The 288,358-nt window shown below is 40.9% G+C and overlaps 3 protein-coding genes across 5 annotated transcripts; 1 reads left to right on the top strand and 2 right to left on the bottom strand.

The window, feature by feature from the left end:
- Positions 1-14,679: 14,679 nt before the first annotated feature.
- On the top strand, positions 14,680-55,532 carry TARBP1 (TAR (HIV-1) RNA binding protein 1). 2 transcript variants are annotated; one of them, XM_054062423.1, is made up of 30 exons: positions 14,680-15,516; positions 15,615-15,712; positions 17,608-17,677; positions 18,518-18,666; positions 19,578-19,630; positions 21,161-21,258; positions 22,400-22,535; positions 23,560-23,656; positions 25,722-25,811; positions 27,517-27,655; positions 29,344-29,440; positions 29,712-29,887; positions 32,762-32,859; positions 33,682-33,843; positions 35,454-35,647; positions 36,317-36,572; positions 36,658-36,846; positions 40,067-40,266; positions 40,407-40,478; positions 41,614-41,734; positions 43,097-43,207; positions 43,749-43,898; positions 45,764-45,850; positions 46,731-46,927; positions 47,740-47,821; positions 49,165-49,336; positions 49,585-49,776; positions 50,854-50,978; positions 53,632-53,768; positions 55,174-55,532. In XM_054062423.1, the coding sequence occupies exons 1-30, from the start codon at positions 14,694-14,696 to the stop codon at positions 55,337-55,339; spliced, it is 4,737 nt and encodes a 1,578-aa protein (XP_053918398.1). In that variant the 5' UTR covers positions 14,680-14,693; the 3' UTR covers positions 55,340-55,532. The 2 variants fall into 2 exon arrangements, 1 of the variants encoding a protein (XP_053918398.1); XR_008449108.1 differs by lacking the exon at positions 50,854-50,978 and having other exon boundaries at positions 55,174-55,312.
- A 373-nt stretch (positions 55,533-55,905) lies between these two features.
- Positions 55,906-58,767, bottom strand: LOC104060342 (cytochrome c oxidase assembly factor 6 homolog). Its single transcript, XM_009562126.2, has 3 exons — positions 58,650-58,767; positions 57,898-58,054; positions 55,906-56,303 (listed from the first exon to the last, which is right to left on the bottom strand). Exons 2-3 carry the CDS (start codon positions 58,039-58,041, stop codon positions 56,208-56,210), a joined length of 240 nt encoding a protein of 79 aa, XP_009560421.2. The 5' UTR covers positions 58,042-58,054; positions 58,650-58,767; the 3' UTR covers positions 55,906-56,207.
- An 11,864-nt stretch (positions 58,768-70,631) lies between these two features.
- Positions 70,632-248,762, bottom strand: SLC35F3 (solute carrier family 35 member F3). 2 transcript variants are annotated; one of them, XM_054062669.1, is made up of 8 exons: positions 248,531-248,762; positions 248,088-248,317; positions 118,146-118,470; positions 84,050-84,269; positions 77,744-77,869; positions 75,012-75,204; positions 73,464-73,553; positions 70,632-72,302 (listed from the first exon to the last, which is right to left on the bottom strand). In XM_054062669.1, exons 1-8 carry the CDS (start codon positions 248,581-248,583, stop codon positions 72,058-72,060), a joined length of 1,482 nt encoding a protein of 493 aa, XP_053918644.1. In that variant the 5' UTR covers positions 248,584-248,762; the 3' UTR covers positions 70,632-72,057. The 2 variants fall into 2 exon arrangements, with proteins under 2 accessions (XP_053918644.1, XP_053918645.1); XM_054062670.1 differs by lacking the exons at positions 248,088-248,317; positions 248,531-248,762 and adding an exon at positions 132,786-133,013 and having other exon boundaries at positions 70,635-72,302.
- Between the last annotated feature and the right edge of the window lie 39,596 nt (positions 248,763-288,358).

The following is a 288,358-nucleotide window of genomic DNA, read 5'->3' as shown; positions in this document are numbered from 1 at the left end:
CCACCGAAATAGCAGTAATACTTAATACTGATATTGTTTTCTATATAATAGTTGGTCCTTTACAGAGAAAAATCAGGGTGCTTTTGATCTGGATCATACCTCAGGTGTTTAATGTCTATCTCAATATGGCATAAGCCAGACATAGAAGTTAGAGAGAGAGAATAGGTAAAGAATGAACCAGATAAAATAAGATGTCAGCCTCCAATTGTACATTTCTTAGGACTGCAGCAGACATCTTGCTGGATTCCAGGTCTTTGCTGGTACTCATGACAGGAAGCTGCTGCAGACAGGAAACTCTGCAGGGTCTCGTCACTCAGAGAGCAAATATTGTCTGAGAAGTATGATGTCTTTTTCTTCATGTTACACCTTTGCGTAATGCAGATACGATCTTCAGCTACCAGCTGAACAATAAATCAAGATGCTTGCAAAACAAAACCACTTCACCCTAACAAAAAAGAAAGACAAATAAAATACATGCCCTCCCCAGCAACAACTAGACACAAAATAAAAGCAGCCACCAGCATTTTTATTGGGTAAGTAATAATTTACTGTTATTGATGTCAATTGACTTTAAAACAATGCCTCAGCTCCACAATTAACAGGAATACATTTGTCACACTAGTCAAAATCTGTCCTACAAGGTCTCACTTAAATTTTTGGAGACAAAGTGCATAGTTAAAACAATTCTGGTCCTTTTGTTTAAAAAAAAACCCCACTTACAGTGCTTTACTAATAATAAGACAGTTGCTTCCTGTAAGGGCTAATGTTCATAGCTGGAACAAAATGACAAGAGCACTCCTTTAGCACTGTGGTCTCTTTCCACCATCTGCTGGGTTTCCTTTGTTATTGCAGGATTTATTAGTATAAAGTTCATTTTTAAGAACATAATTATTTATTTTAGTCTTTCCTTCATCTCTCAGGTACATTTTGTCACTTCTGAAGTCTTGAATGAAAAATTATTGCTAATCCTTACTGAAATGTCATATCTTAACAAATTTATTGTCAAGTATGAGTATATTTCTCAACAGAAAGGAAAGGTTTAATTTGTTTTTGAGAGTAGAAAAAATTGCATCTTTGGTTATTTTTTTGTAAAGTAAAAAAAAAAAAAAACATTTTACTGACAAAAGCATGTTGTTTCCTGTCTCTTAACTGACTCTTTCTTAACTACATATTACTCCAAACTGGCATGAACAGGATTCCAGCTTAGACTTCATATCATAAGCCGTGACTAACCAAGTATCTCTTGCAACATTTTATTAACAGCGATCCACAAATTAGAAGCTATATAAATAGTTCTTTCTTAAGAGTCCATAAGAAATTGTGTCTCAATGCTGTTTAGGTGGGGAAAATATTTATATAATATAAATTAAGTATATTTACATAGAATTACCAAGAGACAAGAAATGCTGAATTCCCCTTCCACACATAAAGTCATACATGCGCACACCTCAATGCTATTTTTAGGCTTGTTTTTCTTAGTAGCAGCACATTTTATGTGCCTTACAGTCCAGAATATGTAACTAGTTAGCATTTATGCATTCAGCATCAAATCCAATGTATCAACATGGACATTTAGGATCTTTTGGTATGTGAGAGGTGCTTACCAGAAAAGGAAAGAAGGAAAATAAATTTTGGCCTGCTAATTTTGCTAACTCCATAACAGACTCTTATGATAGTTTGCCTGAGAATTACCTTGCAAAGCTAACCAAAAGTTGAGAGTTTTCTCTCTGACTTTTGTTTTCCATATGTTATCATGAGGAAAAGTCTGCAACATGATCTGTAAACACCATCTTTTTAAAGCACAGATGGTCAGAGATCTCCAGAGTGGGCTTAAAAATGTAACTCTCACATAAGCATCTATCATAAAACTGGTTTCCCATGAAAAAAGATGGCAAAATTTCCAAAGAAACAAGCTTTGCTTAGCATTCAAATGTACAGTAATTTCAATGTAAACCAGAAGGAGTCTAGGCTAAGGTCAAACGCTTCTGGAAAAATGTACTTTCTTTTTTTTGAAGAAAGCAAGTTTTTTTACAATATCGTGCCACGCCTCTACAGTGGGAAGTTTCAAGAATTATGTGACACTGAATAAAAAAAGAGAACTAATTAGATGCAGTGATAGGAGGAGGGGGCTGGAGAAAACATCTTAAAGTCAAGATTCTCAAAGATGTATAGTTATTTTAGATATTTCCATTTTTGGGCAGCTACTAGAAGAGAGCTTTACTTTCAGAAAATGATTCAGCTTCTGAATGCTAGGTCCCAATAAAGTGTTTTGATTGCCCAAAATCTGATGACTAGTTATTTTGGTCTTCAAGTTGTGTGAACACAATTGTGGTATATTTTCTCAGTGTAAAAATGTGGTAACAAATACCTCAGCAGTGCGCTTTAAGGCTTCATACATTATTGCCTATTAAATGCTTTGAATGAACTTTAATGGAAGGACACATAAACGTGTAAAAGACTACTATTATAATTTTTTATGAGACTGAGATGCAAGGGGTGAAGCAAAAAAATTACATTGTAACTATAGGACTAATACTGGTTTTAGTATTCCTGTATGGACAGCAGGAACAGAACCTGGGGCAGATATGCAAGATCAAGGTAGATTAAAATAAAATAAAATAATAAAAAATATAACACCACTCTCTTCATAATGAAATTGTAGAAGTGAGATATTTCTAAAAATCAGCTGATCTGAATTTTTTTCCTTTGATCCCACTACCTTTAAAGTACACTACAAGACCTGAAGAGATTGTAACTGCTTGGAAAACCTTTTACAGCATCAAACAAAAACCCTTCTCTGACTTTGAAGATATCCTGCAATCAATTAAGAAAGCCCTACATGAAGTCAGAATGAGTCAGGAGTTTTGCAGTAGAATTGGCAAGCCTCCACTTAGAGAGAATCACTGGGAATATGAGAAAAGAGGGAAGATTAGCCATCCCCATTAAAAACAACAGCATTAGGAGCTGTTTTCAAAACACTAGAGCTTCTTCTTGCCCAATGCTTTCAAAACTGCTGTTCTCAGCTAAACTGATGAGTTGTTCTGTGTCTTTATTTTGAGTATGGGAAATTCAAAATAAACTTGGAAGATGTTCCTTGAAGTCAAATACACAAGTCAAAATGTGAAAATTATATCTTGACACAACTGAATACTGCTTCTTAATTTTGAGGCTAGTTAGACCAGCATAACCTAAAGCACTATGGAATATGAAGCCTGATTTCCCTTGGTTCACATTGATGTAAAAGATTGTGAGGGATGGAAGGCAGCAGTGGTCAGGGCCTTTCACATCCAGACTTCCCACTGAGAAAATAACCTTGTTCTCAACCAGTGCCTGACCAATTCCTTCACTGATCTGAAAACCAAAGACAACTCTTCTGTAACTAGTAGGCTAATTCCATGCTCCCAGAAGGGAAAACAAATTAACTTTAGCTCATCACTTAAAAGCTACTCTCTTATGCTATTTTTTTCTAAAGCTGAGGAGCTACAGATTCACCCATACCCTGCATTCTAAAAAAGAAATCAAGTTGCAAACCTTCTCATTTGAAAAGAAAATACTTAGAAGTTGGAAGTAAAGTGAAAACTTCTCTCCCTTGAGCCCTCTCTTCTTTCCTCTTTCTTCTCTTTCCAAAATAAACAGGCATTTTGCTCTGTAAGTAAGTGAGAACTGGATTGATCCTTGTTGTTTAGTTTCATTATACTTGCGATTTTTTTTTTCTTCTGCCGTCCTGTAGTAATTATTACTCCCAGTAATATCACCAAGGTTTTAATTAGACTAAAGGCTCACAGGGTTGCCACTGCCAAATTTTCATGCAGAAGCGACAGAGTATTTTCCCCACTACAGCAGATCCTCTTATCTGGTTCATTATCAGTAGAATCCCCTGTACACTAAAATCCAGAGGCAGCAAAATACTTGGGCATGTGCTTAGAGAGAAGCTTGTGTTTATATGATTTGCTAGATGAAGACCTATAGACAAAGGCTGTTAAAAAGAAAATTTGATACCATATGGACATTCTCTCAGTTGTCACATTTTTTCCAGATCTATATATGCTATTTGGGCTGAAAGCTGGAGAAGCATGGATTATGTACATTTAAATAGACATTTTGGCTCTTTGTAGATCCAGTGGTAAAATCTTTTTAAGACTTGGCTCTAAGTACTAGCAAAGGAGAGAGGTCAAAAATGAATGGTGCAGCCTGTGGCTGAATGGAAAGTCCTAGATCTCTTTTAAAAACAAAACAAATGGGGTCAACAAATGGGAAAGCTGACTGTTACTGAGAAGCATTTTAATACCAATCTGTACAGCAAATTCTCTTCAGCTGCATGAAGCAGATAAAAAAATGACTGCAGATTTCAGTAGTGTCCTGTCAAGTAGGTTAGCAAAATAAAGACAGATGGCAAAGGATTATATCTAATTCTTTTTCCTAATTCATCTTTTCCTGACCATTCTCCTGCACTCAGTCTAACTAGAGATTTATCAGCTTACCTCCCCCTTTATAGCTTGCAGTGACAAACCACACAGTATAGATCTGCAGCTTCCCATCACTAGGATTGTTTAATTGGACACAACTGCTTTTCATCAGCTGCCTTTAAATGCTGCTTCTGAATGAAGGACGCTTACAGTGTTACAACACAGTAGAACTCTGGCTTAGTTTTTAAAGCAAACATCCTGAAAAGCCCAGGAATATCAGAATGATGCTGCTGAACTTAGCAGTCCTCCTCCAAGAAGAATTTCAAGCTGGAATCTCTTACTTAGATGTGGGTGATCTCACAGCACAACGCTAACAGTACTGTCCTAAAGATACTTTACTGTTTCTTTTCTGTGCTGATAAAGAAGCCTTGTAACACAGCCCAGATAATGCCAAAAGCATGCAGTCCATGATTCAGTACTATAGGTCTGTAGTCACAGCTTCTCATCACCTGAGTGATTACCTTCTGTTCTTCTTCCTTCCTCACTCAAGTATTTAAAGCTATTTTTTTTTTTTTTTTTAAATCCTCACTGGTTTTTGATGCCTCTGCTTTCAAATGCCTGGCTTGAGACACATTAGATCTGACCTTCCCAGGTTTTGACGATCAATAATCACTCCTTATGGAGTCAATAGGGAGCTGACAGTATTTAGCGCCTTCCTGAGCCTAGGTCAGAGTAACTTGAAGGAAATGTGGAAGAGTGCATTCAGCATATGGTGTGTGCTGCCTCTCTGCTTCTCCTAATTACTTCTATACCTCTCTCTACTTACATTTCTTGAAAACTCCAGGTCTGTGCTCTCTTTTAGATAGTCTTTTAAGTTTTCTGTGGATTTATCATACTTCCACCTGAGTTTCTTAATTTCTCCAGTAAAAACTCTGGGAAATGGCACTTGCTTCTGTTCCCATACTTTTCCATTTACTTTCCTCCCTTTTCTTTTTTCTCCACTATCGCTTTCTTTCCACCAGAAAAAAATAAATAAAAAAAAAATGGAAGGCACATGTCAGTGACAACAGCACCATCTTCTGTTCTACAGCGATTACGAAGCCTCGAGTTTGAATGTCTCGACAGGTCTATATGTATGTGGGGAAGTGCCGGGGTATGAAAGGCTGCAAAAACTTCAGCTCTTATGCCACTTATCTGTGAGCCACCTTTACATTTGCCTTTTATTATTCTCCTCATAAAAGTTCAGTTGCAAAACTTACGCTACTTTTTCTTTCCCACCCTGTGGCTTGACACCTTTCCAGTTATTCTCTCAGTACTGCACTGATTGTCACTGGGGGAAATATGCAGCCCAAATAGATGACAAGATACACACAGACAGGGGAACCTGCTTAACAGTCCACATAGAGCACAGAAAGTCACAGACCATGTGCTGCGTAAAATTTGTGTCAGTGTCACAACAAGGGGAAGTTTGGGGTATAAAAGAGGAAAATGAAGTGGATGTTAGTAGGAGAAAAAGCATGAGGGTACTTAAAGTCTAATATATGGACAATTAAGACTGGCATCATGGGTAGAACAAGTGTGCAAGTCAGTGTCTTGATCTTAGATAAGAGGATGGGGAAGGACAGATTAACAGATCTGGAAAGGGAAAAGAAGCAGCATGTGTTTGAAGCAGCACAGAAGAGGAAGTCAGCCGAAGGATGTAAAGGGAGAGGTAGTATGGTCAAAACAGCAGTCTATGAAACAGATCTTCACAACAGAAAGGTCTAATTATGCAAAGATTGCTTTTGTTAAGCCAAAGTCGGGGATATGGATGTGGTACAATGTCAGCCCAGACAATAATTTTAAGCATGTGGGCAGATAAGAATGAGTGTCTCTCAGGCAAATTCTGTAGCTAGAATTTGCAAGATACCGGATTTGTTCCTACTTCACAATGGAGTTTGGAAATACAAACATGGAGCTAGCTCCTCAACAAGAAGCTTGCGGTCAGCGGTAGTTGACACACTATAATAACAGCAGACATACGTTCAGATGGGGATGTAAGAATCAGACTGGGATGCAAGCGTCGAAATTAACACTGAAAGGGAATTGGAGAGGACAAACTCCAGGCTCACTATAAGTGGGTAGCAAGTTCAGAAATGAAAGGGAGGAGGAAGAGAGGCAATAGCTGGAGGGAGAAGTTGAATTTCATTTTAAAATGGTTATGATTAAGACATGCTTGCATTGTGACATGAAAGAGCCAGAAGAAAGGTTTAGAAGCTATGTTGGGGACACAAATGAGAAAAAGCATGAGAGGATCAGGAGATCACAGCACAGCCAACTTGTAGAAGTGTTGTCTTTCTTCTTTCCCTTTCTCACCTCTTGTAACTCAGTAACTGTCCCTTTCTAGTCCTTCCACTTCCACCCATCTTGTCCAGTTCCATCTGAACCTAGGAGATCCATATATGTCTGTACTTGGGTATGAACCTTTACCATATTATCCAGTCCTCTTTTCCAATCTAAGCTTCTCACTGCAAGTGCTGTCTTGAAGTAAGACTTGTGTACAAGCGACGTACACTGCTGTTTCTTTGCACAACAGCAGTGAGTGAATCTAGAAGAGGATGTGAATATACCTAACTGTTTGATAAAGTTTATTGTATGGAGAACATCTGTGCTTTTCATTTCGTTCTGCCTTTTTATTGTGGTATAGACATGTGGTGGAAAACTTTCTGCATGACTCTGTTTCAGAAATCTCCTATCTACTTCTCATGCACACAGTGGGAGAGGAAAGAAAAGGCTATATTAGGTACCCATTCCCCCTAGAGATCTTACACTATGCAGACATGCTCCAGCAAGGAAAGAAAACCACACTGCAGGTTCAGCTAAGCCCTCCTCTTTATGAACGGTGCAGAATTACCTGTAGATGTGCAGGTGGTATTATGGGATTATAAAAGTTTTTGTGAGAAGAAAGGTATTTTGTGTGATCCAAACCAACCATCGACATGAAACTTAAAGACATATACTTGGCCTGGGCTCTAATAATTTAATGTGGTGCCTCAGTTCAGCAATGGCTTTACAGCAATGGCATCACACATGCCTCTAAAAATGTAAGTGGGGATTTCCAAGACTTATAAGTAATTGTCTGTAGTTTATACTGTACTTTTGTCCATTATCTTTTTCCAGTAAAACCATCACTGGATTGATTGGTCATCCATGGATTGTTTCTAGTACAGAATTGCCTTATTCTGTGATTAGAGAGAAGAACATTTGCATCAGAACAAGTACACATTTGTCTAAAAGAGTATGTGGTTCAATAACGCATTAATTTTTTAACCAGGGGTGTAAGAAAGGAATCTCAGTCCTCTTGTATTGCTAATCTGGTGTAGCATTATGGGCCCTGATGAAAACCAATGAACTACTATTGTTACATATCTGAGTTGGAAAAATCGGCCCGAACTTGGTCAGCTAGTTATCATGTGCTGGCCAAATTATCAGAAAAGGTGCTGTTATAAATTTGAGATAAGAATTGACAATAATATGCATTTCTCATTTGTGTCCTGTCTCTCATAGGCTCAGCAATATTATCAAATGTCACAGAGAGACTCTAGTTAAGGGAGAGGAGTGTATAGTAAGCCCTACATCTGCTACAGGGAGTTGAGAAGTACTTTGTGGTCTGTAAATAGTAGTGGCCTGTGAAGAGGACATATTCAGACTGCCCACCTATTTCAGGGCTGTTTGCTATTGTGGTGGACTGTTTTTAATGTTTCAGGTAGTTCCTCCTAGTCTTAGGTTTCTAAAACAGATAAATCTGATTGAGGGACATTATCTCATATGACAGAAACAAAGAAAGCAGCTGCAGGCTGTCCTGTCTAAAAAACTCCAAGCTATTTCTAATCTAGTCCATATGCTGAGGATGGAGAGGACCTGGATAGGTAAGGGAATACGTAATATCTTCTAAATAGCCATACAGAGTATATGAGAGATCTGCAGGTGTGGAATGTTCTGATTGCTGAGGCTGGTGCAGTAAACCAATGCTTACTGCTTTGGCTTACTGCTTCTAGGCTTTGGGATCCTAGAGATGGCTGCAAGCTGGTAGGCTGGGGGCCTATGTGCAGGGCTGGCCTGGGAAGAAGGCAAAAAAGGGTTGGGATAAGCTTGCAAAGTGGAAAAAAATTAATGCAATATGGTCTTTGTTGAGGTAGAGTTATGTGTTGAGCTGGAAAGCACAAATTTAGGGTCCCAGAATAAGGATGCTTAATGACTATGGCACAAAGGTGTGAATGCTTTAACACTTGCCATTTAAAATTTACAAAATGCTTCTTCTTGCTCCTTTTCTCTGTCCACCTCTCCATATCCACCTTTCTGGTGGTGGTGTTGTTGTCAGTGTTGTTGTTTTCCTTTCCACATCACATTCCACTCAGAAGCTCCTCTGCCTGATCTCTCACAGTCTTAATTTCTCACCTACTTCTTTTTGTCTGGTAAGACTATCTGCAATGAAACAGTTCAAATTTAAAGGCTGCTGTTTAACTTAGATTTGACACCCTGCTGTGATAAAAATAAAGGCAAGACTGAATTCAGACAGTAATGGAGAAATAGCACAGCAGCTTGTATTTTAGTCCATTTTGATTACTACTTGTCGTGCAGACCTTTAACGCTTCATTTAGTTAAGTCTTACAGGTCCCTAGAAGGGAACAGTAAGATTGTAATAAAGAAAGGATACTCTGCTTGGCACTTTTTCAAACCTGATAAAAGAAACACCCACAATTCATTGGACTGCATGCTGTAACTGAGAAACAAAAGAATTACTGCAGACATCAGAGCAAATGAAAAAGCAAACAAAATGCATTATGGCATGAAAGAGATTTCAACTGTAAGCATTCTATTTACTAACGTACATTATGCTCATGCCTCCCTTGAAAACTTTTTGCTTGTGTGTGAAACAAAGTACTAGGTTTTACTTTACACGTAAGTAAATGTATCAGTTCGAACTGTTTTCTTGAGCTTTTGCTCTACGCTGTATTTTATGTCCAACTGAACACATGCAGAGTGGTAAGGCTTACAGAAACCGTGCTAGCTAGTGGGTTTAAAATAATTCCTTTCCACCTCCTTTTTCTAGATTACATCACGTGTACAGTCATACTGTAGGTCCACTTCTAACAAGAAGCTTCAGCCATTTTGCCATCAGTATACTCTCGAGGATAACAAATTCCTAAAAAAGTTTGGTGAAAATGGATGGTTAGGAAAGGAAGAGACTGTACTCATGTGATTTGGAGAGACTGATCAAGTGGGAACTCGCACTGGAAAATTCCAATACATCTTTCTTCTTCAACAGATGCCTAAGGAATTACAGCTTAGCCACTGTAACTCCTATACTCATTGGAAACCATGTTGTATCCATGATGCTGCACAAGGAACATGCTGTCCATTGCTTTCATAGGAACAGAAGGTTTCAGGTTTGCATTTTCCTATGACCACGTCTTCTAGGAGGGTAGTTTGCCACCATTTTTTATGTGCCAATTGTAGAGCCCGACTTTGCTTCTTTCATTGCCTTAAACATTTTGTCTAAAGGCTGGCCATTTGTGTCTTTGTTTTGTGGCACCAGCAACGAATAGTAGAGGTAGTGCAGTAGCAGACCTCCCCAAGGACCAAGAACGGACCTTGGGATATCGCCTGAGGACCTTGTCTGTGACACCCAGTACTGCTCTCCCTCACCTGGCTGAGCTCAAGGTCAGGAGCTGGCTGCTACAGGGGGAGCTGATGCAGAGGCGGGCGCTGCCTCCCCTCACCTTCCTCCACCTGCCAGACTGCCCAGGCTGGACCCTCTCAAAAGACATGTGGCAAGACCATCCCAATACGTGCTGGTGGGGGTCAGACGGGCCTTATACAAGAACTCACAAGGGGAGGAGATTAATGACATGGACTCTGATATCTTGGATCGAAGACCTTTATTGCTCTTAGCGAGCTCCTTATATACACAATGTTATGTTGCATCTAAAACTTGGCATCATTTGTTCAGTTACAATCATTTGTTTAGTTACAAACAACTGTTCACGCGTTTATACTACTATGGGTTAGTTGCTACTGTCCACAGGCCTAGATCAAATGCTTACTTGGTTAATTAGCTTTGCATATTTTACATGCTTTTCCCCTAAGTTTTCATGATTTCTACTTTTCTAGCTCTACCTCCCTCTCAGCTTCTGGGCATACAGCCATAGCTTACTGTTGCTATCTGTTGTTTCCTCTTACTACACCGTTCATGGTCCTTCAAGGGCATTGTGGCCTTTGTTAATATAAAATGTTTCTACAGCAAGGAACCATGGGGGGTCTTTTTTTCCCTCTCTCTCTTGCATGGCTGGCTCTCACTCCCACTCCCACGCTCACTTTCTCTCTCTTGGAACCATCACTTCAATCGGACCAGTCTGGACCACATGGCCTGGAAGAAGCTGCTGCTGTGACTACATGTTCCTGAGGAACCACTGTTGCCCATTGATGTGGTGATTTCTTTCCGTTTCCCTTCTCTTTCTTTCTCTCCATCTCTCTCCCATTACCCTACGGTGTGTGTGTCGGATCAGACCCGAGAGACCTTGGTTGCGTTTAGGGATCGGATTGTGATCTGAACAGGTTGGGATTTGTTCCTGTAACTTTGGGAAGTTGCACCCCCACCTCCCGGCTGTGCACTTGTGTATTTTGGTATGTTAGTGTTTGCTGGAGCCAGGATAAATGTTGCTTTTGATTTTCACCCTGACAATGACCTTGTTGGCCTCTGTATTGCCGCACACATAAAAGAACCATACCCCTTCAGTGAGGCTTGGACGCGAGTGTGTGGCTCGTGGGTCCCGGGTGTGACACTGATCTGTAAATTTTTGTAACGGGAATTGTAATCTTGTATAGTGAATTTACACTTACTGGAAATCAGCTTGCTCTTCTTAGTTATGCTTTGGGTACACTAGTACAATAAACTGCTTGGGAGGCATCCTCTGACGCCAGTGCCCGTGGCCTGGACCCTCATAAGAAGCTAACAGTACAGAACCAGTGCCCAGGGAATGCCTCCCACCTTTCTCTGAGGCAGATGCAGGGCATTTGGGTCAGCTTCTGGGAGGCTGGGATGACAATGTAGACTGGTTTCAACAAATTACCTTGGTATAAATGTTAACAAGAAGCATGACAGACAGGAAAACTCTGCATTTTGTGTATTAATACTGCCTGAACTTGTGTTACAATGTGCATGAAGCATAAAGACAGTTTCTATGGCACACGGTGAAGGAACTCTACCCTGCAAACACCGTTCTGACACCTGAGTTGTCACAGAAAAGAGGACAGACGTTCCTCTGGCATTTATGCACTACTCAGCCCAAGGAAAGGTGGAGGACAGATGTTCCTCTGGCATTTATGCACTACTCAGCCCAAGGAAAGGTGGAAACTCCTCGGAGAACACTGCCTTGAGGCATGGTGGAAGGATGCTGACAGCACCGACTCACATCACCCCAGGGCATCGCTCCTGGACACGGTGCTTACCCCAGACCACTAGCACAGGGACACAGTCATCCCACCTCGCCACCACTTCAAATGCTTCAAATGCTGTGCCTCCCTTACTTACCACTGAGGTAATTTGTTTGCTGCTTTTTTTTTTTTTTTAAATAAAAACATCCAGTCTGTCTTGCTTTCCTCCAGGGATGAGCGAGTTGAAGCTCTCCATGTCTCTTACCTCCCCAGCTCCTTTCCAACCTGCAGTATAGGACTTTCCCTTCATGGCCACAATGCAAACCAGCATACCACCAACCCCCTGAAAAACCTTCGCTCAGACCACCTCCATACCTCCCCCACTCCAAGTTAGACCCCCCTCCAACTTTCATTTTGACATCTAACATAAAACCAGTCATAATTATAATGAACTAGTTTTATTAGACTACAGATTCCAGCCACATTTCTGTGATTTTTACTGCAACCATGGCATCTGAAAGCTGCTGCTAAATGAAAGCAAAAATTCCTGTGTGATCACACGATGCCAGTAGCACTAAGAAAAATATCAACTCTGATGAGACTCACAAGACCTGCAGTAAAAACAGGAAGAGTGGCAGCACTGTGCAGATCTGCTGCCAGCCGCATCCTCCACACCTTTGGCAACTGATTCCTGCTCTCCAGGCTTGTATCAAAAGGGGTCACAGCACCATGAGGGAGTTCCAGCCAAGCACTGATCTCAGCTTTAATAGCACCATTGCCAAATCAGCCCTCAGTTCCTCACTGGAACAGGCTCCCCAGGGAAGTAGGCATGGCACCAAGCCTAACAATATTCAAGAAGCATTTGGACAATGCACTCAGACACATGATGTAAATTTTGGGGTTGTCCTATGCAGAGATAGGAGTTGGACTCGATGATCCCTGTGGGTCCCTTCCAACTCGGGTCATTCTGTGACTCTGATTCTCAGAGCATGCAAACTCCAAAGACACAGTCATAAAGGCAACTTGTGCAAATTTGCAACACAATGGGTCCAGACGAAAGTCTGTCAGAAAGGGAAAACCAGAAGCAGAGACAAGCCAGGACCTCAAGGTCTGGGCTGCAAGAGGGAAGCTAATAAAAAGGCACCATCCCTTTGCAGGCAGTGAATTGTTGCTTAAACCCAAGGGCCACAGGCAGCCTTGTCATCTTAAAGGGGGCAGTTAAGTCAAGAGATTTCCTAGGTATGAAGTTGATCCATAAAGTGCCCGCAATAAAGTAGGGTAAGTGGAATTTATCATGGCACCATATAGACTGTAGGGTATTTCTTAGGCCTTCCTGTGCTTGGCCCGTGAAAACACACAAGAGGTCAGGCCTTTGGTCACAGACTACAGGTTACAGGCTTGTGGAAGAATGGCTGGAAAGCTGCCCGGAGCAAAAGGACCTGGGGGTGTTAGTTGACAGCTGGCTGAATATGAGTCAGCAGCATGCCCATGTGGCCAAGAAGGCCAACAGCATCTTGGCTTGTACCAAAAATGATGTGGCCAGCAGGACCAGTGAAGTGATTGTGCCCTTGCACTCAGCATTGGTGAAGTTGCACCTCAAATACTCTGTTCAGTTTTGCTCCTCTTGCGACAAGAAAGACATTTTGCTGCTGGAGTGTGTCCAGAGGAGGGCAACAAAGCTGGTGAAGGGGCTGGAGCACAAGCCCAATGAGGAGCAGCTGAGGGAACTGGGGTTGTTTAGCCTGGAGAAGAGGAGGCTGAGGGGAGACCTTATCACTATCTACAACTGCCTGAAAGGAGGTCGTGGAGAGGTGGGTGCTGGTCTCTTCTCCCAAATAACAAGTGATAGGACAAGATGGAATGGCCTCAAGTTGTGCCAGGGGAAGTTTAGCCTGGATATTAGGAAAAATTTAATCACCAGAGGGTTGTTGTCAAGCGTTGGCACAGGTTGCTCTGGGAAGTGGTGGAGTCGCCTTCCCTGGAGGTGTTCAAAAAACGTGTAGATGTGCCACTTTGAGATTTAGTTTAGTAGACACAGTGGTGTTGGGCTGACTGGATGATCCCAGAGGTCTTTTGCAACCTTAATGATTCTATGATTCTACAATTCTACGATTCAAGGCGGCTGGGTGTGGCGATGAAGGAGACGCAGACCTCTCCATTTTCTCTAACTATATTCTTTTAATCAGCACGACATACAGAAATCAAATTAAGAAAGTACTACCACTGCTTCTTCTACTACTGGCTTCTCTCATTCAGGCAGATCTTTACACAGTTCTCGGTTTTCCAAACTTCAGACAAACAGGATGTTTTTGGCTTTGTCTATTCCACACTCTTGTGACTGTTTTCAGTCATATCTCCAATTCAGTTATTCTCAGGCATTTTTTTCCAGCCTGGCCTTCTCACACACTCAAGATATGCCATCCTGTGTGTCTAGCTCAGAATGCCTGGTCTTTTTAAGAATGTTTATTCTAATATGCTTGATACTAGTTTCATGCTTTATTAGTCCCAATTAATCCTCACAAGCTTCTAGTGCCTGAAAGGGGCTACAAGAAAGCTGGAGAGGGACCGTTCACAAAGGCTTGTAACGATAGGATGAAGGGTAACAGGTATAAATTGGAGAGGGGCAGATTTAGACTAGGCATAAGGAAGAATTTCTTCACCATGAGGATTGTGAGGAACTGGCAGAGGTTGCCCAGGGAAGCTGTGGATGCCCCATCCCTGGTGGTGTTCAAGGCCAGGTGGGATGGGGCCTTGGGCAACCTGGTGGGAAGTGGGAAGTGCATCCAACATGACTCCGCCTGCCCCCCACCCCCAAGCCAGGCGGGTGCCGCCCCCTCCCCGCGCATGCGCAGCGCTGCCCGCGGCGGCGGGATGGAGGGTGTGCTGGCCGATGCGCTACTGGCCGGCTGCGGGGACCCCTGCGCGCTGCTGCGGGCCGTCTGCGCGCCGCTCTCCGCCGAGCGCGTGGAGGCGCTGCGCCTCCTCCTGCAGCGCCTGGCGTCGGGCGGGCTGAGGCCGCCGGGCGAGCCCGAGGCGCTGCGGAGGGCGGCGTGGGAGCTGGCGCTGGAGCGGTGCCGGCCGCTGCTCTGCGGGGGGGAGGCGGAGGGGAGCGCGGAGCGGCTGCGGGTGTCGCGGGCGGCGCGGGGCGCGCTGCGGCACTGCGTGCAGCTGTGCGGGGCGCCGCTGGCCGCGCGGCTGGCGCGCGACGCCCTGGCGGAGCTGGCGGTGGGCGGCGGGGCGGGCGCGGAGGCGGCGGTGGAGGCGCTGGCGGCGGCGGCGCCGCTGCTGGAGGAGCCGGAGCTGGCGGAGCGCTGCGCGGCGGCGGCGCTGGCGCTGGTGCGCGAGGAAGGCGAAGGCGAAGCGGCGGCGGCGCTGGCGGCCGGGCGGCTGCTGCCGGCGCTGGGGGGCAACGCAGAGGCGCTGCGGCGTGTGTGGGAGGGTCTGCTGGGCGCGGGGGGGGCGGCGCCGCGGGCGCTGCTGGCGCTGAGCGCGCTGTCAGACGCGGTGCTGCCGCGGGGCCCCGGCGCGGCCGGGCTGGACGCCAGGCTGAGCCCGCGGTTCTGGCGGGCGGTGCAGGGCGGGCTGACCGAGCGGGACGCGCTGTGCCGCAAGCGGGCGCGGTTCCTGCTGCAGAGAGCGCTGGATGCCAGCGGGCACGGAGCGCGGCTGCGCTGCCCCACGGATGGCGGAGACGGTACGGGCGGGGCGGCTCCCTCCGGTTGCGTGAATGAATGAGTGAATGAATGAATGAGTGAATGAATGACGGGGGTAACCTGTTCTTGCTCTTGCCAGACCCCAGTCTCTTCTGGTGGTGCGTGGAGAAGAATGAGAAGCTCGTGCAGTTTTGGGAAACTTACATTTTGATCATGGAAACTTTGGAAGGAAACCAGGTAGGAGCGCCGTGAGGGATGTGCTCGTCCTAAGTTGTGCATTTCCAGAAATTGTGCTTTCCCAGAAGCCAACCGCATCCTGGGCTGCATCAAAAGCCGTGTGGCCAGCAGATTGAGGGAGGGGATTCTGCCCCTCTGTTCCTCTCTTGTCAGACCTCATCTGGAATATTGTGTCCAGTGCTGGAATCCTCAACATAAGGATATGGAGCTGTTGGAGCAGGTCCAGAGGAGGGCTGCAAGGATGATCAGAGGAATGGAGCACCTCCCATATGAGGACAGGCTGAGAGTCCAACTCTGGTTTTGCAAAGGACAACCCCAAAACTCACACCATGTTTCTGAGTGCATTGTCCCAATCCCTATTGAACACTCATAACTCGGTCATAGAATCACAGAATGGTTTGGGTCGGAAGAGACCTTAAAGATCATCTGGTTCCAACCCCCCTGACATGGGCAGGGACACCTCTCACCAGACCAGGTTGCTCAAAGCCTCATCCAACCTGACCTTGAACATCTCCAGGGATGGGGCAGCCACAGCTTCCCTGGGCAACCTGTGCCAGTGCTGCACCACCCTCATTGTGAAGGATTTCTTCCTAAAGCCTAATCTGAATCTTCCCCTCCCCAATTTATAGCCATTCCTCCTTATCCTATTGCTACATGCCCTTGTAAAAAGTCCCTCCCCAGATTTATTGTAGGCCCCTTCAGGTACTGGAGGTTTGCTAATATTGTCAGGCTTGGCGTCATGACTGCTTCGTTGGGGAGCCTGTTCCAGTGCTCCACCACCCTCTGAATGAAGAACCTTTTCATGATATCCAACCTAAACCTCCCCTGGCCCATCTTCCTGCCATTCTCTGGTCCAGTGGTTTTGTTAGGCAAGACTTTTCCAGTTTTGGAGATGGAGAGTATCCAAGTAAGCATTAATAGGAATACTTTTATTTCAGATTTTAAATACATAAAAACCAGCGTGTATAATTCATTTCGAATACATTCTGAACTCTTTTCTGTCTTTGGAACAATTCTGGTTAAAGCAGTTGGTTGAACTAAGGAGGAAAACCCTGGAGTGCAGCTTAGTGCAAGACCACAGGTAACCAGTTTTTTAGTTAAAACCGAGCTATTGCAACTTTTCTTCTCCCGGGTAACAAGGGACAGGACAAGAGGAAACAGCCTCAAGTTGCACCAAGGGAGGTTTAGCCTGGACATTAGGAAATACTTCTTTACTGAAAGAGTGATGAAATATTTGGACAGGCTGCCCAAGGAAGTGATGGATTCACCTACCCTGGAGGTGTTCAAAAAGTGTGTAGACATGGCACTCTGGGGGCTGGTTTAATAGGCATGATGGTGGTGTACTGACAGTTGGACTTTATGATCTTGGAGGTCTTTTCCAACCTTAATGGTTCTATGATTCTTCTTGCTGGAGTAGAATGTGTCTGTATGGTAAAGCACTTGTGGCCCTGGATGAATACCGAGTTTTACTCAGCATGCAGTGTACTTGGCAGAAAGATTCTTGTTGGCTTAAGGCTTTCCTCATTGCATGGTGGTTGCGTGACTCCCTCTTTGTCCTGTAACTGAGAGAAATAGTATTTACCAAAATGCTTAAGTTCAGAGATTTGTGCTGTTTTATTATACTTCTGGTGAATAGAATGGTTGATTATTAGGAAGTATTGTTCTTCTGACATGGCAACATGTAAGTATCAGTTTTTCTTCAGTGCCAATCTGCAGCTGGGTGTTGTATACAAAGCGCTGGGGTCAGTTGCACAGGCGTTGCAAGTTTATTTAATTGCAGTTGTATTGCCAATTACTTTATTAATGCTGTTGAGAGTAAATTCTTGATGATGACTAAGTGCCCATTCTTAGGTTTGAGATACAAATTAACTACACACATCTGATTTGCATTTCAGATCCATGTCATAAAGCCAGTATTGCCAAAACTAAACAGTTTGTATGAGCTTGCGATATCGGAGGAAAAAGGTAAGGCTTAACTTTTCTGAAACATCATCTAAATATTAGGCAGTTAAGTCCCACATTTTTCTGTACTGTTTTAGCAGCAGCTTTTTGTTAAGGTTTGTTTCTCGGATGAGGTGTTTTATGGATGTCTATTGCAGATTTTGTAGGTCTGCTGTGTGCATAGGTTGTTTGGCAAACGTGCAGAGGAACTGCTGCTCTGGTTCAAGATGCAACAAGAAAACCTATTGTACGCGTATTGCTTTCTATGTTATTAAGAAATAAAATATTTTTTCCGTCAGCAAACCTAACTAAATGGTCCTTTTTCACTGTTTTCCTTTACTTAAGCAAATGTGAAAATAAAACAAAGTCAGATATTCTTGGGGTGCGTTTTATGAGCCAAGCACAACTGCTTCATTGGAAGTAGGGAAAGAAGAAATAAAATGAGTGCTGAGACAGCATGGTGAAATGGAGCACATCTGGTTAGGTAGTGCAAGATGTTAAAAGTTAAAGTACAGAGATTTGAAAAGGGGAAAGACTGCTAAGGTGGAAGTGTTGCAGGTGAATACAGTTTTGAGGAGAGTTGCAGGAAGAAAGGATGTGGGTTTTGCATTTGTTAGTCCTTTTAATTTGTAACTACTAAAATGTGGAGGGTAAGTTTTGAAAACCACGTTAATAAATATTTTTTTGTATTGGAGATTTAGCAGGGTACTCTTATAAATAAATCTAGTAGCTCTAATCCTCTTTTTGAAATGTTCTCTGAACGTGGCTGTGATGCTGTCCGGAAAGTCACTATGTTGTGTGTTAGTATCTTAATGTGTCACTGTAATTTCTGTGTCAGTTTAGAAGAATTTGCATTTGTAACAGGTTGTTGGTTGTTTCACCCATCATGGCACATGTGCATTTATAAACGGATGTTTGAGAGTGAGAATAAAACATTGACAAAGGAAGGCATTCTTCATTTTCTGGAGCTTTATGAAAAAAAGCATCTTCCAAATCCGCTTGGTTTTTCAGAGGTAAGGATATTACTGTTACTTGCCAGAACAAACAGAGGTTTTAATTTATAATATATCTTAACGCTAATTGCCTCAGTAGTGTTGCAATGAGACATGTTCTTTAAAAATGCCATCTTATTTAGCTGTGCAAGTGATAGCAATATTTGTGAATGGGGTCAAATATATAATTACTTGAAAAATGATCTGGCTGGGGGGAATGTGGTTTTGAGTGCAGTCATTCGTTCCTGCATTTCAAATTAATAAGCACTAATTAAAGTTGGCTCCCAATTTATTGACATTTGTTAGCAGAAGTGAAATTCTCAGATGGGTAATTGGTGCTTCAGGTTTTCAGAGCCCCTGAGCCTTTCCAAAATCATTAATTAATAGTAATTGATTGGACAGTGTCTTGGATAAGCCTTATCGACAGATTTTGACTCTGTGCATAGTGTTTCCTGCTCAAGAATGGATTTTGAAGATCCATTGCTAGGTAACCCTTTGAGGACGTGCATGTCTTTGCAGTATAATCGTGTATTACTGTATCCCATTAAAACCCATAGTTTAAAATATTCCATATGTGGGAAGAAAAATTGTAAATCTAAAGTTCCTAATTTTTTTTATTAGTATTGTTTGTAGATTGACTCCCCAACCAGCCTACACCTTAGTAAGAAATGATTTATATTACGCTGTTGTTATTATTACTTGCCTGCACCTTTCTTTTAAATGTATCTGGTGAAAAAATTGCTTTGCTTGCTTATTCTCCCGTTCCCCTTCTTATTAATTCTCTCCTTTTTTTTGTTCATGCTACTAGCAAGAATGTGCTCCAATTTCAGACTCTGTCCTTTTAAAATCTGGTGAAATAAGTCTAGTTAGCTTCTGTATAACAGTGCATTGCAAGTGTACATTTAGCCATTGTCCTTGTTTCCTTTAATCAGTTTATTATTGGACCATTAATGGATGCCCTCTCAGAAAGTTCCCTCTATGGCAGGTAAGCAACTGTTGTTTTCTTTAATAAATATATTAATTACTGGAAATGTATTCTAATAATACCATTTTGAGTGTGTGGGTAAGGAGTTGGATAAAGGAAAACACATTAATAAACAAGTGGTGTTGCCGAACTCCCTGACTTGTAAAGAGTTTTTCAGGAAAGGGGGGTGACTTTGGGTAAGATGAAATAGGTTCAATATCATCCTGGTAGTAGCAACGTAGGGGTGCCTCAAGGTCCTGGTTTACACCTGATATGTCTGATTATTGTTTTGGAAATTAATCATTTTTCACTGGAGACTGTTTGAGGTTGGCAGATGGCAGTGGCTTTCCTTGGTGTAAATACATGAAGAACAGGTAAAAGTCTGAGGCGTTACAATTTGCTACGCCTTCAGTGTACTGATTCAGTTTTTGTGCTTGTTGCACGGAGAGTACTGAGAACTGGGAATCAAGTGTTGAATGCACTTCATGCACTCAGCATTATACCAGATGCCATGGCGTGGGTGATTCGGCTAACAAACCAATACTTGGTTCGGAACGATGTTGGTGGAGCCTTGACTGGATGACCTTGATAGGCAGCTAGAAAAGTTGACATTATCTGTTTATGCACCTTTTTTTGGGAGATGGGAAAAGTGACTGTCGCTTAAACTGGTGATGAGTTTGGATTGGGTGAGTCTGGATAAAGGGGAGTCAAAATAGTTTGTTTAATCTAAACATGACAGGACAAGCATGATGCCTTTGGGCTCTCACAGCGGATGTGTTTCTCTTCTCGGTTCGCTGGCTGCAGCATGCTTTCCATGGGCATACTGGGGGAAAGCAAGTGCTATGCTAGGGCTGTGTTGGATCAGTGCTTTATAATCTCTCTTAGCTTCTCTGTTTCTGGTGAAGGCGTTGGGATATGTGAAAGAGGGTGCATGTTTGAGTATAGCAAGAATATATGGACTTCTTGTCATTGATATCAGGCTGTATGAGAGAAAACTGTAAAATCTTGTGACTGATGCTGATCCTTGATAGCTAGGATCCTCAGATTTCTAACAGAACACAGAGTGTCTCTGTTGGTCTCATGGAGTGTTTCTTGCATCTTTGCTTAAAACTTTCTGTGCTAGTGGGTAGTTCTCCAGATTGGACTGGTCATGTCCCTGCTGCCTGCCATCGATCTCGTTGCGTGAAGGCCCACGTTGTTCTGTGGGTGCAGCAGGGGGTTGAACTGACAGTGACATCTCTTACTGAGGGCTCAATGTAAGATGTTTTCAGACTTGAGTAACTTGACTTGAGGCTGCACTTGAATGCCAGTGTGTCACCACCAGGTCCTTGTGAGGGTCATGCTGCTGTGACTGTCCCTGTCTGCTGGGTGTCTACTGGGTGCTGCTGGAATACTGGGATAAGTGGAGGATGCAACCTGATGGACTCCATCTCTTGTGGCCTGTTGCAGCAGTCTCTGCAGTGAATTAGCCACTAAACTGCACATTGTTTTTGTTTAGGGGCAGTCCTACTGTTATCAAATAAATAACTGGCTTGTTTTAAAACCCAACAGGACACCAGGTCAGCTAGTAGGAGCCTGTCCTCCTTTGGGAATGAGGCTACAGAAGTTTTTGGCTACTTATCTCATGCTTCTTCCAGAGGAAGAAAAAGGTATGTTTCAATTTCACCTTTATCTTTTTTTTAAATAAAAACTATGGGCCCATTTTCTGTGTCTCATGTAAACGTTTACCACTGTTTCTCCACATTACTTGAGAGAAAAAAGTAGTAGTTCTTCTTGTGGCAATGGAGTTTACAGAGAAGAGAGAGGTCTTCAGAGACTTTGAGGGATGCTGCAGTATTAAGACACAAAATTGGTTTAGGTGCAAACTGAAGCAGACTTTTACTTTTTTTCTTGAAAAAAATGAAGTCTTAAGTTCTGAAGGTGAGCAGCATTTGCAGATTCTTTGTTTGTCAGCATAGACAATACTGTCCTGAGCAAAGTCTTTAGTCCTGTTCTTTTTTTGTTTGTTTGTTTGTGGGTTCTTGCTGTGGGTTTTCTTAATTTGGGTTGGGTTTTTGTGTTTGTTTTTTTTTTAACTTTTTGGCCGGACTTTTTTAGTTATAACCTGTGTAGTCTGGCATTCAAAAGAGCCAGTCCAAATCAGAAGTTGAATAAGAATTCTTTTATTGTGAGGTTGTATAGAGGAAGATTTCTGAGATTGTTCCAGGTTTTGGTGTTAGTGTAGGCTGGAAAGGAGCAACCTTTGACAGACCATAATTTCATGTGGTATAATTGTATTAAATAAGGGTAGAACCAGCTCTGTTCAGGATCCTGTATCTACAGGTACGCATTGTGGTAAGAAACACCTTTAATGTTTGTAATGCCACAGAGGCCTTATTCCCCTGCCCTGTCCCTATGCAAATATTTTTATTGCAGAACAGAGGGTCTGTGATTAGCAACCCTAGGACTGGGTGACCTGCCATCACATGAACTGAGTAGCAGTTTAAAACCGGGATTGTTTAGTGTTCAAAACAATCAGAGTTAAAATTTCATTACTGAATATGGTGATTAGTGCAGATCACCAAAGAAAAAACATGGTTTATTCCTGGTTATCTCCTTATCATATTACCTTTCATATTACCCTTTCAAAGGTACTTTCTTCATTGAAATAATTAGGAAATTATTCTGTTGTATTTCACTTAATTTTCAGTACTGATGGTAACACTGTCCTGCTGCAGTCATTGTCATTTAAATGCATTGAAAAACATGAAATCATTCTAGATTGCTTGTTTTGTTTGCTTTCGTTTTAAGGTAGTTTCCTGTTAAAATTTATTCAGAAGATGACAAGTAGGCATTGGTGTGCTGTTCCCATTTTGTTTCTTTCTATGGCTCTGGCATATATCCCTGCCTGTAAAATACTGGGCACTGAAGGACTTCATGCTTTAAGGTAAAATGTGCACTGCCTTGTGTTCTTACAGACTTCTTGTAAACAAATGTGCTGCGTGTCTGGAGAGACAGGATATAATTCATGTTTGTTACTTCAGGGAGGATATGATGGCTGTGCACAGGAATGGAAGGTTCTGTGTCCTTTATGTCTAATTCACAGAGGAAAGCAATTAATGATCCAATGTATTTATCTCTCTGTGCAATTTAAACAATGTGTATGTTGAATTTCATTCCTTTGTCATTGCTTCTCTTTTGGCATAATTTTTTTCTGATCTTCCATCCTTTTTAACTGATACATATAAAGCTTCTTCCTTTACTGTAAAACCTTGCTCAGTGGCAGTTGAGGCTGTATGGAAACAACCCACAAAACTGAAAGACTTGTAAATAAAAGGCTAGGTGAAAGTTCTTGGCATGCATATTGAATACTCACACTTATGTTTCTTAAGTGTCTGCTTTCACTTTCTACAACCACTAAAAATCAGTAATTATTCCAGTTTAATAAAAATGCGAGCTTTCAAATAAAATATTACTGATGGTTGAAGGGATATTAGATAAAAGTAATTTACCAAAAAAAGGCAAAAAAAGTCAGACATCTCTGCTGATAAAAGGTCATTGAAGATTTCTCTTCAGTTTTGTGTGAGAGTGAGAATTTTATGGCAAATGTGTTCTATTTCTGTATTTGTTAGGAATAGAAATGCAAATATTTAATTATAATTTTGAACTGATGTGTTTGTAGGGATTGTTCCTTTAGGCTTGGTTTTGTTTTGCTGCCCTGCCCTTGTGCTTCTTATCTTATTAGGTATATGCTTATCCAAGTTTTAATATCAGTTTTTGAAAGCATATACAGCAGTAGTCTTGGTTCCAGATTGTGTGCTGTCTGATCAGGTGATGATTGTGTTATACTTAGAATTGGTTTGTTAAATACAATCTAATATATTGGAAATGGTTAATAATTAGCAAATACATGAAAATGTTTAAGTTTCCTAGGTGTGTGTTTTCTGCAGTGCTATTTTTCCTCTTTCCAGAGATGTCCTTCAGTGTACTATGATTACACATCAGATTTTGTTACGTGGAGCTGCTCAGTGCTATCTTCTTCAAACAGCTATGCATTTGACAGTTGTGGTGAGTTAATTTTTTTTTTCTTCCTGGTGTAATAGAAATACACTAAGGCTTTTACAGGGTAAACACAAATAAAAAAAAAAAGCTGCTAAATACAGTAGGAGACAACTGATTTGCTGCATTTGTGGTTTTTTTTTTTTAATTGACTATTAAATTGTTCTGTGTAGGTGTGGATATGCCCCTGTTTACTTTGGCTTTCAGAAGATGTATTTTTCATTTACCTTTTATTCGTTGATGTTTTGTTGGGGTTTCATGCAGTAGTTATGGAATAGTATCCTCTTATAATATCCACTGTAAAAACTCAGCTTTTAGCAGATGGAAACTAAATGGATGTTTCTTAAATACCTAAGAGAATAAAAGTATTCAGAATATCAGAATGCTAACTACTGCTAATGTTGAAATAGCAAGACCTTAATTATTCAGTAGTCAAAGTATTCATGTTTTGGTTTCTTAGAACATGCTTACTTTCTAGATGAGTTGACTGTATTCTGTGTTGTGTGTTATGGCTATAAACTTGTCTGAGTGGAATTTCCTTTTGGAAATACAGAAATAATAGATATCGAAGGTTCACTCTTTTATGTACATTTGTTTAAAAGATATCTTGAGTGACTAGAATTATTATTCTAGTAATTCATTAAGTTTCAGATAGATTTTATTACTTGTGAAAACGAAATTGTGTTTCTTGGTAGACATAAGTTGGTCCAAAAGTCACGGAGAGGAGAAAGTCAATTTTTTTCTGAAACTTTTGCCAGATGACAGCAAACTTCTTGAGTCATTACACAGATGTTATCTGTTGTATATTATATTGGCAATGATTGTATCTTGATTAGTTTGCCAAACTAACCTGATCACCTTCTATGACAAAATCACTCAACTACTGGATGGGGGAAAGGCTGTGGATGTAGTCTTCTTGGGCTTCAGTAAAGCCTTTGACACAGTTTCTCACAGCATTCTGCTTCAGAAACTGTCAGCCTCTGGCCTGGACAGGCGCACACTCTCCTGGGTTGAAAACTGGTTGGATGGCCGGGCCCAGAGAGTGGTGGTCAATGGAGTTAACTCCAGCTGGAGGCCAGTCACAAGTGGAGTTCCTCAGGGCTCAGTACTGGGTCCAGCTCTGTTCAATGTCTTTATCAATGACCTGGATGAAGGCATTGAGTGCACCCTCAGCAAGTTTGCAGATGACACTAAGCTGGGAGGAAGTGTCGACCTGCTGGAGGGTAGGGAGGCTCTGCAAAGGGATCTGAACAGGCTGGACTGCTGGGCCGAGACCAATGGGATGAGGTTTAATAAGACCAAATGCCGGGTCCTGCACTTGGGGCACAACAACCCTATGCAGCGCTACAGACTGGGGGAAGAATGGCTGGAGGGCTGCACAGAAGAGAAGGACCTGGGGGTGCTGGTTGACAGCCGACTGAACATGAGCCAGTAGTGTGCCCAGGTGGCCAAGAAGGCCAATGGCATCTTGGCTTGTATCAGAAATGGGGTCACCAGCAGGTCCAGGGAGGTTATTCTCCCTCTGTACTCGGCACTGGTGAGACCGCACCTCGAATACTGTGTTCAGTTCTGGGCCCCTCACCACAAGAAGGATGTTGAGGCTCTGGAGCGTGTCCAGAGAAGAGCAACAAAGCTGGTGAGGGGGCTGGAGAACAAGTCTTATGAGGAGCGGCTGAGAGAGCTGGGGTTGTTTAGCCTTGAGAAGAGGAGGCTGAGGGGAGACCTTATTACTCTCTACAACTACCTGAAAGGAGGTTGTGGAGGGGAGGGAGCTGGCCTCTTCTCCCAAGTGACAGGGGACAGGACTAGAGGGAATGGCCTGAAGCTCCGTCAGGGGAGGTTCAGGTTGGATATCAGAAAAAAATTCTTCACAGTAAGAGTCATTGGGTACTGGAACAGGCTGCCCAGGGAGGTGGTCGAGTCGCCTTCCCTGGAGGTGTTTAAGGAACGGGTGGATGAAGTACTTAGGGACATGGTTTAGGGAGTGTTAGGAACGGTTGGACTCGATGATCCAATGGGTCCTTTCCAACCTTGTGATTCTGTGATTCTGTGATTCTGTGATTATTTTCTTCAGGAGAAAGTGTCTCTCTCAGAAATGTCAAGCTTTCTTCTGTCCCTTAGACCAGAGGAGTCTTTACGGAGAGATACTATGTTATGGATGGAGGTGAGAAGTGAAGCTCGTTTTACGTTCATTAGACATTTTTAATACCTCTACAAATGCATGATTTATTATTGCTAATCTAATATTTAAAAAGTTAGCTACTTTTGCATTGGTACTTTCTGGTGTTTCTGGATGTGGAATCCTGACGAATTCATATTTCACTTGATGACTGTGTTGTGTTTTGTTTTGGTTTTTTAATTCTATGGCAGGATTAATGCTAATCCTAAATAAATTTTTTAGCAGATTCAAAGCAGAAGAATTCTAAGTGATTGACAGTAAGGTAAGGTGAGCAGGGAGAGAAATAGGAGTTCTTTCTTCCTGCAGAAATTCTCAATCCTTCAGATGAAAGCTCTTTTTTGAGGCAGAGTTTTTTACGATCTCCTTCAGGGCTTGTGTGCTCCAGTTCACTGTTCCGTAGAGTTTGTGTAGGTATTGCAGCTGTTGTGTGTAACCATATTGAAATGCAAATCAGAATCAGGTTTTACTCAGAATTTTTGGTCCTTGAATACTGGTCCTTAAAGAGACTTTGTATGTTCCTCACAGTTTTTTGCATCGTTTAGTATTTAGGATCATTTGCCAATATTATAAGAACTAAAGTCACTGTTGGTTATCCCGTACTAGTATGTGTAATCTCATCCATCGGGGATCCATGTTCATTCCTCTAGACTGGTTGGTAACTTCATAGAGAGTGCAAAGCAGGGAACCTTATGGAATCCACAGAGCCATAAGCTGGGCTTCTCTGTCTACCTCTTAAGGATACCAGGTGGATGTAACATGCTCAGCTGAAGCTGCTGTTTCTCATTGGATTCTGTATGCAGCTATTTCTGTACATTATATGTATTCTTTGTTGCTACTTTCTTCTTATTTCCCCTCAGCTATCTGTTGTAAAATTTCATTTAATGGGAAAGAACACTTTTGTAAGTTTGCTGTCTCTTTAGAGGGCTAGTCTGTTAGTAGGAAGCATGTTTCCCCTTCTTTTACTTCTGAAATTACCGTCCAAGATAATGTGAATCCTGATCTCTGAATGGGACAGTATTTGGGCCAAAAGAATCGTATAAGAGCTGCATCTGATTTGCATGTTGTTTGAATGAACCCAGCACTGGCAGGAGTAACAGGGTAATATCAAAGAGAAAAGTGTGCCTATCATGTAAAGCGAGACTGTATATTTTAAATTTCCAGATAATGTTTTGTATCTTTTCAAGATGCAAAATGCTATGAAAAAGCCTCAAAGAAGAAGTAATTTGATATAGAGGATACACTGGAGCCAACTGAATGCATAGCCATAAGTTTGATTAGTTGTACAGCAATATAACAATAAATGATTTTTTGCGGTGTCCTCTTGTTATGTGTGCTGCACTTTCCCTCTTGTTTGTTGAGCTCTCACTAGAAAGTGCTTGGCTGTGAGAAGCCCTTCTAAGAAGAGAATTTTTAATGGTCGTGCTTAATTTTAAGAGCCTTTTTTTTTTTTCTTCTTATATGGTACTAATAATTTTCGGGGTGTTATCCATTACTCTCTGGAAGAACCTTTTATGATGTTAATTAGGGGGGAATAGTCAACTAAGTAGGCAGATAAAGTTACTACACTTCATGGTGTGGATTTGTTCATGTCACTTGTATTTAACAGTGCTTTTGTTGTACTGTTAGGCTGGTAATGTCTGCACAGAGGTGGCAGGTATGATTCAATAGTAACACACTGGTTTTAATTTAGCTTTGCAGGTGGTTCCAAGTGAATGATGGATGCTTCAGAAAGTCTGTAACCTCTGAGTTTGAACATCAAGAGCCAACAACACTGTGTCAGTATGTCCGCAGTCTTGTGGGGGAATACCTTAAGACGCCAGCATCTGAAAGTAAGTTAACTGTTTATAAATATAAAAAGACTTTGAAGATAATTTAAACAAAAATATTACTAAAATCCTTTGGACTTTAAAAAAGCTGTTTACTTACATTATGACTATTTGAATTTTACCTGATCTGTGGTAGTCATGATTCTTAAGTTTGAACTTTATTTTCTAAATCCAGTTTTCCTTCGTGAAATACAGGCCTGCAGTATTAATTGGAAGTTAAGCCTTAATAGTCAATTTTAATGCTATGCTGTTGAATTACATACATCAGATTTCTTCTGTTACTTTTTTGGTCGTGTGTGAAAATGCAGGCATGCGGGGCAGAGGAAAGCAAGAGGGAATGTGAATAGCTACAGATTCTGTAGCCTTTCTCTGCAGAGCTTTGCAAAATGACCAAGTATGTTTATGGAGAGATGCCGAGTAGTTACGCAGCTTTGTAGCTCATTACACGCCTTCCTGCGTAGTGGTGTTCTTATGATCTTGCACTGCTTGCTGCAGACGACCTGTCACATGTTATAACCAAGGAAAGTTCTTTGTATTCTGAATAAATATGCATATAAATTCTGAACAGACTTCTTTCTTCACTGCCTCGTTTTAAATTATTATAACCCTAGTTTAGAATTTTCTTTCAGATACCTTGAAGAGAATGACAAATTGACTTTTTGAGTACTTTAACTTTTCTACTTAAGTACTTCAGTTGTATAAAATTTTCTATAGTTTTATAATGTGAAAAGTCGAACACTTTTTTTAATTTTACAGGTCTAAGAGATATAAAAGCCAGAGCAGAATTTGCTAATGAGAAATAGGCTCAGAAGTGTCCTGCAGCCTAGGAAATTTCATTTGATACGTTTTGATATAGTTAGAAAAGTTGCAAGCAATTTTTTCTATTAATATTCTAAAGTAAATTGCTAAAAATTTTGGCAGATCTTCTCTCCTTCCTGAAATATTTGTTTAGTCCTTGAGCTATACAGTCTGTAATTTCATGGCAAACGTTTGTGTTCATCTCTAAAAAGTGATGTTTGTAATACTCTGGTTCGATACAAATCTTAGCTTATAAGCAGGTCTGTGGAGAAAAAATTCAGCTGTGTCCAGCTGATTGAATTTGACCTCCAAAGTGTGTTTAGCTTTCTAAATTCCCAAAGCCAAAAACATAGCAATCAAAAGAAGTGTAAAACCAGCTTATGTACTACTATTTAAGAAACAATTTTACAAGTGTGATGATGTAGTCCTTTCATAAAAGATTTAAAAGCAAAACTTTAGAGTTTATGTCCTTCTGACAGAATAGTTTTATTTATTCATATAGCTTTTTAATTCGTCAAAATAACAGCTGATGTTTCTGACGAAACATAGTGGAATTATGTTCTTGGTTAATTTCATTTGAATATGCTAATGTATTTTTTAAAGCAATAGAAAAGTCTGTTGAGAGCTAATAACATAATATAGGCTATTATATTGCCTAAAAGTTATTAAGCATGGGGGCCAACGAGGTTAGCCTCTTTGAGGCATAAAGGAAAAGCAGTTGTTGTTTATATCTAGATAAAATAATGCAAAAAAAAAAAGCAGTAATATTCTTGTTAGCATTAATTGTTGATATATACAAATTTATTTTACTAAGTTATAAACCCAAAAGTTTTTAAAATTAATATGAAGGTATTTTTTAAATACTGTGGAAACCTTAAAATATCTTTAATCAGGAGAAAATTGCTTTATGCCTGACTGGTTTGAAGCTAAGCTTGTCGCTACAATGATTCTGTTGGCCGCAGATGTGGAGCAGATGAGGAATGAATGCAGGTAAGTATGAAACATCTTATTTTATGTTTCTCTCTTTTTTTCAACCCCCTCATTTGTGAAGGATCCGGAAGAAACCTGTTCAACTCAGGAAGTTGTCCATTTTTCTCTATACACTTTCAGTCAGCCTGATCATTTCCAAGCATACTGGGTAACATTTCTAAAGATAGTTAACTAACTTGGAAACGTGTCCTATTTATTTCCGTAAGTGACTTCAGCACTTAAGGCAGTTACTGAGAAGAAGACTTTCTTTTTAATTTTTGTTTTTGTGTAGTGGAAAAAGCAACATAGAATGGATTGAACTAGAGGCTTTCTTGAACCCTCTTCTGGATGTCTTGATGAAACTTGGCAGTAATGCTTACATACCAACACTGAAAACAGATAAAAGCCTACAGCTTCTCTTGAAGTTATTGCAGACTCGTTCATTAAAATGTTCCAATACACAAGATGGTTAGTGATATCTTCAGTATACTGTGTCTTCTATTAATTACAGTCTAACTAAAACTAAGATACTTAACTGTTTTATGGCTATATTGTCGATTAATACTAGCCTAGAAGTGGTAAATGTAAAACTTGATGGTCTGAGATATATGTAATGAAACTGAGCTGTGGGTCCATTCCTACAGGAACTTTTCTGAAGGTGTCTCAAGGACTGGAAATTGGGAATGGGGAAGGCTTCTGAGAAAAAAAGTGTTATCCATTAGGATTAGATCAACAGTTAGTTAAAATTTGGAGATGGTGACCGAGTTACAAATATTCATAGGTGTGTTCTTTGCCATGGTATGGATTCCATAAATCATTTAGACGCTTTAGAAAGAAGTTTGCACAGAAACTCAGACTTGCCTGCTTAGTTGCCACAGGAGCAGGCAGAGCCTTCCCTGAGTGCATAAAGTGATTCTGCCAGACATACTGTTTACTGAGCTGACTGGTAGATATTTTGTCTCAACTAACACTTTTTAGACTGCAAAAGATGCTATTTCACAGTATTAGGCATGATTTCAGTAGGCATGCTTAGCTGACTTGCTTTAGTTTGACGTTGCTTAGAAGCAAGAAAGGGTACCGCTTATGGGTCTGCTGATCTGACTGTAAGTTTTAGCCCTAACAGATGGAGTGCTTTTAACTTGTAGGTCTTTCAGGAGAGTCTGAACAAAAGGTATGGAGTCCTTACTACTCCTTGTGTTAGAACTTGGTCCTTTTGTAACCAGAATAGACCTATTTATTTTTTCCTGAGAGCAAATGAAAAATTGCAATAATATTTTGATGAATTAGGATGCTGAACTGGAACCAGAGGAATCTTAGCATTTGTTTTCTGTGTCCCCAGATTATTTGGGGAATTTTTCAGTATTTTTATAATAAGAATTTAACACTGAAAATTGTGTGCCTTATTTCCTTATGTGCTTGCTATGTAGATGTAATTGATTGCTTCTGCTTTGAGAATTTTGATGCCTGCCTTAGCATGTTGAGTTCTGCTAAAAGAGTTCTTGAAGTATGGCAAGGCTGTGCATCACAGTGTCTCCATCCTTTTGAACACCCCCGTAGGTATTCTGGTATAGCTGATTGTCAGTATCTTGCAAGAGGCTTTCAGAGTTGAACTTGTAATATTATGTCTTTTGGTGTTAAGTTAAACAAGGATTGCTTTTCTTTTCATATAGTAATTCCTACAATGTTTTTATGCTTCTTTGTTTTGCACAGGAGAGCCAAGTAATAAATCTTGTTTCTGCATCTGTGAATTGACTGCATTGAGGGGTGGGAAGAGTAATACAGTAAAATATGGAAGTTTTGCTTCTGTATTGATTAAACAGCAGGTGAAAACTCCTGTCTGAGAAGAAGAAAGGAATTTAAGCCTGTAAAACAAAAATTGGGAAGTGTTTCATTTAAGGGTACTTTAATGGGAACACTTAAGAATACTTCAATGGACATGTCTAAAACGGATGCTGAAATCAGCAGCATTTTTCTGTAGGTCCTGCCATCTGTAGTGTTGTTAGACTTCACTGTGTTAAACAGGTTTTGCTATTTATTTTTTGATAGTATTACAGAGCCACTGGTAGTGAATTGGATTTTGTCCAACACAGAATAATAGAGTGGTTTGAGTTGAAAGGGCCCTTAAGATCATCTAATTCCAACACCCCTGCCATGGGCAGGGACACCTCCCACTAAATCAGGCCACTCAAGGCCCCGTCCAACCTGGCCCTGAACACCTCTAGGGATGTTTATCTGAAGGATTCCTGTATTTTAATTGCAGAAGAGGCTTTAGTGATTTGAGACTTGTGTTCAAATATGATGTCAGTCTGAAATAATTAAACTGTTCTAACCAAATTAAGCATTAAAAGTGCCATTTTAATGAGCCATTTTAATAGAGAACATTGAGAGCAAGTACAGTATAGACTTGGAACTTCTATAAAACAAACTTCCCTTTGTATTTTTACCTTTTAAAGGTCTTCTATTTCATAATATTTTCACTACATGAATTGGAACTCAGGGCAAACTCCAGAAAAAACAGCAGATATATCATCTGAGTAACTCTTCTAAATACTGAAAATAATGACTGATATTTTTGGAACCAGATGGTCATGCAGAGTATTTTAACTCTGTTTTCATATTGGTATGTTACTGCTTTGGCTTTCAGCTTGGCCCTCAGCCTTGAAGCACAGATAGAAATGAATTTGTAGTTAAGTACCAGAGTGACCTACCTCACTGCTGTAATAAACTTGTGTTTTTTCATTTGTGAAAAGCTATGCACATGGGGTATACTTTGTAGCCTTACTTTTTCTTAGTGAAAGGATTGCGTTTCATGTTATAACCTTGCATTTTTGTTTACACTGTTAAGCCTGGAAGCTACTTGACTGAAATCTTGTGAGATTATATCTAAAGCTGAATTCTTTCTAAACATCAGAAAAAAACCACAAAAAAACAACCAAAAACTAGTTTGCATTTCTATAGATAGTGGAAACGGATGCATATGGAAACTTTTGTTCTTTATTAAAAGGTTCATTAATAAGCTGTTTGCACTGAGGGATGCAAATAGGACAAAAGTGTGCGGTGTAAGTTGGAAAATTATGCTTTAGTCTTGTGGCTTTCTGTGGTTTTTGGTTCACTAACTCATGATAAGTCTCAGTGAAGAATATTATCTGATTTGATTCTTTCAGCCCTATGGCTTCCACTGCTAAAGGATCCTGGGCTGGTTTAAGGTATTCTTAGGTATTTGAATAGTTACTGCTGTACAACCTTGAGTCTGCAACTTACTTAAATCTGCGTGATATGATAAATTTCTTATAGAAATTGTATTTCTGCATGTTAATACTTTTTTTTTTTCTGCTCACACAGATGAGGTGTTGTTTTTTATCTGGAAATCTCTAATGACAGCTGTGGAGAGTGTTCTTGAATTTATTCTCCGACGGCTTACTACAGATGAATTAAGCACTGTAAGTAATGATTGAGACATACTTTGTTGTGGTTTTGCTTATTTATTTGATTGAAGGGAGAGGACCAGAAAGATTGGAAGGGAAGAGGCAACTGTACTGAGGAAATGGACAAAATGCAAAGTGGCATTTTGAGAACTATTTAGTGAAGAGTGAGTTTAGAAAAGAACACCAGTTGAGGCTTCACAGAGAAAGTTATGTGGTCAAGTGTGAAGAAATTATAATGAACAGAGGTAAAATTTACTCCTTGGGAAAGTGAAAAAAGCCTCTAAGTTGGAGGGAAAAAGAAGGCATGTCTTTCTGCAAGAGTGGAAGCTTGGAGAGAAGCATGTGGCGCTGGGGTGCTTTATCAGAAACTATGGAAAGTACAAATTGAAGGGGAAATATAAAGGAAGAAAACGCATCCAATAGTGGACAGCCTTCAAAACGTGAGCATGATGGAAGATTGATATGTAAAATGGTTCTGTGTCCAAGCAGAAGTTAAAGAATCAGGAGAGCAGCTTCTGAAACTAAGTGAAAGTAAGTAAATTCAAAGGTAGATTTTGTTTCAGAACTAAAGAAAGAAAGGTTCTTTCTTCATGTGATTTCTGTGGTGCTTGGCTTTATACAAGGTGTTTTTTATGATATGTGGAGAAAGGTTGCAAATACAAGAAGAGAAGAAAAAGTCATAAAACATAATATTACATACATAATTAAATAGAAGGTTGTTCAACTCCAATGACTGCTGTTGGTTTCCTTCTGCTATCAGTTTTTACCGTTAGTTTTCTTTCTTTTCAAGTTTCCTCCTCTTAGTGCTGCAGTTTACCTTTGTTTCCTCATTTTTAGGTTGGTGATCTGGATCGTTGTGATCTATACTTAGCCTTAATTCCAGAAATAGTGAATTTATGCTTGCAAGTCAACTGGAAGAAAATGCCATCTATCAAGAATTTCATTGTGTCCCTGACAAATGCATCTATTCGTAATCTTAAGGAGAGAAATTGTGAAGAGGTAATTTAACATTATCTACAACAGTAAATCTAAATACAAAATAAGATTGTAAATATTAGATAAATGTTCTATTTGCAATGCCTATATAATATTTATATTACATATAAATAATTATATAAAAGCCATATTATATTACACAAAAGCTAATGTGCAAATATCTTTTACTCTGTTTTAATATAAATATACTATATTATAAAACAATTCAAAGTTTTTATGTAAATATGTATCTGTGTATGTATTCCTGTACGTATACGTGCCTTTAGTTGGCAGTGTAATGTTAATGTAAAATACTTAGAGCTAAGGTTTTTAGTACTTTTGTTTCCTTTTATTAAATTTTTTGTAAGTCTAACTGACTGAAGTAAAACTTCAGTTGTAATGGTAGACTGTGTGTACTAAAAAGCTCTTTTCTCAAATATGAACCAGTCTTACTGAGGCAGTTACCGTTAAATGAAAATACCATTTGTATTAATGATATATTGAATTTCCAAGCTGGAACATAAAGAGAAAAAGAAGTTCCAGAACTCAGCACTGCTTTTTGCCTTTTTCATAGTTATGTTCCTTGTCCCATAGTTGTATGTATTAGGTTAGTATACCTGTAGTAGTTACATTTTCAAAAGATAATGAAAAAATAATATCTTCTATAAAAGGAGGACATTTAAATTAACATTGGTTGGGCATTATAATATTTGGTATTTTCTAGGTTGAATTATTGATGAGGAACACATTAAAATAACACGTTTAAAAGATTGTATGTATTTGATTTGATAGGTTTACTTTTCTAAAGAAACAAAGAGCAAGATCTAATTTTTTTCCCTTTGGCTCTGTGTATTATATACTTATTCCACTAATTTCAAAGTGAACATTTTATGTTTCAAGCTGAGTGTTCACTGGAGACCTGTATCACCTTCTTTTGAATTCAATGGGATTGTCATGATGCATCTTCAGATGCATGTACAGTACTTCTTCAGTTTAAGAAGGAAAATAATGCTCTAATTACAGATGGGAATAATCTTTTCTGTGCTCTAGAGAGCTGAAAGTAACTTGAAGAATTTTAAATAACGTTGAGCTTTTAAATGCTGTTAATTATATGCTTATTGACTCTTTTTGTTGACACTTTTTTCATGCCTCTTATATATATGTTTATCGTACAAAATAATCATAGTAGATATTGTGACGTGTTAGCCTCTTGGAGTTATTAGCACGTGGTATTTGGAATTTCAGCTGTCTGGCTGAATTGGGTTTCTGACTACCTAGACTCGCGTTTTTTTCCTAACTGCAATCTAGCAATAAATATAAGCTGCTACCTGACAAGATAGAAGGGTTCCATCATAGTCAGGCTAGGTACCTGCACTTAATGAATAAGTGACTGTAATTTCCAGGCTTTGAAAAGAGTATAAATCCTGCAACTTGTGATTGATGGCACTGATCCAGCCAAGCAACCTGTATTATGCCCAGGGCAAGAAAAGAAGGCAGTAGAATGATGCAGAGTTGGTACCTTCATGTTTGAGGTGATACAAATAGGAGTATTATTAAATGCGTCAGTAGGTTTTTTGTATAATATATGAACAAATTGGTGCATGTTTCTTCATGTATGATTTGTTTTTACTTAGGAGCCGAAGCTTAAAGAACAGATTAAAAAAGTAGCTAGCATGGCTTCACTTGGAGCAGTTTGTGAGATAATGGATCGGAAACCTGAAGTGCACCTTGAATCTCTGCCTTCTGTGGATGCTCTGAAGAGATTTATTTCCTTTTCTCAATTCAATGAAGTATTAAAGAAGCCATCTTACTTTGAAGAAAAAAGTAGGTACGTCTGTGCTAAGTAATTGTCCAGAATAAACTTGATTGGCAATGATTCAGATGCCGGCTTTTCCTTTTCTTTTCTTTGATAACTTTTTGCCTAGATGAAAGTGACACAAATTATTCATTCTGTTGCTCTTTCGTCTTAACATTCATGTTTTGAAACATTAAAGCAGCCATAATTGATTAACCAAAGGTTTTTTTGCTCCATCCTCCAGTCTTGTGAAGCCAGTGTTAGCTTTGAATATTGCTTATGCTTATGCCAGTTTAGATACATATACAGTGCACAAAGCCATTGTATGTGTGCAAGACAGTTTAAATGCAAATGATTTACTGCTGGAGGACGGAAGCCCAGAGCAAGCCTGGGGGCCAAAACTGAAATATTTGGTTAACAAAAAGAAGACGACCAGCACATAGTGATGTTTCCATTAAATGCACTCCTGGGTGTTTGACTAATGAGACTGCCTGAGCCCAGAATTGATTTTTCTGTGCTGAAAAAAATCTTTATTTGTAGATTTCTCTTCCATGAGCTTGTCCAGTCATTCTTTGAGCCTGTGTAAATTTTAGCATCTTAAGTAGTGTAGTGAGTGTCTACAGTTAAGCTGTTCCTAGTGGAGTATGAATGTGCAGGATAAATTAATACCATATGTTATTAAGAATAATATTCTTCTTACAGCTTATGCGAAGAAACAACATCTCAGGGATGGGGGAAAATTGTTGCGTGCTATGTTCGTGACCAGTGGATTTGCCTTCATTTCGTTTTAAATTCATTTCCAACACTGGCTCAAGAGTATGAAGAAACTTCAGAGAGGTCATTATCTCCAGTTGAAAGGGCAAGAAAAATTCTGGAGTCTGCATTAGAAGCCTTAACTATTCTGCCTTCCGACCAAGTTTTACCTGTGTTCAACTGCATGAAAGTCCTTGTTCCCAAGGTAAAAGATACAGCTGCTCAATATTAATAGTTAAAGGGGTAGTTTTTGTCAAATGTAATACTTTTTTTCTTCCCTTGTTTTTTAGCTTCTAGACTCAGCGGAGTCTCTCTGCATAGAAGCATTTGATTTGGCGTGGAAAATTATATCATCTTTGAGCAACACACAGCTAATATTTTGGTCCAATCTAAAAGCTTTTGTTCAGTTTGTCTTTGATACTGAGGTTCTAGCTGTTGCTGCGAGTGCAAAGGGTCAAGCGTATGCCAAAATAAAAGAGGTCAGTTTAAGAATTCTTTTGGGGCAAGTGAGCATAACCTTTATCTGCATGTAAAAATGTATTTTACTTTTCATTTTTCCTATTGCTATTGTCGTGATTTTTTTTTTTTTATTTCCAAAAATATATTAGTTTGAGAGTCTGAATACAAAAGATCTGAGAATTAATTGAGGATAAACAAATTCATTGTTTGTTCTTGTAACACAGAAAATGAAAAATATCAGTTCTTTTGATTTTCAGAGTGTTCAGTGTCTTCTGCATTCAGGAAAATGGGTTTTTTTGGTCTTTACTTTTACGTCATGCACTTACTCTTGAATATTTTGTTTGTGACTTGCCACATGAACTGTCAGAAACTATTAATATTCTGGGAAAATCATGCTTGTTTTCTAATAGTTTAGTCTTTATGAAAATACTTTGTTAAATGAAAAGTGAGAACTATAAAAACTTTGATAAATGCTATTGAGTAAGCCAACTTTAACTGCTTTTTTTAAAGCTTTGGTTTTTTTCTTTGAGGGTCCAGGTGTAGAAAAAGTAAAAATCGTAGTCACCTTAGAGTTCAATTTCACACTGCATGGTAGAGTTGGCACCATATTTAGTACTGGAGTGTTGGTTTATCTTGGCTTTATGCACCTAGAAGGTGCATGTTTTTTTTACTATTTCTTTTCTAAATAAACTTTCTTGGTTTTTTTGCCTTTTTCCCTTATAATCATCAATTAAATGTTTGTGCAGAACAGTCCATGATGACTGCCAGACTTTTACCAGAGCAGTAGTACGTTGTATTTTAGTTACCAGTATATGTGTATGCTTAGACTTAGTCTCATGTGCTGCTTTGCGCTTAGCACAGAAATCATGGTAGGAGGAGGGATTGCGGTTTTGCTTTGAAGTTACCATAAGTAGCTCTATCCTGGTGTCACACTTGTAACTGTAAATAATGGTAAACGTCTCAGCCTTATTTTCAGCCCAGACCCTCCAAAATGATCTTTCAGAAAATATGGAAAAATGAACACTTCCTAGCTATTTAAAATTGCTCTGATATCTCCATATTAGCCTTAAGTATCTTAAAATATGGTCGAACTTATTTTCTTTTTGTTTTTCTTGAAAACTTGCTTCAAATAAATGTTACCGTCATCTATTTTAAACAGTAATGCTTCACATTTGTAGTCTTTCTGTGGACCCAAGCCAAAATAAGATAGGTATGCAAAGATGTTAAAATCTCTTCAGTTCTAGGAATCTATTAGCTTTTTCCTTTAATGACTATCTATAATGGATAAGTGCATGCTCAGTGTTGTAACTACTGATGGGCTGTAGTTAGTTGTTAATTTTACTTTGATCTTAAAATTTGTTGAAATTCTTAGAATTGCTGTCTTAACTTTGGCGTTATTTCAAGTGTTATATAAGGTGCATTTTTGCCAATGTTGAGAGTCTTGAGTCTGTGTGACAGTTATCCCATTGTCTGCAGTGGGACATACCATGACAGCAGGCATCAAGGGAGCTAATGAAGGTCTCCTATACTGAACAAAGGGCATCTGTTTGAACCACCTTCTGCCCCTTCATAAGAAAATGAAGATAAAGTTCCCAAGCAAGTGCAAACTTATGTATTTTTCTTATCCCAATCCTTGGCAGTCCCTTCTGCAATGACTGTATAGTTTTAGCTAAAAAGAAAGAAAAGGTGGAACTACCTGATAGTAATTTGTCACAGAAGCAATAATTTTAATATTGTCTGCCACTGTGCGCTGTCTTTTTAATAGAAGAGGTGGAACAAAGAGGTATTTTTGATCCAAAAAAGGGAATATTGCTATGGTAAAATCCAGAAGGGCTTTTGCAGTGTTGCCCAGAGCACTGTGTTCTTAGACTTTATTTCTTCTGCTGCACTTTTTTTCTTTGTGAGTGTACATATGTTAATTGTGTTAGAACGTAATTTTCTCAGAGTTCTCTTGTTTGTGTTGAATTTTCATTATGTTAATGAAAGAATTAAAAAACAATTCAGGATTGAGAAATGTATAGTAAACCTCATATTGCTTCCCTGCAGATGAAACACTGTAGTCTTGAATTATTAGGAAAGTTACCAGGCCTGTCTTTGCACTAAAATAAAAGTTTGAATTATTTGTAAAAAGACCAGATGTTTCTAGGGCGGGGTGTTGGTTTGTTGGTTTTTTTTTTCCAGAAAGCATTCCTTCAAAGTGCATTAATGATCTTCTTTGTGCTTCAATCCTTAGCAGTTCAGAACAAATTTCTCTATAAAAACAAAGTTACTATCAAAGAATTGTCACATCAACAAAAGTATGGTTTCAGAGCTGGGAAGAGAAGAAACTTTTTTTTGTCAAAAGCTGGCACGCCCTCTGGAAAGCCATTCTCATGGGCAGCTCTAACTGATGTTGTCTAAAAGGGAGTTTATAAAAATCCCACCTTTTCCTTCTGAAGCTCCCTTTCCTCTCTCAAATGCTTGCAATTTCAAGGAAAAACTTACATTGTAATGGAAATTTACTCTTGCACTTACCCTAACGAAGAGATGAGGAAACAAAAATTTTGAGGCTGTTTTCCTTGTTCTGTTTTATTTTCCCCCTTTTTGGAGAAGTTCTAGATAGTTATTTCATGTAACATAAATATAGTATAGAATCATGAGGTTGGAAAAGGCGCTAGCAATCATCAATTCCAACCATACCTGTCTACTGCTAAATCATGTCTCTAACTACTAAATCATGTCCCCAAATATGTATATTTATGTGTGTGTGTATATATATATATATATATATATATATAAAAAATATACATAAATATGAACTTTAATTTCAACGTGAATGTAATCCCCAGCAAAGAGAATTAGTGCTATGGATACTAATGGGAAGAAATTTTGTTTGATATCTAATTTTTTTTCTAAATTGGTAAGGATTGTTTAAAACCACCAGGCTTGTACTCGTGAAGAAAGCTGAACAGCGCTTGTTCCAGTTGTGAGCAGATTTCTGTAAAGCATCTGGTATGACATTGAGCAAGGACCAGTTTTATCTTTTGTTAACACAACTGTGTACTGGGCCAGTTGTTGCCCATTTACCTGCTTCATAAGTAGGGAATTATAAATAGATTGAAGAAAGCATTAATCTGGGCAGAGTTAGGATGCAAAAGAAGATCAGGCCTGCTAAAATAGATATCACTGCAATATTATTCTAATAATTCTAGCACTTCTGAAAACCAGATTTGGAATCTTTTCTTTCTTCTTTTTTTTCAGATAATTTTCAAGCTCATAGATATGTCCACTACAAAGACTGGAGTTTTCAATGTAGTCCTTAGTCATTGTTGTAAATCTTGGATATTTACTACTGTTGAGGAGGGAAGTGCCTTGACAAATGCTTTCCTAAATGCTGGAAGTTATTGTGAACTTATCACTGAGGCTTGTGTCTTTGGAACTGTGTTTAGGAGAGATCAAAGGTATAAAAAAACCTCCTGTGGTTATGTTTGTTACAATTTTGTGCACTTTGTTTTCTTCTAAACTTTGCAATAGCTATTGAGATCAGTTTCTGTATGCTATTTTGCTAATTTTGTTGCTTTGTTTTCTTTCATCTGTGAAGACTTATCCAGGATGTTCATGCCTTCGTAGAAAATCTTGGAGAAAAATGTGCAGCGAATATTGTTACAGAAAGGTAATGATTTTGAGGATATGTCTTAGAAATTTGATGTGAATTGGTTCTTCATTACAATTGATGCAGTAATAGGAAAGATGCTGGTTTTGAAGTCAGCTTTTAGTTATAGAATATGTCAGGTTGAAAGGGAACTACAAGGAGTATATTCGTAACCTTTCAAAATATTGGTAAAAGGGATATACCTCACATTGTGTTCATAATTCAGATACAAAATGTAGAAACATGCTAACTATTTTCCAGAAAAATGTATCCCATTTGTTAACCTGAATGGGGCTGTAATAATTTCCTTGTTTCACCTTGCAAAACTAATACTCTTTAGGATGCAAAGGTTATATGTACCTTTACGACTGTAGGCAAGACAGTTAAGAAACTCAGACTTTAATGCAGCCAGATTTGGAGCTTGGCTTTTCAACGTTGTTTGCAGGCCTTTTTAGCTTGCGTACTGACAACAGGCTCTGCCCCCAGTTATTGAAACAGGCACATTGGCTGCTGGATTATTGAGCTCTTTTTAAGTTTCATTCCAATCCTTACTCACTAGAAGAAAGTCAGAGAAATAATTCTAACGTAGTGTTTTGAGAAGTAGTTGCTAAAACCTGAGCTTTTAAAAAATCTGCTGCCAAAGTTCACTACTCCTCTGTTTTTTCCCCCGAGAGTTTGGTTTCCAAATGTTTGTTTGTGACAGTCTGCACCTGTGTGATGCTTTGTTACATGTAATGCCATTAATTCTGCTCTTGGCATTAATTATTCCAGTTGTCCCTGAGTAATAGGAATCAAGTGTTGTTTTGGACTAGAATATTTGACCAAAACTGTAAGCATAAATTAGTTGTTTTAAGATGACGGTTTACAGTCACACAACTTAAAATTATTTATAATACAGCTATTTCTGTAGAAAATTATTTTAAACACTTAGATGCTATTAGGGACATGTAGATAGAAGCAGAGGCAGGTTATCTGGAACTCACTGTTTTCTTTATCAGCACTGATGAACAGATTAAAATTCTAGTTCTGGATGTTTGTATATTGTCTCACTAGAGACGTGACGGCTGTTTGATGTTTCGTGATTGTGTATAATTGAAGAATAATCTTTATGTGACAGCAAGCAGAGTTTGATTTTTATTTTTTTAATATTTTACAGTACCAATAGAGATGATCACTACATTCGAGTCTGTGCTATTAAATTTCTGTGCTTGTTGGATGGATCAAATATCTTACATAAGACGTTTATGGAAGACATTTTCATCAAACTACTTGATAAAGTAAACTTCATTTCTCTTGGTAGATAAATGTAATGTTAGTACAATTATTAAAATATTAAAAAGTATTTATAGTTAACAGGATGTGTTTACAGTTGTTCATATAGCCTGTCTAGATTTGCCAAGTAATGTATTTTTCTTGTGAGACAGAAGCTAATTCAGCCAACCAAAACAGTAAAAATTGTCTTTGGAGTTTCTGGACTTTCTGACGTCACAGAATGTTATCCAAATCGTAAGCATTGTTGCATTAAGAATCTTCCTTTAGGCTGCCTTTTGAGAAACCGCATTTCACTTTAACAATTGCAGACTACCTTTTGAATTGAGAGAGTTATCATCTCCTTAGAAGACTTTTGTAAACAGAATTAACGGGGAAGGTTGGGATCTGATTGTCCTTTATATCCTAGCTACTTAGGCATTGGCAATAGTGTGAGGTCAGTGGTAAATCATTACAGCTTCTGTTAGAACATCACCCATGCATTCGGGTACTATAATTCTGCTTATATCTGAGAAAGAAGAAATAAGTGGTCCTTCATTCCTATCAATTAACTACTGGAGGAAAAGTAGATAATACTCATGCTGTATGATTGAGCAAATGAGTGTGAAAAGTGAGTTTTCAAGGTGATTTCCTTACTTATGTATGAAGTCTAAACATGTGAAAATAAAGTATATTTGCATTTTAATGTTAGTATGGGACTTGGATGACCAAATAATTTTAGTTTTAAAATGTTAAGTTGGATATAATGTGTTTTTTGGGACAAAAGCGAATATGTAGGGAAAGAACCTAAGCTACATGAGAACATGAATTTCAAATCTTTTTAAAGCTTCATTTATCTCATCTGTTCTTTCACATAAAAAAACCTTGTTGCAGAATGGCAATTTCTGTCTTGAAACTAGAAGTGTAGTTACAAGCTGATATAATTGATAGCATGACTAAACCCATTTTTTTTAAATGTAGACACTAAAGTAGAAATATTTTCATATACTCGCCTCTTCACTTCGGATCTTTAGTTCTTTTGTAACTAAATGAAAGCTTGAGTCTTCATGCCTGCTTTTATATAGTACTATTCTAATAGTTCATATACAGTAGGTATGAATGTGAATGCTTGGATGTAAATGCTGAACAGTCTTAATACCTAAATTCTTTGTGCTCACAAATAAAAATACTAAGTGGAGTTGTATATTTTTTCAACCTTCCAAACTTCAAAATTTAATTCTAAATAAATGAAAGTAACAGATTTTTCTCAGCTTTAAATTCAATGTGGATACTATCTGTGAAGTAGATGTTCTCTTTGTACAGTAAAGAGTATTTCCGTGTGTTCAATTTTAAAGGAATAATATGTAGTAAACCTTTTGATTTGCTTTTAGGATGAACTGGTATCCAGATCTAGAACTCGCTATTATGCAAACTCTTTACAGCATAGAATTAAAAATCGGGTATGGCAGACACTATTAGTTCTTCTTCCAAAGCTTGACCAGGTATTGCTTTTCACTATGAATTTTAAATAAATAAATACTTTCAAGAATAATTTGGTGTAATGCAAACTGTATGTGTTAAATTACAGCAGAGTATAAAAGGCATGTAATCTCTGTGGTGGATGTAGAAGTTTTGTGTAGTTTTGTACTTGCGGTCTGAAGTCATGGATTTATGATTCATTTCTAGAAATCACTGAAAGCTGGTGATATGTGCATTATAGGAGACTAGATTGTTCCTGTTAAAGCTAGGTAAAACACTGTACTATCTAATTTAAAGCTTTTCATTAATTAAAAAAAAGTTTTTCATTAGTTTCAGTAAAAATATTGCTACTTTATAAACATGCAGAAAAGAAATTTTAGTTTCATCTTCATAATAAAATATTCGACAAGTATTAAGAAATTAGATGGTTCTAAAATGTTTTTATTTGAGTATTAAAAATATTTATGATATGATAAAACTGAGAATGTTCTTTTCCATGAAGAAAAAATTCTGACTTAATAACTGACAATATACTAAATGATTATCTGATTTTTGTTTTCTCAGAATTTTTTGTGTGGAACCCTTGACAAAGTTTTTCAGGCTGGATTTGCTAACAATCAAGCATCTGTGAAATATATCATAGAATGGATTATTATCTTGAGTCTACATAAATACCCCCAATTCATTAATAAATTCTGGGACTGCTTTTGTTATGTAAGTAAGAACTTTGGCATTCACTGAAGAGTAATTTCAGTGAAGAGGATATAGTTTGTCTTCCCATACTTTATTTTCTCTGTATTCCAATTTTCCTTCAGAAGCAGTGGGTTGTTGGGCAGATCAAATTAACTTGGAAGAGAGTCTCAACTATACTCTGAGACATTTAGAAATTTGTGATCTAAAAGTAGCTGAAGACAAGTGAATTCTTCCAATTCAGAGATTTCCTTTTATAATGTACTGCTCTGGGCAGAGTTGAACTGGCACAGGGAGTCAGAGTACTTTTTGAAGTTGCCACTATAAGAGCCATCAGAAAGACATAAATGTCCTGGTTTCCGAGTTTGGGAAAATACTGCAAAGTTATTTGTGGTATCCACACCCAGCTTTTGTCTTCTGCATCTTGTTTGTCAGTGGAGCATAACCATATTCAGTTTGCAGCTTTTAATACGGACTTCTCTCACAGCGGACTTTTGTAATATTGTTCCAAAACTGGAGGCACTGTTTGAATTATGGTACCCGAAAGTCACGAAAGAGTTGAGTGGGGAGAACTGAATTATTAGCATTTCATTTTTGTCTTGGATTCTTGTTTAAGGAATTACCTATAAGGATTGACCTGTAGACATAATAATTGTCTGTATTCATATCCTTGAATTTGTTAGCACTGTACATTTGTGCTGAGTAGAAAATGTATGTACTTGCATCTCCTCCAGTGTATAGGAAAACATGAGATGCAGTGGTGCCTCTGCTGAAGCTCACCAGTCATAGTAGTTCAATGTAGATATTTTCTTGCTTATCAGATAGCCTTGTTGGTCCTGCTTTTTTTTTAAAGCCAAACAGCAGGACAAGAATTAAAAAAAAATAAATCAGAAAACTGTATATAAGTTTTTTGCCCTAAAGCAGGCAGATGTTTAATACCGTGCTGAGACAACTGTGCTTGCTAGTGATGTGTGCTGTGGTCTTTTGAGGCTTTGTTGTTTGGTTGGGTTTTTTCTGTGCAAGGGGTGAGGGAAATCTTTCAGTTTACAACTTAATACTTTCTTTTAAATGCATAAAGATGGCTTCTCATGCCTATCTGAACTAATGGGAAGTGCTGTAAGAGGTGTAACCTTTTCATATTTCAGAGTTCCTTCCAAGAGCTCAGGTTGTTGGAATTGCTGTCATCTTAGTAGATGATAACCTATTGGATCAAAGTGATCTCATGCTTACAACAAATGTACTGAAACACAGTAGGCCCATTCAAACAAACAGAGCAAGCAGAAAGCATGTAGATTTATGAAAAAAGGAATACAGATTGTATTATCCGAGGCTATCCTGGAAAGCAGTCACTGAAAAGGATTTTCAGGATTGCATTGAAAAATAAGCTATACTTTAGCATGCAGTGCAATGCTGTGGCAAAATGGAAGAATAAGAACTGTAGCTGTGAGCAGAATTGGTGAACAGAAGTGTGGAAACTCATTTTTTCCAGTAAAGAACATAGGTGAGGCTGAGGCAAGGCTATTCTTTCCGCATCCAATACCCACGTTCATGGTGACATGGAAAAGAGTGAGCACTGAAAAAGTCCCTGAGGTTTCTCTTGGGTGTAGGGTTTGGCAGGCTGGAGGGGGCAGGCAATACCATGAATTTGGGTTGCGTTTTAGCTCATTCACATTGCTGTATACTTTGTTCTGATGGATGTGTTAGTAAAAAGCAAATAATGTGTTAGGGAAAATTGGATCTTAATGATACTAACTTTGCATATTAGTAAATTTTGCTGTGGAAACACTTTTTTTAATAGTGTTGATATTGCATCTGCTGAACATGCTGTGAAAACTTAGAGGTATAAAACTGTTTTATAAGATATTTCTTGTTACATTCTCTTGCTTTAGGGTGAAGAAAAGCTTAAAACAAGCATCTGCACGTTTTTGTCAGTGTTATTACACTTTGACATTGTTCTTCAAAATACCTCAGAAAAGGTCAGTTTGACTACAAGTGTTCATTTCTGTTCAGTTGCACTGTATATGGTTTTCTGAAATAATAAACATTTTAGCAGTCTATTTTCAAAACTTTTTTAATATCTACTTCTTACTAAGGTATCCATTGATATGGAGGACACTAACTCTTCCTATCACCTCTGTAACATACTGAACTTAGGAAAATTAACTAAATGGCAGATGTTCTGGATACATAGGGCCTGGTTGCTTGTGATTTTTTTTTTTCTGGAATAGCTACTCTGGTTTTAACTAAACATGCAAGTGAACTCAGGTTTGTAATTCTTGCTGCTCTTGTTTAATCTTCATGAAATTGGCCAGCGATAACCTGAAAGGTGATCTTTTTATAAAATAACCACACTCAAATATGGACTTCTTTGGTAATAGCTAGTCCATATTACATTTAGAATGCCTTATTTGGGTTTCGCTATTTTTTTTATTGAACTGTAAAATAGACTACGGTAAGGTGTTACATTAGATCAACTACTTCGCATCTGTAGCAATCCAAGCTTTGCTGTTATATTTTAGTGTTTGTATATATTTGCAGCATCAGCTTTCTTGGGGCTAGAAGATCAGAAGTAAAACATATGCAGAATAATAATTTTTAAAGCAAACGGATATATTTTCAAAATGCAGGTGAGGCTGTAAGTGGGTGGTTGTAAGTTTGTGCCCTAGTGAGAAGGAAGGAATAAAGGAAATCAGGACTATGTTCTGAAGCCTGTATTTGCACATATATATACTGTTAAAGCTTTGGACTTTCTGAAAGGCTGTTTTTTGAAGAAGCCAATTACTTCTTGACTTGTGAACAGTGTGTTAAGACTTAATGTAAATGAAAGAAGCGTCTTTATCTTTGTTTTTTCTATAGAAGCCAGCTTTGAAGAAAGCCCTCACAGTTGTTCTACAGTGGTGTTTCAACCATAATTTTAGTGTTCGACTTTATGCGTTAGTTGCCCTTAAAAAAATCTGGGGTATGTGCAGAATGTTGCAAGTGGAAGAATTTGAAGCTCTGACATCAGTTATTGAATCTAGCCTTCAACAAGTGGAAAACATGCATGGCACGGGGTAAGTAACATTCTTCTGACTTAACAGCTTGACGTTGTTCTTGTGAGCCATTTGCAGAGTTTAATTTTCTAAAATTACCACTCACTTGATAATTTCTCTGGGGCTTCATGGATTTTTAACTCTGCTTAAAAAGAAACCAAAACTTGGAAATAGAAATGAAAGAAAATGAAGTGAGAATTCAGTGTAGCATTGCAGTCTTAAAGCACAGGAGGAAAGACTCGCGGCATGTTTGAACAGTGCTCATATTTTAGAGGTAGTGTAAAAAAATAAACCGTCAGGTGTGCTTAATTCTCTTACCTGGTGGGTTTTGAAGCAATAAAATTAATTCTTCCAAACTTCCTGACACCAGTAAATTCTCAGATATAAAAATAGAAAATGTTTTTGGTGTTAATATTGGAAAAAACTTCTGTGGGAGAAAAAATGATAGGGAAATTAATTTTAGGTGATGATTAAATAAGCTTTATAGACATGCTTTTCTGCTTACTGATTTGGAAATATAACAATTCAGTTAAATTTTGTGCTAAGGTTCAGTATCCTTTAGAGGCCTAGATGGGATACCCTTTCTTGCCAAACCTGCTTCTTTTGATATTTGATAATAGACTTTGGAGACATGTTATGGGCCTTTCTTGAAGCATAAATAAAACTTATTTCCTGAATGCTGTGGTTTGGTTTTGGATTTTTTTTTTTTATGGGTCCTCACTCCTATACAGTATTTAGTGAATAGAGTGAGATTGCTGTATTATAATTTGACAATTTAAAAAAATAGTATGTTGCCTTTTTTGTGCGACTTGCGTTCATTTCTGCAATTGCAGGAATGCTGGAAGGAACTGGCAGCGAATTCAAGATCATTTCTTCTTTGCAACGTTTCATCCAATTGAGGATTACAGTCTAGAGGCATGTCTGAAACTACTGCTAATCATTGTATTTGTGTAATTTTACAACTTTATTTTTGTCTTGCTTTGTATGTTTTAATGTAGGATGAATAATGAACACATATTATTCATTTAAAACTCTGAAAAATTCACCTAAATCGTGATGGATATAAGACTAAGACTGCAGCTTAATTGTGTAATTAATTGTTTAAAAACGTAGCTCCACTGAGAAGAATTGTGTGATGAATGGTGTGCCCATCTGTGTGTGGGTGGCTGGAAAAGTTACTTCTAGTCTACTTTATTGCATATAGTTTGTTAGGATTTTCGAGATGTCTGTTCTTAAAAGTAACTTGAGGTTGCTTAGCTAAATTGTAGTTTGAAATACAGATATGTAACTTCTAGAACATATTTTTCAGCTATCCGTTTTGACATAGCTTAAATAACTGACAGCTGAATAAACTCTGAGGGAAGCCAGGCAAAAAATAATGGTGAGGATAAAAATAGGAGAAGAACTAGGCTGAAGATAAGGAGAAGAACTAGAACACAAGATAAACATAAATGTGAAAAAGGGTACATAGGTTCTGCACAAACAGTGCCATCTTTCAGAGAAGGATTTGTTAGTTTTTTTTTAACTGATGTTCTCTGAAATATTTTTTGAAAACTTATATACGCTAGATATGACAATGAAATTCAGAAGTGAAAATCTTGAACAAGAAAAACAGAACAACCCAACAACAAGAAAACCAAATCGGGCTAATGCTTTAAGTATTTAAATGTATTCATGATACATCTTAACCTTTACCTCGGTGGTGCAATTGGGAAAAACAAAATATCTGGGTTTTAAACTGTCTTATTCAGCCTTTCCCTTTGGGTGTGTTTGTTCCTCCTTGATAAATTATGCTTAGATGTATTGGTAGTGACGTATTGGATTTTACCACTAGATTTTAGTGCTTTTGACTGTATTCCTTTTGACATTAAATGAATCTGCATTCTTTAATAGAAGTTTGTAAGGGTATCCAAAAACTTTTCAGTGTTGTGTAAAATATTTTCACAAGATCTGTATGCTGAGAAGCACAGCATCGATTCTTTGGTATTCTATAATTTAAAAACGGTCATCAGTGCGGATCCTTAGAAAAGGTCTAATCAGAGAGAGAAAGAGACTGGATTTATGGAAGTTTGAGAGAGGGCTATATGTAAAGTCGTGAATATTGAGAGATATATTAGTAAGTCATAAGTACCAAACAAGTATTAAAATCATAGAATGCTAGATATATGGTGCATGCAATAACATTACCAGAGATTAATTTATTTTCTGTTCTGCTTGCTTGAGAGGTTCTCTGCTAATAACACTGTGCTACATTGCAGACAATATTTTACACTCTTCCTCGCCTTTCGGAGCTTGCTGAAGATGAGTGGATTTCACTCTCTAAGTTTGACAGATTCACTGACATTCCTTTGCCACTGGCGTTTCAGTGGTATCGTTCTCGAACGGAACTTCGTGATCTGAAACCAAGCGACTGGTCTCAGCAAGACATAGGTAAAATACAGCTAACCTAAATTAAATATAATTATTTTTATGTAGTAGCTGTATACATCTTTATTTGATCTGATATCTATGTTTATCAGCTGAAATAGACTTCTGTCTACGTGAGCAGAGTATATGCCATACAGTAATAGCAGATGACTAATGGTGTCTATAGTATTACCATTTAGATAATAGTCTTTACTGAAGCAGCAGTTTCATTACCACTTGCATATCCATATGACTGCAACTTGTTTTTATAGGTTCAAATTCAGCTGAAACAGATGGCCAGACAGAATGGACTGATGTTCAGAAGAAGATTATACCTTGGAAAAACAGTACTCCTAGTTTAGACCTGGAAATGGTATTTCAGGATCGTGCTGCTAAACTGGGTAAATCGAACAGCAGACTGATTGTGGTGGCTTCACTGATCGATAAACCTACCAATTTAGGAGGTAAGGTTGATTGCACATTTTAAAATTTTTATTTTAGACCTTAGAGCCCAGTTGTATAATAGGAATGAATTCCATCTTATTTGATAATTAGAAAATTATGGAAGTGCTGCTAAGAGAAATAGATCATTACCCTGGGAAAAAAACGGTGACTAGAAGAAATGCTATATGCTTTAATAGCTACATTTTAATTAAAAAAAAATTGTACTTACACAAAGCATTCATTAATTAAATAGAACTTTGTTGTAAATCGTGTTCAGTTTCTTCCTGTTTTTATATTCTTTTTTACAGTTGAGTTTTACAACTGTCTGTGCAGTTAAAAGAAATAATTTGCTTTTAGATTTTTTTCCTTAACGAGTAAACCAAATCTCATAGACCTGTGAGTTTCTTACGACTGTGGGACAGGAAAATGCCTATTCCTGATTAAGTACTCCTTCACAATGTTGTGCAAGCTGTGATATAATAAATCCTGTGCATACTTTGTGTTGTGCTTGCTCTTCTCAGAAGTTTAAATCACTGCAGTGAGACTGTTAATGAAAAATGAACCCTCAGGCTGGTACTGGCTGCACTGTAAGGCTGTAATGTGTCATTCTCTCAAGCCTTTCATTGAACAGTTGCTGGATTTAGAGCTTCAATGTGTGTGTGTCCATTCATCCCTGCTGAGGCTTTGTATACTTTATTTTGTGTAATTAATATTGTAGAAGCACGATGTCAGACATAAAATCACAGAATAGTTTGGGCTGAAAGGGACCTTAAACATCGTCCAGTTCCAACGCCCCTGCCATGGGCAGGGACACCTCCCACTAGATTAGGCTGCTGTTAGCACATAGTGCTTTTCTAATTTTTATCCTTCTGCTAAGTTACCTACCTTGGTGGGGTTTTTTTTTTTTCCCCCTGGTAAATCATGTGGAACAAGGTGTGGCTTGGAAAAGATGTAGGAAGCACCTGAAACTGATGAAAAATGAGAGGGCTAAAGAAAACAAAAGAGATATGGTTACTTTATCCTTTTTCATTTGCTAAAATATTCTGGCTTGGTGTTTATTTTCTACACAAAAATCACTTTAATTCTTCTGTTTGTAGGTTTATGTCGTACAAGCGAAATATTTGGGGTGTCTGCACTAGTTGTTGGCAGTCTTCATTATATACAGGACAAGCAGTTTCAGCATCTTAGTGTTTCTGCAGAGCAGTGGCTCCCCCTTGTTGAGGTGAATGGAAACATTTTAATAGCTAAAATGTGTGCTATGAATTTTCATTTTCTCCGCTGCATAGTTCAGTCTCTTGGTTCTTTTATCTTGCAAAAATGAACTTTTTATTTAACAGGAGCTCCAACTGTTATCTCTGAGATCTATTCTTGAGTGTTTTGGTATGAACTTTGGGTCAACCTCATAAAAAAGAATTTAAATACTTTTAATTTCTTATTGCTGTGATAAACTGATTATTTGAGATGTCATTGTTACTCTGTGTTTTATAGTGGTGCATTGGAATTGGATGTTTACTTATAAAAGTTGAACAAAACTTCATTTATCCTGTTTGGTCCATTGATTTAGGTAATTTCATGGGGATAATATTTAAGTTTGCCTGAAGCTAACTTGTGCCAAACTTTTAGAACCTATTATCTGGCTTATAAAAATGAGGGTTTCAACCTTTATGTTCAGTATTTGGTAGGAAATATGTTTGTGATAATTTTTAATAATCTGGTTCTCAAGTATTTTCAAGTTTCAGATGGAAGTAATTTAAAAAATTAAGTGCAATTTTTTCATTTTTTCCCCCACGTTGTTTATTTTCAGCCTGTTTAAGATTTTATTCTAAACGAGATAGCTGTAGTGTGGTTTGCATAAAACAAAGCTGATGGACTCGTCTTGCTTAATCTCTGTACAGAAATTTACTGATAGATCTTCTGTTGTGTGAAGACATTGGCATTTAATACAAATAAGCAGTTTAAAGAGTAGGATGGAGACAACTCAGAAATTCTTCACTGAAAGCTATCACAAATTGTTATGCAGGCATGTATGGGAGCTCAGCTTCATTTCTGGCTGGTTTTATTATTTTGTGAAGGAGTTCCAGGTTAAATAACTATGCACGTTGTCGTTATGCAAGAGTGATTCTTTTACATTCAGATCTAAGGATTGCAACTGTTAGAAGCATTAGAAATCTTTTGTTTGTTGTATTAGTGGAGTAGGTTTGTAGAACCGTAGAATGGTTTGGGTTAAGAGGGACCTTAAAGATGATCTAATTCCAACCTCTCTCCGATGGGCAGGGACACCTCCCACCAGATTAGGCTGCCCAAGGCCCCATTCAGCCTGATCTTGAACACCTCCAGGAATGGGGCATCCATAACTTCCCTGGCAACCTATTCCAGTGTCTTGTCACTGTCATCGTGTAGAAATTCTTCCTTATGTCTAGTCTAAATCTGCCCCTCTCCAATTTATACCCATTGCCCCTAGTCCTATCACTACAAGCCTTTGTAAAATGTCCCTCCCCAGCTTTCTTATCGGCCCCCTTCAGGTACTGGAAGGTGGCTATAAGGTCTCCTCAGAGCCTTCTCTTCTCCAGGCTGAACAACCCCAACTTTCTCAGCCTGTCCTTGTATGGAACATGCTCCATCACTCTGATCATCTTTGTAGCCCTCCTCTGGACCTGTTCCAACACCTCCATATCCTTCTTATGTTGAGGATTCCAGACCTGGACACAGTACTCCAGATGAGGTCTCACAAGAGAGGAACAGAGGGGCAGAATCACCTCCCTACCCAGGATACTGTTGGCCTTCTGTGAGTGCACATTGCTGACTCATGTTGAGCTTCTCATCAATCAGCACCCGCAAGTCCTCCGCAGGGCTGTTCTCGATCACATCATCCCCCATCCTGTACTGAAATTGGGGATTGCCCTGACCCAGGTGTAGGACGTTGCACTTGACCTTGTTGAACCTCATGAGTTTCTCTCCAGCCTGTCCAGGTCCCTCTGGATGACATCCTGTCCTTCCGGTGTAGCAGCTGCTCCACTCAGCTTGGTGTGATTTGCAGACCTGCTGAGGGTGTCCTCAATCTCACTGTCTGTATCATTGATGAAGATATTAAACAGCACTGGTCCCAGTATGGACCCCTGAGGGACACCAGTTGTCACGGATCTCCATCTGGACTCCAAGCTGTTGACAACTACTCCAAATACAACCAACCAATTTCTTATCCACCCAACAGTCCATCCATTAAATCCATATCTCTCCAGTTTAGAGAGAAGGATGTTGTGGGGGACTGTGTCAAAAGCTTTAAGAAGTCCAGACAGACCACATCCATTGGTTTTCCTGCATCCACTGCTGTGGTTACCCTATCAGGTCCAGTATTGCATCTCCTCGGGTAGGGGTCTCTGTTAGCTGGATTAAGAAATTATCTTCAGTGCACTCCAGGAGTCTCCTGGATTGCCTACAGCTTGCTGGGCTACTTTTCCAGTATATTCAGGGTCGTTGAAAGCGTCCCAGTAGGATGACAGCTTGTGAGCATGAAGCCTCCTGTAACTGTAGGAAGAGGGCTTCTTTGGTTGGCTCTCCTTGATCAGTGGCCTGTGTTATACACCAACTACAAGGTTCCTGTTGGTTCCTCAGTCTTTTTTTCTGACCTGCAGCACGTTTTCAACCTCTTCATGGCTACAGGCTTTCAACCTGTTTTCTGGCATTACTGAACCTTCTGTGCTATTACTAAAGAGCTTTTAAAATGTTAAGCTACGTATATGCACAGAGGCTTTAGGGATAAAAATAATTCATCTTAAAAACTGTCCAAGTAAACTGATTTTTTTAGAGTAACTTCAGAAGTTTACAAATGGTGGTATTTAAATATTTGTATATTTCTCTCTACTTTTGATGGACAGGTGAAACCATCTCAGCTTGTTGATTATTTACAGCAGAAAAAAACAGAAGGCTACACTATTATTGGTGTGGAGCAGACAGCTAAAAGTTTTGATCTTACAGAATACTGCTTTCCAGAGAAGTCACTGTTGTTGCTGGGGTAAGACCACACACTTATTTTCTAAGTCTACCTCTGGCAGTCTGTCCCTTGTACTAGTCGGAGTGTGGTGATATGAAAACCAAGTGACAATGGTAAAAGGATATTTAGAATGGAAAGATTATGGAAACAGCAGAGACTGGCTTTGCGTCCTGAGGAGTAGGATATATTGATAACTACTCCTTAACAGTCCTCCCCGAATGGAAAGATTATGGAAACAGCAGAGACTGGCTTTGCGTCCTGAGGAGTAAGATATATTGATAACTACTCCTTAACAGTCCTCCCCATACTTAACCTATCCATACCATATCCATATAACCCCCTTTTTTATGAGTGGAGTTAGCAATAGCATTGATTATATTTTTCAAGGTGTGATAGGATATCATCTCTTGACTTTAGTAACATGGGACCCTATGTTTGTAGGCTGTGGTGAGCTCAGCAAGGAGGGGAAGGCTTTTGTTTGCTCGGCTTAACTTGGTGAGGACTGGAGTGAAGTGCGAGTGTGCATAGCTGGGAGATGCTTTAAAAATTAACAGTGAGGCACAGGACAAGGTAGCAAGTTTTAGCAGTGCAAGCATAGGCTGAGAGTACTTCAGAGTAAAGCAATAAGCAGTTCCTATAAGCAGGCAAGCCTTAGATGTGACAAAGAGAAGTCTACGTCAAGAAACCTAGAGGAAAGTGCCTACAAGTCAGAAAGCTACTGGGATTGCAGTGCCACTGAAACCAGGAGGAATGGCCTCCCTATCCTTTTATGACAAAGTGGGCAGAAATACCTGTTTTTCAAACCTTTTTATATGTAGCTTGTCTTCAGAATGTATTTCTTACAATAATTTTCTTCTCTTCTAGTTAAAGTTCTTAGTTACTGATAACCTTAAGTATCTTCTGGTATGTTCATTCCAAAGAGGAGAAACATTTCAAGTTCAAGGCTGAAAGTTCTGATCTTACAGAATAGTGCTTCTCAGAGAAGTCACTGTTGTTCAGTCTTGACACTTCATTAAAGCAAGACCTCATTGAATGCAAAGTGGGCAGATGTGCTTCCTTACTGTTCCAGCAGCTTCATGCCCTGGTTGTATCCTCTGTAGCTTTTTATTTCGCTCTATATGGATAGTTTCACAATAAAGGCATAGAGGGAGTCCTTAGTTTGTGTGTTCACCTATTGCTGGACCAGTGAATTAAAGATGAAGTGCTCTACCAGTTTTTCCTACATCAGAGTTTAGTCAGGTATCCCATGTTTTCTTTGTATCTGTAACATATTACTGTTTTGTAAAAAACAGTAATTTCTTGTCCTAATCCATCATACATTGAAGGCAGATGCACCATTTGTCATTGTGTTTTGATTGGTTTTGCATCTTCTGCTTTCTAGTACATCTGTATTTCCCCAGATATGTTACTGTTTCTTCTTTACTAGAAATGAACATGAAGGAATCCCAGCAAACCTGATTCACCACCTGGATGTCTGTGTGGAAATTCCTCAGCAGGGTATTATTCGATCACTCAATGTTCATGTAAGTGGCGCTCTGCTGATTTGGGAATACACAAGGCAGCAAGTGATCAAGCAGAAACAACAAAAATAACTGCCAAGAGTTTCATGCCTTATAGTACAGCTGGGTGACTTCTTACGGTGCTACAACATGAAATTCTGAATAGATGAGATACAAACTCAGGGTGAATGAGAATTCTTAAGTTTTGCATGTTTTGCTCTCATAGTTCAGACTGATTTTTAAATGCCTTATTAATACTTTACCTCCTTAAATAAAACTGTTGTATTGGAAATAAATACTACTTATATTGCATGTGGTGTGTGTGACTTTTCTGCTATTAGAATATCAGCGCGGTACCACTTACAAGCCTAACCTCAAAACATGATTTTTTTTATTGCAGTAATTTCGATTATGGTGACCATGCTTGAAATGGAAGCGAAGCCTTCCTCCAGCCACACTCAAAACTTACAGTAGCTGCTAGTTTATAGTAGTTTATGATTTGATTTAAACTGCATTTTAAAATATTTGAAATACTTTGTAAATGACAAATACAAATTAATCTAAACCACCTGCTTTTGACAAAGAGATGGAGGTGGAATGGATTATTTCTTTTAACAAAAAGCTTGTTCACTTCGTGAAAAATATTTTTTTTTTAGAATATGCACATTACACTATTAAATAATTGTTTATTCCTGTGAAAAAATTTGACTAATTATACATTGCAAACCTTAAATTTGTGGACAGTCCGGCACCATATTTCTTTGACTTATAGTCACGAGAAAGCTGTCCGTGATCATCTCTTCTCAACAGACGCATGAAACCATGCAACAGCAACAGCAGCCTGCAGTTCAGGGAAGGCAGTAAGGTTACCAGTTCTTGAGCTCAAGTAGCTTCTGTTGCTTTCCCATGCTTCCTCCTTCCATAGTTACTTCTCACTAGATTTAATTTGAAAGCAGAGTACTTAAGACTTTCCAGCAGCTTCTGGAGGATGATACCCTTCTGTTTCAAGCTTTTTTTTATATTTTAAAAAGTCTCTTCTTCTGTCAAAATACTTTACCTGTTAAAGAGAAGGTGTTCATTAGAAAAAAAACTAGCAGAGGAAAGGGCTTTGTGCATTGCAAGACAACTAAGGAATAAACAATCTTTGATCACTGAACTTAAGGATTTTAACTTAATAGACTAGTTAGGAGTTTCTTTCTCTGTTGAAACAGAGTGGGTTTGGGTTTTGTAGGTATTTTACCATTCTGAAAGTGAACTTCCAGTTTCCTGTCATAAACGCAGCATTACTTCCATGGACAGAAGTAATGTCTAAGGTAGTCTATTGCTTTGCTGTTTTCACTGCTATGAACAAAGATTATTTGTAATACAAAGGTAAGTCCAGCAGCTTTTCTATGGTATTACAGACTCTGTGACCTCTGAATTCATCACCTAGAGCCACTGATGCATATGGTGCAAAGCACTGGCAGATGAAATCACCACTCCTGATGACATAGGACAGAACTGCAGTGTTCAAGGTGTAAGTCAGTACAGCAACTGTGAATTTACCCATATTTTAAACTGACTTCAGTCTACTAGCTCCAACAGGAACTGTTGGGCCTCTCGGACAATGCCATTCCTAAAAGGCAATGCCTATTAAAACAGTTAAGAATTGTAGTTTGATCTTAGGAAACTAAGGAATGCATATGAGTGAGCTGATGTAAGCTGATGGTTTACTGCAAGCACAAGAATGCACCATATGCCAGTCAAGACACCATGCAACTAGAAGTCCTGCATGTCACCTCCCTTCCATATTAGCCTTTCACTGACAGTAATTTCTGTGTGCTTCAAGATCTTGGGTACCTTTCGGAATGTTTTTTTTAATTATCTTAAAGAAAAAGCCTGTATATTTGTGTAATTATCTGAAAGTCTGAGAAGGTATTTTTTTTTCCCTATATACTTTATGCTGCTGTCCATAGTTCCTGGGCCAGTCAGTGGTCTGCTCAAGAGTTTTAATTTCCCAGCAAGACTGAAAGTGTGCAAACCAAGTTAAGTTTGACAAGAGCATAGGGTTATCTGTAAGAAAGTCTTAAGATTGCATGTGTTCTGCAATCCAAGAAGCAAGAGTCACAGAATCACAGAACATTTTGGGTTGGGAGGGGTCTTAAAGATCACCCAGTTTCAAGCCCCCTCCCATGGGCAGAGACACCTCCCACTGGATCAGGCTGCCCAAGGGCCCATCTAACCTGGCCTTGAACACCTCCAGGGAAGGAGCATCCACAGCTTCCCTGGGTAACCTGTGCCAGTGCCTCACCACCCTCAGAGAAAAAAATTTCTTCCTAATATCTAATCTAAATCTCCCCTCCATCAAAACTATTACACCTCATCTTATCCCTGCACTCCATGGTACAGAGCCCCTCCCCAGCTTTCCTGTAGCCCCTTTAGGCATTGGACAATCGCTATAAGGTCTCCCCAGAGCCTTCTCTTCTCTAGGCTGAACAAACCCAACTCTTTCAGCCTGTCCTTGCAGGAGAGGTGCTCCAGCCCTCGGATTGTTTACAGAGTGGCTACTATTAATCAGGTAAATGCAATCCCTCCTCACTGCTGTGGCCAGTGCGCATGGAAAGGCTCTGTTCACTCCGTACAAGCCACGGAGCGGGAGGATGGCTGCTCACCCACTGCTGCGGGCACCGCGCCTCGAAGGCCAGCCGCAGCTCCTTGCACTTGGCATCATCCTCTGTGTGCCTGTCCAAGCACTGCCACAGCTCGTCCCGTGCTCCCCAGCACGCCTTCCGCTCCTCCATCGTTGGTGCTGACATCTTCGCTGCTGTCCTGGACACAAACCGCAACTGTGGTTATCCAAAAGCCCATCAACTCCAGACTGGCTTGGGAGCCTCCACCGCCACCCCGACTGCAGTTCCAAGGCTCTGCACAGCACTCGCCACACCACAACGCACTGCACCGCACTTGCTGCCCCGCACTCACAACTCCGTGCTCGCCACCTTGCACTGCACTCACCGCTCCAAAGTGTCCTGCCCCCTCCCCGCACTGCTCCGCCCTCACCACCCCGCACCTGCCTGCCCTGCCCCGCACTCTCTGCACTCACACCTCTGCACGCACCGCTCTGCATTGCACTCCCAGCTCCCCCACACTCACCACCCTGCACCGCACTCACACCTCCACACGCACAGCTCTGCCCCGCACTCCCAGCTCCGCACTCGCTGCCCCGCACGCACTGCATCGCACTCCCAGCTCCGCACTCCCCGCTCTGCACCGCGTCGCACTCACCACACTGCACTCACACCCCCGCACGCCCCGCACCGCCTCGCCCTCACAGCTCCGCCCCGCTCTCACTCCTCCACTCTCACCACCCTGCATCGCACTCCCAGCCCTCCCTCCCCGCTCCGCACGCCCCGCTCTCACTCACCGTGCCGCACTCCCTCACGGCTCTGCCCCGCTCCAGCCGCCCCCGCTCTCCCGGAAGGTCAGGCTCCCGGAAGCGGCACGGCTGTTCCCAGTGCGCAGCCGCGCGCCGGCGGCTCGGGATGACGCGAGCGGGGTGACGTGTGTCCCGCCCCTGCCGCCTCGGACCCGCCCCGCGGGAGCTGCTGGAGAGGAGCGGTACCGGGAGGGGGTTTGAAACTGCAGAGCTGGTTGGGTTCAGGGCTTCTGCCTTGTAAAAACCACTCTGGAGACATTTCTCGTGACAGGCTCCGGCTCATTGTGTGCCAGGGGAGGTTTAGATTGGATATTAGGAAAAATTACTTTACTGAAAGAATGGTGAAGCGTTGGCACAGGCTGCCCAGGGAAGTAGTGGAGTCACCATCCCTGGAGGTGTTCCAAAAGCAGGTAGACATGGCCCTTTTGGACTTGGTATAGTAGGCATGGTGGTGGTGGGCTGACGTTCTGACTGGATGGTTTTGGAGGTCTTTTCCAACCTGAACAATTCTATAAAAGCAAGGAATCATAGAATCATGGAATAGTTTGGGTTGGAAGGGACCTTAAAGATCACCTAATTCCAACCTCCCTGCGATGGGCAGGGACACCTCCCATCAGACCAGGCTCCCAAGGCCCCATCCAACCTGGCCTTGAACACCTCCAGGGATGGGGCGGCCACAGCTTCCCTGGGCAACCTGTGCCAGTGCCTCAGCACTCTCATCGTGAGGAGATTCTTCCTCATGTCTAGTCTAAATCTGCCCCTCTCCAATTTATACCCATTCCCCTTAGTCCTGTCACTACATGCCTTTGTAAAATGTCCCTCCCTGGCTTTCTTATATGGCTTCCTTCAGCTATTGGAAGGTCGCTATGAGTTCTTCTCGGAGCCTTCTCTTCTCCAGGCTGAACAACCCCAACTCTCTCAGCCTGTCCTCGTATGGAACATGCTCCAGCACTCTATCATCTTTGTAGCCCTCCTCTGTTCCAACAGCTGCATATCCTTATGTTGAGGATTCCAGAACTGGATGCAGTACTCCAGGTGGAGTCTCACAAGAGTGGAATAGAGGGGCAGCATCACCTTCCTTGCCCTGCTGGCTGCGCTTCTGTTGATGCAGCCCAGGATATGGTTGGCCTTCAGAGCTGCGATAGCCAAGGAATTGATAGTCTTCCACACTGGCTGCCAGGGAACACAGACTGGGTTTGCAGTTTTGAAAGCTGTGGCCCATAGTAACATGCTGCAGTTTTGGGAAGGATGAAGTTTTGGAAGCTGGGGAGGTGCTTTTAATAGGGACCTAACGCTGTGAGGTGCTGAGCCCCTGGCAGCTCCCAGACCAGTGGCTTCACTAGGAGCTTGTGAATAGCCGGTTCTCCTGGTGCATGAGGCCGCTCAACAGCTGGATCAGGGAGAGGGTGTCACTGGCCACCTCCCTGGTCCAAGTTGGTTTTCTTCCTCAGCACACAATAGTAATTCTGACTGGTGGTGGTGGGCATGCTTTCCTGGTTCTCCTTGCAGGTGGCTCACTTGTCTCAATACAAGGAAAGGATTTTTTTTTTGTTTTAGAGAATACCAAGGATTTGCACTTCTTCAACAGAGCCCTCTGTAAGCCAGACAGATTTGGAGGGGATTTTTTTTTTCTTGAAATACATGAGCAACACCTTGGAAGGGATAACTTTTTAGAGCAAAGAGGATGTGAGTGCTGCTGTGTGCTGTGCGACTCATAACACAATCTGTGTTCTGGTCACTGCCTACTTGCTTAACCACCTTCTTTTTGCTAGACTATGATAGGTAAGAGACAGAAATGCAGTAATTTAATTTCTCATAGAACAGGGGTTTTAAGGTGAGTGGAAGTCTCTACAAAATTAGAATTTCAATTATGTTTTTCTGTTGAAAAGAAATAAAATAGATTTATATTACAGCTTACTTATGACCCTTTTGTTCTCAGCTTTTGCGAAGAAAGCTTTTACAAACATGAATATTCAGAAGAAAATGAATGTTAAGTCTAAAACCTGAAATGCAATAATAGGAAATGTCAGTTGTGGTTTAGATTTCAAAATTTATGGTGCATGTAATGTTGTTCAGTTATTGCATTAATTAAATAGAAGGGATAATGGGATTATATATAGTAAATCACAAAGCCCAAATAGTACATCTGGAGTATTTGTGATAAATACTTTATTCTTTAATGACCTGCAGCCCAAGAAATACTCACTGGAGACAGCTGTAAATAACTTTGTGTAATGGATATTATGGAAGTTTAATGATCTGGTTTTAGAAAGTGCATAAAGCGGGGGGGGGGGGGAAGACATATTTAATGCCATTTGATTAAACTGCTGTCACAAGGAGGTGGATTTTTTTGTTGTTAGTTTGCCAATTCTAAGTATATAGCTCTGGTCTTTTACTTTTGAGAAATGTGCCCAGTAAATAATAAACAAGATATTTGTAATAGGCAGGCAGAAACAAATGTTCTAGAAAGATGAGAGGGTGAAACGATTTCAGATTTGTTAGGTGCCACATTTGAAGCGGCTGAAATATATTTTCGTTTACTGATTAGTGACGTAGATGTTAAAGAAATAGATGCCCATGTCTGTCATGGTTTAGCCCCACCCGACAACAAAGAACGATGTGGTTGCTTACTCACTCTTCACCCTCCTGCTCCACAGTGGGATGGAGAAGACAATCAGAAATGAAGAAGGTAAAACTTGTGAGTTGGAATAAAAACAGTTTAACAGAACAGCAAAGGAGGAGAAAAAAATAATAACTACCATAACAAAAGGATATTTAAAACAAATGATACACAGCACAAACCACTTACCACCCGGAAAACTGATGCCTCGTGTGCTCCTGATGTGAAATCTGGGAACCACACCACCAGCTGCATTTTTGACATGTTTTCAAATTTTTTGGACAGTCTTTCTGCGGCTGAAATGTAGGCCCGTAGAGAGAAAGAGAAACTTCCTTTATATTGTTGGAGCTGGCCACCCACTTCATGCACTGTTTGTGCCTTGCCTTCTTTCCGAACATTACTGCCATTGAGTTGGAATTTGGTGATGGTTCGCTCTGTAGAAACTTCCACTACATGCGTTATGTGCATTTGACTTCGTCTGGATCTCTGGGTAACTGCTTGTTATTTGGATCATTATGAATCACCTCTGGCTCAGCTAATTCCAGAGGTACTGGGTACCTCTCTCTGTGGTGGTCCAGTTGCCTGGATGGCATGGAGCATCCTCCTTGAAGGGGTACCTTTCCCTCACACCTGACAGAAGTCTCCTGCAGAGGCTGAGGACTTGGCTCTTTCTTCCAATCACCTTGTCAATGCCCCCTTCTCTAGACAGTGATCCCGGCTACTTGGCTTCCCTACCCTTGAATAACAAGCTACTGGCCCTGTTATCCGTTGAAACAAACAGGTAACAATGTGCTTGCTTGGATGGTGGCTGAAATCTTTTCACGTATCTCACAACTCACTCAGGAAGAGGGTGTGGGGTGATTATCTGTGGTTCTGCCTCTTCCTCCTGTACTTCTTCTGTATAGGAGTGGTTTATATGGCAAGGGTTAGTTCTCTGGTTCAGTTCTAGTGCCTGTAGCCAGGGCTGGAGTAGCCATAGTGCCAGTAGCTGGGGTTGGAGTAGCCACAGTGCCTGTCATAAGGGTTGGAGTCGCCTCAATACCTGCGGTTTTTTCCCTCTCTTTCCCCTGAAAGTACTGCATAATATCGAGCAGTGTTTGATTGATACTGTCTAGGGCCCAGCACAATATAGTAAGTTGTGCCTCTTTTGGAATAGCCACAGCCATTTTCCTTTCAAACATACTATCACTCCATCAGGGCCCTGTAGTTGTTTGGGAATGAGGTTCCAAACCACTGGGGAGTGAGAAGTTCTCTAGATAAGCACCCATATTCTCCCACATGCCCTATCATCTACGCCTGTCCAGCCTTGGGGCAGATCTCTGGGTGATAGTCTTAAAATTATTCATAACCCTACATATAAGGGTTATATATAAAAAGTAAGACCAGAGGCATGTTCAGGAGACATAGCAATAAGAGCATACTGGCTTTTCAAAATTCTCCAAAGTTGTTGTAACTAGCCTGAGGAATAAAGGGCAGATGGAAGAGCAGGGGAAAGTACCCCCTTTTCTCCTATCTTCCTTACAGACTGGGTGCAACTATTAACAAATTCCAAGAGGTGGCACCCGAGGTACAGACATGACAGCAGCACTGCACACACATGCCAGCCAACCTCATGGTCTCAGTTATGTTATCATATGTTATAAGTCGATATTATGCAAGACAGGATCATGATCATCTTTTTCCATTTCTTAGAGGTGATAAAGAGCATCACAAGGGATATATACTGCATATAAGGATTTACATAACAACTATGCTGACAAACAAAGCCACATTGTGACCAGTGACTAATATAATAAACGCATGTAACTAATTTATTTTAACACATTCTGGTCAGATCTGTTATTATCCCAACCCTTTGGGCCCCACATTGGGTGCCAAAAAGTTCTGTCGTGGTTTAGCCCCAGCCGGCCACAAAGAACCATGAGGCCACTTGCTCATTTCCTCCCCACCCCTGGTGGAATGGGGAGGAGGATTGGAAACAAAGAATGTAAAACTTGTGGGTTGGGATAAAAAACAGTTTAAGAGGACAGCAAAGGAAGAGAAAAAAACAGAACTACAATAACAGTAAAAGAATATATAAAGCAAATGATGTGCAGAGCAAACCACTCGCTGTTGATGCCCCACATGTTCCTGATCTGGAATCTGTGAACAGTGCTGCCAACCACGTTGCCAACCATACCATCAACTGCACCACCAATTGCATCGCCAACCCCATGGCCAACTATCCCTCTTTCATACTGAGCCTGACATCATGGTATTGCGTATCCCTTTGGTCAGTTTGGGTCAGCTGCCTGTACTGTGCCCCTTCTCAGCCTCTTAGGAAAATTAACACTATCCCAGCCTAATCCAGAAATCTTCCACTGCAACTCTTGCCAGTAACGCATTAAAGTGAATCACGTGGAGTTTATACTGTGGTTCAGCTCTCGGACTCTTTTGTGCCTGTTATTGTTAATTGGGATGCAGCGTTGTGTGTGCTTTGTCTTCTGGTTAACATCTAACAGGTGTCCCCTCACCTACAGCCTTATTTACCCCATATTTAACTGACATTTGCCCATCAGGTTCTGGATTGGGAACCATAATGACTTCTCTTTTCACTTCGGAAGCAGTTAGCATGTTATAGATGTCCCAAGGACTAATAATGCAAGCAATCCTTTATATATTATAGCTGTTTTCAGCTTTGTGCTTATACCAGGAGCTCGATTAATTTGGTTTTCTTTCAGTGAAAGATTCTGATACATGATCCTTATCCATAATAGATTTTCAGGGAACTGAATTTAAAAAATGAGTCCTTTAAGCAATTTAGCCCTGTGTCCAACTATTTATTTTGATAGAAATAGTAACAAAATCTTACCTGAGGTAGCCTGGAACACTCTCTTCTGTTGCTGACTACCAAGCAGTTTTTTAATAAAAACTAAGAAAAATGTAGTGAGAGAGAACAATATACTAAGATTTTCTCTTTCTTGCTTGTCAGATGTCCATTAAGTATGAAACTCTGACTCCTTTGGTCTTAGAGTATTCCTTGCTATGTCTGGTGAAAAAAACAATTAAACAGGAAGAACAAAACAATCACAATTGTGCTGGGTTTTATTATTAAAAAAAGGATTTGACTAGAAGGGACTAAGCTGTTTGTGCAGGCTGATGTGGAGACATAAGGAGAAAGAACAGACAGAACAATGATTTTCACTTCTCCAGACTCCTACTGAGCTATCTGAAGTCTGCTCAAAAAGGCTTGCTTGTCTTCATAACTTCTCATGGACATCATGGAGTACACCGTGGAATGCAGTTTGAAAATCACTAAGCTGTCTAGAGGAGTGGTGATTATGATTAATTAAAAACCCAGCTACTGGAGGTTTAGGGTTCTTTTAAGGTGATGAAGTAATTAATTATAGACACTTATTTTTAAATGCCAATATTTCATTTTTGTTCAGTTGTTAGGAAGGAAGAAAACAGAAAAAGGCATATTTTAGGAAGAGCAGACTATGGTAAAGTGGGCAAACTGACTAATTCTTGCTCTTCTGTTGGGTCCTGATTAGCAGTTCTCCAAGCCCACCAAGGATGAGACAAGCTTGCTTTGCAGCAATGTTGACGCTCAGCTTGTTCTGCAAGCAGACACCAGTTTTCAAAGCTATGTAAATGGAAGAAGAAAACTTGTCTTTTGAGTTTCACTTAAATGCCTTCAAATTTCTGTGGCACTTTACATATCAAAAGCAATAAGTGATTCCTAGTTCTCTTTGAGACTGAAACACATTCTAAAATTCTTTATAAAAAGTCCAGATGCATTTTATTGAACAATCCATCAGCTGCACTGATTACCTTATGTTCACAATAAATATTGTTTGTGAAGCATAGGTGTACTGTACCAGATGGGATTGCTTACACATGCACAAAGGCAACATCATTCTCAAACATGGCAGGTATTTGTTCCCAAGATTAGTATCAATTTTCTTAGCAGTCAAGCTAGCAAGTGACATGCCTTTATCAAATTCAAAATCACGCAGTGAGAGAGAGGTGCTTATTGTTTTGTTTACAGGTCAGGAAAGCATTTAAAATGTATAGTTGACCAAAAATTGCAAGGGGAGTATTGCACAACTTACTCTATTTACTTACTAGGCTGCACTCATTAAAGACTTGGTATCTTCAGAAGCCAGAGGGATAGTGAGACCTATCTCTGGGAGACAGCACAGTTATGTTCACTGGTCCATACTGTATTCTAGTGGGCAGCAGTGCAGGAAACCCAATCTGAAGTTCATGTTTTATAAGTCCTTACAAATTCTGTTGCTTGGACCTCACTGGAATCCTCCTTTTAGGATTCTTTTACGAATCTTGTAAGAATCTTTTAAGCATCTTTTAAGCATCTGAGTCAGTAACGTGTGTGTGCAGAAGCTACAATTTGGTGTAAATAATACGAAAAAGTTAGCCAAGGCAACCCTCCCCTACAGAAAAGCAAAGCAGAAGTCTCAGTCTCTCAGTAGTCTTATACTTTCACGTTAAAAGGAGTCTGGAAGATGGATGACTTCCCACACATTCATCTTGACCCTTTACTTGAGAGAGTAGGAAGCATTTCACTTAGATTTCAGAAAAGTTCCTAATGACGCTTCTTACCAAAGAAATGAAGCTACTGCTGTAGTTCAAAAGAGAAGGTTTTCTTGTGGCTAATAACTGGTTAGTGAGGCAGGAAGCCAAGAACATAAATAAATTACTGCTGTTACCAAAGGAGCTGTGTTGAGGCCAGTCTTCTTGTAGGTACACATAAATGATTGATCCAAAAAAAAAAAAAAAAAAATCATTTACTGATCCTGCTTTTTTACTGATTCTGGAGTGTAAAGACTAAAAATGAGAGAGGATCTCTAACTGTCATGTGGCCAGGCAGCAAAATACCTGGTGGGATTTGACAAGGTAATGGACATGGTGAGAAAGTCTAAAATACATGATGGCTGGCTTTAAATTAATTGTTGTCACTCATCAGAAAGATTCTCAGTTTATGTCGGATAACTCTGTCAAAGCACATCTACTTTAGTTCTTTTCATTTGAGTGAAAGATACCCTGAAGGTTGATTGCTGTTGTTCAAAATCAATGCACTGATGACTGTCCTGAGATGCTAGGTGGGCTGAATGTTAGGTGAACTGGAGGGAAACTTGGGGATGAAGGGCTGGAAAACTCTTTAGTTCCCTGCTGAAGACATCATCTAGTTCTGCAGCAGGATGAAAGAAAAGTTTCTAGGTAACTGCAGAGGAATTATATATAGCAGGTTCTTAAATACGAAACTAACCTGAGCTTCACAACCTCCCTTGTTTAAGCCTTTTCCAGAATTGTAACTCTCCTTTCACTTTTCATTACAGAGAAATAAGTTGGCTGCATCCTGTGTGAGCCGAACATAGGCAGGATTCAGGAACAACCACAAAACCATGGATAAAATGCAAAGAGTAAATTTATTTCCTTTACTTCACGAACCGGGGGAACTTTGAAACAGCATGCGGGAATGCAGGCACTGTGGAGCTTAGTCATTGATAGAGAGTGAGAATCCCAAGCCTCCTGCTTTGCTCATTTTTTATCAGGGAAAGGGAGAGTAGTTTTCCACTGTGTTTTGATCTTTCTCACAGCAGGGTGGAAATCTCAAGCGTGTTTTCAAAGATGGCCCTGAGTTTATCACAGGCCTATGTTACCTAAATACAGAAGTTTTACTTGTCAGGCACACAAGGCTAGACAATGATTAGCATGATTTATGTGTTTTTCTGCATTGGAGCTGCAAGGTCACTTGAGCATGTTTTACAATTCCCCCTTGCCAATCTTCCATGATATTCCCACACATCCTAGTGTATCTGTGATGTGCATGGAGAAATACTGAACATCACCTTCTTTAGAATCATCTTGTGCATTTATAAAGATCCCTCTAACATACTTTCAGGTAGAATAGAGAATTACGAGGCTCGTTATTTTCCGAAACATTAGTTTGAGCTGCTAGTCCTGTCCATAGGAATGTGATATCCTCTTAAAAGAAGATTTTTAGGCTGCAGGTGGGAATCTGTTCATTTGACTTCCTCTTTCACAAGATCTTTCAGCTCGTTTTTTTATTTTTCTGCTTATTTCCCTTCTTAATGTTCAGGACTTTCAGATAAGGTGCAGGTTATTACGGAAATGTCCTAGCACATGTCAGCTAAAAAAGAAAATCTAATTGCTTCTCTTTTAATAACGATGAGCCATCAAAATCCATTACTGCTGGCAGTTTCTGCAAAGACAGCTTGCATGAGAAGACTGTGAAAGAAGCTTCTCAGACTTGGCTTTGCCAAGGAGTAGCTCAGATCTAGAGGCCTTAAAGGACTCCATCCTTCTTGCAGTACAAACGAGGAACATGGAGACAAATTCTAGGTATTTTATGACTTTACAGCATGCGCGCAGTCCCCATTTCTTCTAACTGGAATTGTAGCATAGGGCAGGTGGGCATCTCCTCCTGGAAAGCATTTCCTAAAGGGCATTTCTGTTCAAATCCCATCAGCAGCTGCATTGCTTCTGGCTTCTGTTCTTTCCCCATTCCTTGAAGAAACCTCCGGTCCCAGCCTGGGCTTCTGAAGTGCTGGAGACCTATGACATCTTTTCAGGGAAGAAAAGAGGTGTTCCATGTGTGTTTCTGTTGTGCAGACCTTTGAGTTTTTTTGAAATGTGATCCAAAGCTACACAAGTCAATCCAGGCTTTTTTAATCACTGCACAGGGAAACCTTCACTTTCCAGTGGATTAACAGGCCTGCAGGTATAGCACCAGAAAGGTTTTTGACTAGAAATGGTGCCCACCTGGTGATATCCTTCCCTATAGGTTGAAGGTACTGTTGGTATTAATCCTGACCAACTCAATATTGCACTGTCTTTGTTACAGAACACTCTGCAGAACTGGGGATGAGTGTCCTGTCCTCAAGTGTACAGGAGTCATTAATTCATCCCCATAGCCTGGTGATCTACAGATTCTGCTAGTCTACCCTGGACCCCCAAAGCTGTAATCCAGTTTCATTGTCTTCTGTCCATCTGGTGAGTATTGCGGTTGAATTTCTGCCTTTTAATGCTGTTTTCTGAAGGCTACAGATAGGAATACAACCATTCCAGACAGAAGACCAGGAGAAACGATTTAAAATTAGCCTAGCTTTAACTTATGTGCTGATCAATGGCTTATGAGGTCACTGTGGAGAGCTGAAATAAAAAAATATGATGAAGGTATCAGCAGAAGATACAGACAACAGGCCAAGAACAAAGACGTGCACTGGTGGGGGAGAGCTGCTGTTCCTTTCTGGGATTCCTCACCCCTGTATTGTATATTGTGCAGGAACGAAAGCCGACAGTTGCAATGAGCTCTGGTGATGCTGTTTACTTTCCTCAGATATTTTTGCAGCTCTCTGTTTTAAGCTCACTGGATTGTTACTGGTTTCCCCTTTTGCTGGAGGAGCCAAGACACTTTGTGAGAGCTAAGTTGGAACAGAAAGCTGACGATTGAAGTCAGCCCTTGAACAAGGGTGCATGCTGGTGGCTAGTTATGCGCTGAGAGAGCAGGAGCTACGCAGTGATGATGCAGGAGGCCAGCTTCAAAGATACCAGGGAGCAAGGCCTGATGCTGCAGGGTCCTGCAGTTGTGCCTCAGAAGGAGGTCCGAGGTGTCCAAGGGTGGGCTAAAAGTGCTGGTTTCAGGCTTGTGTTGCTTTTCTCTGCAAAGCAGGTACGGCCCTGCAGAGCTGTGTGGAATCCACACAGGCTAGCAGTGGATCTGACTCACAGGATGCTGCAGAAATTGTACACAATGCTTAGGCCCATGAGGACAAGCAGGGGAGCCTGCCACAGCTCAGCCCTCCTCTCCAGAGCACTGAATTTGTGCTGGGAGTCCTTTAACAGTCCAAGATCAGGAGGGTTCAATCTTGCCCTCACTGGCAGGTTCTCAGAAGGGTTTGCTCTCTGTCTTGTGATTCTGGTGGAAGCCAACAACTCCAGTTCCTGTCACTCCTCAGCTTCAGATCTGTGAAGCTTTGGCACTTAGAGATGCACACATGTACCCATAAGGGCATGATGCTTTCCTGACATTCTCCTCGTTACATCCTGGGCTTCACTGTCTAAAAGACTTTTGCAAAGCAGCTGCTTGCTGTCAAGTCAGGTGTTTAACCTTAGGGCAAGGTGTTACCTGGAGAAATATAGGTCACTTCATCTGATTAATTTGTCTGTGTGTAGTGTAGAATTGCTTAACATGTGCAAATCTAGTTTGCTCAGCTCCCACTCAGAAAAGAGATAGTAATAAAGTGCTGTTTGAAATCCCAGCTTTTTCGAGTGTTTAGCCTGTTCTCGGGAAGGATGAGCCAACAGAACCAATGACAGCTGCAGCTGGTAAATCACAGAGTTTTAGCAATGCTGCTATCCATTCTGGTGCATAAATTCCCCAGTGATCTGTTCTGAATGTTAAAAAATCTGCTGCCATTTTAGTAATAAACACACATTAGTTGCAGTTTTTAAAGTGGCATTTAGAGCCTTTTGGATACCTACCAGACTGCATCAAACTCACAGTAAAATGGAGCTGAGATACGACAGAAGATGCCATTTATTTGGACTACGGAAAATGTAAGGACTGTTTATAAATTGTTCTCCAGTCTTGTCTCAGACAGGGGGGCTGAGGAGGGATGTGGGGTATTTTGAGGATGACAAAATTATATGCTCGAAGATGGAGTAAACTCTAAACTGGGAGCTTTGAGATCAAGTCCTGTGTGTGGCCTTCAAACCAGTTATTAGAGTTGTACCTGTGCTCCTGTCCTGTGCCTTAGCCTCCCCTGCTTCCCAAAGACATAGATTTAAAAATTCAGGTGTGTAACACTGAACGGGACAGTGGCTGCAAGCAGGTTCACACAGCCTCAGATTTTTGCTTGTGTGTGTTACCCCTGTTATCAAGTCTTTAGTGTCTGTTGAGATATGTAGGGATATGAAGAGATATGTAGGTAAGAACATATAGCCTGGACTAGGGCCTAATTACTAGTGTACAAACTCATGTCCCATCCATAGCCCCTAAATACCTGTTAGCATATGCATTTATGGCTGCTCACCAACGGTTTCAAAGGAAAGTCAGCTTTTCCTTTGGTCTACTTCTACTGGACATGTGTTTTCTGACTGCTCCCTAACATCAGCCCTCTGGACAGCCTTGTCCAGGTAGTCTAAAACTCCCCCTGTAGAGAAGAGACTGGCAAGAAGTGCGTCAGCAGCAGCCTTCACTGCTTGATGCTCTTGCCTCACTCCCTTCTGATCGCTTTGGCCAAATACTACCCACAGTAAAACTGGAATAAAGGTGCAGTCAAGAGAGGGAAACAGATACCAGTGACCAAGGCTGAGTTTAAAATCTTTTATTATTTAGCTTTGCCAAACAGATAATGGAATCTTAAGTTGATTTGCTAAAATGTTTTGAAGTGGATGCCACCACTGCCTGAGACAAAGAGGGCCTCAGTGGCAGCAGGAACCCTTAGGCTATGGCAGCAGTTCAAAAGAACACTTTAAATTTTGTATGCAACAATGTAAACTTCAAAAATAGTAAACTATAACCTTTCCCCCCCCTTTTTACATAGCATGTGATCTATCACAGATAGAAATTTAATGGCGAACCAAAATCGCGTAAGTAAACATCCTGGTGCTTACAAGTTTCATAAAAAGTGTTACATTTGATGTAAATATCTTACATTTTTTTTTTTACTTTTAACACTCACAATTATGGAGTAAAAGCAACTAGCGATTCACCCCCTTAGTCCGTGCTCTCAGACTGTACATCAGCAACAACGCTCTTGCCAGCCCCTTTGAACATTTTCAGTTGGATTGTCCCACACATGACCAAGACTCCCCCTTCCTCACACTGGTGTTAATTAAGTGCAGCTCCACACAGGGGTAAAACCTGTGCAAGTGAGAAGAGAACCAGGTCTCCTGCACCCAAACTTGCAGTCCCCTGGGCCCCACATTCCCACAGAAGCCACAGCGTGTATGGGGGACACGTCCTGATGTCGGTGAGAATCTGGGGTCCTCTGGGGCCGCAAGCCTGAGCCCTGCCGTGGCAAGTGCCTCATGGCAGGACCTGGTTCTGCGTGGATAAAGACAAGAGTTCTGTAGAAGGCACTGGATTTCTCTTGCATGATTTTAAACATGGACTACAGTCATATGCAGAATAAGGAGATTTGGGCTCTAAACTGTTTTCTGTCTAGTGCTTTAGTGCAAGCATTTTTAGTGCTTGAATTTTCTCCTGGTTGCAGCACAACATGCGCTCATCTACATAGAGCGATTTCCAAAGCTCCTTCCTTCCACTCTTCTCCCCATCTTCCCATCCAGAAAAGATTCCCTTTTGGCTCCTTAAAAAACTTTCAGAGTACAGCTCTGGTCAAAAATAAACGTGTGATGTAGCATAGCATTTGTTTCTTTTAAATCACAGTGTGCAATGCATCATTCGGTACCTAATGTTCAAAATGTCTGCCTTGCTTTTCATGAAAATCATTCTTTAAAATAACCTATGCAAATATATCTTGACTATATATTACATTCATTTAAAAAGAGAAGAGAGGTTCTTGGTTTGCAGGTTTTTTTTTTCAGTGTACTACCTAAGTGAAAGGTCTGATGTGAAAAAAGTACAAGCAAACTGGACATGCCAAGACTCAATGCTTTAGATGGTGATCATATCAAAACTGTACAGGTATGTACACCATGTTGGACAGGTGTGCTTCTTCCCAAGAAAAGACCTTTGCATCATGATATATAAGGTTAACCACAAAGTTTTGGTAAAAAGAGCATTTAATGAGCAAAGGATGACATGGAGGGGCGAGTTCTTCGGCTTTTGTTAGGCAGTCCTGAAGCAATGTCTCCATTCCCTTCAGGGATTTCTTCCTTCTTCCGGACTTTGAGACGCGTGAGGAGCTTTATTACCCAGACATCCCATTCCTCTGGCAAAAGCAACAGGAGGAAGCCCAGGCCAATAATGATGATGGCAATTACTCGGACACTGTTGAAGACAATTTCACTCGTGTAGTGGTCAACAACTGTTGGGACATTGACCAGGCATTATTACATGGGACAAATCATTAACGCAGTTATCCCCTTACCTCCCCCTCACCTCCCAGGCTCTGAAGGCTACCTGGGGTACAAGAGTATGATCATGGGTGAGATGGTGGCAGGGAAACTACCCTTCCTGCTGCTTTAGCACACAACAGGGTATGGCCCCCTTCAGAGCAGGCAGACCTGGCCTTGGATCTCGGGGCTCAAAAGGTGATGATGCCTGGAGCTGAAGTTGTTGTCTGCGGCAGCATTGTTTCCCTTGCTCACTGCCAGCACAGGACTTCCCGCTGAGGTCCAGGTATGGCAGAGAAAGGGGCATTGCCCTTCCCTGGCGCAGCAGCTCCATTGTGCAACTTTTCCTCTCAGCTTGACTGCCCTGATAAATAAGAAACCCTGCACACACTGAGCTGTGCACACACTCTGGTGGGGATCACACTGTTTGGTACCAAAGTCTGCCAGGGCAGCCAGGGATCCTTGGCTCTGCGTGCCTGTGGTCAGCACAAAGCTGGGACCTACCACCTATGCTGTGATGTTAGTTCAACACACTGTGTCTTAAGAGTCTGGTTTGGGAGATGTAGATCTGCTTTGGGCCAGGTTTGCTGCTGCATTCCCCTGCCCAGCTCTTTTGGGCTTTGCAGTCTCTTGACTTTTGCTAAATTTCAGAAAACTGATAATGTACCAGGCTATGCCCAGAATAGAATTGTCCAGTGCTCCTGAAAAACACCTGCAATACTATTTAACAAGGCAAGCAGAATTACTAATACATATTTGCACTAAACTATAAGCAATTTTATTTGTTTCAATTTAGTGTTAAGAAGAAATCATTGAGAATTGATTTCTACTTCATTAATGAGTTTTCATCACAGCCCAGGGATGGATGACTTTAAGTACAGTTTGTTTTTCGTATGCTGGCTTCTTTGGACAGTAACTTAAAAAACAATTCTAAAGATTATGAATATTCATGTAATATTAGACAATACATATTTAACACACCAAGTATACATTTTTAATCAGTGTCATCTTTGTAAGTCATTGAGAGAAGATGCAAAACATGTTTAATTAAGCTATTTGCTTTTATCTCTGTTGTGTATTTGAAAGGCCACAGACTTAATGTGTTTATTAAGATGCAAGGCAGAAATTCTTACCTGCATTCACTGGGACACTCAATACAATTCCAAGAGAAATCAAGGTGGGGTAGGTAATAGCAATCCCAAAATTGAGTAGAATATTGAATGCTGAAGAAGGGAAGAAAAACATTTTTTACCATAGTGATATGTGGCAGAGCGAATGTCACTTGAAACATTCATGCTTTCTAACTCCCTTTGTATGTCATTCATGTAGGAGGCATTAAGTCCTGGAAGATACCCATGGACAGTTGTGTGCCTGTCCTTCTGCCTGAGACATTGCTGTTTCCAGGGAATTCTATATCCCACTGGAGGCCAGTAACAGGATCAGGGGAAGGTTTGGCTACAACCTGCCTCTCAGCATAACGTGCAGTGATTCCCACTCTCTATACCAAGCCCCTTTGCCCTGCTGAAAGACTAAACACTTCATTTGGGAGGTTTCAGCCAAACAGTTGCTTTTGTCTGGATACTTTTCTGGTAGAAATGCTGCCTCTGACTACAGGTGGAAGATGCTGTAAATCCAACCCTCTTCCTGACAGGAACTTGCTAAGTATAATTTCATACAATGAAATTATAATATTATTACAAATAATGATTATAATAATATCACTCCATTGCAATACCATACACAGTTTGTGGAGTGTGTTATGACAAATTAGTAATTGCTTTGGACCAAATTCACCCTTGTTTTACAGTGACTGGCTTTAGGAAAGTCAGGAGAGCCTTGCCAGTGTTGAGCTTGTCAGAAGCCTACTGTTTTATAGTTGTACCTATACATTGCACACTCCAGTGATAGCTTGCCAAATTCTGTACTACTTGCTTACAGAAAACTTGCACTGAGTCCACTGATAATTAAACTGGAAGTACTTCAAGACTCAAGCGTGGTGACTGTTCAGGGTAAAAGGAGCTGGGACTCAAAGCAGGGGTGGAGAAAGGCTATTTCCAGTAGAAATGAAAAGCACATTTCAGGAGCAATGCCATCATCCAGTTTAGGGACTAACCGTGGCAGCACAATTAACACAGCCTGGTTCCCTTGGTGGCACAGCAGTGGCAGCAGAAGGCAGGAGTACCACCTACCAAATTCCCATCAGTGTTATGCAGTGCTATGTTTTCAAAAGTTTCCTGCTCTTTAAGAACAGCAATTCTCTATTGCTGAAGTCAGCAAAGGCATCAGAGGCTGGACTTTACCGGAGTGGCCTAACTTGCTCGCTTGGGGGATGCTGATGATCCCAAGGTAAAGCCCTGCCAGCAGGACTGCTACCTGTTGCAGCAGGTAAGCATCACTTCTTTCTCTGAAGCAGAATTAATGAGAAGGAGTTAGGACAAGTTTTACGATTTTGTCCCACATCACCTTCTAATGATGGCCATGGTATTTTAGCTTGGTAATAACAGCAGAAGTGGGGTCTACGTTGCCAGCTAGGAATGGGCCCTCTGTGTGATTTCTCATGCTAATAATTAGATTGAGAAGAAAATAGCTCCAGTATGTCAGAGGTCTGCAGCTTCCACCAGCAGCCAGTTTCTGGCACCCTCCTCCAAGCCCAAGCAGTGTGAGAGCCCCTATCTACTCACTCAATAAGAGAACTGAAAATCCGCAGAGGTTTCCCCAAGGAACGATGTCAAAAGAGCTCCAGTACTCCACTTTGGTAAAATAAAGGATGACAGGAATACAGGTAACGAAGAGGACGTTGAAGACAGCTAACACAGACAGGAATAAGGCAGCTTCTCCAAATTTAGCACTGCCCAAAAGAAGTTTGAATAAAACCTGCAAAAGGAAAACACATGGGTTTAACTCTCTTGTACTACTCCTCTGAAAGGAAGGCTGGTGTCCTGGCTCCACTGGCTCCTAGCATCCTGGCCCACTGGCCAGTGCTTGAGGCCAATGGGCTGGGTACTGAGCAGTGTCAGTCAGCACCTATGTGGTGATGCTTGCCAGACCCTTGGGATAGCAGCTTATGAAAAGCAGCTCGTGTTCCCCAGCCTTCTCCTTCCTGGCACCCCTGTAGAACACAAGCAGGTGCAGCTGCCAAATGAGCCCACATGGGATGGGGACTCTGCACTTTTGGCTATGCACCTCTCAAAAGGGATGGTGGCTTACCCTAAGCCTAGACCCTTTGGTAGTTATGGATGCCCCATCCCTGCAGGCATTCAAAGCCATGTTGGATGAGGCTTTGAGTAACCTGATCTAGTGGAAGGTGTCCCTGCCCATGGCAGGGGGTGTTGGAACCAGGTGAACTTCAAGGTCCCTTCCGACCCAAACCATTTTATGATTCTGCACACTTCCTCCAGAAAAAAACCTCCAGAAGATTTGACATTAAAAACAGAAGACTTGGTGGAGCAGGGCAGGGGGAGGAGAGAAAGCAATGTGTATGTGCGCTGTCTGCATGAGACATCACTGGTCCAGGCCTTGAACTGCCTGCCACTTGAGAGCGCTGAGCTGGTGAGCAATGCTGCCCTGCTGTCCTCCCACCTTGTCCTGTGAGCATCACTGTTTCTGCCTCCTAGCAGAGCGCCAGAATGCTTTCTCCCTGGGAACTCATCCCCAGAAAGTAGGCAGCCCAGAGCACAGCTGCAGCCTGACTAATAAGACTGCAGGGAGGGATTTAAAAGCTTTGGCTTGTTAGAGGGAGGAGGGATAAAGAGAGAGGAAACAAGGAATGCGAGCAGCCCATCCAGGGCGCCCCCCTAGATGGGTCTGCATCAGTTTTCCACTATACAACTCCAGAGGATCTGATGGATCCCGTGGGCTCTGGGTACAGCTTTCCCGTGCCATGGGCTGCAAACCATGTGAGCTGATGAACTCTAACTTATTGGTTTGTGTTGGGATGGCAGACTCCCTCTTCAATGTCAGTTATCTTTTTCCTTTGCCTATGCAGAGCCCTGCAGGCAAGTCTGTAGGGCTGCCACGCTCGCAGCACTGCTGCCCGCTCCCACCACCTCCCAGCCAGCACTGGTGTGCTGCCTCTGGCAGGGTGGGCAGCCGGCACAGGCAGATTGAAGTGTCTGTCTGATGTAGGAGGGCAGCTCGAGGCAGCTCTGCTGCATGTGGTACAACTTATCTGCCTGGCCCTTCAGCACGCAAAACTGAGCCAGACTGCAGAATGCAAGAGCAGAGTGGCAGCAGCAGAGTAGCATTCATTGCAGAACAAGCTGTCCTTGCATGCAGTTACACTGCAGAGTAATGCCCTGCCGGCACTGCCACCATCACAGGCTCTGGTGGAGCAGCTCTGAGACCCCCGCCCCTGCAGCAGTGCTATGGGAGATGGAGCAAAGCTACACTTTCTTCTTGAATAATCCTGCCTCCCTGCAGATGATTCCAGATTTGTGGCATTTCCTTGGGTCTCCAGGGGCATGTCTCTGGTCTTGCAAGGAAATGCTCTCTTAGAGGAAAAAGCTGTATGAAACTTCATTATCTCCCTTACGTAAGACAGGCTGATATGAAAATGAGAGCACAAAGCATTGCAGCACAGCGCTGAGGGACAGAAACAGACACGTCTCTGTTTGGTGAGTCTCCCTGGATTGCATGTGTTAAGGCTGCAGGGCATGTCTGGCCAAATTCTGTTGAAGGACTGGTACAGTGCAATTGGTTAGACCACATGGAGACGTCTACGCCTCATCCTAGCCTACATGTCTGAGCCAGGGTGGGTAAACCACACCCTACAAGTGCTTATTCCTCTCTGTGGATTGTGACTCTGAGCACCATGAGCAGTACAGGGGCAAATGTACGTATGTGTCCCAGGCTAAGTGAAATAGCTCTCTGCACAGCAGAGAAGGCTGCATGTCATCTTACACATAGTGCAGATTACCCAGCTGGTCAGGATGAACCTTGATTCACAGGCATGTGTTATCGGATTTTCAGCACATGATTAATACCATCATAAGCAATGCTTTTAGTGCAATGTAGGCTACATGTGCCACTGAAGGAGGACTGGCAAGGGGAGGTAAAAATGTGAAAGAGATAGTAAATCTCTGCAGGTAGCTTCCAGAGTGAGTGGTCAAATCCAGCACCTACAGAAAAGCCATCTCATTTTTCAAGAAAGTGGGACACCTGTAAATCCTCCTGTGGACACTGAAGAACACTCTTCAAGGAAGCAGGGGATTTTATCCTAATTGAGGGCAGACATCAAAGCAAGTGAATACTTGAATGCAGTGTTGCTGACTCACTGTGTTTATGGCAGATCCCCTCAAAGTAGGGCACGTGTCACTGAACTGCATAAAAGTTTGCAAGTAAGACAGAAGTAATTAGTGAGTAACGGTGGTGATTGACTGGCATTCTTTGAGCATGAAGACCCAGGTGTGCTTACCTTGTAAAGAGCAGACATTGAGGCAGAGCCCACCACCAGGGCTATCCCAATAACAGAGTGGCTGTGAAACCCATCAGCGTACGTCATCATAACTATCCCTGCAATAGCAAATATAGCAGCCACAATCTGATTGGAGACAAAGAAAGAAAGCAAGCGTTACTGGACAACCCCTAACATGGACAAACATGAGAGCAGCTTTAAATGAGAAGGCAGTACTTCCGTATCATCTGCTTATATAGAAAGCTAGTAGCAAGCTCGGGTCAGTACCCCCAGAGCCAATGCTGCCTCCCTTTGTGGGTACTTCATCTCTGCCACCGAGTCTCCCCACCAGTGGGTCCCTGCAGCCTGTGTGTGACAATAGTACACAAGTAATAATTCCCTGGTGCTTGTAGGAAAGAATTTAAGTCCTGTGGAGGTTTCGGAGGAAAAATGGTTTTAATATAAACATGGGAATAAAACTCATGCAACTACTTTCCAGTTCAGATGTGTCATTTCAGAGAGTAGAGGAGGTTTAGTCAGCCAGCCAGGCCCACAACAGCGCCTAAGGGGGTCATCCAAAGGGAGGTGGCATTCATGAAAGCAGGGGACTGACTGCCCAATTCAGCAGTGTCAGCAAGAGACCCCTGGCTTCTCTGGGGCTGACCTGCTAGGTGCTTCAAGCCTGCCCAGGTGGTAATTCTGGGGTGGAACGGGCTTTCTGCATGCTTCATGCATCCTGGCTCTGCACTGGTGTGACAGACATGTTGCTTAGACCACGTGCCCTCAGGCTGCACAGTCATGGTGATGCTTCTAACATGATTGGGAAACATGAATTTATTTTGACCCATAGCTGGGTCAGTGCCAAACACCTGTCCTCTCTCCTGAGGTCACATTGGGGTTTTAAGCCCAACTGACAGACTGCAGCCACCTACACATTCAAAAGCAATGGCGTCCTTTCTTCCCTTTCCCGTTCACCACCAGAGATGCTGGGGCTGCTGTGAAGATGCAGGGGGAAAGCTTGTGTGCCAGCTCTGCTGATGCCTGATGAGCAAGCTGTGGCGGGGGGAACCTCTTTACCAGCTGCAGATCCCCACTCCAGCAGCACCAACAGCCTCTCCCCTGGGTTAGGCTGGGGCTGGTGGCGGGGGTCATCTATAAACCTTCCACAGACAGTCACTCAGCAGATCCCTCCTGCACTCCAATTTCCCCTAACAGAAAAATGCCCCATTTTTTCAAACAGAAGGGGATCAGTTTCTCCAGAGGTGTTGCTGTAGAACGGCAGGGTGATGTAAAGGTAGAAAAAAGTCCATATCAGCAGAAGCTGACACTGCCTGGAAAATAAAGCTGCTAATAGCATCTCAACAAGCATGGAGTTGAGGCTAGAAATTGCTGTACTGCTGTTCCAGATGCTGCATGACCACGTCTTTGGCAAACTGTGAAGGGACAGGGTTTTCCCCAGCTGCTCAGCCTCTCACACAGCCCAGTTATGAGGTGGCAGCAGGTTCTGAAGATGCTGATTTATGACCTGATCAGAGCGAAGCCAGATGAAAGCTGCAAAGGCTGGTTGTGCACATGGCAGATTTGTGGAGGTTTAGATATGGCATCTTAGCTTGCAGTCCCATTGTGTCAGAACTCTCCACGCACAGCTGTGGGACATGATTTCTAAAGTAAACCTTGGTGATGGTGTAAATAGGCCCTACAGTCTTGGACAGGTTAGTTTCTAAGGCAAAGAGAGACACACTCTCCCCTATAGTCCCCTACCCCAATGTGTGACTCTACAGCAACATGGGGCTGTTTCAGATAAGCAGGACTGATGAGCATGCTGGTGCTTATCAAATAAAAATTCAGACACCGGGTGCCTTCAGAGGCACAAGAGAAAAGGTCATCGAGTGACACTAGGATGAGGTAGGTGCAGAACAACTAAAAAGAGATTTGTCTTCACCCAACATATAATTCCCCAAGGAAAGCTTTGGTATTGGCAAATGGCTTTATATTAGAAGGGGAAAGATTTAGATTAGACATTAGGAAGAAATTCTTCACAATGAGGGTGGTGAGGCACTGGCACGGGTTGCCCAGGATGTTGTTGTAGATGCCCCATCCCTGGACATGTTCAAAGCCAGGCTGGATGGGACCTTGGGTACCTGGGTCCAGGGTCCAGTGGGAGGTGCCCATGGTAGGGAGGTTGGAATTAGATGATCTTAAGGTCCTTTCCAACACAAACCGTTCTGTGTTTCTATTGCACACTGTAAATGTGAAAAGTTTACAAGGATAAACTCATGAAAGATAAAAAGATCCATCAAGGCCTATTAACTATAGGAACACTGTTTCCATCTCAGGAAGTTCTTGAGCCTCATATTGCTAAAGGCTGGACTGTCTCATGAGGAAATACCATTGTTAAGATTTTCCTGTTTGGACAGATTTTCCTAGGTGTCTGCTACAGGCAGCTGCTGGAGCCAGGCTCCTGGAGCAGAAGCATCTTTGCTCTGACTCAGTATGGCTCTTTTGTTTCTACAAAGATACTTGGCCTTATCTGAAAGATGGCAACTTTAGCCCTTCAACATCACATGTTCTACAGACTAGGTGACAAAGAGTGGAAGATGCAGTGCATCCTGTAACATGGCATGGCTGTCTCTTGTCTGGGATGGATGGGGCTTGCCCAGCCTTCACTGCAGAGCCAGGAATCCACACACCAGGCTGTGGCAAACAGTGGGTACATATATGCATAGCAGTGAAGAGATCCTGCTCGAGCCCTCACTGGCACATGCAGCTCCACTGCAGTTGAAACTTGGGCAATGCATTAATGAACTGCAGAATGAAAAGCATCCAGTTTTGCTTTCAACGTCAGGGGCTGGCTGATTACTGAGCACCTCCCAGGAGGCTGGGTTTCTGCCTGGTTGGAAAGGAAAACTACTATTTGGAAATTGATAGAATATTTATTTCCAAGTCCTAGTGGCAGGTGTTCTTGTCTATGTGTGCAGGAGACACTTGCAAACGGTGGCTCTCTTGGATCCTGAGGTGTTTTATTTACTGTAGCACTGAGGGAAACACCAATGCCCAAGATCAATGCAAACAAATGCATTCTGCAAACAGTTTTGCTGGGGCAGAAGTCCTTGCCTCTTCTATCGAGTGTGTCATGAGTGTCAGATGAGTCTAGGGCTCTTCTGTTGACATGACCAGCATGTCACATACACTTTTTCTGGAAGCCTTTCAGCCTGTCTATCAAGCACATTGTTAGCTGCAGTGACAGGCTGCGTGCACTGCACCATGCCATAGCCACCAGCCTGTGTTTACTCGCAAATGCCTCAGCACTGCAGGGCTTGCAGAGGCAACACTTCAGGCACTCACAGCTTCATTACTTGTGGATCTTCTCTGAAAGCAATATGACAGCTTGCAGCTCAGTTGGACACTATGCTCTGGTTGCAGTGAAGGGAAAGGGGAAGAAGTGCAACCTCGTTTCAGGCGATGTAGGCATGTAAAAGTGCCTCAGTGGTGAGGATGGGATTTTGTAGCTTGCTCTTACATGTAAATTCCACCTAAATTGTGATTTGTGTGCTTGTAGAGCTAGTAGTAGTTGTACTTCTGAAGGTGAAGTAGAATACTTGTACATGCTTAAACCCCACTGAGCTGCTGCCTTTCTCACTTGGCCTCTCCTCCAGCAGGTGTGAACAGGGAGTCAGAGCTTTCCTGGGGGGATGGAGAGGGAATGTGGGATGGCTCCTGCTTGTTTTAGGGCAAGGAACTGTCCCCATTTCAGCCTCATCTGACAAATAACCTCTTAAAGGGTGGTTCTAAATGGGTTAGCATCTCTGACACAGCACGGCCCCAAAGGACCACAAGCTTTGGAGCTGTGCTGTGTGCTGGCTTACAATCCCTAAGTCATTCCCAGAGAAACCCCAGCAGCTGCCCCTCCTCCAGGCTGCCAGTCCCAGGAAGAGGGCTTTGTTTTGGGGTTCATCCTGAGGCTGGCCCCAGCATGCCTGCCAAGCAGAGGCCAAACTCACTCACTGCTGCTTTTCACATGGGCTGTACAGAAAAGGGAGGGAAGAGGGAAGAAAATGTGTCTTGCCAGAAGACTTCATACCATGTCCCTCCACAGCCAGGAATGTCCCAGCACTCCCACTGTGCCACACAAGGCTGGGTGGAAGGACTGCTGTGCACCCTGCCAGTCCCCAGGGACAAGTGAGTCCTCACTCACTTTTTGCAATATGTCAGGATGCCACATCTGCCCAAAAGCAGACAGTTCAGTCCTCCTGTGAGACCTTTGCCCCTGTGCCTAGGCCACCTACTGACCTGTCAGGAGGATGGAAAATGGCCACGTCCCTCCTGGAGCACAGAAGTGGCTTCTCAGGAAGGCCCTTCCCCCAACACTTGCTACCCCTTGTCAGTGCCGGATGCCACAGCCAGGGGCTGGGATGCATGGCAGGAGCACCCCTACACCCCTCTTGCTGCTGGGTTTTTAGCAAGTCAGCTTTTCCCAAGGCAGTGCTGAAAAGAAACAAAGGACAACTGGAGATGGCCAACATCACCACTTGGGTCTGCTTCCCTGCTACTCTATTCCTTCTTCCACTTTAGAAAGGAGGGAACCAGAGCGGGATTAGTTCCCCAGAGCTTGTCACCCACCATGCACAAGAACTAGCCTGGCCAGGGAAGTGCTACAGAGCCCCTGACCACCTTGGCTCTTCAAGCATGGCCATGCACCTGGAAGAGCGTGAGAAGCGTGTTTGATCTGGTTTCTATGTGCCTGTGTGGGTATCTCTACACACAGGCTGGCTCCTTTTCCCCTCAGACTTCAGCCATAACCAGCAGAGAAAGATGGCACGCGAAGATCAAAGAGCAAGCTGCACACGCAGGAGAGCAGCAGTCAGCCATCTACACACCTCCCCTCCTGGCATCCCACCAGCACTACAGCTGACAGTGCCACAAGACAGCTGAAGATCGCAAAAATATGCATTATTTTTTTTCACTTTATCAAAATGGCCGGCACATCCTGCTAGGATAACAACTGCACTTCCCTGCTTCCAGGATCATTTCAGGATACCTTTGCTGTACTCAAAAACCCCAGTTAATTTGTTTTCAGGGTACAGCTACCTGGGTAGGTGGATGGGCAAGTGCAGACACCAGCTGGCCAGGCCAGGCTTTTGGCAGGTACATTTTGAAACAATTCCCATAGCAGCCTCTTGGCTGCCACCACCACCAGGCTGGCCAAGCTCTGCTGCTGGAGAGCTTCCATGAAAAGTTAACTTCCCAAAAAGTTAACTCTTGGTTGCTCCATGCAGTGAAGGCTAACAAACTCTTCTGAGCACTGAAAGCATTGCCCGAGTGGGTGAGCAGAGAGCTCTTCAAATGGTGGGTGAAACATAGGTATTATTACCATTATTGCTCTTAATATTAATAAGTGCCTGTTGGTGCAGTGAGGCAGGAAGGACCCTCTGGTGCCTTTTCTTTGCAGTTACTCCGAGCCGTGGTGGATCCCTAGAGTGGTGGGTCATTGGGGCAGATGCCAGGCACTCATCCAACTGGTTCAGCTGCCAGAGGACACTGAGTGCTGAGGGCTGCCAAAATGGAGGGTCAGCATTCCAGTAACGCCCCCAACATGCATCTCTGTTTCTTCTGTGGCATAAGGGTTCACCCAGGGTGTAGGACTAAAGGTGCAACCAAACATTTTGGGTGCCACTGGAAAAGCAGCCCTGGGGGAGTGCATCTACTACCCCACTGCCTGCCGTGCTGCCTGCCGTGCCCACAAATGCTGGCCAGACGCAAGTCCCCACATACCATCATTACGCCGATCCTCTACCATCAACGCATAGATGTGGTTTGGCTGAGGGAAGGCAGGACAGCCCTGCTCTCCTCTCCACAGCTGCTCCTGACTAACATGGGTGCAAAGGATAACCGTGCTGCCCTGCATGCCTGCTGTCATGTGTAAGAAAGATGAGGGCCTCGTTACATTCACAGGTTGGGACCAGAAACACATAGTGTGCAGCCAGGAATATGCAGTTAGAAACAACTTGATCTGCTGCTACAGCCTGGGAATTTTCCCTTGGAAGGGGCAGGCACAGGCTGATGCGCATCCACATGGAGATAGCAGCTCATGCCAAGCTCTGTAGCAAGTCACCTTTTTTCCTGACAGAAAATGCTCAAGGCACCATGTGCAGGGAGACAGGGACTGAGCAGGGCGCAGGGAAGGGTATGTCCCTGCTATGTAAGGATTTCTGTGCTGACTTGGCCACCTGCAAGGGATGCTGCTCAACTCGGCTGGAAAGAGGGAAAGGGAAAAATAAAGGCAGAAGAGTGAGGAGGAAGAAAGGAGACAGATAAGACATCACTTACCCTCACTCCCATGAACCTGTCCCTCAGAACGATCCATGAAAGCAAGAACACAAAAGCTTTGTTGCAGCAGAACAACACGGAGACATCCGTAGTGTTTATTTTCTTTATTGCATGTAAGTAAAGGTAGTTTGTGAGTGTCCAAAGAACACCAAAGGGTGCTGCCTTGGTAAAAAACACCTTCAGAGTCAAGCCATTGTCTCCAAAAAATCGGCAGCACTCCCTAAAACAAGGAGAGAAAGGCAGCATTATTACACAAGCCAGTCACAGTCTGCAGCAAATACGCAGGTTTCATTTCTTTCTTGCTCCACTTCTTTTTTTTTTGGTGGAAAGAGAGATGCAAAGCTTGAAGAGGAGAAGAAATACAGGTTTCAGCATCTATTGCAACAGCCACCACCTGCACAGAGTATGAACATGCAGGGGCTTTAAACATGAAAAGCACAGCATTGGAAGAGCAAGGGGAAGGGTGAAGCCAGGAGGTGAAATTCCACCCTCGACATGAGTGCTTTCATGCTGGACATCCTGGAACAGCATGAGGCTATCCTCTTCCTTTCACCCCTGTGGGCATCGGGATGCTAAGAGGCCAGGGCCAGGGCTGGTAACAAAGCCCTTCCACAACCCTAATGCCCATTCCTGATCTGCTATGCAGGGCTTAGAAAGATCCTTGTGGCTTGCAGGAACCTGCTTTGGGGTTTCTCCATCTGTGGGGTGGGACCTAGCTCAAGACCCTTGGGAGCAGGAGACAGGAGATGCCTGGCAGCTGCCTGCTGGGGTGAGGACGTGCAAAAGAACATAGTACCATGCAGGGATGCACCAGGTCAGCTGGAGTGGCAGCACAGGGCAAGGGAGTCAGGAGCTCATGTATACAGCAAGGGCTGGGGATGCTGTGAATCCTCAAGGGGGGAAGCAGCCATAGCAGCTACAGCCCTGTGTGGGAAAAGGCAACACCAGCCATTTATTTGTGTCCTGTCTGACAAGGAGAAAGCTGAAGGGGCACAGCAAAGGTATTCAGGGAGCTTGAGGGCCGCTGCTTGAGCCTGACTGAAGGAGTGAAGCTAGATAAAGACCAGATGGAGGACCTGCAGAATGAGCAACAGGAGCCGGAGGTGCTGATGGGAAAAGGAGATAGGAGGTAATGGGTGCAGCCTGCCCCTGCTGCCATGGCTGTGGCAGAGGCAGCTGGTAGGGCCTGGGATGGGGCTGCAGGTATCCCCTCTGTGGAGATCCTAAGCGGGAAAGCCTGCGTGCAACCTGCTTCTGCCAGGCAGCAGAGCTGGGAGCTACTGCCTGCAGGGAAATTCAATACTGCAAAGAAGAAATGCAGGGAACTGTGAGGTGGAGCGTGCAGCCTGCAGGCTGCTGAAGTGTGCAGGTAGTAGTCTGCAGTGGTGCCATGGCCTGGGCTGGCTTTGCTTGCTTTCAAACCTGCAAAACCCATGAAGCGTTTAAGTATTTTAATGAGACCTTTTGAAAAAAATTGAGCAAAACTACATTTTCCTCTTACAATGAATGCCAAATACGTTTTTACTGCTGCCTTGAATTTCAAGCTGTTTGTTTCCCGAGGCTGGGCGTGTAAGGTTCATTATTTGGAGCATGATGAAAGTGTGATTTTGATCCACTTGCTCAGAAGATGAGGCTGCATCAGGTTATTACCTAAAGAAGCTCATCCACGCTCTGAGCCTTTTCCGGTTTCCCTATCACTAACTCTATGTCTGTCTACACCCTCCCTGCTGCAGCAGGCTGCAGGGTAGAGGAAATGTATTTTTTGTGTTTGTTGAGTTTTGTTGCCTGCTAGTCTCTCATATTGAGTTATGGCTGTGCAGAACTTGTCCATCTCTAGAAGCTTTGGTTGTCCACACACACTTCCATCTGACCTGCTGGCTCTGCACGGTGTCACTCAGTGCCACACAGAGCATGTCAGTCTCCTTTCCCCTGTATGAAATTACTTGCTGGCAGCACGCTATTCTCTGCCAAACCTCTTAACTACATCTCTGTATTAGTAAAAGAACTACGCCCTTGCACCAGAAACCGTGTCGTGACTTCTGTTCTGCCAGCACCGTGCAGGGCTGTTCAGGGATGCATGCAGCACCAACAGATGCTGCCTGTGCTCAGCACATGGCCTGGATCCACTCTCCCCCTTCACAAACACTATACCCACTTCCAGTCTGGCCTTCAGCCCAGCAAAGCACTGTCTGTACCAGCCACTTGCCACAGGGTGTGCAGGGAGGGCACAGGGATGCAGACAGAAATTCAAAAACCCAGTCGCGTACTTCACTAGAGGCTTAAACCTGCTTCCCAAGACACCAGGGAGGTTTTGACTGCCAGTTTGTCACAGGTAGCCAGTCTCTAATGCTCTGAAGGCAAAAGCTGCAGGCACAGTTTAAATTAAATGATGATATCATTAGTAAGAGAAGGGCAGGAAGGCTGTACTCAAATGAAAGGACTAAAATGGAATTTATGCCGGGATTCATTCTAGGGGAAGAAAAAAAGTTCTGCCTGCCAAAAATCTGTTCCCCACATACAGAATTGGGTATCACTATTTCATATACATGAGAAATATGCTCTTACTGTACCGTGGATCTGATTTGTTTAGCAGATAACACTAGATTCATGCCGTAGAACAGCCTGGCACTCGCCTCCATCCCTGAAGCACCTAGTGAAGTGCCATGATGGCCCAAAGGAAAACTTTGCCTTGGCATGGATCGGGATCCTGTATAATAACAATATTAGTATACAATAAAGCTTCCTTCTAGCTGTTTTGACTGGTTTCATCAGGTCTGAACTGCTTCTTGTAGACTGGCTCCAGCTTCCAAAGCAGACCTCCTTTTGGCAGAGGTTTCACCACCCAGCAAAAGGTTGTAAGGGAGCTTCTCCCTGAGGACACCCAGGGAAGTGGAGGGTGCTACCGGACATAGCCACATGCACAGCAAGTGTCGTTGCTGGTCCACTGCTGAACCATGGGCTTTTTGTGGGGGTAGCAGATGGGTTAGATGGCTTTCTTGGACCTGGTATTGTCCGTGAAGTCTGAGGAGCATTAGGGGAAACGTTTTGTGTGCCAAGATGACTATATACTGTACAACAACCCCCTCACAATTGTCTTCCCAGATTTGCTGCTGCTTACTGGGGAGACTGATTTTACCTTGGTGCCATAACGCAGCTTGTGAAGCTATAACACGAACTGTTTGATGAAGAGACTTGTCAGTGAGTAATGGTAGACAAATAGTTATGGGAAGCAAGACAGGACTGTTTTATAACCTACAGTGTAATCCCAAAACAGTCGGGGATTAAATCAGTCCAGAAAAAAACCAACCTTTAACTTTAAATATTTTGACAAAACATTTTGGACACAGTTGCTCCCACTGTCCAGTTATTTCAGTTTTGCCCACAAGGGCAACAAATATCCTGATGTTTTATGGATACTCTTTGGCAAAAACAGAGCTTGTGTTCTGTGATGCTTCAGGCATGTCTGACTGCAGCAGGAAAGCCTGGCTATGAATATTTCAACAACAGCATCTGCTAAAGAAAATATTACTTTTTAAGAAAGACAAAATCTACCCTACCTGGAGGGCAGTCTGAAAGCATTTGATGCCCTCTGGAGCCCAACTCAGCACTGAGGATCCTCGTGTAAGGCCTGACCCCAAGTCTCCAAAAGCCACAGGACAGATGGGGAGCTGGGGTTGGTTCCCTGAGGTTTTTTCAGGACAGTCTCCTGTGGGTCTACCTGCACAGGACAGGACACGGAGGGAGTCCTCTGCTTGCACCAGAGAAAAGCTGGCTGCCTCAGTACCACTGAGGAGATGGCATAGGGTATCTCCTCCATACTTGCACTGCTTGCTCTCCTCTTCCTCAGGATGCTAACTGGGATGGGTGGTGTAAAGCCCATCTGAGAGCAGAAGCAGCTGCCTGGCTTTCAGGGCATCCTCTGCATGGGAAGATAGCAGTGGAAACAGATAGAAACCTGAACATAGGTATAAAATAAAGCAGCAGGAACCGCACATACCAGTGGTTAACTCTCCCAAATGAGGAGTCTTGTCCCCTCCTGCTTGTCACAGACCCTGATGGACATGTATATTGTCACTTGGGAAAGCTACATAGATGCTACAGCACTACAGAAGCTGGGCTGTAGAAACATACTATGTAGAAGCCTAAGGCATAGAAATCCTACTGTTCATATTTTCACTCTGTGTTTGCTGGTTTCTTAATCTTTCATGTACTAGTTACTGGTTTTCCTCATAATGTTTTTAGTGTGTATCTTCATTAACTCAGCAAATGGCAAATTACCTCTGCCCCATGCTAGGCATGTCTCTAGCACAAAATAACTAGTAAAATACCTCTGTCACTGGAACCGACCATTCTCAGTGAAGTAAATCAGAAGTAGTTAGTGTCAAAAATTGCATGCTAAGTAAGAGTTAGTGATATTGTAAGCAGGTGTTGCGGTCAAATAAAACTTGCAAACAAAACAGACAGAAAAGCTCCTTTTTTTTCCCCATTGAACTCAGTTGTATGTTTAACACTATTCACCTTCCACTGCCTTTTTTTACCTTTAACCATTGCTAGGTAGTTGGGATGTCTCTCCACTGCTTTGAACCTCATGCAAATGAATGTATAAAAAACTGACAAGACTGAAAGGAATGCTTTTTTCTCATATTTTGCAAAAAAAAAAGCCCCAACCAACCCACCTATGAAGAAGAAAGGTAGACGAGAACCAGAAAAATCATGCCCAGTGTGTTCTCCCAGACTGGGGGTTTAGTTTCTTGATGCTTACTGCATATCAAACCTGTGCCAGGAAGGTGAATAAGCCAATGAAGCTGCCATCACATCTTTGGGAAGATGCAGCAGAGTAGAAAATATCTGGGAGGAATACACATCCTAAGGGGATACTTTGCACAAGCTGCTTATTTCTCCTTTCCAGACTGTTAACTTTTGTTACAGTTTCTCATTGTCGCAGTGTTCATATTAAGCATTCTCCTTTAAAGCAGGTTTGGATCTGCTGTTGCTCCTAGCAGATGGTATTTTTTCTTTGTAGACTGTGCTTCTTACTTTGACCTTGTAAGGTCTGTACCTGCAAATTGAATTTGGCTAAATTACTCCTGATTTTCAGCAGAGTGAGCACTGCCTCCCTGGAGCACAGCAAAGCTGCCACCATGCCAGTGAATCTGCCCTCTTGATCAGAGATTGGCAGGCAAAACTTGTTTTGTTAATCCCTGCACTGAGTAGGCCTTCATGGATAAATAATCTGCAGATGCACTGTTAACAGTCGTACATTTTTCAGTTCAACATATGAAAAAAGAGACATGGACTAAAATGTCACGCCATGTCTTCTGACGGGACTCACAAGCCAGCTGAAGCAAGCAAAAGCGAACAAGAGAGATGAGCCCTGGCTGATAAAAGGAGGGAAGGAAACTAAACCGAAGTTTAATTTGTCATAGTGAAAAGAAATTCCTGGGGTATTTTTTCATAGTTCATCTTGTTAGGGCCACAGCATCCCATGTGCATTATGCTCACAAGTGGAAGTAGGTAGAAGACTGCTGTATATACAAAAGATCTAACTTAAGCCAAAATATTCCTCAGAAATGCTCTCCAGAAACATACTTGCTGTGTTTTCCCTTCGGCTTTGCTTCCCCACCCCTCTAACCAATGCCCGTATGAACAGCAGTCATGACAAAAGCCTCTTGGGCAGATTTTGAAGCAGTGCGAGTAAAGGGTGGGCTCATGACCTCTATTTTACAGATGTGCAAGCTGGGGCAAGCAGAGGTGAAGTCTCTAAGTGCATGAAAGAGGCACGGCGAGGGCTGCTTGTAGGCTGCACCTTTGGAGAACTGGGGATTTGCTTTTCCTTCATGTTTATTTTATAGCCAACTTCTGTTACTTATCAAGACAGTCCCAGAACACCTTTTTCCTGAGTCACTGTAGGTTCACATGCCAGCAGAACAGTTGCATGGAGGCTCCTGTGGTGTGTCCTAGATCATAAAAAGCTGCAAATAAATCCGCTAGCCTCAGCACTTTGCAGAGAGGTGCCCAAGATTCCTGCAGTGGCTTTTACTCCCCTGCTAGTCCGAAGCTCCTACAACAAAACCCTGCCTCCATCTTTCCTCCCATGCACCTGGAGCAGCCCACGATAGCTGCATCTCACTGCTGGGAGAGTACAAGCTCCTCCTCAGCTTCCACAGGGCAGATGTCTGAGACCTGCCCTGGATGTGCTGGTGCCCCCTTGCCTAATCCGCCGCATGCACTGCCTGTTGAGGCATCCTGCAGCCCATGGCCATTAGCCAGAGGACAGGGACATGAGAGCAGCTGTGTTGCTCCTCTGAGATGCTCTGTACTTACCCCGTCAAATCTGTCCATCGTGGGGACTGAACCAGGGCTGCAGATCCTGGCTCTTTGGTCTCTCATTATAGCCTGCCTATATTGCTGCCCCGCATCCTGGCAGGTAGCATCAGCTCTGGTGATGGCACTGGTTTCTGGATTCTAAGGCAAGGAGTGTCCTTTATTTTCCTGGAAAATGCCTGGCATGTTTCAGGTGGCTGTTAACTAATACTGCCCATAGTAATGGCTGTAATGGCTGGTGAAGGGTCACCATTAAGCTGTTTGATAAGTGATGCATCTCAAGCATGCGTTTTTCCTTTACCAGTTCTGTGCCCAAGAAGAAGTGAAGAAATGCTTGGCTACTTGTCCTTAAAAAGGACAGGCTGTCATAAAAGTACCATTTTTTGCTGCTGATTTCACAAGGAAAAGTTTAATTGATTGCTCCTGTCTTCAGGGTCAGGTCAATTTGAGAGCATGTCTATAAATCCTATGCAGCAGGAAATTCAAGCAGCATGGTTTGTGCTGTGCTTTGCCATGCTGGCGAGCTACTCCCAGCCCAGCAACAAGCCAAGGTCCATGCCAAGCACATTTGCTTTTAGCTACCCCACTACAGTAAGGATTTCACCCCTTCCTGGCATGGATCTCCCCTCCCGTGCTGTCCCTTCACGTGCCTGGGGCTCATGCTGGAGGGGGATCCCCAGCTGACAAGCAGAGTGGGTTGCAGGGCTGTGCACTAGCTCTAAGCCCAGCTGTGGGCAGGTGGCAGAGGGGAGCTGCCATGGGGTGTGGGTACTGCTCACATGGGATGTTTAGTATGGCCCCACAGTTGCTGGCATCAGACCATTTGTGAGGGGACAACACTGCTGGTAGGGCTTTCCCCCTGCAAGTGGAAAATAGCTTCTACATTCCTAGCATGGTTCAGTGGCACGACGTGATGCTCTACCACAATATATAATTCAAAGCATATATTTCCACCTTCATTTAAACTCAAGTGATAGTGACATCTCGTGGCTCTGCTGTCTGAGGAGACTCAGGACTTAGAGACATCAGACTGTGGAGAAGAGAGGTGCGTGATGGGGCAGTGCTGCCTGCTACCAGCTCCAAGTAACTGGGGGCTTCTTTCAGAGGGACTGTGGGGTGGCAGGTCCTACCATGACCCCCAATAGCTTGTCCCATCCCTGCTGAGACCTGTGAGCTGCAGTTGATGATGTCTGCAAGGAGCTCTGTGCCTCTTCTGACCTTCCAGGTGTGGCTGGCAGCAACCCCAAGGAGGCAGTCTGGAGGCTTGGGGTGGGGTCAAACCTTAAAATCACTGCCTGTAACCCAAGACAGCCCCTTGCAGACCTCCTGCCCGTGGAAGGGCACAGAGGCAAACCACAACTCACAGCCCCTTCCTGAGCTTCCAGCGGGGAGTGAAGCAATGACCTGGCCAGAGAATGCCAAACCTGGAAACCAAGAAAGCATGAACAATTTCTTGGTGTCAGCAAATTCCATGCCTACTTTCCTCAGCTCTAGGGGTGAATTGGTGCAGCGTAAGTGCATAGAAAAAGGCCTGAACTGAAGCTTAAAGCGACAGGTAGATCTGGGTCTTGTCACCAAACCTCCCTGATTACATGAACCGAAAAATACTGTTCGAGGGATTAAATAGTTTCTCTGAAATGGATGTTATGTACAATAGCTTAATGGCTTGTTAATGCCCGTCATCCCGTGCATATTTTTCTGTAAGCATTTCAATAAATGCAAGAAATTACCATAGGAGTCAATCCAGCATCCAGATGCCACATTTAAATGTCTGTGTCTGATGTTGACTGTTACTTATTTCTACACATGACTTGGGGCTGATGTTCTGCCTTTAAACTTTTATCAGTTCTGGGAGTTTCCAGCTCATTTGCAGAAAATTTAATTCTGATAAGCAATGAAATGCAAAAATTGTCTTCTCTTAAATGAAACAAAAAATCTCCAGGCTGATTTTCCTTCTCTGAACTAGAGAGGCAGAAGCAATTGGTTTTGCTCAGCACTGTACACATGCCAAACTAGGCATTTGCACAATAAATGGTCCCAGGAAATGCTTAGCTATGGATTTACATAATACACCAGAATGGCTCCAAAAGAAGCAAATAATACAAATCTTATAAACCACCTGAATACACATTTCCAAGACAAGCCCCAGCACACTCTCAGAAGCCTTAACAAGAGATGGTTTAAACTAACATTTTTAAAAATAAGGTTTAAAAGAAAAAGACCAAGCCACAGGGAAAATTCACATACTGTTATCTGGTCCTTCATCCCACAATTTGCTGTGTCCAGGACACTAAACATGTTTGGTTTGCCTCTGTCCATTTCAGTGAATAAAGTAGTCCTAGGACACATTACAGCTTTTCATGTGTGACTGCAAGAAAAGCTGCAGGAAGTAGATTGCATTAGGATGAATATTTCATTTGATTTTTGCACCCGAACATACTGCAGAACTTTGCATCTTGGTTGTTTGTTTTGAGAGCAGGACCACCAGTCGCCCCTGATGTGACCTGAGGGAAAATGTTACGGAGAAGGTAAAATTGTGAAGCAGCACTACTGCACTGCTGATGCTTTAGAGAAAGAACATTGGCTGTGGCAGTGAAAGCAGACATTGCAACAGACTTCCCACAGTCACATCTGTCCACAAGCACAAGAGTGAGCTGAGCAAGACAAGTGGGTGATCAGGCCCAGTCAGCATGGATTTATGAAACGCAGGATCTGCCAAACTAACCTGATTGCCTTCTATGACAAGGTGACCCACTTAATGGATGTGGGGAAGGCTGTGGAGGTAGTGTACTTGGACTTCAGTAAAACCTTTGACACAGTTTCTCACAGTACTACTTGAGAAACTGGCTACCACTGGCCTGGACAGGCGTACCCTCTGCTGGGTTAAAAGAGTGGTGGTAAGTGGAACTAAATCCAGTTGGAGGCCGGTCACAAGTGGTATTTTCCAGGGCTCAGTGTTGGGTCCAGTCCTTTTTAATGTCTTTATCAATGACCTGGATGAAGAGGTTGAATGTACCCTTAATAAGTTTGGAGATGACACTAAGCTGGGAGGAAGTGTCGATCTGCTGGAGGGTAGGGAGGCTCTACAGAGGGATCTGAACAGGCTGGATCCATGGGCTGAGGCCAGTAGGATGAGGCTTAACAAGACCAAGTGCAGAGTCCTGCACTTAGGACACAACAACCCCATGCAGCGCTACAGGCTTGGGGAAGAGTGGCAGTAAAGCTTCCTGGCAGAGAAGGACCTGGGGGTGTTGGTTGACAGTAGCTGAACATGAGCCAGCAGTGTGCCCAGGTGGCCAAGGAGGCCAAGGGCATCTTGGCTTGTATCAGAAACAATGTGGCCAGCAGGACCAGGGAGGTGATTCTGCCCCTGTATTCAGCACTGGTGAGACTGCATCTTGAATATTGTGTTCAGTTTCGAGCCCCTCGCTACAAGAAAGACATTGAAGTCCTGAGGCATGTTCAGAGAAGGGCAATGAAGCTGGTGAAGGGGCTGGTGAACACGTCCAATGAGGAGCGGTGAGGGAACTGGGGTTATTTAGCCTGTAGAAGAGGAGGCTGAGAGGAGACCTTACCAGTGTCTACAAATGCCTGAAAGGAGGTTGCAGAGAGGTGGGCATTGGTGATAGGTGTTAGGACAACAGGGAATGGCTTCATAGCTGCACCAGGGGAGATTCAGATTGGACATTAGGAAAAACTTCTTTACGGAAAGGTTTATCAAGCACTGGAACAGGCTGCCCGGGGGGTATTTAAAGTACGGGTAGATGAAGTGCTTAGGGATATGATTTAGTAGTGGACAAGTACGGTTGGACTTAATGATCTCAAAGGTCTTTTCCAACCTAGGGATTCTATGATCCATACTTGCGGAATGTTATCACAGAGGTCAGATGGTCCCTTTGAATTTCCCTTCCAGTGTGCTGTGTGGGGCAGGTTGGCATCTGTGGGTCTTCCATCAGGCCAGAGAAGATGTGTCATTTTGGAAAATGCAGTAAGTACCGCTGGCAAAAAGCAGCTTTTATCTCAGTTCTGTCAGTGCCACACACAGCCACATGCAGGCAGGCCATGGCAGAGTACGAAGAGCTGTCAGTGAGCTGTACTGAAGCTAACTATGGTACTTATGGAGTTACGGAGCAAAACGACAAAATAAGCAGCAGCAAATTGCCAGACAGTATTTAGAGTTCAAAAAACACCAGCAATGAAAGGGAGAATTCCTAACACGGCTCTGTAACTTTGCCCTTAAAGCTGCCTTCCTGCCCAAATCAAATTTCACATAGATATTTTGAATCTAATTAATGTTGTGATTGTGGCTGGGCATCCATTTTGAAGATGACCATTGCTGGTTAAAGACTGCACCGCATCACGTCTTCCTCCTCCTGGGTTCATCAGAGTGAAGACAGCAGGGAAGGCCTGATTCAAGGAGCATGCTGACACAGTCGGGATGTTGCTGCCACTTGCAAGTATTTTCAGCCCAGTGGAATGGCTGATGACCAGGTGCCCTTAAAGCCTGACTCTAGCAGGATTGTTCCCGCTCATACCATGCTAATGACCACTGCCTTCAAAAACAGGACACTGCTTGGAGCAACTGCGTGCTAATGATTTCAGACCTTGCAGATGAATTCAAACCATCTCCTGCTGCAGTAGTCAGGTACCAGTGGCCCAGAGCCACTGGGTCTCCAGAGGGACTGTTCCCCTGGAGGTTCTTGCTCCTCTCTTTTACCACGTGCAGCCAAAATTAAAAAACCCTGCCGAGCTCAGCTCCACAGCCTCTCTCTGCTGCTGCTTTGAGGCACCAGCAGCACTGCCAGCCTGCAGGCAAAGCCTCTCATCTCTGCAGGTGCAGATCTACCCTGGGCAGGGAGCCCCGCTATGCAGCCCTGCCCTGGATGGGCCGCTGCACTGTTCCAGCCTCCCCAGCACCCTGGAGCTGGCTGGGGGAGGGCACACCCCAGCTTTTGAGAAGGACACCCCAGCTGTTGGAGCAGCTGCTTCAGGGCTCCTTGCCTCACCCAACATTGCTGGGTGCTACACTGAGAAGCAAGAGCGGCCAAGGAGATGCACCAGCACCGAAGTCACACCTAACTTGTGTCCTGCATGGCCCAGGCATGTCACATGAACATGTTTGCTAATGTTGGCCTTTAAAGGGTGAGTTAGTTGAAACTTTTGGAATAGAAAAAAACCCCCAAATGACAAACTCACATTGTTTTTAATGTTACCTAAGTGAATTAGGTAATTAATTCCCTGCAGGTGCCAGCAGCTTGAGGAGGCCCCTCAAGCAATGTTAAAACACTTCAGTTACTGAAAAGATAAAAAGTCTCCCAGGGAAAGTGCTGGAAAGAGCACTGGGAGCCTGAATTTGAGGACCATTGTGACAGTCTTTCACAAATTCCCTGTGTAAGTGTGGCAATGCCACCCAGCCAGCCTGTCTCCTCTTCAAGGGGCATGAGGGTACAGGCTTGCTGTTACTTCCCAGGGCTGTACTTAAGTAAATGCAGACAAGCATTTGTGCAGCATTCGGTGTGTGTCGAGGGACAGCATATACAAACTAAGGCAGAGAAAACCTAAACAGTAGGCTCTCAAGGCTTTCTCTGCCGGAGTCAGCATCGTCACTGCTCTCCGTCATCATCCAAAATTTCCATTGACGTCAGTGGATGCTCTGGGTGTGAAAGGCCTGTGGAGTCTGAAACTGTGCAGCTATTGCTTACGGATATCCTAAGCTTGGCCCGATGTGATTTATATCCGGCTTGTACTCTTCAGCTGTGACTTGAGACACTACTTTTTGGAAGTCAAAATCAAACTTTTAGGAGAAGACAGCCTCCTGTGAATTGGACTTCTGTTGTGGTTGGTACAGGCAGACAAAAAAGCATGCACGAATAAAACTCTTTTCTAATAGCTGTCTTGGCTTCTGGAAATGTGGGGTTTTGTCTCTGCTGATTTAGAAGGACAGCACTGACAGGAGGGGGAACAGTGTTTTTGTGTCTTGGGAGAGGGGAGGAAAAAGACAACGCAATACAGGGATGATACAAATGTCATAGAATCATCGAATCATTAGGTTGGAAAAGACCTTAGAGATCACAAGCTCCAACCATACCTGTCTACTACTAAATCATGTTCCCAGTCACCTGGTCTACCCTGCCTTTTAAACACCTCCAGGGATGGTGACTCCACCACCTCCCTGGGCAGCCTGTGCCAGTGCTTGATAACCCTTTTTGTGAAGAAATTTTTCAAATGTCCAATGTAAACTTCCCTTGATGCAGCTTAAGGCCATTCCCTGTTATTCTATCACCTGGCTATGGAAACACCTATAGCTATATGAGATAGCTATTAGTGAAACATATACATATACATATACATGTTGGAACACATATCTAGAATACATGTATATGTGTACATTCATATACACATTTACTTTGGAATTCTATGCCTATGGTTTGTCAGAAAGACTCTGAGTGAAGATACGGGTCCAGCTAGGCATAGCCCTGCCATCCCATTGCCCTTTTCGTTGGCGTCACCAGCCTTAGGACATGGGCATAAACTGTTTGCTCTGTAAATCCTCACTCCACAGCAGCATCACTATATAATACAGAAAATGAGGGAAATAAATTAACTTCATAGCCTAAGCACTAATTGTTCAGCACCATCACAGGATACTGGGACAGCTGGGAAGAGGAAGGCACGTGAGTCAGAAGATACTGAAAGAGACACCATCAACTTGGCAACTAGTCAATTAAAAGAAAGTTATACAAAAAAAAGAAAGCTGAGAGCTCGCTAACACAACAGAGAAGCTGACATTTACGACGCACAAATTGCCCCTAGATGCATTAAGTAAAACAGGATATAGAAAGGAAATAATCTTTTCTAAATACTTGTAGTTGTGGTCATTTTTAGAGTACCTTGTATCAAGAACAGGTGAATCTTCTCTGCTTGAATTTGTTTGCCTTTTTAATTGCACTGCTGATGTCCATTTAACACAAAACCAGAGCACACTCTGCTCCATACTCCCTTACTCTATCCTTCAACAATGTCATCCTAATCCCACACACAGCAGCACAGCAAGGAAGGATAAGAGTCCTGTACAACCCATAGAAGCGGAGTGTCAAGACACTGTAATGGTATCTGCCTTCATCCCAGGGGCTGATTTAACAGGACCCTTCAGATCACAGTGAGTTTTGAAAAGCAGCCTGTGAGAGACTCAGAAACTCGACAGTGTTACGTCACATGAAGTAAAGTACAGTTGATGAGTTTGGTGCCAAAAAGGTGGTGTTATAAAATACAATGTACAACACTTCTGAGATCCGTATTTCCAAATAGCTTTACTTGTTTTGACCTTTCTCCCAAGAGGCTTGTCCTTCAGAAAACATATTCTACGGTAAGTTGCTATTGCTGGCTGCATTTATCATGTGCAAGACCTTAGTATAAACCGTACAAACAAAGTGATACCTAACACAAATTGAATGGCTGCTCTCTGCATTACTGTAACATTTAGGTCTCTCAAGTGGCATACAATAACTGCAAATGGCTTGAAAATCTATTGCCTGTTGTTCAAGTTGTAAATTTTTATTTTCATTCAATTTGCAGTGAAACATAATGCTCATTGTCTGAAACAGACAATATTTGAAACTCTTATGAAGAAGAGTATAAGTTAAAAAAACTTTTACAAAAAATACTGAAAGAGGTTTTGAAATTGTTCCATTTGAACATCTAATGTGAAATCTGCCTTTTTAATTAAAAATGAATATTCACTAAATCTATAGTGGAAAATAATGTAAGTGGTCAAAATCAGCAGAAAATATTATAAAAGAATAGGCAAGAATGTATTTTAGTTGAAAGGTGGTTTTATTTTCATTTTCTATCTGTAGATGCTCTTGGATTTCACCTTTCATCCTTTCAGAAAACGATTCCTTTTAAAATTTCAAATTGCCTCCTGGAGAAAGAAAATAATGGCCTCTCAAGTCTATTAATGACCCTTTTTTATTATTCCTTAACAAGTCTTCAATGTGACTGCATAAAAGGCACTGCTGACCCAAGTTTCATAGCCAAGAAAGAACCACGTTTTGAGGTAGAGGAGTTTTCCCTCGATAGCTTTACAATAGAGTTTATAGCTATCTTCATAAATAAGACCCATATGAGGAAATATTAAAAAAAAAAAAAAACACAAAAATCACATAATCCTAACTCTGCTAGAGAGATCACGCACGTGCTAGTTCAGCAGTTCAGGACCCTTCTCTCTAAGGAACTTTTTCCTCCCCATATTTCGGAGTTACAAAGGAGTCTATAAAATTACAGGCAGTATTACATGAGGATCCTATGTAAAAGCAAAACTTTCTCTGAAGACTCTTCTCAAGACTTAAGAGTACAGAGCATCAACCTAAATTTCTTCCTAAGCACTAGAGGCTTTCCAGAGGACAGATGCAAGCCACACTTGCCCTTCGTTTTTCTTGCATTCTGAGGGGGTCTACATCCTTGCGGTTCTTCTTTCAAGCTCTTTTAATGCATACAGTTTAATAGGCCACTCTTCAGTTTAGAAACTGAATCTCAGTATCACACTCCATCATTCTACAGGCTATGAGCTTTCGTCCTTTACACCCTCCAAAGAAGTGAGGAGGACAGCTGAGTTTCATGCTGAGTCCTTCCTCCATAAAGGAAGCTGAGTTATCACAGAGCAGCTCTAAGAACATATTTTGTCACTGCTCTTGCAGCTCAGAAAATTTCCATCTCCTTCCATCAGCTCCTTGCGACTTCCAAGACAGACCAGGTGGAGAGCCCTTGACACTTCAGAATCCTGGAAGACAGGATTCTGCCGCTCCTTCTCTGCTAAAGGTAGCAGCCTCTGTTTCCACAGGAGTTACAGCCACTTCTCTCCTTGAGAGCTGTATCATTTGCACTCAGCTGTATCATGGGCTGGATACGCAAAGGGTGCAAAATGATGCCTCCAGAGATCTGCGATTAGCAGCCATGTGCCCATACACATCTTCTCTGGGATGTGGTCTGTGAGAGAGGAGAGCTACAAAGTAGTCCATTAAACAGCATCAGATGCAGCTATCCCCCAGCTGTGGCAGTAAAGACAAACTCCAGTAGAACCTTGCTTGCTGATACTTATGTGAACTTGGGGTCCAGAAGCAGAAGAAATGGAGAATAAATACCCCAGATTCAAAGAGCCTTAGCGATCCCATTATGCTTGCTGTTTTACTGGATGGATCAGGTCTTTAAAACTAGCATCATCTGCCAAGGCTAATAAGTCTTAAACTCATCTGAGTTCCAGGATGGTGTAGCTTTATTTGCCTCCCCAGTTATTACTGGAAGTGCAGAGTGGTGTTGACTTTTCTTCCAGCTGCTGTCAATATCCTCATTAGAGACAAAATAAGAACTTATAACCCAATGATGGTATTAACCCTTAACCTTCATTCAGAATGCAGTAAAGCAAGTGTCATATTAAAAAGCACAGAGAAGAAATATAAGGAGAGAGACATCAGATAGACATGAATTCATTCTACAAGTAAACAAAAAGATTATGGCATTGAGGTGGCTATATTACTTAGAGATCATAAGAAAATGAGATCTATTTGAAGCTCTTGGAAAGACCAGAAATGAGAACAGTGCTGAGGGATACTCAGGAATTTGAAGCAGAACTTAAGGAGGTTTCAGATTTGCCAGATTTAAAAACCAGACTCCAAGTAGAGCAAAATGGCACTCGTGACTAAAAATTGCTGGAAGCTGTGAGCACCCCTCTGAACGGGACACTGGCCATTATTATTTATGTGTTTGGATGGGATACACAGCTGTACTTCAGAGGCCAGAAAAAAATTTGCTATGAATTTAAAGCCTTCCACAGATACTGTGATTCAGAGCACTGATCTGTTTGTTTTAAAAATGTTAAATTATTTATATGAAATATTTCAATTTTTAAGATTTTACTCCTACACAATAAGAGATGGTGGAGCACTAAGTTTCCAGTTGGAGTCTGGTGCCACAGAAACAGTAAAATACAGAAGAGCGAGGTCTGGTCATTACTGTGCATGTGTGGGGGGAGCGCCAGCATGGTTTGGATCAGGCAGCTACAGCACACACTGCTCTCCTTCCTAGTGACATTTTTTATGTACTTGTTCTTTTTCTTTTAAATTTTTATTGCCTACTAAACAGTTTCTTTTGGCTCTATTTTCTGTGATCCTCAGTGCAAAGAAAACACTTATGTTCAGAGAAAACTGAAAACTGCCCTGATGAGGAGCAAGCTGGTGCCTCACTAGCATCTCGTGTGTCATCCTGATCTTGACTGTGAATCTACAAATTAGGGTTTCAGCCCAGGGTACTGATTTACTTTCTAAAAGACTGGAACTCAGAAAGAAGCCCTTCTCTGCAACAGGAATAACCCAGGAACTTTTCGGAACAGATGCAGAACTCCTGAACTGATTAATTGAAAAACCCTTCCTCTGGTCCAAATGCCACACTCCGTTGACAGCATCAAAATTACTGAAATAATAATACTGAGTAAGCCTTCTCCTCTGCTTGGTCTGTCTGCCCAGTCTATGTCAGCGGTGCATTCACTCAGAGGTGCCAGTGAAGAGATGGACCTGGACCACACAGGAATTACCAGCCTGGGTCCAGCCAAGCTCTGTCCTGTCTCCAGCAGCTGCCACTGTTGGAGACACTGGGGATACAGCACACATGAAGAAATCCTTTCCCTGGGACAGCTTTCTACTTTTTTGTCTTTCTCTTCTGGCTCTTGGGCTTCATCCACCTGGGCTGCATTAGCCATGTGCCCTCACTCAGCTTGTAAGACAAGCGTAGCTCCCTGCAGTTCAAGAGTGTGAGAATAAATTACCACTTCATTAATTAAAGTGCTCTGAACCGCTTAGGTCTAAGTGCAGAGCCAAAGTACAGCTCTATTGTCACTGACAGAATGATACGAACCACTGTGATAAGCTCCTGATCATCTGCTCAGCTCAGCTTGGACTATGACAGTCTTGGGGAGTGTGCTGCATGTGCTTGGTCTGCCACCTGGCCCTGCCAAGTTGGGGATCTCTTCCTGTTGCAAGGAACCATCCATACTGGATGCTGTGATGGCACTGGGATTCACCAGGACTACATCTCTGGAGACATACAGGACAGCTACCTTCTGGGAAATCATATCGCACATGGAAGAGTCAGGATTGTCCAGAGTGGAGATTCACTGTCTAGCGAGAGCACCTAGAAGACCTGCAGGAAAAGCCCTTTGATATTTAAGTAGCAGAGACTGATTGCTGACAGTAAACTTGAGGTGACTCAGGAACATGGCATGTGGATTTGGCTCAGAAATGTGACTGTGACATTTGAAACTGCCAAATGAAAATGACAGCTTTTAACCTGGATTTCCCTTAATCGGAATAGATAGTGCATTTCATGCTAGAAATGTTCTGACCATTATCTGCTTCTATGTTTATTACATTTTGATGTGCCTCTGGTAATGGCTTTATTAAAATGTCTGGAACAGAGCCTGTTAAAAGAGTTTTCTTACATTTAGATGCTCAGATACCATGTGATTGACTGTAGCACAGATGAACATCCTTTTATGATAGAGGATTTCTAAAATAAAATGTAAGAATATCAGGAAAGACCCTTGCCTACTACAACCTGATTTAGGGTCACAAAAGTAATTTTTGTTCTTTGCCTATTTTTGACTACAGGAATCAAGCTCCTTTTAATCTACATCGGCAAAATGTGCAGCACATCCATTTTTATAGCACTCACTTTTGGCTAAAATGAAATAGGTCTGTGACATACAGCTGCAGTTTATGGCATCATTCTGAATTTGATGGGTAGAAGGAGCTACAGTGCAGAACTATGATTTTCTGAGTGAGATCGTAAGGGCTGTGCGATGAGTCTCCCTCCTGCTTGCTGGTTCTGAAAGCGGAGGTGCAGTGAGGAAAGCCAAGCATTTGCCAGATACAAAATTACCAGATTAATTTATCTTCCACCTTCTACTCCTGTGACATGCTTATTCCTTCCTTCATTTTGGAAAATGACCTCGTGATCCTTACTTCCAGGATCACACTCTGCTTCCAGAGCAGCTGCACAGACAGCAGTAAAATAAACCTGCTCCCTGCTATTATGGAGTGAAAGCATTGTTAGGGCAAAAAAGATGGGGTGTCCTTGCAGGAGGAGTGAGCTCCTGCTGAAACCTTGCAGTTTGCCACCTAGGAGAGAAGTGGAATTTATCTAACCAAGATTAATGCCTGCCCTGTGGGTGTGCCTGCTCTGCCTTTTTTTTTTTTTTTTTTTTAATAAAGGATTTATAAAGCTGGTGGCTTAGACTATAATTGTAAAATGGCTTTTCTGGCCCTCTCCCAGATCTGTGGCTCCAGAGGCCAATACCAGAATGTGCTACATAATTTAGATCGGATACCCTTTGGTTGCCGTTATGGTCAGTGCAATTGCAGCAACGTACAATAGATTGCCTGGGAAATTAAAATGGTTGGGTTTATAGCAGAAAGCTTGCAAGGAGGAGGCACAAGGCTGTTGTGAAAGTGGTTAACAGCAGAGGAGAGGAGCATAGTTAGTTGGCCTGCTTCAGAGTGCCTGCGAATCCCTACACATGCACAGCAGAGGGTGTTGAGAAATTTAACAGAATTACTGCTGGGGATGTATCACAGCCTACATATTCTGTAATCACTTGTTTCAGTGATTAAGTTCAGACATAGATTAATTTCACCAGATAGCTTATCTGGAAAAGCAGGTTTACATCTTTCTAAAACTCTTAAGGTTTCTTTCAACCTTGGATTTATACATGTCTTTCGGTTAAGTCAGCCCAGCCATGCTAGGCTCAGTGCTGCAAGCCTTCTAGAGCAGCTTCACAATGAGACCTGTCATTTGCCTACCTCTCACATAGCGCTTTCTCTTTCCCTGCCATTAATGGATATCTTACATTATGTTCCGACATGAATGGGGTGAGATTGTGGTGTTATGTTGGAAGAAAGCAGATCTCAGGCAGAAGAAGAATCAGGCCTATGAAAATCCTGGGTTTGTCCTCATCTACAAGGACATTTGTAATTATCTCCCTTCGTGTTCATCTGCCAGCTTGAGTTACTGCATTACATGCTGTGTTACTTATGATCACAGTGAGGCTCATGAAGGCGTCAGAAAAGCATCTCCCCAATGTCCTTATCCTTCTGTCCAACCTACTCTCAGCAGGTACTGTGGGACCACAGCCCTGTTCCACAGGGCCTCAAAATAGCAGCTGCAGAAGTCAGCCCTTATCACCAGATAAATGAAAATTAGCAGATTTTAGCAGTTAAGTGCCTCAACCTCAACTAGAGTTTCTGTGGCACAGGTGCTGTTTGTCTCCCTGTTGGAAAAGCATCTACTGCAAGCTGCTGGGGCAGATCAGGATTTGCTGGATGCTACTTTCATAGAAATATTAAGCAATAATGATACTGACATGGCTCTGTGAGCTAGGCGAAGGAGACACAGGCTTAGGTAATGGAGATTTAATCTAGCATGCACAATAAGAGAGGAAGGGAATTAGAAGTCAATAAATAGAGAGGAAAAGTATATGAATGAATAGTTGAAGCCAATGCTGAGCCTGGGAGAAGGAATAAGATGATGAGGCTAAGTCTTCTTATTGTTCATGGCATCTGAGGAATCTGTAAGATGATGAATGTATTAATTAGCTAACTGTATCTCAGTAGCTGAAAGAGTTGGTAGGTGGGCTGAGCCATAAAACAAAACATTCCAGTATGTAAGAGAGGCTGAGCACGCATCTTCAGGATTATATGGGAGAAGGGAGCAATGTCAGCTGCACAAGAGGAAAACATGGAGTAACACCTTGAAGTTATATAGTGGGGAAAAAAAAATCTACCTAGTAATTCTTTCTCTTTTGTTTTGATGTGAATTTTATTTTATTACTATGCTCGTTCAATAAAAAAGATATTTAACTTTTCCCCTTCAGGACCAATAGCACATGTAGCAACAAGGATGAATACACCAAGTCTAAGATACATGGTCAAAGCAGTCTCAAAAGAGTTTTCCACAATTATAATTTGTGAAATAACAAATAAACTTATTTTACTAACTCCCCATATCCACATTTACTCACCTTCGCTGTCTGAACGGGGTAACTGTGTTTTATGTGAGTCTGTTATTAAAAGTTAGAGCATGCCCAGAAATCTCTGAAAACTGAAGCTTACATGTGTTAGGAAATGGCTCATTATTACTTTTAATGTATACATAAATCATCCCAGATAGTAAACCAACAGAGAAAAATTATTTGGTGTGGATCCATTAAATTTCTCATGAAGACAATATAAAAAGAATTTGACAAATAACCATAGGCACACAAATAATCAAGCTGCAAGGAATCACTGGATTTCTCCACTTTCACACTAAAATCCTAGGAGGATCACACCAAATTAAAGCCATAAATTCATATTCAGGTACCTAATGCACTGACTTTTCCAGTGGGCTGAAGACTGTCACCACCCACTGATTTCAAAAGGAATAATGGGTGATGAGATGTGGATTTTAAAATAGAAGTAGGAAGGTTATGCACGACGTCTTTTGCACAGGGTATCACCCATGGTGGGATCCCAGCCCAGGAGAGTTGAAAAGCCTTGCTCAGGGGAGAATTTGCATTTTGAAAGTGAGGATGGTATCTGCATGTGGCTGTGGAGGAAGGATCATTTATCCAAAGCAAAGGTTTTTTTAAAAATGTGTAGGTGTATGAAGAATGAAGAAGAGGGCTGTCAAGGGCATTCATTTTATACTGAACGCGAGTGGGATGGGAAACAGCGTAAATGGAGGTAAGAGCCCATCCTGCAGGCTGATTCCCTCACATAGTCGGGGCTCTGCCTGGGGTGAGGGCAGCCCGGGATGGTGGTGGTGGGGGACGACAAACCAGCTGGGGCAACTTGTGCTGCAAACATCACCATGCTTGCAGGCAGGCAAGTGCTGCGGGTGCCTCATCCCCCCTCCTAGGGCTTCAGCTCTGTTTGTCAGGGAGGAAGGGATTTTTGGAGCAGCACAAGGCAGTGCTTGCAGACAGATGTTTGAGAATAAGCAGCCTTCCTGCTGCGAGAAGGCAGGTGTCAGCTCCCTCAGCAAACAAGCTGGGGCTTGATCCTGGACACTGTGCTTTCCCACTGAAACCCAGAGGGAAAGATACATGTTGTACAAGGGGATTTTTCCACCCTAGTCAAAGACACAACCCTACATTTATTCTACAGCTAGAAAGCACAAAATCTGTGGCTTTATTTTCCTTTCTTTTTCAGCAGTGTGTATTTTACAGGAGAGCTCCTAATCTGCAGGATGCTATATGAAGACTGCTGAACGTAAAACAGTCTGTTACCCTTCTTGCAGGGAAAAGGGGCTAAGCATGTCTATTCAAACGGTACATATATACACACACATACATGCACATGCATACATATACATATACACACACCTCTGTACACAACCATAAGGAGACGCTTCCAACAGCTTTCATTACTGGTTCACCACTCCTTGCAACTGAGTCACTACAGTTTCACCACAGTCTTCAGTAAGAGTAGAGAATCCAGCAGCGGTACCTCGAAACTGCTACCCAAAATATCCTGACATCTCAGCGAGTTTCAAAACCAGAAGTCATTCAGAGTCACAGTGCCCTGCAACACCCCGAGCCAACCTCCCTGATGTACACAACACAAAATCTGTCTCATTTTGCTGCAACTGTGCACGAGGTAAACTGTGTTAAATTTGGCTCCACCAATACTGTACTTACATGACTAGAATAAAGAGCTTCAGTGGCTGGGCTCAGCCCTTTCTCAAAACTTAACATACTGTGATGAAACTGAGAGAGAGGTAGGTTACTCAATAAGCTTAAGCCCCGAGAGAGAGAAAATTGTACTTAACAATAGTTCATCATTACTAATTTTAGTGTTGCATCTGAATTTCTTTTCAGATTGTTTCCTAGGAAGAATGGCAAGAGCAGCAAGGTGTTTTCAGCCTCTGAGATGAAACTTCTTTCTTCAGAGATCTGGCAGAGGTGATACCCGTCTTGCTACCCTGCTTTCTCCTGAATTCCTAGGCTGCTCCTCTGGCACAGCACTGTTAGTCCAATAAAGGAATTTGAAGAATCTTAATGATGCAGGTGTGCAAAGCATCTCTGAGGTGCACAGGGCTTTGGCGCACGGTGGCTGGGGATGTCAGCTCAGTTATCTCCTAGGGTTGTTGGCTACTGTCCCAGTGCTGGAGAGCTAGTCAGCTTTGCGGTGCCCATGTTTGGTCCATCCAAAAGGTACAGCCTGCTGAAATCTCACTACAGCGCCTGAACTGAAGTGCTACAGGGTGAGCAGAGTGGGGAGGCAGGTGGCTCTTTTGCTGAAGGGATTATCACAAAGGAACAGCAGCTCCTCTGTTCATGCAGAAAGACCAGTGGCATACAGTGCTAGAAAGTGGGTGATACTGTCATCTAGCTGGAAATGTTTTCCATCCTACTGTAGTCATCTGTGTTTGATCATTTAGTAGTGCTGGGATAGAATGAAAAGCTCTAGTTGCTGCACGAAAGCACGAGAGAGGTATGACCTGTGGTGAAGACTACAAGACAGCTAATAGGAATCAGTCAGGCATACTGAGGATGATGGGCACATTGTCATGATTTGAACCAAGTCTAATGGAAAAAATCAATTATTTTATTCTCAGAGAAGCATAAGATAACACAGTTGCATCAACAAATCTTGTCTGGTCAGTGCTGTTTGTATCTTTGAATTGCCAGGCAAAGGGGACACACCAGAATACAGGAGTCGTTACAAACCGCATCCCTGTGGAGGAGACACTGACCAAGTAAGAAAGCATTTAAACCAGGACATGTCAGCATTTTGTCAGGCATGGAGAGACTGTGTTCAAGGCCTTGGGTGATCTGAGTCTGTGCTAACCTGCAGGAACAGGTTACTTCAGCCATGATAAACATAATTCAGATAGGCTTACATCTCACCTGCAGCTGCCAGTCCTGCAATATCCTTGGAATGCCTGTGCTTGTGAGGATGGATCTGCTCAGGCTTTACCTCTGAGAGAGAAGAGAGGCTCCTGAGGAAGGAGTAATGTCTGCTGGAAACTGTACATAGATGTTTATGCCTGTTTGCAGGATGAGGCATGTGTCTCAGCCCTTTTGTGGATCTGGACCTGCGACAAGCCCCGTCTCTCAGGAAACAGCACCATTCAGCATCACTGAAAATCAATACTGACACCTCCGAACTCCAGTAATTTAGTTAAAAAAAGATAGAGCAAATAATAGTAGCAAGGAATGAGTGGGGTTTACTGATTTCTCTCTTTTGGTCTGGCTCATAAATGTTCCTAGGGAGCTGGGAGCCAGTTTCAGGGGATTTACACTAGTCTAGATTTTCATCTTCATGGACCCCAGAGCTGCGCTTACATGTCAGATTTTTGGTTTGCAGAGTGTAAATGAATTGAGAGTTTGGCTCACAGGGTGAGGATTGGATAACATGATGACAGAAGGGCTTTATAAACATTCGTTATTCAAAAACTCTTCGGCACACCTGAATATGCCTGGGCAATTATCTCACTTTAGCTGCAGATGGGTAATTTCGATGCACCTTCAGTACTACAAAGCTTTCAGTGCCATCCCTTTTGAAAATATCTGAATTAAACAGAATGACAAAACTAAAGAACTATTGCATCTTTTTCCTGTCAGGTGCACACATCTAGTAGGTGCCATCAGCACACTTCATGCAGAGGAGCCACGTGGTCACGGCTGTTAGCCCAAAGGCATGAAAATGCCACATTTTAAGCTGAAGGCAAAGAGCCTGTAGCCTTCAGTAGCCAAGTTACTCGAGGAAGGATGATTTGCCATTGTGCATTCAGATCACAACATTAGATTGATCCCAAGACATTATTTGTAATCTCTCTCTCAGATTTCCCTAATAAGATGTTTCTACAACTGCCTAAAATCCATGATTATTTACCGTACTGTGCTAGACAAAGGCTTTACGGGTAATGACACTCCAGACACCAGCAGCATAGTAGTGGAAAGTGTCTGAAGCCACACTGACAAAGAGAACAGTTTGTTTTTAGCACAATTGCTATGGAGGAAATACACTTGTCTCCAGTTTCTCAAAACTACTTGTGTCTGGTTCCTTGCAGCAAACATATCCGGGAAGCCAGCTGTTGGGTTTTTTTTTCAATCCTTAAAACAAAACAGAGTTCAAGAAATATAAAGCAGCGGACAACATTTCGCAACCTGTCAGCCAAAACTAAGCTCCACAACTGACTATGCATATAACTGCTATGATTTTCAAGAGGAATGTCCTCATTATGATTCCTGTTTACCTAAAAATAAAGCTAATTTGATGCTCACATTTGAAAAGATCCCAAGAAAATATCTTTAGCAGTTTGGTAAATTTTGTTTGTATATTCATCCATATTAAGAAACAAATCTGTTAACACATGGAATGGCTGTTGCTGGTATATTTAAATCTTCCCTAGATACTCCTGAGGGACTTGCCTGGACCCCAGTAACTTGGATGGCTCTGTGGCTGCTGAGTTCTGGAATATTTCATGCAAAGAACCTGCAGGCAGCCACAGGACTCAACGCATTAGCAATACTATGTTAAGCATGCTGTCCATTAAAATCATGTAGGATTTACTGATTTAGCTTAGCTTGTAGAAGAGCTAAAACAACTATATAGTTCACGTGAGTGTTACGTTTCAGCAGAGCTCATGCAATCTGCTCCCACAACAGGCCACACTTACCTCACATCTCTGATTCCCAAGGATGCACTAATCATTCTTTCTAACAGCTCAGTTGCATGTTGATAGAAACCTCCTCCCTTGTTTCAAACACCTCACTCACTGTTTAATGCCACCTACCTCTTTCCTCATCTCCTCCAATCCACACATGATTTAGCTGACCTTTATCGTATCTCCCTACAGTTATCTTTTTTAAATGATGAAGAGTACAACTCTACTAAAAAAGCCATGTGGAACTTGGTAAGACAGAATGTAATGACATCATAGGAATTAACCTGGAACTATAGAAAAGCACAGTTGTTTAAGCTGTTTGAAAAACCTATGAAATCAATAGAGCTCTTTGTTAAACACTATAAGACTTTCAGACCGTTGACCTTAATTGCTAAAAATTTCATGAGCAAGTGCAGGTCTGCAGGTACCTTAATGGATAACAGCTGATCATCACTGGGTCCTCTTCTGGGATACTATTTTTCAACATTAAGTTTTTCTACTTCAGCCTCCGGAATCAAACAGAACTTTTTAAAACTAATGTGGAAGAGTAGGGTGAATTTCAGCCTGGTCAGAGCCTGAGTTCCTCTAGGAAAGACAAAACACATCTAAACAGTTATTAACTTGTTGATTTTAATATTGACTGAGCCAGACCCTTCTCTAACAGAAACCTGCATGTTGTCATAGGACACGGTGGAGCTATGCTAGCTAGGGTTAAGTGCTGACTGCACCCATCACATTTAATATAGAGAATTTCATGACATACTGAAAATACAAGTTGAACATCTGTTTGATAATTAAAATTAACTTAGGTAGAAACACTTCATTGTGGTTCAATACAATTCTTAAAAAAAATTTCAAGTTTAATAAAAAAATAAATCCTCAGGGTTTGCATCAACATGTTCTTGCCTGAGGACAGACAAATAATTTAAGATGGCTCTGGCAAAAAGGGTATCATTCATGCCAATAAGTTCTGGTACATAGATGTACTGGGGTGTCTAGAGACAGCACATATAAAGATGCGATCAAGTACACATCAGTTTAAATAATAATAGTTACGTCTCTTCTAGTGTCTGCAGATCACTAACCATTAACAAAAGAAAAAAGTAGATATGCTGTGAACCTGTGCTGAGCAGACTGGTCTAGAAAGCTTCCTCCCCAGGTCCCCAGCAGCGAGAAGTACATGATATCCTGATGTTCAGAATATCACAGGGAGATGGTCTAACAACATCACTTGTTAGGTGGTGAAAGTATCAGACAGCATTACAAAGCTGTAGCTTCATTTTTATTCCAGGTACTGCTAAGAGGTACTGAAAGTAGAGGAGCAATTCCGTATTTTCTATTGTGCTATTTAACAAGAAATCTTTTCATAGATGATCAATTACCTATCTGTACTTGGAAATCTATATGTACTCCATCTGAAAGCATAATAAGCCGGACTAGTAAAGAAGGCTGTAATTTCATTGCATAAAAAGCAAGCTACAATTTTCAGTTGGCCTGGTTGGCCTCTGCAACAGATACAGTGAAGATAATTAAGGAAAAGATTCCACATTATTCTGACGAAGCAGAAGATATTTTTGATGCAATGCACAGACAAATGCCAGGTGAAGCAGAGGAACAGAGTACTCCTCTAGCAAATGGATCTGGGCTCATACATCTATGGGTGCCCCATGTTAGCAATGTACTGCTAAACAAAGGTTAATCACTGAAAGGACATTCTTGACGACTTAAGATCCCTGGGGTTTCACATTTGCATCTGCTGAAAGATATAGGGAATGCCATCCTTTACCTAAGACTTCCAGAGGCTCAATCCCATGTGGGAGTCTGAACCTTTTGCCAAGGCAGTGGAAGGTTTTCAAAGATACAGAGGAAACACTATAGCACTCTCTACACGCTTGCAAAATAAGCAGCTGCAGCAAACCAGGAAACAACCCTCCAAAGAGAAGGAAACAGCTCTTAAGAGAAGGAATACTATTTCCAAAATAACAAATCACAAGCAACCAAAACCAGTTCCATGAGGGGAAGCACTCAGTTGGAAATACAGGGAACAGGGAACGGATGAGTTGGCCACAGCGGGCTTGTTTGGCGTAGGCTTGCTGAGGACAACAGACCCAAACAACATGGCAATGACTGCAAGGCCACAAAGTAAATTAGGGTCTTTCCTTTAAACTTGCTGAATTTGACCCCTGAGGACTGACAAACAGAACAACAGTGGGATTGTTTCTTGCGCACAGCTAGACTGAAGAGATGCGGTCTTCATGGCCACCACAGCAGGTGAACAAGGCAACAAAACCGGATTTTGTTTGTCTGCTCCATTTTGGATTGTATTCTCTATCAGGAAGCTACCATTTAGAAAGGCATGTGGACACTGGAAAACAGAAATGGCTGTAGATGGATGTGCAACTACATATATGAACATGTCTACGTATTAGCTTATATCCTACCATTATTTCCTTCTGAAAAATCTATGGTGGTTCACAGACAACATTACGTAGCTGCTTGACAGGGTTTTTCAATTTCTGAAGCCCTGTTCATATATTACATTTAGATTGCTGCCAATCTTCACCTTTGGCTAGCTGTCCCTTTTTACCAGGTATAGATTTGACTAACAAGCAAGGATGGCAGCTCCCGCAGACCCAAACTGAACAGGATCTTTCATCAGGTACTTGTGCTTTTATACGAGGCTGCCTTTTCATGCAAACACAAACAGTCCTGGGAAATCTGGATATGGTCCATAACCACTAGGCAGCAGGACAAGAAGTTTTTTTCCACTTCTGTAGTACTGCCAGCCTCAAACACTTCTCACTGTATCATCTGTCTTTATGGAGAACCGTTAATTATAGCTACAAAGTCTGTTACCATACAGGCACTTTCCTTTTTTCATAAAGCAGCTTTAAAGGTAGCTGCCTTCAGATATTTTGACACAGATCTGGGCTGAAAAAAAAAAAAGCAGAATTCCTTATCACTCTCCCCCCCCCCCCAAGTTTGCTCTTGTTTTTGTTGGTGTTGAAAACAAGATGGGAGAACCAGACTAGTGTAGATCCCATTTAATGAGTGTGTGCCCTTGGTGTCAAGGCACTTGATGTGACTACCAAGGTAAAACAATTCCTGGAAAAAGACCGTTGAGGCTGTTGAAGCTGTGAAGTCTATCTTCTTCCATGTTATGATGATCGGAAAACCAGCATATTTGTGCTTACCTCAGCTTTCTGCTTCTTTCCCCACACAGTAAGCATGATCACACATTCTTTTCCCAGTTCCTTTTTCCTTCTGCCAGCCATAAAAAGCAGTTAATTTTCTGTTTATGTGTGCAGGTCATGCCTGGGGGAAAGGAAGGCAGGAAGCAACCCCTGAGATCCTTTCAGCCTGGTTTGCTTTGGTTCTGTGGCCTCAGTCAGTGCAAAGGGATTGACATGGGTAGGATCACTATAGAAGGATTTGCTCTTGAGGTCTCCTGAGACAAACCCTAGCACCATGGAAGCTTTGGCAGCTTGCTTTACTAACCAGAGGAAGAGCAGGCTAATGAAGCTCTATTTAACTACTGACCAGAGATTGTTCAGTGCTGTAAGACACAATGCTTTTTCCAAGCAAAAACCGTTATATAAACAGATTGCTTCATACCGCATGCCCTGTCTGCAGGTAACAAGAACAATTACCTTTCTAGTCCTTGCCTAAAGCACTTATACCTTCTAAGAGGCATATAACGTAATTATTTTAAAGAATCTGTTGAAGCCACAGCAGAGAACACAAAAGTAATGCAACAAAAAGACAAAATTACAGGACATCACTTAATTCAATCATCCCTGGAATGATTTTTGCAAACCAGGCTCAAGATTAAAGAACATGTGTTTCTCCTGACCAGACAGTACACAATTTTTATTCTTGATCTGTATTCCACAAAGGTCCAGAATCCCAGAAGAGGTGATCCTTGATAGATGAAGGATCTTCAGATTAAGGGAAAGTGTTTCACTAAGCATGAATGTTAAGTTTTTTTCCAGAGCATCATGGTCTGAAATACAAAAGCAGTCTCCAAGTATAAACAAGGAGGCTATATTAGAAAGTATTGGACAATATCCACACCTCCTTTTAATTAATTGCTTTGATACCAAGCACAAAGGTAAGCCTGACAGACTGCTGTAGAGATCAAACAGATTTAGTTTGGAGGTACTCCTGGCTTGCATCTGTCATCTAACTTGAGTAAGAATCAGGCTACGTCTTTTAATTTCAAGGGTTCTTTTTGTTCTCTCCTTGTTTGTTTTTTTCCCCCAACAAGCTAATGGGAACTTGAATTGTAAAGTGATATTATTTTGAGGAACACAAAGTAAATAGATATTATTTTAAGCCTAATGTACTGAATTAGACAAATAGAGCTTGTAAACTGAACTTTTTTGAAAGAAAACATGCTTCGTTGGGTAACATTTGCTAAAAATGCTTGCATTCATCATGCCTTGATGCTTTTGTAGCTTATTTATGACTCTGTTAATGCTGTCTGCTCTGATGGTGAAGCTCCCACCTAAGTAGTAATATAAATCAGTAGGATGCCAAAAATAAACCACACTGCAACGTTTTAATGCTGTTGGGTAAGAGAGACTCGTGAATACAAAATGCTGAAAATCAATAGTAAAAAACCATCCAGTCACGCCAAACCAGGCTGTGACCTCTCTAGAGTTTCAACATGGCCAGGTGGTTGCCTACCAGCACTGTGTGGCCAGGTTCTCTGCCTGCTGCAGAAGAGGAACGCAGTGCCAATGGTGAAGCCAGTGGCACTTTTCTGAGTCAGGATTGAACTAATGGACCCAACTCCTGGAATTGCTGGCGATGCCAGGCTAGTACCTTGTCTTCTCCATGCTAGCAGAAATACACATGAAATGCATTTAGAAATTAACGTACATTCTCCTCGACATCATGGGAAGTTATGGCACTAGTCATTTCTGGCCGCTGAAGAGCTAAGTCTTGATTCTGAGCCCATAAGCATATAAACCAAAAGTTACTCTTGTGAAATTAACATGCTGGTAAACCAGAGCGAGATCTACTACTTAGTACTCTCTTCCATACCTGCCTCTAGCATTTTGGTTCAGTTTTGAAAAAATAACTATCCTTCAGCATTGCCAGCAACTTTTTTCTCTCTTCTCAGAGAAAAATCTTCAAATTCCGAAAGATTAGTGGCAGGTAATCTGAGGGCCATATAGAGACAAAACTCGGATTCTGTCAAAAGAAACATGTTAAAACATGTTTAAAAGTGGTTGCAGATCAGTGCAGGTGAGGTACGTCCAACGATTCTTTCATTCACCTAATACATCAGCTCTAGTCTAGTCTTGTGGAAGAGATTTAGCTTTAGGTTCTGGTGTTTTCTTTAGCCCTAATGCTTTATGAAGTAAAAATCAAGATCTAAATGCTGAACAAATAAATAAGTAATCTTGCAAAGAGTTACGGCAAGTCGTGCTATTTCCTTCTCAAAAAATCATTAGATAAGACCATATCATCAAAATTAACAATCATTTTCCCGCTAAATGTGAACATAATCCCCTGTTATTCCCTTAGTTAGCATGCACAGAGTGAATCTTTATAAAAGGTGGGGTTTGTCCAGCCTAGAGACACACAGAGCTAAGCAATATCTTACAGAGATTTTAATTTATCTTGCAGGTAGCCAGGGAGCTTTAAGCTCTAGTGCTTTTAATTTATGGTACCTCATAAATTAATAATGTAGGTATGACGGAGGGTAGCTCATCAGATTAAATGTGTCATTTTATAAAGCAGTTTGGAAGAAAAAAGTATCAAGCCAAAATGAAGTAGCCTTAAATGATCCATTAGGTGCATACATCATTAGTGTGTTATTTCTGGACTGGACAGTGGTCGAAAGGAACGATAATTTAGTTATTGTAATTTTATTTTAAGCTAGTGAGCACTTGCAGAAGAAGAATGGTGCTGACCCTGTTGTGCTCTTCGCTGGCCTTCCAGAGCTCTCTGAGTCACTCCACACACACACAGTCCTGAGCATGGGACAAGTTCTCCCTGAGCAGTCTACACGTGGGAACAACTTTGGCATTTGATGGAGCTGCACAGGTTGCTGAGAGCAGTTTGGATGAGAATGCATGAGTTTTGGGCTGCTTTGAAGAGTAACTCTCTTCCCCATGCTGTGAACACTTTCACATGCTGTGATCGTCTACTTCAGGTTAAATAGTTCCTTAGCATGCAATACGGGTCAATCAGAAATCCTTAATACTTTACATTATGGCCTAGTTATCAAAATCTTATAAAGAAACAAATAAACCGACTCTTAAATGTAATTTGCTAGCATAAAACTGGTGGCAAACTTATTACAATTATATGTGCTATAAAACGGGGAAAATTCTGTGCAGCTTTAAACTGGCTTGTGTCTATGACACTTATGTTCTTCTGTGAGACTACAAAACATACAATTCATATATTTACAGCATAGCAAATAGCAAACATACTAGTACAAAATAGGAATTTAAAACCATAATAAACCATATAATCTCGACAGGAGGAACTATACATCTCTTCATTGTTACTGCATTTTATGATTCCTCTTTTGCACATTTTTCCTAATGGTTGTTGTTCCTTACATGCTCTTTAGCTGTACAGCGAGATGAACCAAAGCACGCCTGCTGGCTCAGACCCCGTGATGCCGCCCACCAAGGAAGGGGCGGTGTGAAGGCACTGCCTGTGCTGTGGTGAGAGGAGGCTGAGCTGCCCAGCTTGCTGAGGAGGAGGCGGCTGCACAGGTGTCCTTGGGGAGCTTTTCTGCCAAAAAAATTAGGTGCCTGTGGATTTCAGCAACGTGTGTAGGCAAGATCTGAGGATCTCTACTACATCACTGCTAAGGTGATTTGATATCATATTTCCCTCTTTTCCCACTATCACCTTTTCATTTACCTCATTGCAAATTCCTGCCAGAAAGCTCAGGTAGTATATAACATACAAATTAAGGTGACAGATAAAAGAAGCAGCAAGCGATTGAACAAGTTGCTTGCTAGTTCCAGGTTGGGACTGTCTTATTTTAACTACCCAGAAGGCCATGCCAAGCCTCCCTAGCACGTCCAACTGTGCCTGGAGTGCAAGCTTTCCTGAAGATGGTAATTCCTCATATTGAGCTGCAGTGTCTATTTGTGTCTCTCTATATGCATATATATAATATGCAAAAAGGGGATAATAATTAAGAGGAGATTCTAGAATTCAACACTTGCTTTTTCAGATGTATGTGCATGTGACAGCCACAATGGAGCAGGCAAATGAACAGTAATTCTCTTTACAGTAATTCTTACGCAGGACCACTGAAAGGTCTCAGTGTAGATAGTGGACACGCTGAAGCAGATATTACATAAACACACGATAAGGGACAGAACTCCCTCTGAAGGACTGCCTCATTGAAACAAACAGAGAGTATAAGGAAATAGAAAGTCTGTAGTGATTTGCTTAAAACCACAAAACAAATCTGCAGCAAAGCTAGTGACCAAACCTCCAAATGCCCAAGTCTAATCTGACATTGAGAAAAAACTCTGTAAATTAACCCTATTCCACCTGCCGGTCAGACACACAAATGCACACTCTTTACTAAGCCTGCTGCAAGCTTCCTTGTAATGACATCCCCCTGCACCCCAAACAGGCTGCAGGGCTTGCACCTGCTCTTCAACTCAGCCATCATTTAATTAAATGGAAGACATAAAACTACCAACCATATCAATTAACTGCAGCAACAAAGAGCGTGATGTTCTGGTTTTAACCCCAGGGATCTGGCAAACCGCAACCGCTCACCCCAGAATTCAGCAGTATTTAAAACATTACTTGAGAGCAGCTGGAAAGAGAAATACTTAAAACCTAAAGAAATGAAAATGGAGTTGTTTTGGGCTAGCATTTGTTACTGGTTTTAGATCTAACCGTTGCTTTCTCTGACCTCCATACTTCCCTCATTTCTGAAGCAACTACGTTTGCTGTAAACAACAAACATATACTGAAGACTGAAGTAGAGGAAATATGGCATTTTATTAAAATGCCTTTAAAACTTCTTAATACTGCTGTAGAACCTGCAGTGAACAGTGAAATTCCTTTATCTGCAGCCTCAAATGACACAGAAGGTGAAGAAGCTGTAACGATGGCTAAGCAGCAAAATTTCAGCATTTATAATCTTAATCCTACTCATCCGAGGGAGAGCATTTTCTGACTGCCCTATTTTCTTACATTTTTCCTGTAGTAAGTTTCTACTTCACTGTTGTGCAGCTGAAAGCTAAGAAATGTGTATTTCTTACTGTTTACCTTCTGAGCTTCTTCATTAAAAGGCTGTGAGCCCCACTGTGTAACAGAAGGGGAAAACATTGTTCACATCCTTCCATGTATAGGGAAGCTCTCTGACATAAGACATCTTGATGGCTGAGTCATCCCATCTGTCCCAGATACGTCTCAGGCCAAAATGAGATGAGATGAAGAAGCACTCACCAAGAGGCACTCCTTCAAGCAGCCAGAGTATCCTCAGCCCGTCACAGCGGATGGGCACTCAGGGTTTTTCCATGAGTGCTTCAGGCTTTGTGGGTTTGGCTTGCTGTAAAGACAAGGTGTGCCGAAGACAAAGTGCTGCCTTTGGTTATGACTGCACTTCCTCTCAGAAATAAACGCAACGGTTCGAGTTTAACGAGGATCAGACCTTGGTCTTTGATGTCAGGGGTGTAATGCCAGGAAAATACTGCAGTACTTCTTACCTAGCAATTCAAGGCACTGCACTAGTCCTGAATTTGGAAACGAAAAGCTTATTTAGCTCACTCAGAGACTGCCTTAAAAAGTTAGCTGTGAGTAGAGGAAGAAGACATTAATAATGGACTTTCATTATATAATTAATATGTATTTGAAATAAATCTGGATTTCTTACTGTTGGAGTGAAATGGTATTAAGAATAATAACATACTACCTAGCATAGGACACAATGAATCCAGAACATCCTTTAGCAAACCTAGAGTGGGACGCAAACAGAAATTTGATTTAATTGATTGACCTGAGTAAAATGTCTGCTGGATGTAGAGCAGCATGCAAGATCTGCAGGAGAAAAAAAATTAAAAAGCTCCCTTACCTGTATCTTTCCTTTGGAGACTGCTTTTCAGCTGACTTAAAAACATGTCCAAGATAATACAAAGGAAAGAATAAAAAGTTCCAGTTTGTTGCAAACCACGTTAGAGTGAAGGGTGCATCGAATTTCTTAAAGGTCAGTTTTGCTAGCTGGGTTGACCCCGACCAGGAGGAGCAGACACCCAGGACCACGGCCACACCCCAGAAAATCTTCTTGAGTTGCGTCACAGAGCATTTCCAGCAACAGCGGTTCACCCTTCCACCGCCTTCTGCCCCAGCTTGCATCTGTGCTTCGGCTGGGGCTGGAGACTCCCGGGAGCGCTCATCCCCTATGGAGAGAAAAACACAAGGCTTACTAAGGAAATCCAGGTTGCACTTCAGTTTTCAAATTCTCGTCCTTTCTGAAGTCACAGGGAGGTTTTGCCAGCAAACCCCCTCGCAACAGATCTTGCCACAAAATGTCCTTCATTTTTAGATCACTACAAAACCTCTGATTCAACTGAGGCACGACTACAATCCAAATAATAATTATCACCTCTAGATTTAGGAGTCACCACGTAAAATGGAAATGAAAATTACATGTTGCTCTGATATACATAGAAAGGCGTAACACACCACTTAAACTGATGCTGTTAGGATACGTAAATGAATGAAAAATACGGCATTCAGCTTAATAAAGCAGCAAAGGGGATTACAATACCACTTGGAATTACTATTGTCTTGGAAAATGCAGAATTGGGCAATTTATGGAATATGGCGCTTCTCAAAGGAGAAAGGAGACAATGTATTTAATCCTTCAGTTAAGCATGACCACTGCAACATAAATAGCATGACTAATACTGAACTTGGATGACCAAATTTTTCAGTGATCCCTAGCAAAACTGCTCTCCTGAGGCTGTAACCAGGTGGCAAAAATTAGACCAACCCACAGACTGCCCTGAAGAGCATTTCAGATGAGACAACCCTGATTTTTTTTAGTTTGAATTCTGCACGAAATAAGACTGTACGGGAACTCTGCCCTGGTATAACTAAGACTAGCACGCTGGTGGAAATTTCTCTATTAATACCTTGCCCCTTACATCCTTAAACATAAACTGTTATGGCCCTGCTATACTACCAGTAATGGCAGATACTGTATCCAGCTTGTGAATGAATGAGAGAAGTGAGGTTAGGTGGTTCAGCTCCTATAGAGATCAAAACAAGCTGACAGGCCTTAGCAGCAGGTCACTGCCTTTAGGGCTTTCATCTGCTTTTCTTGCATTCACCTCATTCAACATCTGCTAAAGCCATCAGTCACCCATGTGCAACACTCAGCAGTGATTTCTGTTCAAGTCTGACTTCGGTTTAGTTGGCCCATTGACTTGAAGGAGGATGTAATAGTATAATGATTAATGTTGAAAGCCAGGAACCTACAACTTCAAAAGTGTCCGGAGGTCACTGCATGCACTGAAATGTGAAAAGAGAATTCTAAGTACAGCCAGGCCAATAAGAGACTATATTATTGCTAAACATTTATATATGTTTAAGGCAGACTAAGAGAGATCCTTTCATTTCCAAAACTTTCCTTATCCTGGTGAAAATCAGTATTTGGAATGCAAAATCTCTTAAAATCTCTTATTTCAGATTAATCTATATTTGTATTTATATGAGCCAATACTCTATTAAAGGTTTATCTAATGGAGACAACTACTTAATTATTTCTTCACAGATAAGAAATGCATGATCTCAGCTAAGAGTACCATTAGGCTGCCTAGTAAAGCCGTATTTTATCACAGGAAAAACTGTGGCCTCTGATATCTTGAAATCTAAAAAGAGTGTACAGCAGCAAAGGTATAAGCATCTAGTCTCTTTGAGTGGCCTTAAGAGAGGTGGGGATATTGCTGATCTCTCAGCTTATTTCAGTTTTCAACAGAAGATTGTGTGGACAGTTTCCCACATAACGGGAGATGCACCAGCAGGCCAATGAATTACCCAAAGTTAACATGACTTTGCATTAACACGTAATGAAAGGTTACAAGCTACCTGCTAGATGTTAGAAGAAACCAGAATCGAAAAAAAAAAATGCCTGTGCACCCCTAGCTCATTCAAAATAATTACAATACATTTTATTTTTAATACATTGTTTGTAACTAATGCTTCTTTCCTCACTCGCTTCACAGACCTGTCAGGGTTCAGTTTACCAAACAACGGTACACTGATTTCTTTTAACTTCACCATGTAATTGGCAGCTGCCAGTGCTCTCTTCACTGACCACCACAAAAAACCTGCAATGATCACTGAATTTTTCATTTCCTTCCAAGTTTTTCTGCTGGGTGTTGTTGCTAGAACACCAAACACTTCATACACCCTAACAAACACCAGTGTCTTTCCCAGAGACTGAGGGGAGAGCTGAGCATAGAAAAAACCTCGAATCTAGGCAGCCAAGGTGCCAAGTGAGAGCTTAGGAGGGATTTGTGAGACTGTGCATTCCTCCACTCAGCTTACATCTCTGCAACTACTTGGAGAGGTGGGCAAAACTACAAGATAGAGAGCGGGCTAAAAGCTGTCCCTGTCTTCTCTGCAGTTATTCTCCCAGGAAGCAGGAAACTAGTATTTAAAACACTCCTGCAGAAGATATTTAACACTAGGGAACTTGCCTCAAGCCACCAGAGTATATGATATCCCAAGACACATAGGTGCTCTGAATCACAACACTGAAGTGGTGCTATTTTTTCTAAAATAAGAATTGATCACTGAGACAGCAAGATAACGTCCGCTCCTCCGGCCCAATAGTTCTGGCAATCACTGAAAAGGGAGAAGATCACAACTATACCATCTGATGCACCAGATATTCAAGATAAAATAACACAGTGTTTGATGGACACCCCACAACAGCCATCAGTGAGGACCTTCTCCCCGATAAGGGCTGAAGCCACATAAAGTTAATTTTGTGTTATATACACCAATTGAAACATTTATTTTCAGTGAAGGCAATACTGCATGTATCGCTTCTGAAGTGATCTTGCAGTTTGAGACTTACGTTTCTAGGGGTGCTCATTCTCTGGATGCATTAACTTGCTGGATGGAGTAAAAACTTATCCTAGGCATAATGGGCTTCAAGATGATGGGCCCCTTATTTTGGGGTAAAAATCACTGACCCGGTGATTAGTAATTATCAGATGAGACTTCTTTTAACTATCTGTCAGTGAAATTGCATCGCGCCTTATAATCTCCTGTGCTGCCTTAGGGCTAAACACCAAATGGGCCCAGCCTCTTCCAGTAGATGTGGCACTGTCCTTGAGGATACCTGGGATGTATTGTGCCCCAAGACAGACTGTCTTTGGAAATGGTGGACGCTACAGATGATGTACACCCATGTCGGCCCATCCTCCTATTTACCATGCTGGGGATTTGCCTGCCAGCTGGCATGCATAACACCCAAAGCTGTACCTTTCCCTGCCCCGTCCCTCCCCATGGGAACAGTTTTTGTCACCCAAGTTGCAGGTGCACAGACGGGATGACATCAAACCTACACATGGATGAGAAACACCTCGCTCTCTTTCAAACATTACTCAAGGGCCAGCTGGCAACAGAATGCACATGAATTTAAAGAAGGCAAAGGGGCTTTTCAAAATGGATGAGACAGGACACTTAAGAATTTTATTTCTGGACATCCTTCTCCAGACTTTTAATAGGTTTCTTCCTTTACCCCTTGCAGCAGACTGCTCTGTATGCTACTGAAGCCCCCAAGAGAATAAATCAAGATGCTGAGCTAAAGCAAAAATGCCTATCTTGCTTTTAGTAAATTTGGCTTTAAACTCTTCCCTTTCTTCATTCATTTTCCTGTTTCGTAAATCCCAACTGGAACCACTCTTCCCTCCCTCTCTTTCAGCCAACCTCTGTCCTACGGCATTCAGAAATAACGCAAGGAAATCACCTCCAATGCTGCTGCCAGTGTGATTACCCGCAGGGATCCTCAACCTCAGAAAACAACTCCGTTTACTCGATTATGGATAAAACCCCTCTCAGCTGTCTTCAGATACCTTTGGTAGGGACATTTAAACCTGAGCTACTTGCTCCTCTCTCCCAGTTGAGATCATGGAAGAAAACAGACACTGGAAGACACAACATACCCCACGCAAGGAAAATGCCATAGAATCACAGAATCACTAGGTTGGAAGGGACCCACTGGGTCATCAAGTCCAACCATTCCTAACACTCTTACTGACTACAGATGCTTGCACTAGGTTAGAGAAAATCCCCACTAGCAGTGGTAACGCCTTCAAATAGCCTGTCCAGACCACTTCAAAACTCCTTTAAAGCTTAAGACTCCTGTGCACAGCTAGCCAGTTAAAGACTTACCGCAGCACCACACTGTACCTCACTGTATATGTTAAAAATGTAATACTGATAAAAACCAAGAGTGACATTTGCCTTCTCAGTTTGAGACATCTGCTATGCAGACTTGTATATCTGAGACAGTCATTTGCACTTTCTGCATAGCTAGTAGACAAAAAAAAGACATTTCCATAGCACGATTTATATTCTCCTAAGTAGACGATTAAAACAAGCCAGATGAATCACCCTCTCCAAGCGCTTGTTTCTCTCCACGAGCTCTAAACAGTCTCGGGCGACAAGCTCAGAAGTAGGTGTCTGAAGCTGGGTGAGATGAGTCCCACCTCTCCACTGCTGCTCTCAGGAACAGAGGAAGCCACCGCAGACAGCACTGGTAGGCTCAGAGCTGGGCCCCGCCACACAAACATATTTAACTGTCACCAACAAACTGCTTTAGCTGTTGCCATCTACTCAGCAGGTAAGTAAAAAATGTCTTACAAACACACTGTGTGTCCTTGCCAACCCTTCAGAATGAGAAAGTGACCCTCACAGGCTAAGGTCCTGCCTATTAGGGACTGAAACACATGCCTAAAGATAACTCCCAGCTTCCCTAGGCTACGACTGTGCTTCAACGCAAGCAATTCTTAAACAGCTCTTTCAATCAGGCTTCTGGAAAACACAAAAGGAAGAATCCTCCCAGGTCTCTATGACAATTACAAATGAGCCATCCTCAAGGCACTTCCATTTTTCCAGCCTCTCAGATGTTCTGTGGATGCTTGGGCATTGCACAGAACAAGTTTGTAAAACCTGTATTATATGCTTATCATAAATAAGGGAAAAGGAGCTGAGGCAAGTCTTGTAAGACAGTGCATAATCCTCAGTGTGGTTAGATCTCGACAAATCTGTGACATCCAGGAGGACTGGAACTGGACCCTAAATGAGGTATGTTCTCATAGCCTGGAATGCTGTGTGACTTCCTCTTCATCCAATACTTAACTACACAGAGAGATCAGTTGGAGACCATTAGTTTCAATGCAATTACCTATCAGTCACAAACATATCTAAGAACACACATGATGATTTCTGGTGGTGGTTTTCTGCTATTTGCAATGCTATTTGCCTCAGTAGCAGACTCCCAAACTCCTCAAAGTGTTCTTATCGCATTCTTGTCTACCACACCACCCATGCATTATTTAGTTGTCCAGGACTTTTGACCTAATCTGTTAAAAAACAGCTGAAGCGTCCCTCATCCTGTGAAAAAAAGACACATTTGAGAGTTTCCATCTCCCATCTTAAGAGTCATCTTCAAGAAATATTCCCATTCTATATTTGAAATAGTCATTGGAGCAAGGCCTAGAGCCTCATTTTTTCTCCTCTGAGCAAATAAATAAGGATGTTTTCTATTTCAAGCAGACCAGCTTTGCTGATACCTGGGTTGCCCTGGCCTTTGAAGGCCTGCGGATTAGGGCATCCATTTGAGCAGACAGGATCCCTGCTCCTTCTAGCACAGGGGATGGGAGGCTGCTCTACACACTGAGCTACTGAAGAGGAGCACACACTCCACCTCCACTTTTTGAAGGAAAGGGATCAGTCACTTAGCTGCCAATTCAACTCTAAAACGGAGAAGTCAGGGCTAGAAAGAGTGAGCAATAGTGAAGAACAGGCATCTTAGCATTACATAAAGCACAGGTGTCTGTTCAGCATTATCTACTGATGAAGCTAGATTATTCATCCTGCAGCCTCACTAGTGTCCTCTGACAAGGGTCAACAGGCATGTTGATAAAAGAGATGGACTTTCCCTTTCTAGGTTTCTAAGAGGCATCTTACAAAAACCCACTCCAAAGGGTCTTACAGATAACAAGGAACCAGGGAAGGTGCTGGAATGGATAAAAGGTTTGGTACAAGATAGGAAATCAGTGAGGCATAAATACAGCAAAGCAGGAAGCCGCTGAAGCTGTGCCATCGTCTGTTGTGGGACCTGCAATCTTCACCATAACCAGAGGTAACCTGAGCAAGAGGTCGATCTGTGAGGTGACAAAAATTTCCCGACGATGTGAAGTTAGGCAGGTCATCGGGGTAAGGGCCAGCTGTGAGGGAAAAGAGGCTACGTGACTGGGTCATAAATTGGCAGATGGAGAAGTGTGGTGTGGGTAGGAGTAAACAATCCACATGCTGCACACTCAGCAGTGGGCTCTGGCCATTGCCACCAGGGATCCTGAGCCCTTCACAGACCTCTCCACAGAAAGGGCAACCTGGTGTTCAGAAGAAGCCAATAAAGCAAAATAACTGCCAAAAATTACTAGGAACAAAGCAGACAACAGAAAAAAAATGTTGTCTCCTACTGCAGCTGTCAGCACACCCACACTGCAAGAGATGCATCTCAGGCTAGAAAATACATCTTCCTGATCAATTCCACCAAGCTGGAGACAGGATCGAATGGACCTTTGGTCGGGCCCCATATGTCAGCTATGCACGTGATTTTTGAGGAAACTGCTATTAGGTTCCTACACGGAAAGGGCGAGTCTCTGTGGGTGGTTGGCAGGTGGGACCACAATGCTTAGTGTTTGAATGAGTTTAGGTTTGTGCACATTTCCCTAAGTTTCCAGTCATGGTTGGTGCTGAAGGTCTAATGGACCAATATTGTATTTTTTAATTAATAGCAATTAATGTGTTGTAATGGAAAAATGACAAAATCCCATAAACCTTTATTAAATCAGCTTTTAAATGAGAGTATTTGGTCAAAATGGCATTGCACATATGGATTTTTAGATGCTATTTGGGAAACCGTAAAAGTTTAAAGCGCTCTCTTTAAATACCTGGCTTTTACAGTAACAGACAAAAATAATTTTACTTAATTTGATCATGGAACGGCATGACTAAATTAAGACTAAATCAATAAAGCAGATAGTTTTAAAATCCACAGTAGAGGTTATTTTCAAGAACAAAAACAGGGTATTAACCTACTAGGTCAGAAGGTCTGCATTTGCTTGGGGCTACAGAATAAGGGATGTAAGTATCTGGAAATGGGTAAAACTGCATGAACACAGATTCAAAGCAAGATAAATGCATTCTGAGTTCAGATCCTCTTGCTATTGGAATTCATAATATAAATCAACTAATTATACAAAATAAAATGCTACAATAATCCATGCAGGCTATTCAGACTTATCTGATCATCTCACCATAATTTCAGCAGGGTGAATCATCAAGATGATTCTCCTGTTACCTTGGCTGTGGAAATCTGTTCCAGATCACTGATACCACCAGATCATCCATGTAGCTTAACTTGCACCGAATAAGCATAGGTTTCTAGTAACAGATACACCCAAATCCTAAAGTATTACTCATGGATATACTGTGTTCTATCACCACTGGCTATCATATATTAATTCCTGTTTTATCCTGTGCTAAACATCATACCTAAGCTTGCTAAGAGTTGGAATTAAATGATCTGCACATATTTGATGAAGATATGCTAAATTCTCCTCCTTAGCAAACACATGCCTTTCTCCCTCTGTCAAACACTCCAGCAACGCTTCCTGCAAAATTTATATTCTAATTCCAGTTAGTAATACAGAAAGAGCTGAAAAATTATCAACTCCATACTGCAGCAATTTGGACTTCAATCCATTTAATTTCTCTTCAGAGACAACTGCTTAGTAATTCCATTAAAATTATTGCATTTGAATGAGCCTCATTAAAATACTGTATTCCACTTTGAATTTTTCCAAGTGGGGAGTTCCCCTAAATACTGTCCTTTTTATTATTAATCAGAATGCATGACTGGAGTCCAGAGTGAAAATGGAAGATACTGGGTGCTTATTACAACATCAGCATTTTGGTACTGGAAAGTAACAGCTATAAAAGCATATAAAGAATATCATGATTATAAGATACATATCCCTGACAGTATGGAAAAATATATACATATGTTTTCTTTACTCTGCATTCCCTTCTTGCATAAAAATTGGACTGGAGCTTACAGTGAGTGACCTGGCAAGGCCACTGGGAGTTTCGTGATTTACTTTGAGGAGACCAGCATCTCTGTGGAAGGAGAACTTCCATTATAACAAAAGTAAGCTATGACTAAAAATGTGTTCTGGGCAAATTTTGATCAGGGTCTGGGCAAATTTCATCCCCAAAAAAGCTTTTGAGAGATGATCTAGTGAAAAAGACAGACTAGACTCTCTGCAGGCAATTACTGTATTAATTAGTCAGGTGTTTGAGCGCCACACATCTTTCTTGAATAATAGTTTTATCTCCAAGAGAATTCAAGTAATTATACTAACATAAATAGCACATTTATAACAGTACATATATACAGCTATTTATATTAAGAGGTTAGTGAATTCATGCTAACTATGGGGCTCACATTTTTTTTTTTTTTTTATTTGAGGAAGACTTTGGCCAGAAATAGTGATACTGAGCAAAATGTATACCTATTACTTCTAGAAGAGCCAACAAATAACTTTTACATAATCAAAGTCTGCCAAATCCCATGGCAAAATTCCTGCTGTGAGCTGGACTTCCAAAATTTCCAAGCTAGATACCCCTGCATTACGTCCAGGTAGAGTGGATCCAAGTTCCTGGAACTGGGCAATTAACTCTGGGGGTGATACCTGGCTTCTCCAATACATGGTGCCTACACATTTGGTAGGTAGCTCTGCCTGAAAGTAAACCATATCTGCTGCTAAAAAAGCCTTGTTTCCTGCTGCCTTTGATCTTATGCTGCAGTGGCTGCCAGCAAAACTCAGTGAAGATTACAAAGTAAATTTATTTATTGGCCAAATTCCTGCTCTCCAGGATGCTATCCAGGTCTGCAGTGGCATCTCACAGTTTATAATTAACAAAGATTAACTGGGATGTGAACGGAAGGTTGACGATAGTACTCCAGCCAAGTGGAGGGAGCTGCTTAGTATATGTGCTGCGCTGAGTATGATGTGCTAGGAAAGCTACAACATAAATAATGCTATATGCGAGGTTAATAATGGGAAATTGCTTGGGAATTCATGTTGAGCTATCATAGACTTTTATGATGAACTATCAGTCTTTTCCAAAATCTGTCACTCATACTGAACTGCTTCTATGTTACAAATCCTACTGTCTGTGATGGTCAGCCATTACGTAGGAGGGACAAAATTTCTTTTACAAGAATTATAAAATGAAAATAGGAGACAACGAATGATGCATTTTGATGACTTAATATTTACTTTTTACTAGTTCTTGTTCCAAATTCTCATTAGCAATCTGCTTATTTTTTGAGTGCAAATGCCTAAATTGATGCAAGATGACTAGAAAATGCACCTTGCTTCATTTAGGAGTAAGTGGATGAAATGTAAACAGCCTGTGATCTGCAGAAGGTCTGACAAGATGATCGAATGGTTGCTGTTATTCTTAAGTTCTGTCACTGTAAATGAAACTATTGTTTGTCCATAGTGTATATATATTGGATCATTTCAGACACTAAAGTAAGGAAGCCTGGATATATCTTTAATAACTTATATTTCTGCTTCATGATGCATTAAAGCTCCTGCTCCGACATTAATTTAGTAACATCAAAATGGCCTAATTTTATTTTTTTATCATTTGAGGAGGGGACATACAGTGCAGAAATAATGAGTCACCTCCAAACCTATAGCTTATGAGTTTGCACAGGCAGATGGTACATGAAGCAACCAGTGGGACACAATCAAAGATGAGTTGGTGGGAATCCCCAGTGAGTAAGCTTCAGACAGCTAAGAGTGGCTCATTTTGAGGCTGTTTAAAGCCTAAGAGAGCATGGTGCCATTTGGGAAGGGAGTCAGGTGTTACGCAACAAAAAACTCATGCCTTTTGAACAAGATCTTGGGTATGTGCTCAAATACACTGTTGTGTTAATTGAAAATACTGCAAGGAAGAGAAAAAATGGGCAAAAGTTGCCCTGGGGCAAAGCCAGAGTGTCATTAGTGCCTAGATGCATTTAACACTCAGTACCCACGGTAAAGACGCAGGCATACAGGCTGATCAAAAGTGAAGATTTTGCGAACGACTCCCTGCAGAAGCCAGCACACATATTCCTTGTAAAGACCACTTCAGTCGGGAAGTACACACAAACCCACATCCCTGGCTGAGCCACCAAACCACTTGTCTCTCCCGCTCTTCAGCTGCTTCTGTATTCTAGAATGCATTAGCACTGCCTATTTCTATAACGTACAGCTCTCACATGAAAGACCAGAGAGCCTCATTCTTGCTTCTCCAAGTGCTACTTCCTGGATGAGATTTTCACAGTGCTCAAAGTACAAACAAGCACTACCTGACTACCAAAACCTTTAGATGCTACCGTAGAACACTGCTAGCGATTACACAGTTTGCAAGCGATTTACTAAGAGATACATTCATGCAGCATTTGAGCTTATTTCCCGAAAAGGAAGTTGTAGTAGGAACCTGAAGTCACAGATTTCAGTAAAAAAAGTCTTCTCCCACCCCTATTGCATCAATTTGTGACAGTGCCCTCCCATGGCCAGAAAACACGTGTGGGAAGTTTGGGTGTCCATTCCTATCAATTGTAGGTCTTATCTTGCCTGGTCAGTGAAAAGATGTACTGCCTGTTTTTAGGCAAGTTGCTTCATTCTGCAGTTTCTCAGCTGCTCCATCTGCATTATGAGGATAATAAGAATTGCATCTCTCAAAGAATCAGCCACTCATGAAAGCTTTTGCTGTGCTTGGGATCTTCAGTCTGTGCTTGCTAAAGAAGTGAAAAAGATTTATTATTAAAGTGATTACAGTGTTGATACGCTTGTGATCATTTCCCTGCAGGCATGCAAAAATACTAAAGGCCAAATTAATTTCTCATTTGTACTTGTGCAAATTCCCTGCAACACCAGCGATACAGACAAGGTTACTCCAGCTGAGCATGTGGCAGACTCTGGTTCCACAGCAACTCAGTTTAGATATTTAAGTGTAATAATTGAAAGCAGAGAGGTATAATTTGCCTTCTAAGGAAATCTGAATATCACCAGTCACTCTTCCTGACAGAACAGTGCTATAACAGAGGAAATGTGCTATACAGGGATGCTGCAATACCACTTCCTTGGTGCTGGAAGCCTGGGAATAAATAGCTCTAAAAAGGGGCTAATTAAGTGGAGGATGGGTTTTCTCTGGCAAAGTGATTTCCCTGCAGCTCCTCACGAAAGCTGACGTTACCTGTCTCTGGAAGATCCCAAGATGCAGAGCAGGGATGGAAATATCCACCTTCTCAAGGAAGGGAAATCAGTCCGCAAAGTACACCGTGCTTTCACGTACAAATAGGGTGAAAACAGTAAGTTGACTAGTCCAAGAGGAATGGCCACTGTGGTATGGATAGAAACTGGTGAGGAAAACAACAACAGAAAGATGAACAAGCACAAATCAGGTACTGAGCCTACATTTCTCAAAATATGAAGTGTGTGCAACAGTACCAGGCACAGAAAAGACATGGTATGGTTACTGCATGCCTGAATGATGCATGTAGATACAGTTGTCTTGAGAAGTGCTGGTACAGCAGGCTCAGAGCATACTGATGATTCAATCTCTGAAAAAATCTGAAATGGCAGTCACGCTTCTGCAGGAGCACAAAGTCCCTATCTCCCTTTTAAAGGAAAGAAGCTACTGCACCGACAGGAAAATAGAGGGAATGCTGGAAGGCCTTACAGCGATGCATATCAATGAAAAACTCCTCTTGGCTAACTATCCTAGAGTGAGACATATTGCCAGCACTTCTGCCAAAGATACTTGAAATGCTTCGATAATGGTTGATAGGGGAGAAAATAATCACAACTACAAAGCAGAGGAAACCTTCTGCTGTCTTACTTTTGCAGCATTGGTTGCAGCATTGGTTACAGCTTTGGAAGAGACTTGGAGTACCAGAGAACTTCAGGAAGACAAATCTTTGCCAGAGGTATGGCTGCTGGACTAAGGGAAGCAAGCAGTCCACGGTATGCCTACTCCTTTATTTTTACCTATTAACTACATCTCGGCTTTTTCATATGGCTTTAAATGCCATTTGGCAACAGTAGTCAATAGTAGTTTGAAAGGAAATGTTGTCAATTGATTTGGAAAGAGAAGCTCTCAAACAAAGCCAGTCTGTTTCATTAAAAAGAAGTGTACAGAAAATGTAACTCCCACCTGCCTCTGTACAACTTCTGGGCCCTATCATACATCCGCAAGGCAATTTAGATTTTGCCACTAATGATAAAGTAAAAAAGAATCTGAAGTAAAGAAGAGAAAGTCCAACTAGGTCAACAAAGTCCCTGGTGGGTGGCGACAGGGTATCTGAGAGCTGGTATGCAGAGCAGGCATAGAAATGCTTGAAAGGATTCTATTTTATGTCACAGGGAGAGACTGCACTGCTTCTGTTGCTATATAAGACAGGCAATAAACTGTATTTGAACTGGTAGAAGAGGAATGAGATGACCCATATTTCAAAGCTGGAACCTGGTGGGTTATTATTATTTATGATTCATAAAGCATATGCAGTGCACCAAAAGAAAGGGAGATGTACTTCCTGCCCAGAAGAGCCTCCAACACCAGTCTTGAGAAAAACACTCTACTGTGCACAGGGCTAACTCCGAGAGCTTTTATTGTAATTACAGTGTAATGAAGAGACTTCTTCTTTCGGCCAGAATACTGAGATCTCCTTTCCTACCTCTACAGCAGGTGGTTCATATCTTGGGGGAATGCAACAGCTGTATTCTCCATGAACTGAAAAAAACCAGCCTTTAGGTACTCATGATTTTCCACTTTTACTTGCTGATTTTAGTTCCTTCCTCTCCTTGGGCATTTCTGCATTTTCTCACTTTCTCGTCTACAGAGCTGTTGCTACCATCTTTTCCTCTTTGCTCAGCTTTTCAATCTTGCTTTTCTTCTTCATGAGCTTTCTATGGAGTCTCACGTTCATATTTTACCTCCACTTGTTCAATCATTTCCTTTTTTTGAGTTGTTCTTCTTTGCCTCATCTTGCTCATCCCTTTTTGCCTCTCCTCCCTCCATTCCTCTAAGCCAACATTTTTGCTCTCACCAACCATATTCCTTCAACCAACTACCACATCACCCAGTGGATCCTCCAAATCAGTGGCTTCCTCTTTGCCCTTCCTTCGGGAACTGAGCTCCTTATACACTCCTCTGATGCACTCCTCTTCCTGACCAGCACCCTCCTTCTGTTTCTCCTGCTTCTGCATCACCCCCCTCCATCTCACCTGCTCTCCCTCTCCAGGACATGGTCTACAGGTAGGTTTCTACCCAAGATTGCAGCTCCTTGACCCAGACCTCCCCACTGGCTATGCCCAGAGTTTCAGAGTTCTCTGGGAAACCCTCCCGACCACATCATTGCCCTTTGGCAGGTCCCCAGCCACGATCCCTGAAAGTCTCCAAAAGCCCTTGTGGTCCCTGAAGGTCTGCCAATCCCCCCACTGTTCTCAGGCTCCTAATGTCCCCCCTGGCCACAGAGCCCCAAGCCCACTGCTACTATATATCTGGATTGGCAGCTAGAGGTAAGGACAGATGGTTGGGATGCTGTATGAAGAGGGCGCGTAGCTTTCCATGGTCTGCTTCATTTCATAGAATAGTTTGGGTTGGAAGGGACCTTAAAGATAATACAGTTACAACCCCTCCGCGATGCGCAGGGACACGTCCCACAATTTCCTTCTTACCGGAAAGGATAATTTACACTCCCCAAATAATTTTTCTTAATTTGCCGGTACTATATCCCTCTTTCAAGTCCACTGCGTTCCTCCCATCGGGGCTCCAGTCTGTCCTGCATCCTCCCTCTCTCCTGCCAGGGCTCTCGCCTGACAGGTACTTGCCTAGGAGCTCGGCGGCTGCTCCCGGGCCCCAAGAGGAGCTGCAGGAGAGAACCTCTGCCTCTGGAGTGCTGGGGAGGAAAGCGCCAGCGATGCCCGGCGGCTGCGGGGTCGCGCATCCCTCAGCCGCCGGGCATCGCCCCGGCACCGCACCTGATTCCCCCGGAGCATCCTGCGTCTCGGTACCCGGTGGCCCTGGAACATCCCCCGTCTCGGTAGCCGGTGGCGCCGAAGCATCCTCCCGTCTCAGTACCCGGTGGCCCCGGAACATCCCCCGTCTCGGTACCCAGCGGCCCCGGCGCATCCCCCGTCTCGGTGCCCGCTGGCCCCGGAGCATCCTGCGCTTCGGTACCCGGTGGCCCCGGAGCATCCTGCATCTAGATACCTGGTGGCCCCGGAGCATCCTGCAACTCGGTACCCGGTTGCCCAGAACATGCTGCATCTCGGTACCCGGTGGCCCCGGAGCATCCTCCGTGGCGGCATCCCCCGTCCCGCTCCCAGCGCCGTGATTTTACCTTCCACTTTGGTGAGGGTGAGGACGGGGCTGTTGCAGGCGCTGAGGGGGGCCACCCTGGCCGAGTGCTTCTTCATGGCGAGCCCGTCGCCCGCAGCCGCCTCCCCGCCGCCCCGCGCCTACATCCTGGCGCTGCCCCCGGCACGGCTCCCGGCCCGCCGCCCTCTGCCGCAGCACCGGGCGGCGGCGGGGGCTGGGGCTCGCCCGCCCGCCCGCTGCCGCTCGGGGCTGCTGCAAACCCGACGTCAGCGGCACGGCCCCCCCCCGCCCGCCCCCAGGGCTCCCGGGGCCGCCCCTCGGGGTCGAGGGAAGGATGGGGAGCGGAGCGGGGGGCTGGCGCCCAGACGCCGCGGCGAGGGGCGCTGCGGAGTCCCGCTCGGAGCTCCCGTGCCCGGCCGGGCACCGCTCCGGCAGAGCCCGGACCGTAATGCGGCTGCGGACACCGCTGTGCCGGGGCTGCCCGGGGAAAGCCGCGATTCCTGCTGCCGCGGGGCTCCTGGCTATGCACCGTCTGCTTCGTTTCCTTCTTACTGCCTTGTCGGAAAGAATAATTTATACTCTCCAAACCATTTTTCTTTATCTGCCCGTCCTATATGACTCTTCTAGTCTTTTTTTCAAGTCCGGTCGCTATTCTGCGTCGATTTTCACCCATGCCTTTAGTCATTTCTACCATCCTTTCCACATCCTTTTGGTTCCTGCTGTGTCCCTTCTAAAACAAGACCAAAATTAGACACAGCATTCAAGACGCGGATGCACCATTGATTTATTGATACTATCCCCAACAGTTGCAGTAGCATACTCTGCAGATGTCTTAAAAGAGCTCACCAATTTATTTCTGAGGCGTGAAACAAAATACCCCCATATGTGCATACAGGTTAGGTTAAAATGTGGTATTTCACAACTTCTTAAGGTTGTGTCTCCCCTGCCCCTCCAATAATTTTAGGGCCCCCAGTTATGACATACGTACAATGTGCGGTAGATTTTCCCTTCTGTCAATATGCAAAAGTCTACTCAGTATTATTTAACAAGACTTAGTGCAAGTAGATCCAGGAGAAAACAGATTCCAATGAATGAACATGAAACATAAAAAAGAACACATCGCTCTTAGCAAAGCATTATGTTTCGTAAGACACTGAGCATGGTGAGCTCAACACCCTTTAATTCCAGTGATTTCTTCTGTGAATATGAAAATACTTGGCACATTTACCAGGTTCAGATACGAGATGCGTCAGCAGACAAAAATGCAAATACTCAACATTTCTTAAGACTTGGTCAAATTAAAATAAGTGTACTTCGCAAACAAGACTGGGCAGCCATCAATACTCCACAAACATTCCAAAGTCTTTGTTAATTATATAAATACTAACTATTGAAAAGCAGCCCAGACAGACTGTTTAGCAAACTGTGGGAAAAAAACACCTTACTTGTGCTGTCTGGACAGCTCATATATTTAAGCTCATATATTCTTGATGGGTCAGATCCGGATTGTTAGTTCGCACAGGTCTCGTCCTGTGATCTGCAGTCTGATGAAGCTCAGGGATGGTTTACATTTCTTATGCCTCTTCCATGTCAGCCTTTGGGACGAGCTTTGTAAAAAAAAACCCAAACATTAGGATCCTTTCAAAGTGATCCTTCTGGAGAGTATATTCATGTGCTCAGTGCTAAGACCACAAAAGCTTGGATTGGTCAAATGAAAAAAAAACAAAACCAACAAACCAGCTGTCTTTCATGGTTATTTCCAGGCCTTCTTAGTAGAATTATCTGATCCATTCCTATGATGTTACAGATCATAGGCATGGTGGGAACTGCGGTCCATCTCATTTAAGTGCACTATTTTATCTTGGAGTCCAATTAGTTTCTGATCTTTGAAAGAAGTTACATAAAGAGAGGCAGATCTCACCTTGGATGGTTCTGACCATAAAATATTTTGCAATGTTGCAGTACCTTTTATCTGAGGATTTCAAAGCATGTTATAGAATATTAATTCATTTTACACTGCATCTGTGAAGAAACTTCAGGCTCACTGGTGGGTAAAATACAGCCATAGAATGTAAGAGACTCCCTCAGATTCGGAGGACCAAGTAACATCAGTGAGGAACAGAACCCGAATAACCCTGGCGGGCTTCTGTTCTGAACTTAGCTTCCAGGATCATCTGAGCCTCTGCTATGTAAGTAGAAAACTACTAAATCAGGATTTTTACATCCAAATTTAGCTTGCATTTCTTAGAGGTAAATGGCTGTGTAAAGCAGGACAATCAGACTACTGTACTGGCAATATCTTGTAATCAATGGGACATTCATAACAATTAAAAGGATATTTATTAAAAAGTCTTTGTTGCCGGGCATTTCTACTCTTTCCTTTCTGAAAGGCTTATGCTCTCTTATTTTTCAAAAGAAAGCATAGTAAGTACATTATTTTACTTGGAAGATGGTGTTACTCACCTAGAGAATCACATTGAAAACAAGACTTTTTGATGGCATGTTGTTTTAACTCTGCATATATTTAATATTGCAGGAACCGTAGAGTTGTTAACGTGCTTGAGGCTTGCGATGTTTTATTCAAGCCTAGAACTCTAAATGTTAAAGATGCGTATGACAGGAAATATCTCTTGTGGCTGGCTGGATCTCTGCTTGCCTAGATGAGGATGGTGCTCAAGTGCACTGCTTGACAGAGACTGGCATGCCTCTGCCAGCTGGTGCTGCAAGAGGGCTAGGAAGCGTCTAAGCCTTCAAACCTCCTGTGCTTCCTTCTCCTCCACCCTAGTTGATGCCTTGCACAACTACACTCAAGACTCACCCCTCTGGGGTGAATTTAGTCACCTCAGAGAAGGTTTCGAAGGCACCGAGGTCAATTAGCATCCAACAAAGAACGGTTTCAAATTAAGGATAGGACATCCAGCCACTTGCAGGCTTTTGGAAATCTTTTGCCCAATGCATGTGTGAAGTATAGCTAATTTGGCTCATGCAGTCTTATATGGCTCTGCTCAACCCTGATTCCAGAGCATTTTAATTCTATCAATCTCGATTTCTTTTGCTGCCCTTACAGGTACACACACACCTGGTCACACTTAGGTCAGGGATTCATACTAGGCCTGTGTTACACTGTGCATAAAAATATCAGGCAGGTAGCACAGTAACAGAAAGTTGTTTTTATTTAATGAAGACTAGGGTACCTGAGGACTGCATTCCAAGCGGTCTACAGTGAGAGCTGCATTGAGCAGCAGGCTTGGTACTTTCTGTAACGCATATCATCCTGCAGTCTGCTCACCTCCCTAAGCTTTAACACATTTGCGGCTAGATTGCATTTCATTTAATTTACATTAAGCATTTTACAGTATGAGCAATGCAAAACTGGTGTACCCAGGGTAACATTTCAAGTCAAATTTAATACTCTTTTTCCTTTACAACAGCACTCCCATATTCAAAAAGCAAGAGGAGAAGGTGTTAGATGTCTGGGCTGCAGACAGCTTACAAATGTGGAGAGAGAATTCTCAAGGCTTGAAAACTGTAGAAAGCAGACTTTCATTTTTGATAAGAGCAAGGATGCTTCATGTGAGAAGGGCAAGGTTGGATTAAATATCCAGAATGAGATACCTAGAATCTGACCAGTTTGAAGAATTTGTGGTTTGATGGAACAGGTTTTGTTACAGTCAGTTACACTTCTTCATCTTACATTAAGAAACAGAACAGGGTGCCCAAAGAGTTGGTAGATGCCTCATCCCTGGAAACATTCAAGGTCAAGTTGGATGAGGCTCTGAGCAACCTGATCTAGTTGAAGATGTCACTGCTCACTGCAGAGGGGCTGGACTAGATGGCCTTCATTGACTCTTCCAATCCAAACTATTCTCTGATTCTGTGATTCTAAATTAACAATTGTTAGGTTCTGGTTTTTTACACATAAAGCTACGTATGAGTGTGCTAATACCCAGCATCATACTGTTTTTAAAGCTTACCACTTTTCTGAAAGATTTCTTATTGGCACACAAAGGTAGATGTAAGACAAAACTAAATTCTCATAGTTAGGTATGTAACAACCGTTGACTTTTACCCTATTAACTAGTCGTCTAACCACCATGAAACACGCAGCCAGCTGGTAATGTGCACAGTTGGTACTTTTCCAGTTCAGACATTTTCGTGTTTAGTGTACTCATTAAAAGGACATTTATTAATTTAAGTACTTGCCTTACCACTGAGGGCAATAATTGTTGTGCTTAGCAATCCTAAAGGAAATGGAGTGTGGACTTCTACTTGTGTAGCCAATTTCCTAATAGGCTCCATCTCATGCCAGAATAAATTCATCTGCCAGGAGTCAAATACATGCATGAAACCTACGCTGCTCACAAACTGTCAGGAACAGACCACCGTTTCCTCTAGTTAATTCAAAGTTATTTGGCGAATATTCTCCACAATTATGAGTCTGTTTGTGAGGAGCGTGTTACACTTGAATGCTGTGTTAGTTTTGTTTCATTACCATCTAATAACTTTCTAATCTGTTTTTATTTCCCAACTAAAAAAACATAGATGTCAAAAGCACATTTCCAACACAAATAATAGCTGCTTTGAAAGTGTTGCTTGCTGTCCTGCAGTCATTCTGAAATCTGCAATTAGATGCACTGTCTGGTGACCATCCACCACTATTCTGTTTACATGCCTCCGACATTCACAATCTTCACTCTAAACAAATTCACATTTTTGTCAAATTGCCATACAATCTTTCCCTGTAGTATTAGCCTGGCTGTAAGAACAATGTCTTTCCAATCTTCCCTAATTCAAAACAGTTCAGTTACTTTCAGTATCACGTCTTGAATTCACAAAGCCAGGCAGTGAAGGGAAGAAGAAGAGTTAAAACCTGTCTGGCTAGAGGTGTTCACCAGACTACACCAAACAGAGACTGTTATAGAATTATTGCTATACCCGATTGCCTTTTCTTCAAATTTGATCAGATATACAGTGCTACAGATATCAGTCAAATCTGAGGTGCTCATAAAGGCTGCAAATTGTATATGTGACCACATATCCTAGACACAGATGCAAAGTCCTGAGGAGAATATCTTCCTCACATTTTTTTTAACCTTCTGTTTATAACTGCTGTAAACATTAGTGGAGGAGACAGTACTGATAAATTTTATTTCTAAGCCTCATAAAACATTGTTTCCAATATTTTTTGAGAAGCTCTCCTGCTTTTGTGCAGAAAAAATAGCTGCATTTCAAACAATATTGGCGAATTTCACAAAATATCTTTAAAAAAAAGCTAATTTAACTCTCACTCAATTGGACTATATAACTTTAATTTTCAGACTTGTGATCCAGATTTTGACAGGAAACATTAATGTCTTAACCATATTTTGGAAGGGAAACACTTTGTCAATGTTTATGTTGCTTTGAATTTTAAAGAAGAGTTAAGTTAGTGCCCACAGGCAGGTATGGGATTGTGAAGGCTTGTGAACAAAGTCTTACATTTACAAGGGAATCAGATATTTGCCAAGCTGCTTCAAGCCTGTTTGACATTGCCAGGGGTTGAGGGCATCCTGAAGCTACTCAGACTCAGTCTTTATTGTCTTTGGCAACACAGGGGAAACGAGCACTGGTATTAGCTCTGGGCAATACTTCCTCAAAAATGAACATGTGGGAAAAATATGACAGAAACTATTCATTTTCTGAAGGCCATTGGGTCTACTAGGACTGACAGTAGATTGAGAGCAGGAGAGTAGGAGAGCAGGTGTTTAAAGGTGAACAGTCCATGAATATAATGCAAATTCATGTGGCTCTTGTCACAACTGCACGATGCCCACACAACGTCTTGAGTGGGCTGGCTGTATATCTTTGTCTCTCTACAGATGCAGTTTAAGGGAACTGCCCACTTTTGGACCAGGAACAACCCATTATACGGTAACTGTGATTGTTCAGTGAGGCCATCTGCAAGGTTTGCCTTTAGGAGCTCTACAATGAGAAAACCGAAATATATAGCATGTCTTGATATTAATGGTGGGAACACATGAGAGACAGAAAAGGAATAAACCAGTAAAACACTTAAGATTCTGTTTCATCTTCCTGCAGTTTGTCATTCTCTGGGAACTCCAGCAGGCTCAACAGTTTTGCCTGGTAGAAGCTGCTCTTTGCTAGCTGCTCCTGACAACTCCACCAACCCTCCTTCTGTCTCATCACTTTTTAGCCATTTCAAATGTCGATTCCCAAAGCTAGCAGTTCCCTGTGCAGTTGTGTCAGGAGACAAGAAAACAGTGTTCTTATATCCTAACAGCCTGGCAGTTTTTCTGATGACACTTCTGGGTTGAACAGGTAATCGCTTTTCCTTGCATATTTGCATGTGGGTCACTGTCTAACTATGAGACATGAATGACCTCAAATCATACAAAATACATCACTATACCATCAATATCAAAAAGACAGTAACAACTGTTTCTTAAGCCTCTCATTATCTAGGATACATACATATCCTAGATATTAAAAATTAGAGGGCATCACCTCTGCATTCTTCAATACCAGCCCACTGCTGGCCGTTTGTCTTTGTAAAGCACTGGATGGGAAGTGCATTTAAATGTAGTTGTGCATGTTTTCCACCACCAGAAACAGTGTGCAATCTGTGTTCAACCTCTACTGCTGTAACATTCCAGCTTAGGAGAACCCGACTCCTAATAAAGGTACAAGAGCCAGGAGACAATGTTTGGCAGTAGCTCACACTTCTAGCATTGTAAAATAACAGGTTAAAAAATCTTAAGTTGGAACATATGAAAACAGAATTAAAAGATCTAAAACCTAAAAAGAGGATTAAAAAAAAATCTATTGCCCAGACTCAGACTCAGAGAGAAAAGAAATAAGTTAAATCTGTGAGGCAAGCTTTTGTCCTTAAAGAAAAGGTTCTTTCAGAATAGACTAAGCAAATAAGTATGTGCTCCCAGCCTCAAACAAACTAGCAGAAAAAAAATGAAAACTGAATCACATTTTTCTTTCTCCTTCTCACCTGAATATTTAGAGAACTCTGCACTGCCCTCCCAAGTAGCATCAGGCCAGAAGAAGAGTGAAAAATGAGATTACAAAGGGACATCCAAAGATCTTTCAGAAAATAACTGTAAAGACACTTCTGAGCAAATACATTCTGTATTTCAAGTCACCTCTTTTTTATGGACAGTGCTCCAGGATGAAAATCAAGAAGTCTGTCAAATTTGTTTTATTGTCAACTGCCTGAACCAAAGATTAGGTAGGATGTAAGCATTCTCAGTGGCCTGTGGACTAGGGAGGATTTTGGCCTGTATCGTAGCTTGCCAGGTTATTTGCCAGGAAGAAAATTGCTGAACTGCTAAATAAAAAAAAATCTAAAATCCAAAGATGCGTAAGAACCAGCAGGTCCAGACTGATTCCTGTGTTGCCCTCTTACTAGGAAGGCTGATTTTAAATACTTTAAAAATGTCTTTTAAAGACATTTTTCCTGTTCTCCTCAGTATACTTTGCACTTTGTATTTTTTTCTTACTTTTTGTCAGTATTTCTTTTGTTTTCTTTTCTTTGCATTTTCTTTTCCTCTTTCATGTTTTTCCTTTGTCAAATTTCTCCCAGTGCTAATACTAAAAAGCTTGCAATACGAACTGAATGTCACATCCACTTATAAAGTTATACAGACAAACAGAAAAAAGCATTCTGCTATGGGATTTTTTTTTTTAGTGTTCATGCCCATCATAACCCTTAATAGCTAGTACTGGGATTTTTTGAGGTGTCTTAAAACTCACAATTTAAAGCTTCAAAGTAAATTTGCTGTAGCTTTCCAGAAACTGTCTACCTCTCAAGCTCTCCTACGCTTTGCTCTGTGATTTTATGTTTGTCCCTGTGCACACTGTCAGTGCTATGTCCAGAAGAATTTGAGAATGAAAAATAATGCCCTAGGTACTACCTCTCCTCAAGTGTTTCGAGTCTGCCCTGCTTCCTTACAGGAGCTCCACACCAGGTCTGTCAGAGGAGGCTTCTGGGTTAACTCTCAGGAAGCAGCAAGTCAGATCTCTGGAAGCAACAGGTTAATTTTCCTGGGACCTCTCACTGAAATGCTTAAAGTAACTGTGCTGATTGCCCTCAGAGGGGCTATTCAGTTTGGAACACTGAGTTCCTCCTTCAAGCTAGATTTTATTTAAAAGGCATTATACAGGATGAACCTTTTAGCACAAGTCCTTTGTAATTATATCCTCCCTACCCTGCAATCCTAATCACTCCAGCCTCCCACTCTTGGAGAGGCTCATTGCTTCTTCTTGAGCCCACTGGCTACTTCTCTTTTTTTGGGGGGGAGGGCTTCTCCTTTTGCTTCTCTCAACTGCTATTAAAGGAGATATTAATACAGCTGAGACTCAGCTATTTTATTATGAGACAGCAATATAAGCATGCCGCTTAGAAGAATGTCATCGTTCAGATACTGAGAAAAGGAAAACAGAACACTGGGGTGTTAATGCCTATTATAAAAACTAAAAATACCTGCTGGTGTGTGCTTCAAGCAGTGGTAGTACAATCCTCACATTCCATTTCATGCTCTGCCATTACCATGACTCAGTGTGTGAGTTAAGCTTCTGCCACAAGTTACTCACGAGTACCCTGGGACATAACTTAGCTACTTCCTTAGTGTGCCTTTGAGATGCTATGCTGAAAAGCCCTGAGAAGAGACAAGCATAATTGTTATTAAACACTTGGAGTATATCTAACAGGCTTACTATTTATAATTTATCATGCTTTCTCGATAAAGAGGATGAATTTATTACTAGTGCAGAGAGTGAATGTATTGTTATTGCTGTTCGTCACTAGAGCAAGAATAATTAAAAACTTTGAGTCATACCGTGAATCTGAGTTTTTGAAATGACAGTGAAACAGCATTTTGCAGACCAAGAAGTACCTCTATTATTATTCTAGGTGTTCATAAATTGAGTTATAATCTTATAAATCTTTTATAGAGTGAATGATTTTAATCTCACAAGTGCATTGTTGTACAATACAATTTCAGTTGAATACCTACAGCAAAGTTATATTGCCTCATATTCATGGGAAACACCACAGAGAATGTTCAAGTCCTTTTCACTGTTTCAAGGCCATGGGAGTGTTGAATAGAGCATGGAGTTAAAATAGAGAAACATGGTCAAGGTTCTGACTGGAAAGTTAGGAGGGCTGCTCTGTCCCTTTGGAAAGGAGGTACTTCATATGAAAGACCATGAGTACAGTCAGGAGATTCATAACAATCTAAACCTAGAAAAATTTCACAGATTTCAGTGCAGCAATGCCAGATGAATGCACAGGCAGCAGAGTATAATATACTCCAAGTATCTTGCACTGAATTCAGTCTTTTACTTAGACTATTAACATTATGTTTGTACTAGCAAATGCAGTCATGAGACTGAGGAAAACTGAAAGTGTTTTCCAACAGAAATACTTTGAATAAACACGACAGGATTGTAACATCACATTCTCCATTTGATTAATTTATTTAGTCTAAAATAAGCAAAATCTTGTTTTGGTTTGGGTTTTTTTTTTTTTAAACTCTTCAGTGAATTTCAGCTTAGCTCTAAAAAATTTCACACACACTGACCAGATATCAAAGAGATGGTCTAATAGTTTGACTTTGATTTCAGAAGATATAGGGGAATCACAGCCTGAAAGTCTATGAAGGAGGTCAGGAAAGTACCACAGAGAAAGTAAAGGTTTCCTTTAGTCATTCTCGTGCTTCTCTGCATTTTTATCGTGTCCCCTCTGATAGCACACAAATTTGCTACAGATATTTTCTTTCTACTTCCCCACCAGGGCACGAGGTTTGTGAGCTGTTTCTGAAGGTTCTGTATGATACACAACGTTTTATCCTTTGTCAGCTTGATCCCTGCCAACTTTTAGGAGTGAGCAATTTTGTTCCAAAAAGCAGACATTTCTACACTCTCCCTTGGGGCGTGAATGTCTACGGGTGGATCCTGTCTGTTTTTCTTTTGCAGTATGAGAAGGAAGTAGGTATAATGGGTTCTTGAGGTTTCTTGCTAGCCAGTAATTGCTAAATCTATGAAGATTTTGTTAAAACAGGCATGATGACTTTTAAAAAATGCTGGAATAGAAACTTCAAGTTTTATGCTTATGTGACAATGGCTGTGAGCATTGAAGATGTGTCATTCTATGCTATAAGCCCTGTATTTTACACAATAATAAGACAGCTCTTTATAAAGACCTTCTGCTGCTTAACGTTAATCCCTCAACTTCTAGACTGGATTTGGTTAATGCTTTTGGGGAATGAATCTGGATCATTAATTAACAGTACCAGAGATATCTGTAATAAGATTACACACATGGTTTTACATACCCATGACTCAGTCAATTTTCCTTTGAACTAATGGAAACTTTGCCACTGCACGCAATGCACTCAACACTGGAACTGTCAATGCTGGTAAAACAGCAATAATAAAACAGCTAAAAAGGAAACTACATTTAAAAAGCAGACAAATTCAAAATATTAGCTTATGGAGCAGAAGGAGGGGGGGGTGTCACAATAAGCTATAAATACATAGGAAAGCTAAAAGAGGGCAAAGCATTAGGCAGAAATATCTAAGGTAAAGAAGGAAAGAGAGGACCACCAGATGGAATAAGCCAAGTAGAGATGGATGATAGTTCAGGCAAGCACCAGAACACAAATACAAAGCAGACTTAGAATCAGAAATAAGAATTAGATCAGACTAATTACAAAAACTGAAACACCTATCTATTGTGAAGAAAGTCCATGTGTGCTTTGCATAGAGTGCGGGAATTCAGCAGATCATAGAACGTCCTGAGTTGGAACAGACCCACAAGGATCATGGAGTCCAACTCCTGACCCTGCCCAGGACAATCCCAAAACTCACACCATGCTTCTTGAATATTGCCAGGCTTGGCACAATGACAGCTTCCCTGGTGAGCCTGTTCTAGTGCTCCACCACCTTCTGAGGGAGATCCCATTCCTTTCAGTTAACAATAGGCTACTAAAAGCACAGATTTTTATTACAAGGAGGATCCTTGTCCTATAAGGTGTTGTTTGGGGTTAATATGTATCCTTGTACAAAAGGGACTTCCAACTTGTTCTTTAGCTGTAGTTTGATCCTTTCACCACAGCCACCAGTACAAATTCTTCAGAGAATCCAGCTGATTTGTAACCCTCCCATCACACAAAGCAAATCTGTCAGATACAGCCACAGGATTGTTTGCTGGATGCCACATGGCTATGAAGTAGGAGCAGTGAGGAGAAGATTGGCACTTTATCTGAGGCTTCCCTGGCTCGTAAGTCTATGGTCTTGGCACAATCCCAGGGGAACATCAGCTTGTAGCATCACAGTAGGATGAGGCATGCTCTGATCTTTGCTAGGAACTGGAGAGATGCCTAGATGATGGTAGGATAAGGCACCTGAGGGCAAGAGACAGCCTACTTCACGAGGCTCAAGAAGGTCTGGTTGGGACAATTCGCAGTTTCAATACAGGATGGAGGATGACGTGCTTGAGCACAGCCCTGCGGAGAAAGACTTGTGAGTGCTGACTGATGAGAAGCTTGACATGTGCGCTTGGCAATGTGAGCTCACAGCCCAGAAAGCCAACAGTACTGGGCTGCATCAAAAGAAGCATGGCCAGCAGGTTGAAGGAGGTGATTCTGCCCCTCCACTCTGCTCTTGTGAGACCCCACTTGGAGTATTGTGTCCAGTTCTGGAATCCCCAACATAAGAAAGATATGGAACTGTTGGAACAGGTCCAGAGGAGGGCTACAAGGATGATCAGAGGTCTGGAGCACTTCTGCTATGAAGACAGGCTGAGAGAGAGTTGAGGTTGTTCAGCCTGAAGAAGTGAAGGCTCTGAGGAGACCTTATAGCGACCTTCCAATACCTGAGGGGGATGTACAAGAAAGCTGGGGAGGAACTTTTTACAAGGGCATGTAATGAAAGGACAAGGGGGAATAGTTTTAAATTGGAGGGGGGAAGATTTAGTTTAGACATTAGGAAGAAATTCTTCACAATGAGGGTGCTGAGGCACTGGAACAAGTTCTCCAGGGAAGCTGTGGATGCCCCATCCCTGGAAGTGTTCAAAGCCAGCTTGGATGGGGCCTTGTGCAGCCTGATCTAGTGGGAGGTGTCCCTGTCCATGTCAGGGGGGCTGGAACTAGATGATCTTCAAGGTCCCTTCCAACCCAAACCATTCTATGAGTCTATTCATCTTCTTCTCAGCTGTACCAAACCTCCATTAAACAGGCTCCAGCCTCTGAACTGATGGCAGAATCATACCCCCGAGATCTGGAATCAATGGAGCTTTCACCCCTGGGGTGGCCGTTTATGCTCCTCTTCCTCTCCCACTACCAAAAGATGCAGGTCTGGATCTCAGTTTAAATTTCCACTGAACTGAGAAGCAATGTGAAAGTAGATTTATATCCTGCACATTATTTCCACTAGCATTCCCCCAAGTGTATATAAAACATTACTGTAATTCTGTCCTAGGTTTCTGTTGATACTAACAAATCACTTGAATTTTGCTCTAAGTAATTAAAATTACAAGTACCTTTTATTGCAGTTACAGATAGGAGGCAAATATGGCCAGGACCTTGTTATTCAGATATGTGTAATAATTCAGGCAGCAGCATATATTTCTTCAACTACTTTTCTTTCATAGAACAGCCTAAGGCCTTCAGCAATGCAAAACAGTTCCTCACAGCTTTGAAATATAAATCTAGGTCCCATATCACCTAATGGAAGTAAATAACACAAATGCCAAGCAATTTTTTTTTCTGATTAACAATCTATAAAACACCTTGCAAATAACTTAAAGCTGTTTTATGTAGTAATTCATTGAAAAGAAATCACTCTTCAATGTCCATTTAAACCCGGCTTGGATATCAGCGTTTCCAGGGCAAAATGTAAACCAAACATTGTTTTACATGAGTATTGCTCATGGAGATCTAAAAAATAAAGCTTTAGCCTGAGTCCAGACTCTCTGGCCCTTTCAAACACCTCTAGGAATAAGCCAACACTTCATCAGAAGTAAATATCAGACTTGCTGTTTGCTCAGTATTTCACCACTAATGGCATTTCTCCAAGACTGACTTTCTAGAGAGGATTAAACCACCACCAACAACAAATGCATAAAGAAAAGAAGGGCAAATCAGTAAGCAAATGCTTTTATAGGAGACTGGAAAGTTACAAGGCCTCTCAGGTCTTATTCCCTGGAGCTTTTAATCACTGTATAGGGCATAGCTAGTGCATTTAAAGGAACTTTAGAAACTCTAATTGAGAAAACTTATTTACTCTCCAGGCAGAAGATTAAATATGGGAATTGACAAGCTTTTTCTTTTTCCCACCAAAAAGCTTATCTTGTGCTCTTTTCCAGATTGTTTGGATGAACAAGGGAGGTTGTGAGTAGAGAAGAGGAGAATCATGCCTGGAAGGCTTGCATGAGATAGATGAAAGAATCAAAACACAGCTTTAATTCTACCAGGAGCTAAGACCACTGCATGAATAAGCTTGAGATAAGTTCTTGCCAACCGAACAGGAGAAGACGCTTGATTTTGTTAACCAGGAACTCAGAATAGTTTTGTCATCCCAGCATCTAAGAGCCACTCATATAACAATGGTGTAAAATAAGGTCACAGAAGATTTAACTGTGGGAGACATTTTTTTGAATGATACTTTTGTGTCTGGTAAAGCAAATGGCATCAGCTGAAGATAACAATCCAAAGGCAGAAGACAGGCAGAAGCATACAGAACTTATTAGTGCAATTAAGGCTACAGAAAGGGAGGACATGAAATAATAACAAAGCAAAAGTTGGGAGTGCAAAGTTGGCTTTGCTGAGATAAATGCAACCGAGCTCAGTCCAAAACAGCATCCAAATAGGCATTCACAGATAGCTTGCATCCACTTCATTATTTTAGGAGTGCAAAGATTTACTTGGAAATTACTTTAAATATAAGAATGTTTCTGCTGTCTGAACAGAATCCAGATATGGATCCCCCAGGCCAGTCTCTTCCCATTAACTGTTGAAACACTACAGAGGAATTCCCCAAACTACAACCCTAGTTTTTAGAAGGATACATTTAGGTGTAACAGAACTCTTAATTTCTGTTTCGTTGTACGTAAAACATTAATAATGATAACAACAGTCACTGCTTCATCTAAGTAAATCTTTAAGAGTTCTGACCCTACTCTCCCCGCCCTGGCAGCTTATAATATACATAAAGATAAGAAAATATGTTGTTTGTGCTCTAGTCTATCTATACCACCTAGATTAGGCTTCACCCAATTTAACTGCCAGTTAATGTCTTATTGGCAACTGTCCAAATCTCTAAGAAGTAGGATTGGCTTAAGTCCTTTGCCCCAAAAAAGCCGTCTTTATCTTGCAAAGGATCATACAACCACTCGAACACCTAGATAATGACATTCTATCTGATCATTTTAAGTACATTAGCGTTGAGCCAAGATATATGCTTTTATCTCACTACATCCTTATCTCCCCTACATCTTATCAAACATATCTTTGACATATTTTATTGCTAATCAGGGAGAATCTTGAACAATTCACCCTTAAACAGAAGTGTCATCTGTTTATCACATGCTGTAGTCATTGAACACCATCAAAATTAATGTGCAGCAGCTTGTATTCATTGAAAAGCCTTTACCTGTGGGGTGGGTATTACATTTCCACCCCTCCTGGGTCTTTGCACAAAAAGTGACCAGCCCCACCTCTTGTATATTTTATTTCACAGAAATTTTTACCCCTCCTACGCTTAATTTCTTTTTAATTTACAACAGAATGTCCTGAAAAAAATCTTTAACTGAAAAGAGAACACATCCTATTGCATTACCAGCAAAATGACTGCATTTCAGTGTGCAGAGCTGTGTAACAAGTTCATCCAGCCTGGTCTCACATGCCAATAGTTTGCAGTTTCAAAATTGTTTTCTTTCCTACCGAGGATGTCACTCAAAGTCCCTGAAGATGTTGTAAATGTTAGTGTAGATGCAATTGTATACTGGCAACAACGAGAATCAATATGTTCTGCCTTTCCTATCCGTCTTTCATTCTTTTTACCCCATTCAGCATGAGGTTTAGGCAAGTTTTTAAATCTCCTATGTTTTTATGTGATTTATCTGAAGAAATTATGCTTTCTTTTTTTTTTTCAAACCCCAAATAAATACAATGCATCTGGTATGATGAAATTGCTACCCAAAATGACTGCTGATGAATGCCTGATCAGTCCTGAGGGTCTGGGGGTTCTGTTTGTTTTTCTTTTTCTTTTTTTAGTATTTGGAAATCTTTGGGGTGAAAGGTGCTGAAGAGCAAATAGAAATCCCTTGTCACTTAGACACCAACATTCTGATATTTCTCCTGCCTGCTTTACACTGTAAACAAACATGAACAAACTACACTTTTAAAAGAGATTAACAGAAAAGTGGTACGCATTAATGTATCAAATGGGGGAAGAGAGGTTCTTTGCAAATTCACTGAGTGCAGAATGCCAAATACTTAACAATTTGCCAGTAACAGAGGGCAACGTGAGACTATCTGCTGCTGGAATAGGACCATCTCAAAGAAGAAACACGATAATTTTATAAAATGTTAATGACTACAGAAATTCCATAATTAGAATCACTGCTACTTCTGCTGCACATAATACAGATGGATGAAAGGGAACAGAGAAGATCCTCCAGGCTTGCAGGAAAATTTTATGCTGCTCAGCACTAAGGAAGATTATGAAAATCCAAAGCCTAAGTAAGAGAGAAGCTGGATAAGAAGGAGGAGTCAAAATACACCTCGATGCAAAAGGCAACACAACTGCAGATAATAATATATACGGTGGTGTCAGAAATGTTTACTATTAATCTCAACCAACGGCCTATTTTATTCTAGTTTTCTTTTCAGACTTTCTCTCCTCAGCATAAATTTCAATGTGAAGGAACCTTAGGGTTTTTCCATGGATCCCAAGGATGACTTGAATTGAGCCTCAGATTCACAAGAAATAAGGAAAGTAAGCATAGCACAAAATCACTTATAATCATATAAAGCAGCATATTGTAAGTCATCCACATTTATCTTCCATGCCAGTTATGTGCCCTGATTTCTGATGACAGTCACATATATTATTAGCAAGCTGAATGTTTCATCAGCTGCAGCCAGGGCTATTGCAATGGAAGCACTGCTTTCAAATGTTACATCTTTTGATGTATATGCTTTACAGGTTTTTCCGCTGTATTGCATGGTCGATAATTACATGGATAGTATGCTTGGTGCTGGCATTACCCCTCAGCGCGTTTCAATTCCAGGCCTTATACTATGGAGAAGTGCCCAGGCACATAATCAAAATACTAAACAACGAAACTTCAACTTCAACTGACTTGAATATGTCTTCAGAGCTCGGTATCTGCCGACAGAGTGATTTTCTGCGTGGATTTAAGTAGATATTTAAATCAAAGAACGTACATCAGTGCTTTACTGATGGTGATTAGCCGCCCACCACGTCATCTATTTGATTTAACAGTAGAGCACACATTTCCCATTCTTTCTGCTGACTTTGTTAGGAGTACAGTGTAACTGCACCCCAAAAGTCCCATCCTCTCCAGAGTCCTACTGAACTCATAGTCTCAGTATATTTTTCATTGCAGGAGTCCTACAGGTGAGTTTTGCCCCACGCAAATAAACCTACTCTAAGTTTCACAGTTGCTGTCTTGCTAGGTAAGTAATGAAAACCAATTCTCTTTTTTCTCATTTTATGAGAAAATGCAAGTGAGAGAAATCTGAACCTTGGTCCCTAAAACATTTCCTATTTTGCCTGCAATCAGTTTGCTCTCTCCTTTTTAATGCCTTTCTAAATGAAACAACTCTGTCTTTCCATCCTCTCTTCATTCTGGAGCTTCTCAATGACTCTGGTCTTCTCCTTTCCTCACCCTGTGTTTCTCCTATTGCTGCTGAAGATGGTCCATGAAAGGTTGGCCAAAACTGTGCACAACAGCTAAATTTGAGGTGTTGAATTATGGATTTATTGTATGAGAAATGATGCTACTTCAGTAGGAACCCAGAAAGACTCTGTGAGAAGAGTGTTTATTTAAATTCAGTGTTCTGGCTGAATGTGGTTAGTTCTGCCCGTAGGTCTGACAAATGTCAAAGAAAGAAAAGCAACTCGGAATACTAAGTCGCATTTTAGTGCTTCTAATATTAAGGAAGATAGAGAGCTGGCTAAGTGTCTTTCTTGTAAGTGTATTTATGAGACCAAAATGCTGTACAGGTATTACCTTTCATAATATGTAAATCACATTTTCCAACAAAAAGGAGGAGATGTTCACATTACAATCATTCTGTCTAGGAGAGAAAGAGACTGCAATGTAATTAGCTGGAGGATACTGCTGTTGTAAAAAGTCATCTCTGCTATGAAGAGAGACTTCACAGTCCAACCTAGACAGGCTTGAACAATATTACAAGCACATTCATTACCTCCATTATAATGTCTCAAGCACATTTTGCAGCCAATCCAAATGCAAATACTATACATTTCCCTAAGTGGAGTAATAAGAAGCAGAGATCCTAGAATTGCTTTGGCATATCATTTGTACACACTGTCTTCCTGAAAACTTACGTGTTAGAGAAACTCCAACACAGAGACTGTGTGCAGAAAGCCCAGTTTATTCTAGTCTACAATGCAGTATCACGGATCTGTTGATTAGCCCTTGGCTATAAGAGATGATTCAGAAAAAATTTAGAAGACAGCGAGGATATTTCACATGTATCTTTGTTTTTATCTCAAGTCTTCCTTTTTAAACAATCTCATTTGTAACTATGCTATCAGGCTTATGAATAAGAAGGTAGCTTATTGCTTTGCTAGACAGTGCTTGTTTTTATTTATTTTATGCCTTCCCATCTTTTAAATCTTGTGAGAAGCAGAAGTTTCAAATAAAGCAGTACTACGGTCACACTGGATGCCTGCAAACTAAGACATGGCTTAGACATCCAAAAAACAGCAGAGTAGGGAAGCATGCACTGCTGTGGATGAACTGCTACACATGTAAAACCATGTGGAAAGAAATTATGAAAAATCTGCATGGGCATCTTACACTGAATTTAGAAAACTCATTTGTGACAGAGCATGAGTCTCTCCCAGCTCACCAGGCTAACCGTGGGTAACTGGCACAGGCACAAGTCTCTCACAGGCATTTGGGGAGTGTGGAGAAGAGATGTGTCTGCTCAGGCACCTGGGAGCTCTGTAAGCACAAGGCCTTGCTCAGCCAACCCAGGTGAAGATCTCAACACTCTTATAGCATTTTACAGTGATTTTAGGCAGCATTTGTGCTTGAGTACTTGTCTCTCTGCTGCTTCTGTGTATGTGTTCGTACACAGAACACATTAAAGCCCAGACTTGCCCAAGACAAGCAAAGGGATGACCTAACAAGGTTAGACGGACAGGATGCAAGCGAGGGCCCTCAGCCTGAATTTCTGAGATGTGCTAGGTACACGGGAGCGCAGTTGAAGTTGTACAGAGATGAGTCAGAAGCTACTGAGGTATCAGGAGCCAAGAGGGAAACACCAGTGGAACACCTCAAAGGAATGAAAGAATGTTCCTCTAAGAAGGCGACATGGTTGACAGCCCAGCTGAAGTGCCTCTACACCAATGCATGCAGCATGGACAACAAACAGGAGGAGCTGGAAACCATTGTGCAGCAGGAAAACCATGGTAGAATGTCTTGCACAACCGGAGTGCTGCAATGGATGGCTACAAACACTTTAGAAGGGACAGGCAAGGAAAGAGAGGCAGTGGATTAGCTCTGTATTTAGCTCTGTATTTCAGGGAGTGTTAGGATTGTCTAGAGCTTAATGATGGTCGCTAACGGTTGAGTGTTCATGGGTGAGAATCAGGGGGAAGACTAACAAGACATACTATTTGGGAGTCTGTAACAGACTACCCAACCAAGATGAGGAAGCAGATGAATTATTCTATAAGCAGACAGGTGAAGTCTCACAATCGCTAGCCCTTGTCCTCTCGGGGCACTTCAGCCTACCAGATTTCTACTGGAAACACAATAAAGGGTAGAGGAAACAGTGTAGGAGGTATCTGGCACGTATGGAGGGTAATCTTGCTGACACAGTTGATAAGTGAACCAATTAGGGAAGGGTACCCACTGGACCTGTTGTTTACATAGAAGGACTTGTGGGTGATGTGATGGTTGGAGGCCATCTTGGGCACAGTGATTAGGAAATGATAGAGTTTTTAACTTTTGGAGAAGTGAGGAGGGAGATCAGGAGAACTGGCACCTTGGACTTCCAAGGAATGGACTTTGGCCTGTTTAGGAGCCTGATCCACCGGTGATCCCTCTGGCGATCCAGAGCCGCCCGGGAGGCAGCCTTGAAGGGCAAAGGAGTCCAAAAAATCTGGATATTCTTCAAGGAAGAAGTCTTAAGGGCACAAGAGCAGGCTTTCCTCATGTGTAAGAAAACAAGCTGGCAGGGAAGAAGATCATTCTGGCTGAACAGAGAGCTTTGTCTGGAACTGAAAAAAAAAAAAAAAAAAGGAGAGTTTATGGCCTTTGGAAGAAGGACCAGGCAACTCACAAGGTCTACAAAGATTTTGTGAGGTTATGGAGGGAGAAAATTAGAAGGGCCAAAGCCCAACTAGAACTTAATCTGGCTACTAATGTAAAGGACAATAAAAATTGTTTTTATAAATACATTAGCAGCAAAAGGAAGGCTAAGGAGAATCTTCAGCTTTTTGTGGATGGCGGGGGAAACTTAATAACAAAGGATGAGTAAAAGGCTGAGATACTTGACACCTTCTGTTCTCAGTCTTTAATAGCAAGACCAGTTATTCTCTGGTCATCCAGAGCACCACCCTTTACTAGAATAGATATGTTGTTTGTATTTTAGGCTAATATTTGAAACAACCCTTGATTCTCTTACTTCCTGGGTACTCAGGAATCCAAACCAAGACAAGTGTACAGACATCTCCCACCCCCATGTCTCCAGCCGGCTGTCTATGAAGGACCTGTAGGCACTGGAGGTGCTTATTGCCATGCATTATATTATCCACTGACTCACAGGCAAAGTTATGCAGAGAGGAGATCATTTACCACCTTCGATGATCCTCAGGCTAACAAAAATATCTTTGCATGCAAAACAAGAAAGGGGAACACAGTTGTAAGGCTGGAAGACAAATGAGTAATCTCCCTTTACAAGAGTAAACAGAAGCACAGTTTTGTTATTCTGAGCTGTTACAGGGTGAATCAATTAGTTTGCAAGTAGGCTATATGGCAGGAAAGGGTAGAAACACCTTCATTGTTGACAATATTAAAAACAGATCAAAAGATCATACTACAAATTCTGTAAAGTGGGATTTGAGTTTTAGTTTTTTCTGAATAGCTGTTAGCAGCAGAAATTACCACTCTGCTGTCTCCCAAGACAATCTTTTCATGGAGAGAGTATGATCCAAAGGCAGCATTAGTTGAAAAAACTCGAGTGAAATTTGACTGAAGTCAAGATGAAATGCTTTAATTGTGAGGGAAGAGATTTCATCTAATGAACATCCTGTGAAAAGGTAACACCTAGTGAGAGCTCTAGACAGTAATAACACGTCTCCCTTCTCCTCTCCACCTCTTCCTGTTGGTTGTCTCGGACATCATCAGGATCTTCTTCTGAAGACCTTGCAAATAAAGAGTCTTCCTAAGAGCATCACTAGGTGGACACCTGCAGTATGATCCTGGGAAGCTTTCTCTTATAGGTACAACCAGTCTAGACTTGAGTGAGCTACAGAACTGACAACATTTATGCTAAGAAAACTATGTGAGGGAAATAGTCTGAAAAATGTAATATTGAACATGCAGCGCCTCCTTCCACTTCTCAAACTAAGGACTAGCCATCCACCTTCATATTTTTTAAAATAAGCTATTTTTAGAAGCGATATGAAGTGAAAGTAACATTAACAGCACCATTCGTAAGTTTGACAGCTTATATTATAGAGGAAAAATAAGTAATGTGAATACAACCCCAAAATTGCCTAATGACCAGCTAAAAATATATTGACTCATACTTTTCAAGGCATAAGAAAATCAGACAGATTTCAATAAGAAGGTATTTCAACTTGGCTATGAAATCTGTAGGATAAAAGCTATCAAATAGTGCACTGGGTTATATTTGTGATATTGTGAATACACTGTGGTATCCTCTTCATTTGCTTCAACATTTGCTTAATTCTATAGTCAGCCTCAAAAATGTCCCTAAACCAAGTTCTACTTTTAGGAATGAGTATGCTTGATTTTCAATTTCAGTGGCACTTGGGTGCAAATACCTCAAATCCTCAATGTTTAATAAGGGTCCTTCATTTATTTCCCTGTCTCCAGGCCATAGAACAGTGCAGAGTCCAGAATTCAAGTGCATCTCTAACTTTCTTTATCCAGTGTTACTGAGATCCAGCAAAGTGATTACTATAATACACATTTCTGCCCTGTTCCTCAAGCATTTCAGGTGAAAATGCCAACCTAAAATGCTATTTGTCTTAGCTCTACAGAGCTTGTACAGCTTTAAGGACAGCTATTTGAGATTTTCTTCTGCCTTGCATATCATCAACACTCCTTTCCAGGCAAGTTGCACTTAAAAAAAATCTTCAAAATGGGTAATTGTATTACAGGTAATTGTGTCAAAATATTTCCTATGTAAGATCTCTAGTGACTTTATAGCTCAGAGGGTAAACAACAACATATTTTTCTTGTAAACTTACTGAGTATGAAGTTATTAGGGAGTTTCTCTCTCATATGTGTTTTGGGATGAAACCTCTACAGACCTTGTGGGCAAAATGCATGGACAGAATAACAGAAGTTGGCTCCTTTTTAGGCTTTCTGTACTTCGAAGAGGGAAGGGGAAACTTTCACTTAGAAAGTGAATAATTTGTCCTGACATGTTAAAGTTTGTGGAAACTCTGAAAAAAAAAAAACCCCTGGATTTTCAAAGACTGCCTTCAAATCCTCAGGCAGAATCAACGGTTTATCTCTTGGACACATTGTATGACTAAGTCTTTCTCTCATCCTGCAAAGATGATGCAAATGTTTCTGTAGTACCAAAGGAAGGAGTTTCTTTTCCAAATGAAGCGACTCACAGATGAGAAACACTGCTACACATGTCAGTCCCTCTGCTGCATAAGGATCTAACTTACTGAAATGTCACAAGACTCCCTGTCAAAAACACAAAGCTTATTTGCCAGTGATATCCTCCTACTCTGCTGCAGCCCACAAAATGCTTAAAATAACGAACCAAAGGTAAGATTCAAAGCCTTCTGCCTTGAGCTTCAGTTTCAAATAAAGCAACTTAAATTTAAACAGAGGAAGTAAATGTTGTTCTGTTCATGATTTCACCCTTCAACTAGAAATAAATAGAAATCCTTTTATTCCTTAACTATTTAATTAAACTAAATCAGGTGAGTGTTCATAGAAGTGCGAAGAATTGTTAAAAGTTACCACAGTGATGTGATCTTCATCACAAAAACACAAAGTGCTGGGATAAGCCTGCGACCTTTGGTCACCTTGTAAGTATGGGAAAGGTGACCAAAGTCAGAAAGTTCTCCTACGCATCTCTATTCTCTCTGTAATACTAACAGACAAGTACTCAGCTCTAGAGGATGTAAAATCCTGAACAATCTTCCACTATAAGCTGCTGCCTTTAGTTATAGTTGGCCTAGCAGGCTTTAACTTCAGATACGTAGAGTGAGTAAAGAGAGAGACAAGGAAGCACTTACATGGCTGTCCATAACACATAACTGTGTCACACTGGCAGATTTATGTGTTGTGGTTCCCTGAGTCCTTTCTTTTGCCTGCTCCATCCTTCTTTTATCCCTGTTTTTGATCCACATACAGTGGAACCTGAGCTCCTGCTTAACTTTCCTATGACTTAACTCATAGGTCATGGTTTGCACTGGATGACCTCTGTGCCTCAGCCTGTGACAAACATGATTCTTGGTTCCTGTCCCATTCTTCTACCACATTGCTGTCCCTTAATTTCAAGTCAATGATTTTGCAGCTTGACCCTCTCCTCCTCCAATCCTTTCACAGGCTACAAGGGCTGAAAAGCCCCATTTCCTTATACCTGAACCATAAAGAGGCACAGCTGAGTGTGCTGGGAAGCATTTTGGAGTAGCAGATGTTAAAACCGAGATTACTAAATACTCTACATACGGACCAGCATGAATGAATTTGAAGAAATGAGCTTCTAGCTTTTCTGTTCTCTTTAACATAAGAAGAGTTAACTGCAGTTTGGGCAGCACAGAAGAACAATTTTAAAGAAAGAAACCCTGAAATGTCAAAGAACAGAGTTATGAAAACACATCATTGTTAACAAATGGCTGTTTATTGCTAACACAAAGCAAGTGTATGATTTGAAGTTGGATTCTTTCTGTAAGTGTTTACCAGAGGAAGAGACAAAAAAAGAGACTTGCAACCTATCAGTTTTTCATAAAACTCACAACTGTTTCCATATGGCCCACTGTTCTACTGTTTTACTTCAGGACATACGACTTCCAATTCTTGGTCTTTCACAATGATCTACTGAGTGAAACATTCTCTCAATATAGGTACATCTTATTCCCAAGACTAATTTTTTAGAGGAATTTGAGACATTTTAGAGGAATTTGTGACTGGAATAAATTTCATGGACTTGAAGTTCTCAGAATATAACGCATGCCTGGACAAAATTTACCATATCACAGTTATTTGTAAATCTGTTGGTGATTATATTGCTCAGTTTGTGTTTGTCACCTGAGTTTCCCTGTCTAAGTTCATGTGAGTATCTGTGTGTCTTTGGAAATGCCTTGGCACATCTTTTATGCTAGAAATTAATCAGTAATACATAACACAGGGTAGCAAAACCACACTGCAGAACGTGATCTCATGAAAGTGCTTCAGAGAGGAGGGATTGAAGTTATTCAGTCACTTCAAGGAAAATACCTCAAGATTATTTCAGGAAATGCTCTCCAGGGCAAGTTTCACTATAACTGATTTCTGTTACTGTGGCATTCTTCTGTGTGTGTTCAAGCAGGATGGACAAGAAGTGCACACGCCAGTGAAAGCCTCATTCTCTTGCTTCTGTGCAATACAAAGGTGATTGTTTTAGTATATCTAAGGGTTAGTTACATGCTCCTCTCTGCCTAATAGTGTGAGAGTCAAAGATAGAGAAACCCTTGCTGCTTACCTCTGCTTTCACTGGCAGTAACGCAGATATGACATTACGAAGTCACATATGCCAACATCCATTAAGCGTCCTTATTGTAAAGAACATTTTTTTGTTGTCTGGCAAGCAATCTTGCTCCACTGGAAGTGCCACTAATGCATTAGTGTGTAATTGAAATAACATTTGCAATACCACCTGAGAAAAGGCTTCAGCTCGAAACTTATTAACAACCTCAGAATGAAACAGAACACTTAAACTATAATTTGTCGAGTAGGTAAATACCTAGCAGACTTTGACGGCAAAGCAGATGTGAAGGAGTTTTTTCACCATTTGATGTATTGTGTAAGAAAAGAGAAAGCAAGCTAGGGCAGCACTACCTGGTTGAGGTGAAATGCATAAGGAAGAAATCAGTTCCCCAGAGGAACAGCATGAGCTTGCAAATCTTTAAAATGCATGGACTCAGAAGCTGCAAAATCATGGCATAGCACAGTCAGAGCAGAAGGCTGGTTTCCCTCTGGGCAGGGTGCTGAGGGCTTGCCAGCACTTCAGAGCAAGGGCAGACTTGCCCAGTGCTGGGGACAGGTCTGCTGCACTAGCCTGTGGTGGGTGCTTCAGGATGAGCTAGCTGAGGGAGCAGAAGCCTCTGGGGATTCTGGTACTCAGCTGGTTAATCACAGAATGCCCTGAGTTGGAAGGGACAAGGATCATTGAGTCCAACTCCTGTCCCTACGTAGGACAACCCCAACATTCACACCATGTGTCTGAGGGCATTATCCAAATGCTTCTTGAATATTGTCAGGCTAGGAGCCATGACTAATTCCCTAGGGAGCTTATCCCAATGTTCCACCACCTTCTTGGTGAAGAACCTTTTCCTAATATCCAACCTAAACCTCCTCTGGCACATCCTCCTACCACTCCCTTGGGTCCTACCATTGGTCATTAGAGAAAAAAGAGATCAACACCTGCTACTCCTTTGCTCCTTGTGAGGAAGCTGTAGACTGCAATGAGGTCTCCCTTCAGTCTCCTCTTCTCCAGACTGAACACACCAAGTGACTTTAGCCACTTCTCATACAGCATCCCCTCTAAACCCTTGACCAACTACTATGTGCTAAAATCTGCGTCTTTGCAGCTAGTCGGAGCATGCTGAGAAAAAGGAGCTAATACCACACCTTCTTTTTATGCATGGACATGTCCTCTATTTCTTCCAGCAGATAATGTGGTATCATAAAACTCTGGAGCTTGTTCCTTCCCTTGACTTGCAAAAGGAATGGCAGGCACTGTCTGCCTCTCCTGTTCAGGCCCCAGCGGAGCAGAGCGGCTACTACTACACAGTACTGCCCTGGCATCAGTGAGATCTGACCTACCAGAGGCTTCACTAGAACGATGGTACCAGTCAGGACTGTGTAAAAAATATCTTGCCTATAAAGCATGCAGCCTTACCAGAAAAAGGCCCAGGATTGCTCTCATACTGGCAGGAAACCCTTCTGCTACCTTTCCTTGTTACTGGAATAACCTGTACAGGCAAAACCCTCTCTTGGAAAGAAGTCAATTTAGGAAGGCTGCACTGTGCCAGTACTGCCATATCTGCAACACTTTCTTTAGTAGAGACAAGGGCTGAATTTGTCAACACTTGCAAAAGAAGGAGAGAGCAAGATCTGGTTTTAAATTCCAAGTAAAAGATGAGCATTCAACCCACTAGTCACAGAATTGTGAACTGCCAAAGATGTAAATCTCCTAAAGCAGAGACAATAGCAGACATGACTGCTAAGGGATGGGATTTAGCCTTTGGATTATAGTAACAACTGAGGACTCCAGCTAGGATCAGTCTGATGTGACAGTGAGATGGGGGCAAATGTATTGAGGCTGGTGTCAATACAATCAAACAAAAGCTTTCTAATGTGAAATGTTTTCTGTATGTCAATATCCCAGGTGTTTCATGCAACCACAAACTAAAGGCACTCAAAATTTGTAATGTGTATAGTCATTCCAGAACTCGTTTCAGGCTGAAAAAACAGTTTGCAGTGATCTCAGGCATTAGGCCATCTTCCCTGTTCTTTGAAAATTACAAGCGCTAGGGAAAGCTAAACCCCATTACACAGCATGTGACATCAAATGTTTGAGATCTTACGCAGTTTTCCACATTATTAATTTTCTACCTGATGGCAGTGTAGTCCTATTATTTTTGCCTCCCACTCTTGTTCTGTGATGAAAACCCTGCAGCAAAAAAATCAGGTTAATTCCTTTTATTTTTTCTACCTGCTGATTCTGCGCTGTCAGAGCTGCTGCAAGAAAGGAAAACATAGCAGAACAGCCTAATAAAAACATTTCTCTACCCCTTGTGATATTGACAGTATTTCACAGCTCCCTGTCTCAGACAGTAAAGAAAACAGCTCTTAATTTTCATGTTCCAACTATTATTTCCTCATTGTCATGGGGCAGCAGAAAATCAAAACCACCCACCACCTAATGCATAAAAGCCACCCCCACAAAGAACACTGTCATCTTCCAGCAGCTTCAGTGATCCAAGTTTTCTGACTTGGTTCCTTTTTTTTTTTTTTTGCCTTCTACATAGCTGTAACTAACCTGTACATGGCTAGATACAAAGCAAAATACCAGCTCCCACCTGCTCTGTGGCCAGAAGGGAAAGGTGCAGTCACCTCTCTGCAAATCCTCCTCTATTGCCTGATCTGGAAGCACAGAGCAGAAAGGATGGGCTCAGAACCAGCTGCAACATGAACAGAACAAACAAATCTGCCATCCATTCTTTTTGCCTTGTCCAGACACAATAATAATGTTATTTAGTCATGTATTTTATAGCACAGAACCAAGAATGAGGGTCCTCTGTAGCTAACACCAGAGATTTGTGTGATTAGCAATGGAAGGATTACTAATGATTCAGGTAACCGCGTAAAAACGTCAATCCCTATTTACAACCTTCGATCTGCAAGCCCTACTACTGAGATTTAGGAGACTATATTACTATATTGCCCTCTAGTGTCCACAAACGAGAGAGGATATCTTGGTACCGCTTCATCTCATCACTTCTCTTTCAGCCGGGATGTTCACAAGTGGGTTTGCTGCTGAAAAGCATGCACGGGATTCACAGTATTATGTATTAGACGTGCATGTGCTCAGCATCACACACTGGTGCATCAAGGTCTACTTTCAATAAATCAAGTAAAAACTAAAATAAACACTGTTATAACCAGGCTGGCAGACCCATCTTTTTCTTCCCTGTGTGGGAAGAACAGCCAAGCCCCCATCGAAGGTGGTGGAGGCCATGCAGATCGATGAGACCCAGGGCCTTGCAGCAAGATCCCCTCAGAGTCTAGAAATGCCAGGTCATCTGCACGGGGATCTACAAATGGATGTGAGAGCGTGCGATATCTGTCTTGGAGCAGCTAGTCCATGAGGAAAGTCCAACATAAAAGCACACAGCCCCATAAGCAGCATTGCTTGTGTAACCTGCTGAGATCAGAAACAGGGAACAAGTCGCTCTTCCACATCACTCTCATGCACAGATATGCCCTGAGGACACATCAGGCTCAAGCGAGAGCCTTTAGGTGATGCATCCTAGCTGACTGGGGTCTCATGGAGGACCAAGAAGATGCCCTGTAAAGGAGGAATGTGGGAGCGATGCCAAGTATATGGAAGATAAGTTAGGACTAAAATAAAAGCATTAAGCTGATACCAAGCATATCAGAATAAAGATGATTAAAAGACCGAGTGTCCTGAACAAGACACACAGGATAATGAATCTTGAGTGTGTGAGAAAGTCAGGCTGGGAAAACCCACTTGGGAATGTGTGGAGTAAAGATGTGACTGAAGACAGTCACAAGTGTGGGTGTGAAAGAGAGCAATGCTAAATATCCTGCTCGTCTTTATAGTTCAGAAACCAGAGAGCTGTATAAATTTGCTTGAAAAAGAAGAGCTAGCGTACTTTCTTAATTTTACTTCTGTATGCCGTGCTGATTAAAAGAATATACTTAGAGAAAACTGCGAGGCCTATGTCTCCTTCATCGCCACAGAGGAGCGGTTATTTCCTCACAGACCTTAAGCTTTGGGGTGATGTGGAGGAAATGGCGTCTTAATTCATCTGCATGCAGTGACACTTAATCCATGGAGGGAAGACAAATATATAACTGAAGTTGAGCACAAGTGAAGTTGGAGAGGTTAATAACACTGACTTCATAAGGAAAAAACCCCAAACTTTCTCCTGCTCACCCTCCTAGCAATCCCATTGCTTTGAAAGCAAAGATGTCTTCAGAAGAGTATAAGGACTACAACAGTAACACTTTCCAACACTTTTATCTAAGCGTAAATACAACAGCAGACATGTGGAAGCCCATTTAGCTTAATCTGACTCGTTCAAGGTCACAGCACATGGCCACAAATAGACCCAGACCTCCTGGCTCCCTCGGCTGTGCTTAAACCGCAACAGAGAGCCTTACCCTCAGCAAATATGCTGAGAAGTTGCACAACCTGAACCTACTGGCTACATTCCTTTCTGAAGTTTCTGACAGCAATCCATAACTGGATACTTCACACTACTGCGATCTGCTGGTGGCAACAATACACCCTGCCTTGGACTTTTGTAAATAAGTCTGATGCCATATCAGATCTCTTTTGGATAAAAATCTGATCAACGATTAACAGCTGGGGTGCACTATACCCTCAGATATCTTTAAGGATATACAGTGACTTTCAATATTATCCATGAGACTTAAAATGTGTTACTTCTATATCATTTTATTGCCACATATCATTTAGGTTAGGTACTAACATTTATTGTAACTTCTGAGTTGACAGAATCCTATTCACTTAACTACTTTTGGTTTTCATTTTAAAAGGAGACAGGTGAAGTTTCCTGGTTTATTTTTGATGGGTTCCTCCCTTCAAAGTAGTCCACTGAAGGAGGAATTCTCCCTCCCCTTAATGATTTTTCATTCACTCTGATTTTATAGACACATCCAAGAACTGAGTTGCAGCAGCACTTGTTAGTTGCAATGAGAAGACTCTTTTGAATCTCAATATCTACTATTTAAAACTGCATCTTACTCCAAGTTGGGTTTCTTGTGATTTCACAGAATTGTGTGAAAGGAATAATTCAAATTAATTTTTTGTTTGTTTGGAATTGGGGAGACCACATATGACATAGTTTCTTGTCTGTTGAACTGTTGAAAGGAGCAAGCTGTTAAGTTAGTAATACGAAATGATCGCACCCCAGCAGAGGAATAGCAGCCTATAAATGGAATGTCTATCAAAGCCATCATTAGACTTGGTCTCCAAAGCCATAGGTGGAATAGAGTTTTGGGAATAATTCAACAGAAATAAGTTACTGAATGAAATTCAGTTTTACAGTAGAAAATACAAAAAATGTGTTTTACTTCTTAGCATGAGTGTCCCACAAGATAAGGGTGGATGCATCTGCAGTGAAGAGGAGAGATGGATGGGTATTAAAATTTCTTCTGCATGGTGTTCTTCAGAAGGAAAATGTATTTCACTCTTTTTTCTTGAATCTCTCCACCACTCACACTGTCTTCTTCTCCTCTTGCTTCAGGGGTTCTTGCCTGTGAACCCTGATCATCCCCCAGATATGTGCAGACTGTCTCCCACGGACAAGAGCTTTTTACACTGCAGTATGAATGTATACTCCTGCAATACCTTCACACCTGAGAGATTGTGTGAAATCTCTCAGCATCCTCGTCGAACACAAGTTAGTACTGTATCACGCAGGACCAAGAAGGATGTGCAGAGGAAAATCTTACTACTGGTGTCTTAGTGTTTCACCTTCCCATTGGGAAATGCTGTAAGATCAAGTAATTGCAACCCAAATGCTGATCTTGCTGGAAAGAATTTAAAATGGCTAAGTTCAAGGAAAAAATTACAAATGTTGGTTAACTAAACTAAATATAAGTCAGAAACCTGAAGGTGCTAGTATGTTTAGATTAAGAACTTCAGAAGCTAGTAATATACCAGATTTCCACTGTTATTACTGTAAGTCAAAGAGTCTTAGAACCCCAAAACTCTACTAACAAACATTGCCAAATGTTCCTTGACTAACTCAGGAGCTGAAGATTCTTCTAAAGTAACAACAACTGAAGGTCAAGGTTTTATGGAGATAGACATGCTTACCAAATTAACAGAATTGGCTTTAATCCTATTAAAAAGGAAAATATAAACACAATTTCATTAATTTCACATAAGAACACACACTCCCCTCAAGTAGGAGGGACTGTCATATGGCTAGTTATAATAATATTTGTGAGTGATATTCCTTTTTTAAGAGTTTCATAGACAAACAGCCCATTGCTTCAATACACTTGACATACCCGCTAAATGTATTCCAGAATCAGCTTTATTAGACACTGGTAATAGTCTAAATATTGACTTTTGCAATCCTCTTTAACAGTTGTTGCTTTCTGCACTTGAATTGACATTCATCTCAGAACACAGTATACTAAAGATTATCCTGTTTAGAAATTATTTGAGTTATTTAAATCATAGGATGTGTTACTAAAGATATGAAAAGTAAAATGAAATGTAAACCAGGAAACATTAAGGTTACCGGCAATATTTAGCTATGTGAAAGATCCATAATTTATAAATACTCACATAGCATCTTGGCTTCTTTGCCAATAAACATTTCAAATCAGTAGTTTTACTTTTATGCTTCATATGGATCATCTTAACTGACTTGCTACAGATCTGATGCATGTTTCCAGAGACTTAAAATGCTTATTGCAAAATTAAACTTAACTAATGAAAAAAGCTCCAAAGACAGCAAACTTAAACCAAAAGAAAAATAGAATTACTGAAGTAAAAGAAATGGTGGGTTTCACCTTTTTAAGTGGATTAAAAGTTAATTACCCTTTATTTGAAAACAACCTAAAATCGCAACATAGATGAGCAGAGATTTGGACTTGATGATCCTTATGGGTCCCAACTAAGTTGATATACTATAATTCTATGCTTTTATGACATTCTCTGCTCTTCAGCAAAGTAGGAAAAGCAATTTTTACCCTTTTCCCCAAGCTTCTACCAAAGTAGTTCAGACAGTTTATGGTGCCAAGCAGCCAGCTGGCCATGGCCAAGTAGGCTTGTGTGCCCTTCACACTGGGTTTTGCCTATGCAGGACCGGTCAAGGCACAGTCTTTTATCTTCTGCTTTATTCATGGACTTCATTATGATAGCAACCTTTTTTAAAATGAAGTACTACCGCAGAAAATTTGTATATCAAAACATGTTCGAAGTAACAGGAACACATCAGTGAAAATCTCATTGTTGGTATACTTATTAATTTTAAAACTCAAGTTTGTTCTCTGGACCCAAGATTTTTCAGATCCATGAAGTTAATAATGTTAACCTATGTCAAGCTGAAATCTCTCCAAAACAATGCGCTTAGAGAGTCGTGTCATCTATCACATAGATTTTCCTCATACTCCCAAGATGCGAAATCCTAATTAAGATTCATGTTTGCATTTTTAAATTTTATCAATTGTTTGCTTGTTATTTGTTGAGAATGGACTCTCATCTCTCTAACTGGAAAACATTGTTGAAAAGTTACTTTTAAATTAGCAAGGTTAGACAACAACAGGAGCCTTACATATTTTTTCCATCAATGGCAAACTATTGTGCAAATGGAGTTGTGATTGCTGAACGTGGTCCCTTTGGACTACTACAAAAAAACCTGCACATCTTTACAGTGAAGGTCACATGCATAGGTATTGCTCCCAAATTAGTATAAAACCCATAATTCGTTATAAATAATACTTAAAAAAACATACCTGCCCTTTAAAGTTAGTCAAATGTGTTTACCAAGATGAAATTCTCTTGGTTTATCTGGTTTCAAGGTAAAGCAAATTTACACAAATAATCATTTTTTAACTGTCTGTGCCAATAATGACCTAGGATAGAATGCCCTTGGTAATGTGGAGGTGGAGTTATGGACAGATCACATCCTACCTTCTCATCTACGCATGCCGGTGGTGTGACTTGCATAAGCAGATCTTTATTTGGCCATTTCATTTTTGCACCCGGTGAGAGATTACATATTGAATTACTAAAGCAAAATTTATCTTTTCATTTGAACTGCTGAGCTGAGGGATAAATACCTCCTTAGGCAGGAACCCCCTCTGCAGCACTTCAAATATTTCCATTCATTTGACAGAGAATGCAGATGCTTATTTTAGGAATCTTTCTTCACTAGACATCTAAAATTCAGATCCAGGCTAGATAGATGCAGAGTTGCAACACTGAGATGCAAGCTGGGTAGGCAGACTGGATCTTATCCCATGCGATTAACATTTTATGAAAGCAGAATGGCTTTAAAGTGAAGCTCTCTCCCAGTGGTCTTTCTGCTTTCAAATATGGCCATTAAAATCCAGAACTACTTTTAGCATTTCTGTATGATTTATTAAATATTAAAAGTATAAGTAGGTAAGGAAAATGACTGCACACTGCTGTCAACCTGAAAACCAGCTTGATACAAAAAGTTTTGGAGTATGGAATCCAGAGCTGTACTTGAATCAGTACAGGCAAGGTAGTGCATCAATTTCATCCTGGAACTACAAACAGTAAAAGGAAATCAAGAAGTATGAATGCCCAGATGAATGAAAGACCAAACGCTCTGACGCTCAGAGAAAGAGAATGAAACAGTTCCAAAACAAGAATTTTGAGCTGAATTTGTAATGTAGTTAAATGATACAAACATCAGATACAACAGTTGCATCGGTCAAGCATAAAATAGCATGAATGCAGTAAAAAAATACACTAAATTTAAAAGATAAAACAGCAAAATCAAAGGAAACACTTTGCTACCAGTAAACCAATCTTTCCAGTCAAGATGAAAGTACATATATTCTGCATGTTGCACAAAACGTTTTGGTTTTGCAGCAAGAAATTATTTTATCAGAGGTTTTCAACTGACCAGCTGATAATACTATACTAACAGATAACTGGATTGCTGTCCATACCCCTACTATACACCAGCTACAGAGGTATTGTTCTAACATGTCCCACAAATCACAAGAGCTTGCACTTCCCACACATTCCCACTTCTCTTAGATCTTATGCCGAACACTTATGCTGAATTTACACTCATGGGGTCACAGAAAGAAGGGCTATATATCTTTAAAAAGGATAATTAAATGGTTGCATTGGTATCTACATCTTATATTATTAAAAAGTCCTTAAGATTTCAAATAAAATGAAGTAATGGAGTGCTGAAACATCTTCCAAAGCAATCCAAAGAAGTATTTGAAAGTCTCATTAATAACAATTGATCAGAGGCAATCAGAGGTGTACAGCACTTGGCAGATAGTTTTGTCAAGCAAAAGCTACTATGCTATGAATATATCTGAATATGCTTGGCACGTGGTGGTAAGTTTAATCATGATAAATTGTGGGAGATGTACAAATACAACTAATCACTCTGTGAGTATGAAGCATTGCTCACCAGAAATTAATGCATATTGTGGGAAGTAAATTAATTCCTGCTATCCTTTCTGAAATACGTATTATTAGACTTACTAATTTTGTAAGTGACTTTTTCAAGGTACAATATTCAAACATATAAAGTATTTGCTAGTTACTTCTCATAAAAACAAACAAAACATTTAAAGATGGCACTAATTATATCACTGAAATAATCTTTTGCTGGTAAGCTTTTAAAATTTAAACTACAGGGGAAGGGCTTCCTAGGAAGCAATTACTTTTGTGGAAGTAAGTAATCACAATCTAAATTTCAAAGAGTTATTCTACATCTGTATGTAATTTTATTTTTACATCAGTCACCCTTTGGTTTCAGTGACGTTCTTCCTCCCACCCTGTGCTTTTCAAGGACAGCACTTGCCCTGGAAGCTGCATTGGCTGCCAAACATTTAGCACACATCTGGCAGCCCTTCATGTATCTGCAGTGGAGATCGCAGAACAAGACCACAGATGTTGCCTTGGGTTTTGAGATACTTCAGACATCCTCCACTTCTGTATCTCCTAGCGCCCTGGCACAGCTCAAGGCCCACCAGCAAACTTCTGAGTAGTTCACAGCAGCTCCTTATCAATAACAGTAAAGACATTGTAGTTTTGCTCTCAGGGTACTTTGGAAAGCCTGATTGGACTTCTATGATTCTTTCATTATAATTCAATTTATTAATAACACAAACTCACTGCTAAGTTTGCAACAGGTTTTAAAACCTGCCTTTCCACATGAAAAAACACACAGACACAGCCAGCTGAAGGCAGAACAGAGCTGGTGCACAAGATGCTCCTTCTCAGGGGCAAATTAGCTCCAGTAGCAGTTACCTAACTGAGTCTGCTTTGTGAATACATCCAGGTGGCTTATCCTTTGGAGATACCTGGAGAAGGAGCTCTTTAAGAGCTGTGAAAGACAACCAGAGTCAGAAGTAAATGAATAATGAGAACAGTTCGACCTAAGGCAAGTCTTCTAAATTTCATATGATGTCGGGAAGGAAGTGTCTATTTATCTAGGGGAATCAATATTAACAAAAAATATTTCAACAGTGAAAATTATGTGATATACAAAGAGTAATGACTCATAAGGACAAGAGCAGAACAGTGCTAAAAAGGTCAACATTTAACCTAATTAACAAAATAGCTTCTAAGGAAGATTGTGAAAGAAAACAAATACTCAAAGAAAAAATTCTAGAGTAGGGAAATTCAAATGTATCTTGTAAAACTATTTAAAAGGTTTCTTAAGAGTTGCTAATTCACACTCTATTACTCTAACACACACCCTCTCAACTCAGTATTTTGAAGATTAAAGCAAATATACTGAAACAAGTGCCAACAGGATCCTGCTCTTTAAAATGGTCAACGAAAAATATACATTGCTCTCTAGCTGCTGAAGCTCCAGAGGTTTTGGCCACTCTAATACTATTTCCTTTCAGTCTTTCCTTTACTATTTTACCATCTCAGATATGTATTACAGGCCAATGACTCAGCGCAAATCTTCAGCTCCTTATCAATAACAGTAAAGACATTGTAGTTTTGCTCTCAGGGTACTTTGGAAAGCCTGAATGGACTTCTATGACTCTTCCATTATAATTCAATTTGGCCTACTCAACCAGTTCACAAATGCAGCAGTTCATGTGCTTAGTGAACAGTGAAAAAACAGTTACACACAAAAGTGAAAATAAATTAAGATGTCAAATTCTTGGGAGCAACGAAGAGTTTGATGGTTACAATATAAACTTATAACACAGGAACGCCAAAATGTTCTAGATCTAAAAAGTCTGACTTCTTAATAATGAAAAATTCTTGCATGTAAGCCATCACACTGGGGTCATCAATATCAGGAAAACGAAAAAGTTTCTAACTGTATCCACAGGGATTTCTTTGGGCAACTAGAAAATGAAGACATTGCCAGCACGAGAAAATAGCTGTCAGACCTTCATGAAGAGCTCTCTGCTATAGTCACTAAACAAAACCAGATTTTTCTAATTGAATTTTGCTTGGCTTTTGTTCATCCTTGCTCATTCACCATACCCATCTGTGTGATCTTCCTGTGATAAGATGTTGCAGTTCGTAGGTTTTACTGGCCAGATATAATAGATACCTGTCTGACATACATATTTTAGTTGCCACTTTACTAACAGGCAAGCATTTTCCTTTTGTAAACAAAGCTTGCTTAAAATCACATTTCTCTTGTTGCTCATAAGATGTGCACAATGTGACAGTTGCTACAGAAGTCGGCTTTGTAACTCTGTCAGCACCTCTATCTTGTATGTCCTTCCAGCTGTTGAAGAAGAAGTTGAACAGGCGTTGATAAATGTTGACACTGTCAGATCAGCAAAGTCAAAGACTACTTACTACCAAGAAATTATTAGTAAAGAAGAAAACTAAGTTTCTAAGACATTCAAAGAGAAAGGAGGAGTCTTGTAGTGCCGTAAGAAACACCGGGCACTGAATGGCAATCTTGTTTTGGAAGAAACCTACCCTCACTTTCTTGAGATGTGAGTGACTAGAAAAGAAATAGGAAGAGATGACTCTCCTCACTGCTCAGAACCTGGCAGCTGTCTGGCTAGTCCAAAATCAAATCATCTGTAACATTATTACAGCTCTTCAGGTGCAAAGAATTTTTATACTATTCATTATTATGTATTATATAAATTTGCTGTAAAGACCTACAGACTACCTAAACACTGCAGCTCCTATTACTTTCCATGATCCAAAGCCTTCCCATACTGGCTGTGGATTGAAGATGCACAGATTCAGTAAATATCTCAGTAAAAATGGGCTAATGATTATTGCTTTAGAAGTTAGGTCTGAATACTTTGTTTTGCTAAGCAGTTCCCACTTATGTAACGAGATTTCTCCAGATAATTTATCTGCTCTCCGAGGGATAAAACCACAGCTCTGGCTCACTCGCTCTGCTCTGTTCTCCTCTTAAAGACCAACAAGCTTTTGCTAAGTTCATTCAAGAATTGACCCTTTTGTAGACCACAGATGCTGTACTTCACTGTGCTCAGCACTAAGGAGCTGCACTGATAAGCAGCATGACAGTTCTATACCAAGCCTTGCAGATAATAAAGCAAGGTAGAGTCCTTACTCTGTACTGCCACTCCTTATAAGTGGCCTTCTTTACAGCAGTGCTTGCTGTAACAAGTTCTTGGATGGAATTCTATTAGTCTTTCCTAAATTTTTGAACAAAAAGTCCACAAGGAGTTGAGATGACTCAATACAGTTCTAAGATGCCAGCTCCAGCGCACAAGGTTTGAAACATTTTGTTTCAGTAGAGGTAAAGGGTGGTATAGCGGCCACAAATTGTATTGCTTTGGACCAAGTCTCACGATTTGAAATTGGTGCTGATAAAAATTACATGTAGTAATCCAAAACTTTAAAAGTCTCTGACAGCAATTTCTCCGAAAAATTGTGAGCTCAGGCCCCCAGAACCACCACCTTCATTTGCCCAAGCTGAGATAAATTTAGAGGTAGATGGGAGAGCTGGCTAAGAAGAGCTGAGTGCATTTGTGGGCTGTTGTAACTGGGTTAGCCATTGCGGGACATTCAGCAACTGGATGAAGATGGATTATGTGGTTTCAAATGTTCATGTGGCATCAAAGTTACACAGTGATGGAAGTCAACAGTGTCAGTGATGATAATCAGAAAAGCTCCTATGACCACAAATCAGATTTTCAGGATTGTGAGTTCTGTCAATGTCTGCTTAAGTCAAATTGCTCACAAAATAGCCCCCATATTGCCTTCCTGGAAGATAATCTCCTATGAGACTTTTTAGAAATTACTTGATTGCTCAGTCCCCTTTTTTTATCGTAAGAGTGTAAATGCCCAGAGACTACACTACTAGGAAGCTCAATAAATGATGGGAATACATTAGCAGGTTTGAACTTTTGTGTCATTATGGTGAAAACAGCTCTTTCAATATGAATAACAACTCATAATCCGTTCTTTATTGAGAAGTAAAAATTATTAAGACCTTCTGTCTAATGTTAGAATAGTGAAACAGCATCACTGTATGTCACTCACCACAGGAATGATACTAATTAGAAATTACAACTGCAATATTATTACTGAGAAAGGACTCGGGTTTTTTTTATTTGTAACTGAAATAAAACTTTTTGAGCAAATTTTGCAATAATTTAACTATTTAAAGGAGGAATCTTATTTGATTTTATTTTAAATTAGATTTAAATGCTTTCCACTTCAAACTTGAAATATATATGTACCATGACTTTAGGAAGCTGCTTGCAAAACACTTTAAAAATTGTTACATATTATTATGTGTACATTATTTTTTAAAAAAGGAAGCAAAACCAAACCCCAAACCAAATATTTTGAATTTCCATCTGATACTTTCCAGTGCAACAGAGAAGAAATGATATTCTGGCTCCACAGGAATATATTCCTTTTTTTTGTTCTGAGGTCCAGAGGCAGAACCCCAAGATCTGAGGTAGAGTTGGGAAGGCTCAAGGGACACAACTCACTTTGGGGCGCAGTACAGTTCCCCACACACTGGTGAGATTTCCAAATATGTACCTTGTGGGAAATACCACCATGCACAGCAAAGTAGTAACAACTGTGGGAGCAAAGTGTCGTGCAAGATCAGTGTGTTGCATCACTTATTTGTGAGCAAATGTGATCACTTAAAGACACTGTTGTCAGGCAGAACAATTTTCAGAGAAATGGGGGCCTGTGGTCATGCTCTGCACATGAAAAACAGAAACAAGAAAACTAATATGTATTATGCATACATGTGTGGCCATGTATGTGTATTTTAGGGCACATACTTTGTGCATGGGAACTCTGGGAAGGAGTAAAGGAGAGGGTGAACGTACATCCATCTCTCTGATACATTCTTTTGCTTTCCAGCAGTTAGCAGCCTACGAGCTTTGTAAAACAGAGACTATGTTCCTCTCTTTGCTTAGCAGTCCCTTTCCAGCAGTAAATTTGAAAATTTTTCTGTTAAATATAAGAAAAATGGGGCTTTTTATATCACATATTTACACCATTTAAAGATAAGTGTCTGGATTTCTATTGTAACAACAATATTTTATAGGGGAAAGATCTCCAGTAAACAGTGATCCTGCTACCTTGATGAGAACTTCTTAGTCTTTCTGGACAAAGCTTCATGTGTTTTAAGAAAGTAATTTAGTGGGTTTTTTATTCTGTAATTTTACAGTTCTTTCCCTGCTTTCCGTTTGTTCTTTTTTTTTTTTTCTTTTTTTTTTTTTAATCGCAGTATGCCCAAATGTCCAAATGTTATGAGAAAAGTGTTACAAAAAGCAAACTTTGCTCCAATCTCAGAGACTATCTGTAAGGTGGGCTCTGATGGAGGCTTGGTTAAGCAGTACTCTAGGACTGAGTTGGGAGGTCTCAGCAGCTCCTTACATAATACCTCTCCAGATTATGAAACATTGTTCTAGCTGTCGATGTTTTAAAAGACAGCAGTGAAGATCAGGTGACCCTAAGCTTTCTGGATCAGTGGCCAGTCTTCAAACTTCCTTGTGGAGTACCATACATCATTTTTATGCAGGCTTTTATTGGCAAGTCATATAAAACTTGACTGATAAGATTATCTGTCATGGACTCATTGACATGTTTTGGAACCGTTGACTAAAAGCAAGAGGAAAGTCTTTAGTTTAGGTTAGTAGCCGGACTCTAATCTTTCTCCAAACTAGCTGGAATGTGTTATTCCTTGGCAGGTATTGGCACCACATGACAAAGGGCATTCCTTTTGGCCATTTTGCCAGTATTAGCATTGTGTGACACAATGATTGGCAGGCAGTGCAGAAAGTGGTGGAACTGAAAAACTATGGAGAATTTAAATACCCTCTAAATGCCTGAAGTGAATGACTCATATCTAAGGCAACTTCTTACAGAGATATAGAGAAACTCACAGCTCTACATTTTAATGCTATGGGAGTTCTATGAACGAAATTTTGAACATCTGTTTCCAACAGTTCTTCTTTTTATCACATATTTTCATTTGCTAAAGTTCTAGCTCTTGGATCAATTGATCACATGAGCATTTCAGATTTTGCAACAAAAATGTTTATAATAATAATAATGCTGTGAATGAAAAAAAGGCTTAAAACTACCATTAAGCATAATTATATGTCTTTAGAAACTACGCTCACAAAACACAGCCACAACATTTAGGCTCAGGATTTTAAGAAGATACAAGCATAGAATCGTAGAACCATAGACTCATAGAATAGTTCGGGTTGGAAGGGACCTTACAACCCCGCTGCCATGGGCAGGGACACCTCCCACCAGACCAGGCTGCCCAAGGCCCCATAAAGCCTGGCCTTGAACACCTCCAGGGATGAGGCAGCCACAACTTCCCTGGGCAACCTGTGCCAGTGCCTCACCACTTTCATCATTAAGAAATTCCTCCTTATGTCTAGTCTAAATCTGCCTCTCTCCAGTTTATACTCATTGCCCCTCGTCCTATCACTACAAGCCTTTGTAAACAGTTCCTCCCCGGCTTTCTTGTAGCCCCCTTCAAGTACCAAAAGATCGCTGTAAGGTCTCCTTGGAGCCTTCTCCAGGCTGAACAAGCCCAACTCTCTCAGCCTGTCCTCATATGGGAGGTGCTCCAGCCCTCTGATCATCCTTGTCGCCCTTCTCTGGACCTGTTCCGACAGCATACTGTGTTTTGTGAGATAATGACTTCATGTGAAGGGCAATTCATAGCTTCTGAGTGCTTGTGGCTAGTGATAGGATTCCAAACTCTATCAAACAAAGCAGTATTTATGAAAACCTTGAGGAAAAAATACTGGACTATCCCCTAGCCCAAAAGCTGCACGTGCATGGTACATTTTATGTCATCCAACAAGTGAAAGTGACCAGATGTGTTTTCATAAGTACCACATGACTCAGCAATGAAAGAATGAGAAGCTCTTCAAAAAATCAGTGGCAAAGGCACTAGAACATCTTGTTCCACTTCTTACATAACCAAAGGAGATTTCAAATCACCAAACTTCAGTTGTCAATAAAGTAAGTTTGTCTTCAAGTAGCAAACTTCTAACTGGGACTTGCATATATATAGTCCTTGACATATAAACTTGTGGACACCAGCAATAGTAAAAAGTATGGATTTTTTACTTGCTATTGATGCCTGCTTTAATAGCTGCTAGAAGTCTTAGCACATACTGGACAGCCTTGTGAGGAGCTATAAAAAGGGCAATAAAAATAATGCCTCTGGCCCAGGGATCTTATACTTTATGTGTAGGGCAAACAAACCCAGAAAGGAACAGCAGACAAACGATAAAGAACATAAAAACTAGCTCATCTTAACAAGTCAGTAATTTAGTCAACCCCCTAGATGCTTCTCAGTTTCTGTATTTTCAAACTTTTGTAAAAATGAAAGAAAAAGCTCTCAGTGTGGATAAGGGGTTAATATTTGCTTTTCGCTTGTTCAGATTTTTCAGAGCATGAGTTCCAGACCCTGTGATCAGCTAAGCCATGCTGCTGTGGTTGATTCCTATTAATTTTACAGTAAATGTGCCCATACCAATTCTGGAAAACAAAGCAAAAATACTCTCTGTGGCCTATTAAAAGTACCACAAAGACCATTAACTCAGAACATTAATTAAACAGTTTAAAATTTATTCCTACAGTGCCACCTTGTGTACAGATACTACCCCTAATCCTAACAACCCTTCAACCTTCATTTGTGCCAATGAAGCCTTCCAGAATGATAGAATAGTTTGGGTTGGAAGGCACCATTAAAGTTTATCCCATCCAAACCCCCTGCAATGAGCAGTGACATCTTCAATTTACATTAGGTTACTCAGAGCCCCATCCAACCTGACCTTGAATGTTTCCAGAGATGGGGCTTCTACAATTTCTCTGGGCAAACCATTCCAGTGTTTCAACATTCTCATTGAAAAAAATCCCTTCCTTATATCTAGTCTGAATCTGCCCTCTTTTATCTTTAAACCATTATCCCTTGTCCTATCACAACAGGCTCTGTGAAAAAAATTTGTTTCCATCTTTCTTATAAGCCCCCTTTAAGTTCCGAAAGGCCACAATAAGGTTTCCCCAGAGTCTTCTCTTCTCCAGGCTGAATAACTTTAACTCAGCCCTTCCTCACAGGCGAGGTGTTTCAGCCCTTTGATCATTTTTGTGGCTTTCCTCTGGACCTGCTCCAACAGCTTCATGTCCTTCCTGTGCTGAGGGCTCCAGAGCTGAACACAGTACTGCAGGTGGAGTCCCATGAGAGCAAAGGGGCAGAATCACCTCCCTCAACCTGCTGGCCATGCTTCTTCTTAAGTGGCCCAGGATGTTTGGCTTTCTGAGCTGCACACATTGCTGGTTCATGTCGAGATTTTCATCCATAAGTACCCCCAAATCCTTCTTGGCAGGACTGCTCTCAATCCCTACATCTCCCAGCCTGGATTGCCCAATACAAGGTGCAAGACTTTTCACTTGGCCTTGTTGAACCTCATGAGGTTCACAGGGGTCCACTTCTCAAGCTCGTCCAGGTCCCTCTGGATGGCATCCCACACCTCAGGTGTGTCAACTGCACCACTCAGCTTGGTGTCATCAGCAAACTTGCGGAGGGTGCACTCGATCCCGCTATATATGTCAATGATGAAGGTATTAAACAGTACTGGCCCCAGTACAGAACCCTGAGGGACACTACTCATCACTCATCTCCATCTAGATATCCAGCCATTGACTGCTACCATCTGTATACGACCACCCAACCAATTCCTTATCCACTGAGCAGACCACATATAAAATCCATCTCTCTCCAATTTAGAGAGAAGGATGTTGGCAAGGACTGTGTAAAATGTCTTACAGAAGTCCAGATAGATGACATCTGCAGCTGTTTCCCTGTCCACTGATGTAGTCACCCCATCATAGAAGGCCACTAGTTGGTCAAGCAGGACTTGCCCTCGGTGAAGCCATGTTGGCAGTCTTGAATCCCCTCCCTGTCCTCCATGCGCTTTAGCACAGCATCTAGGAGGATCTGTTCCATGATCTTCCCAGGCACAGAGGTGACACTGACAGGCTGGTAGTTCCCAGGGTCATCTTTTCTACCCTTTTGAAAGAAAGATGCAATGTTTCCCCTTTTCCAGTCACCAGGAACTTCACCTGAGTGCTGTGAATTTTCAGCTATAATGGAGAGTGGCTTGGCAACTGCATCAGCTAATTTCCTCAGGACTCTGGGATGAGTCTCATCAGGTCCCATAGACTTATGTATTTTGAGCTTGGTCAGGTGGTCATGAACTTGATCCTCTCTTACACCAGGAGGGAGTTTGTTCCCCCCATCCCTGTCTTGTGGTCCATCCACTCAAGAGCTGTGGGAAAAGAGATTGCCAGTGAAGACCAAAGCAAATACGCTGTTGAGTACCTCAGCCTTCTCCTCATTTGTTTTTACCAGTTTGCCAGTCTTGCTTATCAGGGGGAGAGGAGGGGCACACTTTCTTTGACCTTCCTTTTTTGGGTGACATACCTGTAGAAGCCCTTCTTATTTTTCTTTCTTTCCCTTGCCAAGTTCAGCTCCAGCCATGCCTGGCCTTCCTGACCCCATCCCTATACAACCAGGCAGTGTCCGTACTCTTCCAGGGTAGCTGTCCCTGCTTCTACTGCCTGTGCATTTCCTTCCTGCCTTTTAGTTTGACCAGCAGGTCTCAGCTCTTCCATGACAGTCTCTTGCCTCCCTTTCCCAGTTTCTTAAACCTGGGAACCGAGAGCTCTGGTGCTCTATCATAAGTATCTTTAAAGATCTGCTAGCTCTGTTCTGCTCCCTTGTCCCTGAGAGCAGTTTCCCAGGAAGATCTATTGACTAATGCCTTGAACAGCTGGAATTTTGCTTTCCTAAAACCCAGGGTACTGACTTCACCCTTCACCTGACCCATATCCCTCAGGATTGTGAACAGTCCTGGAAACTGATTTCGTTTAACAACTGAGTGCCTCATTGGACATCGGGGAATATGCTCCTCACACATTTTAGCATCTCCTTCCTGGAGTCCCATGGTCTGCAATTCAGAGGCCAAATTCTTCTAGAGCTGGGAAACACCTCAAATTGCACTGGTACCTCGCAGTCAGGGCATTCTCTGTTATCTAGGAAGCAGGAGACATCCCTGAAGAATGGATAAATTTTCTGGATTTTGAAACTCTCAAGAAAAGAATGCTGAAAAAAACATTCAAGCAAGCAAATTGCACTAACCTAATTACAATAGTACACAGAGATCTATATACAAGTATGGATGCAGATTTAATGTCTCCTCATGCAGATGTGTATGGGAATTTATAAGCAACTCTTTTATAACTGCAAAACCTCTAGTAAGAAAAGACAAGCTGTCAGTCTCTATGCAGTACAACACTACAGGTAAGTCACTTTTATTCTATAACAGAAAACTTGCAGAATTCTAGGGCATCCCAGAGGAAAAAAAATATGCAATAATTATTAAAAAAAATCCCCTAAAGATTATCTAGAAACTTGTATCATGAGTGAGAAAATTTCACTAAAGTTAAGCATATTATAGTCATTTGATCAGTATCTCAAGGAACTAGATAAACCTTCTCAAACCCAGAAAGCAGCAGATGTATTAATGATACATTTATGTTATTTACATTTAGATATATTTTAAAGAAGTTTAATAACCACAGCTCTGGGACTTTCTGACCACATATGGTGTCCACAGACAGCACAGACACCAACAGTGTACTGAAACTAGAGCTTATGGGTAGGAAATGCATCTAGAAGGTGTTATGCAGCCTTGGGAAGCTGAAAGGGCGCACGAGTGCTTAGCTGGACACAGGGCTGTTTCATTCCTCGTAGTATGAATGTCAAACATGCAGCACCACTTGCTACTAACCTAGGACTGGAGAAGCTTAAATGGTTCATTTAGCTACTCTGCTGTACTCCTCCTAATGAGCATCACTAGCAGTGTTTATTCTTGCAGTGTTTTGTGAAGCTGCTTCAGAGAAGAGACCTAACAAGAGTATATCTTCCAGGGTGCCAAAGTCATACACACACTGTCCTGGGAAGCAGTATATGCAACATGAGGCAGAGATTTCTAAAACTTGCATTTTACCCAACTCATAAGCACCTCCCCTGCCACTGACCTTTCAAAATAGCACACACAGGAACACCTGCCATGGCCTTTTAGCATCGTCACTGATATTGCTGATCTCACTGTGACATGCTGTGATTTAGTGAGGATGAGGAAGGACAGGAGAGTGAGCAGGCGGTTCCAGGCAGCTTAAGGCAAGAAGATTTGCTATCCCAAGAGATGGCAGCATGGTGCACAATTGTGAGCAGCACCGACACCAGCCATACCTTGCCTGCTATCAGGTGCATGAACAATGTTGCTGGACACTGCTACACATTGACCTGCTGTATCTCAGCACTTCTGGGCCCATATAATGTCCTCACTCCAGTGACAGTCTATTGGATACCATATTCAGCTACAAGGACTTGAGTTAAGTCACTGATTCAAAGATGTGAAAAAACACCTTCATCAAAGACTGACAGAAGGGCTGAGGCAGGATGGGACACCTAGTCCAGACCCTGGTCAAGCAGGGTCATCTAGAGCCAGTTTCCCAGCACCATATTCAAGTGTCTTTTAAATATCTTCAAAAATGGATGTTCCACAAGCTCTGTGACCTGTGCCAGTGTTCAACCACCCTCACCATAAGGCCCCACTGTGTCTCTACAGGGCCTTTGCCATCTCTGCCAAGGGGGCAGGAACATTCCCAGACCAAGCCTCTGAGGTAACACATAGCACTTGGCAGTCCTTGTTTCCACTCTAGAGTGCAACTTACTTTCTTAAGTTTTAAGAGGACTTTAAGCATTTGAAGTGTGAATGTGTGAGCCTTTCCTTCACCAAATAACACAGATATTTTAAAGAATGTGAGAATAAAAAAAAATGCAGTTCAAAAATCAAGATAGGAAGAAAACCAGAGGTAAGAATATTCAGATCATCTTCAGCTACTTTAAGTTTGCATTCTTTAGACTGCTGTTCCAACCGGTGGAATTCGATTAATATTTGCCTACGTGGATATGTTGAATAAAAGATCCATACATTGACAGATCAATCCACACACTAGCAAAGAAAGCTGATGTTTTCTCTCTATAATCTCAGACTGTGCCTACAAAAAAAAAGCTTTATTTAAATCATTGCTTGGCCATGGCCAGAAGAGGGAGCACAAACCCCTCTCCTTTTAACCTCAAGTTCCATTAGCAGTAGAAATGCTCTGTTTATTTGCGTTTATTTTTTTAACACGGCATGTTCAGTTCTAAATAATTTATGGAAGCTGCTTGGAAACAGAACACTCCTCTTCACACAATGCATGAAATCTGAAGATAAATGGATGATGATTTGGGGCCTGAGAAATAAGAGATCAAAATCAGGATTTATGGTTGCTTCAGAAACAAACAAACAAACAAAGAAACAAAAACCCCAAAACTGGAGTTATAACTTTCAATCCTTGAGCAAAATCAGTCCTGGAGTACCAGATACTTAGTGTGTAAATATATGTATGTGTAAATATTGCACATATATGTATGTGTGCATGCATATGTATGTTTTTCCTCATCTAAAAGGAGAGTGAACGTTTCTATTCCTTTACAGGGAAGGATGAAAGTCTCCCTTTTGCAGGTGGGGACATTCAGACACCAAAGATGCAGCAGTGATCTTGGGCTACACAGCACCAGTGACAGCACTGGAAGGAGAGTCTCAGGGCTTGTGCTCAAGGCTGGGTACAGACTTCTGTGCATCTACTGAAGGGCTCAGCTCAGCTGAAGGTGGTTACAATTGACAGACTGAACCATCTTCCATTTGCAAGGCTCCAAGCCCGACCAGAGCAGCCATGTGGCAGTTTGAATTGCTCTGGGCTGCTATCCTCTGGAAAGCTGGACATTCTGCTGTCATAGCCTCAAAATGGTATTGTCTCAGTGATGAGAAGGTGTTTAATTGTCTTCTGTGGTTAGAAAGTAGACACGCAGGGTATACTGCAACAAGAAGAGCATCCTATGGGGATGTTCTCACTCATAGTATGTGTGAGCCTGTGAAGTGTACCTTTGGAAATCTCATATTTTAAAGACAAAATTAAAAGGAAACAACTACCCACCAGTAAGTTTATACAGGAGAGAGAAGTGTCAATGTATTTATGGGTATTGCAATATAGTACCAAAAAAGAAGCTTGTGCTTTGCTGAAATAAAAGAAGAAAATAAAAACAATCCCAGTGCAGCAGTAAACAGGAGGAAATGTTTGTGCAAAGAATCACCTCAGTGTCATTAAGTTCAGACTTCAAAGGGAATCTATAGCATTGCCATTTCTCCGTATTTCAAGGCAGTTCTCAAGACACATGCCATTCTGCTTCCACCACAATCGTGGATGTGTCTCTATGAGAATCTGAAATACCTTTAAAAACAATCCTATTACTGTTGGTTAGGGGAAAGGGTTGAAAACTCGATGCATGTGCACTCTGCAATTCAGTCATAAAATGACAGAATTAATAGATAAAATAAACAGCAATGAAATGTTATTTTTTTATTATATCTACTGATCTCCAAGCCCTCTCTTTATTTGATTTCTTTCTGGTAGTTCTGCTAAGCTTAGTGATTAAAATACTGAACATCCAAGCATGCGGCAGACGCAGGTACCAGAATTACTAGGGCAGTATAAAGTGAAATGGAAGCATGGATACACAGTCCCAAAAATCTAGGCCTGGAGAAAACAGCTGGCTATAAAAGCTTGTGCCCTTAAACAGAGAAAAGGAGTAAAGGAAACAAAAATATCCATCTCTTCTTACACCACAAGACCAAAGAGGGGAGAAATTCAAGTTCCTAAGAGAACTAGTTAGCCAGAAATGGAAGTGAATGACAGATCCTCCAAGCAGCATGCAGGCCTTCTCATTAGTGGCATTCTCAGCATCCAAGCTAGTAAGTACCAAGAAATAGCAACAGCAGTGTAGAAAGGTTTCTCACCAAGAAAAAAGGTCTCAGACTTCAAGATGATGCAAACAAATCCCACTCCTCATCACTCCCCCATTAATTTTTCATTTCTCTTCCTAGTCAGCTAATTCATTCCCATAGCTAGAAGCTACCTGGAAAATAATTGCAAATCCTACATCACTATGTGCGTAAGTCTCACAAAATGTGTACTAGCCCACTTCTTCACTTATTTTGACTGGGAAGCTGTTTATTAACTGAAACCATGCAACAATTCTACTGCGAGGAGTCTCTGGGACTTAGTGAGCATGCTGTCACAGACCAGCACCAACAACCAGTTCCAGAATGAAAGAAAGGATTTGGAGTTTGGAAGGGCATAGTATTCTGCTCCTGTATTGCACAATAATGCTTGCCAGTATCCAGTGCTGCTGTCCTCAGATGAAAGGAAAAGTGTCCGTTTCCCCCAGGTGGTGTCCAGGAATAGAAACAGGAATCTACAGTGAGTATCAGGTTACACATGACCCACTGACTTCCAGCTTTCGGTGTGGACAAACAAACTTGATCCTGAGTCACACTGAGTTCACTTCCAAGTGCTCTGGTGGAGTGAAAAAGTATAACAATGAACAAGAACAACGTTTCTGTCAATTTTAAGGAGTTTTCGAAACTGCCTGGACGCTGTAAAGTCATCTCAGCACAAATCTTAATGGGCTATATCAAACCACTTTTCCTGAGACTGCTGAGTCCTAGGTTTATGCAACTTTTAGCATTAAAGCAACAAACTCAATATTGAGTAACAGAAATGTGCTGAAAAAAATTATTGTAATTTCCTGTTAAGTGCATTCTTCAGCCTCTTCATGTTGGCTTCTCTGACTTATCCTCTCCTTACTTTTGCTACTTTTGTGTCCCTCCTGCCACTGCCTCTCATAGTTTTGCCCCAGCAGTTTTGCACACTGGTCTGCAGCAGTGGCCTCCTTCCAGTCCCTGCAGCTCTGTTACCAGCTTCCAAAGTCCAGGAAGAAGGCTTGAAAATAGAAGTAACGTTTTCCTCAACACTGCTGCCTCTTTGGAGCACACAACTTGAGCTTCCATCTTATCTTTAGGATGGGAGAATCTAGTGAGTCGGTACTAGTTCTCTACATTAGTCTATAAAGTCTTCTGCTCACAAGAACTTGAACCATTTCTCCACTCAAAGTCTTATTCACATTCACACCAGCTCCCTTCATGCCTTTATATTTCTCTGGGTATAAACTACATGTGAAAATAACTTTTGAAGTTTCGTAACATTGCTAGAACTACAGGAAGAGGTTTTAATGAGAACACCACTCAGGCCGCCTAAAATATGTTATATGTGCATTTTGATAGGACATAATACACTTTGTTCTGAATTCTTATGTTCTATACTGCCATCACATACCAGCAACATCACTCATTTTGAGAACATTTCTGTAAGACTATGCAGTAAAACGGATATTATAGATCAAAGATATATGACCCAAATCCTGTGAATTTCAGTATAGTCCTCAAAGTGTTGTAATCCTGTACTGTTGTCACTTTCCCTCTGCTCATCTTCCAAGTTACCTACTAGCAGATTGTATGCGCTACTTCCCTGCAAATAGTGTACAGAAAGTCGAAGGAAGGTCTTCAGTGAACTTAAGTGGGACATAACACATGATAACAGACCGCTCGCTATGCACTGCTTTCCTGTGTGTGACAAAGGACTAGTTTGACAGTTCTCTGTGAGTATATCTCAACACTAGTGAGCAGTTTTAGGAATATCTACTTGGGCCGGTAACTTTGCACAAAGGACAGGTACTTCTGCATAGATACCGGAGAGACCAAAGAGTACTGAATCAATAGTCTGATTATCAGTTCCATCTGTCAATGGGGTCACACATGCCAAGTCTGACACTGTGCTGAAATTATTTCAGAGCTTCTGACTCTGGAGCAGACTTATTCAGGGCTACTGTGCAGCCCTCCATATGAATCATAGAATTATAGAATGCCTAAGTTGGAAAAGACCTTTGATATCAAGTCCAACTGTACCTGTCCACTACCAAATCATGTCCCTAAGCATCTCATCTATCCATCTTTTAAATATCTCCAGGGATGGTGACTCAATCACCTCCCCAGGCAGCCTGTTCCAGTGCTTGATAATCCTTTCCGTGAAGAAGTTTTTCCTAATGTCTAATCTGAACCTCCCCTGCCACAGCTTGAGGACATTCCCTCTCGTCCTATCACCTGTCACTTGGGCAAAGAGATCAACACCCATCTTGCTACAGCCTTCTTTCAGGCAGTTGTAGACAGTAGTAAGGTCTCTCCTCACCCTCCTCTTCCCTAGACTAAACAACCCATTCCCTCAGCCGCTCCTCGTAAGTCTTGTTTTCCAGCCCCTTCACTAGCTTCGTTGCTCTTCTCTGGACAAGTTGCAGGACCTCAATGCCTTTCTTTTAGTGAGAGGCCCAAAACTGAACACAGTATTCAAGGTGCAGCCTCACCAGTGCCGAGTACAGGCACAGAATCACTTCCCTGGTCCTGCTGGCTACGCTGTTTCTGATACAAGCCAAGATGCCATTGGCCTTCTTGGCCACTTGGGCACACTGCTGGCTCATGTTCAGCCGCTGTCAACCAACACCCCCAGGGTCTTCTCTGCTGGGTAGCTTTCAAACCACTCTTCCCTGAGCCTGTAACGCTGCATGGGGTTGTTGTGTCCTAAGTGCAGGGATCTGCACTTCGCCTTGTTAAACCTCATCCTACTGGCCTCAGCCCATGGATCCAGCCTGTTCAGATCCCTCTGTAGAGCCTCCCTACCCTCCAGCAGATCAACACTTCCTCCCAGCTTAGTGTCATCTCCAAACTTACTATGGGTACATTCAATCTCTTCATCCAGGTCATTGATAAAGATATTAAACAGGACTGGACCCAGCACTGAGCCCTGAGGAACGCTGCTTGTGACCAGCCTTCAGCTGGATTTAACTTCATTTACCATGACTCTTTGGGCTTGGCCGTCAGCCAGTTTGTAACCCAGCATAGGGTGCACCTGTCCATGCCAGTGGTAGCCAGTTTCTCAAACAGTACTGTGAGAAACAGTGTCAAAGGCTTTACTGAAGTCCAAGTACATGACATCCCTAGCCTTTCCCTCATCCATTAAGTGGGTCACTTTGTCATAGAAGGCAATCAGGTTAGTTTGGCAGATCCTGCCTTTCATAAACCCATGCTGACTGGGCCTGATCGCCCTGTTGTCCTGTGTGTGCTGTGTGATGGCACTCAAGATGACCTGTTCCATGATCTTCCCTGGCACCGAGGTCAGACTGACAGCATGACTGTAGCTTCCCTGATCATCTCTCTGGCCCTTCTTGTAAATGGGTGTAATATCTTCCAGCCTCCAGTCCAATGGCACTTCCCCAGTCAGCCAGGACTGCTGGTAGATGATGGAAAGGGGTTTGGCAAACACCTCTGCCAGCTCCCTTAATACCCCCGTGTGGATCCCATCTGGCCCCATAGACTTGTGAATATCTAATTGGCAGAGCAGGTCTTTAGCCATTTCCTCATGGATCATTGAAGCCTTTTTCTGCTCTCCCTCCCTGTCTTCTGGCTCATGAGTCTGAGTACCCAGAAAACATCCTACCTTACTATTAAAGACTAAGGCAAAGGAGGCATTAAGTACCTTATTCTCACCCTTTTTCACTAATGTCCCCTCTGTGTCCAGTCGGGGATGGAGATTCTCCTGGGCTCTCCTTTTGTTATTGATATATTGGTAGAAAGATTTTTTATTCTCTTTCACAGAATTGGCCAATCTAAGTTCTAGCTGGGCTTTAGCCTTTCTGATTTTCTCTCTACACAATCTCACTTTATCCCTGTAGTTCTCCTGAAATGTCTGCCCCTTCTTCCAAAGCTCATATACTTTTCTCTTTTTTCTGATATCCACCCAGATCTCTCTGCTCAGCCAGGCTGGTTTTCTCCCCCTCCACCTCATTTTCCAGCACATGGGGATGGCCTGTTCTTGCACTGACAGGATTTCCTTCTTAAAGAGCATCCAGCTCTCTTGGGCTCCTTTGCCCATAAGAACTGTCTTCCATGGACCTTTACCAACCAGCCTTCCGAACAGTCTGAAGTGTGTCCGCCAGAAGTCCAAGGTGGCCGTTCTGTTAACCTCCCTCCTTACTTCTGCTAGAACTGAGAATTCTATCATCTCGTGATTGCTATGCCCCAGGCGTCCTCTGACCGTCACATCTCCCACAAGACCTTCTCTGTTCACAAACAGCAGGTACTGTGGGATATTTGATTGTCCCATACTGACTTCCCCTGGGTGCTTCAAGGTATTGGGGTACATCTTCCCAAGCTTTTATTCCTTTGCTGTCTTGCTGATGAAACATATGTTCTCAAGAAGAAGATATATTAAAACTGTTTTAATTTTCAGATTGGATGTGATGTTTCTAAACTTAAGATCAGGCCCAGTCACCTTAGTAAGTGTCAAATGGCAAAAGAAAAAGAGAAGAAAATTAAAAACAGACTTCTAGGAAAGCTTCCAATGTCAATGATTTTTGTGAAGGTAGCAGGAAATGCAATTTAGAATTGGGTCCTGGTGGAAAAATTGTTACCATTACCTGATATCAAAAGGGAGGCTTGAAAGATTTAATTTAGTATGAAAATCCCAGAGCAATTTCATTAATAGAACTTCTAGGAGAGAAAGTAATGCTTTTCAGCTGTGATACAGTTGCGCTTAATAGGAAAGCCTCTACTATTAATTTGGATAGTGACAATGTTTCTCAGGAGTCCTCAGGAAGTACAGAATATTCATCACCAGATAAAAAGATAAAAAAGCCTTCCTTGTGAGAGAACATTATTTCATTTTAGGTCCATTAAATGCATTACTTCCCATGCACTGTGGCTGGGAACATGGGCTTGAAAGGAGAATGCAGGACTCCACAGTGGATGAATACTTCATAATCATTGACCCTGCCAGCCTGTATCTTCAATTAAAATCTCCAGCCAGGCAGAGGCAGTGGTAATTAAACATAACATGTAACCTGCTGGCCTTGAAAAGCAGCAGTTATTAACAAATCTGCACAACTTCCTCCTTACACAAGTGCCATTACTAAACCCATTCACTGTCAGAAAGGAAAACAGAAGTCAAAATCATCTAATACTCTCAAGGGAAAGGAAAAATACAAGCAAAACACATTACTTGATCATGACAGAAAACTTCCAGCTCAGAAGTAGACATTTACTTGCAGATGTATGCCCATATCAAGCAACAAGAAAGATCATAAGATCATCTCAACAAAAAATACTAAATACACAGTTCTGTCTTACAAAACCTACACAAGAGTTAACGTATCTACTCTGCATGATGGAGTTTAGTGGAGACATAAGAACTATTTCTTAATTAGGTAAACTGGGTCCTGGGCATGACATTGGCACTTCAATATGGTACCTAAGCGAAGCAGCCTGTCTGAGCAGCAGGGTAAATTAACCTAGATCGAGCACTCAGTAAACATAGCTGCAGGGCTTTCAGAGCCTACGCTAAAATGCTCACACATACACAACATGTTTAAAGCTGAATAGATATAATCTGACTCATGGACACCTGGAAATCTGATGTGTGTGCCAGTGTACCAACAGCAGTGACCTAAGACCCTGGAAAACAAATATGTCACCTGATGAAAGGGTAAGACTTATGCCAGTTAATCCCTCTGCTTGAAACGAAGAGGTGAAGAAAGCACAGCTAAAAGTTGTAATTGCTATAGTTCACTAATTGTTCCCTGGGGCACTGTATTCTGTCGCATGGAATAAAAGGTATCAGCATCCTGAATGGAGCTGTCAAGCCACGCTTATTAGAGAAATTGGTTGAGAAGATGAAAAAATCCCTTTTCACTTGCAATTGATAGAACCAATAATTCAGGCTTTTTCTGAGGCAATTTCAAGCCATCTAGAACTCCTTGATGGGTTTCTGTGAATTTGGCTCCCAAGGGAGGCTCACAGATAAACAGAGCCTTGTATAAAAATCTTTCCATGGATGAACGTTTATATACTACAGAACACAGTATTTCCTTAATGAAAGATATTCTCTAGAAATGCAAAGAAGTTGGATGTGGAAGACCTTGATGGTCAACACTCATCTGTTTGCCTTAAGTCCCAAGTTTATATAGTGTTTTTTTTCAATGTGTGTTGGGATGGTTCCCCCAAAAATAACTGAAAGTCTCCGCAACAGTTTCGAACAAATCATGGAATTCCAGTTGTATACTACTAGAAAAAGCTTTTTACCACCCAATGCAAGGCAGCAAGGACTAAAAAACCCAAGGCTTTTCTCTGTTAGGAAGTGGCTTTTCTGCTGTCACTTCTGACTAGATGTTAAAAGGTCACACCAGAGGCGTTCACATCCACCGGATGTACAGGAGTGTTAAATGTATTTTTGTAGACAAATGTATTTTTACTGTTCATGACACAAATGTAAAAGAAACCTCCTAAAAGAGCTTGGGGAACTTACACTGGTTGCTCAATAAGCCACAGATAAGTAAGCTCTTATCTGATCTCTAAACTATAAAGCATTTCTCTTCTTGATGACAGGCTACTCACCCTATGTATCACCATCACAGGAAGCAGGTGTCACTTGCAAAGACTTACACATTTTCTTATGGTGTTGCTGCTTTTCTTGTAGAAGCTGACAGTTCTGCTTGTGAGCTGTCACTGCTACAGAACAAAGTTCTACACCGTTTAGACTACAGACAGGACTTGAAGACCACAAAGCATTCAAAGCTCATAAATATTGTTCTTGGTGGAACAACTTACAGCTTTTCTCAAAGGCTGGAGACTCAAGATATTCATAAGAGAAGCTAAAGTACCTGAAATGCTCAAGGGTAGAATAATTGCAGGACATTTCATGTTATGCATGTATGATTGTCAAAGGTTGTTGATCCATGCTTTGGACACAATCTATTTGTCTCAAGGCTTACAGTGGCTGCAAGCTTTATTCACACATATTCCCCCTGCAACAAAATCACAGACAATTTTTTTTTCCAAGTGTTTTAAGAAACACTGAAAAATGATGAATCACACTAATAAAGTGAATGCACCCCCTGCTCATCATGAAAACCACAAACAACATTGCTGGAAATCTCTCCTAAACTCTCCCAAACAAGAGTTCACAGAATCCAAAAGTCAACCTGAATCTCCATTTATCCGTAATGCATCTAGTCAACATTTTTCTTGAGTCCCTTGGAATAATAAAAGCTTTGCTGGGTTCAGTTCGGATTAAGATCTAGGTATGAGGCAAGAAGTAATAGAAGGTTATGGACAAAGCTGGCAGTGTGCACACTGTAACTTACTGTTGGTCAGCAAGACAGGCAATAGCTACGCAAACTAGTCACCGATGACTTTTGCAGACATGACAAAAAAAAGAAAGCATAAAGGATGATGAGAATGAAAATAATGAGGCAGTCTGCACCTCTCAAGCACGGGAAAAAGACAAACGTGCTTGTCTAAAACATGTAAGTAGTGGGTAGATGGCTGGCATCCACAGCTGACAGGGGGCAGAAACAGCCACTCAGTATGAAGATGCACTTCAGAGTCTGTTTGCCCAGCACCACTTTTCTTCCTTAATAGATAAACTTACAGAGATGTCCCATTGTCAAGAGTGTTCCACCAATAGTTTTGACTATGGATATTACATTAAATACATTTGTATTTTTAGTTGCATTAATTAACAAGTGTGTTTTTTATTATTTCACAATAAAAATCTATGCTGAACTAATAAATAGCTCATATCTGTGTTCAAGAGCTACGCGTCTTCCACAAGACCGGGGCTGAAACTGGGCAGTGGTTTTAAAGGAATTCTGGGGAGAGTCATTTGCTAAACATAGCCAATTTAGAAACCAGTCTTTTTTTCTTTTAAGGAAAACTGGCATCTGAAAGAGTCACATTTTAAGGAAGGCAGCCTAAGGCAATTCATTTGCTTAAAAGAAGCCAAATCTAACACATGAAGCAGCTGGGTTTCAATGCAAAATTAGATCTCAAACGTCACAATCGAGTCCTTCAGACATAAGAAGAGATGTACTCAAGTCAGAGAACTCCTCTGTCTAGAAAGGCCCTTAGTCTTGCTGAGACCCTTGAAATCTGCTAAGCTGAGAGAGAAATCTTTTTAAGTCCTCTCCTTTTGGGTGAGCCGCAACATCAGAGGAGCATCAATAAGGTTTCTGAGCCTTGACGCAAGTTTTTCTTTAACAACTGATGTAATTTGAGGTGTGGTTTCTAGAAGAGAATCCATGACTTCACCTCCAGAAGAGCTGTTCTGAAACTTGACTAGTAAACCTGTAGCTATTATGACCAAACTGTGACTGTGAATTGAAGGTATAAATTTATTTTCCCAGCTGACCTGTCATATTATCAGATTCAGCATAGATTCTCCTTTCTAATGATGTGAAACTAATCTCCATCTTTCAGAAAGATCAACTCTTTAGTTGAAGATCAAGAATTTGCACAAAGATGGCTATTTTCTTCAGCACCAGCTCCACCTGGGAGTTGAGTGCAATGTGTGAAAAGTGCAGACTAGTAAGTATGTCCTGAGAGTAAAAGCTGCTATTCACTGGCCTGAAGCACTGAATGTAATTTTTCATGTCTTTTGCCTTAGCATGACTCTTTGGGTCTCAGAAGCATCTCCATGTAATCTGAAGAGACAGATTCTAGCAAGTCAAACGAGCCTAATTTTAAGTTTACTGCGGCACATTTTCTCAATGGAATTCTGTTAAAATCATGACTATGCACAATTAGGTACCTCCTTGCAATTTATGTTACTACATCAAAAAGTAAATGCATATACAGCACAGCCCTGAAGTTTATCCCTCCTGCACTGAAAACCTGCAGCCATTTGACTTCAATTCTGTAGGTCTACTGCGATGGCGTTTTACCAACTTTTGCCACCGCATTAATTGCTAGATGTGAAATCTAGCATATGATTTATATGGTGATTTTAGCATATATCCCAAATGACAAAAAAGTGCCCCCTTAGTGCAATTCTCAGCATTTCTTCTTGAATGCTTCCTCTCTGGGCTATCCAGAACCCAGTTCTAAGCTGTCATTCAGCTATATGGAACTACACCTCCAGGGACAAGGTGAGAGAGGTCCCTGTCACTAGAAGTCTTCTAGATGTGACAGGACAGAGTGCTACACAATCTCATCTAGGGTCCCTTTCCCGCAAAGGTTAGACAAGATAATCTATTGAGGTTCCTTCTAACCTATGCTGTTCCATGATTTGGTCTCACATCTATGAACATTCAATGGTTTCATGAAATTTGAAGAGTGTGAAAACTTCCAAATTTAACTGGCCAACTCCATTCTGTACTTTTTAGTCCCTTTATTCTGGAGAACTTGGTAAACGTGATGGATTATGCACAGGGTAAGATTGCAGCAGTGCAAAAGCACTACTAAGATCTTCAGCTAAGTATGCACAAAATACATGCATCAGGATATTAATCGAATGCAGAACATGTTAGTATATGGCCAAATTTTACATAACCAGTTTTTCACTGCTTGAGCCCTCAGAGGTTCATGTAACAAAATAGTTTTTCTGTTTTCTGAGTTATTCACATTGGAAATTCAAGAGGAAGACTGATAGTTCCTCACACTGCATAACAATGTAATTTTCCAAACACGGGTCTGCAAGTGACAAGAACAACTGTTTTTACTACTCCCACAGCAGACTCAAGCTCTCAGAGAATGCAGGAGGACTGTGATTTACAGATTCATGGTCTTTTGAGCAGAGCAGAAGATGAGATATACAGAAGGAGCTGACACATGAAAAGATAGCAAAGATAAATGCAGGGCAACTTGCAAAAAGACTTGGCTTCAAACAGAGGTGGTGGTTTCTTAGCTTAAATGTTTTCAAATCCCAGTGGTGCTTCCCTGGCCCTAAATGCATTTGAGTACCTTTTGCAAATACAGCCAAACTTTCACAAAAGATTGAAAAGGTATAGCCCTTGTTAGCTGAAAAAATGCTTTTGACATTTATCTGACATTAGCAGCCAGGATCCTTCTATGGAGCAAACAGTTTTGGCCAACTATATGATGTAGAAGTCCAGCATATTACCACATAAAACACTTGCACAGATGTGTCACTGACTGTGTCCTTGGATTTGTGGCCAAGTCTCTGCTGTCTGGTCTCCTGCTTGCATGCAACCTGAAATCCTGCTTCAGCTGTGGAACTGTTCAATGCAGGGTATTTCATACAGCTGAAGAGTTTGTTTCTTGCACACATCCAGGATTATATATATAAGTGATAAAAAATGTTGCATATTATGGAACATTTACCTTTATTTCAGACAATCACCTACAGAGAGATGAAAAGAAATAGATAAGCAAGATACAGCTATAAAAATAGTTAAAATACACCCACAAATCAGGCTAATGCCAGGAAGGAAACAAGCTATCATTTTGCCTTTTCTTTAAAAACAAACACACACACCAACCTCAACCTAGTATTTTGGAATGTATGACTTTGGACATCATACTTCAAAATTCATTTACTATTCTCATTTCACATCTTACTTTTTCCCTGATTCAAGCCTGCATGAAAAATCCTGTAGCTCTGTAATTACTATTTGTGCTAGCTTTCCCATAAATTGATTTTTCTGTTTCCTCATGTGAGCAACAACTGTTTTCCTGTTTCCTTCTCTCCTCTTTTTGCTTTCTGTTCTTCCTCCCGAATCCCTTCATCATGCCACTAGAGCTGCTTTTTTTTTCTTTTAAAATTGCTACCAGAATGACTCTGTATGAAACACTGCCTTAAAGGTTTCCTGCCAACGTCTTAAGCTGTGATGCTTCAGACAATTTAGGGATAAACACCAAAAATATTAGGAAAAAAAATCAGTAAAACAATGTACTTTATAGGTGTGACATCATAAGCATGATATGGTTGAGCAATAGGTCACAGCTTGCCAGACCTTTCAATCAAAAGAATGTGAGAATAATGATCTCTGAGATGGTGACAACCAATGACTTGCCAGTGATTAACAAGAAACGAATACAGAGTGTAAGGGCTAAGATTCAAGGAACCCGTGAAGATAAAGACACGTCACATACAGTTAAGGGAACACAGCATGGTCCCAATTAAAAAAAAGACTTTCTGCTTTTAAAGATATTCTGGCTCCAGCATTGCTTCTGTGATGGAGTCTCTTTCAACATGGAATCACCCTTATCTAAGTGCATACTTCACTAATTGTTTCCACTGTAGTTTTCACGTTTCTAAGTCCTGATTCTTCATGTCTTTGTGCTTATATCGCTGAAAACAGTTTATACCCACCTTGAAATGTGAACATAACATTCACATCATATTCTCCATACACCTACACTCTTTTTGCACAGTGTGTAAAGTACATAAGGTGCAGTCTCTTTCTGTGTGTACACACAGTGCAAGATCCTTTATGTTTATGAGTGGAGGTAGGAAGATGAGAAAACTAGGGTAGGACCTTGCTATCCACATTCCCTACTAGACTCAAAAGATGTTCCCCCACTAGTTCAGGGAGCACAAAACGGACTTGAGACATGCTGTTGAAAAAAGGAAAGCAAGATCAGTATCTCCCAAGTATCTCACAGAATCAATAAAATATTGCCATTGTTGTTTACACTGAAATGACTGAAGCAAATCCTTTCCTTCTCACATCCTCCCTGCTAGGGAAGGAGAAAGGCACCTACTAACTTATCTATCCACCCGGGTGGGTCATCTTTGCAGATCAGTCAATGCAGATGCTGCAGCTAACACAAATTAGACAATAAGCTGCAGCCATTTCCAACCAGGCAGCTGGCTCTCCCCTTGGTATAATTCAGCTTCCTCAGGGCTTTCCTTTTCACTAAATTTGCAGCAAGTTCTGGGAGCAAGTGTCCCACAGTGCTTTATCCTCCTGCTGGGTCTTATATTGTGAACTAAAGAAGGTGAGCCACTTGAAGTTTGAGTGATCAAAATATAATAAAGTATCCAAGGCCCAGGATTCAAATACTGAAAAAAAGGGCATTACATCTATGCATATGATTATTTAAAAAAAAACAAAACAAAAAACCAAAAAAACCCAAAAAAACAAAACAAGTCCGCAACTTTTTATTTTTCTTAAAATCTTGGAAAATACAACATGAGAGTAAATCTTCACACCAATGCCAAGCAACAGAGCAGTGCCTGGGCATGTGGACCGTGCCTCACATTGATGGACCGGGTTCAGTGACCCACTCTACCCTAACCCACATACACATGCATGTTTCCTCGTAGGGCAGGCTGGGTTCAGTGACCAGCTGTGTCCTAATGCACACACAAGCTCTCTTGTAAGGCAGATCCCCAGGCATGAGTTTGCAACACATTTATAATGCCTTTCAAAGGCAGCTAAGACAAGGATACACCATGTCTCAAAAAGTCCCTGAGCCACAGGTTGTGGGAGCCAGGGAGAATATTCTGGGCAGCTACAGCTGCACACCTGCCTAGTATGAAACTCTGCCTTCACAGTCTGCTGCTGGCACTGCTTGAGATAAGATACTGGGATGGACAGATGTCTGGTCTGAACTAACATTGCAGTTCTCATGTCCTATTGCCTTGTTGACAGCTTCATATGTTCCACATTCACTAATCCATTTCAACACAGACTTTTTGTAACACTCAAACTTCAAAACAGACATTTTTTTTTACATTTTAAGCCAGGGAAATACTGCTATTCCCAGCTCTGGCTGTTGGAAAAGAGACCACATTTTAAAATTTTATTTCTATCCACTGACCAATGACCCAGTTTGATGCAGTTGATGGCAAATTAAAAACCAAAACCAGGTAGAAAAAGGCAGAAATAGGATCTGGGAAGTTTAGTTCTAATCAATGAACATTTCAGAAAGCTCCATATGAGAGTTTATAGGGGCACTGCCTAGGTGAGCCAAACCAGAGGTGTCAGGAAAGTTCCCTCCACAGCAAGGCTGATCAAGAATAACTCATCCTTCCACTTCACTGTCCTAACTTCAAAGACCACATACAAATACACATGCACCACCTCCAAAGCAGGGAAGTATAGTGCTGAAGCTGGAACAACAGTGACAGTCTCATACATCACAAACCACTACTGCTGCTGCAAAAGCCAGATGCTCCTGTGCCACATGGTGACTAAAGAAACTGTATTTTTCAGCTCTCAGAGATTAAGAAACCTACTAATGATTCAGTGATTCTATGTCCTCCACACTTCCTAATGCGTTTTTTCCATAATATCAGGAAATGAAGTCTAAGATAAAACAAGATAAAAAAACCCACCTTTCACCAATACAAAGTTGTCTTCCAATGCCAATTGGAATAAGAACATTAACTTCCGAGTAAAATCATAAATCAACATACTAGTAATTGTCATTAGTAATTCAATAATCCCCAGCAAAACATTTCCGTATTTTCAAGCCAGTTTCCAAATATTTTGTTACAGCAGGCAATAAAGTGTCTATGTGCAAAGAAACTATTTAAAAAAAAAATTAAAACACAATGAATTATCACTTTTTTTACAGCTTTGAGTAGCTGAATGCTCTGATGCTACATTTTCACGCAGAATAGCTTTTCTGATGGCCCAAGAACAATTCAAATTATCAAAATGAAGAGCACCTCCTACAACTGCTGGTGTTTCATTTTGCAATAAAAAATTAAAGATACAGTTAAAAAACTGCTTATTCTAAGACATATGATTTATGCACACACACAGTTCCAACAGGCTGCATGTGGCTAACTGTACATACATCAGTTTGGATACACACAGATTAACTATTCATACTCCTTAGAAAAATTATTCTGTTTGATATTGAGCCAGCTCACTTACAGGTTGTACCTTCTGGACTCACATATCAGAACGCTGATTTCACTAATAGATTCATTTTAATGTAACCTTAAAATGGATATTTGTTGAATAACATTATAAATCAAAGAGATGGCTCTCTGCTACTTCACGGTGTTACAAAATAAGGCTTTTGGATGTTGTTTGACGCAGAAGTTAATGAAATAGACCTCAGCTACTGTACTTTGTAACAGATGTACCAGAAAAAGAGTGCAGGAGGGTTATTATTTCTCCACACCTCCACTTTGAGCTTACTTTTTGCACTACGATCTTCAGCTATTAACCTTTCAGGGGTACACATGAGGACTGTTCTACATGGATGGCACTCATAGGTAAACCACACATCAATATATTAATATACTACATCATCACACATCAATATATTAAGTAAGCTTACACATGCAATCATGCAATCAAGTTTAAGGGATTTGAAATCTGACCTACGTCGAGACAATTCCATGGTTATAAGATCACTCATCTTAAGAAGAGGGATTTTTTTTTTCCTGTCAAAAGAGTGGTAAAAGCCACACCATTGTGAAGAATGGATAGAGAAGTGTTGCTTCATGGATGTTACTTCACTTAGGGGCAGAATATCTTTAGCTTTCTGTCTGAATTTGAACTTCTTAGACCAAATTAACTTTGGTAAGAAACCTCCCCTGGCATTGTTCAGGTACAAAACAGACACAGGATAAATCTCATGGTCCCACCCAATCCATTAACAAATATCTCCTTTTCCTGTCAAATTTAAGTTGAAATTTAGTCAGCAATAGCTGAAGCAAACTTCTCCTGACCTCAAGAATCCATCCCTAGGTAAGATATTAAAGAGTACTTACTCTTACCCTGAGGGCACTTGGCCACTTCTCCTGCACACAGAAAAGCTCCTGATTCCCTCTCCAAGGGAAGAGAAGCCATGTGCAAATTTTTTTTTTTTTGGTTAAAAATCATGCCGTGGAGTCAGCTCACCAAATGCCAGTTGTATCCCCCTTCAGTATCTTTAAATCAGTGTTGCAAATGACAAAATACAGAACAAAGGCAAAACGTCTTCCCCTAATGTGTTTATAATAATAAGAGGATATAAAAGAAAACCAAGATATGGCACTAGATCAGCAAAGAATCTCCCTCTGATTGGAAACAGGTTAGCAGTGATATTAGTGTGTCCTCAGACAGAGACATTGTTGGCACAAAGAAAGCTGGCAGAGCAGGCAAGGAAATTACCTTGAACCATACAACAGAAGTGAGGAGAAAAAAGAAAAATCAAGATGTTTTCTGCTTATATAATTTCCAGTCATGTTTCATTCTGAACCAAAGGACTAAGAATAGCGAATAGGAAGGTCAATGGGTTATGCTATCACTGGCAGCTGAAACAGCAGCAGAAACATGAGGACACTCTTCTTGCTAACAAGAAACCATGACAACTTGAGGAAATGGCAGATGTCAATGACTGATAGACTCCCAGCAAGTTCAACCTTGAGGTTGGTGGGGTTTTTTTAATTCTCATACTACTTTTCAAATTTACTGAAAAATCCAGCAATAGCATGAAGGTCAATACTGAGAAGATATACAGGGTCTACGTTAACCATTACAGAGCAGACGTCTTAACTGCTACAATTGAAAAGAAGCTCACACTCAAGAGGAAGGCAATCAGATGTTTTTTTTATGTTTCTCTGCAACATTGCACGGAAAACACACAGATAATAATCCAGTGAAGAAGTTTCTCTACAAAAATGATTCTGAAACCAGCATCATCTAGCTAACTATTAGGAGCATGCTGAGCAATAGCTTTATAAACAGCACAGAGGTAGGACCTTCTTCATTATAAGGCCAGGAGTGACTCACTCTAAAAAAAAGGAATGAGTCCACTGGAGTAAGATATGTACTGTGATTTAACTTATGTCGTTAAGGAGCGACCCCTTTGTTATAAATCGTAATTATCAAGGCAACTTAAATGAAAGACATATTTTTTGTTAATTATTTTTGTGATTAAAATCTCTCTATCTGGAGAAAATACGTTTTCCATAGTAAAATGACATTGAAACTTTCTGTAATATTCGATTATATCATTTTGAGTTTAGTTAACATGACACCATTATGGATAAAATCACTATTTTCGTAGTTTTCATGCCATTCCAAATTAAAAGGATTATAAAAGAATCAGACTGCAGACAATACAGTATTAGCTGTACTTTCATAAAATATCTATAAGTAAATTGATCTATTTGAAGCAAATTTTAGCAATTCCCACGCTGTGAATCTAAAACCACAAAGTAAATTAGATAGCTGGTAGATTTGTGTGTGTAGACAATTGTTTCAGCTTTATGGCACTGTCAGAAGTGAATCATATTTCACTGTTTTCTTTCACTGAGGATGCTTGCCCATGGAGGCGTAAGACAGACAATTTTGTAGATATAAATGGCAGAAGCAATGAACCCAGGCTTAGTAAGAACTTTACTGTATCAGCTGGGAAGGAGTACAGTTATATGAGATGTAAAATTACATGTGGAATAGGCTATTACTATTATTAATCTGACATAACAGTGTATTTTGTGTGGAAATGACACCAAGGACAATTTTTTTTATGGAAACTTAAGCAGCACAGAATCATAGAATCATAGAATAGTTTGGGTTGGAAGGGACCTTAAAGATCATCTAGTTGCAACCCCCCTGCCATAGGCAGGGACACCTCCGACTAGATCAGGCTGCCCAAGGCCCCATCCAACCTGGCCTTGAACACCTCCAGGGATGGGGCAGCCACAACTTTCCCTGGACAATCTGTTCCAGTGCCTCATGACTCTCATGGGGAAGAAATCCTTTCTTATATCAAGCGCAAATCTGGCCCTCTCCTATCATCATAAGCCTTTATGTATAGTCCCTCTCCAGCATCTCCCAGGGCCCTCACTTCCTTAGGAAGGAAATCTGTGGCTGGAGTGGGCACTAAAGGGGTCCATAACTCTACAAAACAGTTTTTCCTGTTCTGACCAAACTCTCCAACCACTTGTCTAAATACAGATTGTCCAGACTTTTTTTTAAGTTATGTTGCCTAGGATATGTAAAGCTACTTCGTTATAATTGTGTCTTAATTTTCATCATTTTTCACCTGTACTGAAACACTCTTAAGTGCAGTGTTTCATAGAAAACAGCTACTTAAGGGAACCTTTTGGTGCTATGCTTCCAGAGACACATGATGGCATGCAACACAGAAATTACAGACTAAGTGGCTTAAGGACCATTTGGGACCATTTTGGTCCTGCTAATGGACCCCAAAGAACTGCTGAAATAATAGATAGGGATGGAAGCCTAGAATTTGAGCCAGGGATGTTATCACTAGAGTCTCTGTAATACACTCAGAAATCTCAACAGGGTTCCATGCTGCCCTGTGCCACAGGGAAGGTGTCCTCAAAAGCCTCCATTTCATTCCTCCTGCCGGATACAAACACGCTGGAGAAGAGAAGCTCAGCTCACACCAGTACCATAACCCAGCCATTGCCTCATTGACTTCAAAGACTGCACCCTATTCTCACCCCAGCTGGAAATAACTTGGTGCAAACAAGTACTTGTCCACTTTGCTGCCTGTTGCAGGTGACACAGTGCCTATGGTTTGGGCATCCACATTATGTATTGTTTCAAATGATAAACACACCCACTTTACCCCTAGGGTTAAGCAGCACTCCCTGAAGAAAAACAGTACAACACAGAAGATGTCTAGTCAAGTAGGTGAGAAATGAATGCTTAGTAAGTTTTCTTCATGCATAATGAAAAGGCTTCACCTTATTTTTGATTCCTGGAAATTTGAATTAATTAGTTGTCTGAAGTTTTTTTAGCTCCTTTATTGTCTACAAAGATGAGACACATTCTGTACCAGCAGAGTTCACATATCATCCCTAAGAATTACAAAAAACCTCATAAAATCTGTGATCAATCTCCAGAATACAGATTGCCCATTATTAGCTATTTGAATGATTCATCAGATACCATAAATTGGCACAAATACTCTTGCTTAATGACAACCACATAACTCCGACATTACAAGGAGGCTTTAAAATATCTTTAACCTGCAGTTTTCTACTTTCAGAGTCTAAAATGTAGTTAGGGTTTGCTTCACTAAAGGATGTTCAATATGATGATGCTGGGCTTTCAGAGTAGAAACCGGCCCACATGCATAGAGAGAGAAAGAAGTGACAGAATAGGATGCACAGATTAGCACTGACTCTGAAATTAGGTAGGTAAGCAACTGAAAGAGAGAAGAGGACACAGCAGGAGCTGTGTGTTGCCTTCTCAGGGCCTCAGTTGTTACTGCACTTAGCACAAGCCAGAGCGAGGTGGCGTCTCAGTACACAACCCCAAAATGCACCCTGGCTTTGGTTTCCAGAGTTCTGGAATCACGATAAGGATTTTCCATTCCTACTTGTAAAATGAGAACGTTTTGTGGAAAACAGAGCCATGTATCCTTGAGACAGAAAAAAAAAGAGCACAGACTACAGAAGTTGTATAGAAGGGACTGATACATAGACTTCAGAAACTATTAAGATTCACTCTTTTATTCTTCTTTCCAAATATATCAAACATTCCAACTGAAGCTGGACTATTTACTATGAGAAAATTTAACTAGTCTTGGAAGCAGAGGTGAGTAACTCTACTTTGATGATTAGTTCTAAGGAAGCAAAGAAGATGGAGGAGCATACTTACGTGCCAACAGGCATGGGCATAAAAGGAGTAATGCTCTACTGTCTCTTGTTTTGTTTCTTTTCAACAGAAAGCATTAATACATTTTCTTCACCTCTTTTTTTTTTTTTTTAAATTAAGGCAAACTTCATTATAAAAGACAACCCAGCTGTTCATCAAATAAAGAACAGCGTCACGGCTTTTTTTTTGTTTGAATGGATGCCATATACCAATATAACAAACAAAAAAATCAGTATGGTAAACCTGAGTGCAACTAAGAAATGAAAAGATCTAGGAGAGTTCAAAAGCTTGAAAATTACTTGCAGATGTGGCCAGGTACTTCACAGTAATGGACACTTGTATCTGTAGATACATCAAACAAAGAGTGGGAAAGTGGAACAGTCTGTGCTAAAATATATTCAAAGGGGAAGAAGATTTTTATGCTCAGTTTGTGTAATTTCTAATGAGACATCCAACAAAAGAGAATAGACTAGACAAATGAATACTAGTACTTCCTTTCTTTTATGGTAATGACCCATATAATAACAAACCATATCCATTTAGAAATGGCCTCAGATTGTGCTTAAGAGTAAAATTATACTTTGTGCTTTTGTTTTTCAGCCATGGATAAAATAATACTCGTTATTTTTCTGTTCAAAATAAGGACTCTGATTATTGCTTATACCAAAAGCATTTTCAACAATAATGGTAAAAAATTACATTTATTCTTATTTTAAGCCTTCATTTCACTAGCTGAGTGGTGCAACATGGATTTTGAATAAATGAGAATTAAGGTCAAAGTCTATTTAAAAAAAGTAAAAAGCAAGAGGTAGTTCATTTTCTCAACTGGATCTGAAATTATTGCAATTAAATACCTAATCCATGGTACTCCACAACAACCAACAGAGACTTACAAAGGATATTCAGAAAATAGATCTGTCAAGATGCAGACAAGTGGCTCAGAACAGGTCAGCATTAGCTAACTTGTTTTCCCCACTAGCGACGACCTCAGCTTGACCTTATTCCTCATGCATATAATAGGTTAGTGTCTTTTTCCTAGCCAGCTGAGGCACGTGTTTGGGAGAATCTCCAGTGGATCCTTAACTACTGAGTTATAAGTATTCATTTTTCACTACCTGAAGTTGAAGTGTAATAAGAGATAAAATGTACTAGCCAACTCCAAACTCATCTCAACTTATTTCAGTAGCCTAGTCAAATCTACAGGATATCCACTTTCAACAGCTCATGTATATTCATATATGTAAGGGATGCATATATCAAAAAAAATCCTAGCTTTACATGTAAAATGAAAGGCTCTGTACTGATGACGATCAGCCAGAAGTGGGATCCTGAGGTCATGATAAGTCATGAAAACAGCTCAATGCTCAGCAACAGGCAAAAAAGGCAATCTAATATTTGGAATTTTTAGCAAAGGAAAAGATGAATGCATGGCCATGCCATTATGAAAATTTATGATTGCTGCACCCTGAATACTGCATGCAGTTTTCGTCCCTTCATCTGAGAAAGGATGTGGCAAAGCCAGAAAAAGTTCAGAGAATGGCAAAAGGATATCAAACTATGGAATGGCTTCTATAGAGGGCACAAATGTCAATACTACACCTCTTCAGCCAGGAAGAGAAATTACTTCAGGGAATATGAAAAGGTTCCACCTAAATCACAAATGTAATGAAAAGACTGGACGGGGTTGGTGTAAACTCTTTCTTTCTGTGCAAGAACTAGCAGGAATCAAATAAAGACAGTAGGAACTTGGTTCACAACAACAAAAAAGGAAGTGGCTTGTCTCACACACTACAAAGCAGATCTGCAGAAATCCTTGCCAAAGGATAATGTGGGATGTACAAAGCTTACACGAATTCAAAGCGAAATCGGGCATGCTTATAGAAAAGCTTCCACTGAAGGTTATTAAGTAAAATAAAAAACACCTTGCCCAGGAAGTCGCTGAGATGCAGACACGGGATGCTGGCAGAGCATTAGAAAGAGGTGGGAGTATGGACTTGTCCTGATCTTACTCCTCCTTAGCAAGTTGTTTACAATCATTGATGGAGTGAGGATGCTGAAGGACACGGAACTTTTACATGACCTAGCATAGCTCTTCTTGTCCACAAAACATTCAAGGAGGATTACACTATATGTTGCATGCACGTGCTTTCACTCTCTCAAAACTAGGCAGAAACAGGAACACTGAACATAAAAAAAAAATAAAGTACAAGGCAACATTTAAAGAAGTGAGTTTGTCAGGTACTGTACATTCAGACATATATTATATACAATGGATCAGTGAATGTTTTTTCACTAATGCTTTTCCCTGAAGCTAATTTTTTGTTTACTTTGGTTTATCCCTCTGTATATATTTAATACCCAGCAGCATTCACATTTAATATCTACCAGAATTTCAGAGATTATTTTCTGATGAGATGCACAGTTACAATACAGAGAACAACAATCACTTATTTTCAAGGTATGAGTTAGCCTTTTGCCTTTGGCTAAAGATGTGAAAGCTATAACACATAAGAAGTATTCAAGATGAAAGTCATGCAAGAAAGAGAACAAACTAATTGAAGAATATAATATACTAAAAAAAATTGCATAGGCATTTTTTGCCCTAAATTTTACCTATTTAATGATCACTACCTGGTGATAACCAAGACTTAAGTACCTACTAAAGAGATATGAAGGCAAGAAATATTGACCACTCTGTTGCCAGGAAACAGTAAAATTAAATCTCAAATAAACAGACACCCTTTAAGTTATAGCTACAATATGTGGACTTCCATTTCTGAAAATCCTTGCGGTCAGAGAAGGAAATATAAGCTAAAGCATACTCTCAAAGCTGTGTGGACATTGTCGACTGCATCAATCAATATGTCAGAGATTTTGGAGGGAAATAACTACAAAATTGGCTGAAGTTTTGGCTCCATGGGAAGCATGGGAACAAATAAATAGCAAGGGAAATGTGACAGTGTGAAGAATGCCATTTTGCAGTTTCTAAGGAGTCATTTCAAGCAATGGGGGTGGGGGAAGACCCACAAAGAGTTACATATCAAAAAATATTGTCTATATCATGTATGTACAATGACAATGACTGTTGTCACAGAAAATCAACTGTGTTTTACATGCGGATAGGTCTATTAAGAAAATTCAACTGTGACTGTAAAATGTATTAGTACACTTGAAGTATCTTGCATGGGGTTGTCTGCAATTGCAACGGTTGTCTGCAATTAGTTGTCTTTGCCCTCTTTACCTATGCTAGCACAGGTGCCTAACCTCATCAGTGAAACACCTCAAGCACAGGAGGTCTCTGAGCAGGGAAGAACCGCAGCACTCAGCAGTTTGTGGGGCTTACCTATACTTAAAGGGGTTCTGCTATCATGATGCTTTATCAAGCACCTCAACCACTTCTCCCTTTCCACACCATCAGGACCCTTCCCTTTCTCCCATTTATGTGACATGATATACTGGTACACTTTTCACTGCAAAATATGAAGACCATAAGTAAAAGACATCCAAGAGCAGGGAACTCATTCCCTGACAGGAAATGCCTATCTTATGTGTGTCCTGTTCATACTTTGCTCTCAAAATATGTGATAATGGCCACCCCAAGAAGCAATACACTTACTTAGAAGGGTCTGTGATCTGGCACAACATTCATACGTTGGGTCAGAAAAAGCATGACAGGTTTGCACTAGTCAGCTTTCAAAAGAAAGCTCTCAAAAGACAACATATAGACAAAATGAGGAAATTAAGGAATTTTCTACCTGAGAAACACTATCAGGAAGACACCAGACCTCTATTGAAAAATACAGTTTGTTCTCGACAAATTTATCACTCATCTATACTCACATGTATATGTATCTATCACTGTCAGGTTTTAAAAGAAACTCATTTACTTAGGCTTATCAGAAAACTGAACAATTATATATAGTAAAATGCAGAAAGACTGAAGCCATCCATGATGCCATGCTGGAATTCTTCTGTTATTCATTCCAACACCTTAAGACTTCAGTGAAATGTTAACACCAAGTATCATAAAAAACTGAAAATACACACCAAAGAAACAATAATCTATAAATACTTTTTCTCCTGTTAAGCAAGATGGAGAAGGAGATTTTATCTGCATAAAGGCCATTTTCCCTTGGAAAAAAGTTCACTATAAACAGATGAAAACAATTCAGAGACTTCTGGCCCTTTAAAACTTACTTCAAGTCACCCTAGAGAACATTAGGACACTTCTCTGAAACATCAGTGAATTAATGGTCATCATTATAGTAGTTATCACAAGTCGGTCTAATTGTAATCATAAAATTAATATCAAAAACTAGAGGTTTTCCCCACAATTTTATTGGAAAACCACAATTTTATTGGAAAACCACAAATGCTTTTCAGAATGCATTCAAACACAAGTCATAAACACAGAAAGATGCCTGAAGTGAGAGATGTCTTCCTTCATTTAATTTTAACATAGAGTTTGTGTTCAACACAGAGTTGATGTTTATTTCCCCCTGTACTCAGCACTGGTGAAGCTGCACCTGTGTTCGCTTTTGGGCCCCCCTCTACAAGAAAGACATTAAGCTGATGGAGTGTGTCCAAAGAACAGTAATGAAGCTGGTGAAGGGTCCGGAGCACAAGCATTATGAGGAGCAGCTGAGAGATTGTTTAGCCTGGAAAAAAAGAGTGTGAGGGGAGACCTCATCTCTCTGTACAACTACCTGAAAGGAAGTTGTAGCATGGTGGGTGCTAGTCTCTTCTCCTAAGTAACAAAGGACAGGATGAGAGGAAATGGCCTCAAGTTGTGCTCAGGAATGTTTAGATCGGATATTAGGAAAAAAATTTTCACCAAAAGGGTTGTCAAGAACTGGCACAGGCTGCCCAGGGAAGTGGCTGAGCCACCATTCCTGGAGGTATTTAAAAGAAGTGTAGATGTCGTGCTTATGGACATAGTTTAGAGGTGAACTTGTTAGTGTTAGTTTTATGGTTGGACTCCATGATTTTAAAGATCTTTTCCAACCTAAATGAAACAATTCTACTAATCACTACTCTTTGTATAGACTATTCACTTCTAAAATGTAAGGCAAGTTGGGAGAACAGACATTTCATTAAGCTTATTGGTGACTACCACTCACACTAAGATATTATTCCTGACAAAAATAGGTTCCTTAGACCTCAGCTTTGCAGACACACAACTGATTCACACTGTTGAAAAAATCAGATTACAAACACTTCATATAAGTCAGAGACAAACAGACAACACTGTGCTAGGACAAAGTTTTGTGTTTTGTGCAGGTTTTGGAGTTGTGGTTTGTTTTGTTTTAGAATTGTGCTTCCAAATTGCAGATGCTAATTTGAGAAAAACACTGAAAAGCAAATAATTACCCACCATTCTGTCAGATTGCAAGTTAAGACCTACAACACTGAAGTCAAGCAGGATTAAATGGGAATTTCTTCATTTATTTTAAAGCTGGTTTGTAGAATGTATTTGTTTTGATGACCTTACGACAAAACACACGCTTTGAAGGAAAAACAAAATCTTAATTGCTTTCCTACAAATAACAAAGTAGTCAGAATAAAATGGATTCTTTGCAAGCATCTCTAATGGCATTTAAAAATGACAGTCTGGTTAGTCACATAACACGTTCCTGTATAGGCTCTTATTCAAAGCTTTTTGCGAAAATAATTTAGCAAACATCAAAAACGTTCAAGGTATTTTTTGCAGTTAAAGCTAACAATTTGCTGTTCTGTACAGGAAGAATGAAGGCTACTTGGTTTGCTAATGAGCATCCAAAGCTCAACTTGGGCCAAAAGAACTAGGACTCTAAATCCATAAGTCAGGGTTAATGTCCTAGTTTCTGAACCCCTGGGATAGAACTGAAATCTCTGTTTCTCCTCTGAAATTATATTTCCAGCCTGACTAAATGCATGGCATGGCTTGCTCTGAGCCACCTATGCCTACACACAGTTGCACATTGTGAGAAACAATAGCTTCAAGGTGTGAACACAATCTCTTCTCATCCTAGCTTAGACAGATGCACTCCTGAAGTCTGGAAAAGAAGAGAGTGGTGGCAGGGAACACACTTTATCTCTACCTCCCTTCCAAGGGTCTGCTGGCAAAGTCTAAGCCCCACTGAAATTGTACAATTTCTTTTCATTACTGTGGGCAGTTCAGAGAGGTTGGAATCAGCTGGAATTCAGGGGAAGGTTTTATAATGGAAAAGGAAAGTCATGTTGATGACAACAGTGGTCACAATGCATACCTGCTCTACTATGTGCAGACTCTGCAAAGCAAGCAGGGGTAACAAAAAAAATCGTGCTTTAACTTCTAAAATGAATACCTATGGCTGTATCTATCTCAGTCACATACTCATTTTTCAGCGTGGGACCACACTGAAAACCTTTGGGCTTTCCAAGCATGAATGTGGCAGAAATTCAAGTTCCTGAGCTGAAAAAAACTCCACAGATGGCTTTAAGGAGCTGAGAGAAAGCTATCTGATGAACAAATGCTAAGTATAAACAAATGGATTTCCAAGCTTTATTCTGTCCTTAGCTAGTTAGGTTTGAGATGAAATGAGATGAACACCCAGGGCCAAATTCTAGTTCCGCTCAGGTCAGCTGGAGTTTCGCCACTAACTGTAGATGAGCTGTGTTTCCCCCTCAAGTAAGAATCCATCATCCTCTTTGCAGGAAGAAGGCTGTCATATTTGCCTGATGTTTACACTAAATGGAAGTCTCACTGGAGGGCGAGATGAGATGCACAATGTATCTCTTACTCTTTTAAAACATTTTGTCGGAGAATCTTGCAAGCAGGAATGTTTATGAGAGCAAGCACAAGAGAAGAGTTAGACCCAGTGTGGGTGGGGTGCTGCCTAAACAGAGGTTTTAACACTGGAACCAGAGCCCCCTGCTCCCTCACAGTGCTGTCCATGATGGTCAAGCACTAGATGTAAAGTCTGGGTTTGTGCTTGAAGCTTTGAAAAGGACGGCTGCAAACAGAGCATAAATGTACTGCATAAATGTACTGCCTTTGCAACACGCAGAGGTTTAGGGAATGCTAATATGAGAACATTGAATTCTCTCCAGTTGTGATTTCCTCCAGACTGACTTCCAGGCAAGAAAAAGAGAAACTTTGGAGCATAAATTCTGCTATTTACAAAAGCCAGTGTGTCTCCACTCATACTATCAATCACGCATATTTAAATAATAGGTGTAATAATTTCCTCATAAACCTCAAAATGTCTGTAATCTAGAAAAATATTCTTAATACTTTCCTTGTCTAAAGAGGCCATAAAAGCTTCAGGGATGTTATGATCAATGCAATGTATTTGCAGAGGTGCTCGAACAATACTGTTAATGTCTTCTGATAAACTAGAGCTTCTACCTCATTCAATTTCTTCATTGTATTAAGCTTGCATTTTTCAAAGAGAATTTTCACTCCTATCCACTTGTTTCTCCTCATAGTAAGTTACAGCTCCACGACTTATAAGCTCCACAGACACAGTATGTACTTTCTTCTTATTCAGCAAGATTAAATTACAGTTTTACCTCTTAAAAAAATATCCTTAATTTCTGTATTATCTTTGTTTGACATTTCTTCTATGACAAGAAAACCTAAAAATGTGTTTGCAAAGTGAGATGAATGAGTTGCAAATGAGGGACACATTTCTTGCTTTTTTTTTTGCTCTCATTTATTCTAGATCCCCGAAAAAGTAATTATTCAGCATATGGTAAGTTAAGAACTACATTGACTTTTCCTTTAAATATAAAAACACATGCCACTGTGAATTCAGTTACTTTTTCAGTGACAGAAATGGAAAATCATTCCAAATATTACTCAATTATTACACTTGTAGAATAATTACTACTTTACCGATCATAAGGAAGGAAGAAAACTCAAGCTTAAAAATTTTCCTAAAGAACTGCATCTTCAAGTCTGCAAATATGGGTTTTCACACACACTTCTTGACTTCTACACAATGGATCATTATTTTTCTATTCCTGATAGGTTCATATGGAATATTAGAAGGATTTTTGAATTCCAACTGTGGTCTTAAAATACCAAGACACTTAAAGTCATCTCTAGTCACAAAATCATTTCCTACAACTTGCATCAAAGTTAGTCAGATTTAGAAAACCTTCAGTGTGACTATGGAAAAGACAACAAACCAGCACAGAAAATTCTAAAACTGCGTGCCAAAAGATAATTAAAAATAGGAATGACCAATATTTGGTTCATACACAAAATATCAATACTATCATGAACATATGAGATTACTTAAAGTTGCAAAGTGGCTTTACACACAAAGCTCTGTAAATAAGAAAGCATTTTCTATATAAGCATGCCTATTTATAAAGAAGGCATTTAATTTTGGATTGAAAAAACTACACAGAACCCAATACAGGAACACCCAAGACAGCAAGCTTCAAGACTTGCTACATAAGGAATGAAGAGAACTGGCTTTTTAGTCTTTTCATTGCTTCCACGCTGCTGCTGCTGCGCAGGCCCACACTTCTCTCTGCTTAGCCTTCCATCAAAGCTGACGGTCAGGACTGTTTGTAATATTCAGCTCAGCACCTGCCTTTTAAACAAATTCTACAAAAACCTTCAGGGATACATGCTCAAAACTCCATTTTGCTACAACGACTCTGGATCAACAGCTCTGCCTGTACCCTACAAACAGAAGTATACAAAGCAGAAGGAAGAAAGGTGCTGCTGCAAGCCTGCAATATCAGCTCCTCCCAGAGCTCACAGTTGTAGTAGCACCGTGGTACAGAGGTATGAATCGGCATCCATTGCTGCATAAACACCCTGAGCCACCTTCTTCTGAATACAGGCACGCAGGCTCTACAGTGCTGCTCAGCTTTCTAACCTGAAGGTAGCTGAGTGGGTGGTGAGAAAATCCAGCACCTCTTCATTAAGTATAATGGCGTTCTTGTACTTGTTTCCTGCAGCATGCGTAATGTTGGCTGCAGTTTATTCCTGTCCCGGAGCACTTGACAGATGCTGCAAACAACTGTGTGGTACATCCAGACAGAGCTCAGATTGCTACATTGCCACATTTTTGTGGATGGCTGCTATTTGTTCACCTCATATTTATGTTGCTTTCATCGGTTCTGAGTTTCTCCTCGTTAGATGATAGCTCAGCTGGGTCCAGAACACCAAGACTGCATTCCCCCTCTTCTATGGTACAGTCTAGGGGAAATTTAACTACAACATTTTCAGCAACTGCAGGACATAAAAGATGAGCAGTGCCCATCACCTCTTGTGTTGCGTTTTCCTTACACATTTTTTGGTCCTTTTCACTAGGTCTAAGGTTTATTGGAGAGCAATTACAGGATGAAAAGGATTCCTTGACCAGTGATGAGTAAAGGCTTGTGGAGAAGATGTAGGCACACTGCTTTGACCTAATGAGCTACTGACTCGCTTACTGGAGGCTGCAATTGCCTGAATTTAAGAACACTGGTGACTCCACCTATACAAACTGGGTCACATCCAAGTTGCACAGGCAATTTTTCTACTTCTGAAGTGAAAGCAAAATGAGAAAAAAAAATGAAGCTCTCAGCATCCTACTGAAACTTCATTTATCAAGCCAGGTGAAATCTTTCTGGATGCAATGTCCTTCGCTTACTTGAACTAGAGAAAGAACTGACACCAGGTACGTGAACAGCACAAGCTAAATAGCATGAGGCACACGTAGGTTTTCATAGTTATTTGTTAACTTTGAGGAATGCCGAAATTCACAAATCCTGGACATTTACAGCTCTAAAAGGGATAATATTTTACCAGAACCGGACTTTTCTGCTACTTTTTTTTTTTTTTTCCTGAGGACTGCCTTCACATCTGACTTCCCATAGCCTGAGCCATTCACAATTGTCCCTGGATCCCAGACTCATCCTTGACTGTGCTATCTCAGTCACAGTGCTGCTAGCTCATTTTCTGAGTCCTAGTCTTTCCTTTTCCTCCTAGAAGCAATAAGTGAAATGATTAGGAAATAAGTTCCTAGATCTATCTCCCATCAAAATCAATAGAATTAATATGACTCAAGGGATTTTTTTTTTCCTGACAGATTACCTAAACCAGAAATTTGGATAGTAAACAGAAGCAAATATTTAACAGCACATCCAGTTTTAAACATTTGGTTCCTGAGAATAGCCAAGAATTATTAAAAAGATAAATGTGAATGGCAGAATTGGAGGAAATGGAATAATACGGTACTGAGGTAATCGTTTGGGACTGATCACCTGAGTTTCTGTAACAATTGTTGATAAGAAAGCGCTAAGATCAAATGCAAAACATTTCAGCCAACCTTTCCTAAAACTGACGTAAATCATGCCAGTGACTCAGAGGGTAAACAAAGAGTCTATATCATTGATCCATCCTAACAAATCCAGCAGCAGTCACAAGAAAGATCAAGAGATCAATATGACACAGCTAAATACAAATCTGTTATTTATCAGAATTTCTGTGGACGGTTGTCCTTGGGTTGTTCCAATTGTTTTGCTAACAATCTTTCTTTAGAAAAGATTACAACACATCAGAGAGCTACAACGTTCCTGAGATACTTCTGTTAAGGAAAAAAGGTATTTAGTAAACAAGTCTATTAGCCAGATATTTTTATTGTGATCATATTACATTATATTATTATATTGCTGTGTCTAAAGAGGAATAAAACATTGTATTAGGCACTCTGTAGGCAGTAGTATCAGTAGAAGTAGTGTCTTTGCCCACAGGTGATGCCTCCAACACCTGTTACTGATGAAAATACCTTTGGTTGTTTGCATTAGCAACTGCTCCCATCACCTACTGGAAATAATCAGGATTATCTATTGAAAATCTGATCCTACTGAACAACCTAGCTCTATCCCTTTTTAGTTCTATATATTCACATGCAGCACAACAATGCATTCTACAGAGGTACAGCCTATATATCAACAAGTTGTTCCTTTAAAAGCTATGAAATATTTTGTGATTCCTAATGTTTTATCCTTGAAGAAGAGGAGGAAAAAAGAATGATCCTTCAAAGTACTGGAATTACACATTTTCAGCTCACAAATCATCTTCTTGCACCCCAGACAGTATCAGAAGCCATTTCTAAATAAATACACTTTAACCAGACTTACAACAAAAGAATTTGTTTTTAAGCAAAATTATTCATTATCATCCTTGAACTTGGCATTATGCCACTACCTGAAGATCAGGTTTACTTATTTGCATTGTCTGATCACACAGTTTCCTAGGTATTTTAACATTATCAACCTCACCTCAGCTTTTCCTTTCACAATGAGTGTAGTCAATGCAGATTATAAACAGTAACAATTTAAGATGACAGAGCTCACTTTGGATAAAAGAATTAGCTACTGCAAACTGTTCCTAATTTTCTGCTTGGCATATGCAAGCTTTCACGGAGGTTTTAAACTTAAATCTCTTCTACGAGCTCTGTAAAGCTTTAATTGGCTTTTTGACCATAAAATCCTCACCAGTTTTTTTCTTGTGGCTTGCTAGATTTGCTGGCTTTTAAGTCTAATTCAAGCTGCATTCTGCATTTTGTGTGACTGCTGCTTTTATGCACATGGGTCTAGTCCACAATTATAGATGCAAATATAAATTTTGCATTCAAATTTATACATCAGTACAGCTATACTGTACTGAAAAAAGAATTGCCGAAACTTCCTTGTATTAGCTCTTGCAAGGTGGGTACCTCTGCAAAGCAACTCCAGTCCTCTCTGGTCAAATGGCCATTGCTCAGTATTTTCTGCAGCAAAGGTCTGGTCTGCAGGAGTCATCGAGCCACACCGGCTGGAGACAAATCGGGTGGCAATTCCACTTGAATTACCTTGGCCCTCGGACCACTGGGTGGAAAGACAGTAAGCACCATGACTCACACAGGACAGATGGACTTCAGATGACTCCTTGTGCCCTTGCAGTTGTGCTCCCCAGCTGCATGGCTCTGACCAGCCTTCCTCTTCTTCACACATCCATGGAGCAACTGTTGCTTGGTAGGCAGAGACAGGTCCCAGGCAACATCTGGTCTCCAAGAGTGTGGTGGGGTTGGCTCTGGCTGGACACCAGGTGCCCACCACAGCTGGTCTATCACTCCCCCTCCCCAGAAGCGAGAAAATATAACAAAAAGCTCATGGGTCAAGATAAAGACAGGGAGACTCACCAATTGCCATCACGGGTAAACCAGGCTCAACTTGGGGAAAATTAATCCAATTAACAATCAAATCAGAGGACGATAATGAGAAATAAAAACTAAATCTTAAAACACCTTTCCTCACCCCTCCATTCTTTCCAAGCCTAGCTTCAGTCCAGATTTCTCTGCCTCCTCACAGGGAATGTGGGTTGCACTCAGTTCATCACACATTGTCGTTGCTGCTCCTCACACTCTTCCCCTGATCCAGTGTGGGGTCTCTGCCACAGGAGACAGTCCTCCATGAACTTCTTCAATGCGAGTCCTTCCCACAGGCCACAGTTCTTCACAAAATGCTCCAGTGTGTGTTCCTTCCAAGGGGTGCAGTGCTTCAGGAATAGACTGCTCCAGCATGGGTACCCCACAGGGTCACAAGTCCCGCCAGCAAACCTTCTCCACCGCGGCCTCCCCTCTCTCTCCACAGGTCCTGCCAGGAGCCTGCTCCAGCACAGCCTCCTTCGGGAGCATCCACCTGCTCTGGCATGGGGTCTTCCATGGGCCACTGGTGGATATCTGCTCCACTGTTAACCTCCATGTGCTGCAGGGGGGACAGCCTGCCTCACCATGTTCTTCACCAGGGGCTGCAGGGGAATCTCCATTCCAGTTGCAGGAGCACCTCTGCCCTCTCCTTCTCCACTGACCTTGGTTTCTCTCATATATTCTCACTCCTCTCCTCTAATTGCCAAAGTGCAACAGCTTTTCACCCTTTTAACTGTTATCCCCGAGGTGCTTCCGCTGTCACTGATGGTCTTGCTCTTTATTAGTGGTCCATTTGGAGCCAGCTGGCATTGGCACCATCAGACATAGGACAAATTTCTAGCAGCTTCTCACAGAAACCACCCTTGTAGCCCCCTGCCACCAAAATCTTGCCACACAAACCCAATACGGACAGGTAACATTACCCTGATCTACGTCACCTGCTTTCTCTCAAAGCCAAGGCAAATGGGCTATGCAAGGAGATGGTGCAGCTTCTGCTCTGTGCAGGTCTTCTTCTTTACCTTGAATTCCCTGTAAGCTTTCTGGCAATGTTATTAAAATTACTCAGGAAACTGCTCTGACTGAAAATTAGCAGCAGCACCCCAGGTATGTCTGCACTAGTGCAGATGTGTACTGATTATCTCTGCTGCTGGTATACTTCCACTGTTGGGAAAAGCACAATTAATTACATCTGCTATTCAACACACAAGATCACCTATTAAAAATCACCTATGAATAATCTCATTAACCAGCATGGGTTTTGCTTATCCCTGAATCACCTTCATGAAAGCAGATGTCAAACACCTTATAAAAAAGTTTATGAGCCTACAGATTGAAGTGTAGAGGGAAAATCCTGCTGACCAGTCATAAGAGATAATGCACCACAGCTGCTGAGCAGCGTGTCCTTAAAATATTTGCCAGCCCTCAATGCTGAAGGGCAATGGGGCCTTCAATGGGTTCCATACTTCCAAATCAAAGCCACAGCAGACAAGTACTGCTTTTGCAATGCAGTTTGTTTAAGCAAATCAAAGGATCTGACAATGTTGCATCAGCTGGCAACAGAACAGTAAAACCTAAACAAGAAAGAATACAGCAAGTGAGGGATGGGTACACAAGGAAAAAAATGGCCAGCAGAGAACAGAACAGCAAACAAAGCAAAGGCAGCGGAGGAGGGAAATTACTGAAAGAAACAAAGAACAGTGATTGCACCTAGTCAGCTCCAATTACTGTTTCAAAAGTACTTCACTTTTAAAATATAATTTATCTATTTTCTGTCAAAGCCTTAAATTATCAGAGCAATTGTACTGCCCTAATTCTAGCTAAACTTCTGTAATGATGGAAATTGAAAAGGCTGTGTTTCTTAAATGTTGCTATTGCTGGATAACGTTACTTCCACTTACAAAAGAAAAAATAAAAATAATGAAACCTAACCTTGTAGGCAAATAGATATTACTTAAATGTTACTCACATAGTTATTCCCAAAGTCTTCCACAAACTGCTTCTGTACTTAGAATTAAACATGTGCATAACTAATGCAGCATCAGGAGCTAATTTTTTTTATTATTATTTTCACAAGATTTAGTTCCATCACAACAAAACAGCACAGACCTAAGAAAGGAAAGTAATCTTAATTTTCATCTTTTTAGCAAAGTCATGGTGAACTTCTGAAATACAGCCAGAACAGATTTGTTTAACAGCCTTTGAGAGGCTCCTGAAGTCATACTCAGACATGCTGCAAAATTTCCAGAAGCACTTAAGTGACATGGAAGCAGAAGTCCCAAAGCTCTCACCTGCACATCTTGCTGGAGAGCTGTAAATCGTCAGCTTCCCTGACAATCAGAAGTGCAGGACACTGCATAGCAATAGTGGCTACAAATACCACTCACACCGTTTACTTCTGGGCTATGTCTGTACTGTTTCTGCGACATAGATACTAATGCAGCCCTGGGACTGTGTTTCGTAGCTTAGACAAACATTTTAAACCAGAAGTTATTGGAGAAAAACCCTCTGCATGATCTGAAGCTTTAGAAAGCCCTACACAATCGGAGGCTTTCAGAATTAGAAAAGTTTGTATGTAGACATTATACATTTCAGTTTATAAAACACAGAAGATAATGAGCCTGCAAGAATCTCTTTTTTAATCACAGTTTTATCCAGGCTGTGAAAGTATGTGGAAGGAATTCACTGGGAAAATATGAAGGCCAATTATGAAGCACAGACTTAGGAGAATGACTGCATTGTAAGGTCAGGGACAATCACCCACTTGAGAAATTGGTTGTTAAGTACCACCCAGAATATTAGGAAAGTTATAATGCCCCTGTATATTTCTCTGTCTTACCAGCAGACGAACTCTCCCAATGAAAAAAATAATAGTAGTAGTAATAGTAATTGTAGTCTTAGCCCATCATGAAAAGAGTAAAAATAAACTTAATAGATTTTTAAGAGCAAAGAAGGAACGATTGATGGCAGCACCAAATAGCAAGTACATTAATTGACCAAAATCTTTCTGCACATGGTACAGACTTATAGACTACCATGACACAACTATAGCAAGGTGCAAGATGCACTGGGCATCAAACAGGCAAAAGCCGTATTTTCAAAACTGAATTTTCTTACATACTGAAAAACTAATTTTAATTTCTTTAGCATAAGAATAGTTCTAAAAATCTCCATTATTTTTCACCATTCCAGTGCTCAAACTGTTCCTTGCGATTAAAGCCAGGGCAGAGGAAATTAGCACTACTCTTTTATACTCACTAGGCACCTGTTACAGGTCACTCTCTACCTTTCCATATGCAGTGGCATAATTTGCCTGAGTGATTATGTATTTGTCTTTCTAAATGCTTCCAGGCACTTACAGTCTTCAAAGTCCATACAATCGTACTTCCTACAGGGACAACTCCTCTTCCACACATTCTCCTTGGAAAGGCTGGCTACATAACTAGCCATTTGGGCAAGTACTTCTATATCTGATTGACCTTTTGGCTAATGATGACTGTATATGTGAAGGTTAACAAGTCCAGAAGGAGGTGGATGTGTTCATCTGAGCAGAAATGTCCTTCCATGTTGGAGTACTTCCATGACAAGCACTGCTGCTCCCCACAACTACTGGAGAGCAGTATTCTCTGTTTGCTTTTTCTCCCAAGGTTGCTGGGCAACCACAGAATCTTTTGCATCTGTAAATGCAGCAAATATCTTATTCTGAACTATTTTAATATTCAGTCTGCTGATGAGCTGATTCATCGGCACTTTTCTTCAGATGGGTATAATTAAGCCTTGCACCATAGTATAAGCCTCTGGGGTTGGTAGTAGGTTGAAATTACAGCAGATGACACAATAGTAGGAAAAGCCACAGGTTCAGCATCATTTGAAAGGGGATTGACACACTGCTTATCCTTCATCCTCACGTGGACCAGGCCTGTATCACAATGGCTCTTCACAGAACTGGATTTCTTAGATATATCCATGAAATGTTTTTGCATGTTTAAGTTATTCTATTTCTATATGGAAAACATGTACAAGAGATGAATAAACATAAAAGGCGCATGACTGATATAACTGTCATAACTACATTTATGTGCAGTTTAGGGTATGCATAATTTGAATCCTGTTTAGTATCTCTCAACATCTCTTGGAAAAAACAATAGACAAGCCAAATTAATAACCATGCAGACATACACTTCTACAACTATGTGGCACCAACTACATAATCAGTTGCGGTGTTATTCACTATCAATAATCTCACCTATAACATAGTAAATAATCCAGCTCCTACATAACTTGTCCTAAAAGTAATACCAGGTATTTTGTGGCAATCTTGTGGCAGTGGTGCAAGATTTCACTCTTTACAGTTCATTTCTCCACTGTGCTGCCTGCCCTACCACACAGCAGTAGAAGGAAAAGCATACTTACCACTCAGTCCCATGCAAGGCTCTGCCTTTAAGCACCCAAGCTGAAACTATCAGTAACGCTGGGTTTCAGCAAAGAAACTGCACCACAAATGGGACTGTGCTGAGGGGGCACACATGCTAACCACTCTTGCCAAGTCTGCCACAGGACAGACAGCTAGAGGTGACATCTAAAACTTCTGCACAAAATATGTCTGAGATATGTCCTAAACCTCTAAATATGTCCTAAACCTCTCACAACTGCTCCAGGAAAGTTACAACAATCACTAGTTTGAAAAGGAGAATGGAAGACAGGGAAGTACAGCTTTTTCTTGTTTGTCTGTTTGTTTAAAATAAACCCTTTATGCCATCAACACTTCCCTCAGGAGTATCAGCCACGTACCTGACCAATTTGTGCTTATTTCGTGCTTTTGAAAACCCCTTTCTGCACACTCAAAGTTCTCAGTACTGGCTGCTCTGCAACCATGGGAATTCTACCACAATTTATAGGAACAAAATTAGATCAAGTCAAGGAGCTCTAAGAAACACTTTTTTTCCTTTTATATTCAAATTTTATAAGATGATGCAGAACACCAAGGTTCCTTGTCATTTTTCCTGTGATGTTGTGTAGTATATGTCAGGCCTTCTTCATAGAAGCGCTTTTATTAAATAAAGCCCACTTTAATGCATGATTAAGTCAGATTCAGACAATCCACAGGAAAAAAAAAAAGAAAAAGGAAGTGTTTCAAAACATTACATACACTGGAAGAAAAGAAAACAGCTATTTATTTAAGATCTTGGGGTTTGACCTCATTAACTACATGAAATATTATTACACCAAAGCCTTATCAAAGGAAGAGTTATGCAGCTGACCTGAGGATAAAGAGAAACAAATAAAGTAAGATTCAAGCAAAATAGTCCTTAAAATTATTTTCAAATATATTTTAAAAATAAAACATCTAACTTCCCCAGCAAACAGCAAAATAAAAAAAGAGGCATATGTAATGCTTGTACTAAAAAGTGGGAGTTTTACAAGTGATCTCAGTTGGTTTATCTAAGAACTTTCTGCTATTGTATTTCATTCTAAAGACAGCCTTCCAGAACATATTCTTCTCTAAAACAAAGCTGACATTTTAAAATATGTCTAGAAGTTCTGCTTTGAAATGGCATTAAAAACTAAAGCAGTTGATTGGAAATACATCTCAGCTAAAAATCTGAGCATTTTATTTCAAATATTCTGCTTCAGTAAGGGCAATGTCTATTGGAAGTAGAGATTGCCACAAAAAAACACCAAACACAAGTGATTTTGATCACAGCCTTAATTTTTCTAAGTGATCATTTCTAACGAAACTCACAAGCTCAGAGCTCATGACCTTTTCTATAGAACACTTCCATATCTTAGAGTAACCGGACTGCCTAGCAAACAGAGTACGTCAATAATATTATTATAGAATGATGACATAAGCAACTCATGTTGATACCTGTGAGGGGGAAAAAAAGAAAATTAATATAAGCATTCAGGCACACAAGATGTTTAGATCTCAAAAGCAACAATGTCAAGCTAAAGATAGAGTAACTTATGAGTTACTAGTCTAGGTTAACTGGATATATATTGGTTGGTGCCAGTGGAGCAATGTTCACAGATGAGGCTGCTGTAGATACCCATAGTTCTAGGGGATACAGGAGACAGACAATCACTGCTCCTAGACTTTAGTGTACTAAGAGGCTAGTTGTGGCAGTTTGAGTTGAACCTCAGTAAAGAGGATTTGTTTAAACTTGGTGAAAAGACAAAGATTTATGTCCCAGATTTGTCTTCAGAATGTATTTCAATGTCTCCAGTCCACTCTCTTCCTGACTTTCCCAGGAATCCTTTGTATCATTTTGAAAATGGCAAAGAGGCAGACCTAAAATACAAGAAACATCAAACAAAAACTGACTCCTTGGAGCTTTTGTCTTTCATGTACCTAGCAGCAGACAGCAATAACACAACAGAAAGAAGAGCTCCTACTCCTGGAATTGGATCGCATTTTTCATATCCTCTTGGCAACACTATACTTTTCCAAGACTTTCCCACTCACCGTGCTAGATACAAAACAGCCTTTTGGCACGTGGGAACCAGCTCTCAGACACAACTGAAAGAAGGGAGGTCTCCTTTTTTGCATAAGGATAGCTATCCAGGTCAGAATTCAGGGAATACACTATACCACTCTTCTTCCCTGATCCTTGAAAGAAGGGTCACTGAAATAAAATATAGAAGTCAGCTATGCCATCTCTAAGTCTACTACAGTTCCTTTGACAAGTTTTCCATGGAATGGAAACTGAGTCTTTGCACACTAGAGACCTTAGCATAATATACTGCAATATTTACAGGCCTTGTTTACTACAAAATATTACTTCATTATTAGGAGTGAACTAAAGCAGTAGTAAACCTCTGCAAAGTAGCAGTAAGAATAACATTTTCTGGTCTCAACCTCAGGACAAAGAGCTATGCAATCAGTCATGATTATGGGTAAAAAAGTCATTATTCATTAAATTAAATGGCCTGGAAAACAAAGCAAGTGTGGCTATTTGCAGCAAACGTCTAGGGAGGCTCACTTTTTCCTTGAGCTGTTCAGGCTTTCAATGTCTTTGATCCATTTGCTTTGTGTCAGCTCATGCCACCTGGATATAAATCTCTTCTAGCTTCTACTTCTTATGCTGCCTTTTAATAACTTACAAAAACCTTGCAGAAACACACAACTTATTTATATGCCTGCAAACAGTGCAGGATTTATTTTTTAAACATGCCATTGGTAGTACACATCAACTCCTCCTCAAGGTAGTTTCTTGCAAAATGCAGGGCTCAGCAATTACATTACAAATGATGTGGTGACTGCCAGCAGATCAAAGATGTACAACTCCAGCAAGACCTCCTGAAGCATTTCCTTCCAATAAGCGCGATGCTTCATGGGCAGAAAAGGACATCAAATGTGCACTTGTATGTGTTTCTCTCAGACAACATGGATTCTGATAACCTATATGGAAAACAGCACAATACCAGTCCCTTTAGTACTTCCAGAGATGTGAATGCTAAACAGAGAGCATTGATGTTGTATTTCTGTCTTTTCCTCTTATTATTTCTTAATAAAACTAAATAATGTTTAAGCAAATATTCATTTCTGCTATTCTTCATTTACAAGTTGGTCCCCTCCAGCCACCTAATACAAATACATTTTTCCCTTCGACTCACTCAAGTTTGACAATATACCAAAGAAACGACGTCCAGAACCAAACTAAGTATATGTTCAGTTCAATTCCATCACTGCATCAATTGCCTTTTTTCCAGGAAGGGCTGACTATGCATGAACAGTCATATTTTTCCCCATCAGTGTATCTCATTGTAAAGTCATGTCTACAGTATTTTTCCTACTCTTAGAGCACATTCATTACTGCTGTGTCTCAGGCTTTTCCTCTTTCTACTAAATACTGACATTGAAAATCACTTTTATAAAGCAGTTATCAAGTGAAATGCTCCTGAGTGTGGATGTGACCTAACACTTTCCAACTTCAGCAACACTTTTTCTGCCCGTATTTCTAAATGTTTTCAGTCCTTTAATATTACTTCACTGACCCTGTTGATGTTCTGTAGAATTAGTGTTAAGTGTGTTAGTGCATGAGCAATACATTATTTGCTCCAATGATTCTTCTCCCCACTAAATCAGAGATGCTATGCTAATTGTATGAATCTTTTCATGAAAAGATACCATTTAAGTCAGAATTCCCTCTCATTTGATAACATGGCAACCAGAAAACAACTAAAATACTTTTGTAGACAGTGCACTTTTAAACTCTTGGATGTTACAGCATTAATCATCTTCTCTTACCTAATGAGGACAATACCTTCAAGGTACCATTGACTGTGTAATAAGATTTTAAGAAAACCCAACAAGCCACCAAAAAGTAAAGAAAAACCCACCATGCAAATTCCAACAAAGCCTAATTTGGTAACAACATAATCTGACTGTACCGCAGAATTGCATCCTCCACATTCCTTCGACCTATTCATAATAAAAATGTTAACTTACGTAAAATAAACAACTTCTTTACACAATTTGCAAGTAGATTATTTCATCAGTTCTACTACTTAAATACAGAAGCTCTACACAATAGTTTGGGTTCACATCTAATAAATATTCAATTAAGCAATACTATAAAAGCCTCAAATTATTTGTAAAGAATAGCACTGCTGGGAAAGCATAATGGTACCAACTCTCATATGCAGCAAAGAAGTAATTTAGGATTCAGTACTAGACATGCAGGTCAAACCTTCTGGTTGCATTAATTGCACAGATGTATTAAGATTAAAGTTTAACAACATCATCCTCAAGTCAGACACAGTTTCTGAAGAAAAGCCCATAAGACAGAAACAGGAAGACTGCAATACAAGAGTGGCCATAATGCGTAAGATCTACTAGGATCAAGAGTATGTATGTCCTTCTTCTGAAAATGGACAGATTTAGGTGCATATCTAACTGCTTCCACATGACAATTCCTCTATGCATACAATATTGCCTGAAGAATTTAAAAAAAAAAACAACCAAACAATCACACAATAAAACTACCCAGTAAACACTAAGTTTTAGGACTTTAAAGGAAACAAAGAAGGAAGAACTAAGGTTAGTCTCAGAGAAAAAGAAGGAAATCGATAGATAGAACTTCCAGATAAAGTCTAAATGAAAGTTCATTTTATTTTTGTTCTAGTAACTCAATAGATGACTTCTAAAAGTCTGTTAGAATTAGATATGATCCTGTCTTTCCACATGAACGCAGAAGACATCTTAGGTCCTACTGAAAATGAAAACCCACCTATACAAACAAAATGGGCAATAGCTCAAAATCCCTAACTGAGCTAGAATTAAGTAATATATTTGACCTGTAAATCAGCATTGAAATCTATCTGCACTTACCTATACTAAGGGGAGGGAAAAAGCAAAAGAAATCATCTGCACAATTCAGACTGAAAGGGAAACACTTTAAGGTACTAACAAAAGGCAACGGGTAGAGAGGTGACTAACGTGCAAAAAAACCCCCCAAAAACCAAAAAGAGGCTGGTGTCTTTTATTCCTTCTTTACAAAGAATGAAGGATGTTTGGAAGGAGGTGTTAAATAAAAGATCACGAAGGGTGTTCTTTCTCACTTACATTAAATATAGCTCTAGATTCCTCACATTTTGCTGGATAACTGAAAAATAATGACAGTATGAAATCATGACAGAATAAAGCACAGTAGCTTCTGACTTGTGCAGTTTCTCATTAAAGAGAAAGGATGTTATGTTAGGTTATTTAAAATTCTTTGTTTACTTTCCATTTCTGCTTAAACCTGTTTAATACAAAGTCATGACAACAGATGGTATAATCTCTCACTGTGAATAAATTTTTGCAGTATTTCAGAGGGTGCTTCAACCAATACAACCGGCCTTAATCTTCCTGACCTTTCTTAGGTAGAGAGCAAGACAAAAACAAACAACAAAAAAGAGACAACAAGAAAAAAGTAATCCTGAAGTTATTTCTGTTTGAGATGGAGAGGTTATGAAGCTTGGAAGGTATATAAGAAAACCCCATTTTTACTTGGACTTCATTTTTAACTCTCAAATCGAGCGATTTTCAGCCATGGAAGATCAGACATGAGTGTATGCCATGTAAAAGGATCGGTAATCAAGAGAAAGGAAATAGCTTTAAGCGACTGAAGAATCAACTTTAAAAGGAGGCAGAGGACTACAGTTTAAATGATCCACAGGGGGTGAATCCAGAGGCTGACATGGCATTCACCTGCAGTGTTCCCCACTGCTCACTCCAGGAAATTAATGTTGTCCTGAATCTGGCAACTGTCTTCTCTGTCTCGTGACACCAACAGACAGGAAAAGTCTCCTGAACCATTGTCACACGAAGCAGCAACATCTACCTCTGCCCTGTGAGTTTGCCTGGATATCACTCACATTCCCCCTCACTGGGTTACGTGAATTCCAACAGCTCTTTGGAAATACTTATGTGTGACTGAGCTCTGCTCACACCATTTCCTTTTTCTTCCGTCCCATTCAGACATAAACTGATGTCTCTGTACCAAGAGGCGGCCCACATAGCACTGGAATGGCGTGGTACACACCCTCAGCTAACTCCACGGCCATAGGGGGAACAGGAACTGAAGAGGCCCTTCACGGGGCAGTTGCCCTGACACGTTCACAGCACAGGTAATGGGAGCTCTGAGAATGTCCCTTTGGCAGCCAAAGGGAGCACTTGGTGCACGTGTAGTTGAAACACACCATGCTGCAGCCTCTCTGCCAGCTCCTCCACAACCTCTCGACGTACTGGCTGTGCTTTTCCCTTCGTGTTTTGCCCTTAACATTTTTATAAACCTCTTCCTCATCCAAGAACCCACCACACTTGGGACTGTCCAGGAGGAGAACTGCTGAAGGAGGAAGGACTGAATTCCTCTATTTTACCATGTCCATAAGCAGAGCACTACAGGGCAGTGTTCACCCTGATGCCTCCAGGAAGCAGCAGGGGTGCTCTGTCCAAGTATCTATCCAGCCTTTCTCCCAATTCCCCAGCTCCCTCTATGTATTTTTCAATTAATCTTCACACTTCCTCTGTTCATTTTTGTTAATAAAACACAAAGAGGGTGAGGAAGGGGATTTATTTGCTGAGGTACAGATGGCATCTGTCCCAATGGGGAAAACCAGTACAACCAGTGTCCAACAACACATACCTGTTGAAAAGTATACGAAACAGCATGAACACAGTGTGACTGCTCCCCTCACACATGTTTCAGCGAGCAGACATCTACATACTTGACAAGTAAGAGGTTGCATATAGACCAAGATCAGCAACACAGCCATTCCCTGTAAATGTCTTGTTCCTTCCTCAACAAATCCTGGACCTTTTGACTTCCATATATATGGGGTCAGCAAGGTCCATAATCTTAACGACCATCTTGCAGAAGAGAAACAAACTAAACCAATACCCAGTCTTTTCACGGCTGCCTACAATCATTTCATTGAGTATCTAATTAACAATTCTTTCTCTGTGTGACAGATCAGATAACTTATCTTGTATATAGGCTTCTAAGACTGCTCTATTTTTCTCATGTCATGTTACCTTAATATAGTTAGTGTTTCCTCAGATGAATGCTGCATTATAGTTCTGATCGCATGTGTTTTTTCTTAAATCACTCAGAAAAAAAAGACCTAAGACAGCCTTTACATTAGATTTGCCACATTTTTAACAAGTCATAGCAGGTAAGTATAATGTAATTTAAATATTGATGTAAATTACTCAGATCAGATTCTTAATAAGTAATAGAGTTGCTGCTTGATGTTAATGATGATAAACCTTGTATATGTCACAGTTTCATTATGCTGGGCTTGGATGAAAACAGCAACTCGATATAGACACTGCAAAACCAGCACAAAATTTTGTTATTACTTTTAATTAAACTACCCTAAGAGAAGTGGATTCTTGGGACAAAAAAAATAGTCTACTATAGCATATGTTGAATTTCAACTAAGTTCGATCTGCACAAAAATTCATTTCTTGTAATAAATCAAAGTATGATAACAGTCTGTGCCCAGTCATTGTCTCATTCAGTAGTCTACAGCTAGAACATCCTTTTCAAAATAAAAACAACCACAAAACCAAACCACACACTGTATCTTCATTCACAGACCAGAAAAGAAACTTGTTTTATAATCTGATTTTCAGCTTCTAAGTTTACTTATTTGATTTAATCAATCAAGAGAAAATTATTTGCACTTCCATATTTCCCAGATATGACTACAAATACCAAAAGTGGGCTCACCCATTCAAAATAATGTAGTCCTGGTTAAACAGCCAAGGTTTTACACCTCTTTCATGACTGACATTTCTTAAAATTTCAGCAGCAAACAAAGTTGTTACACTGGTACGTTTTAAAAACTCACTTGGAATTATCTGAATAGATTATAATATATTTACTTGAGCATAATTAAAGTCCCATAAATTTTCATAATGAGACTTATACATAAGCGATTTTTTCAGAGCACTTCAAATAATTAAAGTTATACATTTATTTATTTCTATAAAGAAAAGAAAATTTACTGCAGTTTACCATGTCCATCACTAGCAATCCTAAGATTCAGGCAAGAAGCCACTGTAGTGAAGCTGGAATATGAGGTTAGAGAAAGGGGAGGCAATTCAATAAACTTCTAAAGGTTTAAGTGCCTTGTGTAACACACTGTCCCTTAAAAAATAAATGGGAAATGTCAGGACTGCTTCAGGCTTTGCAGATCTCATCCTTGTATAGAGAGTGCAACCCAGTGCTGCTAATCAAATAAGTCTGTTAGTTTCATCTAGACGATCAGAATCTCCCATCCTCAGTTGTTATATGAGAAATGCTTCTAAATCGAAGCACAATTTCATCACTTCAAAGCTATTTTTAAATTGTTTCAGCAGGCATATCCCTACACCATAAAACCCCAAATCCTTGAACATGCAGTGAGAAGTATCTGTTTCAACAACATCATAGAGTTAAGCCTGACATAAAACAAGAGAAGTCTTCCTTGCAGGTGCCATTATATTGCTGAAGCATCAACACTGAGAAAAGAAATCCTCATGGTTCATTCCTGGTCCAGTATTCTCCCTTCCTTGGGAGAACAATGTAGAAAAGTATTATATCACGGGAAAAATAACACAGGAGGAAGACATCATCAGAGATGGAAGAGGCCATCACTCATGCTGTTTATTTCCCTCACTGGGTTGCTGCTGTTCCCTGCACATACCTGTTCACAGGCCAATTGACCAGCCGTTAAGAAAACACTGCCAAGAACAGCATGGAATGTAGTTTGCTTCCTCTTGAACTTACATTCATGGAGAACGCAGAGATGGCTTTAATTTGCTTATAAAATAACCAAGGTGCTTGTCTGTTCCATCACCAGCCACTTCATATCTCAGTACTGCACAAGGTTTGACACTATTGATTTATAATCCTGCACTTCACAATTCCACCCTGGGGAAGAACTCAGCTTGTCAAATACTTCTTGCTAATTAAAACATGATATGATCTTTCTGACCACCTTGGAATTAGTGAAACAAATCTAAAAAAATTCAAGTTGCAGAGCAGTGTGCAAGTAAATCATCCAGGCTTCTCCCTGGTCTGAGATCACTCACGTCACAACATGATCATCACACGTCCTGCAAGCCAGCATGTAACGGTCCGAAACTACCTCACAGGACACAGATGAAAAGAGAACAGCATTCTTCTGTTAGTCATTATCTAACAAACTTCTGCAGCAAGTCCAAACACCCTGTCTCATATTTATAGATGTTATAAACAGGAAAGTTCTCGAGTACCTTTTTCTGTTAAAAAAAGAGAAACATTTATGCAACTACTACAGACGTCTTTTTTTCCTGCGAAATAAGGAGAATTCAAATGCTTTGTCTGACTGTGTGAGCTGCTGCTCATTTAATACTAAGCCACACACAGTTCCTCCTTCCCAACCATGTCACAACATGTGTCATCTGACTGGTTTGCATCTGTACAGCCTCCCCATGTCAGACAAGATCCACAGTGACCCTTGGCAGTACAATCAGTGGGCACAGCTTATTAATATTTATATTGTGGTAACATTCAGAATCCAACTAAACTGGATCATCGGTATTACATACAGCAAAAGCACTGCTATTTAGAGGACTTTCCCCCAACAGCATGCAAGCTGAACAGGATAAAAGGGTTCTATAAAAAAAAGACAGATAGAACAGGACCAGGGAGAAAATGCAGTGGCAAAAATATACCAAATTCTTAGCCAATGGTATATTGGTCATTTGGAGCAATATTCAAAACTCATTCCTGTCATCAGGGTGTAGGGGTTTTTAAATAGACAGCACAGAAGAGAAATTTTGAAGAGGTACTTCCAGTATGTTAAAAAAAAAAAAAATAGCACAGGAGAAAGGGTAAATGCTATAAATACATTTGAAAACATAACAAGAGTTTAAGCTATATACTTCCATTTAAAGATAAAAATAAAAATGCACTAACATATTTTAAACCAATGCACTTCTGGGTTGCCTTAATAGAACCCTGAATAAGAGAAATGCTAGAGAAGTCTATGAATACTATAATAATTAGACTCTTCTTGTCCTTTCATCACGTAACTCTTCAACTCTTCCAGTAGCAGGGAACTGATTGAGGTAAAGACTTTTGTGTAGACTCTCTTATGTAATCTTCTTTAAGAAATCTTTGTAACACATTTCTAACACATGTCTGATCTGGTAACATCCCTTGTAGTTGATGGTCACCTTACCTCTCTCCTCAATAGGCACTAAATCCCTATATAATAGAATTGGGTTTTATTTTTTTTTCATTTTACTATGACACATTCAGTGGGTATTACTCATTGTTGATTCATTACTTCTATGTCTATAAAATTAATATCAACATGCCACAAAAAGTATCTATGTGTAAATATATTATCATGCCTTAGATTTCCTTGCACTATCGCAAGCAATTTTTTTCCCAAGACAAATTCCTGACCAATGCACAGTGCTAAATCCTGGGAAAGGAAGACATGTCTGGGAATATGTGTCAAGACAAGTCAAAACCCACCTTACTGCTCACCACTGGGTGGTTAATATTGTACTACAGATTCCTCACAAAGATGCACAAGATTAGCGTTGCCTGGGTCATTCAAAACTCTACACTGTCAAGTGCGCACTGCAGCTGCTCTAATGTTGATGAAAAAGCAGTCCAATTTAACAGTAATAATACTTCCTTCTTACTTGTTTTTAATCTTATCTTTTCAAAAAGCATTTCAACTTTAGAGGAAATACTTGAGCAAGGAATTTTGAACTACTAAGATATTACAGGCATTACAAATACAAGCACCCTTTCTTTACTAACACCACTTGTTTTTTACTTGTCATTTTCTATTGATACTTTTATTCCACTGAGTATCAACACATGCATATGGCTTCATGTCAGTCTCAATTAATAGTCTGTCAGAAGTTAGTTTTTACTTATACCCTTGTTCAGTTGCTACAATCTTGAAGCATGTCATAAGTCTATTAAACTCATTAAATCTGTCTAAACAATTTATTCAGTTCCTAAATTGAAAATACCAGTAGGACTAAAGTGAGACAATTCACTTTTGACCTTATCACCAGACATGGAAACTTTGGTTTTAAGCACACATTTCACTTTTTCAAAACCCTGAAACACCACCTGTCACTGGTTAGGAACAATCCTATAAGACAATGGAGTTCAAGCTCACTTACAGATAATTGAAAATCTGAACTCCATTAAAGATATCAAGTCAATCGTGACATTGTGAAACAGAATAAGTATTCAAGGATCTACCTTTGCTTTTCAACAGTTTCAGCATGTGACCAGTTTGTTTTTTACTTAGTGGGGGTGAATACGCACACAATTGAACTACGTGATTTTGTAAAGGCCTCCCAACTTCAGAAAAATCCCACATGTATTCTGATTTAATTTGAGATACAGACCAAGACCAAAATAAGTCTATCTTCTGTTGATACTTTTGAAAATTAAAAATTACTTTCTTCATCTTCCTGCCCTTCATCAAAACTATGTGGGACGTCTAGGTATCGATGTAGTTACTTTGTACATTGTCACATTTTCAAGATACCGAAATACCCTAGGTTAAACTTTACTTGGATCACCTGCTTGTGTTTGTATTTCAGTCAAGTTTGCTTCCCAAGGCGTAAGGCATAAGGGGGGTTGACATCATATTCTGATATTTATTCGTTGTTACTTTGGTAGCTAAGCTTTGCTCACTGCTTAGCAAAACACAATTTCATGATCAGCTTACTATTATCATCTAATCACATTCTATCTTTCCAGTTATTTGAGAATTCTAAAGTAAATCAATGACAATATCACCAATAAAGTCCACTGTTATTTGCATGGCCAAAGATATTTGTTCTGTACCATTTATTGTAACTGGCACAGTATTTTTTATCTTGCAGTTTAAGTACAGATAGGCAAGCTGCTGGACTATTTTAAGGCTATATTTGAACCTATAACACACGGGCTGCCAAAACTAGAATTTAAGTATGTTAAATCCTATTTTTACCAGCTAACGCTTATGCGTTAGAAAAAAAATAAAACCCCACCTTTATGGAGAGGTTCCTTCATAAGACCTTCCCAGAGATGCCTAATCCCACTTTCTCTTGAAGGCTGAATAACAATTAGATGGACCACAACTCACAGCAATCATGGCAATTCCTAAATTCCTATCCACAAGTAACATCACTGCAAGGAGTGCTGTAAATGGTAATAGGCTATGTCTTAGTGTCAGAAAGTCTAAAACAGGAGGAGCACCAGATCAGAATAAGCAACTCTGATCTGGGGTTTGGCAAAGGTACTAGCTGAAGTGGAATCATTGAGTTATAGCATCCTGTCTGTGGATCCCAGGGCTTCCTGAACAAGTAGTCATTTCAAAACTCAAACTTTTTCATTATAAGTATATTCTCACATTATTTCAAATTATATTTTATCCACCACCTGCTCAACATTATGCGTCACAAAAACTTCTGCAGTATTTTGAAATAATTTTTCAATGCATGTTCCAATTTCTGCACTAAAATCTGCCTCTAAATTCCACTGAGTATCCAAGCCAGTGATCTTAATATACTGTGGGTGCATACAGACTTCTCAGCACAGCAATTAAACCAGACAGATTTAGTCACAGGAAAATTTCTATTCTGATACCTCCCCTCTATTTTTCCCTAGACAGGGTTACCTTATTTCTTCTACCCAGGTAAAAAGCTTGATAGACTTTTCTATCAAACTCCCTTACTCATTTTTCCGTTTCTCTAAGAATACCACTCAAGGAATGCCATATGCAGTTTGAAATAACTAGCTGTCAAACTACAATATTTATTGCTGCAACTGTAGAAAAGGCTAAATTAATGCCTGCAAAATGCCTTAGATGAACAAATCTATAGCTGCAATACAGACAATAAATGCAGTGCAAAACTAACGGGCTTTGTACAAGTGAATGAATTGAATGATTAGAAAGAGAGGGGAAAAATGAGCTGTAAGAGCAATCAGTCAATGTAAAGAAACCATCCGAACAAATCAGTGCGGATCACCACGTAATGTCCTCTCAGGGTATTTGTTATAAGAAAACTTAACTGCTTCTGTTCAGAGATGCAGTTTTCATCAAGGTAACACTTAAATCCAGCAGCATCGGCTAACACTGCACGCAAATGCATTTAGTGTGCATGCATTTGAATCATGTTTGTATTTAAAACAATGAAAAAATACAGAGCACTGTGACAGTAGGATTACAGTCTTGATTTGGATATGATTTTGCACACAGGCTCAGCCACTAGGCAAAGGGAGATGGAACTGTGAAATCCATTATTATCTTGTTTAAGAACAGTTTATCTGTAAAGGAAGGGGGGAATAAAGGGTACCTTTCTCAGTCAAATTCCCAATACATAGCACATCTGGAGATGGCATAAAACACATCATTATATTACTCCATCTTCTCTGCTCCTTTGATCCGGGCCTGATACAGGACTGGGCTGGTCTGAACAATATCAGCAGAAAATAACATGTTGGGATTTGCTGCTTCTACAAATACTATCACATTGTATGTCATTTTCCATCTAAAAATCTACTTTCCACGGAAGAGCTGTATCTTCTGTGTTTCTTATGAGGAACAACTGAGTTTGCTGGCCACGGAATCTCCAAGTCAGGGAAATATTCAAACAACAATGTAAAGCCGTCTACTATTAGGTGAGCAAAAAGTTTAATTGTTTATTACAGATGCTTAGGATGTAATTATAGAGAGAGGGGAATGTTAAATTTGAGGGAATCTTCTAAGCATTCTTCTTTAGCCTTTATATGGCTATAGGTGAAGGTAATTACTGACTTATACTAGGCTGTCTGTTTTTTGGTTTGGTTATTTCAGATAAAGTTGCTTTCTTTTTCCTCTCTGCCTACCCACAAACCAAAACAATACAACTACAACACAGTCCTGCTAGCATATTGGGAGTACAATCAGGTTTTGTGTTAATGTTTGAGCTTGTAAACTATTTAAATAAGAGTATGAGAAATGCATAAAGACACCATAAACTCTGACACTTCTTAAATTTTCAGCAGCCTAGTTTCCTTCCTAGTTCTAGCTCTTCAGACCTGTTTGAAGCTTTCGTGACCTCTCCTGTGCCTTTGCTATTCTTCGGTGTCTTTCTTACGCTATTTATTTCCTTACAAGTTTCACAGAACTCACATCAGATGCGAATTTGGCTGCCTGCAATCTAATGCTCCATATGGCATTCTCACCCACGTACTCTTATACTTCCACAACCATCTTTTTTACTTTGTGTTTTATTTTGCTTTGTATTTTTTATTTACTAAATTGATTCAGAGTGTTTTCCTTATATTTCTGTATTTTAACACTGTTGTTCTGTTACTGCCAAAATAAACATGCATGTGGATACTACAGCACCTTGTAACTATCAAACCAGAACTCGGTTGAGTTCTGTGACATTTGCTTTCTGAAATCACCTTTCTTATTTCACCTGCAGGAGCTTTGAGGGGAAGCCAAATAGCTTGTCCAGGCTCTTCAGAAAAGGCTGGCTTGAAGGAGGCTGAGGGCTTCAGTGTAATTTGCTAACGTTTCGTTCTCAGAGGTGACTGCCGGCATAGAGATGGGGAAATATATTCCTCTGCAAGACAGACACTACTCTATATTCATAATATTTTGGTTGATGTCCAGGAGTTGTAGAGACCCACTCCTAAAGCATAAAACCAGACCCGACTTTTAGCTTGGTATTGATTTGAAACCCCCTTCTGTTGTTTACAAACCTATCTTCACTCCTTTTGTTAACATTAACTGGTATCTGATTTCCCAGCCTACTCCCTTGTCATTTTCCCTGAAATGCTTTGTGAACTGCCTTTCTGGCCCTGGCCACCCTTACTCTCTGGGCTTCCTATAGAAAATTCAGAACACGTTCACAGGTTTGTTTGGTTTTTTTCTAAATATCAGTGCCCAGGGTGTTGTTATTCTTTCTAGGTCCCTTTTCATTTTAGGTCTGATCTTTAGCTATCCATGATTAGTACTGCAGCTAGTAGTGCAACTGGCTATCAGAAGAAAGAGACATACTGGTGACAGATGAGAAACCTAAATAGATGGAGGAAGGCAGGAGGAAACAGTCAGCAATTGAGAGAGAAGACAGGTGTAGTGGTTAATGGGATAGAAATAACAGAACTGAAGAAGTTGAGGACATGGGGTGAAAGAATGACATATAAGCTAGGGATCAAACATGGTAGCAAATCAGGCAATAAAGTCCCTCTCAGGGAAGAAGGACACGCAGGTAGTCACAGATCCCAGGCTACACTGTAGAGAAACTTCACTAAAAAGAAAATGAAGACCAAGGCAGCAGGATGAATCTAAGGTGCAAACCCTTATATTTGAGCATCTAACTCACTGAAGTTAATTGAACTCAGATTCAGCAAAACTCTTGGGATATCAGTATTCTGCCAGAACTCGAAAATTAGTCTAGGCAATAGAAGCTTAACTGTTTCTACCTTTTCAGGCTGCTGCTGGCTCGCACTTATTATCTGAAACACTGATACACTGGTGTGTTTAATTTAAGAATAAAAACTGGTACTCTTCTTGCTTTTGCCAATTGCCTATCCTTGCCAAAGTCTACACCAGGAAGGTCATTAGATGGCAACCCAAGCCACACTGCAGTGCACTTCAGCTGGGGAGAGTGATTCTTGTTCATATGCAGTTAGTTGTATATGACAATCAGCAAACACATACATCAACAACCATACATCACATCAATGAAGTGACTTCTCTTTTAGAAAGAAAAAAGAAAGTTGTATAGAATATTTTGTCCTGATGTTCATGGGTATCTTTGCTCAAACTTTGGCACAATTTTCATTATAGACTCCTCTCTTGCTTTTTTTTCACTTCCCATGTGAATGGCATATATCTAGCACCTGAGCAAAAAAGAGCAGTGGTTGGAGAATAGAAATCAACAGTACAACTTCCCATGACTCGACTCACCTCACGGTAGCTAAGATTAATTTATCTCCCTCTCCTCCCATTCCACCTGTTCAAATCACAGATAATCACTTGCAAATAAAGTGCAGTTAATAGTGGTTCCTTAAAGATGACAGTCCCTTAGGTGAGGATTAAAATGAGACTAAGTCTCTTACAGTCTACAAGTCGATCTAAGATTTGCAAGTGCCAACAGTTTACCTTTTTTCAAAAATCTGACCCAGAGTTAAATTTGATCACAAAAAAATCGGTTACTACAGTTTCTCGTTACATGTCACATTTGAGACTCAGGACATCTGAGTCATTTTTTTCAGCTGGATGTTTGCAAATCTAATGCTGTCTCCCCCAAGCCCTGTAATTGATAATTGTTTTTATTAATCTTTTTTTTCAGGCTACTTACTTTAAACTGGATTCTACAAACTTGTGCTGCTCCGGTAGTACTTAACTACAATGAAAACAACAGAGAATCAACTTAAAATAAATGACATACTTTGTTTGAAGAGAGTTTTATGCTAAGGAAGTGGGGCTTTTTGCAAACAAATATCAAAGACTTAATTTCACAACATGGTGCTATAATGTTTAATTGCTTACTCAGAAATATTACCAGGAGAAATATATATTTCTCAAATAAATCAAACATCCATCAAAACACTAATTCATAGAGTTTTTAATTTGCATTAAATAAACTGCAAAGAGGGCTGTTACACAGATTTTTTCCCTACAGACAAACCATTGTGTACAGCTTAACTGGCCTGCACACATGAATTACTTTGTAATTTACATTCTGGAAAAATGACAAGATCAGATTGATGAAAAAAATTAAAACACAGATGAACAAGTATGTTGGAAAGGACAAAACAATTAAGAGAACTGAAGTATTTTCACACAGAATGGAATTATTTCTGTTTGCAGAGAAAAAATATTTGGTTTATTCACAGTCAAATTAAGCTACAGTGTATATATAACAGCAATGATGAAATCTTCTGGATCACTATAATTAGCATAGACAAACAAGAACTATATTTTATGTCTTGAAGAATATTAAGTATTTTAAAAAAATTACATTCACAATCAGTAGAAGCCAGCTATTTGGGTGATAGAAATAATTAATATCCTAAAAATTAATATCTATAAAAAATACTTTTGGTCACACGGCTGCTTCACAGCCACACGGCTGCTTCACAGCTTCAGTTACTCATAATTTTGCAGTCTTGAAACTCGTGCGTCAAATAGTTTAGGAGATACTTCCCTGGAACTCATAGCTACAAAGAAAGACAGCTCCCTCATTATTTAACTGAATAAAAACACAGAAGAATTATCTTTCAAGTATGAAGCAGATGCATGACCCTGTACCAACACCCATGGGTATTTTCAGTTGTTATTCTGGGCGCTGGATATGGTCCTTAATATTTTAATGGTGTAACATTAACATGACAGAGATAAAGAATAGAATAAAATTGACCTACAATGATAGTTTAGTCCAACTGCCTGACCTAAAAGCTAAAGTATATTACTACAGGCATTGTTCAAATGCCTCTTCAGCTCCGGCAGGCTTGGGGGCCTTACATTCTGGCAGCTACTAAAAGATTTAAACTTCATTCACTAGCTAGTTCCAAAGCTTACAAACGCAAAATTATTTGAGAAATACTATTTAATGGAGGTAATGGTTGAGAATTGCTTTGATTTTAAAGAAAAATAATCTAATGAAACCATGCTTATCAGATGATAGAATAATTCAGCCTGTTAGAAATAGACCAACAGCAATAAAAAAGCAAGAAAGATCAGGATTTGCAAGGTTCGTTATTGTCAGAGAAATTCTCCAGCTTCAACACGGAGCTCAGATTTATATAATCAATTTTCTTGATAAAATTAGCTGCTGTTGCACAAAGCACATTATAGTGCAACTAGTTTAATCTTGTACTAGCTGACAGTTACACATCTCAGGTAAAAGAAGTCTTTCTGCATTGTGTTGATGGTTTTTTACCTACTAACTATGCTTCAATGCATGGTAATTCAGCTCGGGTAGTTATCGGTGAAGTTCATGGTCCTGAGGAATATGGGTAGGTGAAGGGTGAAGTCAGGACCCTGGATTTTAGGTAAGCAAACTTTCAGCTGTTCAAGGAGTTAGTCAATAGGACTCCCTGTGAAACTGACCTCAGAGACAAGGGAGCAAAACAGAACTGGCAGATACTTAAGGATACTTTCCATAAAGCTTAAGAGCTTTCTATCCCCAGGTGTAAGAAATCAGGAAAGGGAGGCAAGAGACCAGCATGGATGAGTTGAGATTTGCTAGTCAAACTAAAAGGCAAAAAGGAACTGTGCAGGCAGTGGAAACAGGGACAGCTAGAGTATAGGGATGTGGTCAAGAAGGCAAAGATATGGTTGAAGCTGAACTTTGCAAGGGATGTAAAGAATAATAAGAAGGTCTTCTTGTGGGTATCTCTGCCAGAAAAGGAAGATCAAAAGAAAAGAAAGTGTATCCTCCCTGATGACTAACACTGGCATATTGCTAAAATCAGATGAGGAGAAGGCTGAGGTACCAACAACTACTTTGCCTTGGTCTTCACTGGTGTGTCTTTTCCCACACCTCTTGAGTGTATACATCTCAAGACAAGGACTGGGGGAGCAAAGTCCCTTGCACTGTAAGAGAAGATCAGCTTCACAACCACTTGAGCAACCTGAATGTACCTACGTCTATGGGACCTGATGAGAGGCACCCCAGAATGCTGAGGGAATTGGGTGATACATTTGCCAAGCCACTCTCCATTATAGGTGAAAACTCACAGCAACTGGGTGAAGTCCCTGGTGACTGGAAAAAGGGAAACACTGCACCTATCTTTAAAGAGGGTAGAAAGGAGGACCTCGGGAACTACCGACCTGTCAGCCTCATCTCTGTGTCTCATGGAACAGATCCTCCTAGAAGGTATGGAGGACAGGGAGGGGGTTCAAGACAGCCAACATGGCTTCACCAAGGGCAAGTCCTGCCTGACAAACATAGTGGCTTTCTATGCTGGAGTGACTACATCAGTGGACAGGGGAAGAGCTACAGATGTCATCTATCTGGACTTCTGTAAGACATCTGACATTGTTCCCCTTAAAATCCTTCTCTCTAAATTGGATATGGATTTGATGAGTGGGTTGCTTAGTGGATGAGGAATTGGTTGGATGGTCACATCTAGATGGCAATGGTCAGTATTTGGATGTCCAGAGGGAAGCTGGTGATGAGTAGTGATCCTCCAGTGTCCCTATTGGGACCAGTGCTGGGAGAAGGACTTTGGGGTTACCGGTGGATGAAAAGCTGGACATGAGCCGACAATGTGTGCTCACAGCTCAGAAAGCCAACCATATCCTGGCCTTCATCAAAAGAAGCATGACCAGCAAGTTGAGGGAGGTGATTCCACCCCTCTGCTCTGGTGAGACTCCATCTGTAGTACTGTGTCCAGATCTGGAATCCCCAGCATAAGAAGGATATGGAACTGTTGGAATAGGTCCAAAGGAGGGCCACAAAGATGATAAGAGGGCTGGAGCACCTCTGCTACGAGGGAAGGCTGAGAGAGTTGGGGTTGTTCAGCCTGGAGAAGAGAAGGCTCCAGGAAGACCTTACTGCAGGCTTTCAGTACTTAAAGGAGGCCTATAAGAAAGATGAGAACACCCTTTTTAATAGGGTCTATTGTGGCATGAGAAGGGGTAATGGTTTTAAAAGAGGGCAGATTCAGACTAGATATTAGGAAAAATTTTTTTACAATGAGTAATTAAATGTCATATTAAATCTCTTGATCTAGATCTCTCCTATTCCTCTGGTACAATTCCTACTGCTGGGCATGCAACTTTGGCTAAGGTTCTACAATCCTCCATCTAAAGACTTGTTTCAAGATCCAAATTACCTCAAAGTCTGAGATTGTTTTACTTCTTCCTGTTTTGAATTGCTCCAGATAGAAAGGCAGTTTCATTGCTGTCACGTTATCCTCACCTAGCATAAATAAAAAGGGTCATTTTCTCATAAGTAATCAGAGGATCATAAATACCTACTGTCTAACTGCCTTCTGCATGGACACAAAGTTAAGAAAACAAAGGAATTTACTAGACTTTTACAAGGAGAATGCTCTTAACTAGAAGTGAATTTACTACACGTTTAGATCAATCAATAGCCACAACAAGAATGCTCTCTGGAAGGTGGGACCAGATCCAGCCGCTCTGCAGTTCCATTTGAAAAGTACAGAAAGCAGTAGAAGAGGAAAAGAGACTCTGGCCTTGGGATAGCATGTTGTATTTGTAAAAATACTTTGCCTAGTTTACTCCTGAAGCTCTCCAGAGGTTTATGAGTGTCCAAGCCTGCCAAACTGCACAGCTTTCATAGATCCACTAAAATCACAGTTAGACCAGTACTCTCACTTCTATTCACGACTTCAGTATTTCTGCACATCATTAGTTGCTGGTTTTAGTCCAGCAAAATTCCTCTCAGCTTCTATCAGAGTTTTACCGCTGTGAAGACAATGATTTTGGTCTTTAAAAATAAAAATATAGGAGGTTAGTGTACTAACCCAATTGACCAGCTTCATTTGATGGATTTTACCTCGGAGTTTCTCCAAGTTGCATCCTGCATATTACTTGTACAGTTTTGTGGTGGAATAATTTAATAACAAACAAAGGAAAATAAGATGCACATACAACATTTTGCTATCTTTCGCATTTCAAACTTCTCCAGGAACACTGTAACTCTATCCCACAGCACCCTGTCCTTTGTCTGCATTTGCAAAGAGGTCTGGTTTCATATGCTTTTACTCCTCAGCTGACTGAGTAGGACTGTCGAAGTGTTAACTGGCTTCCAAGTTATAGTTTATACAACTGATGAACTAAAATGCCTTTCTGGTTTTTTTTAAAAGGCTCCTGCCTCTGGCTGCCCCCCACACTAGCATAGGAGGATTCTTTGTTCTCATCTGAAGTGGAAAGACATGAACAACAATTTAGCATTTAGTATAAACAAAGGAGTAAGTGCTTAGGGAAACAGGCATTTTCTACTGGAAACAGACCTGTTTGAGGACCTTCTCCTCCTGTTCCAGGGCCTCAGTAGCATCCCCTGTTATAGTTCTCAATCCTTAACTCCTAACCTAAAACTACCAATTACTGTATATATTTTTTTTCTCCCTTCAGCACTTAAGTCTTGGGTAGTCAGTTCTAGGCAATGGGAAGTAAGAGTGGTCCCTTCTGTATTGCTGTAGATGCTTTCTACCCATGTTGGGACAAGCTAGTAAGTAGCAATTAAATACCAAGTTCATGATGAAAGAAAATTAAAACTCCACATCTATTAAAAGAAATAATTATTCTATAATTTAAACAGAGCTCCTCAATAGTGTTCAAGAACATATAATAGAGACCATGTATGGGTAGGTGTAATTGGATGCAGTTGCCGTAGGAACAGATGTTCAGCATGTAAAGCAGGAAGCCTGCTTAAAAGGCAAAATCAAAGACTTAAGCCTGGTGGGTGAAACCTGGCTTGACTGAAGTTCATCCTAAAAGCTTTTCTAATTCTCTCATATCCGCAATACTAGTACAAGTATAGAATTGAATAATAGATTATTTTGAGCTAGCAGTGCTCTATTGGAGGATACATATCCTGGTTTCCTTTGTGCAACAATTTCATCAAGAAATGAAAAATACCTAGGAGTCATAAGAGCCTAGGTTTACACTCTGGAGGTATTGATATCATTCCCACTTCCAATGTATTTTTATTATGCAGACAAGAGATATTGTGCTTTTAAAGAAGTGTTATTGTAGGATGTAAATGAATTTGACATGCAGAAAGAAAATAGTGCCTGGTATATGAGTGTCATTTAAAAGTAATATTAATAGCAAAGATTCCTATAAAGATACCATGCAAAAATCTTTTCATCTTCTGACATTTTAGGAATAAATACAGAATGCCTAATACTGTTTGCCAGAACAATTTCCAGTGAGATTCAATTTACACTATGCAGACACCAGAAACAGGAGGTCCAAAGTATTGCTCACAGTACAGGATTCAAGTGCTCTTTCTTGTCCAAGCATTTCTCAAAAATTAATATACTCATTCATGCTTCTATGACTGACTGCCCATTTTTGTTTCCATTTGAAGAAATAGTATAAAACACAAGCCTACTTTTCAACCTGTATGAAGTCAGAATGCACACGGAGCTCTCTACCTGTTGATCTCACCATCTGCAAAGGACAAAAACTTTCCTACAGTACTGAACTACACAATGCATTTTCTTTCTGTCCTTTATAAATAAAAAGCAAATAAACAAATTGATTATTAAAGAAGTTACTTATTAAATAATACTTCCCAAAGACTGGTAAGTAATTTTAGGAGCAGAAACTGGAGGTTGAATTCTATGCTGGACCCTTTAAGAGGATTACCATAATTCTTACAAGCCAACTGTGGAACATGGTGACATAAGATATCTTTGTGTAATCCTCATACATTCTCCCAGGATAACCTGGCAAGCTGAAGAAACTGTCCAAGAATCAGATAGCCTCTTGAAATCTCTGAAGTTGCACATACTGTAGCTCTATTCCTCCATGTTAATCTAGCTCTCATTCCAACTTGTGCATCTCCTCAGTCTGAAAAAGAGAATGTTTTGAAGAAGGGCTTTACTCAACTTACACTGGGAGAAATTTCATGTGATTGGATGCAGGAGTCCCACAATATGCCTACAATACCAAGTAAATGTGGGCTTATATTCATTTTAAAGTCAAGAAAAACCTGCCATTCCCATGACTTTACAGATAGCTGAAATTGGTTTTTAACTCCTGAATGCACCATGATTTTCCTCATTGGGGTATAATGTCTGGCTTGCATGAAACCTCAGCCCCCCAATTGAGGCCCATAGAATACATTTGTAATGAATGTAAGAAACAATTGAAATTTAAGTCCTGAATAATGTAGGTCCATGGTCACAACATATGATGTAGAAGCATCAGGAGGCCAGGGAAAAAAAAAAAAAAAAAAAGGTCTTTTCTTCCCCTTTTTCACTCCTTTTACTCAGCTTCGAAGTGATGTAAAATCCTAACTGATTACAGACATTTTCCATGGCTTTACCGACTTTGGGGGTCTTGTTTCTTGCCTGCCTTTTTCTACTTTTGCATTATTTTGTAATTTCCTCTCTTTAACTAGCCTCTGAAAATCAAACCTAAACATATTTCTTTATATTATAAGTGTCGTTTCTGAAAGGAAAGAGCCACAACTGAGAAATTTTCAGGTTAGTGGAACACTGTAAAACTAAATGCTACATTACAAAAAATAATTTTAGCATAAGTACAAGGAACAATATGCTCTCTGTTAATTCCTGTTCCATGAAAAGTGCTACCCAAAACCATAAACAGTAGCTGGTATCTAAGCTGAAAAATTAAACATGATTACCATAAGTATTACCGTGCTAGTTTGCCCAAGCAAACACCAGTATATATGGCTGCATATTTTATCAAATTTTAGACTCAAAGCTTTCAAAAGACATTGCATAAAGTGAGCAGGAGAGCCAACAAAATCATTAAGCCATGAAGATGTATTTCCTACTTCATGGTGCAAACCCTGGATGGTTGATCTTAATCCTGGTATCGAGTATTTCAGGTAGGGCAAAAACTTGCAAGCAGATAATCCCCACTGAACACTCGATAAAGCGCATTGCCTGGATACAAGTTACTGTTTGGAAAAGGAATACCAACTCCAAGCTTTCAGGTCACAACCATGAAGACACCATCATCACCCTCACACAAGCAAGACATCTCTGAAGGGGCAGGTCCTTGGTTCACTTCCCACTTGAGCACATGCCTGTTCACACAACTTCATGGACCTGGCAAAGTCAAAGCAAGATACACTGGATAAGGTAGAGCCCCCAGACTGCCACAAGGCTCAAAACCAGCACAACTGCCAAAGAGTATAAGAGCCAAATGGCTTGGCCTGCTTTAGGATACGTGGACATGGGACAACAAGCTCAAATTTCATGCTACTTTGGTAACTTAAATGGTGTGAAGACGAGATAGTGAGGAAAAACATCAAGTCTGTGCTATTTCCAATGTAAAAGACAAGGAAAAAAAGATAAAACCCTTTGGGTTACCACAATCTGATTAGCTCTACTAGCCATTATTTACATTGCAGTGGGACTGGTCGGTCTTTGCACCAAGGTTCAAAACTGAAAATCTAGTTGCTTCCTTTAGACAGTAAAGCCCCTTTTCACAAACTATCGCGCAGGGGCCAGTTACATCAAAACAAAAAGAATATTTAAATGCAAGATCAAGGCCTTATTAGGAAACATGTAACAGCTTCATTAACAGCCAGTCACATTCCCTCGTCCTGGAGGAGCTCAAAGATCTAAACTGCCTTGCCTCATATGACTGAATTGCTGAGCTAACGTGCTGTTGGCTGTATTTTCCTAAATGTTAGGCCACCTACATTCCTAGACTGCTGGAATATCTTTCCAGCTCTCAGAAAAAGCCTGATTCTTACATTAGCTAGATATCATCATGGAAACAAAAACATCAGGAAGCAAAATAAGGCAGATTTGGCACAAAAAATGAACTTCATGAGACCCTCAAGTTCAAGAAAAAACAGAGGTGTCTGAATCCACTTAGATGCACTTTTTCATAAGAGGAGTTCTCCAAGGGCAGCACAAGCCTGTCAAAATTCAAAGAAAATTAAATCAGAGACTACCATCCCTGCATCTTTCCTATGTATGTCATGTTTCATGGAGTGTTTAATAAAATAAATAGTTCTCTATGGCCCTACATGCAACCACAGCATCTTTTTTTCTTCCACAGATGTGCTGAGGAATTAAATACCATGTATAAAGTAAAGACTACCAAAGAATCAAAAATGTTCAGGAAAGTAGGTTCTGCAAGACGTATCACATGAAGGCTAGCTATTCCCTAGGTAGGAATCATGATTTGCAGATAAATTTCTCCAAACATAAATGCTCATTGTATTAATGCTGGCAGAGTAGTCATCATTCATTAGCAACAGTGCAAAGTCCAGAGCTTCAGCTTCCAAAACAAAGAGAAGGCCAGAACTACACCCTCTGATGCTCCAGAGAAGGGCAGTCAAAGGGATAAAGTACTCTTTCATGTAAATCTTCCATCCCTCTCTTTATTCTGAGAGCTACTTTACTTCAAGTAAATGGCAGCAGTTATCAGCAGCTTCTGATTTACACCAGGAATATGAAACACAAACACCTTAAAACATTTAAGAGAGATTAGGGTACAAAAATTACCCTTGAAGACAACTCTGAGACCAGCCAGAATCTGGTAAAATTAGTGATAAGGTTAATGAGCATTGCTGGTGACGCGCTAAGAAATTTCAAGAGGCACAACCATCTGGGACTAAGAGTCTTTGTCCTTTTGTGGCTTTGTGTTTCAGTGACATTCCAATTACACAACAGTATCTGATATGTTAACCAGCACAGAGCTTGCAGCTAGATTCCAATGCCATTATCTTACGCAATTAATTGGTCTTATTAAACAAAACACTGATTTAAGTTGCAAATATACACTACATAGTACACTCTTGAACTATTAAAGAAGAAAGGGGCTCCAATAAATATAGTTTAAAAATAAACACTTGTTCATAATTCTTGGTAGGCTCCAAATTATTTTTTTAACAAATTAGCTTGCTCCCTCATTATTCCATATCAATACAGAGTAGTTTGTGGTTTTAGCAACAATCCATTAATATAGATTTGACACATCGATTAGTGAACACATTCACATTTCTATTTAAAAAAATTACAGTTCAGTAGTGAAAGCAGTCTCAAATGTCAAATAACACTCTTCAAAAATGCTACCACGGGCTCTAATTTTACAGTACTAACTAGCTTTAGTAGTAGCTTTTCACAATGGAAACTTCTGTGGAATATTCTACCAAAATAATAACATTTGATGAAAACATTTGTTAAGGGTATAAAATGAATGCCGGAAGCCAAGAGACCCCTAGTTGCTGTCCCATGGAGTGCTTTGCATAAATGGCATACTCCAGATGATAAGTAATTAAACCTGTACTAAAAAAAAAAATGACAGCAACGAATTTATTTGTTTAAATAACAAACAAACAAACAAACAAACAAAAAGGGTAGAAAATTTTAGGTTCTTCACTGTGAAAACTAGATATAGAATATAAAATATTTATCGAGCTCCCTAGTTCAAAGTGGTGGTTTCTTAACACTACGCAATTCAAATTGTTTAGTAAAAAAGTTATTGAATAGTTACTTATCACTTACTCAATATTCACTAAACAATTCAAACTGTTCAGTAAAAGAGTTTAAATTGCAATTTGTTTGGCTTGCTAGCAAGCAATTTAAAACTTAAAATTTTGAGTAATGAAGCTGTATGTTGTAACAGGAACCGATTTTCTGCTTAGCATTGGCAAAAAAATAGTTTTCTTACCACCTGACAAGAGCCAAAGAACCCTCATGTATCTTCTCCATCAGAATTGTCTTGAAAAAGAAATTTCTGAAAGGCCAGCTATATTTCAATTTCTATTTTTCATGTGGTATCTTTGGAGCTGCTAGGTTTTCATCAACTGTACTCCTCTGCCCTGTTTCATGTGGCCAGATTATGCTATTCTATGCTTATTCTCAGTTGCAATACCACCCAAAGAGCTAGAGCCAACTGGGGGCCAACAGGTCCCCCTTCTGATGAGAAAAGTCTCCTGCAATATTCTGTGATTGCAGGCTTATTAGATCTTGGAAATATTCTAAGAAACTGTCTCTGGGGACAGTTCTTCTCAGCTACAGTGAGTACCACACATATGGGGAAGTGGCTTTTGAGGCTTTGTGCAAGCTGTCATGTGGATATAAATCAGTAATATCCCTGGTTTATGTACAACCATGCGTAGGCTTCGCTTGCAGCACAGAACTACAGCAGACATGTGAAACAACAATACTACGGTACTTTTAAATCTGTAATGCAATTCATTACCATTGTTTTCTTTCCCCTGTAGGAGTTACCGTGTTTACTTAGCTTTACTTGGTAGCATAATAATTAGTTGTGTTAGTACTGCCAATGAAGAGCATTAGAAAAAAAATAAATCAGGCCCCAGACACCACAAGCCTGACTTAAAACAACTTAAAAATATAACGCGCATATTTTTACTTGTCTTCGAAGCTTGAGGGGCGGGGAGGCAGTTGACCTACAGATTAATCCTGAGGCAGCTATGCAACTTCCTCTCCCAGAGCAAGACATCGAGACATTACTCCACGTTTTCACCTGAAAAATGAGATTCTCACATAATCTTTTGACCTTACAAACAGCAACATGAACAATATCACCGAGTCTTGCATTGGTTATAAGAGCATTACATTCGGTATTTATGTATTGAAATGTATTGCTTAGGGATATGATTTAGTAGTAGACAGGCTTGATAACCTCAAAGGTCTTTTCCAACCTGGGGATTCTATGATTCTATGAAAAAGAAGTAATCATTTTTAAATACATTGATTACCGCTGGCCTGAAAATGGCTTTCCCCACAGAAAACAATATTCTTCAACTCCCGGTGATTCTTGTATATCACCCCAAAAAATAAATTAAGTTCTCACTCAGATGCAAATATGAAAAACCATTATTTCTGCAAATTTCTAGCATTAGTATTTTCATCTTGATTCATATCCCCACTGGACTTGCTTTCAGCAACTGTGAAAGTCACAGAACTCAACAGCACATGAAAAGCAGACCACAGGGAGGAACATTAGGGATCAGCTGGAAACATTGGGTTTTAGCTGTATAACTGATACTCCAATATTTAAAAGAGTACAATGGTCATACTTTTTATTAGCTGAAACCAACATGAAAACACTACCTTGAAAGGCTATCAAAATTCATTAACTGGGGCATTTTCATACGCAGATATTAATGCTTTCTAAGCAATGTTCAGGATATTTGTAAGCCAATGTGTTCCAATATGTTACGTATGTTGGTGATAGCACTTAAATTCCATGTCCAAATTAGGACTTCCTGTGCCACATGTTGAATGAGTACTACACTGAAATTCTGGGCATTAAAACCATACGGTTTATTTTGTTATCGTTGCAGTAACTATGAAGAAAATTTAAAACAGGAAACATATTTAAAGTAGCAGGGAGGGGCAGAGCCAGAGATCTTCCGGGTTACTGGACACAATCTTTCCCCATTACCTGAACAACAGCATGCCACTTAAAAGTCCTCACTGGAACAACCTAGAATTATTCACAAAGTCAATGTCTCATAGAAGTGCATGTTCGCAAGCCATGAACCACAGTCTGAACTGCAGTCATTTCCTACTACATATCTCTGATAGCAGTTAAAGGTATATACTGTCCTCTTAATATTCTTTCTGCAGGTTGAGTAACATCTGTAACCACACAAAGAAGGTAAGTGAAAAAAAGAGGTCAGGTGTTCTCTCGGGCATCTGGGAGGAGGGAAAGACTCACACAATCCTGATGTGTCCATAACAAGTCTGTGTTAATGAAAACATGCTAAGGATATTTGAAAGTCCCTGTTTTAGAAGAAAGATCCTCATCTTAAGTGAGGAGAAGAAGCAGGTGATCTGTAGGAAGAGGCAAGCACTGCAAAATACGGATAGCCGGCTCAAGCCCACGTGAATGTACTTAAAATACTAATCACATAATGACAGGCTTCGATATTGAATCACCACAAAATAGACCTGCTTAACGTAGAGAAAAATAAATGTTTGGCAAAGGTTCTAGCTGTGCACATTTCAGGTGGAAACAAGCGCCCTGCTGACTCCTACAATAACTAAGACAGACAACTCTTCCATACAGATCAGCAAGACAGTTCCAGAGCTCAGTGACATTTCTCAAGTACAGAAAAGTTCCTAGGAACTATGCTTCTAAAAATATATAGAATCTAAATCCTACACTTAATGGTGCAAAATGGAAACTTAAAAACGGGTGTTCACCTCCAAATTTGCCTCTGTTATTAAGCTGAAGTCACAGTCTGTTACAGGCAGAAATCATGGTAATTGACTTAGCCTTCATGAAAGACCACAGTGCTGCTAATACAGCTCCAACAATGGTTTGATCTCCACACAACAAAAAGGCTGTCACTGGGATCTACACATTTGGTGGTGTTTTTTGTTTTTAAATCAAAAGCTTTGATCCCTTTGTGTTAACTAAAAAAAAATTTAAAGTCAATTAACATAACTCTTGTTGATAACTAGGATTTCAGAAATCTGTTATTGATGTGTTATTGACTGTAATACTACATGTATCTTGTGTCAAAGATGTTATTGATGTAGCTGTATTAAAGTATGATTTTACAATCTGACTGCATTTTACATGTGGTTTTTCCCCTCTGCCTTTGCATTTGAGAAACCAAATCAGAAGCTGCAAAACAGTCCCCATGGGACAAGTATGAATATTTGATTTAGACTGGAGAGCAGTTATTCAGATGATTAGTTACCCTGAAAATCAATAGGGAAAATTTCAGAAAAATAAGAACTGCTAGATTGTATTAGGAGACACTCCTATCCTTCATCTGAAGGCAGGCAGATGCCATGGAGGAAACCACAAGAAACCCTCAAGAAGCCCCTTCCCAGCCTAAGATGGGCTAATTTAAACTCTAAATAATGACATTAAATATTGTCTCTAATATTTCTCCCAATTGATTACAATTCTAGATCTTGTCACTGGTATCAATTACAAGAACAAATTATGTGTTTGCTTAAAATACGAAAAATTTTTATTTTCATATCAATTTTTAATTGGTGGCTTTTCAGCTGTATTGACTGTCCACTGTTTTTCTTTTAGGACTCAATAAGAAGAAAAACTCTGTATCTTCCTGGGCAATATGTCTCAGCACTTTCAATACTTTTGTTTCAAGCTCTTTCACCTAAATAGCCAAAACTCTCAAGACTCTTTGTGGATCATCTGTACTCCTAACCGATCTCAGGGCCTTCTGTAAACTTCTTCTGAGAGATGACCAATGCTACACAGTATTTCACTACGCTGTACACTAAATTCTCTGACAGTATAACACAGAGGTAAGTTGTATTACCTCAGTTCCTAAAATCTGGTTTGCAAGTGCAGTCAAACAGCAGAGGTCTTCCCTGAGCTGTGTACGGTCCCAAACTATTCTCTCTCATCAGCTGATGCAATGATGTGAAATTCTGCAGGTAATTTTACCATTTTCAGGAAACACAAGGCTTCTCTGTTTGTGATACCTGAATGTCATTTGTTGACCTTCAGGCTATTCCCCTACTAGGTCAGGTCTCCCTAGAGTAATGACAAATACTTTCTCGCTCTGTCCAATCCATATCAGTTTGTGTCTTCAGTAGATTTTCACCTCATCCTTCCCCTTTTCCATCTAATTTGTAAGCATATTAAATCCTGGAGTCAATACATAACCTTGAGGCATCCCAGAATGTCTTGAACTGTCAGGTTTTTACCACAATGGAACTAGCCTCCAAGCAAGTTTTGGGGTCATGGCAACACTATCTTTGATTACTTCTACTAGTTTCCCTCATGGAGTTTTATCAAAAAAAAAAAACAACTAGCAAAACCTTTCTGAATGCCTCAAACAGTTTTATACATACCTACATGCATGCATATATATATATATATATATATATACACACAGTCTAAATGAAGTATGAGTGGAATACACTCCAGTGTGGGAAGAAACAGATTTAGCTTTACAGGTGACTTATTTCTAATAGAAAGGATGTTTCTGAGAGACCAAATCTAGATCAGACAAGATTACAGACTCATTTGCCAGAAAGCAGGTCCATTATTAATACATTCCATGTTATAGTGCACCAACAGCACCTAAATATCTACAAGCATGCACAATAAGATGACAAGAAGTACCCAGGTGCGATTTGAACTTAATAAAAATTGTCTGTTTATAGTTCTTGGGCCAATTAAACCTTCTAACTAGAAAGCCACAAGGGAAGTTCATATCCCAAAACTGGGCATAAACCCAGCTTGAAGGAGTATTCAATGAGGTTTCAAAGTAGCTGTTACAATATTTACTTCCCACTTTTGATGATTGACCCCATTTACAAACATTCAGTCAGCTGTTCAGCTGATGCAGACGGACACAGCTCTGCTTCAGCCATGCCATGTTATGTCAGCTAGAGATAGGGCTTTTCTTCCACATTCCTAGCAACTCAGATTTTAAATTGGCAACGGCTTCACATAACCTATTATTTTTAGACACACATTTATGAAACTCAGACACTTTGTATATTTATCCCCCACCATTACACTCAAGCATGTAATTTTGTTATTCAGAACGAATTAGGAGAGAAAATATAACTAAAATAGCAGGCTTATGGTTGCAATTAACTTTTCAGACAGTTATAAATTTCAACAAATAGGTTATAATTGAGGAGCCAGCATGACCCTTATTATTTCAGAAGTTTCAGCCACAGCAGCTCAGTGCAACTTCAGCTGGACTATCAGTCAACTTTGTCAGACAGAAGCACTAACATCCAACTCTGTCTGGCATCAGCATACGATGTGATCCTAAAAACTAACTGCAAAAAGCTTTAGAATGGTCCCAATCCAGGCAACGGAATTGGTCTTAAAAAAACGCCACACTCCCTGTGAGTAAAGTAGCAAATATCAGACATTTGTGTCACCATCACAATGAAGAAAAACAAAAGGTTCTTGCAGAAGAAGTCTTAGAATATTTATTAGTAAAGTTAGGAGAGGCTCTTCCTCACCAAAAAACCGAACTAACACTGTGTACCACATTTTCTTGTATCATTCACTTCCATTATTAAGCACACTGCCAAACAGATAATCTGGGAGTAAACATTTCAGAACATTTACATGTAATACTTAGGAAAGTACAACATAAAAACAATCACTTTGTCAGAGCCAGTCTTTCCAGTAAAGCAATGATTTCTGTTACAGCAGAATCCCTTTTACAGCAAAACCCACTGTGATGTTGTGAATAACATTAGGACAACCAAAATATATTTATCACTTCAGTTGATTATTAAATTATCCTAGAACACGTTAATTCACGCAACTGCCATCACAGTGGTAAAAGGCTGACAAGAAATAGGGTGTGTTAAAGGCAAAAAATACCAGTCGATATATTATAATCACTCAAGGTATCACTTCCTTTGTATATCACATATGCAGAGGAACAAAGCCAGGCTTCTCTTCGTATCCATACCATAAGAAGTTTCTTTCTCAAGTGCAGGCATACAGAAGAAGCAGCTCCATTTAACGTAGGAAAAGGCGCTATCAGGTCAACTGCTGTGAAAACCAGACAGACCACCAGAACAACAGAAAGACACGCCGATAACAAATTACCTGCGAGAGCAGTACCTGCATGAATGCACAGCCGCCACAAACAAGGTAATCAGCATCACTAAGCATGTCTGCAACATTAAGACAAATATTTGACCTATTTTCTCGACAGACTGCGACTGCTGTGGTTATTGCACTACGCTTCTGCGAGGCAGCGACTGACCAAGGACTAAGGCAACACGGAATGCTTTGCGGAGAGCGGGAGCGCTTCCACGAGGCGAGTTTTCCCCACCGCTAAAGCGCTCAGACCCCACGCCCTGGCATCTCGGCCACTCTGGGTCGCGCTGACCCCCACGCCAAGCCCCATCGCTTCTCCTCCTCCTCCTTTTCCTCCTCTTCCTCCTCCTCGAAGCCCCCCACGCCCGGGGACTCACGTTTGTAGCTGGCAGCCCAGGGCTGGTAACCGTAGTAGCCGGTGATGCGGAGGATGCGCTCCTCGATGGACGTGAGCCCCACGGAAGCGCTGGTGAGGTCCTCCACGGAGCGGGACGACTTCAAGTCCTCTTTGATGGCCTCGTCCACCACCAGGTACTTGAGCTGCCGCAGCTGCGGGCTGATGTCGGACAGCCGCCGGGGGCTGACATCGGGGGAGCGCCGCATCCCGCTGCGAGCCGGGAGAGGGGGTCAGCGAGGGAGAGCGCGGCTCCGCCGCTCCGCATCTAAGTTGGCGACGGGCGGCGGGACCTCCTCCCCCCCCCCACCCCCGCAGGTGAGCGGACACGGCGACCGCGGCAGCAAACTTTCCTCGCCACCCACCCACCCCGCGGTCCCCGCCGGGCCGGGGCGTCCGCATCTCTCTCAGCCCCGCGGTACTCACAGCGTGGCGGCTTTGCCCCGCGCGGAGCCGCTGGGGAACTCCCGGATCCCCATGGGGAGCAGCAGCGATGGCTGGGGGGCGCCCAGACTTCACGGCGGGGCGAGCCGGCGGCGCTTCACCGGCCGGGTAAAGAGGAACGGAAGAAACGAATGAGGTTCCCCGGCGAGGACAGCGGCAGGGCAGGTCTGAGCGCCGCTGTCGCCTGCGAGGCGCGGCCGGGCAGGGCACGCTCCGCGCCCCCCGCCCCGCGCGGTGCCGCCCGCCGCCGCCAGGGGGAGCCCCGCCGCAGGCAGCCGGCCGCGGGGCGGGGCGGGGCGGTGTCGCCTCCCCGCGGGCGAGGAGCGGGGTGGGGGTCGCTCCGGTGCCGGGGAGGGTTCGGGGGAATGGGGAGGCTGGGCGCTGCGGGAGCGTTCGCCGTCGTTCTGTGTCTCCTCGAGTGACGGGATGGAGAGAAGGAAAGAGCGGTGCGAGGGAGATGCATCCCCACTGCGAGCGGAGAGATTGCGGGTGACAGTCCGAGCGGAGACTGTCCTGGGGTCACCGTGTCGCTTCCCCATCTCCCCGTCTCGCTGCTGAACCCCTACCACCTTCCATCAACCTATTTTGTTCTGGTTCTTTTAACCACACTGACCTAGATGAAAGTGGCAAACGCACAGTTAAGCTTAAATGGGTGCGTATGGACATGTACTTTATCCGAACGCTTTATCCACAAAAAACAATGAGAAATTAATACTTGGACAAAAATTTGATCACCTACAAAAAGAGGTCGTTGGAGCTAAGGAACTTTTTGCATATAGGTAGCTGTCTCATCAAAGAAAAAAAGATGAAATCCAGAGGGAAAAGGTTTTCCCACCACTGCACAAGCTTGGTTTACGTGGAATGTTAGAACACCAAGGTGTTGGATGTGAAAGCAAGCTGATATCAGTTAAATGGAACCTGAAGGTAGCATCACAAAATCATTGCACCATCGTCAGAAAGTAAAAAAATCGCAGGTAGATGCCAGCCAAACTAATTATCTTCTTACATACACGTGTACCAAATAATGCACTACATTTATTTCCTATGCGCGCAACCTTTATTTTGATCCCGTGAAAATGCAAATGTTTGTTGCTATGGAGTTCAGTTCCAAAATCCAATACAGGTGAACAGCAGTGATCCAGCAGTGCAAGCGGAGAGTGCAGGTGTTTGCTGCTGCCTACCTGCAAAGTGACAGAGCGCCTCGCAAGGTACGCAAATCGACGCAGGAGGATGATTTAAGTTGAGATGAGAGGATGAAAGAAAACACAGTACTCACTGAATCTACAGATATTGATTACTGGCTTGGTTTAATTCTCCTAGGGGCACTGAGGGCAGGAGTAGCAATATCAGGCATAGATGGGATTTAACGTTTCAGTCAGGCCTCCAAAGTGCGGCGGCATTCTGTATGCAGACCCTGTGCTCTCTCTGGTTTTAAGTGATGAACTAGAATAGGATTTTGTCTGAGAATTGCCGGTAATAATGTATCTAGTGTCAAATTCATCCATTATTATACGTGCAAGATTATCAAAGTGTACTAAAAATAACATAATACAGGCCCAGAAATGTAAGTCTGGGCTGGCTGCGTTCGGTACCGGACTAATTCACATTGGCACAACAAACAGGATAACAAAGTTCTGAGCCTCAGAGCAAGCAGATGCCAATAACCAAGCGAGTGACATTGTCACCATCCCTAGAGGTTGTCACCATCCCTAGAGGTATTTAAAAGAAGGGGAGTTGAGGTACTTAAGGATGTGGTTTAGTGGCAGATAGGTATGGTTGGACTCAATTATCTCAGAGCTATTTCTAACCTGGTGATTCTATGTTCCTATGATTTTATGACTGTTGACCAGTCAAGTACCTGCTGAGCACTCACTCACCTCTCAGCATAGGCTGCTGCAGATTTGCAGAGCCTGTGTCAACCCTGCTATAAATTTTGGCTCCACCATTGAAGTATTTAGCTGCCCATTTTTGGTTGTCCCAGAGAGGAGCCATGGAACTCAGAAGCTCTGTTACGCACATCTCCACTTTAATATGCCAGAACCATCTCAATTCCTCTGTCCAATAAGGATTGTTTTTCTGCCATTTTATTATTTCCCAGCTGCTGTCATTTCAAGGTGCAAATGAAATGACCGTGGGCATTAATACTTTTTTCCTATCGTGCAGTCAAGTGACTTTGGACAGCTTGGGTGGCAGTGCTGACAAACTTGAAGTGAGCATGTGTCTTGCAAGAGAGAAAAAAGTGTGTGGGAGTGAAAATTTTAAAGTTCACTGAAATGTTTAATAAAGACAACATTTCAAAATTGTAGTGAGAGGCAACATCAACATAGCTAGGTATTAGGATCTTGTCAAATCTTGCTGTAAGTGATGTTTCTTAAAAAAAAATAGCAGCTGCTGGAGACATGCAAGTAAAAATTCTCATGTATATTATTTTAATTATGTTTAAGCATTGTAGCTAAAATTGAAATATAACAATATGGCGTTGGACATTAAAAGTTAAAACATGGGATCCTATATGATTTGGAATTTGTAGATTTGTGTATTACTTAAGATTTTTAATGAGGAAAGAAGATGCTGTAGTATACTAGCAATGCTACCAAGACTAATTTAAAAAGAAAGCATTTGCTATACAGTGTATACCTGTTTAAGGAATAGTGGGCAAAATGGAGCAGGATTTGACTCAGTTCAGGTTTAATCCACATGGCATGGTATGCAACACCAAGCTGGAGCCACTAAACAGCTTTTCTCAACCTCTTCCTAGTGCTTGTGATTTATTCTGCCCTGTTAGATACACCTTTTTATTTTTTTCCAGACAACGTGAAATTGTATGCTTGACTGGTAGTCAAATCTTAAAATGCACAGCCATTGTTATATTACTGTTATGTTGTCTACAATGTGATGCCATATCAGATGAAAATATAATTTAAACTGTCTTTATTTTCATCTGCCATCAATACTAACTTACTAAATGTTTCTCTGGCATGAATCTATTCTTATCAAAATACTACTCATTTTATAAGAAGGATAAGTGATTTTTTTTACTTCCCCCCCCTTCCCACCCCTGAGTTTTACATTTAAAGGATACAGTGACAATAGGAGGATAAGATAGCACAGATATTTCATTGGGTGACAGAATGATCACAACTGCAGAAACTGTAACGTGAAGTTGATGTGTTCCCTCTCTGCAGTCCATAAAAATCTCCCGTAGGAACTCAGAGTCTTTACAAGACAACCTGACTCCCTCCTTAAGCAAGTACTCTTGTAATGGGATCTGCTGTAGCTGATGTATGTTCCTACTTCTTAATGTTTTTATGCTTTGCAGTGAAGGTATATACTCAAGACATTAATCAGGCATTCTCTCTCCAAGGGGATTTGGGTGTTATACACAAATACAATATACATTATAAGAGTCCTATATATTTATTTTCTCTAGCTGGCGTGAAATTTGATATTCACAGGAATATAATGCTATCATATATCAAAGTGGCTCGAACTTAGTTAGTGGGGCTAATTTTTGTGTGTGTTGAGACTGAAGAGGGATGCGAGTTTGAACATCATCAGTTTCACCCACAAAACTTTGAATCAGCAACAACAGAAGAAACAGCTAGAAATTTTCTAGGTTGGATAATCTTGCTTGCATTCGTGTTTTAATATTTTTAGTACCACCTTTAATGGTTTAAATAAACCCAAAGAACCAAGAAAAAAATGATAGGACAGAGAACAGCCCAATGCAAGACCAAATAATAAGTACAACTCAGCCCAGCTACCTCCAACAGACTCACACTTGCTCTTTCAAATACAGAGACAGAGACTGTGCTTGAAAGAACAGTCAGATGAATTAAAGACATGTTGCAGCACATTTTTCATGTGAGCTCTCATGTTGTCCTGAGTCCCCTGCAATGCACAGGCAAAACCAAACAAGCATCAGAATTTCTGACAAGACTCCTTGCTGAAAGAAACTGGAAAGCTTTGAAAATTGTGAAGGAGCTGCCTGTTGTTGTCAGGAAGGGACAATACAGGGTCAGTGTCCTGGTTCCTGAGACGTATGCCGCTTTATAGAAAGCTGATTTAAATCTGCTACTTTGAAGTGGTTGAGTATAAACTGTTCAGCTTCTTTTGTCAGACACAGTGGAAAATGTAAGTCCCTTATATCTGGAGTTGAAAATAGGTCTATTGGTTGTTTTGCTACCCATTGTTAGATAAGAAGCGCAGAAAAAAGTAATTTGGGACATCACACAATGTCTTGGTGGTGTATGAGCTCTGCCATTGCCGCTCTTCCCAGCTCAAATTGAAAACTAAAATGCAAAGAACAGAAAAATAGTAACATTTATTTCCTCTAACAAGAGGCCCCGAAGGGACCACAGGAGGTGTCAATGACAGAAAATACAGGACAGCAGTCCTTTTCAGTATCCCGTATTTTCAGAAATGCCAGAGACTTGAATCTCAAAGTCAATCTGTATTTTGCATAAACATGAAGGTGTCCCTTCATGTTCTGCCTTTTCAATTAACTTGTACCAGAAATAATGGACTACAAAACAGAGGTTAAGGAAAGACTAGATACTAGTCTTGCAAGTTTTCTGTATTTATCTGTGTCTCATTCCTGGTTTGTCCTTTTAATGTGAGTTTGGCTTAGAGGCAAGCCAAACGACCCAGGGAATGAGGAAGAGGAATGTTATAGCAGCAGCAGCAGTGATCTACCCTGGCTAGCCCATGAGAAGCCAGGGAGATGGGGCAGATGTCAGAATTGAAAAAAGCGATACCTACAAAGATACGGATGAGAGAATCAAGGACTGTGGAGAGAACTTGAAAGAAAACTTTTTATGGATTTGTGCTTACAGAGGGCAGTTTTAGTGAATTAGAGCACAATATTCATATTATGTTTAAAGTTACTTATCTGAAAGGTGTGCTAGCCCCAAGAAAAATCAGATAATTCTTACTCTTCAGATAAACTTCTGTTTTTCTAGCTTCGAAGGTGGCTTTTAAAGTTGACAGTTTTTTGATGCAGAAAATGTGTCACTATCCTTGGACTGTGCAGCTTTCTCGGCAGGAGAGATTTCTGAAGAGAAAGGAACACTTGGAGTCTGATGTGACAGGCAATTTTTACTGTATAAAGGTATTGGCAGCTATTTGAAGCTGCTCATGTATCTGAAACATTAAAAATCCCACAGCTGAATTTTTGATCTGGAAGCACTGATGAACAAGGAGCACTACGCTTCTGCCAAATGGTTCTGTAGCGTGGGGCATAGCAACTCACTTCCATGTATACGTTTTGAATCCTAAGTATAGTTAACTTACACATATTTTTCCATATCTTCTGGGAATAATTTTGGAAGCTGCTACAAACATTCTGCTGAACCCACCCAGCCCCCAGAGTGTACAAAAAGGTGTCTTTGCCTGGATTTTTGTCACCTGCAATGGACATATTCCATTATATCATGGATACAGTATCGCACTGCACTTTTACCAGCTGTTTGTTTGGTTTTTTTTTAATCAAGAAATTGCATTAAAAAAATCTGTTAACAATATAAATTTGTAGTGAAAGTAACAGTAAGAACCATGAGCAGACAATTTGCACAGGTACTATGCAGATCCCTCCTGTAGGCAACATCATCCCTATGTACTGTATACCCACACAAGGGCAGATGTTAGCACTACAGTGAGCTTCAGGCTGCGGTACTTCTTAGTATAAACATGATATAGCATTAAAAAATCAGTTCTTTTGTCTTTATTTCTTAGTGGGTTATTTTATTGTGGTGACAAATTTGGAACAATGAGATTATTTGATTAAACTTTCTCAGTCACTGCTGAATGGACTACTCTGCTTGTCGAATTAATAAAAAGGCCAAGACACCTCATTAACATGCTTGGTATTGAGCTGGATTGGCAGTGGTGCAGTTTGATCCTGCCAAAGGGCATTTGCTGAGGAAAGTCAGAAAGCTTTTAAATCTTATTCTCTAAAAAGGTTGAATCACAAGAACATGACCTTGCAAAAACTGTAGTCTTGAACTGTCTATACCTCCCCCATACCATTCATGCTAGAGCTGCTTATTGCAGAGAACAATGTAAGTTAAATAACATGGCTTCTCCTTTTGTAATTCAATGCATAAAGCTTGATTTTGCTGTGCTTGCCGATTGGGAGGCTTGACACAAAAGCTTAGTTTGGAAAAAAACGCATGCACTAGCATCCTCTAGCATGTTTTTAATAGCTGAAAGTACACGCTATCGATACAGACCCACTACACCATACAACTTTAAATGCATCACGTTTTGTATAAGGAGTTATGGCTCAGAAATACATGGAGAAAGTGGATTTAAGCACCAATTGTACATAATCATGCCTATCAAAAAATATCATCATTTCTCTTTAAAATCCTGCATTTGTGGCAGACATAACTACAGGAAGTTGCATTGTCAAGTAAATTCCATTATAGTTCTCATCAGAATAGCCTTTAAAACAGATCTGAAACATGTTTTGGAAACACTGAGCAGAGTATTTACTTAGGCATGTAGGCTGATCATCTCAGGTAATTAAAACATTCTTTACAGCTAGTTGTCCTGATGGAAACAGGTTTTTTGTATGTAGACACAAGCATGTGCATTTCTCAACAGAAGTGAGAAGTGCTCGAGCAAACTAGTTTAAAGTCATTAAAATGTAAGGCAAAGTTATCCACCAACCTCAGTTAACATAATTTATTTCACACTGGTGAAACTTCACCAGCTTAGTTGAGTTGCCTCCAGTGTGTAGCCTCTGAGTGCACAGGTATGCTTTCATTTCAAAGAGCAGCATGATTTTTGTGATTGATCACGTTATCACATTTTCAAAAGAAATGTGACTGCAAGGAAAATTTTATGGCAAATGTCTTAGCTACTTCTAATTTTGTTTAAGCTGATCATGTGAAAAGTTTTTAAAAATCAGTAGGTTCTTGTGTTCCTCTTTTGGTAATGTTTCTTCTGAAGTGCACTTCTGTATTCCTTTTTCTAGGTTACCTTTAGTGGTTTTGCACTAAGGCTTTCCTTTATATATAAGCTTTCATTTGTTGGCCCATGCAAAATTCCTGTTCAAGTAAAATTAGGAGAATGTGAGAAAATCAAGCAAAGATAAATTAAACCACATCAGCAATGTGATAGACTTGAAGCAGTACATGGAAGGCAGAGTAAAAACTGTATATGAAAGTAAGGAAGAGATCACATTATGCTTGAATATCTTCATTAGGAAAGGGGCACTTGCCTTGACTATCCTGAAATACAAATATTGTCCTTGGAATAGCAATCCAGAAACAAAAATTACAATAAGGTTTCCTAGGTTATAGGACTCGACTCCATGACACTTCAGGAAATGACAATGCTGTGTGAGATTGAGGACCTGTGAGAAAGACTGGAGGAGAGAAACATTCTTCAGGGCACTGTGGGTTTTTTAATCAAGTATTTGGGTATAAAAATAAGCAAAAATGGTAACCATGATATTATTTTGTTAGAACCTGTAATACATAATAGAAACAAGGATATTGTAAAATTCCCCAATACAATTTTTTAATGCCTGCCAGAAATATGTTTTATTGTATCAAAGAGCTAAAGAAAAAAATTAGAATAATTCAATTTTATTTTTTCTCCTGATACACAACGTATGGATGAAGCAGTTGAGATTTCACACATAAAAAGTTGAAAAATGACATTTTATGCTTTACTGTGCAGTGAAGAGGTAATTTGCACCCTTTGTATCTCACGTTGGGTTTTCATATTGCTTTCAATATATTTTTTTGTAGACACAGAAAGGGAATTAAAATAACCCCTATAAAAGTCATTATTACTTCCTGAACTATGAGCTGCATATAGTGTTTTGCCAGCCTCCAGTACATATATATACATACATACATACATACAGCTTATTTACCAAGAGGTTTTGCTCTCATCCACTACTAAAATTGTCTCGTAACTTTAAATATGTTTGTCTACTGAAAGAAAATAATTCCTCATTGCAACAGATTTTAGTCTGCCTTTTGCCACCAATTATAGACCAAAATTTTATGTATTCTTTTTCTTGTTATAAATAAAAGTGTCTTTTCTGTGGCTTCTCCTCCCACCTGGTCTATTGTCAGTTACTATGATATTGTTTGAGATGAAGCCCACTCATGCTGTGCAGTTATTGAGGTGGTCATGTTGTTCCTCACCCCTCATGTTTAGTTTGTGCTCCATTAGTCCATGCATCTGTCCTTGTAGAGCTTAGTGAGACCTCCCTTCTTTCTCTCCTCCACCAGCTGTGGACATTGTCTACTTTGTCAGGTATCGCAGTCTTTATTATTATACACAAGCATGTCTATACAGGATATTGTTGTGTACAGAGACCTTTTTTTTTTTAAGCCTAATCTTAATAGTCAAATTAAAAATCCTCAAGAGAAATATTCCAGCTCTGCTCATGAAGTTGAAGAGGTATGAAAAAACATGCAAATTATGAACAGCAGTTTTTCTGACATTGTAATAATCCATGAGCAAGCAAGCTAATTCTAGCCTCTGGTGTAACTCCCAGTAAAGAGTAAATACTCATCTTTCTTCTGTGATCAGTAGGTTTTGCAGCATGTGCTTATATTATTTTAGTATTAAGGTATTCTGTGAGTGTAGGACAAGTAAAAACAGAAGTACTACAAAATAACCAATGGAGAATTTCCATTGACTGAAGCAAGATCTTTAAATTAATCTGAGGAATAATGTTTATGCTTATTTAACAATTTTTCGAGTTAGTAAATCCAAGTAGTGACTTTATTAGACCATTCTACAATTAGTGACTAAATCTTGCAAAACAGCCAACAACAGAAACAAGAACATCTGCAGAAGGAGAAAATATGCAAAAATCCTGGCTGCCTCCCAGTACTTCCAGAGTGCTCCAAAAGGAAAACCTCTGTGGTATTAAGAGAGCCTGCATCCGTCATGACAGCACACACCACATCATATGCAAAGGTTTATGAACAACACCCACACACGCTCCCCATGAGGTAGCCTAGGGATGATAGCTATTTTTCAGGCTTGTGCATCAGCAGCATGAACAAAGGTGGACCATTTATGAGATACTACTTCCAACTCAGGAAAAACAGGGGAATTGTTGTCACTTTCCCACCTATTTTATTCTCCAAGTAGCAATAGGTCTGCACAGGGTAACACATCTTTTGCTTAAGTCCACAGAACAGACGGGATGCAGCAAGGAGATGCCATCTTTACACAGTCTCACTGTTCTGTAGTTGAGAGACTGGGCAAGAGAAAAAAAAGATACCAATACAGATCCCTTAAAGCTGTTTGTTATGAGAAAGACAATGCATGATTTTTCCTGTTTGCTTAGGACAGGGCTTACATCTTAGCAAAATGCTTACAGTTTAGATACTGAGTAAAACTTTCAGTCAGAATTGTAGAATCATAGAATGGTTTGAGTTGGAAGGGACCTTGAAGATCAACTAATTGCAACCCTCCTGCCATGGACAGAGACTTCTTATCAATCAGCACCCCCAAGTACTTCTCCACAGGGCTGCTCTCAATCACTTTGCCCCCCATCCTGTGTTGAAAACATGGTTTACCCCAACCCAGGTGTAGGACTTTACGCTTGGCCTTGTTGAACCTCATGAGATTCACACAGGCCCACTTCTCCAGCCTGGTCGCTCTGGAGGACACCCTGTCCTGCCAGTGTGGCAACTACACCACTCAGCTTGGTGTCACCTGAAAACTTGCTGAGGGTGCCCTCAGTCTCACTGTCTCTATCATTGATGAAGATATTAAACAGCACCGATCCCAGTACGGACCCCTGAGGGACACCACTTGTCATGGATCTCTGTCTGGGCATCAAGTCATTGACCCCCTCCTCTCTGAATACCACTGTCCAATCAGTTTCTTATCCACCTAATAGTCCACCCATCAAATCCATATCTCTCCAATATAGAGAGAAGGATGTTGTGGAGGACAGTGTCAATGGCTTTACAGAAGTACAGATAGATCACAACTGTTGGTTTTCCCATGTCCACTGCTGTGGTTACCCCATCATAGAAAGCCATGAGGTTGATCATACAGGACTTGCCCCTGGTGAGGCCATGATGGCTGCCACCAATTACCTCCCTGTAAGGTAAGGATAGTCGTCAGCAAAGAGGTGCCTTGCTCAGGAATTTTGCTAGAGCCTGCATTGCTAGTATGTAGGCAGCTAGATACATCTGTCAACGGGTGAAACCTGGCCCATCCAGCTGTCTCCTTCACAGTGGAGGCCTCAATCTCCATTGCTTGCATGCAAGCAGCCATTTCATGTGCCAGGCCAAAATAATGCTTGAAAAACCACAGACTTAATATTAGATTTCCAGAGAAGTGTTACTGCAGTTGCTGCTTTTATTCCATTTAGTATTTTGTATTACATTAGTCAATAGCTACCTCATTTTTTGTAGCCTCCTTGTTTTTTCCATTTTATTACATTTTAGTTGTCAAACAAGATTGAAAATAAATAAATCCTGCAGCTTGAGTAATGACTTGTTTTCCCTTTTCTAAATGCTCATTCTCTGATTAAGAATGAACATTTCCCCAACACCACCACCACCAATCAGAGTTAAGCTATCATTTCATCTGATAAAATTGAGTTACTCCTGATTCTCATCAGGAGAACTATCACCTATGGATACACATTAGCTCTATTGTGTATGAGCCAGCACAGAGCTCCAGAGAGTGTTATCTATGTCATGCCTTTCCAAGATGTAGTTCGTAGCACTAACCTTTGAAGATATTCTTTGGTGACATTTTATAAAGATACAAACGAAGCACAGAAGAGAGTTCCCTGCAGTCTGCAATGCAGGGCAGCTTGTCTGGCTTTGCTATCACCACATGCAAGAGGCAATCATCAAAATGATAAAACAGAGACAGCCAAGGTTAAAAGGAAGATGATCCAGGTGAAGGGTGGCCATGATTTTTTCATCAGCCCCCAATGCAAGTAGAAGGTACAAGGAAAAAGCCACAGAACCTCTTCACACTACTCAGAAGCAGGAAAGGAAGCTTTGGGAGAAAAAATCCTGAAGAAGTCATGCTTAAGAAGTCAGAGTACCATGGAATCTAAATTGCTGAGCATCAGACAAGAAGGGCTATAGTTATCTACCAGTGGTAGCAGTTTTTCTTCCAAAGTTCAGCCTGTTCTCTGTTACCTTTTTCTGGAATAGGCAGCATGACTGTCAAGCACCCTCTTGTCACCTTGAAGTCCAGCTGATTGCAGGGGTTTCATCTAGTGGCAATTGTGTGGTGAAGGAAAGAAACAAGATCTCTCCTGTGGCTGTGACCATTTTATTACTGGGGCGGGAAGAGCTAATATACAATTATATTGTTCACTTACTATATTTTTAATTAGAGCTTAAAATAGTTCACCCCTCACTTTATTTCTATACCTTTCCAAAGAACCAGTTGATATTATTTATTTTTAAAGATGTTCACCTATGCAGATATAATTACTGCTAATATTAAGCGAAGGACAATGAGGGATGAAGGGAATGATAGGGAAATATCCCTAAGAGCAAACCATGCAATTCTGAGGTGTAAAACTGCCTAGTGGCAGTTTATACATATTTTTACCATCTGTTAGACCCTTCCCAACAAGCGTTGTTGTGTGTATTTGTGCACAGATAAATATCTAGCCCTAGACCATGGCATTGATCGGCTCATTCTCCAAGCTACTGTACCAGCTGGGAGGCCCACTGGAGGGTGCTCACATGAGGCTAGGGAATTTTTACTATCTTCTGCAGGAACATGGCCAGGCTCTGAACAGGCAAAGGACCTAACTGTAGAGATCTATAGAGACTTACCTCCCCTCCCTTCCTCTACCTGGGATCAAACCCATGCATTAAATTTTGATAAAAGGACAGTTTTGTAGTCTCTCTCCTCTTTGATCATCAAGGAGGTTTTAAAAAACAACCTGTTCATTCCCTTTCTTTTGAAGTTGTACACAGCAAGCTTGCTAGTAGTAGATAAGCAGACAGACGTAGTGCTCAGTGTTAGGATTCCATTGTCACCATAACAACATTTAGCAGAGATGTTGAGCTGCCATCATTTGAAACAAGACCAACAAATGCTGCAGTGTTGTGGGCGGGTGACATGTATTTCATTTTGAGGCTATTCTTTCTGGTAGCAAGCTGAGACTCTAGAGAAGGACCTATTCCTTCCGGACAAGAGATTGGGGAGTCTCCATGCTTCATAGAACAATTGGAAACTTTCGGCTCTGCTTATCTTGTGACAAGAGATGAAGCTTTGTGGACCTTGGTAATTTATTGTGCATCTTCTAGTTTTGGCTAATTTGCAGCTCCTGCTCTAATTGTCAAACTATAGAGAAGCTGCTGGAAATAGTTACCTTCTCCTCTCTCTCTTCTCTGTCCCACTCCTCACTTCCCATGTGCCATCATTTGGTGCACATGCAATGAGCTCAGTTCAAAACTTGAGTCATTTATGCATAAACACTTATGTTAGATTTTCCTTTCACAAACCTAGCATTGGAGGAATATGGTGGCTGAAAAGTGATGTAGGTTTCTCTTTTCTCCAGAAACAGTGTGTTTAGATAGTGTTTAAATACTTTCTAGAAAATTACAAGCATTATCCACATGAATTAACAGTCCTAGCTTATCTGCAACAAGATAACATTTTGTGGGGCTCATTAAAGTAATGAATCCATCCCAGCGGCATCTCCTTCACTGTCGAGTGCAATAAAGTCCTTTCATATTGTTTGGCTAGTTCTAGACTGGCAGGCGTTATAGATAATTATGGACCTGGTTAAAACTGCAAATGTGAGTTGTTTGGATATGTCTCTAAAGCGATTCCTAAATTTCCATCCCATTTGAAAACATATAATAAAAGATCTGAGGTGTGACACTGGATGCTTCATATCAGAAGGTGATGGGAATTGGCAGCAACCTGTGTGTCACTGGTACTTCTATGATACTTTCTCCCCAAGAATAGCTTATCTGAAAACAGCATTTCTCTGTGCTGTAGGTAGCTTCAACCCTATCTTTTAGATGGTGACAGTACAACATAAGAGAGAAATTTAATTAATTTCACTGACACTTTGTGGTGGACACAAAAATGAAAACCCAGTTCCTAGTAGTGGCACCTAACCTGTGACACCCAGTGAATAATAGTGAGGTTCCAAACATGTACTTTTCACTGGTGCAAACGTTAGTCCTGTCCATTTTGCTGTAGGAATCCCTTGTGTAGCTTGGCCAAACCAAAAAACACCACCCAAAAATCTGTAAGTAACAGTCTCCTCGGATACAGTAGTGTTGGAGAGTGAGAATAAGTAAGAATAAGTGAGAATTGTTTGACGTTCGAACAATAGCATGGGAGTTTGCTGTCAGGAAGAACAGAGGGGAAATAGAAGACCACATTAATTTAGGATTTGCTTCTCATAATACTCTTAGCAGTTTTATGCTGAGTTTCTGCTTCTCATAATAGTCTTAGCAGTTTTATACTGAGTTTCAGCAAAGCATCATTTCTAGTGGCAATGAGCACAGTGGCAAAAAAAATGAATCTCAGTGGAACAAGTGTTGATACTAAATAGCACCAAGTCACTAGCCTGTCTCAACAGACTAAGTGAAAAAACATGTTTCTCCAGTTTGGAGAGGTTCATTTCAGAGACTCCTACAGCCTCCAGGTGGTGCAAAAGCAAGGCTTTGAACAGGTGAACTTAGGGCTAAGATCCATGCGGAAGTTTCTGCTACTGCCACTCTAAATTACTTGTGCTTTCAGCTGTTTCCCCAGGTGGCTGTACTAATCATGCTGTTCTTCCTTCCCCATAACAATTTTTCATTGTTTGTACAAGCTTCAAGATGGGATAAATTACTATGTTTTTGTGCAAATATTTTTCTTCTTGTCTGTATAATGAACTCAATCCATTTGTTTACAATGTTACAATATTAGCTTAGGTAAACATATCTCCAGGTTCCAGTGTTAGAATGAAAATGAACAATAACATGCTAACACAAACCTCTTTGCTTCATCAAGTATTTGTTAGAAGAATACCCTCTTTAGGTTTTCCATTGTACATGCATCTGCAGTTTTTCACTGCTTTGCAGATTATGGATGTGTTGATTTTCTCATGTGCGTACATACAAAAATCTGCAAAAGACCTCTGCACGTACTGATATCCCATCAAGGGGCTGCTTGCATGCACTTATCTCTACTAAGGGCTAAAAGAAATTGATCCTTCATTTCAGAGTAGATTAGAAACATGACTGAGGCTACTAGACCAAATACAAAGATTTAGATCAAATAACTCCTTCAACTCTGAAAGCTGTGCTTACACCTAAGAAAAATCTGAGCTTACTAATTGTCTGCAATTTCTACTATGAAAACTTGCACAAATCATGAGATTCAGAACGAGAAGTTTGGAGTAGAACAACAAAACAGTGTACTTGTGCATCCCACTAAACAACCTGTGATCAGAATAATCCCATGAACCAGAAAAATCCTTTGATTTAACGGCCTACATAGTGCAGTGGTATAACCACCAGTGCTCCTAAGTATAGCAGTTGCTTCTAACTTTAATCACATAGACTTCATCTACTTTCTTTAGTGTTTTTTTTTTAGGCTGCATCCTACCATACAGGACATGCAAACTTTAGAGAGAGGAAATAATGATGCATGCTGCCTTTTGATTTGGTGAATGTAAAAGTGCAGTGCCATAGCTTGAAGGGAAGTAGTGAAGAGAGAAGGCAGAGCCTATTTGCCAGGTTAATTAGACAGCTTAGCTCATATTATAGATAACATCTGTACCACACTTATTCTATCATAGCAAAAGGAAGGAGAAAAATAGAAACTACACTGCTCTTATCCTTGCAAATACTAAGTCGAAGTTTGTTGGCCTGGGTCCACGTGCTTTTTTACTTCATGAAATATGAACTTTATGCCGTTCCCTGTACTTTGGGGCCCTTTGATTACTAATTGCAGAGAGTTCATAACAAGCATTGTCACCTGAGAGCAAAACAATACAAAGAGGACAGTGAAAGGTAAATTCTAAATATAAAAACTAAGAACCAGCACAAAGATGGCAGATAAAAGCCCTAAGAAAGAAAGGAAGACAAAGATCACAGAAGACAGACAAGACCCTGGAGTTACCAGGCTAGCTGGTACTGTCATGTTTTTCATCATGCTGGTGGTGTTGTTCATCTAGTACCTCCAGCACCACTACGAAAAATCCCTCCAGAGCTTTCCTGCAGACATGATGACGTGAACAGCATGATCTGTTTCTTGAGTGCTTGTGGAAGAGGCAGCTTTGCGTTAGCACCCAAAGCAATGAAAAACACATAATAGAGCAGAATACCTCATGCCTCCATTCTGACATGAAGGCAGTGCTTTTAAAACATGTACTGAATATGTCTTTAATCAGTGCGTTGCATTTGTGTATCGTAACAGTAAGCTAGATTTAGCTCCTTTTCTCATGACCCTGTCTGTAGCTTTCCCCATGACTTTTTTCAGGTTTTCACGGTTGAGAACAGAACTCATGTGTCTGTCTGTCCATTCACTAAAGGATCGCCTAATCACTAATGAGATAGTCTAGAGTTTCAGGACTCTGTGTTCTCCTCATTTCACTTCTTTTTCCCAGTGTCTCACTGACTGTTCCTGAAAAAAAGAATTGAATAGGCTTGCTTGGGCGAGCTTTGCTCTTCCTAAGCATCTCAGACTGATGACTATAGCACTGTCCTAGTGAAAAAAACGAAATTGAACATCCACCAGCAGACATTGGATGTGAAAACGGATCTCACACTTGCACTGCTTTTATCACATCATCTCAGACCTGACATTTTAAAATCAGTGGCCGTACCTGCATTTTCTGGAGGGACTAGAGTCTGCTACCCAGGTTCTGAAAATGTAACTACTGGCTCCCTTGGAAGGATTCCAAGGATTCCAGGGCGACTTTGATGTAAGCTAGACACGGAGTTGCAGAGCTGAGATTTCTGACCAAAGGAACAGACACCAGCTCAATACAGTTTCTAGAATACCGCAGTTCAGTGTCTGTTTTTCTTGCATATTCAAGACTTAGATCATCATCTTTATCCACCACAGAAATTCAAAAAGCACTTCATAACTGATCCTTGATAAGATTATAGGGCTAAGGTCAATGTGGGCAGTAATCCTTTTTCTTGATTTCTGCCCATTGAACTTGCACTCTTATCTCAGGGCCTGCTATGGACAGACATATGAGAACACTGTAGTATTATTTTCTACAGCATTTGCAATCATGCGTTAAGCACTTTAATCAACATCTTATCTTAGTTTTCCAACACTGTTAAGCAATGTTTAAGGATCACCTGACTGAACACTATTGTGTTAAAAATATATTCCAGATATCTTCAAATACATTAAAGGATAGAGTCCCTGAACCTGTAGTAAGCAAGTACCAAAGGATTTTACATGGAAGGGAACATCAAGATGATTGCTCCTATCTTTGCCTACTTAACTATATGATTCTGAGTTCATGCATTTGTAGCATCATATTTATAAGATTTTACAACTGGCTTAAAAAATAAAAGCAGCACTATGCTTAGTAGTAAAGAAATCAATTTGAGGTGAAAGCCTTATTCTGTCATGATTGCTTTCTCTCTGACGTTCATGTACCCTCACTCAGAGCACAAAACAGTCGTATGAGAAGTGCTTGCACAAACCCTTCCAATCCTTCAATGACTTTTGAAGTACCCAAATCTGATCTCTCTCAGCTTTTACTTCCATTTCTTATTGTTGACTGGCTCAGTGAAATCAAAATCGAGCCCTAAGGATGAGTCTTCAGCAGAGCACAGAACAGCAAACACACATCACTGGTGTGAACTGTCCCCCTTAGTACATAGAAGATAGAAGCACAGAGGTTCCTTCCAGCTCTTCCAGTTCATTTGATGGTCGTGGTGCACTCTGAGTCAACTCCTCTGGGTATCTGTGTGGTCTGTACTTACAGAGACACACACGCTGCTTCCACTAAAAAAATTAAATCAGGCAACTCATCTGATCATCTGTCCTGTTAGAAGCCAAGGCAAAGAAGCCAGACATCTATTTTCAAAGCAACTTTCAATTTCCTCAAACTTTACCTTAAAGATAGATGTAAGTGTACACTTGTCTACTCAGCCATCAATGGAAAAGAGTTTCAGTATTGAAAAGTATTGAGCTACCTGAATGTTAGTAGTTCTGCTTGATATAATGTCAAGGCTAGTGTTGGCACATGCATACTGTTCTCATTAACAGGGAGAAAATGCATTCGGATGGCAGAGAAAGCAGATCTGACTTTGCGATACTTTCCAAAACAGCATGCACTTGCCTAAGCTAAATGAAGTTTTATTAAGATCTTAAAAAAAAACCCCCAAACCCGACAAATACAACCCACAACATAATTTCTCTCTTTTCTTGCATGCTTTGATCTTCTGTGAGAAAATTAAAAAGGCCATCACTGTCCAGCTTTAGAACAAAAATCCTATTGAGATAAATGGTGCAATTAACACCTCTGAAAGCATTTTCTTGGTTATTCATAGAGTCCAGAATATCATCTTTCTCAAAGTCAGGGTTTTTTTAATAGTTGGCATTTATAAATATCAATAAATGTCAGGAACATTAGGTTGAAAAATTGTTCTAATGTACAAAATGCAAGCTATAGAGAATTTTTCCTCCTGACCGGACCACATAGCTTTCCACTATCCTGGCCTGAGCTGGAAGCTCAACTATCATCACTTGATTTTCAAAGCACTTCAGTTTAAAAGAATAAGTATAAAAAATGAAACTTTTTTTTACTAATTCCTAGCTGCTCAGTTGCTACTTTTAATTAAAAAGTCCTGTTAAAGTACAGTAGAATCAAATTGTGTTCTAGTATTAAAGTGTTTATCTACTCTGTATATTAAACAGAAGATGCACAAATATGAAGGAGAATTTCGGCAAGTACAGCAGTTGTGCAAGAGTTATTTGAGCTTATTTAGGTCTTAACTAGCTGTAATCAAACAAGCTTTTCCAAAAACAAGGGGTATTTCCCCGAAACTTTCAGAAACTATTTATTTATAGATATCTAATATATCTTTTCACAAGGTAGGAATTTTGGAAAATATAAAGTCAGAATTTTTTTTTTTTGCATATGTGCACATCTACTCCTGCCTATTTAGGACTACTTTAGAAGATGAACTACTGTATTCAGCAATAGCCTCCTACCACAGTTCATAGAATCACCAGGTTGGAAAGGACCCAATGGATCATAGAGTCCAACCATTCCTAACACTCCCTTAAACCATGTCCCGAAGCACTTCATCAACCCGTTCCTTATACACCTCCAAGGAAGGTGACTCAACCACCTCCCTGGGCAGCCTGTTCCAGTGCCCAATGACTCTTTCCGTGAAGAATTTTTTTCTGATATCCAGGCTGAGGCTGAACAACCCCAGCTCTCTCAGCCACTCCTCGTAAGACTTGTTCTCCAGTCCCCTCACCAGCTTCGTTGCTCTTCTCTGGACACGCTCCAGAGCCTCAACATCCTTCTTGTGGTGAGGGGCCCAGAACTGAATATAGTACTCAAGGTGCGGTCTCACCAGTGCCGAGTACAGAGGGAGAATCACCTCCCTGGACCTGTTGGTCACGCTGTTTCTGATACAAGCCAAGATGCCATTGGCCTTCTTGGCCACCTGGGCACACTGCTGACTCATGTTCAGTTGGCTGTCAACCATTACCCCCAGGTCCTTCTCCTCTGTACAGCTCTCCAGCCACTCTTCCCCCAGTCTGTAGCACTGCATAAGGTTGTTGTGCCCCAAGTGCAGGACCTAGCATTTGGCCTTGTTGAGACTCATGCCATTGGCCTCAGTCCAGCGGTCCAGCCTGTTCAGATCCCTTTGCAGAGCCTCCCTACCCTCCAGCAGATCCACACTTCCAATCAGCTTAGTGTCATCTGCAAACTTGCTGAGGGTGCACTCAATGCCTTCATCCAGGTCATTGATAAAGACATTGAACAGAGCTGGACCCAGTACCGAGCCCTGAGGAACCCCACTTGTGACTGGCCTCCAGCTGGAGTTAACTCCATTGACCACCACTCTCTGGGCCCGGCCATCCCACCAGTTTTCAACCCAGGAGAGTGTGCGCCCATCCAGGCCAGAGGCTGACAGTTTCTGAAGCAGAAAAGCAGTTCGTTGTTCAGAAGGGGACATAGGGAAGATCCTAGTCCTCTATCACCACGCTTTGGATGTTATGTGGAGTCCCAATCTGGCTGAGGGTGCGGTGGCCCCTAGTAAGCATACCCAGTGACAGATTGATAGAATTACTGGGATTTGAAGTCAGGCATATCCTCTGAGATCAGTGATAAGATAATTCAGCTCTGATTCATTTAACAGGCTTTCAGAATACTTTTCTATAGATCACCTGTCTTTGGGAGTGAGAAAAAAAAGTGACATGAAGGATGAATGGTAATTTTGCCTCCTTGTTTTCTTGATGCACAGGAAGAAAGGGCAACCCGAGAAACCATTATCACAGGAAAAAGGGAGACTGCTTAGAGAGGTTCTATTTGAGCTTCCCAGAACTGATGTCTTAATTTTGCAGTTCCATCAGATCTGCATTCGCTAGTGCAGAAGTCTCAGTGACTTTATATTGCAACTTGTGAGACAGCACAACACTTAGCTTCCAACCAATAGATCAAACACAATTTATCCAAACAAACGATTTGAAATACAATGGATTACATTTCAAATGGTTCCCTCAATAGTGATAATATGTACGTAGAGCATCTGTGGTCATTGTTGAGCACACAGACAATGTGCCAAAGCAAGCCTTATTAACAGTCTTATGTTACTCCACCTCCTCACACTGGATAGGAGTAAAGGCTCCAACAAAAACCTGCTAGTGTTAGCGAGATATACACCACTCTCTCAGTCCCACTTTGCCTTTTTGAATATCAAGTTCTGTTTTGCAAACAGGAAACAAGCCTGACTTTGCAGTAAGCAAGAGCTTGAGACCTGCAATCTGTTCTCATTTGTGATATAATTTGAGACATCTGGAAGGTTCCTTGATATTAACACATATTATGCAATTTGTTTCCCATGTTAAACATCTATACTTCAATATTCAGTATTCTGTATTACAAAGATACATATCCTACTTCTTGTTAACACAATGAATATTTGTATTTCAGTAGCAAGTAGTTACAGGTTCTATGAACATGAAGAGAAAAAAAGGATATGTGTACTTCTTAAGACAGTTAAAAATTTTGTTAATATATTCCTCCTATTAAACCAGATCATAACAATAACAGCAATGTAACTCACAGTGCACCTGCTAGACATCACTGACTCAAAAGCTTTTATAGCTCAGTTATGCATTATGTATGTAAGTGATGATTTCCTCTGGCTTAATCAAGATAAGGTCTTTGGACCACAAATACCTTCTATTCTCATGTTACTGAACACAATTATACAAATACAAAGAATTTTAATATAAAAATTATGTAACTGAAAATAGGAATCAACATTAATCTACTTAATCATTAAATACTGCAGATCTGTAGTAGAAACCAATTAATATTCAGTGGTCATGAAAAACATCTTCCAGAGAGCTAGAAGCGTGCCTAAATTGTGTTAGCTTCTGAGGGAAGGAGTAAGTAAAAGTCTGTCTTCGTAAGGGCTGCTTTAAAAATGAAGACTTGGGGGTTGTAATTTTGCTAGCAATTAACTATGTGTCTTCACTTTCCATGAGAAAACCCCATCCTAGATTTGTTATCAGTATTTCTCAGTGTATCCCTAAAAGAGCTTTGGCAAAAGATCCCCAGCCGTAGCCCAGATGCAGCTGTTTACAAGGAATAGTCCCTTTGGCCGCCCAGCCTTTCATTCAGCATCCCCTTTCTAGCCCTGTGCAGGCTGGAGCTCCAGCCTCTCTTAACCCACATCAGCAAAGATATTTTTCAGTTTATTTGCTCTGTCTTCCAATCTCTGTGTACACTTAGATGTCTGCAAAGGTAGTCATGGATTACTTCAACTGAAGCAGAATTCCTAGTGATAGTATTCAGATACAGCTCTTTCTGCTCTGAAGTTCACACCTTTTGATAGTAAGTGTTCATACAGATGGAATAAATCCAGACCATATTCTGCAGAAATGTAGAGCTAACTATTATTCTTTAAAGGAAACTATACTTCAGAGAGTATCACTGTTATGAAGAGCACATTATACTGAATTATACAATTATTACTAAATGTGCTTTCTGCAGAAGAAAAATTAACGCATTACTAAATAAATATCAATTTGGTTTCCTTTAAACCTTATTCTTTCTATAAATTATTTTGTTAAAAAGGTTTATGTGTAACTGGTATTGTCATGTATGCTAGGTATCAGTACTATATTGTAAACCACACTTTCATAGTAATTAAGCACAAAAGGTTCAATACTTTCAGCCTCTGTGTCTTGAGATGATGGCTGGTGTAGAACAAGGAAATTTGTGGAGTTTGTCCTTTCCTCTCCTCTAAGGAGTGTACCTTATGGCATGATCACACATCAGAACAGGGCAGATTCCAAAACTAGCTTAAAATGGTCTATCTGTGTCGAGGGGGGCTTTAATGTGATTAAAATAAGGTATTTAGGACATAAGAACATACATCTGTCTGCATGAGGAAGCTAAGTTACCATGGGGCATTGCCCTGTTGCTCACCAGTGCTAGAGCCGTATATCCCTGCAGGCTCTGGGCTGTGATGCACTCTTCAGAAGTCTCTAAATTGCGTGTTTCTCATCAGAAATCTTTTTAGAGCTACATGGAAGGGAGAATGGGCGAAGGTCGTGTTTGCTGACAATAGGCCTAGAAAAAGAAAGGACTAAATTCCAATTTCACTGCTCTGATTTTATGTTGTCCCATAATTGCAGAGCTTCATTTCCTGCCTATAAATTGAAAAGCTCATTGCAATACATTTTTTCAAGCATAATTGCACACCCATGTCATTCGCTCCTTACTGTATTTTATACTGTGGATTAAATGTTTTGCATTAGAAAATGAACTCAATGGTTTTTAGTTATTAACACATTTAGGGAATTAAACCAAGCTTAAAACCACCGCTGAAGAATTTGACATGAATCTCAAAGGCAAATCTCACAAAAAGCTCTATCATGTACCCTGTTCCCTAGCTCCTTATTATCTCTTTGGGTAAGAGAGGGAGTGCGTGCCAATTTACTTACACTGACAACAGCTTCTAATAGAGTTGTGCACCTCTCATAAATAACGATTTGTGTGCACCCTAGTAAATGTGTGAGGGGAGGGGAAGCTGTAAGGGGAGGCGGATAAAAGCCTTTTCATCAGGCAATTAGTTGGCTGCAATTACAAGGATGGCATTGTCTCCATTCCATCCCGGAACAGTGGGTACTGACCAAGGTAGTCCACACGTCCAGCATCCTCATTTGCCTGCATTTTGGGTGTATGAAGTATGCAACATAAAGCCATGAAATTCCAGTCACCTCTAATCTAAATTTCAAAAGCAGAATGTACTCCCTGTGGTCTGGCAGGTGGCCCAAAATATGCCTGACCAGCAAAACAGCTTAACAGAAGCAAAGAACTGCAGAGATCATACATACAGAACACAGGCAAACCCTTGAATACAAAGTCAGCTTCAACATATAATTGCCTGTATATCCTACTTACATCCCTCCACCAGTAGCAATTGTTTCAGGCATGATCTTTGTTTCCCCTGAAATATACACTCAGGTAAGAATATTTATTCGTTGTTGCCGCAGTACGCACAGTTGTCTCCCTCAAACCTCATTGGACCAATTCTTTTATTCACACTATTTCAAAATTCCACTCCATTGCTTCCTGCTGTGCAAGGGAGGTGTAACCACCAGAACAGGGGCCTGAAACTCTCGGTCTTGCGTAGCCCAGTTGGGTACAACTCAGTTTTTCCCTTTGCAGGCCACTCACAGTTTCTGACTTACTGTTTTCTCTTGGTCTATGTGAGTTTATAGACATAGTCTTCACTGGCAGACACATCTCCTTTTTTACCTCTGGTATGACTAACGTAAAATGGCAGAGTACTAAGAAGCTTAACAAGGGTGGTTGGCATTCTCCAAGCTAGCCAATGGGAAGATACTTCGCTTAAATCAAGTTGCACAATGCTCAGAATACACTAGGTTGAGAGAGTAGGGACATAAGAAAGATGTCAGTTTTCTTGATGTGGTTTCCTTTGCCATCAGGAGAGAATCCATTATGTATTTGTTCCTAGATCTGTGCAATTCTTTGTAACCTGGACCATTGTTACAGCTTTATGAAAGACAAAAAAAAAAAAACAACCTGAGAAGCGAAGTATATTTTATACATTTTAAAGAGAAAAACTAGGGCAAGAAAACCACAGCCCCACCCCCACACCACTATGTGCCAGCTACCAAGTTTTTGGAGGAAAGGGAGTAGAAAGCTACTCTGGATTACTAGACCAAATCAGAGGGAGATAGCATATGTGAGAGCAGTCTGAAGGACTCACACAAATAATTAATCAATCTGTAGTCATCACTTGTCAGTAGATTAGCAAATGGCAGCTTCCCAAAACATGATTCTGCTGATTACAGTGCTTCTGAGGAGGGACTTTAGAGCTGAAACCTCCCACCTGTGGTCACGCTGCACCTCCTCCGGGAGCCCCCACCGGCTGTGCTACCTAGCACAAGCATCTTACTTTTCACATAGCCACTTGCAGAAACCATATACAAAGGCTCTTTGGGGCTCAGTCTTCCATGGGTTGCCTGGGGCATGGAAACCCATCATCCCAGCACCTAGTCCAAAGTAAGAGGCCACAAGTTAGCGCCACAGTTAGCAATGGCAGTTATCAGAGAATTTTGCACCAGCAGCTGGACCTCTGGAAGCGGCAGCCCTTAGCTGCATTTGTTTTCGCAGCCCCAAGAGAGCCCCCCAGGTCCTCCGAGCCTGCAACTCCATCCCAAAATGTTTGCATGGATTAATAGATTCCTTACTACCTCTCAAATTGCCTGCAGAGAGCGGCAGTCTCAAAAGCTACAATCAGTTCTCTCGACCATCTCCACGCCACCTGGCTGAAGCTCTGGACTTCCTTTTGTTGGTAAGAAGCACATAGAGAGCTGATTTTATAAATCCCAGCCTTGAGACTCCAACTCCCAATATCAGATACTCACGTTAGTGCCCTTTGACCACTGAGAACAGAAACCAAACCAAAACAGTGGTGGTGGCCCAGACCATTGATCTCGCAAGCATAGGTGTGAGGCGAGGAAGATAGAAGACTGGATTACCTGCATGTTGCACACTATTTCTCGTAGCCAACTATTTCTTGTGCAACCCTGTCTCTGCTTACAGTACACAGATGTGAAAACGTAAGCAATATATACATATACGAGAGAACATGGGTAAGAAAGATCAGTTTTGTTTAAAATAAGATCACACCCTTTCCATAATATCCTGCAATGGGTTCTGTACATTCATTGCCTACACACGGATCCCATATGAACCCTTATCTTTTTTTCACCCTTCTCCAAGACTGCTTTCCTACCTTTCACATGCAAGAGCCTTCCCAAAGTGGTCTCCAAGCAACCTCTCTCCACCCGTCTCACTGAGGAGCTCTCCAGAGCAAGATTCAGCAGCCTCACCTGCTGCTCACTTGTGCTCGGAGAGCTCTCTTTTAGAACAGCTGTGCCTGTTGAGCAACTGGGGCACGAGGAGAAAGCGTACTCTTTCAGGCCCCTACAGGGGGATGACAATGGTGCTTGTACCCCTGCGTGACTTACTATGTGCTGAACTCAAGCTGTTCTTGTAATTACGTTGCTAAGTGGGCTTGTGTGACTGATGGGGTAAAGAACGCAGAAGGGAGGAGAACTTCTCTGTGGGCTAGTGAGGCTGATATAACAATCCAGTATTGAGCTCCACTATTTTCAGTTTTTTAAATAAAGTTGCAAAATCAAATGAATGCAATGAACTATTATGAAGTGATTCAAGGGCTGGAGGAAATTCCCCACAGTGAAAGACTTTAGGAGGTAGTTTATTTTTTTGTCAACGAAGAGCCTGAGGAACGTTGACTACAGTACCACAGAAAAAAATATAACCAAAAAAATTGGTATTAATGATCTCTGTAATCCAGAAGTAATAAAAAATCCAAATGAGAAAGCTCATGTTTTAACTTTGCATGAAATGTAATTTTCAAGAAACCACCCATGAAGAAAATTAATGTATTCCTTTTTTTCAGTTTTCATCTTCATTCTTTCAGACGTTGTAACTTAGTAGGACTTTCTTTTTCTGTTATTAATTTAAAAATCAACATACCCCTGTGCCACTGATGAAAAAAGATTATCTTAAAATTATAAATATTAGGACATTTGTATGGTAAAATTTTGTTAAACACAGAAAAAATGAGGCTGGTATGTGACTGCTGGTTACCTAGCTGGTAATTATGATTTTGACAGAAACCTAATTTTTAATATCTTTTCTAGAAAGGACCATAAGTTTCTAATGAGATTTTAGTGGGCAAAGGCTAGAAATAAGATTTTTCTCAGAGGAAATACAGGCAAAGTGATCTACTTCCTCTTCTGGGTGTTAATCAATTTATGGGAGCTTTCTTGAGAGTCTGATAAAAAAAGTTAATGGGTTTTCTTCCTGGCAAATCTCCTTAGAAAATCTACTGAATATCCATTGGGATCTTAAATCATCATTCCAATTGTATATTTAAATTTGTGTTCTTGAAATAACTCAATAGAGAAAGTATTCTGTATTAACTTCTGTAGTCACAGAATCACAGAATCACAGAATCACAGAATCACAAGGTTGGAAAGGACCCATTGGATCATCGAGTCCAACCGTTCCTAACACTCCCTAAACCATGTCCTTAAGTACTTCATCCACCCGTTCCTTAAACACCTCCAGGGAAGGCGACTCGACCACCTCCCTGGGCAGCCTGTTCCAGTACCCAATGACTCTTACTGTGAAGAATTTTTTTCTGATATCCAACCTGAACCTCCCCTGACGGAGCTTCAGGCCATTCCCTCTAGTCCTGTCCCCTGTCACTTGGGAGAAGAGGCCAGCTCCCTCCTCTCCACAACCTCCTTTCAGGTAGTTGTAGAGAGTAATAAGGTCACCCCTCAGCCTCCTCTTCTCAAGGCTAAACAACCCCAGCTCTCTCAGCCGCTCCTCATAAGACTTGTTCTCCAGCCCCCTCACCAGCTTCGTTGCTCTTCTCTGGACACGCTCCAGAGCCTCAACATCCTTCTTGTGGTGAGGGGCCCAGAACTGAACACAGTATTCGAGGTGCGGTCTCACCAGTGCCGAGTACAGAGGGAGAATAACCTCCCTGGACCTGCTGGTGACCCCATTTCTGATACAAGCCAAGATGCCATTGGCCTTCTTGGCCACCTGGGCACACTGCTGGCTCATGTTCAGTCGGCTGTCAACCAGCACCCCCAGGTCCTTCTCTTCTGTGCAGCTCTCCAGCCATTCTTCCCCCAGTCTGTAGCGCTGCATAGGGTTGTTGTGCCCCAAGTGCAGGACCCGGCATTTGGTCTTGTTAAACCTCATCCCATTGGTCTCGGCCCAGCAGTCCAGCCTGTTCAGATCCCTTTGCAGAGCCTCCCTACCCTCCAGCAGGTCGACACTTCCTCCCAGCTTAGTGTCATCTGCAAACTTGCTGAGGGTGCACTCAATGCCTTCATCCAGGTCATTGATAAAGACATTGAACAGAGCTGGACCCAGTACTGAGCCCTGAGGAACTCCACTTGTGACTGGCCTCCAGCTGGAGTTAACTCCATTGACCACCACTCTCTGGGCCCGGCCATCCAACCAGTTTTCAACCCAGGAGAGTGTGCGCCTGTCCAGGCCAGAGGCTGACAGTTTCTGAAGCAGAATGCTGTGAGAAACTGTGTCAAAGGCTTTACTGAAGTCCAAGAAGACTACATCCACAGCCTTTCCCCCATCCAGTAGTTGAGTGATTTTGTCATAGAAGGTGATCAGGTTAGTTTGGCAAGATCTGCCTTTTGTAAACCCATGTTGACTGGGCCTGATCACCCGGTTCTCTTGCGTGTGCTTCATGATAGCACTCAAGATTACCTGTTCCATGACTTTCCCTGGCACTGAGGTGAGACTGACAGGCCTGTAGTTTCCCGGATCCTCTCTGCAACCCTTCTTGTATATGGGCACAACATCAGCCAGCCTCCAGTCTAGTGGAACTTCCCCAGTCAGCCAGGACCTCTGGAAGATGATGGATAGGGGTTTGGAAAGGACATCCGCCAGTTCCTTCAATACTCTTGGGTGGATCCCATCCGGCCCCATAGACTTGTGGACGTCTAGCTGGGCAAGCAAGTCTCTAACCGCCTCCTCTTGGATCACGGGAGCCTCATTCTGCCCCTCTAATTCTTGGATTTGTAAACAGAAGGAACAACTTCCTTTGCTATTAAAGACTGAGGCGAAGAAGGCATTAAGTACCTCAGCCTTGTCCTTATCCCCTGTCACTGTTATTCCTTCTGCATCCACTAGAGACTGGATATTCTCCCTCGTCCTCCTTTTCCTGTTAATGTACTTGTAGAAAGACTTTTTGTTGTCTTTCACAGACTTAGCGAGTTTTAATTCTAGTTGGGCCTTGGCCCTCCTGATTTTTTCCCTGCACGATCTCACTTCGTCCCTGTAGTCCACCCAAGATGCCTGTCCTTTCCTCCAGAGCACATAGAGCTTCTTTTTCTTATTGACGCATCTTGAGATCACCCTGCTCCACCAAGCTGGCTTTTCCCCCCGCCGGCTCCTTTTCCGGAACACAGGGATGGCCTGCTCTTGAGCTGATAGGATTTCATTTTTCAAGAGCGCCCAACCCTCATGGGCTCCCTTGCCCTGAAGGACTGTTTCCCACGGGACTTTGCTAATCAACCTTCTGAACAGGCCAAAGTCTGCCCTCTGGAAGTTTAATGTGACTGCTTTGCTAACCCCCTTCTTAATCCCACCTAGAACTGAAAACCCTATCATCTCATGATCACTTAATCCCAGGCGTCCTCCAACCGTCAAATCCCCAACAAGACCTTCCCTATTCACAAACAGCAGGTCTAGGAAGGCACCCTCCCTTGTTGGTTCGCTAACCAGTTGTGCAAGGAAGTTGTCTTCGATGCACTCCAGGAACCTCCTAGACTGTTTCCTTTCTGCTGTATTGTACTCCCAGCAGACATCCGGAAAGTTAAAGTCTCCCACAAGGACAAGAGGCAGAGATTTAGAGACTGTCCCCAGCTGTTTATAGAAGAGTTCATCAGCAGCTTCTTCTTGGCTGGGTGGTCTGTAACAGACTCCTATCACAAAGTCCCCTTTCTTGTGGGCTCCTCTGATTTTAACCCATAGGCACTCGATCCCGTCCTCACCGTAATCCAGTTCGAGAGTTTCAAAGCACTCTTTGACATAGAGGGCTAGTCATGACAATAGTTTCTCAGGCGGTCTTCTGGTTTAATCCTTGTAAAGATTTTTTCAAGAGAACTTGACTGTGGTTGAAGTCATGTCAGCTTTTGGGCGATTTTACATAATTTTTCCTTCCTCATGAGGTGCCGAGAGGAGTCAGCAGCTCAGTTTGCCTCCCTCTGGAATGGCACGCTGTCTGTCGATGCAGAGGTGGCACCAGGAGTGGTCGTTGTCTCGACGGGGCAGATCCATGGTGAGTCCTTACTCCATGCACAACCAGGCTGAAGGCACAGCTGGTTAGAGTGCGGTGCAGATACCTTCCAGGCAACATGCTGGTGTGTTTTTATCTTAGAGCATGGAATTAGTGAAGACAAAGTATGGGGATGTGATCGAGTGATAGGTTTGAGTGCTCAGAAAAGCTGAGGGTTTCTCAATTTAGAAATGGTCATTGCAAATGCCCTCTCCTTTCTAACTCAGCCCTGAGGAGCTGTACCAAACATCCTTTCCTGTCATCTCACAAGATTTTCTGTTACTTTGCAGGGAGCATGTGAAGAGTTTAATGAGGAGTTCAGTGGGCACATTTCTGGGTGCTTCTAACTCCTCCTTGACTTCTAAATTCAACAAACTCTGGCCAAGTGGATAACCTTGCCAGAGAGCGTGGCTGTCATCTCAGCAAGCCAACCTTTGCTCCCAGCAAGGAATGCCATGGGTGCCAATGCTATTGATGTTAATCTTGGCGTGACCCTGCTTCTGGAAGCTGCCGTGGAGAAACAGAAGCAAAAATGCTGCAGATCTCCATGCCACCCTGGGCACATCCTTGATCTGCTTTTCTGTGCTCTATTTGGTGAACAACCTGGCTCATAATTTGTTGTTTTGTAACTAAATCACTAAAATGGGGCTTAAGGGAAATAACAGACCAGATCTGGCTCCTGGAGGTGTTTTAGCTATGTAGACAGTTCTCTTTGATAGCTCTTGGAAAAATGACAATGGGCAAGGTGGAAGCATGTGTGCGATGCTGTTAAAACCTAAAAGAGAGCAATGGTGAAGTAGCAGAGGAAAGCATCCATACTTTCAGAAGCCTAGGATTTAGCTACAGCTTTGCCTGTGCTACTCTTTTAGATAAAACTTTAGTAATAATATTGTCTATCGACTTTTAAAATTCATACTGCAGTACTTGCTCCAGTGATGTCGTGCAGCAGAATGCAGCAATTAATGAAAAACTGCATGAAGAAACAGTAAATACTAAAAAAAGGCCTCTTTTGTGCTGAAGATGCAAGAGGACAGGTCTGTGACAGCAATGCAGGTTCACAAGGGGCTCAGATTTTTATTTCTTGGAGAGATAACTACAGAACAATAACTATCTTTCAGTGGGAGGTGACTGAGACCACATTTGGTGTTCACTTTCTGTAACACACAGCTGGGTGGCTGAAGGAAAGGCCACCTTAACGCCAGCTCTGAAGAACAACTTTCATCCCCGTTGGTCTGGGGTTTTTTTCTGGAAAGGGCAGGAGACACTTTTCTACTTCTCTGACTCTCTGCACTGTGGTTTCCAGGGTTCCCATCGACCAAACAGTGACAGGATAGTAAAAATGATTAATGAGGCAAATTCTCCTTTTTACCTCACAATGAGGGTCTGGATTTAGGCATGTTTCTATAGCAACAATAATGTCTTCTGGAGAATTTGTTGGTTTATCTCCTAGATTAATTCTATGGAGTCTTACAATAATTGGAATTTAAAGCATCTTTCTGCTCCACAGAAAGCAGATCACTGTTTCCCTCATAAAGAACAACTAAAATTAAAGAACATTTTGACTGGCATTTAATATTATTAAAATAGGATATTTTTTACAATTCTGTAATGCTAACACCCCAAACCAGCCCTCCTCACACCAACATAACCAAGCAGGAAGGGAGTATCTCTGGAATATGCCTATAAAATATGGGGAGGGATTGCCCTTTTTAATTTGGTGGCGTATGGCAATATCTCATGACAAGAAAAAAAGAACAAGTGTTTTTTGTAAAAAGCAATCACTTTAGTTCATAATTAAACCATTCTATACATTCTAGAATACCATGTATCTCTTCCATAGGGTATAGGTTTTGACAATCATTCTTCTTGTTTGCAGATGCATTTGCACAGACATTCAGGAGCATGTTTTTTTGTGTCAATGTGATATACAAACTGCTTGGATTAATTCTGTTGCACTGCCCTGCCAACAGAAAATCACACAATACAGTTCCTTCACACTAGCTGTTTCCAAGGGGTCCTCCACACATTCAGAAAGGAGCAATACATTTCAGAGTCAGCATAGGGATTTTGCTGAAATTACTTTGTGGAGCAGAGGATTATGTCTTTCAATTTCTTTTCTGTATTTTGAAAGAATAAAAATGATTTTTTTCTAAATATGAGCATCACACATTTTCTCCCTGTCTTAAGAGGTCTTTAAGGCAGAAAGTGCACTAAACCATCTTACTCTTAGATAAGTTGTGTGCTAAGGCTCCCTCTGGTACTTCGACTATGAACATAAAGGGTTAGTGTGGTTTTCCTGCCCAGACTGTATAAGTTCAATCTGTGCAACACTCTGTGCCCTTGCAAGACAAGGTTGGCACACATCTGGGGACTTTGGACTGGCCCATAGAATGAAAGTAGAATAGGCTCCCTAAAAACTGCATCATTTTGAAGTGTTTTAACCATGAAGAGGAAAAAGAAAAAGCTGTTCTAAAAGATGTTGGAGACTATTCTGACCATTATTTTAAAAGCTTTACCAAATCTGAATATGGTCCTAGGAAAGACCTAGCTGATCGTGGTTGAGCAGGAAGGCTGGAGTAGGTGATCTCCTGAGGTGCCTTTCAGCCTTGACTGTTCCGTGATTGGAGGGGTTTATTTTCTGCCTTGCCAATTGCTTTCTGCAGTAGTGTGCCTCTACATCTCAGAGCTGTAAGACCAGGCCAAGAATTCTTGTTACACATGCTCATTTTGTGCAATGCTGGCCACAGGGGAAAGAAGCTTGTCAGCTAGCAGGAGGCAAGAAGAGACACATTAAAACATTAGAGAGAATGTGCAGAAGTCACCAGGGAAAACACAATTCTTCTTGTTACCTGGGCGGAGGTAACAACCAGTGCGCTGCAAGATGAGCAGCAGCACTTCGGCAGCTGTGCTGTGTGCTGCTGTGGGACCTCATGCCTGCCCTCCAGGTAGCCCTGGGGCTGTTATGCCATCTTCTGCTCCTGCATGGATCTGAAGCAGATAGAGGAAAGGCTGAGGTGGCTCACTGGGTGGGTTTAGGAAGTATGCCAGTAAGATGCAGAATCCTCTGATATCCTAGATTCCCCTGAACGACTATTGAGCTATCCTCTGTCTCCAGTTTTCAGTATCACATAGCTATTGGTTGATACACCTAAACACGCACATTTTACCAACTTGAAAAAATTATTGTCAAACTGTTGCATAAAACCTCAGAACAAGCATTAAATGATCAAATAGTATATTAACACACACCCTCTTATCATTATCACGTGTATTAAACTTGCAAAGAAATACAATGCAGTCAGAAAGTTATACTTTCTAAACACAAATAGCCAGCACTAATGCCTGAATACAGAGAAATCACAAGACATGTGAAAGGAGCCATTATTAATGCAATATACTCTGTGATTTTCTGCATTTTGTACTCTGTAAATACTTTCACTTATGCTCTGACAATAGTGTCAATCTGGGCAAGCAAAAACTGTCATGATGAGTGTTAAGAAAGTAGTAACCTGGGAAACTGAAAGAAAAATGTACTTTGCATGGGATCACCTATGGGTATGACAGATGTCAATGTCATGGCTTATACACATGGAACCAAATATCTTTGCAGGGGTGTTTTTTGTAGCCATAGAAACTTGGAAATAACTCTGTAAGAGAACTTGGAACTATTTCTTTGTACTAAATTTGTCCTGGGTTTAAGTATTTTTCTCTGTAGAGTTTTCAGGATAATATTCAGAGACATCCGATTACACTTACATTACTCACAGAAAGCAGAATTTCTGATATGATTTCAATTATTATTTCCAATTATGCCCAATCATCTATGTACTACTTGTTTCTAAGCTGTCAGTATGCAAGATTTCAGTCTAATAAACTGTTTTCTTCCTTTCAGATACACACTTTTGGAATTTGAACCCAGGTACACAACAAATGGAAACTGTTATGAAGACTGAAACCTGCAGTGTCCATCTGTTTCTTCATAGAGTTCAAGCAGCATGTCACAAGGCTTTGGATTTTCCTGTTTCAGCGTATTTTGTGTCCATAAAACAGGCTGAAGAATTATGTTCCTTCTCAGCATTTTCACCGAACTGGAATACAGGTGGAATTTTATCATCTCCTTAAAGAAAGGCACTGTAGTAGGTATGTGTTATTTTTCTATATGCAAGAAACATCACCATAGCTATGTTTTAGTTTGGATGGTAAAAGTTAGAGAAGTGCAGGGATAATTTTGATGTACATGATACGGTATTCATAGATATGGATAAAAAGCTCAAGTGTCGGTGAAATCCGGGGAAGTAGGCAGAGATCAAAATTCCTCTTGAGCAAACAGCCTATTTTTATTTAAAGACTGTTATTTGCCTTTACTAGTTTCAGAAGAGTATTTCAGCATTCAGTCTTCTTCTTACTGCCTGAAATAAAACCAGTGTTGCCCAAATGGATGGTTTGTGACTAAATGTGCAAACTAAGGCAAAAGGTTAATAATGCCTGTTAAAATATCTCTATACTTTTCTACAGGATTAATCAGAATTCATGTGGGCAGTAAGAAACTTTTTATGCAGTGTCCCCACGTGCTCTCTACTTCAGCCAGGAGAATCAGTGTTTCTCTTCTACAGGTCCACTTGCAACTTTGTGATAAGTTATGTATTTTCCCCAAGACTCTCCTAGATGAGTGTTGGGTCAAGCAAATGCTCTGGAAAGGTATCCCAGCTGCTCTCCAGTGAACTCACTTTCTCCTGATATCTATTTGTATCTGGTTTTGAGTCTGGCTCGATCTAGCTGAATTCTCACTGTCCTCTGAGGAAGCAGTAAGCTAAGCTATTCGGCCCGTTTTAAGTCATTAGAAAACAATGGGATTGTTATGCCATGAAGCAAACCAGTTCTAAAGTATACAACCAGCTCAAGGGTTTCAAACTGCCAATATCACGTGCAAAATAAAGGACTATGCTGCCTTTGTGTTACTCATGTCATTTTAATATAACTCTTACTTGTCACAAGACTTTTCATGAAAACAACCCTTTATTCAAATAGCATTATCTGAGGGAGGATGAAGTTAAAGAGCTGTGACAGACTGAAGTAAAAAAAAAGTCATATTATCAAATGGAGTTGTGTGACTCATTCAGTTATTTCATGCCTGTATAAACCCATACTTGTATCATATGTTTTCATTGATTTTCATCATACAAAAATAAAACTTAATTTTGAGTGTAATGGCTCTGCATAAAGACAGAAAGATATTTAAAAGTGTAATGGTAATCATCTGCCTATAGCTTAGAATATTATACCTGGATGCATTTTATTGCCTTTCTTCATGGTACTTCCTGAAGCAGCAGCCACTGGAATTTGGAGACTCAGTAAATCCCTGAAGCAAGAAATAGAATAGGTGAAGCAGTTGACTCACATATCCTGGACAGTGTAGGTTTCATTTTTTGATTAGATACAATTTAATTCATTTTTTGACTACTTATGTGGCAGTGACTATTCTGTATGGGAAGGTAGCACATTGCACAAAGTTATTATACACCAGAGAGTATAAAAGAATAGAGGGTTTCAAAGGAAAGTGGCAATTATGAGCTTGGAGAATTAATATTTCTCTTGCAGCCTTACCATAGTGTGCTTATGTACCTGCTTCATTGCAGGTTGTGGCATATCTTCAAAGGCAGGGCTTTGCACAGGACCCTCCTCCTCCAGATCACAGGATGGAGCTGCTCAAGGAGTCAATCAAGGCTACGCAAGGAAAAGGACTAAAAACATCACCTATGCCTGGTGTAAGAACTGGAAAGCATACAGTGGATGAGTCAGAAGGGATGAGCTCATGGTTAAGGCAGATTAATGTTGCCCAGGATACAATTTTTCTATCACTACCTCAGCCACAGACAACTCTACAAAGTGCCACAAGTCACTCAATGTAAGTCTTTGCACACACTAATAAGTTGCCGTTGATGTGCTCCAGGGATTGATTTGTTCAAGTGCTGAGCTGCAAAAGGTGTTAGCACCTACAGTGCTCAGAGCTCTCAAAAAGCCAAGCTAGTCATATTGACCCAGGCACTCCTTAAAATTGGAAAAAAACTGTGTAGCAGTGTACAGGGATCCCTCTGTATTCAGGATTATCCTTCCACATGTTTCATTGGGCTAATATTATGAACATGAAGACCACACATTGTGCATTAGAGCTTTCTAACACCAGAAAAATATGAATTTCCACTTTGAAGGTGCTGATGTAAGCCTGCGGAGGAGCTGCTATAGCCATAAACTATTTTGTTTTGCCCAAATAACATTTAGTGTCTTTCTAATCTAGCCTAGGACCAGCCAGTAGTTAGCATCAGTAACCTCTGTGCTGCTAGAAAAATGCATTCAGATAGTGTTATTTGCACACGCCAAATACCAACATATAGGAAGCATTGGTGATGTGACAGACCATAAAGCTGAGATATTGTCATGTTGGCTATGTATACACTAATATAGTCATTATTTTTAAATAATACTTTAAATGATACTTTGGGGGAAGGTACAAGGTCTGTGCAATAACAAACTGCACACAGATTTTCAAGCTACGAGATCCATACTGTTCACCTTGCAAACTTGTGTCAGGCACTACTTTTTCTTCCACAATTCCCTGAAACATACAAGCTCTGCTCGAACCTCCACTGAATTCAGTGGGCTTTAACTCATATTGCAGAGGGGGGGTCAGGTGGGTTCATATAAGCTGTAGGTCAAATTGGTATCTAGGTAAAGGCAAATTACCCTTAAGTCTTTTTCATTAGCCTTAACCCAAATCAGAAATGAAAGATTAAGCCTTCAGCTTTTCCTAGTATCACTTTCTCATAAGCCTTTTTGAGACTGTGGATTCTTCCACTTTCCTAAATGCAGTGCTTCATGTTCCCAAGACCAGTGAGTCTTTTAAGCCGATGGGAGGCAATGATCTTACTTTACAATACTGGCAATTTTCTTTTTGTACTAATCACAATAGGAAATTTAGGAAATAAAGTATTTTTGTTGCAGCAGAACAACTCTGTGTGTTTCAAATCACCGAACAAGTTTCAGCCCAGACTAACTTTACTAAGTTACTGCTGTCAAAATTGAATTGGCTGTCCAAGGTCTATGCTTTTGAAGCATGCACTAGAAAAGAGACAGAGGTTTAAAGCCCACATAGATTGCAGCCTACAGCTTGTGAAAGATGTATCAGTAATATTCGTTCATGGGAAGAGCAGAAATTAAGCTACATCGTTGGTTTCACTCCACTATGTTCACAAAAGCTAGAAATTCTGTTTTGATTTTAAAGTTGCTCTCAGTTGCAGACACTTCCATTTGATAAACAATTCAAAAATATTATTTATCCTTGCAGAATACTCTATGTACAATATTAATGGAAATATTTGCAGACATTTAGCTAACTTTCAATAAGCTTTTCTTTAGGAATGAATAGATTCACCAGACAAACAGATCCCTTGTGTTGCAAACGATTTATGCTCCTAGTAACTCATATGCTGTGTAAGTTGTTCCTTCTTCAAGCTCATGCAGTGCCCTGGTTGTTTGTTCAGTGCTACATTTGATAATCCTAGGAGAAAAGAGCTGCAGTATAACCAAAGACCAATGGCAAATATTTTTAGACACTTGAAATACAGACGGTACTACAAAGAGTACTTTAATGTGAGTTTTATTCCAAAATATTTTTCCCTTTTTGTGTAGATCCTAAGATGAACCTACCAACCACTTAAGACTATGCCCAGTGCTGTTTCTTTGTTATTTTTAAAGCAGCAAATAGGATTGAAAATGCTGTTCAGAGTGCATTGTTTGGCACACAGAGCTGAGATCAGAGTGTGGTGTGCTCAGAGCACTACATCTGGCAGCTGAAGATAAGACAGCCTGTGGGGAATAAGAAGCTCTTCACATCCAGGTGTCAGAAGAGTCCTTCCATGTTGAAACTGGTCTTTTTCCCTAACTGGGTTCTGAAAAGCAAGCAGAAACTGAGCCAGGTTTCCTCAGCCAGATGCTATCACTGTGTCCCATAGTGCCCACCAGCACACAAGTTCTCACTGCAGCAATATTTTTGCTTCTCTGGATGTCCCGGTACCACCTGGCTACGTGAACCACTCCACATTTCTATGGAGCGACCTACCATGTTACCTACGTTGCCCGGAGAGATGTACCTGTTGTCATATGGTCCCATCAATACGATGTTTGGACTCCACTGCAGCAAATTTACGTACAAGACTGTACAATACAGCTGTAATTATGACTTAATGGGACAGATCTTTCCTGCTACATCCATTATGTGACAAACACACCTGGAATTTGATATACCAGACACAAGATGCCCATTTCCAAGAGTTTGTCACTAGTCTGAACCGGCAAGCAAAGGATCACAGTCACTGCAAAGAGAACATGTAGATGTCTGTTGCAATAGTCCCATGGCAAGCTCTACAACGAGTATGAGAAAAGCAGTTTTGACCTTCATGGAACTGCTGGCCAAAAAACCCAAAAGCATTCCAGAAGCCACACAGAGCAGCAAAGATCATAACACTGCGTGTTTGACCACTGCATCAAAATATCAGCACAACTCACTAGGGGAGAAATATCTAAGCTGTAGCAAAACAGCACTGTATTTGCAGCTCAGGCAACAACTGCAGCGTAACATTTACCAGAGACACATTAAGCCTGAGGCAAAGCTAAAGTATAGAGATGTCATTTTGCCATGCATTGATAAGAGGAAAAATACAGCAAAGCTGGGCTTGCTGGGAGGTTTTGATCAAGTGTATCAGTGGATGGTGTTGACTGAGGAGTGAGGCCAGTCAGTAAATTTTTAACTACTTCCTGACTCCCAGTGTGGAGTCCTGAAGTCTAAGATCTAATATGATGAGAAGACTTCATAGGGCTTCCCGCAGGTGGATTTCACTCAGCTGGTAAGCTTTTTCTACAAGACATCACAGAGCCATGTTGAGATACTTTGTGTGTACCTGAGCCCTTCTGCAAAGCTGTTGAAGACTCACATACATAGGTGGGCTAAGAGCAATACTTTTTACTCTCTCAGTGCTGCTTATAGCTGCTGAGGCTAGAGGCAGGAATAGAACAAAGGAGTCTGAAGATCTGAAATGTGGTATGTAACTATGACTGCCTCTGGTGGGTGTTTGAGTCAATTTGTACAGAAACACTCTACCTGAACAGATTTATTTGTGCGTTGTGGGTGTTAATACAACCCAGAGCCATCTTCACAAGCTACATGGAAGTCTTTGCACACAGGTACTCTTAGGAAGCCATTGCTCTCACAAAGCAGCTCAAATTAGTTTTAGTTGGAGATCCAAGCTGATATAATGAGAGGTCATAGACCCATAAAAGTTTGCAAAGGAAAACCATAGGTTACCATGAATGAAATACTTCTACAGAGATGCCCAGCAAATTTAGACAAAGTTTAGTGTATTCAAGCCTGCTCTGAGATCACACAAGTGGGAATAGTCACCATTTTAAAATCAATTGTAGCTTTCATGATTTAAGTGCAATTTTCAGAACTACCGTGCCAATTCTGAAGATAACCATTGTACAACTAAAGAATATAAATCATATGATATATATAAGAAAGAGAAAAAGGCAATTCCTTTTGAGTTCACATAATTGCAAATGAAAGACAGCAAGAAACATCAGGGAGTCACTTTTCAGAGAAGCATAGATAGCAGGGGCTTAATTAGCATCAGATCTTATGCATCAGCCTGAAAATGTGCAATGAATAGCTAGCTTTTTCACCTGGGACAAGGCTGATATCCTGCTCTTTTCTTTCAGAAAACATTTATGCGTGTAAAGGAATTATCCTGTCCACCAGTAATCACACTGACTGCTGTAGATCCTCCAAAAGGATAACTTTGATCCTAAAGCACCTAAAAACAAGCCTTAAAATGTATATTTAACTTTTGTCCAGACCCAGCCAAATCAGAGATGTACAGTTTACCTTTATTAAAAACAACTTACAGCGATCTTATGAGTTGCTTGGATTTACTTTCCTTGCATCTGATGAAGTATGTGTCATGTTTAGGATCTATGCTGCCACATTTTGGAGACAATTTTGTAGAGCTATACTAACTGCTATAGGTTTTAAAGATACTTGAATTTTTTCACCAAGATGACAGAGAAGAGAGTGGATGGGTTGAAGATCATATAGAGAAGCTGCTGTTGTCAAGCAGAGTTAAATTTATATAAGTAATCCCATTTCCAGACAAATCAGACACCAGTTAAGGAACACATTTGCATTACTCTTTGATCCAGATGTTACAGAATCTACCAGCATGTCTCTAGGGACTTCTCTTCATCCTCCAGCCTGCAGGCCTGGCCACACAGACCAATCTTTAATAATCATCCCACTCAATGACTGCTTTCAAGTTTCTCCCCCTTTGCCTCAGAAAATTCTTCCACTTGCAGATTCCTGCTAATTACTGCCCTGGTGAGGACCTGGCTGTCCCTGGGGTCCATTGCACTCTCCTGACTCCACGCTGTCCCTGCAGACCCGTTCTGCAGAGTGAGCCCAGCCCTGGACAAGTGTACTTTTACAGCAAAGAAGAATTTGAGGCCTCTGACTCACAGGCCCTTGCTCTTCTTTCAGGGCACTGCTGAGTTACATGTCTTGCTTTGTCAAGGTTTCAGTATTTGACATTTCCTACAATGCATCCTCCCTCCTTGCTTTCCCCATGTTGTTGTAGTTCCTGTTGCTCAGCCAGGATAACCGCTTGTCATCCAGTTTTCTCACAGATCAATCTGCTTGTCTTTCCCTACAATCATCGGAAATAATCCTTCATTTACCAGTATGCTTCTTCACATAGCACAGCAAAGCGTAGCTCTGAACACTGCTAGTTCCTCCCACAGTTCTGTAAGAGCTTATTTAAAGAATAAGGCAGAAAAGAGTATTAGAGTGCTTAAAAAAACCAAACCTGTTTCCTGTTACCATGTCTTTCTTACCTTACCCTAATTTGTCTTTCTTTGTTCCACACTGCAAACCTTGATTCTACAGGGAGCAAGACTCAGCAGTTCACCATAGAAGAGAACAAAAAATCAGATTTTCATCTGCATGTACATTGTTCATTTTCCTACAAAACTCCAAAACAGATCTTAATGACCCAAAGACATTTCTGAAAATCCTACCTCTTGATGGAGCTTACAAATTGCACCTTTTCTATATCAGTATTTCCTGCTGCCTCGCATATTTCACATAAATCTCTGAAACAGAGCTTCTACAAGTACAGTGAAACAC

This window comes from Cuculus canorus, chromosome 3 (genome assembly GCF_017976375.1).
Source record: "Cuculus canorus isolate bCucCan1 chromosome 3, bCucCan1.pri, whole genome shotgun sequence".
NCBI lineage: Eukaryota > Metazoa > Chordata > Aves > Cuculiformes > Cuculidae > Cuculus > Cuculus canorus.
Note: the sequence above shows the minus strand (reverse complement) of the source record. Positions and strands in the feature narration are given on the sequence as shown.

Bases quoted from the DNA above. Each gene is read 5' to 3' on its own strand.
- TARBP1 (XM_054062423.1), top strand. From the start codon at position 14,694: ATGGAGGGTGTGCTGGCCGATGCGCTACTGGCCGGCTGCGGGGACCCC. The intron at 49,337-49,584 runs GTAAAATACAGC...TTGTTTTTATAG, and splicing joins CTGGTCTCAGCAAGACATAG to GTTCAAATTCAGCTGAAACA. The intron at 53,769-55,173 runs GTAAGACCACAC...CTTCTTTACTAG, and splicing joins AAGTCACTGTTGTTGCTGGG to AAATGAACATGAAGGAATCC.
- LOC104060342 (XM_009562126.2), bottom strand. From the start codon at position 58,041: ATGTCAGCACCAACGATGGAGGAGCGGAAGGCGTGCTGGGGAGCACGG. The intron at 56,304-57,897 runs GTGAGCAGCCAT...TCTCTTTAACAG, and splicing joins CGCGGTGCCCGCAGCAGTGG to GTAAAGTATTTTGACAGAAG.
- SLC35F3 (XM_054062669.1), bottom strand. From the start codon at position 248,583: ATGGGGATCCGGGAGTTCCCCAGCGGCTCCGCGCGGGGCAAAGCCGCC. The intron at 118,471-248,087 runs GTGAGTCCCCGG...TTCTCTCCATAG, and splicing joins CTGGGCTGCCAGCTACAAAC to GGGATGAGCGCTCCCGGGAG. The intron at 84,270-118,145 runs GTAAGGGAGCTT...TCCTTGTTTTAG, and splicing joins TCTCCAAAGGAAAGATACAG to GGAGTGCTGCCGATTTTTTG.